The sequence below is a fragment of the Indicator indicator genome, chromosome 1, assembly GCF_027791375.1.
Source record: "Indicator indicator isolate 239-I01 chromosome 1, UM_Iind_1.1, whole genome shotgun sequence".
In the NCBI taxonomy this organism is placed as follows: domain Eukaryota; kingdom Metazoa; phylum Chordata; class Aves; order Piciformes; family Indicatoridae; genus Indicator; species Indicator indicator.
The window spans coordinates 101701735-101990092 of NC_072010.1; the positions used below are offsets into that span (position 1 = coordinate 101701735).

Sequence of the window (288358 nt, forward strand, 5' to 3'; positions counted from 1 at the left end):
CAGCTCAAAGACATGTACGTTAAAGTTTCTTGAAGAGCTCTACTACAACTGGAGACTGACAGATGAAATGAGTATTTTCATTTTTGTTTTATTACCTGCCATAGCAGTCAGTTATACCTGATCATATAAAAATATTTTTTATTAAATCCCATAATTTAATGTCAAGATGTTAACCTTTCCCCATATTATTTATTTCCTTCTTTAAGTTTTCTCAGCATATGGTTCTTAAGTGTTCCAGTCAAAACCCTCATGTTTTGACTGCAGTTGCCCTGAATAAAACTGACATTTCTCATAAAGATTACAGTCATTTCACCTTTTTGAAAAGCTTCTTGAACTTTGGAACTGCCTTCAGCTTTCTGCAAAGGATGATTGGTTTCACCTATTTTTATATTTTTCATTTCTAAGTTTCAAGACTACAATTAAAAGTAGGTTTGTTTTAGCTTTTCAAAAGTCAGAAGCAAAGAGGTAACTCATAAAAGATGCAAAGTCAGTCTAACATATTTATAAACAGTGCAAAAAACTTGGCATTCTCATTCATAGAGGAACCCCAAGACTTTGATAGACTGGCAGAAAGAATCACTGATCCTCTTTCTATTGCTAAGCTTCACTAGAGAGCTATAAATGTTAAAGAGAAGGTTAAATGAAAGGTGACAAACTGAGACCATTTTTCAACACTCTGTTTAAGTCTGACAAAAGTAATTTCTGCAGACTATATTTGGCTTTCATTTTTAACAGTGAGTATCCAGTCACCACTTTCACATGAAGGCGATGAAGATGGAAAATGAAGGCAAAACTATGTTATTATACCAAGACCCAATTTGTAAACATCAAAATATCCATGTGTTCCCTTCTTTTCAGTCATTTTATCTGCAATTTACCCCCCATTTATACTTTCAGAGTACTCTGTATTTTCCACTTTGAATTAGCAGAGCTTTTCAATTTCATAACTTAAACTTTCAATTTAGCAACTTACTGTGACAAATTTTGTTAGATGTAGAAAATGCAATTTGCTTGACCAAAAGCCTCCAACTGTTAAAAAAATAAGAACCTGCCAATGTTTAATGATACTGGCTACAATTCAATAGTTATATAGAATACATATCATAATCATGAGTTCTATTGGTACGTAAGCCTCACTAGTGATAATCTATTCTAAATAAGGCAAGATGATATCTTAAAACCCACAAAGAACCATATTTAACATTTTTATGCTCCCAAGGCTATGCTAAGAACAGAAATTAGTGCATGCTCTCAGAAAAAATTGCATTAGACTGAAAGGGATCTTGAATAAAAATCATATTATTTAAGTTCTAAAGTGTTCTGCTTAGAAATGTTTAAGCCAAATGACTTATTTTTAGCACTGCCAAGAGCCATATGCAGTATATCTACAACTACATTACTGAGTTTCTGTTTAAAGCTGAATAAAAGTTATCCGCACTACTGCTTTTACAGAGATTACATGTGAACGTGTGTATATATATGCATGCATACATGTATCTGCAGGATATTCTTGCTCTGATGCACAGGAGTTTATATGCATAAGAAGCATGGACAAGTAGAATTTACATCAACATTTAAGAAGATAAGAATATGTCACTTATTTCCAGCAGATGGTAATAGACTAACATTAGAGATGTGATTGATAGATGATACATAGGATTTCATAGAATAGAATCATAGAATCAGTCAGGGTTGGAAGGGACCACAAGGATCATCTAGTTCCAACCCCCCTGCCATGGGCAGGGACACCTCACACTAGATCAGGCTGGCCACAGCCGCATCCAGCCTGGTCTTAAACACCTCCCTGGACAACCCATTCCAGGCTCTCACCACTCTCATGGGGAAGAACTTCTTCCTTACGTCCAGTCTGAATCTCCCCACTTCCAGCTTTATTCCATTCCCCCTATCACTACCTGATATCCTAAAAAGTCCCTCCCCAGCATTCTTGTAGGCCCCCTCCAGATACTGGAAGGCCACAATAAGGTCACCTCGGAGACTTCTTTTCTCCAGACTGAACAGCCCCAACTCTCTCAGTCTGTCCTCACAGGAGAGGTGCTCCAGCCCTCTGATCATCCTGGTGGCCCTTCTCTGGACGTGTTCCAGCATGTCCATATCCCTTTTGTAACAGGGGCTCCAGAACTGGACGCAGTGCTCCAGGTGAGGTCTCACCAGAGTGGAGTAGAGGAGGAGAATCACCTCCCTTGACCTGCTGGCCACACTTCTCCAGATGCAGCCCAGGATCTTGTTGACTTTCTGGGCTGCAAGTGCACATTGACAGCTCATGTTGAGCTTCTCGTCCACCAGCACCCCCAAGTCCCTCTCCTCAGGGTTACTTTCCAGCCAGTCACTGTCCAGCCTGTATTTGTGCTTGGGATTGCCTTGACCCAGATGCAGGACCCTGCAGTTGGTCTTGTTGAACCTCATGAGTTTGGCTTGTGCCCACCTCTTCAGCCTGTGGCATGGAGCACACCAAATGTGCCAGCCATGTGACATTATGTGCATTCTTAGAACTGTAGCATTCAGTAGATCATACTTACAATAACAGATGTAACAATACTAAAACCAGAATTTTTTTAGTTCTGCAGAAGCTCTTGTGTGGCAAAACACAACTCCTTTGTTTTGAAATATGTATTTTTGAATTGCAGAATTTTGTTTAACTGATACCTCTTCTACAACTAAGAAGTCTGTTAAGAAAATGCCAGGGTATACAATCCACACACATATATATATATACACACATATATGTAAGGAAAGGCTATTCTTTCTTAATGTGTGTAAGAGACTCATCAAAACCAGAAAGCTATGTCTTTATTCCCATTATGCTAAGACCCTTCTGTGGTCTATGTCAAAGTGAGGGTACATTAGAAATGGACTAGAAAAAACTTGTCTAATGAGTTTCCATTTCAGCAAGTGCATAATTATGGAGTTTATCTCTCTGAGATTCCTCCTCTACAACATTTGATGTTGCAAGAGAGAGTATGTGCTATCTAGCATGTGCCATATAGTGTAGCTACTGTCTTTTCCAAAGTTAGAAATGCCAAGGCTCTTAAGAAGCCTAAGAGCTAGATATGAAATTAAAAACCCATATGAAAATGCTTCAATATATGCACTATAGAAGACTCTATATGACACCGCTGTATGTGAAATACAGAAATGTTTTGAAGTCAGCTTAAGCTCATTTTTCTTCAGAGGACAGAATAAACCATAACATTGACAACAACAATTTTTTCTTTGACAAAAATATAGGATTTTTTCCCCATACTACCCATGTTCTTTTTTTTTTCAAGATTTTATATCAAATTTTCCCTGAAAAATAAAAATATCCTAAAAAAATTCTGGTTTTAGTATTGTGACATGTTATTGTAAGTATGATCTAGTGAATGCTACATTCTAAGAATGCACATATTTTATCAGTAATTTAAAAGACTTCTCTTTCAGTATGTGGTAATAACAAAAAGAGAAATAGCATAGGTACGGGGAGTTGAACAGCCTCTTTTTGTTTTCTTTATTCTTTTTCTTTTTTGTGTGTGTGTAGTAGGACATGTATAGCAAGGAATTAAAGCTCTTCTTCTGCCTTGTTGACATGGATGAACTTTCACAAATGCAAAAGGAAACAGGGCTAAGAAGAGAACACAATGGACAGAAGCAGGTCAGTTCGAGGTTGAAATAGGGTTATCTCACAAATTTGATCACAGAATCACAGAATCAATAAGGTTAGAAAAGACCTCAAGGATCATCAAAGTCCAACCTGTCACCCAAGACCTCACCATTTTTATAGAGTTGTGTAGTTCATGACTTAAATACTGTTTCAGAAATGGTCATTATTGAAGAGCAGTATAAAAAGAAAGAATAAAATACAACAAACTTGTAACAGGTATATTTATTGTACTGTATATAGAAATTCTGTCCTGTGTTGCTCTCATGTAATTATATGGAATGCAAACTAATGCAGGATGTGGTTCTTTAGTTACATTTTCTGGAAATTAAGAGCCCTGTTATGTTAGTTTATGTACAAAAAAATTTTCTCAGCAGGTAGCCTTCTAACCTGCCAAGATCCTAGCTGACAATAGATAAATTAATAGCTGAATATCTTTTCCTGAGTTCCTTCACAAAAAATTTCAGCATCATTCTTATCCGTACATATTGCACAAAAGAGTTCTGGAAATAGATGCCGATCACTTAAGAAAAGTAGGGTTTAACCACTAATGATACTAAGGCAATTTCAATAGCTGAATTGCATCAAATTATGCCATATATTCACTTCTATATAGTTCATTTTCATTTCTTACCACTAGCCATCTCAGTCATTTTTCAGAAAAAAAATTATTTTCTTAGAGTGCATATTTAAAGCTCTGTAGTGAATCATGGCAAATATCTGCATCATAAATAACTTAATGGCCATAAGTTTTATAATTAAATTAACATCTTTTCCTTTGGTGTGTTCTTCTGCAGGCATAGTGAACCATCTTTAGGATATTAAGTTTCATAGATCAATTCATGATGTGTTGCTTCAGTGTTCATTTTAATTTTCTTACTCATTTGAGAAAGGATAAAAAAAAAAAAGGAGAGGGGAAAGTGGCTATGCAATATATTTATTGCTTGCCTCTACCTCTTGAAAGAATGATTGGGAAGACACAAAATCTTCATGCTATTTTTCATCCCAGAAATTCTACTCAGCAATTAAATTGTCTTTACTGCTTTTTTACTTGTTTGTTGTTCTCGTACTGTTTTTAATTGTCTTAATGAACAAAATGTCCAGGAGGTCGAGATTTTGGGGTTTAAGCAAGCTAGATGTCATAGGAGGATAGGACCTTTACATGCCAACAAATGACTTGGGCAGCACAGATAGCTTGTCTGCTTATTAGTCAATCTCCAAAAAGTCAGAAATAAAAATGGGAATAATCTTAAATTCAACATTTTCCTTAAAATGTTGCAAACTCCCTTTTAAAAAACAAACAAAAAAACCCCATAACAAAACAAAACCAAAACAAACACAAAACACATACAAAAAAACCCCCCATAAACCAAAAATCAGAGAAATCTAGCAAGGATAAGTAAAAGATTGATGTTGGAAGCAATTACTAACACTGGCTAGTATCATGTAAATTTCTTACTCATAAGAACAACATCTGCAGAAAACAATATGGTTTTAGCTTTCTTTTACTTAAGGAGCCATTATTTGATATGTTTTTGCATTGAATTCTCTGTTCCAGAAGCACTTATTTTTCTGTTTTCCTTTTCATTTGCCTTTGCCTTTGCCTTTCCCTTTCCTTTTTCCTTTTCTTATTTTCCTTTTTCCCATTCCTTTTTATCCTTTTCCCTTTCCATTTTTTCTTCTCCTTCTCCTTCTCCTTCTCCTTCTCCTTCTCCTTCTCCTTCTCCTTCTCCTTCTCCTTCTCCTGCTCCTGCTCCTTCTCCCTTTCTTTTTCTCTTTTAATTTTCTCCCTTCTTCTCTTCCTTTTTCCTGTTTTAGTTTTGTGAAGTAATGCCAACTGCTTGTCTGTTTCTGCTATTATTCTTCCTAATTCTGGTTGTTTCACACAGTTGTTAATGCAGTTATTAGTATGTTGTCTGCTGTAATTTTAGACTACACTAAACTAATTCCTTGGTCCTTACACACTTCTAATAAACTTTCAGCCTCATACAGTAGTATTGTACTCTTAAAGCTATCGTTATAAGAACTGGAATTATGTGAGCTTGCCTAAGCTTGAATGAAAGGGTACAGCATGCCTACTGAACTTAAGTAAATCTGTGATGGACATACAAACACCAAAGGAAAATAAAGGAGAAAAATCTCAGTAGCATGGAAACATACTTGGAATGAAATTTTAATGTAGTTTTGCTTCAAAATTATTATTTTAGTAGCCTAGTTTCTGTTTTTCAAAATAAATTGTATGAGATTTAAACCACAGTATCCATCAGTTTTGAAGTAATGACAAAATTGAAACTGAATCATAAGAGATTTCCTATTTGGGTAATTTTGAACTTAGAGTGGCAATTCATAAATCATGCCAAATATCATATTGCCAGGACTCCTGTCTTTTCCAGTTCTACCAGTGTCTTTCTCCCTTGAGAATCAATATCTTCTTGAGATTTAGTCTTGCTTTCTTATCTCTGTCTCATGGCATCCAAACTTTCAAACAAATTCATCACTTAGAGTCACTTAATTGCCAAAAAGGGATCTTGTCAAATATATTTTGAAAATTTTGAAAAGAAAGTAAGTTAATTAAATTATTTTCACAATAATAATTCCAAGAATTCCTGCTTTTTCTTTTTTTTTTTTTTTTTTTTTCATAAGCTCCCTTACCTGGTCCTATAGATGTGAGACTTTGGATTAATGCTGCTTCTGAATATACTTCACATTTAGAATTTGCATAGGTTTCCAGGACTTTCTTCTGAAACAATTTTAAAATTTAGTTGTCTGTTGTGGTGGATTGACCTTGGCTAATGGCCAGATGCCCCCCAATCCAATCCCTCCCTCCCCCTCTTCAACAGGACAAGGAGGGAAGATTCACAGATTCATAGAACGGTTTGAGTTGGAAAGATCATTAACGATCATGAAGTTCCAAAACCCTGGGCACTGTCAGGGACACCTTCTACTAGATCAGGTTGATCAAGGCCTCATCCTACCTGGCCTTGATCACCTCCAGGGAGGGGGCATCCACAACCTTGCTTGGGCAACCTGTTCAAGCGTCCCACTACCCTTACTATAAAGAATTTCTTCCTAATATGCAGTCTAAATCTGCCCTCCTCAAGCTTCAATCCCTTCCCTCTCATCCTATTACAACAAGCCTTTGTAAGAAGTCTCTTCCCAGCTTTCTTGCAGGTATCCTTCAGGTACTGGAAGGCTGCTTCCCCACCTCAGATCTCATATTTATTTTCAATTCATCAATAGCTTAATTTCAAATTTAATCTTAATGATTAAGCTGGAAATGTGCTCTCTGAAGCTGGGAAGTGTAGGATTTGCTTCACATGACAAACTGCATGAGCCTCATGGTGTCATTTGTTATCCCTAACCGATAGAAGTAACTTCTTATTCTCCTTACTCTAAAAAGAAATCCAGACATTTACAAACTTTCTTATTCCCAACACTTATTGCTGTTAAGCATAATGAGCAGCTTTTCTCTTTTTCCCTTTTTTTTTCTTAAATAAACCCAGCAACAGTTGACTCAGAGTCTGCTACCCACCACACTTAGCACATACTTAGTCATTAAAATGTATATTTTTATTTGAATTTGTGTTTAAGTAGGACAAAGTTCAGTAGTGTTTACTCCCTGGAGTTTGACCTGGACTTGAGTCTAATTTACAAGCATTGATACTTAGGCAATTAGAAAGTTAATGATGCTTATATATATTGGATGCTAATAATTCTGTTATATTGTATAAATATATATTTACACTGGGAAATCCTTCTGAAGATGAATTAAAGACAAATGTAAACATTAGGGTTAATTTCTGCACATTTTCAAGTACATATCAGAAGGGAAGAGTAAAATTGGTCATTATGAGTACATAGTGATGAAAAATGGCTAGGCACAATAAAGGATAATTTCTTTGGCTTCCAGAACATAATGGAGTATGAATCATATTTAAAATTAATGGCTGAGAAGACAGATCATGATTTGAATGTCATCAGTAGCTATTTTACTCCTCCCCAGAGCAGCAACCAGCTTTTTATGAGGGATGAGTTCCTGCAAACAAGCCTGTCTAAGTTATCTGAAAGCTTCTCATTTATAGCAGAACTTTGGAACATGTTTTGACTCTTTTCCAGTGCTTGGAGTAGAGGGAGCACACTGGCAACACCACCTTGCTGTCCAGAAAGTAATATGCAGTTATTTGCAAGTAATTTTTTTAATTCAAATTTTGGTGATAATTTTGTTAGCACATGTCCTCATTTTCAAACAGCATGTAGCCCTCCTTTTTAATTTTCTAATTCTCAAATAACTCTGAAATTAGTGATTTCCGATATTTTCATTCTTGGGGCAGTGCTGCATCCCTGAGCCTTCATTCAAAGCACTGCACCAGCACCCTTGAAGACTGCTGTCACATTCCCACCCCTTGCCAAATCACTTGTATGTGTTGATGCATCAGTCCACTGCAGCACGCATGTCCAAACACAACCTGCCTTACCTGCAAGAGCTACTCTCAGACATACGCATTGCTGTCTGTTCTGCAGGGCCTTTTGCCAACCATTCAAACCTGACCTATGTGACGTAAAACTTGCAACCAACAGTAAGGCAATGCCTAATGTGAATTCTTCTTAAAACACCGCTCTTTTAATAATTTTAAAATTCATTTATTCTCATATACAGGGAAAGCATTACAATGTCATTTGATCAAAACTGGCACATTTAGCCAGGGTGAATTCTACTTGTTAGTGGGAAAAGAAAAGTAGATTTAAAAAGGCAACACCCAGTATATATCTGTGAAAACAAATGGTGCTTGCTCTCAGCATTTTTCTCACAAAAAAAATGGACCTTATGGCATGCACCAGTACTCATTTCACTTATTGGAGAAATAGCACCATGGAGGGGGACATGATATTTAAGTGAATCTTCAAGTTCTGTTACTGTGTACTCGTGATAGGCAAGAAGTAAAGATAACTAGGCAACAATGAGACTTTTTCCAGAAGCAGGCATCCTGATATTTTTGATAATTGCAGATGTCAAGCAGCAATGAAAAATGTAAGTTTTACAGGTTTTCACTTCTTTGCATGTGTAAATTAATTAATGGTTTTTTGATTTTCAGCATCGGTAAAAATCTTGCATCAAAAGTTGAAATCTGCTGCTGGAGAGCTAACTTTTAATAAAAGATGAAGTATGCCTTTCATTTTAAAGGACTGTAGGTAAGACCTTTCCTGACATTGAAACTTTGTATTTACTAAAGCTGCTATGTACTTTCAGTTCACAGACGTTTCTTAAGCTGAAGTTATTATAGTGGTGTATTCCCTTTCACTCTTCCCACCAAATCTCTCATGGCTCATTTGCTCTGCACAATGATATTCTGTGAGATTGTTTTCATTTTTCAGTAACTTATATCACAGAGTACTCTAGATGTAGCCGTAACTCTATTCCACTGGCAGGCTTGTCTTTCCTTTTCCTTCTGGAATTGCCTCTTGAAGGGAGCACTCATAAAGCATAGCCAGTTATGATCTCAGTTTAAAGGAACTGCCAAATTATACTGTTTCAAATAGGCACAAAGACAGGATCACAGGCTGAAATCAGGCGTTGGAATCGTTCATTCTTACACAGATAGACCAGAAGCGATACTTCCATATATAATGCTGAAAATAATAGTCTGACTTCTGGTCTAGGGCATCATTCTTCATGCTGTACTGTCCTACTCATAGTCTTGTAATGTCAGAAAAACATTTTCAATTGTATTAAGTTCTCCTGTTCTTTGGCAATATCTAGAAAGATACAGAAGCGATTCTGCTAAAAGTCGCTGAAATTTTGTTGAAAAATGTTTCCCTTCATTTCTTTACAGTGTGTTGTTTTGCAGGAGCTGAAATGGGTACGGAGAAAATTAAGGACTGTAATGATACGTAGCCTGGCAATTACAACAGTGGCCTGAGATTTGGAAGCATGTGCATGCTGATGTTCTGTCTCTCATAACAAAATGCTGGGGAGATAGATATATATATATAGAGAGAGAGAGATAGATAGATATATAGATATATAAATAGATACACACATGCAAGTACATACATACTTGCATACATTTATCAAAAAAGAAAAGAACAACAAAAAAGTAAAATCATCTCTCTGTACGTTACTTCTGTACATCCTAGGACATGACATCCTGACTACTATGTGGCAGGTCTGCCCTCTTAATGTATATTTCCTAAAACATCAAAGAAAACATTTGGAACCACCTCCCCTACTAATGTTTTGCATAATATCCTAATTGCTAAGAGACTTCACAGAATGGTTTAGGTTGGAAAGGACCTCAAAGATAATCAAGCTCCAACCCCCACCATGGGCAGGGGCACATATACTATAAACAGCTTACTCAAGGTCCTATCCCCCATCCAACCTGGCTTTGACCACTTCCAGGCTGGGAGTCTCCACAGTGTCTCCAAGCAACCACTTCCAGTGTCTCACTGTAGTGAAGGCATCACATGCCCAGAATTATGCCCCCAGATACCAGCTAACTTGTCCCAACATGTTCTGGGAAGTCCCCCCTTCCACCCTCCTTTCTGGAGAGGAGGAACAAAAGGCTCAGGCACCAGCCTGTCTCCTAAGGGAATAAACAACTGCAGGCACCCATCTCAATGGCATGCCTATGCTCTGTCCATCTAAGGGCATAATTCTAGCTTCATCTTTTCTATAGGTGGAAGTAGGTTGTTGGCAAGTGTGCCCATTGGCTATCTCCAGCCTCGAGTGTCTATAAGTATTGCTCCATTTTGGTGCCACGTTGCTCTCTCCTTTTGCTTTCACTCATTATGCGACTCGTGATGCATCAGCTGTAAGTCTTTTCACACGCAGCATACTGGAAGCCTCTGCGAATACACAAGCCAGTCCACCGAGCTTGCCTCGAGGACCTGCAAAGATGACCCCTTTGCTGATAGAGAACATAAGCGTCATACGCCCGAGAGAGGGTGAAATCAGACCCAGTCAAAAAGGACTGAGGGAAGCCCAGAGAGAGTGGGTAAGCTAAAACCCATAAGGGGAAAGACCTAGCCCAAACCAGGTGGTCCAAAAATCTTGGCTGCAGCAATAAGCAGCCAAGTAAGCAGAAACACATCTTGCGTAGCCCCCGTCGTCCACAGGAGAGAAAGGGAGCCGCCCCAGGTAGCCGCTCCACAGCCTGTATCAGGGCGAAGCACCCGGGATTTCCCTGAGGGAAAGAGAGAGCAAAGGTAGACTCTCCATTGAAGTCAAGGCAACGACTGTACCATTATAATTTAAATGGAAAGCAGTCGCTGAGAGAAGCGGCAATCAGCTCACCTCGAGCCAAGCCGAGGGGAGAAGCATCGCGTCACTGCACCCCCACCGGAGACCCGCCTATGGGAACCACCCACGGCCGCGAGGGCCTACCACTGAAAGGACCTGGCCCTGCTGAGGCAATCCTCCAGTCAGGGAGCCAGCCCCTCCCCGCAGAAGGGGAGAGAGGGAAGAGAAAGCAAACCCTTGCCCCCCCACCACAGAGCCGGGAGGGAGAAAGAAAGTCACCGCCCGAATGGAGACAGCCTCGGGCAGAAAGCAGATACCCAGTGAGCCCGCGTGATCCGGCAACTTGTCTCGCTGCATAGAAAGAATGTATCTTTCATGTGTATAACATTCAGCAACCTTCTATTCAAAGCGCCCCCGTGTAGCCGCATATTTCCAGTTTAACTTGCTTCGTGATAACATCATAAATATCTTTATACATAGCTAGCAGCCGCAAGCGTCTTGTCGAGTCTCCATCTAGTGGACAAGTGGTGGAACTGCACCCTTTTGTTCCCTTAATTAGAAATTGACTGTAAATATTATAATTGGGTTTGATTGTAAATACTAAATCAGTTATGGTCTATATTATTACAACCATACATCCGAGTCAATATATATAAAGTTATTAATCAAATATTCATCATCATAATAATAAATAATAATTTTCATAACTCATATTTTCATAATTCATAATTAATAATAACCATCCTCTATCCCTATTCCCCCTCTCCACGACACTCATCATCCTCATGCGCAAGAATCGATTCCTAAAGTCTCATCTAAACCCAGCTTCTTCCAGTCTGAAGCTATTACCCCTCCTTCTATCACTCCATGTCTTTGTTAAAAGTCCCTCTCCAGCTTTTCTGTAGAACTCTTCAAATCCTGGAATGCTGCTTTAAGGTCTCCCTGGAGCTGCCTTTTCTCCAGTCTGAACAAGCACAACTCTCTCAGCCTAGCCTCACAGCAGAGGGGTTTCAGCTCTCAGATCATCTTTGTGGCCTTCTTTGGACCTGTGCTAACAGTTCCATAGGTGCTGAGGATCCAAAGATGAACACAGGACTCCAGGTGGGGTCTCAGTAAAGAAGAGCAGAGGGGCAAAATCCCCTCCCTACCCTGATGCCCATGCTGCTGGGGATGCAGCACAGGTGAGATTGCTTTCTGGGCTTCAAGGGCATGGTGCCAGCTCATGCTGAACTTCTCATCACCCAGCACCCCCAGGTCTTTTTCCTCAGCACTGCTCTCGGTCCATTCTCTGCTCAATGTAGTTCTTATTTCACTATGATGAAAGATAGATGTCAAAACACTGGAATCTGGAAAATGAGTTTTCTCCCTAGGCTTGAGAACTACTGCTCTGCTCTTGTTGACTTTTCAGCTATCAAAGCTCAAAGGCTAAAGGAAAATACCTCTCTTTCTTATATGGAAGATTAGAAAGGATGGTAATTATGGCACATGAATAAATGCAAGGTGTACTGTGGTGTGGGAAAACAACCAATGGAAGTTATAATCTAAGTAGTCTAAACTGTCTCTTCTAAAAGTAGTTGTCTCTAGGCATTTTCTGTTGCATTTCTCATTTTGTGTAAGTCATGCCTGGTATGGTATTATAGTATGGTAGGAGTAGATCTGATGGGTTGAAAAGAAACCGAAATGAAAATCAATTTTCGATACTCATACATTAGGAAAACATTACATAGAAGCAATCATTTGAAATCCCAAACACGTTTTTTCCCCATTAATGTTATTTTAAAATGCAGAAAGCACTTCTGTGAAGCATGAAGGATGGTCAGGGTTAGCTAATGAGGCTGATAGGTACAATTGCTGCATGCTTGATCTGCCTTGGATCCTAATGCTCATTTGGACATGTCTTATTATTGTGTGGGTGTTAAGTCTGTCTAAGCTCATAATCAATAGACATACAGTCATTCACAGTGTTTATGCCTCTGTCTTAGAAAGCTGGAACAAAACAATCAGGATGTAGTTTGCTAGGTTCATACAGAAAATTTCTCATAGAAAATCTGAGCAAACTAATTGCTGGCATTAACATGGGAGTCATATAAGCTGTGGTAATGATACGGATAATGAAGCCCGAGTCTCTGGCCATCACTTTATCACCTACAGGGTCAACAAGGAATTTATTCAACCCTCAGCTGCATTTTATAGTTGGATATTTGTAGCTGAGAAGATTTTGCTTCTCGATGGTAGCTTCAGTTATCCTTTATCAACTGTAAAAAGGCTTAAGTGAATCAGAAAAAAAGAATTGTAGGGACACGCTGTCAAAGTATGAGACAAAACTTCATAATTTTTTGTTTTAAACACGTGGATCTTTGAGAATTAGAGGTAATATTCTGAACTGCCACCTTAGCAATAGCTTAGCATATTTATAAAAACTGTAGACCTGATAAATTATGATAACATGATGTTGTGTGAACATACTGAAGCAAATGGGGCAGTGTTTTGCTAAGTAATGTTTTGCTTTGATTACATGACCCCTTGTTACAGATTGAAACTAAAACTTAGTTGTAAACAGAATTTTCCCAAGCTTTTGGACAGTTCAAGGGGTGGATTCCTCAGAGTCTACATTTTAATAATGATAAGTCCATCTAATTCAATTGGTCTGAAGAATAATAACAATAAATAGCTTAAAATCGCTCCATTGGACTATTGCACACCTTATATCTTGCAGCAGAGTTTGTTTGCTCTCTTCTTAGAGAAGGGCAATGAAGCTGGTGAGGGGTCTGGAACACAAACCCTATGAGAAGAGGCTGAGGGAGCTGGGGTTGTTTAGCCTGGAGAAGAGAGGGCTCAGGGGTGACCTCATTGCTGTCTACAACTACCTGAAGGGAGGTTGTAGCCAGGTGGGGGTCATTCTCTTCTCCCAGGCAACCAGCAGCAGAACGAGAGGACACAGTCTCAAGTTGCACCAGGGGAGGATATATATATCCTCCTGGATATTAGAAGGAAGTTCTTCACAGAGAGGGTGATTGCCCATTGGAATGGGCTGCCCAGCGAGGGGGTGGAGTCGCTGACCCTGGAGATGTTCAAGAGAAGACTGGATGAGGCACTTAGTGCCATGGTCTAGTTGATTGGATAGAGCTGGGTGATCGGTTGGACTGGATGATCTTGGAGGTCTCTTCCAAGTTGGTTGATTCTATGATTCTATTCTATGATTCTTTTTGCCTGTTCACTCTGGATTGCTTGCTGCTTTGGCTTTTGAACTATACTCCCTCTGACCTTGGGCTTTCTCTGTGTTACCTCTCTAAAGGTACAGAGTGGGCTGAGGAGGAGTGTGTGGTTTGTATCCCCAAGAGGGGACAAAGAGCTGGATCAAACATATAGGGGGGTCCTGCGCTGTTGTTAAACTGTGTGCGCATATATATATATATATATATATATACACACACACACACACACACACATATATATATATGTAAATACATTCTGTACATGTTTACTGCTTTTTATACTGTTATATTTAGTTTCTTTTGTAAACACAATTTAATTTTTATTTCCAAACTCTTGAGTGTGGTGAGATTTGCTCCCTGGGACAGATTCCCGAATGAATAAGTTATTGTGGGGATCTAATTCAACCCATAACACCCCTCAGTCTCAAAATAGAATGGAAATTTCCCACCTATAAATCTGCACTAGCACAGCACATTAATGAAAGTTCCCCTAACAACAGAATACTAAGTAGTGAAGTACTCTTGAATATCTGAAGATTGTTATGGTATTTTTTCAGTTATTCTCTAAAACCTGGATTCTATATTAGACACGGCCACAGTTTATTCAGCCTGTGCTTAGATGTGGCTAGTTGAGAAGAGAATTTAGGTGTCAATTTTCTGAGTTGCAGCATATGCAGGGATGGGCACCCTTAGGAAACAGCTCATCCTTTACATCCCTCCAGAAAGCAATTCAGCCTGCATTTCTTTCTCTGATAGCTATATAAAAAGCCCAGGGAGGGAATGATTTTAGTTTAAGCTGGTCTTGCAAAGACTATTTGACTTGGTCTTAGCTATTCTGAGTTTATTGTTCCAGACACACAGGCATAGGTGTCCGTCAGTATCAGCAAACAGACATCCACAGCAAAGAATCAGGCAAGTGTTTCCAGTTTGCACTGTGAATTGTGTCTCACTGCTTAACAAGATCCTCTTCCAAGAGAGAGGACAATAGCTCTTGTGTCACTAGCTGACTGTGGCCTCTGAGCTGACAAGGGGTGCTCTTACCTGCCATTTCACACCCACAGTGGTGCTAGGTCTCCATTCCCAGAAGTGCATTCCCATAGTCAGTCACCTGTAAAAGCCAGAAAGAAGAAACTAATAGCCAAGAGGTGACTAAGAAGAGGTTTTTTTAAGGTAACCCTTGTGTTGCACTTTGTTCAAACAAAACAGAAGAGGCACTTGTTCATGGATGACTACCATTTCAGTAGTTTAGGTTAGATGCTTAGGTATTGCTTGTAGCAGAACTAAGTTTTGATCATCTAGATCTCAAATACAATCCCAAATCTCCTGCTTATGGGTTGCCTTTGGTGAAATGGCTTTACTTGCATATTAAGTATCAGTTCTACTCCTAGGTTTACTCCTATTTGGAGCAATTATGTTAGTAAATTCAATTAAAATCAGATTAAGATACAGGTAAGGTCCAATCTGGTAAAAAGTTCTGGGTGCTCAGCACATACCCACAAGATTAAATGACTGCAGCTCCCATCTTTACTATGCTATTTTTCCTGTCCACAAGAGAATGAAGAGATTTTTCATCTTTCAAACAAAAAAGGATATGTCTTGTTAGGTACAGAGGCAGTAAACCAGATTAGATTTAAGAAACTCCAAATATTTTTCTTTATTAAAAAACAAAACAAACAAACAAAAAACCCCACCAACCAACCAACCAAACCCAACCCCACCAATAATAAAAAAACAACAAAATAACAACCCACCTCACAAAACTCCACAATTAAACTCCACTCTCCTAATTCCTCAACAACAGTAAAGAAGCACAAATAGAAATCATACATAAAAAATATTTGTATTTAAATTTCACCTTTCAAATTACTTTTGGCTCCAAGATCACTCCTTAAGTAAAACTCAGTGAAGACAATTTAAGCTTTTCATTTAAACAGTGAAAAGCAGTAGCTTTTTTTCTTTTTTTTTTTTTGACAAGGTTCCTGAATCAAAGGTTGTCGATAATTTTTAACATAGTAATTTGAAAGCATTCACTTATTCCATTTTTAATATAGCTAGCTATGTATTACTGATCTGAAAGATTTTACTAAAACTGTATATTTCTTTTATTATGAAAGTTTCCACTGTAAACTTTAAATAAGCCTAAGAGTTTGGTTTTATAAGATTTTACAAAATCAGAGTGAAATAATTCCATAACATCTAAGAATTTAATATTGCTTCAAAATCTATTATTGGTTACAAGGATTCAAGGCAAAAATTGCATCTACAGCACAAATCAACAGAGGGTATTTCAGTCATTTCTGCATATTATGCCAGAATCACAACCAAAGATCTATGCAAAGGTTACTAATATGATGGATCTGGGCCATAACTTTGCTAGGACCTTGCTGTGTTTTTTACATTTGTGTGGGACATTCTATACATATATCCATTTTCTAGTTTCCCAAGGAGAAGCTGCACCATCCTACTATGGTTCTTAGCTAGAAAAATGCATCCAGCATGTGTCTGTTCTGGCAAAGATATGCAACCTGCTCACTGTCTCCTCCTGGACAAATTTTAGGACAACAACACATCATTGCTATATTCATTGGTGGATTTTCTGTAAGCTGGAACTGATACTCCTAGAGGCTGGAACATAAATGTAGACTCAATGACCTGGTAATATGGCAGAAAATAAACAGAAAAAATAAAAAAAAATGTTGTGCAGGTCTGTCTTATTGTCTGCACACTGTCAAATCTCATGAGAATTTTGGATTAAATTTGCTGCCTGAATTTTTCCTAGTTAACTAGATGGTACAGTATCAGGCAGCTTTACAAGTGTGTCTGCTGCACTGAAATATTAAAATATATTTTTTTTTTCCCCCTGTAATTTTGACTCGTGAGACCGGAAGCTCCCTATTCTGAAAATTAAAGAAGCAATGAAATTTAGGTTTCAGTTGCAAGAAATGGAGGGTGCTTTATAAGACCATTTCTGGGTTAAGTATTTGTTTAAAACAAGACCAAGCTGTGAGTAATGCAGGCAGCTAAAATGCACCATCTGGAGCAAGCGATAGATGTAAGTATCTTTATTTAAGAATCAGTTTCTAAATAATAATGAAAGATGTGTGGAATTAAATCACTCCTTTTCTGCAGGTAGCAACATTCATTGGAACTAGCTTTGTTCAGAGTTTATCTACATAGCACAGGAAGTTTTGTGTAGACATCTGGAATAGATATTTTTTAATTATTTTATACAATAAATCTACAACAACTGCTAATGATGAATAGGTAGCATTGCTTAAGGAATTCACACTACCTCACATCCTGGACAAAGCATAGGCAGAATCTTTAGGCAGGCTGTAAGAAGACAGAGAATTATAAGGCAGTGAAGTGATCTTTTATCATGGTAGGAACTGAGAGTGTGATCATACACCTCAACACCACAGGTTGCACAAATGTGACTGACCAGTTGACTACATCTAGACAATCTTGTTTTCCATCTGGTATTCTGGGCTTTTCAACTTTAAGTTGGGCATTCAGAAAATGAGACACATAAAATTATCATTTATCTTCTAAATTTTATAGATAAAATGGTATTTTCATAAGAATACAGTTGTTTTGTTTTCACAGTACTAATTTGTTGTCAGTGATTAATGAAATGGTAATCATTTTTATTACTAAAGGTTACAGGGCTTGAGGCCCAAAATGACTTCTTCCATTCAATATTTACAGATGAAAGGAAGGGAGTATATGAAAAACAATTTTTATATGATCCTCAAAAAAACTTTAAAAGTTTCATCTAAGTTCATTCAAAGTGAATATATAAATATAATGATAAAATAAGGCAGTAATCTATGTATATTCTGGCAGAAACAGACTAAGATTTAGAGCCTCTTAGGGTACAAAATAATTAATGAAAAAGGCTCTTTAATTAAAATTTAATGTTAAGATGTGCACTTTTAGAAAGGTCTGGCTAATTCAGGGCAATTTACTTCCAGATGGAAGGCATGCATAAGAAAAATTACACTTACAGGCAAGAGAAAAAAAACTTTAGTGAGACCAAGGCAACCATTAGTAAAGCAATCATTAGCACATTTATAGAGTTTTAATAGGGGAAGATCTATGAAAAAAGAGTGTTACAATGAAGATGCCCAGTAAAGAAACATAGACAAGTTTAGATTTTGAATACATGGCTATTTTCTCATGTTAAGAACCTTGATTTGCTTCCAAAGTTATTTTATGATGTGTACAATTAAAACATGCATAAATATAAATGCCTATCAAAAGAAACCTTGTGATGTGAGCTAATACACAAGGATAACACAAAAGTATTTGTTACTCAGTGATTCTTTGTCTCTAGTTAACAGCTAGTTAGCATCCAGAAGATGGATTTATCACAGAGTATAAAAATTAGGTCTACGCAATCTCCTTGGTGAAATTTAATTTAGATTTAATTAGAGATGGTCTGGATTTAAGATACATGTCTTCAACAAGCAGTTGTTAATACTGGTAAAAGTTACCATTCTTTTATTGGACCTACCAGTTGATTGTAAGCCATGAATATTTTTGGGGGGTTAGCTGGCTGTGGCCACCATGGGCCCTCAAACTGGTGTCTAGGGTATAATTAGTGCCCTGTAGTGAAGGCATCACATGCCCAGAATTATGCCCCCAGATACCAGCTAACTTGTCCCAACATGTTCTGGGAAGTCCCCCCTTCCACCCTCCTTTCAGGAGGAGAAGACAAAAGGCTCAGGTGCCAGCCTGTCTCCTAAGGGGCAAACAAGAAGCAGGCACCCATCTCAATGGCATGCCTATGCTCTTGCCATCTACGGGCATAAATTTAGCTTCACCTTTTCTATAGGTGGAAGCAGGTTGTTGGCGAGTGTGCCCACTGGCCAGCTCCAGCCTCAAGTGTCCAAGTATTGCTCCATTTTGGTGCCACGTTGCTCTCTCCTTTTGCTTTCACTCATCATGCAACTCACGATTGCGTAAACTGAGCTTTTCCACATGCAAGCATACTTGGAAGCCTCTGTGAACATGGAAGCCATCCCACCAAGTGTGCATCAAGGACCCGCAAAGGATGATCCCGTCGCTAGAGGCGCTGTAGACCCAGTTGAAAGGGACTGAGGGAAGCCCCCAGAGAGGGTAAGCTGTAACCCAAAGGGGGAAGGACTAGCCCAAGCCTGGCAGTCCAGAAACGCTGCAAGCTAATTAAGTAGCCATAAGGAGTCAAATAAGCAGAAACGCATCTTGCGTGACCCCGCTGACCACGGGAGAGTGAAAGAGAGCCGCCCCCTGTAGCCGCTGCGCAGCCCGTATCAGGGCGAAGCACCCAGGGTTTTCCCCGAGGGAAAAAAGAGAGCAAAAGATTAGCCTTTCCATTGAAGTCAGGGAAATGACTGTACCATTATAATTTAAATAGAAGCAGTCGCCAAGAGAAGCGGCAGTCAGATCACCTCGAGCTGAGACGAGGGGGGGAAGCATCGCGTCATCACACCCCCATCGGAGACCTGCCTACGGGAAAACCACCCTCGATTGTAGGGCCGAGCACTGAAAGGACCTGGCCCTCCTGAGCTGTCCTCTGGTCAGGGAGCCAGCCCCTCCCCGCAGACCGCGGGAGGACAAAGAAGTGAACTGCCCTTCCCGCAGACTGCGGGAAAGAGAAAGCCAACTTTGCTCCCCCACACAGAGCCGGGAGGGAGAAAGAAAGTCGAACGGGGCCAACCTTGGGCAGAAGCAGATACCCAGCGAGCCTGTGTGATCCGGCAATTTGTCTCGCTGCATGTATCTTTCATGTGTGTAATATTTAGTAACCTTCTATTCAAAGCGCCCGTGCGTAGCCGCATGATATTTCCAGCTTAACCTGCCTCGTGACATTATAAATATCTCTATACCTAGCTAGCAGCCGCAAGCGTCTTGTCGAGTCTCCATCTAGTGGACAAGCGGCGGAACTGCACCCTTTCGTTCCCTTAATTAGAAATTGACTGTAAATATTATAATTTGGTATAATTGTAAATACTATATCAGTTATGGTCTATATTATTACAACTGTGCATCCGAATCAATATATATAAAGTAATTAATCAAAAATTAATAATAATAAACAATAATTTCATAACTCATATTCTCAAAATTCATAATTAATAATCACCATCCTCCATCCCTATTCCCCCTCTCCACGACATGCCCCTATCAGCAGAGTGACAGGCATTCACATGCAGGTTTATTTCTCACAGGCAGGGAATGAGACTGCAGGCAAGGAGCATCCTGCTTGCTCACAGCCCTAGTGCAGCTCTTCTCTTTCCCGGACCAGGTACTCCCAGCCTACCCAGCACCAGCCCCCCTCCTCCCTCCCCAGCCCTGTAACTCTATGTATCCCTTTTTCATCATTTCCAGCATGCCTGATATCTGTGTCCTGCAACTGGATACTTGGGAACAGACACCCCACACGCTTGGATATCTTTTAGGTTTCACTGACATCTCTACTTTGGACACAGGATTGTATGCATACAGAGTTTCTTTCAGGACTGGTGTCTCCATCTAATTTTAGGAACTACATTATCAGCAGCTATACGGAACAGCCAGAGCCTCTCCATTTGTCCCTATTTCTAAACATGGATTGTTACCTAATTGTGTCGGTGTGAGCTGAAATTCCCCCCCCACCGACAATAACCAGGCTAGCCCAGTCTGGAAGCAAATGAAAAGCTGTATTTACAAGCAGATGAAATGCAATGTATATGTACAAATATACAAAATTCACGACATTCACAAATATATACAATCAACAGAAAAAGCACAACCGATCTCCCTTTGCTTCCCCCCAAGGGGACCCTCCCAAAGGGGCCTCTCTCTCCCAGGAGCTTCCCCCCAGACCCCCCTGGACAGAGAAGCAGAGTTAGTTAAGCAGAAAGTTGTTAACTTAGCTGCCAAGGTCAGTGTGTTATCTTCAGCCAGAAGAGAAGAAGAAACAGCAGCCAGACAGCCCAGCAACTGCCCCCACTGCCGAACGCAGAATGTGCAGAATGCCTACTTTGTTTTGGGTAATAGTTCTTAAACATTTCTATCTATCGAATGGAAGTGTTTAGAACAATCGTTATTTTGCTTTCTTACACCCAATAGTGACTTATTTACATTCTTTCACTTTCTCTGTTCTGAACTTTGCAAGGAAAAATTAAAAAGACAGTTTCAAACCATCACAGTCCACCCCTTCTAAACAATTCCATTGGCTGCTACTATCATCTATCTAATCTAAAATAATATCTACAACAATAGGTGAATAAAGACCATAGTCCATTCCGGCTATTTCAGATGTAGATGATTCAAAAGAGTCAAAGCACAGGAAAAACAGCAAACAGCTTGTTTCCTTGCAGATGGAGCGAAGAAAGGAACAGGGACTCTCAGGTGACTCAGGGCTCTCAGGGTTCGTGCACCGTAGATCTCATGAACTCTCCTCTTGGGCGTGATGCTGTATCTGCGCAACACTCTGAATTTAACCTCTTTCAGCCAAAGTTAGATTTCTTTGTGGAATACACTGAATTTCACCATTTTCTTGCATCACCCAATAGGTGTGACCAGGACCTTCAGCAGAAACCACCCCTCGGACAGGTTTGGCCTCTCCTGAAGGAGAAAATACCCAAACAGTTTTGCCTAACAGATTCTTTTCTCTGATAACAGGAACTCTATCACCTTCCTCCTTTCGCAACAAATCTGATTGGGCAGGTCCAGCTCGATTCACTGAACCTCTACTATTCACCAACCAGGTTGCTTGTGCTAAATGTTTCTCCCAGTTTTTCAAAGATCCACCCCCCATGGCTTTGAGAGTGGTTTTCAGCAAACCGTTGTAGCGTTCGATCTTCCCTGCAGCTGGTGCATAGTAGGGAATGTGGAATATCCACTCGATGCCGTGCTCTTTGGCCCAGTTTTTTACAAGATTGTTCTTGAAATGAGTTCCGTTGTCTGACTCAATCCTCTCTGGAGTTCCGTGTCTCCACAGGATTTGTCTCTCCAGGCCAAGAATGGTGTTACGTGCAGTTGCATGAGGAACTGGATAAGTTTCCAGCCATCCAGTGCTTGCCTCTACCATAGTCAGCACATACTGCTTACCAGATGGAGAACGAGGTAGAGTGATGTAGTCAATCTGCCAGGCTTCACCATACTTGTACTTGGACCATCGGTCACCGTACCACAAGGGCTTGATCCGCTTTGCCTGATTAATAGCAGCACAAATGTCACAGTCATGGATGACTTGTGTGATAGCATCCATGGAAATGTCAATGGATCTGTCACGAGCCCATCGGTAGGTTGCATCTCTGCCTTGATGTCCTGACGAGTCATGGGCCCACCGAGCTAAGAACAGCTCACCTCGGTGTTTCCAGTCAAGATCAGGATCAGGATCAGAGTTTGTGTCCACCTGGGAAACTCTTGCAGCTAGATCTGCCTGATGGTTGTGTTGTTGTTCCTCTGTAGCTTTGCTCTTAGGAATGTGAGCATCGATGTGTCTCACTTTCACTGGGATTCTCTCAATGCGAGCAGCAATGTCTTGCCACAGATCTGCAGCCCAGATAGGCTTTCCTTTCCTCTGCCAGCCATTCTTCTTCCAGTCTTTCAGCCAACCCCACAAGGCATTGGCTACCATCCACGAGTCGGTGTAGAGATAAAGCTTTGGCCATCTCTCACGTTCAGCTACGTTAAGAGCTAGCTGGACAGCTTTTACCTCTGCGAATTGACTGGATTCTCCTTCTCCATCTCTCGCTTCTGCAACTCTGCACGTTGGGCTCCACACTGCAGATTTCCATCTCTGCTTGTTCCCAACAAGACGACAGGAACCGTCTGTGAACAAAGTATATCTCTTTTCATCATCAGACAGATCACTGTAAGGAGGAGCTTCCTCAGCACGAGCTACTCTCTCCTCTGGAGGTTTTGCACAGCTTGTGCCTTCTGGCCAGTTTGTGATCACCTCCACCAAACCAGACCTTTCGAGATTTCCCATTCGAGCTCGCTGTGTTATCAGAGCCATCCACTTAGACCAGGTAGCATCTGTTGCATGATGTGGTGAAGAACCTTTGCCTTTGAACATCCAATTCAGAATTGGCAATCTAGGAGCTAGAAGAAGTTGTGACTCAGTTCCAATCACTTCAGAAGCAGCTTTCATTCCTTCATAAGCAGCTAAAATCTCTTTCTCTGTTGGAGTGTAGTTTGCCTCTGAGCCTCTGTAGCCACGACCCCAGAAACCAAGAGGACGTCCTCGTGTCTCACCTGGAGCTCTTTGCCATAAGCACCAGGTTGGACCATTGTCACTCGCGGCCGTGTACAGAATGTTCTTAATGTCTGGACCAGTTCGGACAGGTCCCAGACCCATCGCTTGGACTACCTCTCGCTTGATCTGGTCAAAGGCTGCTTGTTGCTCAGGACCCCATTGGAAACTGTTTCTCTTTCGAGTCACATCATAGAGAGGTTTCACAATCTGACTGTATCCAGGAATGTGCAGTCTCCAAAATCCCACTATGCCTAAGAAACGCAGAGTTTCTTTCTTGTTGATGGGATTTGCCATGGTGGAGACTCTGTTTATCACATCCATTGGGATGTGACGGCGACCATCTTGCCACCGCACTCCCAGAAACTGGATTTTCCTGGCAGGTCCTTTCACCTTGTCTCGCTTGATAGCGAAACCAGCTTGCAAGAGAATGTCAATGATTTTATTACCTTTCTCGAAGACTTCTTCAGCAGTCTCACCCCAGACGATGATGTCATCGATGAACTGAATGTGTTCTGGAGCTCCACCTTTCTCCAAAGCATCATGGATCACTGCATGGCAGATGGTTGAACTGTGAATCCACCCCTGGGGCAAACGATTGAATGTGTACTGAATGCCTCTCCAGGTGAAAGCAAACTGAGGCCTGCATTCCTCTGCTATGGGAATAGAGAAGAAAGCATTAGCAATGTCTATGGTAGCATACCATTTGGCCTGCTTGGATTCCAGCTCATATTGGAGTTCCATCATGTCTGGTACAGCTGCACTCATGGGTGGAGTTACTTCATTCAAGGCACGGAAATCAACTGTCAGACGCCACTCTCCATTCTGCTTTCGCACAGGCCAGATTGGACTGTTGAAAGGTGAATGAGTTTTGCTGATGACCTTCTGACTCTCCAACTGACGAATCAAGTTTTGAATGGGCACCAAAGAGTCACGGTTGGTTCTGTATTGTCTGTGATGCACAGTTTGAGAAGCAACCGGCAGCTTTACATCCTCTATCTCATGTTGTCCCACAACTGCAGATTCATCTGAAAGCTCAGGTCTAATGGACAACTTCAATTTCCCTCCATCAGTTTCTACAGTTGCTATTCCAAAAGCCCATTTGTAACCCTTAGGGTCTTTAAAACGCCCTTCTCTCAGAAAGTCAATTCCCAAAATACAAGGTGCATTAGGACCTGTTACAATAGTATGTTTCTTCCACTGCTTCCCAGTTAAACTTATGTCAACCTCTATCTTAAAAAACTCTTGAGATGCACCAGTGACTCCCTGAATAGTTATAGATTCTCCCCCTTGATAATTTGATGGTATTATGGTGCACTGAGCTCCTGTGTCAACCAAGGCCCTGTACTTCTGAAATTTTGAAGTGCCAGGCCACTGGATGTACACATCCCAATAGATTCTGTTATCTCCATTATCCCTTACCTCCCCCTGGCGGAAGGCAGGGCACCCCTAATGGTGGGGATTACCTCCACATGTACAGCCGGCACAATGTCCAGCACCAGAATTAGGATCACTGTTGGAGCTATCAGAGTTGTTCTGGGAAACTGAGGAAGCGACAGCTACCCTCCTGGTATTGCTACCTCGGGATCTGCCCCTCTGCAGCTCCCGTAACCTCTTGAAAAGATCAGAAGTTGGTTGACCATCCCATCTGTTCATGTTCTCACCAAACTGATCACGCAGAGTTATCCAGATACTGCCACGTGATTGCCTCTGCTGTCTGTTTTGGTTTGACCTATTCTGGAATGGCCTCCTTGGAGCACGTCTGTTCCTAACAGCTGAAACTTGTATCCATCTGGAGGAAGAGGAATTAGAATCATCCCCCTTCATCAAGTTGGATATGGAGGTTTTAAGTTCCTCCTTCAGCTCTTTCATGCAATTCTTCATTTCTCCAGACAAAGTTTCAATGGCTGAAACCAAAGAAGTACGTGCGAGACTATCCTCCAATTACCTCATCTGGTCAGTGAAATGGCCAACAGTAGGAGGTGCTCCACCATAATTTCTTGCCACAATCCTGCTTGCCAGAATAGTGGCATAATTAGGAGGAGCAAGCTTAATGAGCTTTTTGGCAAGGCCTGTTCCAACAGGAATTTCATCAGGATTCAGAGTCTTATGATCTCCATACATTACTTCTCTCACAGCAAACTCTCTCAGACGCTTGATTCCCTCAGCTATTGTGGTCCAAGGCTTAGGGTTCCATGGTAAATCATCTCTGCTGGGGTACCTCAGCGAGACTGCCAGTAGGAGGCGTGCCCACAGAGAAACTTTACCAATGCACTTGCCTAGGTGCCTGTCTATGCCTGTATCCTTTGAGAGCATCCCCAACTGAGAGGCTGACTTGTCGCCTACCACCAATGCTGGGGCTCCCATATCAAAACACCTGGCTAGCCAAGACAGGACTGGCTCATTATCTCCTCTGATGTAATCCTTCCTCACATGTCTAATTTCCTGTCTGGGTGCATTAGCTGACTGTATGTCATCCTCCTCCTCATCATCATCATCATCCTGAGGTTGCTGTCCCCATAATCCTATTTTAATCCTCCGTTGAATTTCTTTGAGTTCAGAGGCACTACCAGCAGTTGCTAATCTACCAGGGTCTACATCCTGACCTACATCTCCATCATCCATGTGGGGTCTCAAGAGGTCTACCAGAGTTTTAAGGCTAACCCTCTCTTCCTCATCAGAAGGATCTTTCTTAACAGAGGGACCCTGAGTAGAAGGACCCTCATCTCCATCTGCACCATCTCCTGCAGCATCTGCATCTCCTCCTGCAGCTCCTTTACGCTTTCTGGTTACAGTGGCCACCAAATTTACTGGCTTGGTTTTCACATTCACAGCAGAGTTGGAAGAGCAAGTAGCCTTATGTCTTTCTTGATACAGTGCTATCAGTAGCCATATGATTATTCCAAGAAGCAACAAAATTAAGGCAAGCACAAGATATCTAGGGTACCACTGGTTACAAAGACCCTCTGTAGTTGTAAGAGGAGTAACAAACTCATATGTGTCTGCTAGCAGATCCATAGTTGAGTTACCATAGCTTCTTAGCCCAATAAGACCACAACAGAATTCACCAACATTCAGTAACTTGTTCTTAACCCAAAGAAATGACTTATATGCCACATATCTCACAATCTTGTCTATCATGCAAGAAATGGCCCATCTGTAAACAATCACACTGATAATAGATGAAATAGAATGACTCAGAATCCAAAACAGCTTCATTTTGCTTCCTAATCTGAGCAGAAATAAATCACAAGCAATCGAGCCCCGAGTTGGAGCGCCAAAAAATAAAAAGTGTGTCGGTGTGAGCTGAAATTCCCCCCCCACCAACAATAACCAGGCTAGCCCAGTCTGGAAGCAAATGAAAAGCTGTATTTACAAGCAGATGAAATGCAATGAATATGTACAAATATACAAAATTCATGACATTCACAAATATATACAATCAACAGAAAAAGCACAACCGATCTCCCTTTGCTTCCCCCCAAGGGGACCCTCCCAAAGGGGCCTCTCTCTCCCAGGAGCTTCCCCCCAGACCCCCCTGGACAGAGAAGCAGAGTTAGTTAAGCAGAAAGTTGTTAACTTAGCTGCCAAGGTCAGTGTGTTATCTTCAGCCAGAAGAGAAGAAGAAACAGCAGCCAGACAGCCCAGCAACTGCCCCCACTGCCGAACGCAGAATGTGCAGAGTGCCTACTTTGTTTTGGGTAATAGTTCTTAAACATTTCTATCTATCCAATGGAAGTGTTTAGAACAATCGTTATTTTGCTTTCTTACACCCAATAGTGACTTATTTACATTCTTTCACTTTCTCTGTTCTGAACTTTGCAAGGAAAAATTTAAAAGACAGTTTCAAACCATCACACTAATGCAGCTGCATTTTTCATTGATTGTGGTGGTTATCTTCACAAGCTTGAGTACAGAACCTAGCTAACCTCTTTTTCCACTATTAAACCCCACTAACACTTTTATTTTTTATTTATAATGATTTTTTTTTCATTTTAAAATATTCTTAAAATAAAAATCAAACCTGTGTATTTTCATATTTTGGGGAAAAATGCTAGAATTCCCATCATGAATCAAACCCAGTCAAAATCTCAAGGAAAGAGAAGGCATCAGCAGATTTAAGAAGAAATCTTAATATTCTCAAAATATTTTCAGAGTATTTTAACTTTTAAATTAGCATTTTTGAAGCCATGGTGTCCAGTGAAATGTATCAATAGTTTGAAACTTTCTTCTCAGTTGAAATAAAGAAGTTAGAAAATTATCTTTCCCCTGTGCATTGATGTGGCATTATTTGGTGACCTGAGAATCTTGTAATGGCACTGAGTAGCTCAGGAATCAGTGAAGAGTATCGAGTAGCTTAGAAATCAGTGAAGAGCACCTCCACACCCAATGCTTTTCACCTGTCAGACAGTAGTGCTAGAAGTTTTAAAAGGATGGCTCTTGCAGCATTGTTTCTTTCAGTGGTGTTATGCAACTTGAATATTTGTGGGTTGCTGGTCTACAGTTACCTTTTAATGTGTGTTTATAACTTTTTCATTATGTTTAAGAGGTTTGCTAAAGAGAAATAGTCTACGGTATTGGCCACGGAGATGAGATTTTAATGAGATATAGAACATACCAACAAAATGCATGCTAAATTGCAATGACATGCTTGTGTTGGTAGCACATGATATGAAATTAAACAAATTGCCTTGTCCTGACAAGACAATACAAACAGATGAACGTCAACAAGCATGCAGCCACCAGACTTGTTTGCAAGTTGGTCCAGGAGACAGGGCAAGTGGCAGGATGCTGGGAGGCAGAAGGGATTTGGTTATCTCCTCATTTTGCTACTGATTTGCTGTGCAGTTTTGTAAAAGTAATTTCACTTTTTTTTCTCTCATTTTGCATATAGACATAACGAGGCATCGTTTTATTTACTTGAAGATGTAAAGATCAAGTGGTAAGTGTGACTACTGATGCAGAAGAGTCTTCTGAAAATTGTTGCATCTAGCTTACATGTACCCAATTTCAAACCGATAGCTAAACAATAAAAATTACAATCAACAACAGACTGTAAATCATATGTGACCTGCCATTACCCAGAGCCATGCACACTATTTAATTAGCACCACTTAAAGTTTTCAATCAGGCAGTACAGGAGCCTGTCTTTTATTCAGCTCAAGGAGTGTCTATTGAGCCTGCAGAAGGACACAGATAGCATTACCTCTGAGTACTTCTGACACTTTGTCTTTCATGCCTGTACTCCCAAATCACCCATTTTTGAAAGGAAGAGTAAAAATAATAATGCTAATAATTGTGTTGTGAGTAGTTCACAAGGTTTGGAGAGGTTTGATAACATCATTACTCTGTCTTGGGACAGATTAAAGAAATTAAATGTTAGATTCCCAGCCAAGAAATACAGATCCAACAGATACAACCTAGGGTTGACCCTATTTGGAGGATAAAATGAACTTATAACTGTCCCATTAAGGCTGCTCCACCTGGGTCCTTCTACCACTCTAAGTTTTCTCTTGACCTCCCCTACAAGTAGAGAAATAGATGCTAGAAAAGTAAAGTATGCAAACATCTCTTTTTCCCAGTATGCTTAGGCAAAACCAGACAGCTAATTGGAAAAAAACCAAGCAGCTTTCCCAAGGCATCACAAGTCTTATGGTGGAAATATATTTTTAAGAAAACAAAAATCACATTTCACCTCTTTATAAAGAGTTTATTTGTATAAGTTTCACCTTAATGAAGTTTGCAAAGCTAGAAGTAAAGACAGTTTGGTGTGCAACTTTGCAATTTGTCAAGAAATTGTATTTTGTAGGTACTAGAATTTTCCGTGACGTAGTGCCACATTGGAACTAGAAATAATCTGAAACCAAAGCACTCAATCATCTATGAACTTCCAGGAAATTCAGATCTCTTTGTGAACTATGTGGTTTGTCTTTTGTATTTTTCACAAAAAAAGAAATTAAAATCTAATCCTCAATGAAATTTCACCTATTTAGAACAGGTCTGAAATAAAGCTGATCATTGCAATTACAATTCCAGCTCTAGTATACTCAGGGAAATAAATAAATTAAAAATGCTGAAGAATAGCAGTTGCATCATCTATCTCCAAGATAAACGAACTGCATGTGAGTACAGACATACTTAAGATAGCTTTAAGGTACTATACTCAGGAAATTTAGGTCCAGGAGCTCTGGTTATCAACCAGATACCAAACTGAGTTTTGCACCCTGCTGATATTCATGACATCTTTATTAGTTAGACAGCAGTAGCCACATGAGATATATAAAGTGATGTTCAACATGCAGCGTGGTGGCTATGTACATGTATTTGTGGACTCTGCTGTGCCTTTTATTACTAATGTACTCTGTTAGCTGCTTTTCGAAAGATGAAAGTACCTTGCCTTAATGTTACTTGAAGAAAGCATTTTCTTGTACTTTGGAGAACAAAAACACAATGATAATGTCTTTTTACAGTAGTCAAAAAAATCAGTTTAATTTGCAGTGCAGATTTTCAGAGTATGCTTTGTTTCACTTGATTTTGTTGAAAATGGCAAGTTGGTTTAACACAGAATAGGCAGCCTGGGGTTTCTGAGTTGTGTGCATTTGATGAGCAATCTGAGTCCACTTTCTGTGTCAAGGTTCCACCATGGTTACACTGCCAAGTAGGAAGTAGGGTAAGTAATCTGAGTACTGTTCAGAACCGTGTTCACAGTGCAGCATTTGTACTTTAGCCCACTTTTCAAACTGGGAAAATTACAAGGCGTAAGGCTGACAATCTTAGTCCTTTCTTTGCAAGATCTCAGTAGCTGAATATAATTTGTTTCCAATTCTGATTGTTAAAAGACATTTACCTAGTCAAAAAACTATTAGGAGGAAACAGATGATGCTTTGTGTGTAATGAAGGGAAGAAATGAATCTTTTTGCCAGGAGCCATCATCCCAAGGAGATGCTGTAACTCCTTTGGAAATTTTCTCTCAGAGTAGTACTATAGAAATAGATATATATAGAGAGAGAGACAGAGATGTATGTATTAAGGTAAAAAGGGGTGTGCTGGCAGGAAGAGAAGCATAAGTATGAAATACAAGAGAGCAAGTACAACTAAAAATTCCCAATTGGATATTTTAGCTCCCTCTCCAATCATCTTCCAGCGTTGTCAAATCCAACTACCTCCCAGCTCAGATCCTTGGTCTCTGTCTGAATGATTTCAAAGACTTTTTTTTTCCCTGAAGATGAGAAAATAATGTTTTGTAAAAGCTAGCTGGTCTAGAAGCAGTAAGTCTTCACAAATCTTTGTGGATCCTAACAGCTCCTTGCCAAAACCAAATGTACATACCATAGGCACTGAAATGCTGCACTGTGAATACGGTTCTCAACAGTACTTGAATAATATATAAATATATACCGTAATCTATAACATATATATCATATTTGAAGATCTTCTAGTGATATTAAGACAGTAAAGTACATGGAAACAGCTTTTTATTTTTTTTTCTGTCCATTTAGCTATTGCATTGTATGAAGGGACTGATTTTATCCCTAGGTGGTATTTTTCAAAAGTGAATGGTAGCTCTTCAATTATGTTCTCACTGTCTTTATCAGGGCTATTATCACTGGTAAAAATATTCACATGATTTTGCAGGACAAGGATTTTGCATCTATACCATGGAAACATGAGTGTGGTACCTGGAAGCTATGTGCTACGAAATTCATTTTGGTTTTTGTTACAGAGAAACACAAAGAAGAACAAAACTTCAGGAGAGTTCCCTGTATTAAATATTTACAATTTCACCCAGACTCAAGAAAGGTAAGCTCTGAGTCATTACTCTTTAATTTTAGTATAAAATCTATTTTGAAATGAATGGAATGCCATAACCCTCAAATTGAAGTTGTGTGTTACATGAAATAATTTATTTGAAAAGTACCATAAGAGGGTGTATTGGTTTGGGTGGCAATGTTTTGGTAGTGGTGGGTCAGCAGGGGAGGGCTTCTGTGAGAAATTGCTAGAAGCGTTCTTCAAGTCTCTCAGAATCAATGCCAACTGGCTCCAGGAATGACCCACTGCTAGCCAATGCTGACCCCATCAGGAAAGGTGGTAGCACCTCCGTGACAACATACGTAAGAAGCAGGGAAAAGTTATGGTGCAATAGAAACTGTAGCTGAAGAGAGGAGTGAGAATATGTGAGAGAAACAACTCTGCAGGCACTGAGATCAGTGAAGAAGGAGGGCGAGGAAGTGCTCCAGGTGCTGGAGCAGAGATTTCATGCAACCAGTGGTGAAGAATGTCAGGACTCCTTCCCTAGTGAGAAGGAAGGACTAGCAGAAACTACATGTGACGAACTGATCACAGCTCCTATTCCATGTCCCCATGTGCAGCTGGAAAGAAGAAGGTAGAGAAAATAGGGAGTAAAGTTAAGCTGAGAAGAAGGGCTGGATGAAAGGAAAGTGTCTTTAAGATTTGGGTTTATTTCTCATTATCTTACTCTGATTTGATTAGCAATAAATGAAAGAAATTTCTCATTGAGTCTGTTTTGCCCACTACTGTAATTGCAGAGTGATCTCCCTGTCCTTACCTTGACCCAAAAGCCTTTTGTTGTATTTTTTATCTTCTGTTTAGCTGAGGAGGAGAGTGGTAGGGGGGGTCTGGCAGGAACCTGATGTTCAATCAGGGTCAGCCCACCACAGAAGGGTTGGTTGGGAAATATAAGGCACCTTCTTCATACAAACATCCATTTTCTTCGCTTTTTTCCACACTTAAAATTGGAATTCTGAAGATAAGAATACAAATTGATTTTTGAAAATGCTTTGTATTATGTTAATTTTAAATGATCAGCAAATGCAGCAGTAATGAACACAGAGGATTGTTCTTTTGAAACAAAGATAACATATCATTGATCTGATGCTGCAGTCACAAGCTTCAAAATACATCAGAGATTTTTCAGGCCACATGGGAGTGTTTTGATCGGCTAGCCTGACTTATTGTACCTGAGAAGCAAAGAGAATTTCACCCATAGTTACTGCATAAAATGTGTTTCTGTACAAATACTTTTGTTTGTAAGGGCTTCTGAAGGCTTTCTGCACCACCCTAAGTTCACTAGGTCAATTTAACTTCTTCTGAAAGTATAGCTGGATATCTAATTTCATTACACACCCTGACTTATAAGTGGATTCTGGAAGTGAATGAAAGAGATAACATATCAGTGAATACATGAATGAGAAAACTAAGCCAAAAACTGTTATAAAATGCTGAAGTATCATTGACCCAGTGTAGTTTTAAGAAGCGAGGTCTTAGAAATAAATGCAAAGAAAGGAAAAATGGCTAAAGTCTTAATCCAGGGAAATACCAAAGCATGCCTGTTACTTTCATGATGTAAGAAGTTTCATCAAAGGCAATGAGACTGTTAAAAGTTGCAGAAGATGAGTATAGGCATGCCTCTAAGTGCTTTAGCAGATTGGAATCTAAGTGCCTAGTGAAAATCATTAATTTCTTCTAGCAAGAAAGTAGTACAGAGTTTATGAGAAGCCCAGTAAAATAAATTACAAATCAAGAAGAACTATAAGAAAACTTCTTTTCACCAGTGGTGTTTGTGGTGTTACCTAAGGATGAACCACAAATAAGGTTCCCACTAAGTAGTGTAATGCGCCTCAGAAAACACTAGATAGCTCAGACTGCAAGCTGCAGGCAACAGTATCCGTGCTTGTTAGAACCCAGTAAGTGGGGCACCAGAGGAAGCTAGCCGGTGCTGTGCTGAGATCTTCAGAAGAGAAAAGAGGGCCCTCAGAGACAGGGAGACCGAGAGAGAGGCAGAGGGGGAGAGGTGATCTGACATGACTTGGCATCTCTCACGAGGGTGCCTGAAAGGGCAGCGTGGCTGGGGGTGTTCCCAGAGAAGCCGCAGGAGATTTAAACCCAGCAAAACTGGAAGAGGCTCCCGGCAGGCAACAGTCTTCCTGCTCGTTGGAACCCAGCAAGTGGGGCGCAAGAGGGAGGGGGCATGGTCAGACAGCTGGGAGCAAGTGGCCATTGCTACAGGCAGGCTAACAGGCACAGGGAGAGCAAACAGAGACTGAGTGTGCCCAGGGGCTCCTTTTGAATTAGCTCAGTAGTTGGCACAAGCAGGGCATGTGGGCAGGACACAAGGTGCTTCAGTTTTACTGATGCCATGATGGTGGCTACTCGGAGGAGGAAGACTGTGCTCTCTGCACCTGCCAAAATGGATACTGGTATCCAGGCCACAGGTTGTGAGGAATGCCACAGCCTTTCACATGCAACAGGGGGCAACACTGACTATGGGTGTGTGCAGTGTGAGCAGGTTTTTGACCTGCTCATCCAGTTGGCACAGCTCCAGGATGAAGTGATGGAGCTCAGGGAAAAGGTGAGTAGGTTAAGGAGCATCAGGGAGAGTGAAAGGAAAATTGACAACTTTCACAAACTGATCTTTCTGAATACAGAAGTCGACTCTTAGTAGAGCAGAGGATTTGATATCTTCTCAGCATCAAGCTCCCCCAGCCTTCCTGTAGTAACTCACACATGCAGGGTCAATGGGAAGAGGTAGCTACCTGATGAAACAAATTATACAAATGGAGAAAACGTGCTCCTTTAAGAAGCACACCACCCACAGTGCCCTTGCAGAACAGGTATGAGGCAGGTAAACTTCCCACCCTTGTGAGTCCTTCAGAATATTACCCACTTCTGTTTTTTCAGGTAGGTAGTGATGATACAGCAGTGAGAGGCTCACAATCAATTAAAAGAGACTTCAGGACCTTGGGGCAACTGCTAAAGGGATCAGGAGCTCAAGTCGTGTTCTCCATCCCTCTGACATCGGCGATGGACGAGGGAGCATTTAGGAAGAGCCAACAGGTCAAGTCATGGCTCCGGGACTGGTGTCATTGACAGGGGTTTGGATTTTATGATCACAGATGAGTTTACAGGGCACCAGAGCTACAAGCAACCAATGGGATGAACCTGTCCCAGAGGGGGAAAAAGATTCTAGGGCAGAAGTTAGCAGGGCTAATTGACAGGGCTTTAAACTAGATTCAAAGGGGGAAGGGGTTGTTAATCTTATGCTTGCCTGTGATAAGCATTGGGGCAGCTCACCAGAGGCAGAGGGATGGAGTGCTAGCAAGGGCTCTCAACTTGTTGCCCTGAGGCAAGCCAAGGACAAAGCACTGGGACACCCCAAGGGAATCAAGGGGGATTCACCTAAGAGGGTGACACAGCCAGCCCAGCTGAAGTGCCTCTATGCAAACGCACACAGCTTGGGCAACAAACAGGACGAGTAAAGGGCCGCTGTGCTGATGGAATGCAATGGCATAGTGGCTATTACTGAAACTTGGTGGGATGATTTCCATGACTGGAATGTAGGGATAGATGGATACGAGCTCTATAGGAAGGACAGGCAGGGTAGGAGGGGAGGAGGTGCTGCTCTCTATATCAGTGACCAGCTGGAATCAGTGGAGCTCCACCTGGGGAAGGATGATGAGCTGGTTGAGAGCATATGGGTGAAGATTAAAGGGAAGACAGGGGAAGGAGATGTTACTGTAGGGGTCTGCTACAGGCCACCTGACCAGCAGAACCAAGCAGATGAGGCCCTCCACAGGCAAATAGAAGTGGCTTCATGTTCACAAGTCCTGGTCCTCGTGGGGGATTTCAACCACCCTGACATCTGCTGGATGGGACAACGCAGCTAGGTACCAGCATTCCAGGATGCTCCTGGAATGCATAGATGACAACTTCCTCCTCCAAATGGTAGAGCAACCAATGAGAAAAGATGCTATGCTGGACCTTTTTCTTACCAATAGGGAAGGGCTCGTGACCAATGTGAGGCTCAGGGATAACCTTGGCTGCAGTGACCATGAAGCAAGAGAATTTAAGATCCTCAGGGCAACTAGGAGGACATATCCCAAGTTTACAACCCTGGACTTTAGGCATGCAGACTTTGATTGCTTCAGGGATCTGCTGGCCAAAGTATCATGGGAAAATGCCCTAGAGAGAAGAGGGGCCCAGGACAGCTGGTCTGTGTTCAAGAATCACCTTCTCCATGCCCAGGAGCAAAGTATCCCCACAAAGAGGAAAGCAGGAAAGAATCTGAGGAGACCTGCCAGGATGAGCAAAGAGCTCCTAGACACACTGTCACACAGAAAGAAAGTCTACAAGGACTAGAAGAAAGGACAGCTAGAATGGGGGGCATATAAGGAAGCTGCCCAGGCAGCAAGACACCTGGTTAGAAAATCTAAAGCTCAGTGAGAATTAAATCTAGCCAGGGAGATCAAGGGGAACAGTAAAAGTTTCTAGACATATATTAATGATAGAAAGAAGACCAGGGAAGGTGTGGGCCCTCTCACAAAGGAAACAGGTGAACTGGTGAATCATAGAATCAACCAGGTTGGAAGAGACCTCCAAGATCACCCAGTCCAACCCATCACCCAGCCCTAAGCAATCAACTAGACCATGGCACTAAGTGCCTCATCCAGTCTTCTCTTGAATGCCTCCAGTGATGGCAACTCCACCACCTCCCTGGGCAGCCCATTCCAATGGGCAATCACCCTCTCTGTGAAGAACGTCCTCCTAATACCCAGCCTATACCTCCCCTGGCACAACTTGAGACTGTGTCCTCTCGTTCTGCTGCTGGTTGCCTGGGAGAAGAGACCAACCCCCACAAGCCTACAATCTCCCTTCATGTACTTGTAGACAGCAATGAGGTCACCCCTGAGCCTCCTCTTCTACAGGCTAAACAATCCCAGCTCCCTCAGCCTCTCCTCATAAGGTTTGTGTTCCAGGCCCCTCACCAGCTCCGTTGCCCTTCTCTGGACATGTTCCAGTACCTCAACATCTCCCTTGAATTGAGGAGCCCAGAACTGGACACAGTACTCAAGGTGTGGCCTGACCAGTACTGAGTCCAGGGGAAGAATAACCTCCCTTGTCCTGCTGGCTACACTACTCCTGATACAGGCCAGGATGCCATTGGCTTTCCTGGCCACCTGGGCACACTGCTGGCTCGTGTTCAGCCTATTATCGACCAGTACCCCCAGGTCCCTTTCTGCCTGGCTGCTCTCCAGCCACTCTGTCCCCAGCCTGTAGTGCTGCTTGGGGTTGTTGTGGCCAAAGTGTAGAACCCTGCACTTAGCCTTGTTAAATTTCATCCCATTGGCCTCTGCCCACCCATCCAGCCTGTCCAGGTCCCTCTTCAGGGCCCTTCTACCCTCCAACAGATCACCACCTGCTCCTAACTTGGTGTCATCTGCAAACTTACTGATGATGGACTCAATTCCTTTGTCCAGATCATCAATAAATATATTGAACAGGATAGGGCCCAGCACTGATCCCTGGTGGACACCACTAGTGACTGGCCACCAACTGGATGTGGCACCATTCACCACCACTCTCTGAGCCTGGCCCTCCAGCCAGTTCTTGACCCATTTCAGAGTGAAATGTGACATGTGGCATAGAGAAGGCTGAGGTTCTCAATGACTTCTTTACCTCAGTCTTCACTGGTAAGGGCTCCAGCCACATTCCCAGAATAATGGAAGATAATGGCAGGGACTGGAAGGAGGAACTGCCCATTGTGAGTGAAGATCAGGTTTGTGACCATCTGAAGAACCTGAAAGTGTTCAAGTCCATGGGACCCAATGAGATACACTCATGCGTGCTGAGGGAACTGGCGGATGAGGTTGCTAAACCACTCTCTATTATATTCCAAAAGACATGGTAGTCCAGGAAGGTCCCCACTGACTGGAAAAACAGAAATATAACTCCCATTTTCAAAAAAAGGGAAAGAGGGATGACCCAGGGAACTATAGACTAGTCAGTCTCACCTCTGTAGCCTGGTAAGATCATGGAGCAGATCCTTCTGGAGGCACTGCTGAGACAGAAGAATAAAAGAGGTGATTTGGTACAATCACCATGGCTTCACCAACAGCAAATCCTGTCTGACAAACCTGGTGGCCTTCTATGAAAAGGTCACAACATTAATAGATGAAGGCGGAGGAACTGACATCATTTACCTGGACCTGAGCAAAGCCTTTGACACTGTCCCACATGACATCCTGGTCTCCAAGCTGGTAAAGTCTGGGTTTGATGGGTGGACCATTCAGTGGATAAAGAACTGACTTGATGGCTGCACCCAAAGAGTGGCTGTCAATGGGTCCATGTCCAAGTGGAGGCCAGTGAGAAGTGGAGTCCCTCAGGGATCTGTACTGGGACCAGTCTTATTCAACATCTTTGTTGGTGACATGGACAGCAGCATTGAGTGCACCCTCAGCAAGTTTGCTGATGACACTAAGCTGTGTGGTGCAGCAGACACAGTGGAGGGAAGGGATGCCATCCAGAGGGACCTTAAGAGAGCTGGGCCTCAGCCAACCTCATGAGGTTCAACAAGACCAAGTGCAAGGTCCTGCATCTGGGTCAGGGCATTCCCAAGCACCGATATAGGTTGGGCAGCGACTGGCTTGAGAGCAGCCCTGAAGAAAAGGACTTGGGGGTGCTGGTGGATGAGAAGCTCAGCATGAGCCACCAGCGTGCATTTGCAGCCCAGAAGGCCAATCCCATCCTGGGCTGCATCTGGAGAAGTGTGGCCAGCAGGTCAAGGGAAGTGATCCTCCCCCTCTATACCGCTCTGGTGAGACCCCACTTGGAGTACTGCATCCAGTTCTGGAGCCCTTATTACAGGAAGGATCTGGATGTGCTGGAGCATGTCCAGAGAAGGCCCACGAGGATGATTAGAGGGCTGGAGCACCTCTCCTATGAGGACAGAATGAGCGCATTGGGACTACTCAGTCTGGAGAAGAGAAGGCTCCCAGGAGACCTTATTCTGGCCTTCCAGTATCTTAAGGGAGCCTAGAAGAAAGCTGGTGAGGGCCTTTTTAGGGTGTCAGGTAATGACAGGACTACGGGGAAGGGAACAAAAATATAAATGGGTATATTCAGACTGGATATTAGGAAGAAATTCTTCACCATGTGGGTGGTGAGATGCTGGAACAGGTTGCCCAGGGAGGTGGTAGAAGCCCCATCCCTGGAGGTTTTTAAGGCCAGGCTGGATGTGACTCTGAGCAACCTGATCCAGTGTGAGGTATCCCTGCCTATGGCAAGGGGGTTGGAACTAGATGATCCTCTATGATACTATGATTCTACTTGTTTCACAGAACTTTGAAGCTAAAGAGACAAAGGCTAATGGAGCTGGGGCTGTTCAGCCTGGAGGAGACTTAGAGGGGACCTTACTATTCTCTACAACTACCTAAAAGGAAATTGTAGTCAGGTGGGGGTCAGGCTCTTCTGACAGGCAACTAGTGACAGGACAAGAGGGCATGGTATGAAGCTATGCCAGGAGTGGTATAGGTTAGATATTAGGAAGCACTTCCTCACAGAAAGGCTCATTAGGCACTGGAATGGACTGGCCAGGTGGAGTTGCCATCACTGGAGGTCTTTAAGAAAAGATTGGATGTGGCACTTGGTGTCATGGTTTAGTTGATGTTGTGGTGTGTTAGATCACTTGATGATCTGAGGTCTGAGGTATCTCAGAGCCTCAATAATTCTGTGATTCCCATGTAATTTTCATGTAAATATTGTTTTCCATTATTATCGCCTTTCTTATTAATTTCTCTTGGTTTATTCTTGATTACATAATTGGTTATATTGTTGTTTGGGTTTGTTTTCCTCCCCCCCACTCCCAGTGCAGAAGCCTTTGGTTTGTATTTATTAGCTCACAAAACTACCACTGGAGACAATAGGGCATACCCAAAATAATGCAGTAGCCCTGTAGGACAGATGTACCACAATACCATGTTGAACACTGGAATGCCTTTTTTTTTTTTAATAAACTGGAGTACATAATTGAATGGAGCTGCTATCACTAAAACACAATTAAAGTTGTGAAGTCCTTAAGCATCTTAAATTGTGGTGTGATACAATATTTACCAAGCTTCAGAACATGTAATCACATCTATGGCCACCTAGCCCTGGTTTGCTTTTTTACTAGGCAAGATTAACCCTCTATCACACTTTAATGCAGATGAATTTACCACTTTTGTATATGACACCTTACTAAATCTCAGGTGACAGAGTAAGTACTAGAAGATCATAGTTCATAGAAGATCAGGCCAGTGAAGTGCCAAGAAAACACACATTTAAGAATTTGCTTAGAAAAATGCCTTTTTTTTTTTTTTTTTTTTTGCTGTTGATGAATAATGGACCTAATATAAAATTCTGACAGGCACAAACTTGTAAGTTCTGGTACGGCAATCTGAGGTGATTCACAAGCAATAAATTCAGTGATGTTAGTTTTATGCAAAAAAGAATCTTTTAAAACCCAGTGGGAAAAAAATGTATAATTTATATGGTTAATATTTGAGATAAGTTCACACAATTCCTGTGTCTACATGTGCATGGGTTAATGCTGTGATGGTTAAAATTAAAGAAAAAGCACAAATGACCTTCAGTTAAAACTTGGCAACTATTCCAAATTTTACTTCTAAATTTGTCATGTATGCTTATTAAGAACATAATTCATCGACAGTGATGCTGGTCTGAAATATTAGTATCTATCATAAATGCTGGAGAATTTTTCAATGTATCTGCTTTCAAACATTGGCACAGTATCAGCTTCAATGACTAGGTAAAATTCATGTGTTGGCAAATGACACCACGGGCTTTAATGGCAGATTTATTGATCTGCTGACTAACTGTTACACTGCAGTTCGAAAGATATACAAATATTTTGATTTTCTACCATTTTTAGAAGTTGAGTCAGAAAGATCTTGTGAACTGCACCCAAATCAGAACAAAACATTGTTATGCTTGCATATGGATGGCCTGTTAAAACTGCTGTCCTGAGTTGCTGTGTTTTGGTTTTCCTGGTAGGAAAGATTTGTTCTGAAGGGGAAACAAATACAGCTACCATGATATTTTTCCTTAGAAATAATTGCCTGTGAATAGGGAAGGTTTTCAACATTGGAAACTCAGTATTATTTAACAGATTTTTGCACACTATGCCATTACTTGCTATGCTTTCATTTGCCATACGAACTGCACACATGCAAGGTGTACATACTGCACAAATGTAAGGTTTGTGTTGCCCATCAATCAGTTAGATGAAGGCAGACAAAATCCATCTGTCTAAACTAGACAATGAAGACACAATCCAAAATCTATTCCAAATTTAAAACCAGGAGCTTTAAAATGGAGGAATTTATCCAATAGCTCAACAGATTGAAGACTAGAGATGCTACTGCATTTTAGAGGTGAAGACTCAACTTCCAATGTTGTTAATGCAACTACAATCTCCAAACAGTAGCTACAGCAGTGTTGTACAAAAACTACAAACTGAAAATCTGCTTGGTTGAAGAAGCAAAAAAATGTCTTAAAAGAGCTGAAGCTCTTCCTAATTTCTTCCAAATCATGATCCGACTGCTTCTGCAGACCATTGATCATCTTCATATTGCCCTTTGGAGCGTAGCACAAGTTCCTCTTTCTTCCCTCACCCTCTGCCTCCACAAGCTCAGCCAACAATGTGAAATTTTTACAGGTTCTCCAGGCAGTGTTCTCCAGCCCTTTGGTTGGAAACGGGGTAGATGTAAAAGCTTCCTACGTTAGAGACACACTGGGAACCATTTTGAGCCATCATCGTGAAACAGCTTAACAGGTTGACAAAGCATACAAGCATATGGGGATGTGTGGAGTGGGTAAATCCTATCAAGGGTACATATATGAGAAGTGATTGCTTGTTTCAGAGGGAAGGTGTACTTTATAATACAGATCTCTCTTTTTTTTTTTTTCTGTGACTGCAATGCAGAAGTTTCTATATGCTAATCTTGGCATTGAAATTGATGTGTGGCCTTTAGGTAAGTCACTTAATCAATGTGTTTGTAAAATGAGGATAATAACATTTATTTGCCTGCCTGAAAAGGATGTAGTAAGGACAGATGAGTTAATGCTTTAAAATGCTATTTGCTAACAATTGCAAGTATTATTATACTGCAGACTTAAAACCCTCCTTGACTGGCAATTGAAATAGCTGAAGAACCAAACAGAAGTCTGAAATGTAAAGGTCATAGAGGTCTCAGCTAAAGTGGGGTGGTTAAACCCCTTCCTTTTCAGGGAGCTAATTATGCTTTAACTGAGGCAATAAATACCAAACAAGTCTTAAGGATATACCTGTTCTTACTCAGAAACAGAATGAGGAAAATATTGTGGGATTCACACTTGATTCGCTGTGTAATATGCCACTGAAAACGGGTCAAGAGAGGACCTGGGTACAACACAGAAAAACCTGTCCAAGTTTCTATTCTGGCATGCAGGTATACTCATGGGTACTAAGAGCACCACAGATAAGACAGAATTAGATGCATCATTACCATTTTCAACCCAATTAACATCCTCGTTCTTCAAGATTAAATATGGTCTGTAAAGATATTGCAGTTTAGAATAAAACAAAACAAAACAAAACAAAAGAATCAATTCTGAGGGTGAGAAAGGTGAATATAATACTGTAGCGCAGCAACAAGTAGATTAGGAAATCAACTGCAGTAAACTGGTTTAGCTGCGAGCTGTGCCTTAGGAACTCTTCTGAGGCTTCAGGCTGCCACCACTTCTCCCACAGATGTTTCTCTGAGAAGGGACGAACTTAAGCTGCCTAAGGTGGCTAAAGAATCAAGTCCTCCAAAAAAAAACATCCCTTTTTGCCATATGTAATACTGCCAAGAATCATCCCATTAAAAGCAATCAATGTTTAAAATAAACAGCCTTAGATTTCTTTAACAACTGTAGTAAAGGGTCATAATTTGATCCTTCCTTATGCTGACTGAAAGCTAACCAGCATGGTAAGTGGCCTCTAACTTTATTAGAGATTGGGGGATATGTGCTTCATGAATATTACAGGTAACTCAGTTTAACTGCTTGGTATTTTCATGATGAGTTTGCTTGAAATTAATCAAAGAATCAAGGAATCAGGGAACCAGACTGTGATTAGCAATATTTCCAAGAATATATCAAGTTATGAAAAGTGCATTGTGAAATTGTTAACTGAAGAACAAGTTACTTTGCCTATCTCCAGGTTATAGCTCTTATTTCCCATTTTTTACAGCCAAAGCTCAGGGCAAACCCAGTGTGGGAAGAGATAGGTGGCTAGCATTTCCAGAGTGGCAGTGAAAAAAATCAGTGATGGGTGCCATGTGGGGAACCTGTGACACTGGCAATACTGCTTGGTATATCAGCTCCAAGTGACTTAATTCAAGGACATCAAACTGTTGGAGCAGGTTCAGATAAGGGCCACAAAGATGTTCAGAGGGCTGAAGGACCTCCCTTATGGGGACAGGACGTGAGAATGGGGGATATTCAGCATGCAGAAGTCTCCAGGGAGACTTTAGGGCCACCTTCCAGTACCTGAAGGGGCCCTACAAGAAACCTGGGGAGGGACTTATTACAGGGGCTTGCAGCGATAGGATGAGGGGCAATGGGTTTAAGCTGGAAGAAGGTAGATATTAGGAAGAAATTGTTTGCAGTGAGGGTGGTGAGATACTGGAACAGGTCGCCCAGGGAAGTTGAGGATGTCCCCTCTTGGAAGTGTTCAACGCCAGGTTGGACAAGGCTTTGAGCAACCTGGTCTAGTGGAAGGTGTCCCTGCCCATGGCAGAGGGGTTGGAACTATGTATCTTTAAGGTCCCTTCCAACCCAAACCATTCTATGATTCTATGTATTGGAGTGGATAAGCTTTACAGCAAGACACAGATTAAGAAACATTTTGTCATTTTCTGTAAAACAGTTCAAAGAGAGGTTGTAAATCATTGCATGCTGGTCTGCTACTCAGAGGGAAGAGTCATGCAGAAGTTGTTTGGCTTATGGTGTTAATAAGATTAAAAACAAAGAGATGCCTTTTGGGACTCGGACAAAATGTGGTAGTTGTAGAATGTTCCAGGTAGAAAGAATCAGATATACTGAAATTCATCCATTTTAAGGGATGCACTTCTGAGGAGATTTAAATGCAGAAATAAATGATATGGAATGCTGTGCACATTAGATTTAATAATGAGTATCTAGGGGGAGCCTTGTCACTTAAAAAAAACTCTGCACTGAAGAGATTAGATAGAGGCAAGTTTCAACAACCGTTTGTTGCTCCTGTTCCATGGAAGACAGAGCTACTGCATATAAAGACACTGCTGTCTGCCAGTCAGTAAATGCTGAAAATTTTTCCTGGGATCATTTGTTTAAATTTGTAAAGAACATGCCCAGTAATTTACTATTTCATTTGGGTTTTGATGATCACAGTATTATAGAAACAACAAATTTTAAATTACTGATAAATATTCACAAAAGCATTTCAATTCACCACACCAAAACATCCAGCAACAACAATCTGCAAAGTGTCCACAGCTAATAGGAATGTTATGCAAGTTCAGCCAAAACAAGCCAAAGGAACTAAAACTTTCCAGATATGAATGCTAGTCCCAGATTACCTGTTCATTACCTCGAGATTTTGAATTAATAGTAAAGATTTTAAACAACTGGAGAAAAAAAGTTTCTAAAAGATTTAATGCTTTGCATTTCCCTTCAACAATGGTGTGTCAGTTAAATATTTAAATAAATATGTAACATTTTTGGTTAGATTTTTGTTGAAAAATTGGCCAAGTTCTAATAAGATACTGTGGGGTTTCTTTTTATTAAAGTATGAAAATAAGGCATTCTAAATGGCACATGACTTTCATTTTTTTACTTCACCTCAGCAGCAATAGTGGTAGACTTTTTTTTTAAACAAGACTCCTTAGGTCATTATCCTCTACCTACTTATGCTGAGATTGTTTATTTAGCATTTGTTCCCCTAGTCGAATGTGCTTTGAAGGTATACTGAAATCTTCTTTTATGCTTTATCACTTTGCAGTGATGATGACCTGAAGATGCCCGTTCTATTGGAGAATCTCTACAGATGGTTTGCACATGTCAGTAAGAACATTGGACCTTTAACTGGATTTTAGACAAGCACTGTCATTAGCCAGTGCTTGGAAGTTTCTTGTTTGCCTTGCAACTCTGGCAGTTATCCCCAAGTCACATTTGGCAGTTCACAAACGTTAGACATCTATCTATACACACCTTAGATAAAACTAGTATCTTATTTCAGCAGCTGAAAGGAAAGTCAAGTAAGGCTGTATGTATTACTAATTTCTTAGTGATATATTTTACTTGCAGTGCACTGCATTCTGGAAAGTGGGCCAAAGAAATTATTTTAGATTGAACAGAAAACCACATTGTAGCATACTTCTTAAAGTGTGGTTACACGATGATTCTATCTGTGCTGGGGCAGAGAATAGTGGAATGGTTACAGGTGCTCATGTGGGAACAAAAAGACATAGATCTAGCGATGTACATATTCTCTAGACCTACTTCCTTAACAATGTGTTAAGCCCTTATTCCTTCCATGTGTATTGCTCGAGGAAGGGAGTGTTTTTCCTCTGCCTTCATGCCGCAGATGTCCCTGGAATTGTACACATCAGTTCTAGGGTTCAATCACACTGGTAAGTTTTTCTAACACATTTCTGCTACTGGTGGCATTGCTGCAAAGCCAAAAGCAGAGCCAGTAATTCAGCAGAGGGTCATATGAGGTCCAGAACAACAGTGGATCAGATCATCAGAGCTTACTGACTCAAAAGTCAGTAAGTGTTCAATTCGAACTCTCTTTGAAAAGAAATAGATGCTGTTTTGCTTGCTTAGAACAGAATCATACTTTTTTACAAAACTGTGCTCCACTTTCCATGTTTTTACTTCACTATATCTTGTTATTCCAGGCAAGTGACAGTTTAAACCAGCAAAAACCCTCAGTTTTCATTGATACAGCAGCAAGGTATGTCAATCTGCCAGCAAATTTACTGAGTGTTATGGTAATTAATATGTACACTGGAAAAGGAGACTTTCCATCCACCTTTAATGAGCTATTCTTAGCACTAAAAGTATTTCCTAATCCATGACAGGTGAAGGAGTTTTGACCCTGTCAAACTGAACAGCTAGATCATAAGTGTCACAAGAGGGGGAATTCCAAGTCATCTCAATTATACAGCACCACATGAAATAATTATATTTGGTTACCCTTTAGAAGGGTAACCAAAAGTTATCTTGAGGGATAACTTTTATGTACTGCTCCTCCAAACATGACTACATTCTGATTGTGCTGCTTTTGATTTTTAAATAACTCACACAGCTATAACCTTTGAATATTATTTCTAACTATGAATGACAGTATATTTACACACAAATACCATATTTTGTTCTTAACTATACAAGTTTACAAAAGAAATTAAAGGCTTTGTTGAATCTTGTCTAACATATTGAAAGTTATCAAAGGTTTTATACTTTTTACTAATAGAGCTAATATACAATGCAGAAGACCCTTCTGAAAAGAAAGAATAAAACTAATCAAATCTCTTTCAGTTAATACGCAAACATGCACTCCAAGCAGTATGCAAAACACATTAACCTGAAAGGCACAATGCACCTGATTCAAGTTTATAAAAAGGCCTTTTTTTAATGCTTCTGAGTATTGAATAAGTTATAAAATGAATGCAATTTACTAATGAAATACAAAAATACCCACCCGTAGTTCCCCTGTATTGCCAATGTGGAAAGCGTTCTGGATGTTTATCAATAATTGGTCCCCAACATACAAATGAAATCATGTGAACAAGCAGGACAGATGAAAAACCTGAAATAATTGAGTTTATTCTGAGAAGGAAAGACTGGGGCATGACACCCGAGTTCTAAGTTAAATTTGCAAAACATTTCTATAGTTAAGAAAAACAGCAGGCAATAGAGGATAAATATTTTCTTACTGTTGTTCTATAGAAAGAAAATTAGAAAACCAAGAAACATACAGCAATTATTTTTTTTTGTTGTTGGCAGTGTTGTTTTTCTTTTACAGTTTGAGTATCCATGCTTCAATTTACAGAAAAGGAAGGACTTCTTGTGCAGCTCTTTACAAAACCATTAAAATATTTTGGTGACACTTGTATCTCATATTCCACAATCCTGTCCTTTTACCAATGTGCAATGAGATCATGAAGAAACCATAAAGCGTATCTCATCCACTGGCATGGAGATCAGTTTTCTTCCACATAACTTTAAATCCCTTAAGGGCATCAATACCCCATGACTTACTGGAAAAAGACAAGATGGAAAAAAAAATCGCAATTAAACAAAACCACAATAAAACATAAAATCAACAAGTGACAGGGAGAAGATAAATATGCAAGCAAATAAAGCAAGGAAAAAAAAACCCTACAAATCAGTATTAATTTGGAAGATTACAAAGTTAATAAAAATAAATAAATTAATAAATAAATTAATAAATTTGTAAAAACAAATCTAGGACAAAAAATCTTAAAATATGAAAAAAAGTAGACTGGAGATATGAGCCGAAAAGTTTTATTTCAATCATTTTAATGCAACTCCTATACAGAGTTCTTCAGAAGTCTTCATGTAAATCTTATTCAGAGCTGCAAGTAACCCTGCAATTTGGAAAGAAACAGAAAAAAACCCATAATGTTAATAACTTCAAATAGTGCTAGAGTGTTTTCAACCTACCAGAGTATGCAGTTTTGGTAAACAGAGAGGCAAGATTAAAACCAAGTCTGTACAAAGTATTTGTACAGAATTTTACATTGCTAGGAAAAAGGTAAGGAATAAATAGTTGGTCTTGCATTCTCCTCACTTTCAGGATGTTTCATATATGTATTCATTAGTCAGCCCTTTTAAATGTTAGGTATATGAGATGACTTAAGACAGATTGATACTCACTGTAGTGTCTTTTAATGGTATAATTGGAATAATAATTTGATTGTACAGGACATGTTCTTTAAGCATTCAGGGTTTTCTGAATGACAGGAAAGTAGTTGAGTTCACAGAACTTAAGATGACTGTGCAGAAACCAAACCGGTAAAGATGTGAGTGTATCTTGAAGAATAACTAAGTTTTTGGCATTATAACATTACATGAATACAAAGACAATTTTGGTTGATACTGCTGAGTTATCTGCTTTTCAATCAGACACACAAGCAATTTAAAGTAAGAGAAGCTAAAACATTCTAAGTAATGTTTTAGGTAATACTTGCCCTTAAGATCTGCAGAGGAAGATTTTGTTTTTAGAGGACGATGGTCCTGATTTAGAGGATGATTCAGCTCCCAGGATAGAAACCTTTGTGAGTTTTCCTAGTGCATGTGTTGAAACAGATGACAACATAGGAATTACTGAGGACACAGCTGAATGAGTGCATAGGTCAAGAAGCCACAGATAATTCATGAACCGTAAAAGCAATTCAGTATTCTAACTGGGTGAAGCTGAAACAGCACAAGGAGGAAACACAATAAATAATTGTAACAATTTGGACAATGATCTTACAAATTAAAAAATATCTTCATTTGCATAAATTAATGCCTTAACCACAAAAGGAGCCAGATAATGACTAATATATCAGGAGAGGACTTATTATGGTTTGTGAGATTAACTTTTACTATGGGGGGTAAGACGTGAAAGATTTTTGAAAGGATTCTTTCTTTATAGTGCACTAATACGTTTGGTATTTGACAACTACTGACCTGAGTAATCAGAGACAGTGAACTGTATCACTGATAAAAAAAGGTTGATCTTAAGGCAAAAATACATATCTAGAACAGTAATTGTGTCTGGAACACTGTGTTGAGAGTCAGTGATGACAGAAAGTAGATGGGTTTCAGAGAGTCAGTAAACCTACTGGTCCATGTATTGTCATTTATCCTACCGTAACTATTCTTTCTTCAGATTGTTTAAGGAAAAAGATATGTAATGAAATACAGCATAAAGAATATTTACTCCCCTGATTTTAGTGGAGTTAAGGTTTGCATAATAGTGGAGTAAGATTGCAGAGGATGGCAGATACCTGCTGAGGGTTCTGGAGTAAAGATATTGTGCAGTATTCAAACTATCTGGAATACAATGAGAGAGAAGCAGATGTTGTAAGGAAACAGTTTAAAAATAAAACCAAATGTACACAAGACTGAGGAATGAGAATCCCCCAACACAAACATCAGTGCTCTTCTTGTGGAGACTTCAGAGGCTGATGACTTGTAATTAAGCAAGCTCACTCGTCTGTATCAAGTCAACTTAAGCACTTGATCTCAGGACCTAGAGGCACACTGAAAAGATGACTGAAGAATTAGAAAACGGAGGCTTTTCTATATTAATCAGATTACTTCAGCCTGTTAGAATATTTACTAGACTAATAGTAAATTCTAAGTGTCATGTACACGGTATAGGACCCAAGATCTGTAGTGTAACAGAGCAGTCAAAACACAGAAAAACCCTCCAGTATGCTGGTGAGCAAGAAACACTCTGCAAAAGCTTGTATAGGTAGAAGCCTATAGTTATCATAAAAGAGCAGGACTATAGCAGGTGTGCATTCCTGTGTCCTGGCAGGCACCTCATATACAACAAAAGAAATTAATCTGAGGCAGCCCAGGTGATCCAAGATCACTAAAGATCTGAGGAAAATGAGAAACAGTAGGTATCTCACTCTGTGATCTCACTGCAACTCACTCCTGGGATTTGCTGAAAATCTGAGAGAAAGAGGAGAAAATAGACAGCAGTCAGTGCAAGCTGATGATAGGTGGGCACTGGATGGAAGGCCAGTTTGATGATGCTTGTTTTAAATGCCTCTCATCGTAGTCCTAAGTGATCAGAGATCTCTGCCTCTGCTCCTTTCTCATGACCCATATGACTACAGACTTTGTTTTTATTGTGGCTTATCTGTAAAACACAAAATCATATACATTGACAGGGTAATTAAGGAAAGAGAAAAATAAATCTAGCTCCTTACTAGACATGTCCACTCTGCTCCTAGAAATATCCATTCTCTTCTCCTTTTTAGAAGAAATAGCTGAGGTGAGGAAATGGCATATTCAGGAGAGACTGTGTCTTTGAGGTACAGATTCTTGAATACCAGTCAGTTCCTGCAGTAGCAACTGCCTTTTAAGAGTGGATGTGTAACACTGTATAAATTTTAAGAGGAGGCCTAGAATTTGAAAAAAATTATTATTTGGATGATCACAAGCCAGAAGAAAGCAAAGGTGTATTAGAATAAAGAAAAAGCTGTCAGGTTCTGTCCAAAATTTTGTGCACAGTAGGTATGGACAAGCCTTGAATTAGGACCAGGGTGCATTAAAAGAACTGTAGTGGGTGACCTGTACACAGAAATTCATTAAGTTTTAGGACCTATAGATATTGGCACAGTACGGAATGAGATAGCAACCCATATAAGGGAAGAAGTGATCTAGGGGACACTAAATAATAGTAAGCAATGAAAAAAAATAAAGCATATGAATGACTTAGAAGATGAACAAACTGTTATTTTTGATAGCATTTACTCTCAAATATTCTTCTTTGGTGGAAGTGTCAAAAGGGGGATGACAAAGTAAAAAGAAGCAGAAAAGTAGTCCATGCTTTGGTATGCAGTAATAGGAAACAGTGTAGTAAGAAAGCAGTCAGACCTAGAACAAACATGCACATGGAAACAAGAGAACACTAGGGAAGAGATATGATACTGGAACAGTATTTCCTACAAGCCTGCTACCAGATCACTAATTGAAGACAGGCATAAGGAAAAGGACAATTAATTGCTTGTGCATCACCTTCACAGACACCAAAGTACAGCCCTATCTTTGGGGATGGCCTGCTGCCCTGGTGGAAGCAAGGGGACAAGAGGAAAATGACGAGCCTCGATGTTGCCTGAGAAGATAAATATACTGCAAGGAGATTGAATGCCTGGCACAGGCTGTGATCTATGCAATGCAGAAGGCTAATCTGATTAAAGAGGTAGAGGAAGAGAATGAAATGCTAACAATCAAAGAAGCTGAATTTCCAAGCAGGAGATACCAAAAACTGCTGTGAGAAGTGTGATTGCTGATGCATGATGTCCTGCTGCAGGACCTGACTGCACAAATGTGAGAAATATCTGCGCCAAATGGCTAGTTAAACTAAAATCAGATTGAGCAGGGATAACAACCATAGTCTGAATAGGATTAGGCAACTGAATCCAATATCCAGGGAGAACTCCGTGAGAAACAAAAGGCTCAAAGATATATCAAAAAAGAAGAGCATTTGAAACTGAGGGGAACTGACTGAAAGCCATCATCCCTTAAACTATTCTAGGGGAATTAGGATCACATTAATATGGAAAACCAAAAGTTACTTGTATAATGCATGACTGCAAGTAGTATCTTAAGGTGAAAAATTATGTATAATTGTAAAAGATTGTCATTTGAATTAAAATATAAATGTTAAGCTGTTTATAACCAAAGAGATGGAACCAAAGCAAAACAAAAAGAGATACAATCACAGAATCGTAGAATTGTTTTGGTTGGAAAAGACCTCTAAGGCCGTTGAGTCCAATCATCAATCTAACACTGCCGAGGCCATTAAACCATGTCCTGACATGCCACGTCCACACATTTCTTGAATACTTCCAGGGGTGTTAACTCCACCACTTCCCTGGAGAGCCTATTCCAATGACTGGCCACTCCAAACAAAAAGAAAGTTTTCCTAATATCCAGTCTAAACCTTCCTGGCAAATTTCTTCTTATTCTATGACTTGATACAAGGCAGAAGAAAACAACCCCCACCTCAGTACAACCTCCCTCAGCCTCTTTTTCTCCAGATTAAACAATCCCAGTTCCCTCAGCCATTCCTCAGAAGACTTGTTCTCCAGACCCTTCACCAGCTTTGTTGCCCTTCTCTGGACATGCTCCAGCAAGTCAATGTCCTTCTTATAGGAAAAGCATTTGATAGCCAAGGGCAGTCACTGCATAAGCAACAGCATAATTAATGTGAACTGTGTCTGGGAGAGGCTGTTGTGTACTTCTCAGACTCCAAGTAGGAACCTCAAAATCAAGGAGACAGACAACCACCTGTAGTGGTTTGAACCACATCATGTTCCCAACTATCAGAATCATGAACTTATGAGTACTGTGTTTATGGCTGTGCAGTGTTACAACCATGGAAAGCAGAGTCTTGCTTTCTCCCTTTTCCAGTTCTTGAGCAGGCGGCTGCGTTTTTGCCTGTTGCAGGATTTGGATGGGTATTCCTTTCCCTTTTCCTTCTGTTCTCTAAATATACTGATGTCATCTCATATCTTTATAGCAGAGGAGTAAAATATTCTGTGTAAATCAACTGAAAACTCTCCCTCCGCCTTTGTCTTAGAGAGTGGACACAACTTTACTGTGAAAGGAAGTAAAATAAAGACACCGTTGTTGAATTGGAGAGAAATACAGAAATTGTATTCAAAAGCATACAGGAAAATACAGAATACATGAATCCTTAACACCTAATACATACACAGGACACATGAAAAGCCCCAAAACCCTTCCCCCAACCAGACTAAACCACAAAGCCCAGTACTCATTTTCTCCCCGCCTCATTGACTCCCTGCCTTAGAAGGCCATAATTGTGCAGGAGAAAATTAGTCAGGCCTCTGAAGGCCATAAACAGACCTACTCTCCCATGTTACCAGATAAGAACTCCCTCTGGAGAGCCAAAGGGAGGAAAGACACAGTAAGCTGGCCTTGCTGCTAGCTTACAAAGAGCAGAATTATGGGATTGAATAACAAAGTTACAATTTTCCAGAAATTCAATGAATATGTATTACTGTAAGTGTATACAAAGCATGTAGAGAACATCTTTGGTTATGTGACCTGGGAGGGCTACCCCCTTTCATCTGTCATCATTAATAAAGGCAATACCTAGCTATGGGCTATTAGGTTTTGACTGATCTCCCCATGTCGTAACAAGTGGCTTGTTTAATAGCAATATGCTGTTACAGAAGTCTTCTGCAATAATAGCAGGAATATTCCTTTGGGACATCTATCCAGGAGAGCTCAAGCTACCTATTTCGTAAGTATTAAGAGATAAACAAACATTGGTAAGACAGAGGTGACAATTACCAAGTACTGTGGGTACAATATTAAGGAGAGTCCCAAACATTTTCTGTTCTTCCCAACACATAAAAACATATGCAAATACCAGGAAACACCACTGACAGTTGTAGAAGGTTTTTACTACTGGCAGTAATTACTTTCGAGAAATACATATAGAAGGCATAAATAAAACAGAGTACATACAATGTACAAAAATGTTATACTATTCCTAAACTTTTCCTGTATTTTGTATCTGTGTTTCACAAATTCTTACTTGAAACTAAAGACTTTCCATTGTGGGTTTTTTGTTTGTTTGTTGTTTTTTTTTAAATTGAGAATTGCAGGCATTTTCACAAATACTGTTCTACATCTGCTGATATTTTAAAATTGGAATCACACTTTGAAATGTCATGGATACTGTGTAAACAAGTATGAAACATTTACATTTTTTAATATACTCTGTTATACAAAATAAAGACACCAAATCATAATAAAAAACTGCAATAGTGTGAAAGCAAGAAGCAATTGTTATTTAGGGCTTTCAGGCTGTTGGAACGTGTTTCCATCTTCCTCTGCATGGTAAGTGCAAATGGCATTTCCGTCAACTGTGCTTACTGAAATCTGGTAACTCTGAAACACACTTCTTTTGTATTTCAGATTAGTTGTGATCCTAAAGATGTGTTGTTATTTAAAGCCCCTGATACCATGACAGGGTAGACCTTAAAAGAGTCTCAATGAATACCTGATGTTTCTTAATAAAACCAAATCTAGAATCAAGACCAACCCCTGAAAAACTATAAACTAATTAATGGCTAAACTGATGGATTCTTGAAACGATTGCTGTCATTTTCAAGGATACATGCTTTGTTCTTCATATGTAATCAAAGAGTTGAATCTTTGCTAGAAGTGCACTATTAATTATGGGATTGTGACATGCTGTTGAAGTCTAGTTTTAGAAGCAGCTGTGCAACACTGACCATTGTCTTCTCTTATGTGCTTCACCTTAAGAGAATACAGTGTTTGGGATAAGCAGCTTATTAAATTTCCGTTCCCAATGTCTGACATCAAAAGGTGCAATGGCAATTAAAAATGCATGTATCTCCTCACATGCAAGCAAGCAAGGTGGGCCACCCACACCTAGATGTAAAAAGGCTTTCAGGAAAAGGGACTGGGAGGGGTTCTGTCCAGACTGAAATGATGACAAATCGTAGATATAGCCTTTAAGTATTGCATTTAAACATACAAAGGACATGCCTTGTGACTTGTCACTTCGAGAGATCAGTAATTCTTCAATGTTGTCAACAGCAGAACTAAAAAAATGTCTTCCTCCTTTTGACACCTGCCATCTCTTGTTAGACAGATTAAGCTATGAGTCTATAGACTGTCTGCAGTTAAAATGGAGCACAGCTGAGCACACGTCATCCTTGGGCATTGCCCTCTTTCTCTCCCTGTCGGCTAAAACATAGCTCCATCAAACCCCCACTGTATTCCTGCTTTGCACAATCTGAGAACTGGCATGGAAGGACTCACACTGTAACTCATGTATGAGTTATCTGTCAATTCCACAGCTGTGGGATTAGGCAACTGAGAAATTGGCAGTAGTACATAACAGCTGTAGTGTAGAATCCTGTACTCCAAAGGTGACTCGGAGAGGTCTACAAGCATTTTACAGAGCCAGGTCAGGCCCAGGGCTGCTCTGAGCCACTTTGTCTAAGCACCTGGAGCTCAGCAACTGGTTCTGCAAGAGGCAAAGACAACACAGATCCATTCTGTCTGAGCTATGAACAGCCACTGTTGATGAGGAAGAATATGAACCAGCGCCTTAATAAAAAAATATTTTTTTCCTAACCTGGTTACTACAGTTTAGCATCTCTGTCATCTTTTACAACATAAATTCAAAATATTACTGAATCAAAATGGAGGTACTGCAATGATAAGAGTAGCCATTTTTCTTTCTTCAATGCTTTCCAGATATCAAATGTTCTTTAGTCCAAAACTTTGATTTCTATTTGAACTTTGCATATTAAAAAAATTGAAATTGATGTTATAATAATTGTAACCATACCGTTACTGCTCAGATATGTATACATGACTTAAGCATGAGCATTCTTTGACAGTCTATTTTCAAGTGGATTGATACACTCCAGCCTTAGTGGTAATGAGTACCAGACACATGCCTTAGACACCACTCCTATACAATCCACTGCCGTCCCTCAAAAGCAACAGTTATTACAATCTTCCTATTTCTACTGGCAGCACTAGCTGCCAGCTTTGTATCAACCTTTGAAAAATGCACAAAGATGCATTCACCTGTTGAGACACTGCCATGAACTACCATTTTTGCCTCCACGTACAGTACTAAAAGCAATGTCCTGAGAGCCAACCTCACCCTTTGAGTATCAGGTAGATCACAGTGCAATTGATGATCACAGTAACATATGTCTTAGTATCTTTAAGTTACTTGTGACAAAGCAGGCATATAAAATCATGCCTAGGTAGTAAACTGGAACATGAGTAGATACAAATGGTATGGCTATCAATGCCTCAGTTCACAGTGTTAAATACAGCATTAGGCCTTCATCTATTACAGAGACAGGAGCTCTTTGCTGGGTTTAACTTCCTGAAATTCAAGGTTGCTTAGATGCTTAGAGGCTAGATACTGTGTTGTTTCTACTTAAAATTTTTCAAATGAAGGGGTCCCTGTCCCTGTCCCTGACCTGAAAGTGACAGCTGTATTCCTTCTGTTTACACAAATCACTGCTAATTAAAATCTTTCTTGTGTGTATGCCAAACAGCTGATAAGGGTGCTGTGAACCTGCTTGAGCTTCCTGACAATGAAGAAAACCAGAGACTGTGCCAAGAGTGAAGCTCCTGTTTCTCATGCTTGTGAATTTAAAGGTGCACAAGTTGCCTTCCTACCTCCAGTTCAACAGCACGTGACCACTAAACGAACCAAACATCTGGAAATCCCAAAGCAGCAGCACAGGTAACACGTAAATGTGTAAAAAACCAAATTCCTGGCTCTTCTCCCAAGAATCATTGGGAATTTCTCTCTTTTTAGTTTGCCAATTAGTTACATGTGAGAATGACAGTGACACATTCACAAAAGTACATGTTGCACACGGTATGATACAAAAATGATGCTCAGGGGTCTTAAACTTTGCTTTTCCACAGTCACTGGAATCGCTGCAATACAGAAAGTTTTGAGAAGCACAGGTAATTTTAAAAACATTTTTTCTGTCTCCAGTGTGACTGAAGAAATGGTGGACACTGGGAAAAAAAATCTTATCAGAGCTAGATTATGACAGGCACAGCACAGATGCTGCTCCTTTCAAAAAGTAATAACTCTCCCATCCACTAACTGCATAGGCCTTCTCCTGGGCCAACTTCCACAGCGAGTATTATTTCTTACTCAGGACAGAGAATATTTGTTACACTCCATAACAAAAAACAAAACAAACCAAAATAAAAATCAACCAAAAACCCCCACAAATTTGGATTTTTGTATGTGTAGTTATGAAGTGCTGTAATGCAAGAAATATAGTGCAATTAAACATACCCTGTTGAAGACAGCAATCATTATGGAAACTTTCACTGTAGCCAGTTTTGGGTAAAGTAATAAATGAATTGCCAGTGTTCACTACACACCATGCTGTGAGTTATCTGGCATATGGGAAGAGGATGCAGCACTAAAATTCAGAAGGAGGTATGAGTTACAAACTTAGGGTAACAATTTAGGAGATGCTGTGGCATCTAGGAGCTGGAAAGTTTGTAAACTGTGACTGAAAAGCATTCAAAAGAGGCCTCTAAATAAACTTTCTCACTAGGTGTTTAAAGAAAGCAAAATTGCCAGACCTTAAATAAAAGTGTTAAATGCTGGTCTAGAGGCATGGTCAGGCTAGTGATTAGTTGCCTTGGATATTTGGCGGCCTATCCAAAAACAAGACGTGCTGATAGTATGTCAAAAAATTCCACAGCAATCTACCTGTGCTATTCAGCATTTAGAGCTCCATTAGATCAGCTGAATTAATCTTACTTTGTTTGGGAAGCTTTGTGTCCTGTGAAGCGACATTTTGCTGTACAGACATGGTGTTTATGAGAACTCATGGATCCCCCCGGAGTCTTGTTTTGCTGAGCTTGTTGGTAAGCACGCCAGCACTCTATCAAACAGTCGAGAAATTTATTCCAGCACTCATGATGACACCAAATCTGGCTGGGGCGGGAGAAGAGGGGGAGCGAAGGGGGGAGGGGGAGGCATGGAGTGCTGGTGTGAGGGGAGTTTTGTGTGTGGGAATGCAGGGTTCACCAGGCAGCAGACACACTGAAAATTACATCAAAGGGGCACTAAGAAAACAAACTAGGAACCGCCGAACGACGGCAGACACACCTCTCCTGCCTGCTCTGCCCAGCACTGCCGGGGAAGTCGGCTTCGACAGTTTATTTCCTTTACAGACAGTTCTCCCTAACCTCACCGCCCCGTCTCTCCGCTAGCGCCGCGGCCCAGGCCTGGTCGTTGCTCATTCTGCAAGCCACTGCCTCTGCCCGCCCCGACACTCCACACCGGTTTTGGTAGAACGACTCTTTACACGCCTGCTCGACACCCCCCCCCCCCCCCCCCCCCCGCTCCTGCTGTTAACCCGCTGCGGGCTAGGAAACTAAGCCCCTCGCTTTTCCGTGCCGAGGGGAGGTGCGAACAGATGTCACCCCAGCACCCCTTCTCCTCGACTCCCACAGCCTCCAGGGGACCAATACTACCGCACCGGGTATCGCGCGGTAAAGCCTGGCACGTCCCAGGCTACTGGGGAGGGGCGGCGAAGGCCGCCGCCTCCCGACTCCGGCGGGCTGCCCCGGCCGGTGGGCGGCGCCGGCCAGTGAGAGGCAGGGGGCGCATCCCCCCTCCCCGCGCCGGCCCCTCCACGGGTGTATATAGCAGCGGCACGGCGTGGATTCAGTGGCAGGCAAGATGGCGGCTGCCGGTGCGCAAGTTTTGCAGCCGCCGAAGCTGCAGCAGCTGCTGGAACGGGACCCCTACCTGGTCCCCTTCAAAGCGGACTTCCAGCGCAGGTACCCGCCCGCCAGCGGCCTAGGCCTTTGCCGCGGAGAGGGGTGCACTGCTTCGGCGTGGTTAGGGGCGGCGGGCGAGCAGGCGGCGACCGCCCGCCTCTGGGGGTGCCGGGGCGTGCGGTGTCCCCTCCCTCCTCTCCCCTCCCCGTCGCAGCGTGGGGTTGTCTCTCAGCCAGCGCCGAAGCGGCTCCGCTTTCCGCGCCGGTGGCGGCGTGGGGGTGGAACCCGAGAGGGGTTTTACGATGACCCTTCTGATTGAGGCATCGCCACTGGGGTTCGGCGGGGCTTCATAAGCCGAGTAGGGCGCGGTGGTATAGGAAGGCCTCCACCGTGGGCCTCTCTGCCGCCTTCTCCAGTGTTGTGAGAAGCTCAGCCGCCCGTCCCCTGCGGCCTCTCCGGAGCTTCATGCGTCTTTATTGTGCCCCTTGGGCCCGCTTAAAAGCGATGTCTTTTTGTCACGGCGGGGCTGGGGCTGGTTCACAGGCGAGTCTGTTTTGGCCAGGTTTGAAGGGCAGGCAGGTGCACCGCGAGGGTAAGAGCCAGGGACAGCGGTTAGCTGAGCCGCTGTCGGTAATAAAAGTGTTTTTGAATCCAGCTGTGGTAACCTGTAAATAAACTAGTTCTGAAGCATTTTTCTTCAGGTGCGTTTTTTGCTATCCCTGAGTCCTCAGCACAGCTGTTCGGCACACTTCGAATTGATTAACAGTGGAGTGTGAGAAGTTTACTTCAGGTTGCCGGGATGAGCATCCTGTTTTTGCCTCTTGTCGGGAACTGCGACACCAACCCTCTGACTGGGGCAGCCGGCAGGCCTGGGCGAGAGAGCCTGCGAGAAGCAGCTCAGGCAGAGGTGACCTGTGTCTTGCAGAACCAAACTGTCGGCCTTGAAAGATTTCTAAAACTTTACCAGCCAACTGAAATGAGAGATTTTGTGGTGTAACTTTGGATGTTGCATTTCACTAGTGGTCTTTTGATAAAATTGTACTGGCCAATGCCATGTGTCCCAGAAGTCTGGAATAGTCTGTATTTGTGGGAGGGAAAGTAAGGGAATTTTGCACTTTGTTGTGTTTTTTTTTTTTTTCCCTTTAAGGTATTTCCATTTTGCCAGGATTATATTACACAATGCTTTTGGTTTAGCATGACCAGATGCCCCATGGGGTTCTTGAAGAGAATAGTTGTAAAGCTAGATCTTATAAAAAAGGATTAGGGATTAAATGAAGTACTAAGCTAATTTACGAAGCATTTCCTTCAAACTGTAATCTCTTAATGAGAGAATAACTGTATTTTAAACAATGGTTTTGGGCAAGCTTGTGGTAATGGGTGCAGTGCTGTAAAACACCTAGTTTTTTCAGGGAGGTACCAAGGTGTAGGGAGTAATAAATAGGCTTCATTAAACCCATTCATTGAAACATTTGGGCTTCCTGAATGTGCCTGCTGTTTAAATGGGACACATTGTGGATGATGGAGTTCGTATCTCTAAGGAGGATATGGCTGTGCTGAACACAGTAAGTTTGCAAAAATTTTGTGTGTTTCTTGGGTTCATCCATCTTTAGACTAGAACTTAAGATAATCCTGTTTGTAACTTGTCCCTTCCTGGCTTCTGAGCCTTGAACTTGTCACTTACAATAGATTTATTGTTTAAACAAGTATACTGTTAATTAGCTTGAAAGAATAAAGGACTACTTTAGTGATAACCTATGATAAAATTAATGTTTTAGTCTAAGGCCAAACAACAAGCCTGTCCTGTCTTTGATCCTGTGGATGGTATATAGTGGCAAGTATGAAGAATGTAAGCACAGGGAAATGTGTGTTCCTGTTTCCAGGCAATGCTCATCCCAGCTTACATCAATTGTGATCCAGCCTGTATTTAATAGCTTCAGGTATGTTTTTTTATCTAGAGATCTTGCATCAGGAGTGCTTAGGAGAAAGGTTGCCAAGTTCCTAATTGCTGGCTGTGTGAAGAATCTTTTTTCTGGGGTGTTCTGAGCTTGCGGTATGTTAGTTGTGTAGTTGATCAGCTGTCAGTTTGCCATGACTTTGTCATAGGCAGGGCAGGAGGACTAATATCTAGTAGATGCTTGGTTTTGGCAATTTGTTTACTCCTTTACTCCAGGAAGACTGGATAGAAATACCATTCAGCTGCTGAACAATTAACAATCTATTCCTTACTCCTTTTGACACTACTGGCTATTTTTTGTCTCCCTACCTTTGTTCCTGGTGTCCCTGCTTGGTGGCATTTTTTGGCACTTGAATAGTTTAAACAGCAAAGATACAAATAATGTCCCAGTTCAGAGGCTAAGTTGTTCCTGATGGAGGGGACAGGAGGCAGCTGTTGTGCCTGGTGCCCTGTAGCACTGTAATTTTACTTGAATTAGGAGGCTTTGAGAAAGAAGTGAGTCAGACTTGCTCACAAAAAATATGTGGGTACTTTTCCTGCAGTATAAATTTCTTCTTGGAGTTTGCGGTGATTTTGCTCTTACTTAATATTAAACAAAATAATTAAGAGCTGTTAGGAATTTTGTTCCTTACAGCTATCATACTGTATATTGCCTGGAGAAATAAAAAATGGAGATTCTGACAGGATTAAGGATGCTTGAGAAACAAAGCATTTTAAATGTTTGTGCAGATCCTGTACTATGCCTTGTGCAAAACCATAAAAATAGTGGTTCCTTTGTCTAACTTAGTATGCTCTTCTATAGAAAAGGAGGGAAAATAAAAGATTTAGAGTCTAGTCCTGGCAGTGACATCAGTAAATTGTTGGCTCGCCTTTTGGGCTTGAGTCTGTCAGCTGTTTTAGCCATGGTACCCTAGTGGCATAGCCAGTACTAATGAAAATGTCACATTGTTTATGCATGACTGTTATAGGAGGCACAGTTAAACTGATGCACTCAAAGTAGAGCTGCTTATGGTTTTGGGTTGCTCAGGATCTTGGGTTGTGCTGGATCTCTGAGGATGTGTTTCCACAAGCCTCCTTGGGCAGCTGTCCTTGGGTTTGGCTACCCTCTCTGTGAAAATTTCTTCTAATAACATAGTTTCTCATGTGAATTTGTCTATTGTCTCTGGTCTTTTTTTCCTGTGTACTTTAGATAGCTTAAGACTGTAAGTAAGCATCAGCAACCCATGCCTCCTCAAAATTAGCTTTTTCATGTCTGGTTTGAAGAAATCCAGCTGTTGGGCTCTACCTGAGAGATGTCAACCAGAAAAGGTAAGTTAAGGAAAAAATCTATCCCCTGTGATGAGCAAGAATGGCAAACTAATAGGAACAGACAAGGAGAAGGCTGAGGTTCTCAATGCTTTTTTGTGTTGGTCTTTACTGGCAAACTCTTTCCTCATACCTCCTGAGTGGGAGGACCATAAACCGGGAATTAGGGGAACAAAGTCCCTCCCACTGTAAGTGAAGACAAGATTTGTAACTACCAGAGGATCCTGAACATACACAAGTCTGTGGGACATGAGATGCATTCCAGGGTCCTGAAGGAATTGGTTGATGTTGTGGTCAGGTTACTCTCTGTCATACTTGAAAAGTTGTGGCAGTCAGGTGAAGTCCCTGTCAACTGGAAGAGAAACACTACACCTATTTTAAGGAAGGATAGAAAGGAGAGAGTAGATTTAGGCTGAGTGTTAGGAACAAGTTCTTTACCATGACGGTAGTGGAACACTGTAACAGTTTGCCCAGGGAGGTAGTTAAGCCCCCATCCCTGGAGATATTAAAGATTAGCCTTGACAAGGCTCTGAGCAACCTATCTAGTGGAGGATGTCCCTCCTCACTGCAGGGGAGTTGAACTAGATGACGTTTGTGGGTTCCTTCCAACCCAAACTATTCTGTAATTCTGTGATCAGTTAACAAGATGTCTGTCAACTGATTCATAGTGATCTATTAGTGTTCTTGGACCTCTGCGCTCTTACAAAAGGGAAATACTTGTGTTCTCCTATTTTTCTTGACCTAATATTAGAGATTACTGCTGGTTTACAATGTTTCTCTCCTTTTTTTTTTTTTTGAGTTGTACAGTGGTAGGTACTTGACTGAGATATTTAATGAAAAGATGAGCAATTGGATTTGATAGAACTGAGTAGGAGGGCAGCTGTTGGGAATACAGCAAGTTTAGGAGTGGAAGTTGAAGAGTGATCTAGATGGAATCCTAGGTTTAGGTGATGGTGAGGAGGAAGGGAAAGGCTGGAGTGAGATCTGTCACAGAATTAATTACTGTGTAACATCTACATTGGGAGTGGGGTTTGCCTCTTTTGCCTTTCATAGGCTGCAGTATTAGTGCAAAACTAAATGTTCACATGAAGTCTTACATTCTTACGTTGCTGGTTGGTTGTGGGGTTTTTTTTGTGACATCTCATAAGTTCACTCAGCTTCTGAACATCTCTGATTCCAGAGTCATATAGAAACCAAAGCTCTTGTGCACGAGAATTACTAACTCTCACAAGCATAGCTGACTGCACCTTTAAGTCTGTGAGGAAATGGCTATGTAGGCCAGTGTACATCTAATATATGCATATCTGGTTGTAGTCCTCATCAAAAGATTGAAATTGGTAATTGTCTTAATAGCTGCTAGTTTTATTAAAACAAGGCATGAAAGGATTAGGATGTAGGTGTGGCATTTTATTATTGTAATGGTTTAATTCATAACTAAAGGAGTCAAACCAAACCACTGGGTTAACCTGTCTATCTTCCCAACATGGAAGTGAGGGACAAGTAACACACAAGCACTCAGGATTGAGACAAAGTGAGATAAGAATAAAGTTTACTGAGCAAAATCAGATAAGCATAGTACAAAATGTACAATTACCTTAACCTATTTGCAGAAAAAGCGTAGCACAAAGCAGCAGCAAGCAGAAGCAAGTGAGCCAAAAGCCAAAGCCAGAAAACTACTCCCTCATCCCTCCTTGTCCCACTGACATCCTAGTAGAAAAGATAACACCTAAAAAACCTGGAACCTAGAAGCAGCTACTGGAAATGGAAGCCTCCCATGTTACGATCTGAACTTCAATCCCCATAATACTTTGCTCTAGCCAGCACTTTTCATATTTTAAGCTGGCTTGACTGCAGCATGGTATGAAGAACAGCAGCAGATTCAACTCAGTCCATGACATCCTCCACTCCTTATTCTATACCACCTGCATCATGCCCATCAGCAATCAACATCAATGTGTATCATACATCAGTCACTGTTCATTGTCACTCAAAATGAGATTGCTTTGCAGTACACTGAAGACTTCTCACTGCAGGTGCTCTATAGCTTCACTGTGTTCTGGTGCAGTGTAGATCAGTCCATGACCAGTCTAAATGGTGGAGCTGTGTTTCTACTTCTGTGGCAGTTGAGTCCAGTGACTCTTTCTACCCCCTAAGTGAAAGTAAACTGTGGCTTGCATTCTACTGCTTGGTTTCCAGTACATGCAGGAGTGGAGATCCATCTGTCACACCAGAAATACAGGTGGTTTCACCTCTTCAGCCTGTCAAGCCATTAGTTCTGTACAGTCCAATAAATCTAGTTGTCCCTCTCCTCTGTTTGGAAGCAGGGCCCCTCTTAATTTTGACTGGGACCACTTGCATCTTGTGAATATGCTTTGGGAGTCCCTTCAGGAGGACCAGGATATCAGTATCAGTTTGTCTGCCCTTTTTGTATGTTTTTTGCACTGGAAACTGAGGCAGCATTCTTCAGGGGAGAATTCCCCTGTAATTCATGTGTGGGCTTTCCATCCCACTTCCTCATATCCTCCCCATGGTCATGCAAGTAAAACCACAGTGTATGCTGTGGCATGTACCTTCCAGATTCTTCTCCTTGGGCAGGGGAGCACCTGCTCCTGATGGCTGAAACATAGGAACATAAAAGGTCTTCTTGAGTTGGTGGACCTCCTGGGCCTGCACCTTCAGAGCTGAAACACAGGTTTGGACAGAGGAGGAGAGATTTTCTTTGTCTTTCTGAGGCCTTCTGTTTGTTTAATTTATTGTTTGTCCTTGGCTATCTTCCAAACCCAGAGATGAGAATTGAGCAAGCAGCCCTGGCTCTTTCTTGTGTTCCTGTGATGACCCTTGTTTGTCCCTATCTTTTGTAGGACAAGCTGCTTTCCCTCTAGGCTTCTTTTTCCATTCAGGGGGAGCTGATACTGGTACAGGCTGGTTCTCTGCTGCAGCCATGTGTGCTGGCCTAGAGACCTTCTCTTGCTCCTGAGCACTTTGAACACTTATAAGAAGGGTTTGATAGGCATGTACTAGTTAGTCCCCAACACACTGCAATGATTTAGTTTTCTTGGGAGCTCCCAGGATGCCAACAGAATTTTTCTGAACATTTCACCAGCCTGTCAGGATTTTACACTTGCTCAGGGTGAATTTTCAAACTGCTTGAGACCTCCATTGCTCTGAGAATTTATTCATACATTCCCATATACCCTGCCACTTGTTACTATTCAGCATTGGGGCAGGTATCCCAGTGATATTCTTGAGAAAGTCCTATATTGTTCTGAACAAAATCTGGCCTGGGGTATCCACCACAGGAGCATCAGAGCTGAACACCCTTTCCCAGAGATAGAGCTTGTTGTCAGAAAGAATACATACAGAATGCCAACACATTGTCGCCAGCCACTGGCAGAAAGCAAATACCCCAACATAGCAAACACAGCACAGAAAAAGAAAAACAACAAAACTCTCTTAACAAGCTTCAAGCCTTAATTGAATGCTCTGGTTATCTTCCTTTTTGTTATCCCAGTCCTTTTGTCTCTTGCCAAAAACTCTGTCTTAATTAAGATAGCTGGTTTTGTTACCTCACATTGGAGCACCAAAAAATATGTGATGGTTTAAAGTCAAACTAGCCTGTATATGACTCAAAACTAAGTCATCTCTTGAAAAGAGAGGAACACTCTGCTGTTATGAAGTGTTAGCATATCTGAGGATGTTGGATGGGTTCTTGAGAATTTTCCCAGAGTTTTGAAACACTAGATTGTGGTCAGGAATCTAATTATTGTATTATTGTCTGATTGAAGCCTTCTTTGCTTCGTCCTTCAGGCATCCCAGTCCCTGGAGGTAAGAGAGCAAGTCTGGAGAATGGAAGATTCTCCCTTGTTTGATGAACTGGATTAGAGATAATTTGGGCAAACTGAATACCCTCAGATCTATGGCTCTGATGGGATTCACCTGTGAGTGCTGAGAGAACTGGCTGATGTTGCTGTATCACTGTTGTTTTTGAAAGATCATGGAGACTGGGAGAGGTGGCTGAGGACTGAAGGAAAACCAGTATCACTCCAGTCTTCAAAAACAGTAAGGAGGGCCCAGGAAACTACAGGCCAGTCAGCCTCACCTTCATCCCTGGAAAAGATCAGCTTATTCTGGAGGACATATCTAAACACATGGAAGTGAAGAAGGTTATTAGGAGTAGTCAGCTGTGGTGGTTTGGCTGTAGCTGGGGGCCAGATGCCCACCAAAGCTGCTCCAGCATTCCCCTTCTTAGATGGACAGGGGAGAGGGAAAATATAGCAAAAGGCCCAAGAGTCAAGATAGAAGAAATTTAATAGGATGAAAAGCAAAAGCAAAGGCCATATGCAGAAGCAAGAGCAATTCTCTACTTCCCATCAGCAGACAATGTTCAGTCAGTCCTGGGAAGCAGGGCTTCAATATGCATAGTGGTTGCTCTGGAGGACAGAGGCCATCAATGAATGTCCCCACACTTCCATTTTTTACTTAGATTTTATATCTGATCTGACATATGGTATGAAATACCCACTTTGGTTGGTTTGGGTCGGCTGGCCTGGCTGTGTCTTCTCCCTGGGTCTTGCCCATCCCTCAGCCTACTGTTGGAGGGAGGGGAAATGCTGGAAAAGCATAGCCTTGGTGCTTGACTCAGCAGTAGCCAAAACACTGGTGCATTATCAACACCCAAATACATCACAGTGCTAGAAAGAGACTCTAGGGAGAATTAATTCCAGCTCAGACAAACACAGCATAGATTTACTGAGGGGAAATCGTGCTTGACTGATGTGATAGTCTTCTATGATGGGGTGACTAGCTGGGTAGATTCAGGGAGAGCAGTGGATGTTGTGTGCCTTGACTTCAGCAAAGCTTTTGACACATAACACCCTCAAAGGTGACTGAGGAAGTATGGGTTAGATGAGTGAATTGTGAGATGGATTGGGAACTGGCTAAACAATAGAGCTTAGGGGGTTGTGATTGGTGGTGCAGAGTCCAGTTGAAGGCCTATAGGTAGTGGTGTTCCCCAGGGTTAAGTACTGGGTCCAGTCTTGTTCAACATCATCAATGACTTGGATGAAGGGATGAAGTGTACCCTTAGCAAGTTTTCTGATGATATGAAACAGGTGAGTTGATGTACCAGAAGGTCGTGCTGCTATTCAGTGAGATCTGGAGAGAGAGTGTTGGGCAAAGAGGAAACCTTTGAAGTTCAGCGAGGACAAGTGTGGAGTCCTGCACCTGGGCAAGAATGCACCAGTACAGATTAGGGATAGACCTGCTGATAAGTAGCTCCATGGAGAAGGACCTTGGAGTCCTGGTAGACAATAACAATTAAGGGAATAGAACATACGTGCTATGAGGAAAGGCTGAGAGACTTGGGGCTATTTAGCCTGGGTAAGAGAAGGCTGATAAGGGATCTAATCAATGTTTACAAATATCTGAACGGTGGGTGTCAAGATGGGGGCCAGTCCTGTTAATGGATAAGGGGCAGTGGACGCAAACTGGAACACAGGAAGTTCCACTTCAACAGGAGTTAAAACTTTACTGTGAGGATGCTGGAGCACTGGAACATAGAGGTTGTAGAGTCTCCTGCTCTGGGGGCTTTCAAAACCTGCCTAGATGCGTTCCTCTGTGGCCTGCCTGGGTGAACCTGCTCTGTCAGGGGAATTGGACTCGATCTCCAGAGCTCCATTCCAATCCCTACCATTCTGCGATTGTAACAGTGAAGAAAAGCTTTGTCTCACTGAATACTGCTAAGAAGTATTTATGCATGTTATTTTACTGCTTTTAATAAAGGCAGCATTCTTGTTATGGAGGTCTTTCCTAAATTCTTGCCATATATCATGAAGATGCTTTTATCCCCCTACTCAGTTTCGCTGTTTTTGTATACAGACCTCTTTCCTCTTTGTCTCCTATACTTACCCCCACTATACCTTCTAATCAGAGTTGCTCTTTCAGTCTCTGTCTTCCACAGAAGAAGCTCCTTTTCACTTGTACAGCATCAGATCTAAATTCTTGGCATTCATGCTTCAGTGTACTTTGTGCTTCTGAAGTTTGCTTAATACAGTTATTAATTATCTTAAAGAAAATATTGTCTTGAGGCAACATGTCAAGTACAAAAATATTTTTTTTTCCATATTTAAAATGTTTAAAACATGAGGCTTCCTGGGGCGGGGGGAGGGGGAATCATTCTGCCAAAGAAAATTTTTTTTGTCATAATAGTGCTGCCTCTTCTTTAAGTATCTGACAGTTTATTTTACATTGTTATAGTTCCTCATGTTAACAAGTCAAAAGAGAGTTTTTAGTGATTATTCCTGGCTGTGCTGTAAATAATAGGTCTCCAAGCTTAGAACAACAAAGTCTGCTTAACCTCATGTGGCTGTTGGAAGCACCTTACCAGTATATATTACCTGGACACTATGTGATTAAATTCAGTGTAGGCCCTTTATAACTTAGAGTTGAGGTCTGGAGATCTGTCTAGTGACCCAAGGACTCAAGTTAACTAGTTCACTTATGTGAACATCTTAAAATTGTTCCATTAATCTGGATATTTCTAATGCTGAATTTACTTTAACCTACTTTAGCCTTGTACTTAAAGGAAAGAAAAACAGCTTCTTTAATCATGCAGCTCTCATTCTGTTGACTGATGTTACTTGAAGGCTGTGATAGCCCAAATGTTTTCTATTTTGTGTCCTCCTTTATTTTATTTGGAGCTCAGGTGTAATGTAGTTTTGGCTCCCTTGTATCCTTGCTGTTCTAATGTGCTTCACCTGACTTTGTGCTAGCATGCCTGCCCGTGTGATCAGTGTTAGAGAAAATAATCTCACTGCGAGACATGCCAAGGTTATGGTAAGTTTGGAAAAAAAAAATGGTTATCTTAGGTCTGGAAAAGGAGTTGAGTGATGCTGGGATACACAACTTCTAAGTCTCTAGTTCATGAATTAGACAATGTGAGGTTTCAGTTGCTATATGTGAACTAATATTACATTGAGTAATTTGTTGCTATTTTTGTATTCCACAGTCCTTAAAGGGAGGTTGGGATCTGGGTCTTGCTACTTAAGAGACCCTGGTGTGAGACAGCAAAGTCAGGATTGTCCTTTGGTAGGAGTAGAAAGTGAAGTATTAATGCTAAAGTAATACTTCAGGAGAGTATGAACTTCAAGTTTATCAGTATTTCCCCAGCTTTTTGATCAAGAAAAGGCTTACATTAATGTGAATAAACTAACATGTACAAACAGACTTCATTGATCTTGAAAGGTGGTTAATGTCATTACAAAGATGTGCTACTGGAAGAGACCTGTTTTTTTCTAGTTATTTTCAAAGGCAAGCTGATAGAGAAGTCTCTTTAGGAGACATTTGTACAAATGGAAAATAAATTTCAGTGCTGATCATGTATAGATGTCGGTAGTTTATTACAGTTAGTGTAGAGAATTTTTTCTGGCCAAAATAACGCATTAGGTGGTGGTTAAACTCTGTGCCAACTGTGTGGGGGAAGTCAGGTTTGTGTTTTGAGGGCTTTTTTCCTGGTATGTCACTGAGAGGCAGGTTACATGTGCAGGATGTGTGCCTCCAGGCATTCCCCATGGTTGTATGTGAATGTGATGTCACCAACAGATGATGTATTGGCATTTAATAAGATGATTTGGAGCAAGGGCAAAAGTGCCAGGGGGAATTGTCTAAAAGTCTCATATCATGCTGAGTTACTCTGTTTTAAATGAGAACATGCGGCACTGCTGCAAGTGTTTGGAAATTGCCCATCTACAATGAATTCACTGCATAAACATATAGGAGTCAGCAGCTTATTTTAGCAGCTTTAGGGGACATTGTGATTGTACTGTACCTGCTATCCCAGCAAAATAACAGAAGTTTAGTAAATTCTGTTGTATGTGCCATGCTTAAGCAGATACCTTAGGTATTTTATGCTGTCGAAAATGTTCTTGGACATCCCTATTTATGCAAGCAAGTCTTAACTGTCAACATCATTTGATACCTGTTGTGGTACATACCCACAGCATAAATGTTCCAAATTTGACAGGGATTGATGAGCTGTAAGTTAATTCTTTCCATTGTAAGACTTGTGCACCTCATTCTGAAATTATGAATCATTGATTGCTTTCAACAAGGTTTAATCTGTCCTGCATAAACAGTTCATCCTGCTAAATGCTACTCCTCTTGGAAATTTGTTAAAGTTTAGTAGAAATACAAAGTGTTGCATGTTGCTTTGGTGTGATAGCTGCTTTTTTTTGTGGTGTGTGGTTTTTGAGGAAATTTGGGCAGCGTGCTGGTTCTAAGTGCTTGCACAATGGCTTTGTATTTTCTTGCACAAATGGTATCAGTGACTGCATTGAAAGTATTTGTGAAATAGTAGATATGCTGATGCATGGGCTCTATAGAAGTTAAAGCTAAAATCCACCATTCTGGAGAAGTAGAAATTAGAACCACTGAAAGTATCACCGTTTGTATGCTTTATAGATAAAGGTATGAACTTAAGGGAAATACATACTTATTGTAAGTTCACAAATCTTTCTTCAATTTATATTTTGATTGAACTTGTCATCTGATGTTACCTTCTCTCTGTCACACTCATTAACAATTGCTCTCCTCACCCTGCCAAAATCCTTCTGCCTAGGAAAAATGGGAGAAATTTTTTTTCCTTTGTAAGAAGGAAGGGAACAGATCTGAAAAAAGACATGCTTTACAACTTCAGTTCCTGTTTAGACCACAGCTTTTTTTGAGAATGTTAAAAGTAGTGGAGAACATGGTGAAAGAAATATTTGCATGCTGAGTGAGCCAAGTGACTCAAATTACTGTCTGAAAAAAACAAATCCTCTCAGTTATCATGAACTCAAGTTTTAACTTAATCTTTGAAAAGCTCCTGAATTATTCTGTATTTCAAATGCAATTGGTGGATATTGTTTGTACTAAAATATTTTGGCTTTGGGCACTAAACAGTATGTGTTTTTCCTACCAATGGCATGTGTTCTATTAATGTGTTTATGAGATTTTTCTATTGGAGCAGTCTGTTGGAAAAGTTTTTTTCATTTCTTTTTCTTTCAATGTGTTCTGTAAAATTTTCATTCTCAATTGAAAGAGGAAGTGATTTAGAAAAAAAAGCCTAAAAATATCCCCAAACTGGCATAGCAATAACTTTCAAATTTTTCACTTTGCAATTAGTATAGTGCCTGTACTTCCTTCTCCTTTTTGGTCTATTATTTGGGAAGCTAAAAAAGCTGTATTTACATGCCCCACACCCCTCATTTTTTTTTTTTTTTTTTCCAGTTAGGGTGCTACCTTCTTTGCCCTTGTGCTTCTTTCTTGCCACTGCCTAGCAGTTGTTCTGAAGAACAGAAGGTCCTTGTGGGATACTAAACTAATTTCAAGAGTGTAGCACCATTAGAAAAGCACCTTTTATTGACAAACCCTGAAGGGATGAAGAAAAACTGCAGGAAAGCATGGTATTTAGGTCTGTATCTACTGTCTAAGCAGTTTGTTTCCCTTTCTTAAAGCAAATCTAAGTAGACGTTACTGTATTTTTTCAGGTGGGAATGGAGGAAGCTTCAAGTCATAAAGTGTTTTTAAAAAAAGTGATTAAGGTAGCTGTTTGGTACTGGTGGCAATTTCAGAAGGTTCATGTCTTTCCTTCTTGCACACAGTGTATGTTTTTTCTGTTTTTTGTTTGTTTGTGGTCCTTTGTATTTTTTTATATCAACAAAGGGATTTTTAATAGTAATGTTACTGAGATGTAATTTGAATGTGATTATAGTGATTAGTTCTTTCAGACAGAAAATTATAGATTAATACTAGTTAGCATTTACATTTATTTGCCAAAATCCTTTGGATTTTCTTTGTGTAACCAAAATTTTGGACAGAATCTTTTTTTAATTATTTTCTGGATTATTTTATGAATTCAAATGTTTACAAGTAAAATGTGACTGATTTATTGCTTCACTTAAACTCTAGACATTATTGTAAATAGAACTACCTGAAAACTGGGGAGTACCCCTTTATCTCCCTTCTTGGCCCTCATAGTTTTAGGTGCTACGTAATTCTGATGGTAGGTATATGTAAAGCTTTCCTCAAGTTTCAAAGTGCTTTTTCCATTAGGTGTCATCAGGCTTTTTTTTTTTTCTTTTTGAGAAAGGAGTCTTGGGTTATGATGTCAGTGTATAAAAGTGGAATTTATAAAATGCATATTTTTCTCATGATGATACAAAGCTCTGTTTTGCAGGAGGGTTAGACTGGGGAAGATTAGAGATGTCTATTACCTGACTTAAAAAATCCCACACTTTTTCTTTTGAAGGAGAGCCGTCATCCACTTCTTCCATGATGAAAGGATGAAAAAATAGTGTTCATAGTACAGCCATTAACCCAGTCCTTGACACTTTTAACTGGTAGAAGGTATCTATAGGCTCCACAATTGGTAAAATTAAGAAGACCACAATCAATTTGTGTATGGAGATATTTCAACTATTGATTCTGGGAAGGACATGAAAAGCTTTACTAAAAGATGAAGTACCTAAATAGACCTAGTGATTATTCTTACTTGAAAATTTAGCAATTTTAAACCTAAACAGCCCTTGGATATTAACTATTTTAGCACAGCCAGTAAATCAGGAATGTTGTTACTGCACAATAATAATGACTGGATTAAAGTATCTTTGCTTTCTGAATAGAATCTCTTATCGGCCATGAAGTTATAGACTGAGTGTTATAAGATAATAAGTGATATCTTCAAGTGTGACTGTCAGCCTGCACGTACATATTTTGGTAAAGTTATTTTAAGTAGTAGAAATAATTATATAAACAATATATATGCTTTCTTTAATACCAGAAACAAAAAAATTCCTCTGGGCCTCTGAATTACAGAACAAGAGGGTAAGGCACTGCTTCTCCTATATGATAAATAAAGTATTGCTATCAAAGTAGGAATCAGACTGAGTTTTCAGCAACAATCATGGTTGATTTTGATTTCTAACTTAAAGTGGAAGTAACTGTAAGTGACAATTAACATCCATTATGTCTCATTGTAGAACATTTTGACTGTATAATGACTTTTGACAGAAACATCTGCCAGGCCCTGTGGAATGTTAACTTCCAGGATCTGATTTTAATCCAGATACCCCTTTAAAACAGTTTGCTCATTTTTATATAGTGGGTATCCATGTAATTTGCTGCAAATCCAGTACCTGTTGGTTAATTTTCAATTATCACAGTGTTTTCTGAAAAATACGTAGTTAGTTCTAGGGTGTATGTTGGATAATCACTATGTTACTTGTCAGGGAAACCTAGGAAAGAGAAAGGGAGGTGCTGAAGTAGCAGAAAGTCCACAGAAAGTAGGAAGCATCCACATAAATACATAGCCAGTAAAGCTTACATCATTGAAGAAGCGTTGGTACACTTCTCCACATATTGGTGCAGTGAATAGTTTATAGGTGTAAGAGCATACTTTTGGTAACACAAGTTTTTACTATTGCCCAGATAAAACTTGTAGCGATGAATTCCTTGGTCTACCAGCATTTGCACTGAGTGCTTTTACACCAAAAAGGATGCTGCTTACCAGTAGCACTGTTAATACATCAACAAGCCTGTCTAATCACAGAAATCTGGGTTGGAAGTTACCCCAAGGATCATCTGTTTCAGCCTTTCTAGGTAATAATTTAAATGAGATGGCCCAGCACCCTGTCAAGCTGAGCCTTAAAACTGCTCAGTGTAAGGGAATCCACAGCTTCCCATGGGGGATTATTCCAATGTCTAACTGTTCTTACGGTGAAAAAATAGAAATCTGGTCTTAGAACATCAACCTTCATGTTTTGAAGGGTCAGACACCTTCTGGGTACACCTGTGTAAGTCCTTTAGATGTTACCATGACCAACTGAAGTACAAATTTTAACACCACATCTGTGCAGCTCATGGACTTCTAGAGGAAACAGATTTGACTTCAGGTATTTGGCTGGGTTGGTTACTCTGGGACATCAGTTTCAAAGGCTCTTTGTATTGTTGACTCTTGTCAGCAGCCTGTGTATGTAGCTGACCATTTAATACTAAAAAAAACCACTGAGATTTCTCCATATACAGTTTTTCTTTAAATGCTTAATGAGGTTGGTCTAATAATATTTAGATTGTGCTAAGTAAAGCAATGGGATAGTAGTAAACCACGGAAGGGCCTCAAGGACAATTAGAGGGCTGGAGCACCTCTCCTATGAGGACAGACTGAGAGCATTGGGATTATTCACTCTGGAGAAAAGGCTCCCAGGAGACCTTATTCTGGCCTTCCAGTATATGAAGGAGGCCTACAAGAAAGCTGGTGAGGGACTTTTTAGGGTGTCAGGTAATGATAGGACTAGGGGGAATGGAACAAAAATAGAAATGGGGAGATTTCAGATTGGATGTTAGGAAGAAGCTCTTCATGAGGGTGGTGAGATGCTGGAACAGGTTGCCCAGGGAGATGGTGGAAGCCTCATCCCTGCAGGTTTCTAGGCCCAGACTGGATGTGGCTCTGAGCAACCTGATCCAGTGTGAGGAGTCCCTGCCCATGGCAGGGGGTTGGAACTATATGTTTTTTGAGGTCCCTTCCACCCCTAACAATTCTATGATTCTATGGTGATTTTGTTGTGTTTTAGTGTTTTGCATTTGTGTGTGAGTTTTTGGTTGGTTGGTGTTTTTTTTTTTTTCCCTCAATGTATTTTCCAAACTGTTTAATCTGTCCAGTGCTTGCTTGTTCAAAGCAACATATTCTTTGTATTGTTCTTGTATTGTATTCTGTTTTCTAGATTTCTTTCATGGTCATCTTTCCCATGCTTTATGAGTCGTCTGCCAGAAATTAAGAAATCCAGGGATTTGTCAGATGGGAGAAAGCTCTCAGACTCTGGAACCTTTTCTGTTATTCATTCTTTCTATGTTATTCTGTAATAGCTGTAATGTGGTGCTTTCCATCACATCTGTTGGAGTATTTAGTACAAGCACAATACATATACCTGTTCAACTCAACAGTATGCATGTTTTAGTCTTTGGTGTTCTTTAAATCAAATGCCATAGCAATTATAGCTAATTGAGAAGAAACAGGAGAATAAAGACCAGAATTGCCTGTGCTGTGTTTTGTTGTTAGTAGGGATGTTTTTTGTAGCATTGCTTCCGATATCTCTAGTGAGTGCTGCAAACTGGAGCAGGATGGCAAGATGACTGTTGGAGAAACAATGTCATGAAACTTGAAAATTACTAAATCAACTTGTTTACCACCTTGCTGGAGTGGTTGAAAGCTGACACTTGTTTCCTTATGGGACAGGAAACACAATTTTGGTAATGATTACTCCAAACCCTAGTTTTGATGCTTCTAATTTCACAAAAAACATAAGTGATGATTAGGAGAGAAATAAAAATAAACTGTTTTTATAGTTGAGGGACCAACTATCCTGATTGCTGCCTATGCTGCTGCAGCCATTAACATTTCCTGCTTCACAGGGACTTGTCCTATTGGATGGCCCTCATCATCCTGCTGCTCAAGTTCTGGAAGATCTGTGTAATAGAAAAGGAGGAATAAACAGAACAAGTAGTTTGTGAATGACTTTTGTGATATTTTCCATTCTTTCCTGAAAAGCACCTTATACATATTTTACAAATGTCTGAGTGTTTTTATTTTTCTTAAACTAAATGTTGGTATGTGTGCTGTTTTTCCAGTTGTTTGTTGCCTTTTTTTTTTATTTTTGTGGAGATACAGTGTTGTTTTTTTTAATACTTGTCTCTAGTGGATTAGCTTCCTGAATCCATTTTGCTGAAGTTTTATTCTTAAATGTCAGTGTAAAGTTAGTACTCAGTCTCATGCAGTTTGTAAATTACTTTTCTGGCTTTCTAAAACTTTGTGTGGAATAAGCTGACCAAGACTGAGATTTCATGAACTACTCTATTGGAGCAGATAAGAGGAAAATGAAAAATAGTTAAGAGTGCTGTGAGTCTCACTGCACTTCAGCAAGATGATTTTCCTGTTGTGTCTTGCTTTCCCCTAAAAAAGACAGGAAGGTATTGTAGAAACCTCAAAATTTAGTGGGATATGAGCTTTCACCAAGTAATTAAAAAAATTAATAGTCTGTAAAATATAAACAGGCATTTAGAGAACAGTGTAGATGGCACTAATGTTTTGCATGTGTTTTGGCAATGATTGCAAGGTGTACTGGTGTTCTCCAGGGATCAGTATTGGGTCCAGTTTTGTCAACAACCTGGATGAGGGGATTGAGAGTACCCTCAGCAAGCTCACTGATAATACAAAACTGACACCCCATCAGGCTGTGCAGCTGTCCAACATGACCTGGACAGGCTGGAGAGCTGGATGCAGGCAAACCTCATGAAGTTTAATAAGGACAAGTGCAGGGCCCTACATCTGGGGAGAAATAATAACAGGCACTGGTACAGGTCAGGGACTGCCCTGCTGGAGAGTAGCTCCACAGAGAATGACCTTGGAGTGCTGGTGGACAGCAAGTTCTCCATGGAACAACAATGTGCTCTTGTGGCCAAGAGAGCCAATGGGATCCTGGGATGCATCAAGAAGGGTGTGTCCAGCAGGTCTAGGGAAGTTCTTCTACTTCTCTGTTCTGCCCTGGTGAGGTCACACCTGGAATACTGTGGTCTAGTTTTGGGCTCCCCAGTTCAAGAGAGACAGAGACCTGCTGGAGAGAATCCAATGGAGAGCTATGAGGACGATTAGGGGCCTTGAGCATCTCCCCTATGAAGAGAGACTGAGATCCCTGGGGCTATTTAGCCTTGAGAAGACTAAGAGGGGATCTCATAAATGTGTATAAATGTGAGGGGTGGGTGTCAAGTGGATGGTACCAAGCTCTTTTTGGTGGTGCACAGTAATAAGACAGGGAACAATGGGTTCCAACTTGAACATAGAAGATTTCACCTCAACATGAGGAGAAACTTCTTTACAGTGAGGGTGATGGAGCACTGGAGCAGGCTGCCCAGAGAGGTTGTGGAGTCTCCTTCTCTGGAGACTTTGGAAACCCACCTGGATGCATTGCTGTGCAGACTACAGTAAGTGATTCTGTTTTGGCAGGGGAGTTGGACTCAGTGATCTCTTGAGGTGTCCCTTACAACCTCTAATATACTGTGATACTGTGTGATACTTTTCCCCCTCTTCCCTGAGTACATGTAAAGAACTTGCTACTTGGTGAGAAAATGGTACTCTGTTTTAGTACTTCTTGGTTTATGTGCTTCATGCTATATTATTAATCAGTCTTTAAAGTGTACATATCCTGAACAAATAAGCTTGTCTCTTGTAGTGTAGGATGTGAAATTTTAAATCTGATGCTTCAAAGCTTACTGCCTTGGAAACCTGGGTAGATGGTGACCTATTGAGGATAAAATGTTAGAATACCTTGAGGATAAAATGTTATGTTGCTTATTCTACAATAAAATTACAATGTAGTTTTTTTTCTTCTACCTTTCATAATAAAACCAAATCAATTTTTGGCAGAAGCCAGTGACATGTCATACACACCTGTACACACAGTGCCTATTGTAATATAAATTTAAATTTCTGTCTTGTCAAAACTTTATTTTGCAGCTCTTTAAAAAATTCATTGCCTTAAAATGAAGAAGGATAGGTGGGGTAAGAGACAAGGCATATTTGGTAGAAGAGGGAAATGGGGAACGAGTACTGTGTTCAGTTCTGGGAACTACAGTATGGGAAAGACATCTATGTCCTGGAGCATGTCCAGAGAAGATCAACGAGGCTGGTGAGGGGTTTGGAGGTCATTTCGTATGAGGAGCATCTGAAAGAACTGTGGTTGTTTAGTCTGGAGAAAGGAAGGCTGAGGGGAGATCTTATTGCTCTCTACGATTACCTGAAAGGAGGTTGTAATGAGGTTGGTGTTGAACTCTTCTCCCATGTAACTAGTGATGGGACAAGAAGAAATGGGTTTAAGTTATGATGGGGAGGTTTAGATTGGACATTAGAAAAAACATCTTTGAGAGACTGGCAAGGCATTGGAACAGGCTGCCCAGGGTGGTGATGAAGTTGCCATCCTTGGAGGTGTACAGGAAGCATGTAGATGTGGTGCTTCAGGATATGGTTTAGTGGTTATGGTTGGACTCAATGATCCTAAAGGTCCTTTCCAGCATTTGATTCTATGAAGGTTTGCAGATCACCCCTAGAGGTTGTGACAAAACCTCTGGTTGCATCTCTTTGAGGAAACATCACTTAGCCAGCAAATAGAACATAGAAATGAAGTGTGTGGGGTTTTGTGGTGTGTCGTTTTTTTTTTTTTTAGTAATATTTAGGGTGGTTATAAGATGCCTGTAACAAACACATCATAACTGCAACTTGTAGTATTTCTTGTCCTGGTGGTTACTTTAGTGACATGGTAATTGCAGATCACACAATCTCAACAACTCTTGTATTGCTGTAGAGTATTGCTTCTGACTTCGTGTTCCGTTGTGATAGCTGATGAGAGAGCTGGTCAAATGCAGGGAGCCTAAATAATTGCATCATCGTATTCTGGGTGTAAGATGACGATCTACCTTAAGGTAGAATAATGGTGTGTTTTAGTGTGGCTTCACTAATTCTTACTGGTCTGGTATTCTGACTAGATGCTGTGAAGAAATTTTTATTAGTAAGTGGAATCATGTAACTGCTTTTTGTTAAACTTTTAGAAATACAGGTCACTCAAACCTTAGAGGAGTAGTTTCTTGAATATTCATGATGCAATTTGTACTGGATATGGTTATGTCAGTACACCAGTGAATGCCATATGTTATGGGAAATGTTTATACCTAAACAAAACCCAGATAAAAATGTCATGATAAATTACTAACAATAAAAAAAAATCCCCACAATTATTGAGAAGGAATCTTAAATTAGCTACATATTATGAAAAGGTAAAATATTCAAACTTTGTTTTCAGATCTTGACAGTGTTGCATCTTCTATTTATTTACATTAGTTGCCTGATTCATGCGTTCTTCTTCACCCAGAACCTTTCTTCATCTTTCTTGTAAACATTTGTTGTGTGTTTTTCACATGGAGTAATCTGCAGTATGTATGGTGGGAGTGCAAGTCAGCATTCATAGTCCTTTGAGACCTTGGGATTGTGAGGCTGGTAATCTTTCTTTTGCAAAGTGCAGCACCTGGTTGGTTTACAAAGTGCTGGAGGAGATTCCCCCCAGAGCGTTAATTACAAAGTAAGAAATAGATTTTTTTTTTTGTGTGTGTGTTTTTTTTTTTTTTTTAGAAAGATGGGAATTAGTCTTCAAAGTTGTTAATGAAATTAGATGAATTTGGCTATTCAGTTATATCCAAGGTATGCTATTCATGGGTTTGTTGAGGGGTGTTTGTGCAGTCTCTGTGTCTTGTCCTTTGTGACTTTCTTTAGAAACTATTTATGTGGTTTTGTTTGTGTGAGGGTTTTGTGTGTGTGTTTTGTTCATTTGTTTAATTTGTTTCATTTTGTTAGGTTTTTCCCCTCTGAACTTCTGTGAACTATCCAAGCAGTGAGGATTTTCTGGACTCTTCCTGTCAATAAACGTTGAGGCTCACTAAACGGTCTTCAGAATCGCTGTCCAGGTTGCAAGTTAAACTTACTTCTAGTTTTCTTTCTGTTTCTGAGACCAAACAGAAGAAGAGATGAATTACTAAAGTTGGGATAATTTCTGTTGCTTTCCCCCACCTAAAAAGGGGGAAAACCAACCAAACAAAAACCCCAAACAAAACTCCAAAGAAACCCAAAAAATCCAAACCCAACCAAACAAAACACAAAATACACAATACAAAAATACACAAAACAATGCCCCAAAGAACCCAAAAGCAGCAAAACCCAGTTACCCCTTCTGTAATCAAAGCCACAACCAAACAAACCAAAACTAATAACAACCAAAGCCAAAAAAGCCCTCCATAATAAACCAAACAGCCCCAAAACCTAACCAGCAAACTACTTTCACAACTAGATGCCACTCAATTTATTCTTAAATCAAATATGGATGGTGCTCAATGCTGAAATTTGATCTAGAAAGTGCTAGTTGACCAATGAAACAAGTTTTGAAGCATAGGCTTTGCATTCTGTTCTGTTTTAGTAAAAAGATACCATATGTCATGTTCACTACCACTCGTTAATCTGCCTCTGCCAAAATACTTTTGAAGCTGCTTACCTGATTTGCCTGATGACTTAATATGTAAATAATGAGTTAATTAAAGAACAGCTTTTCCCTTCATGCTACCTTAAACTTCTAATAGAATGAATTTAAATTAGTTTTCATGGCTTCTGGGTTTTTTAAAAAACATCTTGCCTACTTTTTATTTGAAATGTTAGATACATAAAATTATGTCATGGACACTTGTGCATGTTTTGAGAACTATATGGAGAAAAGTAGCCCTGTTGCGTGGGGACTTCAAAGCCTGACTGTGCTCCAGACTTAAAGAAGGAGAGTGGGGGAAGATCTTGCTAAAACGGAAGGTTATGGACAAAGAGCAGGTCACGTTCTGTCTGCGGGCCCTTGGCTTGGTGCTTGCCTCGGCGTGCCCAAATCCTGTGCTGCAGAGGAGGTGAATGCGAGACCTGGTGAGGCAGCTGACTGCAGTCTAGGTCTTGTGTGCTATTAAAAGGTCTTAACAGAACAGTGTCATATAATGTATGGAAGTTGAAATCCATATTAGCTATGATAAAAGTACGGATGTGCTCCCCCAATTCAAGTGTTATGGGGGTGCAGTGCAGTTCTAGTAGCTCTTTAACACTACCGAAGAGGGATGAATAGTTTGAGCTCTAATATTGTTCAGATGATTTTTTTTTAAATACATCATTCTTTACATGTACTGATGTGCTTCAACAATTTGTTTTTATAGTGGATTTTTCTCAGTAAACAGTGTGAAAGTTTATACTTAGGAATAGTGGATAAGTTTTCTCTCAAGTCATTTGAGAAGTTGAAAACTTGTTTTTTTTTTCAGGTACATGTACAGTACATGTAATGGCGTGTGTGGGGAAGAACATATATTCAGGTTAGGGTTAAGATAAGAACCTTGAATGAGCTTCTCTTGCTCTTGTGATTACATGCAGGACATAAAACTTAACTGTACATGCTGTGTGATACTTGGGTTTGTGAAAGTGACTGTGGTACTGGCCCCTGTTTACGTGTCTTAACTTGAACTAAAGGACTGGTAGTGAGAATGGCCTTTCTGTGAGAGTCTCTTACCTGTCTAGTCTGTTGCTGAAAGGTTTTTGTCATAAACAAATGTGTGTTGTGCAATATAATGCATTGGGACAGCAACTAGGTCTTTCTGAACAAAGGTATCTGAACTTTGACAAACAGTGCACTCACTAATGGTCTGTGGCTTAAGGTTTGAAAGAAATATGGTTCATTTAGCCTGCACATTCTTAAAGGCACTAAATGCTCAGCTCAGGAAATAGTGAGAATAATAAAAACAAATTCTTAGAGTAAATTAATGATGGACTATAAGAATCCAAGCTTCCCTCAAGAGGTATTAAAATGAGGGAGATACATACTTATAGCCCTTTGTTACATACGAGACTGTGATGCGTGACATTAAACTAATTCTAGCTATCGCACTGAAGTGAGTCAGTTACGTTCTCTCCTTGGTGATGTGGAAGTGCTGATTAGTCTTAAAAGAATCCATCTAAGGAAGAAAGATGTGCTACAGAACTACCCCAGATAACCTGTGCTTCTTCAAAAGCTTCAAAGAACGTTGTTGCAGTCCTAAAAATTCAGGATTCAGTTGCTTTATATCCTGGAGACTGGTGTCTCTTGTAAAGGACTTGTCTTCCCCTTCCCCATCTCCTGTTGATTATTCAGGATTTTTTAAGTTCAGGCTTATATCATCAAGACTGATGCACTTAAAGTTACCAAAAGCTGTCTGAAGTGTATAGTGAGGTCCTAGGTTTTGTGAAACTTGTATATTGACAGATTTTTATGTCAAAAAATCTTACTGCTGGCATAAATGACAGGCTGACAGTAGCAATTACAGAAGGATTGCCAGGCAGTAGCAGGAAGCTTCACATTCCTTGTGGTTCTGTTGAAATGGAAAACAAGGGGTCACTTTCCTTTAGCGATAAACAAGTGTTGAACAGCAGTTCTGTGCTTTGGTTTAAAAAACAGCATTACCTTTCCTGAAGGTTGCTCAACCCTCATCTCTGCAGAAAAACTGAGGTTATGGATTGTCTCATGTTCTAATTAGTTAGCCAGGAAGAAAGACTCCAAAATTTTACTAGTGATACTTGGCTAAAACAATTAAGAATCAAGAAAAAAATCTATAGAATTGGATAATGTCCAGTATGAATGCAATCCTGCATCCATAATCCCCCACCCAAAGTGTTTTATATTTCAGTGTTAGAACCTCTGAAATTTTATGTCAGTATTAAATTGATTTATATTTACAGCATGCTTTGAAACAGTACCATATATGTGTATCTGTAAACTCTGTATACACATATATAATTGCATAGTGCACACTATACATATGTAACTTGTCTATAAGGAATTTAAATGGAAATAGATGTATCAATTCATTGTCAACATGTGGTTATCATAACTGTAACGTTTTACAGGGAATGATATAAAGTTTACCTTACACATGTCATAGAATCACAGAATCAGTCAGGGTTGGAAGAGACCACAAGGATCATCTAGTTCTAACCCCCTGCCATGGGCAGGGACACCTCACACTAGATCAGGCTGGCCAGAGCCTCATCCAGCCTGGCCTTAAACACCTCCAGGGATGGGGCCTCAACCACCTCCCTGGACAGCCCATTCCAGGGTCTCACCACTCTTATGGTGAAAAACTTCTTCCTTACATCCAGTCTGAATCTCCCCACTTCCAGCTTTATTCCATTCTCCCTAGTTCTATCACTACCTGATATCCTAAAAAGTCCCTCCCCAGCTTTCTTGTAGGCCCCCTTCAGATACTGGAAGGCCACAATAAGGTCACCTCGGAGCCACCTTTTCTCCAGCCTGAACAGCCCCAACTGCATCAAAAGAAGTGTGGCCAGCAGGTCAAGGGAGGTGATTCTCCCCTTCTACTCAGGTCTGGTGAGACCCCACCTGGAGTACTGCGTCCAGTTCTGGAGCCCCTATTACAAGAGGGATATGGACATGCTGGAAAGCGTCCAGAGAAGGGCCACCAGGATGATCAGAGGGCTGGAGCACCTCTCCTATGAGGACAGACTGAAAGAGGTATCATAGAATCAGTCTGTCCTCATAAGAGAGGTGCTCCAGCCCTCTGATCATCCTGGTGGCCCTCCTCTGGACACGTTCCAGAACTGAAGGCAGTATTCCAGGTGGGGTCTGACCAGAGCTGAGTGGAGGGGGAGAATCACCTCCCTTGACCTGCTGGCTATGCTTCTCTTGATGCAGCCCAGGATCTGGTTGGCTTTCTGGGCTGCAAGTGCACATTGACAGCTCATGTTGAGCTTCTCGTCCACCAGCACCCCCAAGTCCCTCTCCTCAGGGCTGCTTTCCAGCCAGTCACTGCCCAGCCTGGATTTGTGCTTGGGATTGCCTCGACCCAGATGCAGGACCTTGCACTTGGTCTTGTTGAACCTCATGAGGTTGGCTTGTGCCCACCTCTCCAACCTGTCAAGGTCCCCCTGGATGGCATCCCTTCCCTCCAGTGTGTCTGCTGCACCACACGGCTTGGTGTCATCAGCAAACTTGCTGAGGGTGCACTCAATGCCACTGTCCATGTCACCAACAAAGATGTTAAACAAGACTGATCCCAGGACTGATCCCTGAGGGACTCTGCTTGTCACTGGCCTCCACTTGGACATGGAGCCATTGACAGCCACTCTTTGGGTGCGGCCATCAAGCCAGTTCTTTATCCATCTTGTGGTTCACCCATCAAACCCAAACTTTACCAGTTTGGAAACCAGGATGTGGTGTGGGACAGTGTTGAAGGCTTTGCTCAGGTCCAGGTAAATGACATCAGTTGCTCTCCCCTCATCTGTTAATGTTGTGATCTGTTCATAGAAGGCCACCAGGTTTGTCAGGCAGGATTTGCCCTTGGTAAACCCATGCTGACTGTACCCAATCACCTCTTCACTATTCTTCTGTCTCTGTAGTGCCTCCAGGAGGATCTGCTCCCTGATCTTACTAGGCATGGAGGTGCGACTGACTGGCCTGTAGTTCTCTGGTTCTTCCTTCTTCCCCTTTTTGAAAATGGAGTAATGTTTCCCCTTTTCCAGTCTGTGGGGACTTCCCCAGGCTGCCATGACTTTTGGAATATAATAGAGAGGGGTTTAGCAACTTCATCTGCCAGTTCTCTCAGTACCCGTGGGTGTTTCCTGTTGGGTCCCATGGACTTGAGCACTTTCAGGTTCTTCAGGTGATCATGAACCTGAGCTTCACTTATGATGTGCAGTTCTTCCTCCCGGTCCCTGCCATTATCTTCCATGACTCCAGGAGTACGTCAATAGCTACTTCAACTGAAATCATATTTGAAGAAACATTGCTTAGCAATAGCTGAACTTTAAAGGTAGCAGCTGGGCTATTTTGTCCATATTTTTGTCTGATTCAGCACTGTGGGATTTCTTTATTTGTATGCATAAATATACTTACAAAGAAAATTAATTCAAGCATGGGGGGGAGTATGTGATTGCCAGAAATCTCAAATATTTTAGGATGGTTTGGCATTTACAGGATGTTTTAGTATTTCTATCATCCGCATTGTTTTTGTATACTTTGCCATTTTCTTTCTTAAGCAGAACTGGCTAGCTTCAGTAGGTATGAAGTACTAGTATGAGGTATGGTGCCACATCCAGTTGGCGGCCAGTCACTAGTCGCTAGTGGTGTCCCCCAGGGATCTGTGCTGGGTCTGATACTGTTCAATATCTTTATTGATGATCTGGCTAAGGGGATTGAGTCCATCCATTGTCAGTAAGTTTGCAGATGACACCAAGTTAGGAGCAGGTGTCTATCTGTTTGAGGGTAGGAGGGCCCTGCAGAGGGACCCTGACAGGCTGGATGGGTGGGCAGAGGCCAATGGGATGAGATTTAACAAGGCTAAATACAGGGTTCTACACTTTGGCCACAACAACCCCACACAGTGCTACAGGCTGGGGACAGAGTGGCTGGAGAGCAGCCAGGCAGAAAGGGTCCTGGCCACCTGGGCACACTGCTGGCTCATATTTAGCCTACTATCAGAGAGAAAGGGTGCTGGTTGATAGTAGGCTAAACATGAGCCAGCAATATGCCTGGGCAGCCAGGAGAGCCAATGGCATCCTGGCCTGTATCAGGAATAGTGTGGCCAGCAGGACAAGGGGGAGGTTATTATTCCCCTGTACTCAGTGCTGGTCAGGCCACATCTTGAGTACTGTGTCCAGTTCTGGGCTCCTCAGTTCGAGAGATGTTGAGGTACTGGAACGTGTCCGGAGAAGGGTGACAAAACCAGTGAGGGGAACACAAGCCCTGTGAGGAGAGGCTGAGGGAGCTGGGATTGTTTAGCCTGGAGAAGAGGAGGCTCAGGGGTGACTTCATTGCTGTCTACAACTACTTGAAGGGAGGTTGTAGCCAGGTGGGGGTTGGTCCCTTCTCCCAGGCAACCAGCAACAGAACAAGAGGACACAGTCTCAAGTTGTGACAGCGGAGGTATAGGCTGGATATTAGGAGGAACTTCTTCACAGAGAGAGTGGTTTGCCATTGGAATGGGCTGCCCAGGGAGGTAGTGGAGATGTTCAAGACCGGATGGGGCACTTAGTGCCATGGTCTAGTTGATTGGATAGAGCTGGGTGATGGGTTGGACTGGATGAGCTTGGAGGTCTCTTCCAACCTGGTTGATTCTATAATTCTATGATTCTACTAAATATTCAAAGAAAATTCTGATTGGAGAGAACCTCTTGATTCTATCCTTGTCCTACCCTTCTGCTCAGAATGTTCTCCTGGATGTCAAACATACAGGGAATAGAGATTCTGCACGTTTTTCTAGGCCCAGGTTCCAAGAGATTTATTTTTATTCTTCTATTTAGTTGCCATTCTCCCTGTCAGTTTTCATGTGTATTTTTTTTTTCTCTAAAATCTTTCATCTTGTATTAATTCAGATAACAATTGAAAAAGGCTTCTAACTGACAATGTGCAAACTGTGCATATTAGGAGACAGTTTATGGATGCATCTGTATGTGTTGCCTTGTAGAAGCTGAATGCAAGTTCAGCTCTCCAGGAAGAGAGAAAAAGGTTTAAGCGTGGAATCTTTTGGGAGGTCATATATTGCTTAGAGAAAATTTATTTCTGGAATAATAAATCCCCAATTTACTCTGATACAATAAATACATTTCAGTGGATCAAATACATTAATTGTTTACCTAGCAGTACTTTTTCTTCCACAGTCCATCAGAAGTCTTTATCAGGTTTGTTCTTGATGCATAGCTCATAAATTAAGAGGTTAATTTCCTGACAAATTGAGAATACCTAGAGTTGGTTCTTGGTTTTCCTCCTTTGTTATTCCCTTGTGCTGACGCTTATCAAATTGACCTCAAATAAGGAGGCTGTGCCAACTGAAGCTTTGGGACTAACCTGTTGTCCTGTTTGGCTTCAGTTTGTAGACTTTGGCAGCTCTCCAGGCTGAGAATTTGAGCTAGTGGTTTTTTCTAGGCTTAGTTCCAATAAAAGAGATAGTACTTCTATGTTCTGTTGTATTTCAGGTGGGAGAGGGGAGAGTGAAGGGATGTTGTAGTATATACATCTAATGTAAACACCCAGATTTGTAGATGATTGTATATGTATTGATCTATTTTCAGTGAAGAGTGTAGTGTACTTTCGTTTTTTTTCTATTTTGTGCTTTAAAGTTAGACAGGTACTCTGAAATACAATGTTTTGAGCAGATCAGTCAGTGTAAATTGTCTAAATTCCCCTATAAAGAGGAAAAAGCATACTGAACAGTTATAGGAGTGTTATAGTGAGGGTAGAAAATTAATAAATAGGGAGATACTATAAAACAAATAGTCTGTTACTACATTGCTCGACCTTTTTGCTGTTTAAGTTTATCCATGTGAACTAAGGGAATGCTTAGTAATATTTATTTTTCTGTACAAAAGATTCTTTGTAAATAAAGCTTGTGTCAAAATCTGATATGAAAGCATCTATGTTTAGTACTTCCAGAAGCTGCATATAGACTCTTAAGCAGACAAGACAAATATGAAATTGTAAAACTATTTTCTCTGCTCAGTAGGTAGCATGTTCATCTTGTGTTTCTTGACTCAGTGTTACACCAATGTTAATGTTCCATGATCTCTGAAGCCTTCTCAGGTGTATTTTCTAATGGTAAGACTATGGTTGCACTTCCTACTGGAGTCTGGAAAAAAAGAGCAGCTTTTAGACTGCACCTTGAAAATGGTGGCTATGAGTGAATTGGTTTAAGCTGTTGTATGCAGCTATTTACAGCAGCAGTCAACAACAATACATACTTTTTTGCTTGCTCATCCTCTGTGAGAATAGGCTTGATTGCCAGAGAGTAGTTAGGAAGTACACAAGTCCTAATTAATACTTGTAGTATGTTGATATTAATTTATAAATACCTTGCATTGTGGACTGTATAAATGTTGTAGAGTGCTTGGGTTTCCTTGTTGGTGCTGTCTGCAGTGAAAGCTGATAAGAATTATATTTAGACAAGCTTACGCTGTTGAAACCCATGTAGTGCTTCTGTACAGACACCTGAAGCTGGTGTGATAAGTAGAAGGCAAAGTAGCTCAGTGATGTTCCTCCCACCACCCCCAAATCCCTTTAGATCTTGTTTTCCAGTCACTAAGGCAAATGCTTTTGTCCTTAAAATTAGCTTCCAAAAGGGCTACCTTTCTTCACCAGCATTACAGGGAGCCCAGCAGGCAAACCAGGAGGCATGCTTGGTGAGTTCTATGTGCAGTCTCTATAGATATCCCTGTACAGCTCCTGAGCCTGAAAAGAAAACCTTCCTTGATCAAACCAATGAGGACTGATCAAAACCTGGCACAGTGGTCAGCAACAAAAGCATACCTTCCTTACCATCCTGTATTTAATACTTGTTTTTCTATCCTTTAAACGTAAAATCTGTACACATGCTTTTCTTTTCTGCAGAGATGTGAAGTTTTCTGCATCAATAAAATTGAGAGGTGATCTAAAATTGGGTGACAAAACTTAAAGGCTGGGAAGAAACCCACATTAGGAGTATATTTGTGTGCATGAAAAGGGAAAACAAAACACTTTCTTTTAGTTGTTGTATATATCAGATGATAGAATGAGATGAAATGGCTTCAAATTGTATGAGGGGAGGTTGAAATTGGGTAGTAGGAAAAATTTCTTTAATGAAAGCTTGGTCAGGCATTGGAATAGGCTGCCCAGGGAGGTGGTCACACCACCTTAAGCCACTCCTTGAGTACTGTGTCCAGTTCTGGGCCCCTCAGTTCACGAGAGATGTTCAGTTGCTTGGACATGTCCAGGGAAGGGTAACAAAGCTGGTGAGGGGTCTGGGGCATGAGGCCTATGAGGAGAGGCTGAGGGAGCTGAGGTTCTTTAACCTGGAGAACAGAAGGCTCAGGTGAGACCTTATTGCTGTCTACAACTACCTGAAGGGAGGTTGTAGCCAGGTGGGGGTTGGTCTCTTCTCCCAGGCAATCAGCACCAGAACAAGAGGACACAGTCTCAAGGTGTGCAGGGAAGGTTTAGTCTGGATGTTAGGAAGAAATTCTTCTCAGAGAGAGTGATTGGCTATTGGAATGGGCTGCCCAGGGAGGTGGTGGAGTCACTGTCCCTGGAAGTATTTAAAATAAGACTGGATGGGGGACTTAGTGCCATGGTTTAGTTGATTAGATGGTGGTGTGTGATAGGGTGGACTTGATCTTGAAGATCTTTTCCAACCTGGTTAATTCTGTGATTCTGTGGTGGACTCACTGTTCCTGGAGGTGTTAAAAAAAACATGTAGACCTAGTACTTTGAGACATGATTTAATGGCCATGCTGGTAATCGAGGCAAGAGAAATTTATGTGTTGGTTTTTTTTTTTTAAACTTTATAGCTTTCAGAGAGTTACATTCAAACAGTCTGCTTGAATATACAAACCATTGATTCTGATACGTTAAGATTGTTTTTAATTTCTTGAACATTTTAAAAGGAGGTTAAGTAAGACATAAAACCCCCCTAACAATAAAAGCTGTACAACTGCATTGTTTTTTTGGTTAGGAAATTTAAATAATTCTTGCTACATAATGTGCCAACTAAAGTAGGTTGGGTGGCTAAGGTAGTGAGGAAGGCTAAGATAGTGAGAAATATCTAGTGCTTTATTTGAAATAATCAGAAGTAGATTCTAACTGGAAAGCTTTTTTCCTGTTTGGTAGACTAAAAATTTTTTGATTCTTAATTTTTTTTTGTGTATAGAACTTTTACAACCCATAGGAATTATTATGACCATGCATATCATTGCTTTAGAAATGGTACTGACTGACACTCCCAAGGGTTAATACTTTTTGGTGGGCAACTGTTACACTATAATTTATTTTCAAAGATTCTGGTGCTGTTGTCTTTTTTTTTTTTTTTTTTTTTCTCCTCCCTGAAGCCTCTTTTTTGTAGCCAACACTTTTAGTCTGTTTTGATTCAACTTTATACAAGGGCTTCAGGAATCACCAGCTTCCCCACAGCTGGACCTTTATATCTGTTAATACAAATGTAGTCTATTAGAAATAGTTGGCAGTGGCATCAATTGTGAACTGATATGTTATTTACAGCATCATTAAAAATAATTCTGGTAAATAAAACATTTGACTAAATTGTTACCAGATTAAAGTGTTTCTAAGCTTGTGAGTAGAAACCGTTCTGGAAGGTTCCACTAATAAATACATGCTTTTAAGAGGAAAAATAAACCCTACAGTTTCCGGTTAAATACTACTGAATAACAAGAATAACTTATATACTTAAAGTAAAAACTAATTAGTGAACAATGCATTATGTCCCTATTACAAACAAATTAATAATGATATTATACCTGTATCTTACCTGAGAATGTGATTAATGTTCAGTATTACATATTCTAGTGTGTTTTGGCAGTATGAAAACTTGTTTAATTTGAAATTGTGTTCTTGCTAGAGTAATAAATCAGAGTTACTGAAGTAAGACTGGCAGTACGCCTCACTCCTTGATGCACATTGAGAGCAAGGTATTTTGTCCCATGTACTTTTGGCAGCAAAAGCCTCTTTATCAGCTACTGTCTTTCCAGTCACGCTTGTGTTCATGTCTTTGCTACATGCTCTGCTGATTACCTTGGAAAAGGGCAATGCTGTAACTGTTCAACTGACCTTTCAGTTTATTTTCTCTTGTGTAATATGAAACATGAGCTAACACAGTCTTACTCTACTGATTTTGAGGAAGAAATCTGTCTTTCTTCACTTCTGCAGCTTTCTGCTGAAATACAGAATTTCTCTGTAGTTACGTAAATTTAAAAAATCCCTCCAATTTGCTTTGGATATCATCCTAACAGAGAAGCAAATTACTGTGTCTAAATGGGTTTTAGTGTACAATTAATGTATAATTAAGACTACTTAGCAGAGAGAGAAACAGTAGCTTTCATTTAATTAAATGAAATCTCATACCTGAGCTGTTTATCTCATAAATATTAAGATGTGTAAAACAAAATAAATGAAGTATGCTATTACTAATTTTTTTTTCTTTATATACAAAGCTGAAGTATCAAACTCCCATTACTTTGTAGTTGATGTTTTATTTAAACTGTTCCCTAATGAAAGGGAATCTGCCTTGGGGGCTTTGGCTGATACATAATACACATAGAAGTGCTGTTTTGGGAAGTTCTAACATTGCTTAGTATCATAAGTTTTTTGGGGTGAATGTGGTGTTTTTGGAGGTGTCTTTTTAAAACAAGATGTACTTATTTTAAAACAACAACACCCCCCCCCCCCAACTCAGCAGAGGGTAAAAGATAAAATGTCTTGCAGCAAATATTGATGCTTATGTATATACTTCTTTCTTCTCTTGCTTGAATTGATGTCTCTAAGTAGTTTGCCAGTGCTCTGATGGAAAGGAATTGCCTCTTGCTCCTTCTAAACACCAGTAATTTGTTACACTTATCTTGTGAAGTGCATCTCTGTGTTTCTAAGAAACTGAAAGTGGTAGTAAATGAACAATTGTGGATCTCTGTAAGAGAGCCTCTAAATATTGTGAAGAAAGGTGTTCTTAGAAGTGGGGCTGGTTTAGATAAGTCAGTGGAGCAATTATTATTAAATGATTAAGTTTTCATTTGATACATCTTGTAATCACTCCTACATTTGGTTCTGAACTGAGCACTAAATATGTTCATTATAAAGCAGATGGCAAAAATATTGCAGCTGTCAAATGCTAGTGAGGCCACTAAGTTACCCTAATGTTTAAAGCAGGGAAGAGGCTTGTTACTAGTCCCGTGTATTGTGCAGAAAGCATAGTGCCAGACCTTAAGTCAGCAAATAATCTTACTAAAATACTACTCTCCTGAAAGATATTTATCTTTATTAGACTTTATAGCTTATAGGTCTTTACATCTGTTACAAACACCAACTGCTGGTAGAATGCCAAGAAAACCTGTTTTCCTTTTTGTTTTCTGTCAGATTTTTTTTGCCATACTCTTATGTTCTATTGTAGACTATGTTGTTATTAGGGCCTGACTTGCATGTCCCTACGCTTTATTTTGAAAAAAAGCTAATGCTGAATCAGTCACTTGTTCTGTATGATTAACTTTCAACAGTGCAAGTGATTATTCATGAATTATCTGCAAACATATATCTTAATTTTTAACATACTGTATTTAGTTTGATATGTAAAACTGTTTCCTCTTGACATTGAAGTCATGGAACATCCAAGGAGAGTTGGGAGCTTATATGTTTGCTCAATACGGAAAGTGCCCAGAAACTGTTAGTAACTACTGAAGGAAGGTGGTGTTATGGAATTTTTTTTGTCTCTTAAAGCTCTTCTGCTTCTGTTTGCACCATAGCTTCCAATATTACAGATCTCTTCTAGTTGGAGAGAAGTTGTAAGGACACACAAATTAAATCATTTACTTGAAAGATTTTTGGTTGTTGCTATTGGAAAGTCACGTTGTTCATAGATATTCAGCAATATCTGTCATTGCTTAATTTCCTGCCCTCTCTGTGTTCATTTGTGTACATTTTAAAGAAATCTCCCTGGGATACCAGCAAAGCAGAGCTGTCATGTCTGTTGGAAAGAAAATAAAAAGTTGCATATTGGCACACCTTCAAAGTCAACAAGTTGCTATTGAAATTTTTTGCCATTTTCACTCACTCCTAAGAGTTCTATGCTTAGTGGTTTTTTTAGTAACTAGTGATAAAGCATTTCTTCAGTAGGAATTGTAACAGAAATGATGTAACTGTGTAAGTCCCTTATTGAAATAACTTTCTGAAAATTAGTTGAACAGCAGTTAACTTTATTACATCTGAAAGGAACTTAATATAATTGGACAACCTGTAGGATGCTTAGTTTTCAGCTGAAAATGTGTGCTAAATTGCTTCTGACCTCAGTGGCAAAATACTTTTATAGTGAATAATTTTAATAGAGAAACTAGAACTTCTAGGAAATTCAAATTTGGCCACTTAAGAAGTCTAAGATCATGATTTCAGAAACTTTTAACTCAGAGAAAGGCAAAATTAAATGATTGTCTGTTTCTAGATCGGATTCAGGAAGGGCAGGTCCTGCCTGACCAACCTGATCTCCTTTTATGACCAGGTGACCTGCCTGGTGGATATGGGGAAGGCTGTGGATGTAGTCTACCTGGACTTCAGCAAGGCCTTTGACACCATCCCCCATAGCAAACTTGTGGCCAAGCTGTCAGCTTGTGGCTTGGACAGGAGCACTCTGTGCTGGGTTAGGAACTGGCTGGAGGGCCGGGCCCAGAGAGTGGTGGTGAATGGTGCCACATCCAGCTGGCATCCAGTCACTAGTGATGTCCCCCAGGGATCAGTGTTGGGCCCAATCCTGTTTAATATCTTTATTGATGATCTGGATGAGGAGATAGAGTCCACCACTAGTAAGTTTGCAGATGACACCAAGCTGGGAGCAGGTGTTGATCTGTTGGAGGGTAGGAGGGCTCTGCAGAGGGACGTGGACAAGCTGGACAGATGGGCAGAGTCCAACATGATGGCATTCGACAAGTCTGTACTGGTTTTAGGGCTATGCATTAAAATTTTTCACAGATCTTGAGCAGAAAGCACTAAGAATGTAAATAAATTACTATTGTAAAGTAAAAAATAATGATTATTCTAAATGATTCAATTGAAGGGATAGTTCCCTTAAGATTTAGTTCTCAAGACTCTGCACTGGCTTTGATGTTGGTTAACATGTTTGTAACTGCATCTTTGAAGTGATAGCAATAATATTAGAAAAGGTAATTTATGAACAGCCCCATGCTCTTTAAATATTCAGAGATATTTCATCTATGTTTTTGACTTGTTTTCAGCTTTTCATTTCTTTTTCTTCTTTGATGTGGTAGGGGGTCACAGCAGGAATAGAAATGGGCATTATTAGTGATGATTCTTTCAGGATTGTCCAGTTTCATATTCTCATATGTTCCTCAACTTTGACTACCTTGAAATAATTTAATTGTGCTTTAGCTTTCCAGGAAAACTTGACGAGAGTGTGGCACAGTCTTTTTAAGAGAGCTTGCAGCTATGCTTCATGAGGTAGTAATTACCACGTCTGTGATTTCCTTATGGTGGTTAAAGATACCTGTTGCGTCTTTGGCAATAAAAAACCTATTGCCCCTCATTCAGTGAGCCTGGACCATGTGAATCTGTGTATATGTATTGGACCCGATTAATCACAGAATCACAGAATGTTAGGGGCTGGAAGGGGCCTTGAAAGATCATCTAGTCCAAGCCCCCTGCCAGAGCAGCATCACCTATACCAGATCACACAGGAACATGTCCAGGCAGGTTTTGAATATCTCCACAGAGAAGATATTCATGTTTGATGAACCTGATCTCCTAAAACAGGTGACTTCCTTAGTTAATGAGGGAAAGCCTTTGGATGTTGTTTACCAGGACTTTATTAAAGCATTTGACCTGTATCTGATAGCATCCTCCTGAAGAAACTGGCTGCTCATGTCTAAATGAAGAGGAAGCGGGGAAGAAAACCCATTTTTTCCTTTCTACTTTTGGTCTTTCAGTTTTTCCAACATCTACATTTTTTTTTTTAAACACTGTCATTATTGTAAATGTTTGTATTTAATGGAAGATGGGGCAATTTGGCTACAGAGTACCTTGCTGGGCATTTTCTTTTCCTTTTGGCATCTACAGAAATGGGCTTTCCATATGGACACCAGATAGCATGATCAAAGACTGCACTATTTGCTTTTTTGTTTTGAATAAGTTAGCATAAATACTGGGCCAATATTGTAGAAATAAATTATGACACAAAAGCTTTTATGGACAAAAATAATCTAAAAGATGAATAGGTACTAAAATCAGCATCATAAGCAGAAGAGGGATTGAAATTATTAGTTTCAGTGTTGATGCAAACAAGATGATTGACTTTTCTGTAAATTGCAACATCTGCAATTTTATTAAAAAAATAGAAGAATAGGCATAAACATGTTCTGAAGATGTGCAGCCATTTTGGAGTTCAGCATCAGACTAGTTGAATGAGGATATCTTGTATGCTTCTAAGGCCTTTTTTCCTATACTAGTTCCTGATTATATTTCTATGATGCCTAAGAAACTTAAACTTTAGATATTAGAATACCCTTTTTGTCATTTTCAGAGGTGGCCAGGAAGGAGTTACTGTCTCTGATTGCTTAGAAGAATAAAGACCTGAAGTCTTTGTGGAGCAACAATTCAGTATTCCAACTTGAAGTCAGACTACTTCATTATTCTTCCAAAAGTCTTGTTTCACTAAGAAACTTGACTTTCAGAATCATACAGTTGTTTCAGTTGGAAGACCTCTAAGAGCGAGTCCAACCGTCAACCTAACACTGTGGTGGCTGTTAAACCATGTCCCAAAGTGCCATGCCTACACCTTTTTTGAACTCATCCAGGGATAGTGACCCCACCACCTCCTTGGGCATCCTGTGATGACTACTCTTTCTGTAAAGAAATTTTCCCTAATAGCTGATCTAAACCTCCCCTGGCACAATTTCAGGCCATTTCCTCTCTTCCTATCATCTGATACTAGAGAGAAGAGACCAACACCTCACTAAAACCTCCCTTGTAATTATAGAGAGCAAGGTCTTTCCTCAGCCTTCTCTTCTCCAGACTAAACAACTCCAGTTCCCTCAACTGCTTCTTGTTCTCTAGACCTTTCACCGGCTTTGTCCTCTCCAGGAGCAAGGAAAACACTGAAATTAGCTCCCTTCTACTGTCCGTACTTGTCAGGTTTGTGTTGTCATACCTGGCCATAGTGAGGGACTTGATGTACAACTTTTCCAGTTACTCCAGACCTGAACTTCTGTGGATCCAGTTGTTGCTCTGTTTAGTTTTTTGTCCCAAAGGTATTGGTTATAATTTTCAAGGCATACCTGGACCTTCTAACCCTCTTCAGTGTCAACTTTAATGTGGGGAAGTAGAAAAATGTTAGAAGCTCATATAGCTATACAAACTTGAGAAGTATGAAAGCAGAAGTCACCTTTTTGTCCTGACTTGTGGCTCTGGATGCTGTTGTTGATACTCTTCAGATGTCCAAAATTTTACAAGATTACCTTACTTTTGAAACATACCCTGTGTCCAGAGTCCATCTAACTATATATATCACAGGAGTGGATATGCACAACTGAGCATGACATAACTTCCTGTGTTAAGGGGATCACAAAATGCAGTCTCGTCAATCAAATGTCTACTTTTTTTAACACTTGTTTGCCATTAGTAAACAGTATGTATCTTTGGAATTGGCTGAACAGAACTGTTTCCTGTCACTTGGTGCTTAATCCTGGGGTTTCACTTTGGAAGATGAAAACTGTTTAACAATCTTCCATAGTGTAGAAATAGAAGCCAAAATTTCTGTGAAAACAAAACCTTAAGTTTCCTACATCTAGATCATGATTATGCGTGTAACTGAATCCTTTCCTCTAAAGCAGGGACAGGATACAGAACTATGCTTCTGCTGTTTCACAAGACCACCTACAATGGAAACCCTTGTTCTAAGATGAGTTTTTAGAATAGTTCAAAGCACAATTGATCCATTCCAGCAGCTACTGACTTTTTATGAACTTTAAGCAAACTGCAGTTTTCTATTTGATCATTTTTGGAGATAGTTTAAAAAAAAGAAAATTTAGTGCTTTCTAGAATATATTTTAAAAACAACTGCACAAAGCACTAGTTGTTGCAATAATCATAAATTCTGCAATGTTGATACAGCAGTAATACATATGTGAATTAGCCAACTCACAAGCAATGTGCTTGTGTACCCTGTATAAATGATGCAGTATTACTTGTTCAAAATTTTTCCTGTATAAGAAAACTATTGTAATGTCTTACATCCCTGCCCAACAACTTTTTCTAATCTGTTTCATTCTTTGACCTCTGCCCTCCAATATAAAAAAATTATTGTGCATGTATGTTTGCTTACCACAGTTGTAGAGATTTGGAGGGAGGGGGTCAGTCTGCCCTGTGAATAAGAAGGAAGGGAAAGTAACATTAAAAAAATGACTGTGGACTGAGGTAAGGTGTTGAATGAGATATGCTGCACATTTACCTTAGCGAAAGCAGAAGCACCAGAAGGCAGTGATAGAACATTTCCCACCACCCAAGCACACAGCAGCCAGTCTACCACAAACCCAGAAGCTGGAACCCACAATCAGAATAGGAAGCTTCTCATGTTACAATCTGAACTTCAAGCCCCGTGATACTTTGCTCCAGCCAGCACTTTGATTTTGAAGCTGGCATAAGGGCAGCATGGTATTGAATATCCATCAAGTCAACCAGTTACATTTACTGAAAGACAAAAATTGAAGCAATGTGTGTACTTTTAGTGATTCTGTAACAAGAATAAGTTGCACTTATTTCCTTCAAAGAGTACCTTGTATAATTGCTTTCTGAAGGTCCATTTTTATTCCCCCAGCACCATAAACTCACTATCAAATATTGCTCCTTATTTCTTCAGAATTACATGAATTGGTTGGACTTTTCTTCGCTAGGGAAGACTCTTCAAGAAAGAGGAATAGACAGCATGTGTGTGCCTCTGGGTTATACAAAGCTTGCCGCAGCATTTTTCTTTGCACAGAGATTTCAGTCCTTCTCTGTGACTTGCTGTTCTTCTCTGTTAATAAATGTATCATCTCCCTCCTCTCTAGCTTTGAAAGCTTTGTAAGACTGTTGGGTTTTTGTTTGTTTCTTTGTTTTCTTCCTTAAGTTGAAGCTTACTATGTCTTTCTGAATGTGGGAAATACCATATCAAGATGAAGGTGTTCTTGAAGCTGTGAAAATGTATTCTTACCAAGTGTGGTGGAGGGCAGGGGAATGTGTGTGGGGAGAGGGAGATTAGTTATAAATTGATAACCTTTTATGTTTTAATCCTATCAAATTAATTACTTCACTCAGATCTTTTCTGGAGTTAAAACAGTTGCATATAGCATACGCAAAGGGTTTCTGCTTCAGCTTCAGTGAAAGTAGTTAAAAATATGTGGCAGGCAACAATTTAGAAAAAGGTTTTGCATTTGCTGAGAAATAGGAATTTGCACATGGGCTATATTATACAAGAAAACAGTACTATATATTTTAAAGGAAGATGTAAAATTTTAAAGCATATGAATCAAAATACTTTATTCCCCAAGAAGAACCATTCAAAATGGAGTAATTTTGCCTTTTTGAAATGTTGTCATGTATTACACTTCTGAGGCTGTTTGTGACTTGCTCTGTTTCTGTGTTTAAACTTTATTTATGCAAAAGTCTCTAATTGCAGTTGATTAAAACTTGTCAGTCAGCCAGGTTTGTGTAGATGTGGAATGTGCTTATATTTGGAAATACGACAAAATAGTCTCCCTCAAGCACTGTATAAATGAAGTTGATTATCAGAACAGAAGTAGTTAGTAATGTACTTCCGAGGATTATACCCACGAGTCAATTTTAAAAGGAATGATGCAGGGGAGCGGGCAAAAAGTTTGCAAGTATATTTAGTATCGTGTATCCTAAGGCATTTAAAAAATCTTGATATTTATAAAGGTGAACATCAGTCTTAATAAAAACTTTCTGGGAGATTAAGTTGAAAAGTGGTCACTGTATCCTAAATTAATATAGACAAAGTTATTTTACCAAAGCAAATAAATAGATGTTTTAATCCTCTACTTTGAACTAATAAAGAGCCAATTCTGAAACAAAAATGAAACAAATCACAGAGCAAGAGTTAAGTTCTTAAGTTCTGACAGTCCAAACAGGCTGCCTCTCATTTTTCATTTGTTTTTTTATTTTTAAACCAACAAAGTATCATGCCTTACTGCTGTTTTGCTTCTTTACAGTTTCTGTTATCTTTTTCAAAAACAGTTGTTGCTGGAATTCGTGTTAATTTTTGTTTCATAAAGACTCCATTTGTGAGGAACATAAACATGTTTCTATGTTACATTGCAATTGATTTGGGAACGTCTTCATTGAAACAAAGAATGTACAAGTAGTGATAATTCAATGACTGACTGAAACTTTTAGCTATGCATCTTCACATAATTGGAGTCAGCATTGACCCTCAGGTTTATATTGTACACCTGCCATGTTTCCTAAATTGATGGGAACTACTATGAGAAAAGAGAGGAAAAAACCTGAAAAACTTCCAAGCTAATAATAGGGAATTCTTACATTTAAACATTTAGGGCATTTCAGGTCCTATTAATAAGGTTCAAATAATTAATTTCTTGAAATGGTAATTTTGTTTTCCAAATCATTGAAGTGTTGAGGGGCTACAAAGTGTTGCTGATGGTCTCCATAAAGAAGTTGCCTAAGGAACTCTTTCTGCAAGTGCCAGGCTGGTTTCTCTAAGCTTATATGCTGTACTGCAAAGTTCTCAGTGTCCTGAGATTGTCTATTAAAACTGGCTGTGAGAGACATAGCAGGCCTATACAGTTCTCCCTAGGAGGCCTATGTCCAGTGTTAATAGGATGGAGGAAAAAAGTGATAGGCTGTTCAGTGTGTAGTTCTCCTGTTGTGTAGCAATACTATGATTTCTTCACTGGTAATCAGGAGTTGTAGTCTTAGACTTGAAGTGCAAACTGTTCACATAAAGTAGAGAACATACAAACAAACATGAAAATTGCAGCTTTGCGCTGTGTAACAAACATGGAAAAACATGGGTTTGTATTTGGTAATTTTTCCATTTCTGTAGAGAATAGTGATTTTGATACTGTAGCCCTAGAACATAGTGTGACAATGTGTCTTAGTGTTTTCTTACATTCTTGTTAATGTTTGAAAAGCACTTACTAAGCTTAATAAAAAATCTTATCTGTTTTCATTGAAAGGTATTCTTTGTTTTACAACCGCTTGAAGAACATTGAGGAGAAGGAAGGAGGCCTTGATAAATTTACAGAAAGTTACAAAACCTTTGGAGTTAACCAATCTGTGGATGGTGGAATATATTGCAAAGAGTGGGCACCAGGAGCAGAAGCAGTGTTTCTTACAGGTGACTTCAGTAAGTATTTTTAGGAATATATCTTCTCTCTAGCACTGTTTTAGAACAATGTCCTCTTCACTTTTCTGATAGTAAAAACATGTATCATGGTGGAATAAAATGTGTATTTTTATATATTTTAATACTTGATATCTTGTGTGGTGATATCTTTAAACACTGCCATAACTTCTTTACAAAGTATATTTACAGGTTCAAGTATTTGGTTGTGGATATTACATTCCACAGAAGGTCAAATGATTTAAGCACAGATCTAAGAATTTCCAATACAGCAATTCAAATTGGAAATAAATGTTCTGTGAACTGTGGTTTCCCACAAATGGGATCCTGTGACAGATTAGCCAGGGACTCATGACTTGCTCCTCTGTCTAGTAACTTCCCAGATGCTGTGTTACAGTGTGAGAACTGAAATCCCCCTCCCACACTGACAACAACCAGGCTAGCTCAGTCTGGAAGCAAATGAAGCTGTCCTTACAGGCAAAACTACAATCTATGATGAAATGCAATGAATATGTACAAATATACACTATTCACAACATTTACAAATATGTACAATTGACAAAAAAACACAACAAAGCCCCCTGCCCCCCCCCCCCCAAGTTGTTGTGCTTCCTTTTCCCAAGGGGCTTTCCCCAAGGGGCCTTCCCTGGGCCTTTTCCACAGAGAAAGCAAAGAGGGAAGAAAGCCAAGAAGCTGAGAGGCCTGTTAGACTTACCTTGTCAAGGTCAGTATGTGAGTGTGTGTTATCTTCAGCCAGAAAAGAAGCAGGCAGTCTGAGAGAAGCCTGCAAGACTGCTGTACCTTGTTTTGAGTGCTGATTCTTAAACATTTCTCTCTCTCCAATGGAAGTGTTTAGAATAAACATTATTTGCTTTCTTACACCCATTTACATTCTTTCACTTTCTCTGCCCCGACTTTGTGAGAATTAAAATTAAAGGTAGTCTCAAAACCGTCACATGCTGTGGCTGTAATTCAGGTTGTCCTTGGCTCAGAGAGGGCTAGGGGCCTCTCTCCTCTTGTGCCCAGTTCAGTCTGGAGCTTGCCCTTGGCTTGGAGAGGGCTGGGGGGGGGGGGGGGCTCTCTCTTGTGTGCTGTTTCAGTGGGCTGTAATCTTTCTGTGGCTCTTCTGGGATTCAGTTCTCTTGGAGCTTTTCCCTTTCTGCATTGGTCCAGGTGCAAGGCCTGGGTGTAGTTGGTCTGCTAATGTAGGCCCTTCAACTGCAACTGAACAAGGCAAGTTGCCTAACTTGACTGGTTTAAATGCTGTCCCAGGAAATTAATGCCCTTTGGTAACACAGAAACCTGATAACTGGACCTGTAGGATGGGGCATATCCAGACATGGCCAGCGGCACAGTTCACAGCTGTGTTGCAAAGTTAATCATACGTTCTATATGTTTATCTGGACCCCAGGAAGTGTCCAGGTTTGCATATTCACAGGTGCTTACAAGGTTAATTACATGTGCTGCACATTTGTCAGGTTAGCAGATGCGCAGGTGCTTAGCCCATTATCTGGGCTAGGGCATGCTTTGTGGTTTGACCCTTCAGGACACATGGGTTAAGCTAATTATGTTTTACTCTACATTGCCATAGCCTAAGAACATATGTTACTACTGTATGGTCAGTATTATGCAGACTTAAAATTTTTTTTAATACCCAAAAAGCAATGACTTGTGTAAAGGATCGAGGTTCATCACACTGCAACTGTGGGTTGTGTCTAAACTACCTGAGGTTAATCCTAAAGCTATACAATTAGTCTTCTATAAAACTGTCTTCACAGAAGGAGAAATAACAGTGACATTTGCTTTATCTTTTACTCATCTAGCAGGCCCTCTGGAATGTACACAAAAGTCCAGCTGGAAAACAGTAACCTAAAATCAAACTATCAATTTTTACATAAGGAGGCAGTATTTTGTTCTGAGGGAAGAAGGAAGGCTATCAGTAGCACAGGTGGCAGGATTACATGAAGGAATTACTTCTTCTAAGAACTAGGAGGGCAATTCACTTTGAACTTGAGACCAAAAATCCTTATCTGGAAGGCTAGCTAAACTCAGATTGTGTTCTACAAATTCTTAAATGCATTTTTGCTCTTAAATCCTGCTTCAATACTAATTCCACGTTCTCCTTTTTTGTTTGGGGTTTTGGAGGGTTTATTCTGTATTTCCCTTTCACTTCTATCACTTCTTTAGGGTTAGATAGTTCATCAGAAGAGTAGGGATTTCAATGCTAGTTCTTACTGAACTGGGACTTTATCTGTGAAACCATTTTGTTCTTTAACTGCATTTCAGAAGTATGCAGTGTTACTTGTCCAACTTTTGCTTTGCGGAAGTATAGATGAGGTGAATGTTAAGTGTGTGTATTTATATGACAAAAAAGTATATGAATTCCCTATTTGAGACAGTTAACTACTTCTGCTTAAAGTTAAATGTTGAGTTTACCTTCTTCCTTACCCATATTTGAGGAATCTTAAAAGGACAAACTCTGTATTTGAGGAAGGAAGTAATGAACTTGAAATTGTATGTGCTTATGTAACTTTAAAAGGATAAGTAATTACATATGCCATTAGTTGTAGTATCTGATGTACTGTGGTATCTAAAGTACTGTGTTTAAGCTTCTGTAAAAATGTGTGCAACAATAAATAAATGCTTTGTAGTAATCTGTTGTAGTACTGTTTTTCATAGTTCCAGGATCAGTATACTTAAAATAAGCAAAATAAAGTGTTTAAATGTTCATGTTATGCTTCTGTCTCCCAGCGGAGTCATAAAATGGATCTATTATCATTGTCAGAAATTTGTATTTTCTCTTTTTAAGAACTTGGTGGGAAGGTCTGTGTCCACTATTCACTGTCATAATTTGAGACTACATACTATGGTTACATGAAGTAATTTTTTGATGTAGAAGACAAACAGAAAAGTTAGTGCAAGACTTTTTTTCAGCCATAATTCTGTTTGATATAGTTAACCTAGTGAATAATAGAGTAAGTTTCTTCGAAATACTCCTTGTCTTTTTATTGGAATAGACATGGATAAAATAGGGTAATATAGTCCTTGATTTTTATTATGGGAATCGGATATGTCCTCTGATTCAAAACCAGATAATGAATTTTAAGTATAGTTCACCTATTGCTAAATAAGTGATTTCAGCTCTCAATACTGACTGCAAGAGAGCTATATGAAGATATTTCAATAGCTCAACTCTGTGTGTGCATATATATTTTATATATATAAGATTATTCTCTGTATCTGTCAACTCAATGCAATCCCACTCATTGCTCAAGTTGATAGGTTTTGTTGCTCAATGTGAAAGGTTTAATACACTCTAAGTTACATTACTCAGTACAGTTGAAGATTAGAATGTATTTAAGTATATGTTAGAGGGCCATTATAAAATTAGACTTTACATGAAATTAGTGTGTAATATTTTACCAAGAGGATGTAACTTGCAAATTGGGTTGGCAAGTTGAGGGAAAGTACACATATACTAGAATACAGTAGCTAAAAACTGGAAGGGTTTTCTAAACTTGACTTAATTTAGAATATTTCATGTAATACATCATGCCAAGAAGAAATTTAGAAGTAATATCTTGGAGTAGTTGTATCTATATGCTAATGAAATGTGGCAGTAACAAGTCAAAAGACTAAAAAGAAACTTACTTTAATGTGGAAAAAATGCATTTGTCCAATACATTGTATTCATCAGTCATAGTAAAGTATTCGTTCCCAAAGGGGAAGATAATGTACTTGGATAGCCTAGAGGAATGGAAGATTGCCATTCAATTCAGATGAGCTTCAGTAATACTCTGATGAGAAATTGGGTTGCAAACCCTTTAGATTTAGATTCAGATTGTTACTGATATGTTTAATTAAAACTGAATCCTTTTAACCTTTCTTTAAGTTTTCAAAAGGGTTAAAGTCTCAAACTACATTTATGATTATATTGTACTTAAATTGAATATCAGGATTGCTTTTAATAAGAATTTTTATAAAACTTTTTAATAAAGAGAACTGTAACTGAAACATGGAACGAAGTTGAAAATCTTGTACAAAGAAACAAACATGGAACATAAATTACAGCAGCTCTTTAGGTTGTAAAATTAACGGTGATGTTATATAATATAAAACCATTCAATTTATGCTTTGTTTTTTAGTTCTTCTATAAGGAGATGAATAGCAGTATTTTCTTAATGTTTTACTTAATGATATGGTTTTGTCTGCAGGTCTCCTAGATGTTTGATGGAAAGACCAAAAAAAATTATATTCCTGCTGTTTAATCAGATAAGGTTTTGAGCATCAAAACCTAGTAAAAAATTATAGTAAGTGTAAGCTGTTACAGAGAACTTAAACTTCTTTCAGAATTTATAATTACACTGATAGCTAATAATAGCTTTATTATGAACTGTGCTTAAGATGAACATGAATAATTTATTTCTGTATCTATATGCATGTGAAACCTCAATTCTGTAAATGTAAAGTTTTTGGTGTATGACTTTTATGCCTTATAACAGACAAAAACTTTGATATTACGGTATTTTAGCCCAAATTATGGTATTTACACCTCATTCTGAGACACTTGTAATGAAAGGTCTTGCTCCTATTTATGGCATAATTCTTGGTATCACCTGGGTATTTTTTTAAAAAAAATATCATCTAGTAATAGCACACAACTTATTTGGACTGGAGAGTGATAAACAAATTCAGGAAAACTGCAGTACTTTCAGAGTTCTCTTTTCTTTAAAACTCCGTAATTGGAGAGAGAAAGGTGTTGTATCTGTTGGTGTTATAGTACAATGCTTTACGTATTAAATGAACATCTAAAAACATTGGCTTGTGAATTAGTGCTTTTAGCATCTCAGTATATCAAGTGTATGAGGCAATTAGTCAGATGAATTTCAGATACCAGAGGCAGTAACGCAACATTATAGCTGCGTTAAAATCTCCCACTGGTAACACGCTGAATATTTTATTTACATACTGTATTACTAAGGAAATCTGTAACTACTAGAAGTTTATTGCTACTTTTACAGTCAATTGTATCAAAATAAATCATCGAATTGCAAGAGCTGAGGATAACCCACAGATTTGTTTGGAAATCAGAACACTCAAAATTGTATTTGGCCTTGCAGGGCCTCAGTAGGTTATTGGAAAAATTTTTCTTCGTTAAAAAAAAAAGTTACTGGTTTTAAGAAGCTTGAAAGAGTATGTATATACTAATTTGGAAGTCAATATATAATATAATACATTGCCATTACTTGTGGTTTCTGTTCTTTAAATTCCTTTTTTTTTTTTCCTTTTTTCTGCCTTCCCTTCCTTCCAGATAACTTTAGGTCTAAATGTCACTTTAAAATATCTATTTACTTTGGATTCTGCTTTTTTTCTTGCACTAGTGGGGAGACCTTCCACTGGGACTGGAGGGGGGAGGAAGAGGTGGGCTGGTTGGTTTTTGGGAGGAGGTTTGTTTATTATTTAAACTGACAGGTTTCTTTCAGAGCAAAGAAAGCTAGATTTAAGCTACTAGCCTTCATAATTTGGTATCTGACACCTAAGTGGAAACTTCATATCTTACAAAGATTTATTTTTTTCTTTTGTTTTTCCCCCAGACTTGAAACTTTTGCCAAAATGGAGTCTAGATACTGCTGTGATACGATGCTGCACTTAGCTACTTTCTTCAAAGCTTCTTAAAGAAAAATACCTAGATTTCATAGGTAAAATCAGATAGTGCTATACTTCTGTGGCTGCTGACGTCTGAAGACAGTAGACTGAAGTATAAGCTGCTGTTTAATATCCAGGGAGACACCCTATCTGAGAAGTAATGACATTTGTTTTTATGTTAGCATTTGAGCAGTTTAATCACTTTTAAAGCAGGTTATGTTAATGACCCTGCTCTTGAGCTGTTGGAAATCAGGTAATGTAGGAGGAAGACCTAGCTGGCCACTATGTAAAACATTATAGCATCCTTAGAGAATCTCTCCATTTACGCTTGATTTGATATTTCAAGCAAATGGTATAAAAGTATCTTGTGGGATTTTGATGCCCCTTTTCTTGTCTGAACTGTGATTTGTCTGGTACCTTTTCCTCAAGGAAGCTGTTTGAACGCTTGCAGAACTCTATATTCTCTTAGAGCATCTTTAATTTGATCACAAGTATGTGGAACATAAAAATATAATTTCTCTAAGTGATCACTGCACTTGAGAAGTAAACTTCAATTTTTGAAGTTTTTCTCTTTTCAAAATATAGTTACATTGCACTAATGTATCAACTTTTACATTGGAACAATTGAATGATTTGGTAAAAATACAAGAAGTACTCCATTCCCCTAATCAAAGCAAGATTTCTAGTACAAAACACCAAGTTAAGCCATGAGCCTCAGAGCTGTATGGCTATGTACTTGCTGATGTGAAAACAAACCAGGAGATGGAACAGGATGTGAATTTATGATTTAACTGGAAGTATTGCATTTAAATTGAGTTTTAACAACAAATGGCAGAATTCAATCCATTGTAGCTTTGAATTTAGTTCTAGATTAAAGCTTGTTTCGTGATTCTTTAGCATGATAAAGACGCAGTTCTAAGCAAGAAGTTCTCCTGTGCCTCATGTTGCTGAGGTAGGATTTAATACTGAAATAATTGTCTTGTGCTTGAAGATCTACTCACAGATGAGAGAAACTAAAAGCACCAGGCAATTCAAGATGTCTTCTGTGTTGGATTAAGACTGGGGCCTTAACTTTTGTGTAGAAACTCTTGTCTTTGTCAATTATCTGAACTTCCTGAGCCTTTTTCTCTTTGTAGCTATTGTCTGTCTTTGAAGTCTCTGTTCTCGCACTTAGACTTTTGTCTTTTTATTTATTTTCAACTTCTGAATAGTCTGTCAGGTTTTGGTTGTTTAGTGTTTTTTTGTTTGGTTGTTTCTTTGTTTGTTTTAACTCTGAGTCATTTTTTGGCCATGTTTTGCTGAAGAATCTGAAAACTAAGCAGTAAAACTGAGAGAAGCCTGAACTGCTTTGCCTTTGAAGGAAGCCTTCAATTTTCAGGACATTTTAACCTTTTATAACTCTTACCTTAATACAAAGCAATATTTTCTGTTCTAACCTTCCTAAATGAGTTCACCTCCAGGGGTGAGTAGTAAACAATAATTTTAAGTAGGACCATCAGGGACAGATGTATATTGCTTTGCATTTATTCTTGAGTCGTGAACCATGTATACCAAATAATGAAGCACCATGTCTGAGAAGAGGAAGAATTAACAGGAGCATTCAGTATTGCTAGCAGGTGAAGGGGAAAGTTTAAGCAACTTGGGAAGGATTGTTAAAGCTGCCTTGGAGAGCAGAAGTACTTAAATAGGTAAGGATATGCAACTATTCCCCCTCTAAAGCAGGGAAGAGAGTTGATGGTAACAGAATAATGTAAGAATTCAACAGTTCTGGTGTGATTAACTTAACATCAGGCAATTTTCCCTAACTGAGTCTGGGTCTAAGACTTCTGCTCTAATGTTTTATTTTCCTCAGAATTATCAAGTCATCACCTGACATATTGAGTTCAGTTCATGCTCAGCTGGAGTTTCAGGAAAAGCAATGAAGATATCTGTGGGGGGGAAGAAGGTTGAGAGTTGTCAGTAATACCTATATGAAGGCATTGACTATCATAAATCCTAACATGTTCCTTAAAGCAGTCTTCTTGCAACTTCTTAAGATGTTTTTTACTTTTAAAATCTTTCTTCTATTTTTCTATATTTGTGTGAATTGTTTATTTAAAAGTAAATATAATTTTTAAGTTTGTTGGGTTTTTTGTTTTGTTTTTCTTTTTTTTCTTTTTTGACATCCTAATGATGTATTCTACATCTTTTTACCATTCCCTGAAATAAAATATGTATTATAGTGTGTAAACACTACATACAGTGTTTGCAGTTTTGACATTCTTAGGATTACTTTATTACTAAGCTATTGTTTGTTCAATGTTCATTTTAGTAACTTTAGTAGATGTTAGTAGTATTTACCTTTTTTAATTGAAACTTCAGAGTAAAATCAAGTGGGAAGTTCCATAAAAATCTCTCTAATATGCAAACTCTTCTGTAATTAATTAAGCAGTAGTTTAGCAAATACTTTCCTTCTGCTAATGTGTATCTTGTATCTATGCTATCCAAATACTTTGTGACAAAAACTGTCATTTCAATGGAATAATAATTCTATTTGTCCTTGAGCATTGGAAATGTTCTATTATAATAATCTCTCTGGATAGGTACTAAAATATTTATCTTATGTAGTTGCTTTTGTCACATTGTCTAGCCTGTTAGATATGTGCCTTTCAGTTTTCTTTGAAGATTGGCAGTTTGTGGTCTTAAACAGCTGTGTAAGAGTGACTAGAAACTTACTTTGAAAGCACCTTAGTCTTTCTGTGAAACTCAAGGCATCCACATACTGTTAGAGAAGATTATCTTGTAGTTACACAGCAGATAGTTTTTGTTGTTTGTGATTGTTGATGTTAAGGAAAAATACGTATGTTGATTGATTATCACTTCACTTCTGTACCCTCCCTATTGTGATTTTCATGGTGGCAAAAGTGATGATACTGCTCCAGTGCCATGTCCAATTTTTTTATTGAGTTGCTTTTAATCCTAGCTACCATGTTTAGTAGCAATATTATTTTATATTAACTTTAATTAGTCATGGAACTACAGTTGAGAGTGTGAACAATATGCTAGCTGTTACCTGCTTGAAGTAGAGTACCTGCTTTAAGATTATGCACTGTATCTCCTGTGAGTAGGTGGCCAATTAAATGTTGCTTATTCTTTCACTGAAGGTTTTTTCTTTTTGATTTCCTTATGTTGTTGGTAGTTTGTGGGTTCTTTTGTTTTTCGTTTTTGTTGTTTTTCCTACAACAGGACATGGCATACAAATAGAAAGCATGAAGGAAGATTAATATCTTGCAGTTTACTGTGTTGAGTGGTTTCTTGTTAGTTGAGGAGCCTCTGCCTTCAACTGTGAGGCAGGGATGTTTCAAGACAAAAAGTAGTAATTCTCAAACTTGGCTTGCCACTTCCTTCTAGCCTAAAAATTGCTATGTTGCTGAAGTCTGTTGATTCAGAAGCTTTATATTCAGTCTCATTCATATGAGTTAACCTTCAATATCCATACAAACACAAGATGGTGGCAAATGTCTGTTAAGTTGGGCATGTCATAATGACCAACTTTGCATGTCTCCAGTGCTCAGTGAATCCCAAAAGGATAAAGAATCTTGAATTATGGAATCTAAGCTTGATTCAGTAGTACTTTTAATGAAAAAGGGATCTTATTCAAGACTTAACTAAATACAGCTGGTTAAGAAAGCTGTCTAACAGGTTGAGAGAGGTTCTTCTTCCCCTTTCCTTTACTCTAGTGAGACCACATCTGGAGTATTTTGTCCAGTTGTGGGCTCCCCAGTTCAAGACAGACAAGGAAACAGTACAGAGTCCAATGGAGGTCTATGAGAATGATTAAGGTACTGGAACACCTGCCTTAGGAAAGGCTGAGAGACCTGGGGCTTGTTATTCTGGAGAGGAGAAGATTGGATGGGAACGTTTGCAAATACAAAGAGTGGTTGTCAAGAAGATGGGACCAGTCTCTTTTTACTGGTGCCCTGTGATAGGACAAGGGGCAAGAGATACCAACTGAAACACAGAAGATTGACCTTAACATGAGGAAAAACATCTTTACTGTGAGGATGATGGAGCACTGGAACAGGCTCTCCAGAGAGTTTGTGAAGTCTTGCTCTCTAGAGATTTTCAAAACTTGCCTGGATATGTTCCTGCGTGGCCTGCCTGAGGTGAAGCTGCTTTGCCAGGGGAGTTGGATTCAATTTCTGGAGGTCCCTTCCAACCCCTACCATTTTATGAATCTGTGATATCTGACCATGGTGTCATTGTCTGGTATTGCATGGTTTCCTATCCCTTGTTACCAAGTTTGTGTGCAGCTTCCCCTTTATTTTTCCTGTTTCATACGTTTAATGAGTGTTACAGGATGCCAATTTGTCAAAATAGAAGCAGTGAGCAGTGTGTGTACCCAAATACAGTTTGAGCATTCAGTTTGTGGACGTTGTTTTTCATCACATTTTTTCTTTTCTCTCTCCGTAATCAACAGCTGCTAGTTTTTCCCATAGTGTTGTAGCAAGTACTTCTACCAGCTTGTTTAGAATGTGAGGCTTTTGGGTTTAAATCTACATTATGCATTAATTTTCAGCCATTAATTTTCACACTACCATGACTTTGTGGTATGGTCATGTGTGGGTTTTGTTTTTTTTTTTTTTGGAGGAGGATGTTATTTTGACTTTGATCTAAGCGTGTGCAGTAGAAATTTAATCATTGTCAATGAGAATCAGAGTACAGGTTCCTGTTGAAAATCTTACAGATTTTATTGAATCTCTTTTGAATGTGTGCAGTAGTATTGTATATAAAAGTATTTGTGCGTACTGTTACTATAATTTGTTCCCAAAAGACAGAACATAGTTACTGCTTTGAATTTTAATTTGGCACATTTTAAGGTAAATACACTTAATATTTTTTTAATGTTCCAGATGGCTGGGATCCATTTTCTCATCCATATAAGAAGATGGAATATGGGAAGTGGGAATTGTTCATTCCACCTGGACAAGATGGTTGTCTTCCTGTGCCCCATGGATCAAAACTAAAGGTGCTGGTTCTAGACTTACTCTGTCTAATTCTTGTAACCCTTCTTGCTGAAAATATCCTCTTTGTTTTCCTTTAAATAACATTATCTTCTTTTAGTTGTTTTAAGGAGCAGAATCAGTTGATCTGCTTGTGTGAAATTACCTCAATGAGTGAATTTTTAACGTTTATCTCTCTTTGTGATGCTTAGGAATGGGCCTATGTGGCTGAAACGTGGATATAGTGGTATAGTATCCTGTAACAAGATGAAAAGATTATTTACATGTAATTTGGAAAATGAGAATTATTATGTAATATTTCAATAATGTCTTTCTGTACTTCATCTAACTACTTGAGATTAAGATCCTCTTCAAATCTCAATAGTTTGGGAATTGTCTTTTCAGGTGATCTTTATATGTTGCTTTAATAGTACATTCAATTTGTAATACTTCTATCTATCCTTTAGGAATTAATGGTATTGAGCAATAGGCTTAGGTTAAGTTCAAGAAAAGACAGAGAAAACTTACCTGTATTTTATTGGTTGCATTTCTCAAGTATCCATGAGGATAAAATTCTTTCTTCCAGAAAGTAATGGAAAGTTTCTTGAGCTGTCAAATGCCACAGTTACACTTTGTGCAGCTATATACAATGACAGCTATCGGTGGAGTTGATTATTTTTAGGCAAATGCTGTTACCAATCAGAGTTGGACTTAGAAGAATTTGAATTGTTGCAGTCAGAGCTTGAGTTGCAGAGATAGTTGATGCTAATTGTACAGTAATGAGTAATTAGTAATTAAGTAGTGAAATCATTTATAGACTAGGAAAATTGGAGCATTTGTATAATACCACTGTATTTTGAGGGATCCCATCAACAGAACTAACACACTGAAAAGAATCCTTATTTTTCTTCAGAAAATCAGCTTAGGTAAACAAGAAATCTGCTGAAACAAAGATATGCATAAAAATGCTCTGGAAATGCTTACTCGATGTGTGTGCTTATCTCTATGCTTTTTTGTTATGGTATATGAAATCATTCCAGTAATATGGATGATCAGAAATTGGGGAGTAATCACTGAAGGATGAGAAAGCTAGTTAGTTTTATTTTATAATGCAGGAAAGAAAACAGTTGTCTGCAACTCGGAAAATACAGTGATTATGCAGCAATGTATGGTTATTTAATATTTTCCATGATTTTGAGGTTTGAGTAGACTAGATTCTTTTTATTGTAGCTACATTTACCTTTTTTTGTCTATGAAACTATTGACCTTATATACTGTAGAATATTCTATGCTCAGTGTAGAGATAAGAGGTGTTGATAACTATTAATAGCAAAAGGCATATATTGTCAAACACATTTGGAAAAACTTCAGATTATTTATTTTGCCTGTCTACTTGTATGATCGTGTCTCACAGGTCTTCATAGTAGCTTCTCTTTCCATTCATTGTTTTATTTTGAAATGCACACTTCATAAAGTAAAAATTCCATAGTGCATAATTTATGTAGTATGCAGAATTTTTGACTGCCGATTACTGTTGGTATTGATGTATGAGTAGGAATGATTTGCTATAGTTCTGTAGTTTCTCTCAGTCTTCTGAAAAGCCATGCTGGACGAAAGGAAAGAGTTTGTTTTCCTCTGTTGCTTTTATTATTCTGTCATTTCTTTAGTTGTGCTTGCATATGGTAATTTTTGAATAAAGGTGTATGCAATTATCATGATGCTCAGAATATGTGATTGCCAAACAGGCTGGACTGTTTTGTCTACCTGTGATCTAAACTTGCTCATGAGTGTGTATATTTTTGTCCTTACAGAAAATTTTTGAAACTTGTTTCACAAATACGTGTAGTCTTAGTTACTTCATCCATACCAACCTCATCCGTATCTTTGCTAGTAATCTTTCATGACACTGTGGTTTTGTTCCTTGGTTCTTAACACAGCTCAGTTTAGCACATCACAATGTGTACTTTCAAAGCATTTAGGTGGTATAACTATCATGGAAAGCAACATCCAGTTAAGGTATTTTATAAAATGAGGTTGGACTATTCAATGTGATAGGTGTGCGTGCCTCTTACCATGGCTGATCATTTTATCCTTTCTCACTCCACTAATAGGTTCAGCAAACTGCTGTTCTTGCTGAAGGGTTTTTTTTCAAACTACATGGTTCTGTTGTCATTGTTCATAAATGTATGTATTTTTCAGAACACAGGAATACGTGGTAGAATGTGATTTTGCAGTTCTTTCTTCATGTAGAAGCTTGGGTTGTCTGTAGATGGAAATTAGTATGCAGAGAAATTTGGGTTGTCTGTAGATGGAAGTTACTATGCAGATTGAAGAGCTGATGTTTAACTACATAGGTGTTGTCTGCATGCACTAGACTAAGCAACCGAAACTACTTAGTAATGAAGATATTCCCTCTTTTGCTTTACTAAAGAAGCATAAGGGAATTGCAGGCCTTAAAGTTTCTTTTACCATCGTTAAATACTTAAATTAGGCGTTTATGTAGTGATTTGATTAATATGATAAGGGGAAAAAAAGTCTCCACCAGAAGGCCTTTATCCTTAGATTCTGTCTACGTTGTTTTCATCTCTAATTCTGCACAGGCGAATGCCAAGTTCTGAAATGGTGACAAGGTCATTCCTTTTTAAAGAAGTAATTTCTAAGCCAGAATGGGAAATGAATGGAGTGTAGCTGGTGACACTAATTTAGATCAGGTCAGAAAATATTTTTGTAGGAAAGTAAATGAGGAACAGAGGTCAAACATTTGCCTGTTTTCAATAGGCCACTGTAGCTCTTCAGACAGCCTTTTCTTAGTAAATCTAAACATTAAAGAAGGTAAGTAATTAAAAAAACCTGCTATGGATGCCTGTAACAGTTGAGTGACTCCCATGTGGTTTATGACATCCGTCTGCGCAGAAAGATTGCCTGCTAAAAAAGGACACTTGTCTTTTCTTGCATGGAACAGTGAAGAACTTAAAGTGAGTTAAGTGAACAGGTATAGTTGCTGTTGTGGTTGTGTGGTGTTTATTGGGTTTTGGGTTTTTTTGTGTGGTGTTTTGTTTGTTTTTTTTTTTTTTTTTATAATAATAACAACCCCCCCCCCCAAACCCAACAAAAGAAACAAACCCTCAAAGCCCCACAACAAGCCCAAATTCTCACAGATGTCATAAACTGAGCGTAATTTAAAACAAACAAAAAAAAATAAAACCAAAATCTGCCCCAAACAAATAAAAACAACAGCAACAACAAAGATCCCTGTTAATTGTTTTCACTGTAGTCTGTAAGACCCTAATTTTGCAATAGTGTCAGTGGAGTTTAGAGGTGGGGAACATATTGATAAAAATTTAGATCTTAATATTTGCATTGGGGAATTTGTTTAATAGACTTTATAGGAATGCTAAGGAACAATACAAAATGTGGAACAATTGGAAAATAGAAGCTAATAAGAATTCAAACCTAGATGAAAATTTCTAAATTCATGGCTAGTGATCAAGTTGTAAAATAATTTCACACAGCTAAATATGAAGATATGGTGAGAGCAGTACTTCTCAAATATTGGGCATTATGATTGAGCAGCTGCTGCCCTGGAACACTGAATAGGACACCTGTATAGAATAATCACTAAATTTTCTTCCATGAACTGGAGAAGTTAATTAAAATAGTAGTAGTTGTTCAGTTTTGTAGTCATGACAGTAGATAGGGAATTTCTGAAGTGATTTGAGAGAACAAGGATTTTATGCATTAATAAATCTATCTGCTGATGTGTTGGATAGGTGTATGAAATTAAAACACTGTATGCATCTAAATATCGCTTATATATTCATGTAGCTTAAGTGAGTCATTGTGGCTTTTTTCTCTTGAGCTATGAAGGTAAGAGTTAGGACGGCTAACACGCCTCCATAATGCAACTTCTACCAAGAGCAAGGTAAAAATAAGGAAGTTGTCTGTGAAATATCAGTGACTAAACCTGCTGATTTCTTACTACATTTTGAAGCCACATGAGTTAACTACCAATGGGTTGGTTTTCTCAGTTTTCATGTAATTAAGTTTAAATAAAAGTAAAACAAGCAAACAAAAAGAAAAGGTTTATTTGATTTGACTTTAACAGATCATTTCTGGGTACCATAGCAGCCTTTACAATGGCCTGTGTATGCTGACAGAACTCATCATACACTGCTCAGGGAACAGGTAATATTTTTCCCTAGAAAGGTCACCACAGAAAATAGTAGAAACCTTTAAAAACTCCACATTCAATTTGCTAAACCTATATCCTTTCCTCTTTCACACACATCTATCTGCATATCTGTGTGTTTGTTTATTTATATGGTAAACTTCATGGCTTTTTGAGGGAGTGTCTTGTATTGTAATGAGGTGATTAAATTTGATACCTTGTACACTTGTTAACACAGAATTCTTCTGTTGATATTCCCAACTCTTGCATGCTTGAGTGGTTTCAGTGATTGCTGAACAGTAGTGCCAGGTTCAATACAAAGTTTGGGCTAATGTGAAGAACAATCACGATTTTTTTTCAGTTGTACAGAGTATTTTAAAAGTTCACTTCTTCTGGTTTTTAGTAGTATTTCAGTCCCATGTTATAAACCTTTTTTAATATTAAAGGTTGCAAAGACGGAACTACTTTGAGTCAGGGCACATAGATTATTCCTGGTTAGAAGTACCTAACAGTACACTTGTACCCATGCAATGTCAGGAAGAGTAAAGTTAGTTATAAATATTATTTGAGTTTCATCCTTACAGTTCTTACCACTGCATGTTCTGTGTTTAAGATGTAAACCTTGAAAAGGAATCAAATGTGGGGAACAGGTAGGTTAATCAGTGTCAGGGAAGGGCTATTAGTAAAATTAATCATATGTAATCACTAGCACTGATGACCTAAATGGCATTGCATCTGACTGCTGGTCAGGAAGTCCAGCAGCACAGTATCAGAGTGTCGTGAGTTCAGGTCTCCCACACTGCAAGCAGTCTGCAGTCAGAATGTGAAGGTGTTTTTAATAAAAATGTGAAAATCCATGAAACTTTTTAATAATGAGGTAATAGGCTGGTCGTTAGGATGCTAGGTATAGTAGTGTGGAGGGATTTCTGTAAGGTAAGATGTAAGAACTTTATGTGCAGCTTTGACAAAGGGAGTCCTGGGTATCCCTAGAAACGGTGTGAAACTTGATCTCAGTGGGAAGCTTCCTGAGAAAATGTTCACTGTTTGCTTGCAAGTACAAATGTAAACACTGCTAATGTTTGGGTTTTTTTTGTTTTCACCTCAGCTCAGGGGAAGTGGGGAATGTCTTTGCTCATAGTCTGAAGTTCTATGTGACTTAAGTTTCGTGTCTTGAATTATTTCATATCATACATGGTGTGCAGCATGGCAAAAAAAAACACTCACCCACCCAACCAAAAACAACACCCCCGAAACTCAAACAAATCATGTCTGCAAAGTTGAAAACTGAAAGAAACAAGCATTCTGTATCATCCTGTTTATATAACCTATACGTAAGAGGGAGCAGACTTCCTGTCATCTTGAACATTAGGGAACAAGACTTAAGTCATCTAGCATATATGTTTCTAGACATTAGTGGTGCTAAATGAGAAGTATATCATTAGTTAAACGTTTGTCAATATTATTTCATTGCTTGATTGATAATGCTTCATCAAGTTTCTGTGGACTTCTGGCTTCTAGATTAAGTTTCCTAGCAGAAGGAATTACCGAAGTCTCCTGACTTTGCCTTTTTTGATTTGGTAAACAACATGGTATTACTTGTGGACTCATAGGAGAGGTTGTGTTAGTGATGAAGCATTGTAATGTAGTGGACTTGCTCTTTCGAGCCTTTTTTGAGATTGAGTTCAGCACTTCAGGACATGCTTGTGCAGTTATTTTGACAGGCTTAGTTCTCTTGTGACTTGAAGATTGCACAGGTCTTTGGTAGGAGATTTTGCTATATAGAATACTATCCTTTTAGTTTATCCATACAGAAGACGGATTGTTTCTATTGATATTACATATGTGTTGAAGCAAAATGTGAAGTTTTTGGAGGAAAAAAGAGAGACATTTTAAAGAAGGGATCTCAAAATGGATTTTGAAGTCTGAGAGTCCCTTTTAAGTATTTATAAACATGTCTGTGATTTGGGGGTGGAATTTGTTTTGAAGATAGGGTCACTAATTAGGTAAATTTTGGGTGTGACTTACTGGTACACACTCCCTGATTTTCAGTTCTTTGTTTATAATGTCAAGGAGAAAGTGGAAGATAAACTTTGGTGCTCTAATGGACTTACTCCACATCTTGGATGCCCAAGTCTTGTCAGAGCCAACACTGAAGCTAAGGACTTTGCTGAGGCATTATAATAGCATATCTGAGGTATTCAACTTAGAATATAAGAAAGTGCTTAAGTTAATGCACCTGACAGTACGTGAAGAGGGTCAGATGATCTCATCGATGACACAGAACCTCAGAACAGAGGGAACACATGACAATTGTCCGCACGTTATATTATCTGCTGAAGTGAGTGTGACCTAAAGTATTAGAGATTCTTAAGTTGTTGAGCAGGGAGATAACAGCAAGAAGAGGAAAAGGACAGTGGAAGGACCATTTGGGGCTATAGACTCTCTCAGTTATAAAATATCATGGAAGTATGTGACCAGAGGTGGACGGTGTTGTGTGTGGCTTGCCTCATCTCCTAAATATGTTTGGCTGTCAGTTTGAAACAGCTCTGAATGTAAAAATCCAAACCCAAGTGTACTATGCCACAACCATCCAACTGCGAGGTGCATTATGCAGCATTTGTCCTTTATACAAACACTTTATAGTTGAGGATAAGTAATACTTAATGCTTGGGTGCCCCTATTACATACTTCAGCAGCTTCTTTTCTACTTGACATGGCTTGAAACAACTCTATTAGAGTTTTGCTTATTGTGTGTAATGTGCTTTATTATTACAGTTGCCTTTCAAACTGTGCTCTCCTACCCCCAACCTCTCAATTACATAATACACATATGAATGCTTTTATATTATGCATAGAAGTTTTTATAGTCTTTGAGGCTATATTGCTGTTGTTATAACTTGATTCTAGTTAAATTGCTGGGGGTAAAAAATGTCTCGATGTGTGTACTTTAGAGATTTCTATTTTCCTTTTACTAGTTTGATTTTGAATTTTTTCCCAAAATGTGGATTCTAGAGTGAAAGCAAACTTTGAATGCCATCCTGCATGATAGATAATGTGTGGTGCTTTCCTTTTAAAAAAAAAAAAAAAGAAACCAGCTTATTCTTCAAGATCTAGTAATGCTACATCTATGTAGCTAGCAGTTGCAAAGCCTCTTGTTGCTTCCTGTAGAAATCCATGTATTTTTATGGTAGTTCATGATGATTAAGTGAAGCATTGTCTCTAAATTTGTGGCCTTTTAAATCTATTTGGAATGTTTCCACATGATACTGCTTTCCTTTATAACAACTCTCTTATAGTTTCCTTGATTTTAACAGTTCAATATTTCTATGTTTTTATCTGTGTCTGCAGAGATTTTAATTGTATTAGGCTACTGTCTCCATCTGATTTTTTGTTTATTTTTACTTATTTATTTTTACTATTATTTACTGATTTATCTTCTAAAGAAGCATGGAAATGAAGAAAAGAGCAACAACTTTCACTCTGATCTACTAGTTGAATGTATTCTTAGGTTCTTTACTGCAGTTGAAATGCTTAATTCACAAATGGAGCTGTATCTCCCTCTTTTGGAAAACCAAGGCATGACTTCATGATTTGGCTTTGAAGATAGGTTTTTACTTTGTTCATCTCTTGATAATTTATTTATTTTCTTTCCTGGGGAACTGCAAACAAACACCCCTGATAAGTTTAGAGGTGACGGATTTATAGAAAACTTATCTGCAAAGCAAAAAGATCCCTGAATCATACAGATTGCTCTGCATAAATTTGTTAAATAGCAGTATTTCTGAAGTAGTTTATGCCTTTGTCCAATAGCTGAGGAATATCTTTTTCAATATTTGATTTAAATGCTTGTCCCTTTAGAAGATTTCTTTGCTAGGTTACTTGAAAGAACAAAAAACAGACGGCTTTGTCTTGGCTGACTTAATTTTGACAGTATTTTTAAGCTGATGAGAAAAAAAGAGTTGGAGAAGGGGAGACTTGGCATACTGCCACCAGAGTGTTCTAGTACTTCTATTTTTTGTATTCTTCCAGTGTAACTGATTTGCAGTTTAGGAAGAGGAGCACTCTGGCCGATGCAAAATACTGTCTGTTCTTTCAGAAACTTCCTTTCAAGGTTTATACTCCATTTGCTTGTTAAGAAATAACTGTAGTGACTGCAAGAATCTTGAGAGAGATGATTTTTTGGTTATTAGGAGTAGCAGAAATAGAGCATAATAAGGTGAGGTGTTTTAGGGGAAGGAGACTTCTGATAAGTTTATCACATTTTTCATGCCTCCTTCCTTAATGATTTGGGTGGAAGCTCCTTTCGGGAAGGTATTTCTGAGTAGGCAAAGTTGAAGTGTTGAACAACTTCTGGTCCCTTTTCCTCCGTACTGTTTCTCCCTGAGCTTTATTAGGTGGGGCTGTGTGGTAACAAGAAGAGTAAGCACTGAGGAAGAAGCTGTGCTTGCCTTTTTAAATTTTTTTTTTCTTGTTATTCTTTAATAGCCTCAGAGAAGGTAAAAAGGGAAATATTTTATCTGGTCTCTAAAATCTATTTAATTGGAATAAAGGAGTTCCAGAATAAAGCTCTAAACAGTGCTGTTCTATCCCAGCTTTTTGCCTGGATTGTGTATTTTTATCTAAATCTTCTTTAAAATGAACTGTGTCAAACAAGATACTGAGTTCTGGCCCTGGGTTCCATAGCAGGTTGCATTATGTTGCTGGAAAGTGTTCTGCTGTGATCCTGTGTATTGCAGAACAAATATACAAAAATGTTGTCTCACAAACCAGCATGACCTGTAGAAGGAGAATGATAATAGTTGTTCTGTTATTTCCTCTTTGTGTGTGGAAGGTGGGGTGGTGATAAAATTGTATTTACTTTTGTGAATGAACTCAATTTACATCATTCACTGGCGAAAGATCGCAAGAACTGTGTATTCTGTCCTGGGTGCTAAACTCAGGATGGGATATGTTTTGTGGCAGAAAAGTAGGCAGCTAAGTTGTACAAGGAAAGTTATTTTCTGTGGATAGTAAAACTCCACTCCTGCTTCTTTAGCAATTTTAGGGGATTGAGAAAAGAGTGAACAATTTTGGAAAAAAAAAAAAAGCAATATGATCTTATAGCAGGATTGTGCCAGTGACTTAAATGCAGTTGTCTTTGAAACCAAACTTACTTTCTGAAATAAGATCTAAGGCTAGATGATCCTACAGCAGCAGTATATCCTGCACTAGAATTTTGGAGAAACCAACTTCAACTGGTTTAGATTATTTAGTAGTATTGTAAATTTATAGTGCTTTCTCTTGTTACCCTGTTTTTGCAGAAGTAAAAATGTAGATTTGTTTTTGTCCACAGTACTAAAAATCATCTTGGTGTTCAAGCAGTTGTTTTCCTTCTCTATGCAGTCTTAGGATGACTAATGGAGGGAACTTCCTTAATGTTTAGTTTATAATTTCATGTAGTAGAAAAACTTGGTTATGTTACTGCAACATCTAACTAATTTCCTAGAGAGTCTTTAAGACCTACTCTTGTCATGCTCTTATGTTTTGGGTGGAACTTACTTTCAAATCAGGTGCGTGTTATTAAGATGACATAGTGTTTCCTCCTGTGTTCTTGTGGCTTTTAGTTTTGGGTAATTTTGTCACAGAAATGAATAAACATGAAGCTAATGAAATACTATAAATTACAAAATATTGAAATAATAGCTTATTGATTTTATATAAAAACAAGTGCTGTGGTAGGGCCATGACATGGCCCACTACAAACCCAGACAGGCCTTAAGATGTCTAGACAAGGTCCCTTTCTCTCCCCTCCTTCCTGCAGAAAGACAGGGCAATGTGGGAAAAAGAACAAAGGGGTCAAGGACCCCTTTCTGTCTGGTAACCAAGTTGTTTACCTAGAATAAGAGCACATAAGCTGACCGCTGCTTCCCCAGAAACAAGGCCTTTGTTTCTGCCTTTTATGGTTGTAGTCTGGCAGAACGCCTTTCCATTGGGCAGCTACACGTTAGCTTCAGTGCCCCATTGGAACAACTGATCTCTGGCAAATTGTAAATATATAGATTTGCCTTTGCCTGGCTTCAAATCTTTCGTTGCCTTGCTTTAAGCCTTGCTTTCAAGCCTACTTGGACCCGTCTTGCAGAAGCTGCCTCGAGGTGCCTTGCCCTGCCTTGAGTGCCTGGTCCAGAGCCTGGAATAAAGCCATGAGCCATACACAGCAAGCTAGAGAAGCCACAAGCCAAGAAGCCAGATCTGCGTAGCCTGCTTCCCCTTGCCACTACAATCATGCCGTGCCTCAGTTTACCCAGGAACCAAGCAAGTGCCCATCGTGACAAGCGTTGTCTATTGCCCACTGCCCGCTGAAGTCAGATCAGCCTGAGACCATGTGGTAAACGCTCCTTGCTGGCAGTCTGCCGTGCCAGCACTGTACGAGAGCGCCCCAAAGCTAACATAACAGCAGCAGCAGCATCCCCCACATGGGTAAAACAAGCTGTGAGTAATTAATTCATTGCCCTTTGGGTTTAAAGGTTCTTATCAAGCCTCCCCCTGCTGTAATCGAGCACTATCTGCTCTCGGGGACTTTCTCTTTCCAAGTTATTGCCTCCTAATTTGCATGTAATTGTTTGTATTTTGCCCTAGGACTGTATATTCCCATTGTAAATATATAGTCCAACCGAACAACGATCCTATTTAACGAGTTTGGCAATTTTCATGTTAATAAAGGGTTACTAATATTTTTATTAATACCTGTTTGTCATATCATTTATTATTGTAAGGGTAATTAATATTCCCCTTTACAACAAGAAGTCACTGAAATTTACATATTTATATTAAAGAGAGTCCACTCTCATTGTTAGCTGTTCTAGGTTTGATGGCTATCATTATGTTAAAAGCCAACATTTATACCAACAATTATTCCAAGTGCTTTCAAGCTATCTGTGATAGTTTAGGCTGGGTGCCTCCTTTTACTGCCACATAAGTTACACCTCCGGTGTCCTGAGTGTCCACCCAATCAGGTGGACACAGGAAATGGTGTATTTCTACTCATATATCCTGCACCCTATAAATTCATCTTCAAAATCACTCTCTCTCTTCCCTCTTTGCTCCTGGGGCAGATGCTCCCTATCAGGTAACAATGGGGGAGTATCTCAAGGCATCTCAGGCCTGTCTAGGCCTAATGCCAGGAGGAGAAGGTGGCGGGGACAGTCTCAGACCTGGCCTGCCTGAGACTAGCCTAGCAGTGGTGGGGGAAGAAAGAGCCCTGGAGATTTTGGGTATACCCTCAGGTGGGGAGAATGGAAGTGTTGGGAGGCCTTTGGGTGTGGTGTAAGGTATTCTGTATGCTTTGGGATATCTCTGCCACTGTGCTTTGTGGTCTCTGTAGAACACTTTCTTCGCCATTTAAACTTTCCATCACTCTCCAATCCATTTGTGTGAGTGTCATTCTTTTGTCCCTCTCAGGGCAATAGAGGATCTGTCTGGCCTTAAACCAGGGCACTATTAAAATAATGAAATATTAACTCAGTGTTTCACAGCAGTCTATTGACTTGCATATTCACCAGTTATCTAGTTACCACCTCCTTTTTTTAACTCTCCTCAACCAAAGTATAGATGACACACTGCTACTTCCTGAACCACAACGTCAGTCTTGATTATCTTTAAATAAAAAGAATCCAGCAAATGCTTGTTTTAAATAAAAGTAAAAATAAATATCTGAAAATTAATGCAAGACAGCATGGTTTATTTGTAATGTTCCATCTTGTATCATCATCATTGGAAATGAAGGTAGATGATTTATAAAAATAAATCATAATTTAATACAGAGCTCATGCATGGAATCAATGTCTGCTTTAGATGCAGGTACTGAAAGCTGAAGGAGCAGATGGTGGGCAGAGAGATTCTGATCTTGTGTGTAACTGTCATATGAATTACCCTCCCACACTGCTCTGAATATCTGTGTATTTGTACACAGGAAGATGAGGCAGACAACTGAAACTGATGTGAAGATGGAGGTAGGCAAACAGAAGAAGGGGGAAAAAACAAATGTTAGAAATGTTTGTGGCCTGTTAGATCCATGATAACAGCACAACCACATGTAAACCCATGTGTAAAATGGAGCTTAAGTTTATCTAAATTAGTATTTGTGACTAATTTTTTTACTTGTTAGAACTGCAAAACTTTCAAGCTTTTTATTGCCAGAGATAATTTTAAGAAAAATATGTGGTTTCTGTTCGTAAAAAGCCAGCAAATTTCACTGAGTCACTGTCGATTAGGAGGTGCCAGACATTAAGTGCCAGGTCTTCTTTAAATGCCTCTAGACATCCAGAAGGGGTTGTAAATGATACAGAACACCTATACTATTTTGGAAATGCAGAATTGTATCTTAAAGTTTTGTAATGTCTCTGAATCTCACTTGTCCTTCATTGAAGCACTGTTAAATTAAATGAAACCTATTTCAGCTTTTTAATTGCTCTAGTATGTTACTGCCTTTTCTGTATGACTTCTCTCAGAGTGATGGTAATAAACTACTTTTGAGAGTTTTAAACATTAAAACAGATCTGTAAAGTGTTTGCCTGTAGTAAATCCATGCTGGCTGTGTCGAATCACTTCCCATGTGCCTTACCAGAGCTTCTAGGAGGTTTTATTCCATGATCTTTCCAGACAGAGGTGAAGCTAAAAGGTTGTTAGTTGGTAGTTCCAGGGGTCTTCCTTTCTAACCATTTTTAAAAAGGAGTGTAGTGTTTCTCTTTCCACTCACCAGGGACTACACTTGACTGTCAAGACTTTACAAATATAATAAGAGTAGCTTGACAACTACGTTATGTGGTTCCCTCAGAACTCTGGGCTGCCATCTCACCAGAAGTCTGGGGACAGTATATTTATTATGCTCTTGTAAACTAGATAGGGAAGGGATTCAATTTTACGACTTCTAGCATTGTAATGATTCGTGTTGTGGGTTAGCTACGTTCCTTTCTCACGATGTTCAAAAATGACAACAACACAAGGGTAAAATTGGAGTTTCACAGTTTCTATTGGAGTTTCTTAACTTAAAAGCAGAATGAAGAATTTCAGAACTTCACTTGTGTGTACATTTCTGTGTTCTGAAGTCATAAACCTTAGCCACTAGGAGGAAATTATTCACCATTAGAGTGATGAGGCACTGGAACAGGTTGCCCAGAGAAGTTGTGAAGGCTCCAATCTTGGAACTGTTCAAAGCCAGATTGGATGGGACCTTGAGCAACCTGTTCTAGTAGGTGTCTCTGCCCATGGCAGGAGTGTTGGAACAAGGTCATCTTTAAGATCCTTCCCAACTCAAACCATTTTATGATTCTGTATAATTGTTTTAATGGAAGCCAAAATACCAAACAAAACCAGGACAGTAGTGTTTCTTCTGCATTGAGGAAGAGGAGAGGTGGAGTGAGGTGAGAAAGATGGAGCAGGATTCTTTTTGCATCTCAAGAAGAAAGCCCTGAAAGCAATTGGCCTTCATAGGATAACTGCTTTAGTTAGAAGTAATTAGAGTAAGAAGAGAAATACTGATAGTGAGCAAATCACCTTCAAATGATGGGCACCCTAGATAAGTGCGTCATTGGACAGTGCCTTGATAGTTTTTCCCATGGTACAATGTGTGGAGCAGATCCTGTTCTCAGAGAGAAGTTTTCCCTTTTGGTCACTGAAGCTAATATATAATTTCTTTATAAGAGGTAAAAAACCCACTCCCTTGCTAGGCTTTTAGACAAAGTCAAGGGCATGTGGGTGGTGCAGTCGCTGATACCCTGGGGGAGCTGCCATCAGGCCTCTCTTACGCTGAGATAGCTGAGCATGTTCTGCAACCAAGGAGTATGTGCAGCACAGCATGGAACTATTTTTCCATATATCCTAAATGTGCAATGTTCTCCGGTCTGCAATGCTACCTTCTACCCCTGGATTCTTGTATTTTTTCCCAAGGGTATTTTATAAGTTACAGATTACATTAATTACTCGATAGAACAGAGATTACCTGCTCAAGATTACAAACTCTGCAAATAAAACGTCTTCTGCAAGATCCCAGTACATTATCCTAGTAATTATTTCAGCTTTGGTTTTGTTGTGTAAATTAAGTTTTACAAACATTTTCAAGGAATTGAATAGTCCTTTTTAATGTCTTGTTATGAAATAGAACCAAATACAGAAATTAAAACAGATGATAAAACTTAGAATGACAAAAGCATCCAGGGAAACTAAAAGGCAATAAAAGAAACCAAGCAGTTTAAATTGTGTCCTCTTTACTCTTTTTAACGTGAAAGTTGTCCTGTGCTTCTTGTGTTGATCTGCAGTTCTGGTCTATATAATATCAGCCAGGACTCAGAGCATAGAAGAGTGAATTAATATTTTTAAATCAGATTACTAGATTGTTTGCCAAGTAAATCACAGTTCTCATCTTGATGGCATTATTGACTGCATATCTGTTTAAAGTTATAACAGTCTAATGGGGAAATAGGAATGACAGGGGAAATTGGGGAACCTAATAGTAATCCATTTGGGAAGGCTCTTTCTCCCATTACTTATATGAAGTTTACACCCTTGAGCTGCTGCTTGTAAACATCATTCCTGTGTATGATATGCTTGGTTTACTATCCCTTTGCAAATCATCTCTCTGAAGAGGGTCATTCCTTCTTGTTTTGACTTACATTGTGTATATGTGTGTTCTTTAAATGGAATTTCTGTGTAGTATACTATCTCATTCTCCATTATGGTTTATACAGCAGGTATGATATGAATTATATGTGATGGCATGCCTATGTTGTGGTTATAGGTGGTGATTCGTGCTCAAAATGGTGAACTCCTCTATCGTATTTCACCTTGGGCAAGATACGTAGTCCGTGATGAAGACAAAGTGAACTACGATTGGGTATACTGGAATCCACCACAGTCATACATAGTAAGGTTTAAATATTATTTTCAAAAGATGCATGAAACCGTGTATTATGTCATCATTACGTCCCTGCTTGGAATTGAAAGAATTGTTCTGCAAAAAGAGGGTGGTGAACTAGTCGAAGTATCTACCTGAGAAATTAAGGGGTTTTAATTTTGGCTTTGAGAGACACAAGTGGCTTTAATGATGGATGTTTTTGAGCTAATTTTTCAGTCTCCCATAAAGTATGTAGAAAACAATTACACAATAGAATTTTAAACTTGATTTCTCACATGCTAGGCAAACTTGAAAACTATTCCAGGACTAGGTGGCCCTTCCTGGTACACAGGACAGCAAGGAATTTTCAGAATTGGGTTGAAGAGTTAGCTGCAAATACAAAGTTCAGTGCTCCGATAAGTCGTCAATGCCATAGGGAATCAGAAAAAGCTCTCAAAAGTAAGGTGCTCATGCTCCAGTCAAATATTAGTTTCCCATATCAGCAAAGTCTATTTGCAGATTTTTAAAGCCGCCTTTCTTCACGAACTGCTATAAGAGGGGAAGCTTTTGCATGAGATATGAAAAATATCCTTGGAGAATATTCAGAAACTTCAGACTGAGTGATTTCTGTTTCATATTATTATGCCTCTTGATGTTTTCCCTAAAAAATAGTGTACAGTTTTCTGTGGTATGCCCACTGTAAGAGAAGGTCAGGTTCATGTCCATCTAAAGAACCTGAAGGTGTACAAGTCCATGGGGCCTGACAAAATTCACCCACAGTTCTTGAGGAAACTAGAAGATGAAGATGTCAAACCACTGTCCATCGTATTTGAAAAGTTATGCCAATTTGGTGAAGTTCCTGCTGACGGGAAAAGGGGAAACATAACCCCCATCTTCAAAAAGGGAAAAAAAGGAAGACACCAGAATCTAAAGGCCAGTCAGTCTCACCTCTGAGCCTGGCAAAATCATGGAGCAGGTCTTCCTGAAGGCCTTTCTAAGACATACTGAAAATGAAGAAGGGGTGATTGGTGTTAACCAACATGGCTTCATGAAGGGCAAATCATGCCTGACAAACTTGGTGGCTTTCTATCATGGAGGTACAGCATCAGTGAATAAAGGAAGAGGAACTGATGTCATCTGCATGGACTGACGTAAAGCATTTGACACTGTCCTGCATGACATCTTGGTCACCAAGTAGGAAAAGCATGGACTTCAGGGGTGGACCACTCACTGGATAAGGCCGCATTCAGAGTTGTGGTCAACAGCTCAGTGTGCAAATGCAGACCAGCAACAAGTGGTGTTCTTCAGGGGTCAGTACTAGGACCAGCACTGTTTAACATCTTTAGCTGCATGGACAGTGGGATTGAGTGCACCCTCAGCAAGTGTGTGGATGATACCAACCTGTGTGGTCCCATTGACACTCTGAAAATGCCTTCCGCAGGGACTTGCAACAGTGTTGAGAGGTGGGTGAAAGCCCACCTCATGAAGTTCAACAAGGCCAAGTACAGGGTCCTACACCCTGGGTCAGAGCAATCCCAGGAGCAAATATAGGCTGGGTGAGGAGTGTAGTTTGAGAGTAGTCTTAAGGAGAAGGACTTGGGGGTGTCAGATGATGAAAAACTCAACGTGAGCTGGCAATGTGCGCTTGCAACCCAGAAGGCCAACTGTATCCTGGGCTGTATGAAAAGAAATGTGACCAGCAGGATGAGGGAGGTAATTCTTCCCCTCTACTCTGCTTTTGTGAGACCCTACCTACCTACTGGTATCCCCAGCATAAGAAGTACGTTGGACTGCTAGAACAGGTCCAGAAAAGGGCCATGAAGATGATCAGAGGGATCATGAGGACAGGCTGCAAGAGTTGAGGCAGTTCAGTCTGGAGAAGAGACAGCTCCGGGGAGACTTTAGAGCAGCCTTCCAGTACCTGAAGGGGGCCTACAAGAAAGCTGGGAAGGGTTAAGGGACTTTTTGCAAGGGTTTGTTGCTATAGGATGAGGGGGACTGGCTTTAACCATACAGGAAGGTAGGTTTAGACTAAACATTATGAAGAAACTCTTTTCAGTTGGGTTGTTGACACACTAGAACAGGTTTCCCAGGAAGGTTGTGGATGGCCCAGCCTTCAAGGTGTTCAAGGCCAGGTTGGATAAGGCCTTGAGCAACCCAGTCTAATGGAAGGTGCCCCTGCCTGTGGCATGGGGCTTGGAACTAGGTGATCTTTAATGTCCCTTCCAACCAAAACCATTCTACGATTCTATATTGGAAGTGCTGCAACCTCTGTTTTGAATTAAATTTTAACAGTTTCCACAAAGTATGAAGCATTTACTTAACACAGAAGGGATACCTCATAATGGAAAACATCTTAAAAAAAATCAATACAGTGCATAATCTACAGTTACTTTGTTATTTAGATGTATAGTTTATATGAATTTAGTGACCTAACCTCTATCTGTAACGCTGTATGACATCTAGATTCTCTATAAAAGGAATAAGGAGGTAATTGGAAATGCAATGATCTGTATGAGCTACAGGGAAAAAGTGGTGAGAACGTTTTGGGTACAGACAAGGCCTTACTAAATTAGAAAAAAAAAATCCTTTTATGAAGAGTGGAGAGGGAAGTAAAATACAGGGAACAAACCACAGCCAGAACTTCTTGGTCTTCAAATCATCCCTGTAATTTGTGTTCACTTGTGTGTGTTGTCTTTAACTTTTCAAAATTTCATTTGAATATTAAACTAAAGTATTAAATCTACTTTTGGGAAAAGTAGATTTTAAGGAGTAGTTTTGTGAAGTTTCTTTAAAAAGTGTGGGGTTTTTTGTTTGGTTGTTGTTTGGAATTTTTAGAAGTAACATCCTGATCCAAGTGTAAACTCTTCAAATAAACAGAGGAGGTTTTGTGAGGAACTTTAATTGGGCTTGTACTCTTTAAATACTTTCACCCATCTAGAAATACTGTAGATTCACTTACAGACTTGCAATTTTGTAATTATTTTTTTATTTCCCAAGTAATTGGAATATAGCTTGTTCTGTGCTGTGGAACTGTTCTTTAGGACTAAAATACTTTGCAAATTTTAGTTTGGAGAAAGCAGAGAATTTAAAATACCTGCAAAAAGCAGGTATGCTAAAAAAATAAAAGCCTATCTTTTGTAATACTGTATTTTCTAAAATCTTCATAGTAATTCAGACTAACTTTGTGGTACAATGGCTGCTATAGTTTGTACACTTCTGTGTAATTTTAAAAAGGATGTAAGAAAAGTGCTGAATTGTAGATGTTCTGTTGATTGTTCATGAAGAATTTTGCTTTAAAATAGACATTTCCTTTGACAGTTTATAACGCATAATTACTTCCGAAATGTTTGGGATCTTAGGAAAACCAAAACAAACCTTGAATTGTTTTTGGTGTTGTGCAAATTACGTGGTTATGACACTTCCAAGCTTTTGTGTCTTAACAAAAACTTTATCTTTTTTTTTTTTTTTTTTTTTTTGCTCTCATATAGCATAAGCATCCTTCTCCCAAGAGATTAAAGAGCCTAAAAATCTATGAATCTCACGTGGGGATTGCTTCCCCAGAAGGGAAAGTAGCTTCTTACAAAAACTTCACATACAATGTACTACCTAGAATAAAGGATCTTGGTAAGTAATAACAGATACTAGCAGAGATAAAACTTTTATCCATATTTTCTTTTATTAGAACAGATAGTTATCAGTTGTCTAGAGTGTTTTTTGCATTTTCAGAATACATGCACTATAAACAGATTCTTAGGGCAGCAAAACTTTTATAAACAAGTGAAACTATGTAGAGGAAACAGACTAAAGCACATGTGAATCAAAATCCATTTCACAGATTAAGTAAAACATGATTGCAAAAGCCTAGATAAATATTGGAAGACCATCTGTTTTCAGCATAGTTTGCTTTCTACTTGAAAAAAGGACCTGTTTTGGGGAGATAGTCTTTAGAAAATACTGTGTTTTTAACTGGTTCTACTAATGTGCATCTTGTTTCTCAGGAAAGACAGAATATTATGAATAGAAAAGCTATCCTTTTTTGTTTGCAAGAATAAGTGTGGATTTGGTTTCTTTTTTGTTTGTTTTTAATCCCTGAAGAGTTGCTATGAATTACTGAAACCTGAAAACTTTAAATATATTTTTTTTTTGGTAAGAAAAGAAAGTATAATATATTGGTGAGGATGTATGAAAAAGCAACTGACATGATTATCTTGGGAACCACAGTAAACCTCAATTCACCTCAGATTATATTTGATTTTTTTTGGTACTTGATATTCTTGAGAGGTGAGCCCAAGCCAACCTCATGAAGTTCGGCAAGACCAAGTGCAATGTCCTGCACCTGGGTCAGGAAGATCTGAAGCACAAATGTAGGCTGGGTGAGGAGTGGCTTAAGAGCAGCCTTGAGGAGAAGGACCTAGGGGAATTGATTTATGATAATCACAGAATGTTGAAGGGACCTCGAAAGATTATCTAGTCCAACCCCCATGCCAGAACAGGATCACTTATACCAGATCACACAGGAACGCATCCATGCGGGTTTTGAATATCTCTGGAGAAGGTGATTCTACAACCCCCCTGGGCAGCCTGTTCCAGTATTCTGTCACCCTCACAGTGAAAGCTTTTTTCCTCATGTTTACATGGAAAACTCAACATGAGTAAGCAGTGTGCCCTTGCAGCTCAGAAGGCCGACTATATCCTGGGCTGTATCAAAAGAAGTGTGACCAGCAGGACAAGGGAGGGGATTCTTCCCCTCTGCTCTGCCCTCATGAGACCCCACCTAGAATATTGTGTCCAATTCTGTGCCCCCAACATCAGAAGGACATTGAACTTCTGGAGCAGGTCCAGAGGGCCACAAAGATGATCACAGGGCTGGAGCACCTCCCCTGTGAGAACAGGCTGTAAGGATTTGGGCTGTTCAGCTTGGAGAAGAGAAAGGTCTGGGGAGGCCTTGCAGTACCTGAGGAGGGCCTAAAAGGAAGCAGGGAAGGGACTTTGTACAAGGGTTTGTAGTGATAGGATGAGAAAGAATGGATTAAAACTTGAGAAGGGTAGATTTAGACTGGATGTTAAGAAGAAAGTCTTTCCAATGAAGGTGTGGAGACACTGGAACAGGTTTCCCAAGGAGGTTCTGGATGGCCCATCCTTGGTGGTGTTCGAGGCCAGGTTAGATGAGGCCTCAAGCAACCAGGTCTAGTGGAAGGTGTCCCAGCTGTGGTTGTGGGGTCGGAACTAGATGATCTTCAAGGTTCCTTCCAACCTAAACTGTTCTATGAATCTGAATTCTATTATTCTTGTGGTGCCTTTGCTCTGTTTCTGTAATAGACAATATTAGAATTTGATGGCTTTTACTGTTCTGTGATGCAATAGATTTTGTTACAGTCAGCTGTAAAACAATTGTGACATCTGTGGCTGATTCATCTGTGGATGGTGACTGTGCTTGTATGTTGTTTGATTTTTAATATTTATTTATCAGAGTACCTGAAGAAGACATACTTTTTTCTTGTGTGTTTATTTTTTGGGTTAATGTTTCACAGAACGTGGCTTTTGCCTTTTGATAAAGTGGAGTTTGTAGGGGAGATGAGGGAGTTTGCATATCTGGAGGCCCTCCACAAAAAGTAAATCTGGATTTCAGATTTTCCTGGGGGTTAATATGTTTGAATTATGAAAGCTTTCTGCTCTACCTACAGATTTTGCTTTGGGTAGGAGAAATGTCATGAAAAAGGTTTATAAACCACAAAATAAAAACAGTATCAAAATTAGATGCAAACTATACAGAAATGATAGATAATGTTCAAATTTACATTAAATACTATGGAGTTAAGTCTTTAAGAAAAAAACAGCTTTGGTTTTGGAATGCCTTACTTGTTAGGACAAACTTAATGACGTCAGTTTGTAGTGATGTGTGCATGATACAGCAAAACAAATAGCAAGCAAACAAAAGATTGATCTATCTGATGGTATGTTTGCTGTTTATAAAAATGCTGTGAATAAGTGCAATGAGCCTGAATTATAAACAAGCCATGAATCTGATGAATTGCTGAGCTCATGCCAACTATCTTCTAATAATAACATATTTATAGGTGCAAAATTTTAAAATGAAACCAAGAATAGTAAAATAAAAATCAAAACCCAACCAACCAACCAAAACCAAACAAACAATATTTTGCCTTTTTAATGAAGATATTCATTAAACTAATATAGAAGAGGTGGTGATAGTAGTCACAACAGACCGTAGGTTAAACTTCAAGATTATCTTTTGCTGATAGTCCTTATTTACTAGCTATTCAAGGCACTTATTCACTGATATTAAAAATGTCCTTAGTTAAGATGTTTGGAAAGTACTGTGGTTTCATCGTTACTATTTTCTCTTTAAATTTTCCACCTTTAACATTGCACTGAACTATCTTAGGTGATAAAAGAAACAGTGTGTCTCCTAGCTGCCTGTAACGTCTTGATTTTTTTGTAAACTCTGACCCAAAACACATTAGTTCTTGGTTTTCTTTCCTGGAAGACTCTCAGAGAGGAGGAATTTAATCACTAAAGCTTGAAAAATCTGATTTTGAAGTGGTAAAAAATAATTAAAAACCATAGAGCATAAGGTATGGTACTTGTAGCCAGTGTATCTCTAAACCTCCCGAGCGCAAATGTCAAAAGTTAAAGTGTAAGTTCAGGACATGTAGATTGGCGTAACTGATATTGTGAAGGTAGACTAATATTATATTTGCATATCACTTATTGCTTTCTAAATCTGAGCATTTCAATACACCTAGTTATGTGCAGATGACTTAACAAATTGACCATTCCATTTTTAATAGAAGATCATGAAATTGTGAACTGTTAGGTGAACCTCCTTCTTCAGACAGACTCAATCTTTTATTGTTAACAATTAGACTTAGAAGTAGCTAAGACGAAAGAAGACTAGAATGGATATATTAGAAGTATTGAATCCTCTTGTAGCGATCCTTAAGGCAGGGGTTTGTTTATTTGTTTTATTTCTTTTATTTTTATAGGATATAACTGTGTCCAGCTGATGGCTATTATGGAACATGCATACTATGCTAGTTTTGGTTATCAGGTCACAAGTTTCTTTGCAGCATCAAGGTAGGTTTAAGTACTTCAGCATATTCTTTGTTCTTTTACCTTACTCCCCATCTATTGAAATCAATATGCCTCTACATGGGTGTTTGCAAGTGTTTAATAGAAAGAGAAAGCAATGACTTAGGTATTTTCTTTAGGTTTCTCTTAGGACAGTGTGATCATCTGTTCTGTGAAACACTTCACACAAACAAAAGAATTCTAAGTGACTTCATCTGCCATAGCATATTGCAGCTCATCTAGCTTCAGCAGTTTTTATGCATGAGTTATGTGTTGTGGAATTCCCGATAGTAACAAACATGATATGAAAGTCATTCTTTTATGATAAACAGAACAATAATAAACTTGATTAAAATCATGCTTCTGTATGGTTTGTGGGAACGTGTTTCCCATGTTTCCCATGGTTGCAACGGACTGTACTTGGATTTGAGGCCTCATTTGAAAACAGTTGAAAAATGTATTCAGGTAATTGTTAAAGTTGTGATTTATTTTTATTTACTTCTATTTTTTCCATCTTGATGAAGCTTAAGTGACAGCTGGGCGAAATTCAGATAGATGCAAATTGTTAACTGGCATAATTAGTTGAAAGAAATATATGTTGGACATGACACCAAAATCTTTATGTAAGAAGTTGGAAAAGAGTGTAGTACCTACACCAAATAACTAAGCAGGACAGCAGATGGTGTACTTTGCGGACTTTCAGGAATGCACATTTACTTTTGTATTCACTGTATATTACTTTATTTTAGTAATATATGTATATTCTTGTCTCTTACAAAGTAAGGAGTGTTCAACTGTGTTTGTACTGATTTTGATGGATTAAGAGGTTAGAAAGAAAGTTTGAAACCATTTCTGCAAAACAATGCATGCATGATACAAATCTTGTAATTGTCAGTTTGCAGGTGATGAAGGACGACTGACACTGATGTAGCTCTTGAGAATAGTGTTCAGTATGAAGTATAAATCAGCTTAAGATGAGATTGTACTAGTTGTAACACATTGTATTTTCATACTGATAGCCGTTATGGAACTCCAGATGACCTGAAAGAAATGATTGATGTTGCTCACTCAATGGGCATCACTGTATTGCTGGATGTTGTGCATAGCCATGCGTCAAAAAACTCTGAAGATGGTCTCAACAAATTCGATGGGACAGATTATTGTTTCTTCCATTCTGGTTCTAAAGGAACTCATCAGCTCTGGGACAGCAGGCTCTTTGATTATGCAAAGTAAGTATAAAATGTCACTTGAGGTGTGTTATATTGTGTGACTACTTAATTACATACTATAAAATATATATGTTCTTTTCATATTATATAAAAAAGCTCTGGAAATCTGTTGTCAAACTGGTCTGATTGCTGAAATCTCCTGGGACAAAGCTTTTGCTACAACTGACTTCATTCCAAAGAGCTTCCAGAGGCAAATCAACAGTTAATACAGATTAGGGTTGTTTTTCACTGGAAAAGTTTTAGCAACTCAATTTGGACACAATTAACCAGTATAAATACAGTGTGTTGAACTACACATTAATACCAGATGATGATTAGTGCTTAATATTGCTTGCTTTGTATTCTCGGAGGTATTGGAGGTGAGAGGATTTATCTCATATGCTGGATAGTTCAGTGGTTAAAAGGGAGAAACAGTTACAGCCAGCCAGTTTATTTCAGTGTTCCATTTTCTCCCATGGTTGTTCATTCCTGAACCACCTTGATTCCTTGCTTTCAATGTCTGATTCTTCCCCTCGTCATCTAACAAGTTTTGCACAATCTCACAGACTCCTTAAAGCAGTGCTTAATAAATTCTGTGTTGTCATTCATTTCTCTGCTCCATGATAATTTTTCTTATTTTCCCCTGCTTCAGATGCATGATAATCTTGTTTGGTCTTCTTATCAATTGCAAAGTTCTGGTTTAACCCTTTAAAGATTATACTTCAGTGGTTCCTTTTGTGGCTCATCATTCAGTGACTGTAGAGTTCTAATCTCTTTGTCTCTCAGGTTTTTTGTGTTGCAAGTTTAATTTATCATTTTCCCTCTGTTTTTCTCCCTCACTTGCATTGAATTACCATTACTGGATATGCTTACATTGCAGGTGTCCTTAAACTTTGGATCAGAATTATGTGTATTCAGTTAGCTGCCAAAAAGATTTTTCTTCTTGTACTCATAAATTTATACTCTTCAGCATGACAGTTTCATAGTTTATGAGAGTTTTAACAGTTCAAGAAGGTCACTATTACAGAAGTAATGTTACATAGCATAGGTCAGCTGTTTAATGAAAACTTACACTGTAACTCACAATCTCTGTTAAACTGAGTGACCAGTGTATCGAGTGAATTGTGCACTGTGTTACTTCATAGGATGAGCTGTTTTTATGTGCTTTTTATTTGGGACAATTTAAATGATGAATTTAGGGGGCCTTTTTGAATTGTAACTGTAATTATTATAACAAATGCATTTTTAATATGCCAAATAATTTCCTGTTAGTTTCCTATTAATCTTTCAGTCATACTCAAATAATTCTATTTCAGATAATCTTTGAGCTTTAATATCAACCCAGTGGTATGTAACTCCTTAGTTCACTTTATGCTTATGTATCATCAAGAAGCATGTAGTATGCACTTCAATAGTGAGAAAACAAATTGAATGCAAGTGCGGAACTTGGGTTTGAGCAGAGGCAAGTTCTTCCTGTTGGGAAAGAGTGTTGCTGGTGTGGAGTGTTTTAAAAGGATTTGTAAAGGAAGAAAGAGCAGATTGAAAGAAACAGCAAGTTGCTTTCTAGGTAGCACTTTGCAATGTTAAGCATTTATTCAGAACCAAAGAACTTTCCTGCATAATGTCTGTTCAGTTGGTGATATGTGCCTGTACATGTTGGGAAGGACACAGCTGCATAATTACCTTTCACTTTATGTGATTAGAATAGATGCCAGGCTGAATGCTGGAAATGGGGAGTGAAAAGAGCTGTGAGGGGGAGAGAAGAGATTAGGAAATAGCAGAAAATTTGAATCTATGCTCTACTGCTGAGTAAAAATAATGCTTTGGATGACTTTGTATGTCATTCTAAATCCTCTGCTCTCAAGTGAAATGCAACAACAAATTTGGGATTCTTGTTTTAAAACTTCTAGGGAAACACCTTCTGCTTCAAGCACAAGCTATGCAGTGAACTGGTTTTAGTCATTAAGGGCTTCTTTATTCCTAGTATCTGAAGCATTACAAAGTCTATGTGTATTTTTATTCAAATTTTAGTGCTTAAAATATATAATAATCATGTTTACTGTAAGTTGTTGAGAACTGATTAAAATTTGTTTGTTTTTTAATACTCTTTTTTGTGTGCGTATAGAGGTCTCGAGCAAAATTGGGAATCAGAGTTGACATTGTATTGAAAATGGGTGTTTTGTGGGTCGGTTGGTTTTTTTTCATTTAAGCTTTATTGACATGCTTGCTGTTTTTCATACCAGTAAACAAGCAGTTCTAGTCTGAAAGAGGGGAGTATAAAAATCTGTGAAAGATACTCAAGTTGCTTGCAGATGCTCAAAGTCTGCTGAAAATAAATAACACCAAACACAATCTATTGAATGATATACAGAAAAGCTTGCTTTCTGAGATAAATTTTTTCAGCTAGTACAGCTTTGTCTCTTTACAGTGCTTGTGCTAAATCCTTTTCCTTCTGTAGTGGGAAGAACTGTTAAATCTTACAGGTACTTAAATATCAAATACAAAGAATGTTCAATATACTTTGGAATTTAGAGAAACTAATTATCTGCCATGAAGGAGAATTAAGAAACACTTGTTTTGTCAGTTTGGTCTGTCTATGTCTTCATTGGAAACCAAAACATAAATGAATTTGTTTCACAACATCATTTGCAAGATTATCCAGTTGTCTAAGAAGAAGGGGACTGTGCATATTGCTGTAACAGAAGGTGGCTAAAGATCTATATCCATGCAAAAGAAGGACTGTATCTGTAGTGTATTTTAAATACTATATTTTCACTAATGTTAACCTAAGTAGAGAGCAGCTCCAAGAAAAACAGTAGGAAAACTGTTCAAAAGATAACCTGAATGATACATCTCTCGTAATATGGTGCAATTTAAGATAAAGACATGTTTTGTACTGTGGCAAGACTTAATAAACAGTATAATTGTGGGATTTTTTTAATCTATATTTATTCAACTGCTGTACAAAGAGTAATATTTTTGATAAATTGTGAACAGCAGCTTAAGAATTATGTTGTTCGAGATGTCAGATGGAAATAAAACCTTAATATCAGTAAAATGAGAACTTGGAAGTAAAATCGTAGAATCATAGAATCATCCAAGCTGGAAAGGAACTCCCAAGATCATCAAGTCCAGCTACTTCAGACGCTCCACCAAGTCTGTCACTATACCATGTCCCCAAGCACCAGATCTATATGGCTTTTAAACATGTCCAGGGATGCCAATTCAGCCACCTCCCTGAGCAGCCCATTCCAGTGCCTGACAACCCTTTCCATGAAATTTTTTTTCCTAATGTCCAGTCTAAACCTCCCCTGGTGCAGCTGGATAAATAAAATAATATTTTCTGCTTAACCTTTTTTCCCAGGAAAAGTATTATAAGTTATACTTTAAAAAAATAAGAAAAAAACTGATTCAGAAATAAACTTTCACAAATCGCAAGTGAGGATTGTAGTTTATTTTAGTAATACTTTGAAAAAAACCAACAGCCTGACAATTCTTTGTCTTAGTTCCTGATGAAAATGTAGCTTTCATATCCCTGAATTCGTGAAAGGGAAATGCTGTAAGGTAAAAGGGGCACCACGATCTCTGGACCTATAGTCTAGCTGTAACTATCTAGTTAATTTTATGGTAAATTAAGTACCTTGTCTGTATTATGATCCTGTTTAAGATAGCTCGCTTGAAATGCATGTAAACAGTCCCATCTTATGTAAGGATTCTGCTTGTAATTAATGTAGCACAAGCTGAGTATAACATTTTTTCTTTCCTCAAAGATCATTCAGCTGCTAAGTTCATTAAGAGTGATGCTCTAGACCCTGAAAACCAGGAGGGATCACAGCTAGAATAGTTGATTGTATTTTAATTTGCATTCATTTCTCCATATAGCAAATATGTCTAAAATCCTAATCAGGCAAAACAAATTAAAAACCTGAGAATAACATACTACCTAGTAAAGATAAGTTGTATTTTGTTTGACTTTTTTTCAAGCATAACTCAATTAAAACGTGTAAATGATTCTGCCTTTCTATGCTTACTGAGATGTGAGAGTATTGTTTTAATTTTTGAGGCTCTGTAATTCTTGTTCTCTCAATAGGCTTTATCCAGTTCTGAGGGACAAAAGGTATACTGATATATTTCTGTGAGCCTTTAATAATAATGGTAGAGGTAAAATACAACAGAAATCATCTGATGCCCTAAATTTTGTTTGATTTGTCATCTTTTTTTAATACTGCAAGCCTTTTTACTTGAGTAGTTATCCAAAATTTGAAGTTCTTGTGTAACCTAGGAGATAAAAAGTCAGAGGTTGAATTACATTCTGGATTTAGTTAGTCTACTTCCCTGAATACTTCAGTATGTTCAGCAAGAAATTATATTAGTTGTAAGGTTCTGGGACCAGCAGATATCCCTGGCAGCTCTTTTGAGCCCCTGGTTTGCAGTGTTCTTTTTAGACTGGATTTTGTGTCCATGCTCTAGTTTTGTGACATCATCAAATAATAATTAGTGAGAATCCTTTGGCCTGTACACCCAAAGGTTTTGTCATGTTTATATTTGTTGATGATAAACTCTGGAAATTTAAGACTTTCAAGTGGTGTAGAAAATATTAAATGTACTGAACTAAGCAACGTAATGGGAGAAATCTTTTCTTTAGTCTCCGTTTTCTGCTTCAGTTTTATGAAGTCTTCAGCTGACAATCAGGAAAGGCTAAGGTAGGGTTCAGAGTATAAATGTTGTGTCCCACAAGCCACAACATATCAAATGATATGCTGGTCCCCTGCTGCTTAACAAGATCTTCTTTCCAGCGCAGCCTTCTGAGTATGGGTGAAGCAGCTGATCGTAGCTCAATGTGCTACACTTTTTTCAATTTTTCTTTAAGTGAGTTATAAACTATTGCAGTTCAGAAACTGCTTTTAGGCCTGCCATCAGTGCAGCAGAAATAGGACAGTTGTGAGGTGACAAAGAACATGGTTTAGTTCTGGTTTATATGGCTTGTCCTCCAACTTTGCCACCAAAATGATGTGGGTTGCCCAAAGCTTCTCTACCATGTCCTGTGTTCCAGCTTCACACAGATATCTCAAGCACTGTTTCATGTCTAAATTGGCACAATGCTTATTCTGCCATTCAGTATTTAAATCTCATGCTGTATTTCACTGGTAAGTAGGGGTACCTGTCAAGCCTCATTATTCTGTTAACATATGGAGAATTTTTTGGGGCTTAAGTAGCCTACAATTCAATGTTCTTCCAACTGTGGAGGTGGAAACTTGTTGCCTTACGTGAAAACATCATCATGTTTTGTCAATTTTCAGAAAGAAATGGAGTATGTTTCTACTCTACAACATTTGCACATTGAGCATTTTAGACAGATGTAAGTTGCTTTATGAAGTACTGTGGCATGAAAGATTATGGTTCCTTGCCTAATGCACTTAAGGACAGTTGGCACATAGATGTGAGCTAGAAAATGTAGATAATATTCTACCTGCAAAATATAAATAGTCTATACAATATAACGTTGCATGTGTGTTCCTACCATCCATCTCAGGGCTGTTTCATTCATGCATGTTATATAGAGCAAACTACCAGTATGCTTAAAGCTTTTAATAAATAAAACAGCTGAATAGCCTCTGCTAGTCAGGCAGGCGGAAGAAAGGAGGCTGCTAGTAGGGCTCCTCAATTTAAGAGAGATGTTGAGGTACTGGAACGTGTCCAGAGAAAGGCAACAAAGCTCATGAGGGGCCTGCAACACAAGCCCTATGAAGAGAGGCTGAGGGAGCTGGGGTTGTTTAGCCTGGAGAAGAGGAGGCTCAGGGGTGACCTCATTGCTGTCTACAACTACTTGAAGGGAGGTTGTAGCCAGGTGGGGGTTGGTCTCTTCTCCCAGGCAACCAGCAACAGAACAAGGGGACACAGTCTCAAGTTGTGCCAGAGGAGGTATAGGCTGGGTATTAGGAGGAAGTTTTTCACAGAGAGGGTGATTGCCCATTGGAATGTGCTGCCCAGGGAGGTGGTAGAGTTGCTGACCCTGGAGATGTTCAAGAGAAGACTGGATGAGGCACTTAGTGCCATGGTCTAGTTGGTTGGATAGAGCTGGGTGATGGGTTGGACTGGATGATCTTGGAGGTCTCTTCCAACCTGGTTGATTCTATGATTCTACTTTCAGCAGACCATTGATGGTGCTGAGTTTTTCTTTTCACGTATGGTTACATTATGATTATCCCTCAGTCAAGAGAAGAAAATGACCGAAGAATTAATGTATCATGTACAAGAGAACTGACTTCTCAGACTGTAAGTCTAGTCACTCTTCGGCACTTAGGTATAGGTGTTGTTCTTTTGGCTGCCTTTATACAGTAGCAATGACATCCAGTGGTGGATCATGTTTGTCACAAATATTTATTGGGGAGATGCTTTGTCCATAATTCCAGTGGTAGTTGTCAATGAGCTAGATTCTCAGTTATTGGATTTGCTTGGTACATTTTTGATTGTAGGATAATTATAATAGGAATAGGGATATAAATTGTGTTTCATGATGTAAAACCTTCAGCTATCCTGATTTTAATTTCTTTTCTGCCAGTGTTACTTCACTAAATCGGTTTAGAAAAGCTCTGTATTTGGAGATCCCCATAATATGCACAGGAATTGGATTTTGCTGCCAAAGATTGTTTTTTAATGACTGTTTTAAGAAAGCAGTGCTTGTAACGTAATAGTGAGATTTAGTTGTTTGGGGTTTTGTTGTTGGCTTTTTTTTCCCCCTAGAGCTCATAAATGTAATTATTTTGATTAGAGATTGAATTTAAAAAGCCTGCCTGCATATGCTGCATATGTCCTTAGCAGTCTGCTTGTAACAGACTGAACTTTGTGGGTGTCTGTAAAGGTGTAAATGTACTTCACAAAACTTTTAAGACCTTCCATGTCTGTGAAAATCTTTGGGGGTTTGTGTGTTCTCTTCCTTTTAGTAACCATTGTCAGTGTTGGCAAGTAAGCACTTTCAAGTATGGGCACATACCAGTTAATAAATTGCCTTCCTCGAAAATGAGTACTGAAAGCATTGACAGAAGGGATTATATATTGAAACTCAGTGCAATATAATTGGAATGATTTAACTAATAGTTAAAAAAAAAACATTCTAGCTGTGAGTATGTGAATTGCTATATATGCAGCATAGACCTGCAGTAGAATTTGTTTTATTATTTGAATTAAACATTCATCTGGAAGTTTAATTATTTTACTCCACTCAACTTAGGTTGATATAACAGACTGAGAGGCTTTGAATCTACAGGTGCTCTGAAACTCAAAGCTTCATGTATGAATATCTGTGACTTTCTTTGAAGTGTCCAGTTTCTCATGCTAATCTCCAACAGAGCAATCACAGCTTTGCATAAAGTTTCTAAAATTCAGCTGTGCAAAATGTGGTATAGTAATAAAGCAATAAATTGATAGGCGAATAAAAGGCATAGTGAAAAATTTCAGCCAATTGTTCTACATTTTGACCAGTATTTTGCAATACAGAGGTCACCACTTCTAGCTGATTAGATTCAATTGTATCTTGAATAGACGCAGTTACTCTTACTTGAATTTGAGTGGGTTATTTCAATAGGGCTCTAAAATTAGATAACATTAAACACAATGGAATCATTCCTTATCAGTCCAAATTCAATAATGGTCTTGCAGTTAGTTATACGTGCTTACGTTGACAACTTTCACAGCATTCTTTTGTTTTTGCTGTGTCAGGTTATGTAAGCAGTATCTGTTGTGAATAGAAGATAGTACTGGAGAAAAGGGTAACAGTTGTATAAATTAGAGACGAGGAAGAGATTTTTAAAGAAAATCTGTAAATGAAATTGGGAACGTTTTCTTTCTTCTAACGGGATTTCTTCCAAAGAAGTTACATGTTGGAGGAAAATTATATATTGTACTGGTTATGGCAGAGAAAGAAGATAGGATTAAGAAAATTGTAATTATGTTTTTTTTTTTTTCTATCTGATTCTCATGTGTATGTGTTGTATAATGTACAGATTCACTTGAAATGTATTTTTGAAAAGCTCACTGGCAAGAAAAAGGTAATTTATCATGGGATAAAACAGCAACTATAGCTGCAAAGTAGAAAACAGTAAAATGCCAAAATACAATGTGCATTTCCAGAAGTCAGTAGCATATTTATGGCCAATAGATCAGAAATTGTCTGCAAATAATCATGCTGATCTATTATGTTATTTTCAATTTTGAAGGGATGTCATGTTTTCTTGATGAATGCTGTTTCATGGACTAGCATAACAAAAGAACTTCTGTCTCTGAAAGCTGATTAAATTGAAGGTGGAGATCAGTTCATCCAATTGGCCAGCCTGCTGCTTCAGGTGGTAGCTGTCTCTGTCCTACCAGATTGCTTCAGAGCTGTAGTCACTTGCTGAGATTCAGCTTTTGATAGGACAATGTTTGGGATTCTATGTTACAATTTAGAGAGGATTTATAGACTCAATCAGCTTTATATGTTAGGGTTATTTAAATGCCAAAATTACTTGGGCTTTGGAACTAATGTGTTGCTGAGGTAAATTTTATTGGTGTTCATACTGATACAGGAGGTCTGCTGTGATCATACTATAATAGTAATGGATGGAATGGGAATAGCTTTTGCTGGTTTTCCTTCTAGTTTCTCTTCTTGCCAAAGCGTTACAGGACAAGTCTGAAGAACTGAAGTGTGTCTTCAAGAATAAGGAAAATACTGTATGAAAAGCTTTATCTGTGGAAACAGAGCTAATTGTTCTAAACCAGGTTTGCAAAAAAAAAAAATCTAGTTTTGAGAAACTGTTTATTATACTAAACTTTCTTAGATTTTTTTTTCCATGCATTTGATGTGGGCAGTTCTTGTTACCTTTTTTTGGTAGCTTTATGGAATTTTCAATAGTTTGCCATGAGAATTGCCATCAAACATCTGTTCATCATGGCTCTAACCACTAACTCCTTACCCAGTATTTTTATATATCTATATTAGAATCCCTTGTAATCTCTTGAAAACAAAAGCAACTAATCACCACAAAGGTAACCATTATAAATTTAATAGCTGACATATTTTTTTCTGTGTTTTTCTACTAAGATTAATTCAGTGAGTTTAAGTCTGAGTGTACAGATAATACTCTGTTGACTTTACTCCTTCTGATTCCTTCAACCTAATTATTGTGTAGTAAGTCAAATTTAATTATAGGTAGAGATATATGAACAAATATACCCAAGAATGAAAAGGAAGGCACATCCATATAAGTCACTGGTATGTGTTCTAGTAATTTTCTTCTGTAGATACCTTAATTTTTTAAAACAAAGAGATGAAAGTGAAAGCTCTCTGGAGAACTAAGTATGGTGGGGTTTTTCATATGTATAATATATCTAGTCATTCCGCTAGAGATGTTTGAATTTATATATCAAAGGACTTCACAATGATGAGGACAATAGTCTTTGCAATCTCTTTTCCTAAAAAAATAACAAAAGTAATGACTGTTACGATTTTTTCCTATTAAATAATCACTTTACACTATGTTTTCATGGCTGGAGGGATTTTATGTAAACACCACTGAATCTGTCAATTCATGGTGTGGAGTGAAGCCGTATTTCTTTCATCCTGTCAAAATGAGCAGACTTAGAGCCTGTATTTTTAGCCAGCAAAACTTCAGAGACTGACATTATCATTTAGTATTTTCTTCAGTGCTTTACAGTGATCAGCTCTTTTTGCCCCTCCTGTTATTTAGCAACGTTTTATGAACATGGTAGCATACCTTTTGATTAGGGCATGAGATTTTAGAAGATATCTTAATACAGGCTTAGTAGTAGTAGTACACCTAAGATTTCTAAGACAGTTTCTAATACAGTAAGTAAAAGAGAAATTGGTTCCTTTTGAGAAGAATTTATTCCTTATTAAACAGTAATCAGAAGTAAAATAGTCCTATAAGGACTATACGTTTCAGATGCTGGTTTTGGTCAGTGTTACATTCCCATACTTTTTGCATGCAGGCAGAGTCTTTTTCCCTCTCCTTCTTTTTCCCTTCTCTGCACTTTTCTTCTCTGGTGTCTGAATTAAGGATATAAATAGCATAAGTTTTCAAATTGCTGTTGTCCTTCTTGATCTTATGTGCAACAAGGACTGGTGAAATTGTTGTTTTTTTTTGTTGTTGTTGTTGTTGTTGAAATTTAGTTCTTGGTGTTAGATTCCCTAGGTAGTTTCTGTATTGGAAAAATTTGGTGGATCAGAGTAAACAGCCAAGCACTGGAGAAAACTAAAGAATAATCCATAGATTCCCACTGCTTTTTCTCCCCTTGTCTTATGATTAGTGTGTTTGGTGCTTATTACTCCCGATTTTGAGACTTTTTTACATCCTGTAATTTGAAGTTCTATATTTCCTTTCCTTAAAAAAAAAAAAAGAAATAATTAAACTAAAGCCTAAGTAGCTGGGAGCTTATGACCATCTGGGGTTAATGCTTAAACCCCAAAAATTAATTAAGAAGAAAAAAGTCAACTACCAAATACTAAAATTTGCATTATCAATGTTTTCAAGCTTCCTTTGATATCACCCTCTTTGATAAGAGCATTAGAGAAGACTAAAATAGTCTTTGTCTGTTACGAGAAATTCCAAGGTGATTATTTGGTAGTTAGGTTAAGCGGTAGAAAACCAAAGCTGTGTTGGGATATGGATGAATGGAAACAACTTCAAGTTGGATGTTCTTTCTAATGCCTATCTAACATTTGTTAACAAAGCTAGCCATGTAGAGAAAGTATCATGAAACACCATTCTTATGAACTAATTAAGTTTATACTGGAAAGAACAGATGTTCTGCAGGTTGTATTTACAGTTGCTCTTGCCACACAAAAGATTTAATCAGAAAGAATGTCTTCACCAAATGCAAGGTATGAACAAGTTCTTTTCCTGTTATGCTGAACTGTCAATATATACATTTTTTTAAATATTTCAGACAATTTTAGCTTTAGTTTTCTTTGTATTTTATCACAACGTGGAAAGCAAAAATTGTTTCTCAGAAGGTTGTGAAACTTCTGCTTTAGACCTATATTTTAATAAGAAGTTGATATCTTCCTGCTATCTCTTAAAGCAGAATCAATAGTAGCTGCACTGAAATAGGGTCTGAAATAGTTGCTGTGATTGCAGTTGAAAATTGTAGAATTTAACGGAAGAACTTACTGTTAAATATTTCCAGTGTATTAATTATACTGGTTGATAAATATGTCCAAATGGAGATCAGTAATAAATGGTGTCCCACCAGGATTCCATACTGGGGCTGGTACCATGTAGCATCTTCATTAATGATGTGGACAGTAGGACCCTCAACATGTTTGCTGATGACACTAAGCTGTGTGGGCAGTTGACATGCTGGAGTCATGGCTTGAGAGGTGGACCTGTGCAAAATCAATGAAATTCAAGTGCAAAGTCCTGCAGCTGTGTCAGGGCAATCCCCAGGATCAGTACATTCTGGAAGATTGATTGAGAGCAGTCCTGAACAGAAGGACTCAGGGCCACTGGTGGATGATGAAACGCAGAGCATGTACTGACTACCTGTACTTGCAGACCAGAAAGCCAACTGTATCCTGGATTGAATGAAGAGAAACATGGCCTGTAAGTTGTACGAGGCAATTCTGTCCCTTTGATCCACTCTGCAAGATCCTACCTGGAGTACTGCATCCATTTCTGGGATCCCCATTATAAGACAGACAGTCATGGGCCTGTTAGAGTGAGTCCAAAGAAGGGTCACAAACACGATCAGAGGGCTGGAACACATCTTTTGTGGGGACGGTCTAAGAGTTGGAGTTGTTCAGCTTGGGGAAGAGAATGTTCCATGGAGACCTTTCAATACTTTAAAGGGCCCATATGAAAGATGGTCTTCTTACCAAGGCCTGTAGTGACAGAACAAGGGATATTGCTTTTAAACTGAAAAAGAATCGCTTTAGATGGAACGTAAGGAGGTAATTTGTTGTGATAAAGCTGAGGAGACACAGAGCAGGTTGTGGATGTTGTGGAAGTACAAGTTATATACCTGAAATGGTAATATCTTATAAGAAATTAAGGTAAAAACTAAGTGTATTTAAATACAAACCTGTTTCTCAATTCTCTTACATGAAAAAGTATTTATGAAGCCTGTGCACTTGCAAGGTCTCAATGCTATTGACACAGTGTAAGACAAGCTAACATCTTTACATTCCTGAAGAATGTAGCTTTAATAAGTGCAGCAAACTGAGAAATACTGTGTTATGCTTAAGAATTGATTTCTGTTTAATATGAATCCTGTACTTTAGATCTGTGCTGTTTTGTGCGAATGCAACAATTTTACATTTTGTGCTTGCTGAAAGATAATAAGGACTGGTGCAGGCATAAATCAGTTTTGCCAGATGGCTGCTTACCTCTGCAGTCATTTCCTGAATCTCATGGTAAGGATGATATAAGATTAATCTTCAGACTCTCTGAGCCTACCACTGGAAATGTCCTTTTGCTGTAAAGATAATGATTCATTGTACAAACTTTTCTGCCCTTCATGCTGAACTCTGTCATATTACTGAGCAGTCTTGCCCCATAGTGCTGAAAACAAAATTTTGGACTGTATCCAGTGCAGCTGTTTATGCTGAAGATTACTTCCACTCATACTTCCAGAATTTATCTAAGTTAAAGTATTAGTTAAAATTAGTATAAGGAGTGAACTTTCCTTACTCCCTGCTTCCTCAGTGGACGAAATCCATAAATTACCATTCAGGACATGGAGACAGAATCTCAGAAGCCCCTTGTAATATCTGTGTTGGGTGATGAATGATAATTAACGAGCCCACATGAGTTGGCTGGGCTCATTGACAAGGCTTTGAAATAGTTTTAAAGAGGGGACAGGGAGGTAGCTGGCCTACCCAGAACTCTGGGTGTAGTAGCCCAACGCTTGTGAAGCAGTGTGTTGGCATCTTAGATAACCAGAAAGTCTACCACCTCTCAAGGTTGAAAACTATGTCCTCAACTCCTTCTCTGAAATGTTTATACACCAATGCATGTAGCATGAGAAATAAACAGAAGGAGCTAGAGGCTGTTGTGCTACAGGGAAACTATGATCTAGCAGCCATCATGGAAACCTGGTGGGATGACTCCCACAACTGGAGTGCTGCAATCAATGGGTACCAACTTTTCAGAAGGGATAGGCAAGGAAAAAGACATGATGGAGTGACCCTCTATGTTAGGGAAACATATGAAACTATGCAAATTAATGAAGGTGATGATAGAGTTGAGTCCTTATGGTTAAGAATCAGGAGTAAGACCAGCAACAGAAATACCATGGTGGAAATCTGTTATGAACCACCCAAGCAGGATGAAATATTTTATAAGCAGTTGAGAGAAGTTTCACAATCACTACTCCTTGTTCTTGTGGGAGACTTCAACTTCCCAGATGTCTGCTGGGAATACAGTACAGCAGGGAGACGACAGTCCTGGAGGTTCCTGGAGTGTGTGGAGGATAACTTCCTGATACAACTAGTAAGGGAGCCAACCAGGGAAGGTGCCCTCCTGGACTTGCTTCTTGTGAACAGGGAAGAACTTGTGGGGGAATTAAAGGTTGGAGAGCGTCTAGGGCTCAGCGATCATGAGATGATTGAGTTCTCTATCCTCAGGTAATCAAGGAAAGGGGTTAGTAAAACTGCCACCTTGAACTTCCATAGGGCAAACTTTGGCCTGTTCAGGAGACTGATTGACAAAGTCCCTTGTGACGCCACCCTGTGGGATATAGGAGTCCAGGAAGGCTGGACATACTCCAAGAGGGAAGTCTTAAAGGCACAGGAGCAGGCTGTCCCTGTGTGCTGAAAAATGAGTGGGCGGGGAAGGTGTCTGGCATGGCTGAATAGGGACATTTGGCTGGACCTCAAGAATAAAAGGAGAGTCTATGGCCTTTGGAAGAGGGGACAGGTCTCTCATGAGGACTATAAAGATGTAGTAAAGCTATGCATGGAGAAACTTAGGAGAGTCAAAGCACAGCTAGAGCTCAACCTAGCCACAGCCGTTAAGGATAATAAAAAATGTTTCTATAAATTCATTAACAACAAAAGGAGGAGTAGGGAAAATCTCCATCCTTTGTTGGATGCAGAGAGAAACATAGTCACTGAGGAGGAGGAGAAGGCTGAGGTGCTCAGTGTCCACTTTGCCTCGGTCTTTAGCATTGGATCCAGCAGTTCCCTGGACACCCAACCTCATGAACTAGGAGTCAGGGAGGGGAATCAGAACGAGGTCATCACAATAAATGAGGAAGTGGTCAGTGAGCTGCTATGCCACTCAGACACACACAAGTCTGTGGGGGTGGGGCTGGATGGGCTACACCCAAGGGTGCTGAGGGAGTTGGCAGCTGTGCTCTCCAAGACACTTCATTATCTACCTGAGGTCCTGGCTAACTGGGGAGGTCCCAATAGACTGAAGGGTAGTAAATGTAACACCCATCTACAAGAAAGGAAGAAAGGAGGATCCAGGAAACTATAGAGCTGTCAGTCTGACCTCAGTACCAGGGAAGGTCATGGAGCAGATCATCTCAAGCTCCATTACACAACATATAGAGAACAATAAGGGGATCAGGCCCAGTCAGCATGAGTTTATGAAGGGCAGGTTCTCCCTGACCAACCTGATCTCCTTCTATGACAGGATGACCCAATTACAGGATGAGGGAAAGGCTGTAGATATTGCCTACCTAGACTTTCAAAAAGCCTTTGACATTGTTTCTCTCAGAATTCTCATGGACAAACTGGCTGCTCATGGCTTGGATGGGCACACACTCTGCTGGATACAGCACTGGCTGGGTGAACAGGCCCAAAGAGTGGTGGTCAATGGAGTTAAATTCAGCTGGGGGCTAGTCACAAGTGGTGTTCCTCAGGGCTCAGTGATGGGACCACTTCTGTTTAACATCTTTATTGATGACCTTGATGAAGACATAGAGTGTGTCATCAGTGAGTTTGCAGATGACACGAAGTTGGATGGGAGTGTTGATCTTCATGAGGGTAGGGGAGGCTCTACAGAGGGACTTGGATAGATTGGATCAATGGGCCAAAGTTAATGGGATGAGCTTCAACAAGGCCAAATGCCAGGTCCTGCACTTGGGTCACAACAACCCCAAGTACAACGCTATAGGCTTGGGGAAGTGTGGCTGGAAAGCTGTCTGGCGGAAAGGGACCTGGGGGTTCTAATTGACAAGCAGCTGAATATGAGCAAGCAGTGTGTGCAGGTGACCAAGAAAGCCAATGGCATCCTGGCTTGTACCAGAAATGATGTGTTCAGCAGGTGTGGGGAGGTGATTGTCCCCTTGTACTCAGCTCTGGTGAAGCCACGTCTCAAGTGTTGTGTCCAGTTTTGGGCACCTCAATACAAGAAAGATGTTGAGGTACTGGAGCAAGTGCAGAGGAGGGCAACAAAGTTTGTGAAGAGCCTGGAGAATAAATCTTATGAGGAGCAACTGAGGGAGCTGGGGCTGTTTAGTTTGGAAAAGAGAAGGTTGAGGGGAGACTTCATTGATCTCTACAACTACCTGAAAGGATGTAGAGAGGCTTGTGCTGGTCTCTTCTCACAGATAATTAGTAATAGAACAAGAGGGAATGGCCTCAAGCTATGACTGGGTAAGTTTAGACTGGACATTAGGGAAAAAAACTTCATGGAAAGAGTGGTCAAGCATTGGAATTGGCTGCCCAGGGATGTGGTTGAGTCACCAACCCTGGATGTGTTTAAAGGTCATTTGGATGTGGTGCTTGGGGATATGGTTTAGGGATGAACTTTGTAGAGTAGGGTTATTGGTTGGATTTGGTGATCCTGAGGGTCTTTTTCAACCTGAATATTTCTGTGATTCTGTGAATCTATTCATATTAGAATTTTCTTCTTGTATGGATTGGGCATTGCTACCAACTATGTAATAGTTGGGAGGAAGGGAAAGAAAAATCTTGGTCAATGAAATCAGACAGGCAGCTGAGACTTAAGGGACCATAAAATCATAGAATAGTAGGGGTTGCAGGGGACCTCTGGAGAGTCCAAGCCTCCTGCCAAAGCAGGATCACTTAGAGCTGGTCACACAGGACTGCATCCAGGTTGGTCTTTAAAGTCTTTAGAGGAGACTCCACAAGCAATCTGGGCAGCCTGTTCCAGTGCTCTGGCACGCTCACAGGAAAGGAGTTTTTCCTCATGTTGAGGTGGAACTTCCTGTGTTCCAATTTGTGTCCACTGCCCTCGTCCAATCACAGGACACTATTGAAAAGAGACTTGCCCCTTCTTAGTCTCTGAGAGACTAAATTAAAAGAATTTTCAGATAATACCTTCTTCAAAGTAGATGTTCTGGGATGGTCAAATGCAAGAGCTGACCCCTATTCAGGCTTCTGTATGCAGTAATAACTATTCTTTATGAATATTTTTTTGCTATGGTAACATAAAAAGTAGCTGACACAATTGCTTGAGGATGTTTTGATTTTTGGATTTTCAAGTTAATTCTATTCAAAACCCAAGTAATCTGGAATAGCATATGGACACTGATAAGGTTTTGTTAATGGGTTCCTGATATATATGAACCTGTGACACACGTAAGAATGGAGCTAACTAGGGAAGGCAGCCTGCTGAAACTGATGTTTGTGACCAGAGAAGGACTTGTGGGTGATGCAAAAATTGGTAATCATGAAATGATAGAATTCTCAGTTGTTGAAGTAAAGACAGGGGTCATCAGAACTGCCTTGTTGGACTTCCATCAGGCAGACTTTGGCCTGTTTTAGAGACTGGTCAACAGAGTCCCTTGACAGGCAAGTCCCAAAGGGCAAAGGAATACAAGAAGGCTGAACACGGCACAAGAAGGAAGTCTTAAAGGCACAGGAACAGGCTGACCCGGTGTGCCAAAAGACAAGAGGGCAGGGAAGAAGGCTGGCCTGGCTGAATAGAGATCAGTTTGCTACTAAGGGAGAAAAGGAGAGTTTATGGTCATTGGAAGAAAGGCAGGGCACTCAGGAGGACTACAATGTTGTTGTGAGGCTATGGATGATAAAAAATTAGAAGGGCCAAGGTGCAACTGGAAGTTAATTTGGCTTCAGCTATTAAAGAGAACGTGAAATCTTCTTGCTAATATATTAGTAAGAAAAGGAGGAGTAATTAGAATCTCTGTCCTTAGAGGGAACATAGTGGTCAAGGATGAGGAAAAGGCTGAGGTACTCAATACCTTCTTTGTCTCACTCTTTAGTAGTAAGACCAGTTGTTTGCTGGATACCCAGCCCCCTGATCTGGAAGATTAGGATGGGAAGCAGAATGAAGCACTGATAATCCAAAAGGAGATGGTTAGTGACCTGCTGTGTCACTTAGGCATAACAAGTCTCTGATGCCAGATGGCATACACCCAAAGATACTGAGAGAACTGGCAGAAATGCTCACCAAGCCACTCTCCATCATTTACCAGCGGTCCTGGCTTACATGGGTAGGTCCCATCTGACTGGAGATTGGCAAATGTGATGCCTGTTTACAAGCAGGACCAGAAGGAGGACCCAGGGAACTACAGACCTGACAGTCTGACTTTGGTGCTGGGGAAGGTCATGGAGCAGGTCATCTTGAGTGCCATTATGCAGCATATTCTGGGCAACCAGGTGATGGGGCTCAGTCAGCATGAGTTTACGAAGGGCAGGTCCTGCTTGACAAACCTGATTGCCTTATATGACAAGGTAACCCACTTAGTGGATGAGGGAAGGGATGTGAATGTTGTTTACTTGGACTTCAATAAAGCCTTGGACACTGACTCTCACAGCATCCTCCTGGACTAAGTTGGCTGCACATGGCTTGGATGGATGGACGCTTTGCTGGATTAAAACCTGTTTGGATGGCCAAGATCAAAGAGTGGTGGTGAATGGAGTTAAATTCAGTTCACTAGTGACAGCCAGTCACTAGTGGTGTTACCCAGTGTTAGGGCCAGTCTTGTTTTTAGTATCTTTGTCAATGATCTGGATGAGAGGATCGAATGCATCCTCGGTAGGTTTGCAGATGGCACTAAATTGGGTGGGAGTGTTGATCTGCTTGAGAGTAGGAAGGCACTGCAAAGGAATCTGGACAGGCTGGATTGATGTACTGAGGTCGGTTGTATGAGCTTTAACAAGGACAAGTGCTGGATCCTGCACTTGGGTCACCAGCAACACCATGCAACACTACAGGCTTGAGGAAGAGTGTCTGGAAACCTGTCCCACACAGAAGGACCTGTTGGCTGACAGTCATCTAAACATGAGCCAGCAGTGTGCTCAGCTGGCCAAGAAGGCCAACAGTATCCTGGCCTGCATCAGGAACAGGGAGTAGAGCAGTGATCATGCCACTGTGCTTGGCTGCACCTCAAGTACTGTGTTCAGTTTTGGGCCCCTCTCTATAAGAAGGGCATCAAATTGCTGCAACGTGTCCAGAGAAGGGAAAGGAAGCTGGTGAAGGGCCTTGAACAGAAGTCTTACAAGAGGTAGCTGAGGGAACTAGGATTGTTTCATCTGGAGAAGAGAAGGCTGAGAGGAGACCTCCTTGCTCTCTACAACTACCTGAAAGGAGGTTGTAGTGAGGTGGGTGTTGGTCTCTTCTGCCTAGTATCAAGTGATAGAACAAGAGGAAATGGCCTCAAGTTGCACCAGGAAAGGTTTAGATTGAACATTAGGAAAAATTTCTTTACTGAAAGAATGGGTGGGCATTGGAATAGGTTGCCCGTGGAGGTGGTGGAGTCACTGTCCCTGGAAGTGTTCAAAAGATGTGTAGGTGTGGCACTTCAGGACATGGATTAATAGTTATGATGGTGTTACATTGCCGGTTGGACTTGATGATCTCAGAGGTCTTTTCCAACTGAAACAATTCTATGCTTCAATGAACTTTAGTGTTTCTAAAGTTTGGTTTCCTAGATAGGAAATAGTGAAAGTGAAGGGTATTTTTTTTTTTTTTTTAGTTTTTTCTATTCTTGTACGTGTTTGTAAGAGCACAGTACTTCAGGAGGGAAACAAACACCTCACAAAGAAATAGTTATATCTCTCTTTACCTTTGATTTCCTCACCAGTTCCCTTCTTAATTCTGGTACTGTTTTCTGAGGAAAATTCTGGGTAACGGTCTGTTTAAGATAATTTTATTTCTATACTACATTTAAGACTGAAAGCAAACTCAGTGTTAGTCAGTAAGCTACTCTGAAATGTTTGAGACCTCATCTCAATTACAAAGGTCACTAATTGCATTGAACTATATGCAAAATCTTGATGGTACTGTTAAAAATGTTGTGATTTAGTTCATGTCACAGAATAACAACTTTTATTTGTTCATTTGTAGGGTTGATTATATCACTAAGCAAATTTAATATTTGCAAAGAATTTTATTTTGGGAGAAAATAAATGTTCTCAAAAATTTTTATTAGTTCAAAATTTACTTGGGTTAGAATGAGTGGTACAAGTGCTTAAGTATTCCAAATTGTAACTGAAATCCATGTAGTCTTTTTCTGCACTGTAAAGAGTTTTGTAATTTTAGTTTTGAAGCATTCTCTATTTTAAAATGTGTGTGTCTTGGAGGCTTTCTTAAAACTGCAGGTTGTTGTCCACAGTACTACTTTTTTTTTTTTTTTAATTTACTTAATCCCTCTGAGAAAAAAACGTCAAGAATATTAAATTGCATTAAAATAAGTACCCATCTGCTTTGCCTCTAAGGTCGTTCTTATATTCATATTTTGCAGGACATAACCTTTACTAAGTAATACTTGAGTTATTACTTCCATTTTTATGGCAAATATCTGAATGCTTTATTTGAGATTTTTTAGCTTACTGTTATCATGAGTATATAGGACCAGCCTGAAAAAATATAAGTGTAGGACACTGTGCTGCTTGCTCAATATAATAAGCATATCTCTCTAGTCCATCATTCATTTGAAGAGAATTTTTTTTCAAATACCACTTCAATAAAGTTATGTGACTATATTAATAAACTTGCTTGATTAATTGGCAAAATACAATAGAGATAGTTAAAGCAAAATTAACTTGTTAAACTGAAATGATGAATCTTTCCAAAACACTGATCAAAAATCTAAGCACTTGAAAATTGGGAAATTCAGAGGATAAAACAACTTCCTGACTCACACATCAGACTCTTGGGGCTTGACTTGCTGAAAGGCATCTCTGTGGAGAAGGACTTGGGGGTTCTGGTAGAAAAGTTCACCATGAGCTAGCAATGTGCCCTTGTGACTAAGACCAATGGTGTCCTGGGGTGCATTAAGAAGACTGTGACAGGAACATCAATGAAGGTTCTCCTACCCCCCTACTCTGCCCTGGTGAGGCCACACCTGGAATATTTTGTACATTTCTGGGCTCCCCAGTTCAAGAGTGACAGGGAGCTGCTGGAGGTAGTCCAGGGGGGGCCACAAAGACATTAGAGGACAGTTAGATAGTTTTTACGAGGAGAGGCTGAGAGACCCGAGGTTCTTTAGCCTGGAGAAGAGAAGACTGAGAGATGAGCCTGCCAGTGCTTATAAATATGTATAGGATAGGGGTCAAGAGGATGGGCCAGGGCTCTTTTCAGTGGTGGCCAGTGGTAGGGCAAGAGATAGTGGGCACAAACGGGAACACAGAAGGTTTCACTTAAACATGAGGCAAAACTTTAGTTTGAGGGTGATGGAGCACTGGAAGAGGCTACCAATGGAGGCTGTGGAATCTCCTCCTTTGGAGATTTTTAAAATGCACCCAGACGTGTTCCTATGCAGTCTGACGTAGGTGAACCTGCTTTAGCAGGGATGTTAGACTAGATGATCTCTAGAGGTCCGTCCTAACCCCTACTGTTCTGTGATTCTGTGTGGTGGGTTGAAATTACCCCCCAACTAATTCGAACAATTACCCCCCAAAAGGGAAATTGCCGGACTAGCTCAGTTTGGGATGGAAGCAAATGAAGCTGTGTTTACAAGCAAACTACAATCTAGAAATATGAAATTCAATGAGTATGTACAAAATGTAAAATATATATATATATTTACAATTTATAAACAACACAGAAACTCCTCAGACACCCCTGGAAGTTCTTCACCATTAGAGTGGTGAGTGCCTGGAACGGGTTCTCCAGGGAGGTGGTTGAGGCCCTATCCCTGGAGGTGTTTAAGGCCAGGCTGGATGAGGCTCTGGCCAGCCTGATGTAGTGTGAGGTGTCCCTGCCCATGGCAGGGGGGTTGGAACTAGATGATCCTTGTGGTCCCTTCCAACCCTGACTGATTCTATGATGGCTCCAGGGGACCCATTCATCTCTTCCCCCACTCCCTCCCTCCTTCCCATTACCTCACACAGTAGTCAAAATGGAGATACCCTGCAAGGCAACAGGAGAGAGAGTGAGAGGAAAGTTACAAGTAGAAGCGACAGAAGAAGAAAAGAAAGAACTGTTTATGCCTCTGTTCTATATTCCCATTAGCAACCCAATGAATTATATAGACCTTATCATTATTTTCCTTTTACATCCAATGGTAATTTACTTTCAGCCTTTACAGTCAGGGATTAGGCTGAAGTTCCCCCTTCAAACTGTAAAAATTATGTGATCTTGTTTTATCTGTGTGTACAGTAGGCATAGCTTTTGTGATCTGGAATTAGATATGCAGATGGATGATCAATGTTGAGTGTTTGGAGTGGAGTGCACACAGCAATGAATGTGATTGTTCTTCCTCAAATTCTCTAGTACTTGAAAGGAATTAGCTGCCAAGGACACACAGTGGTATGTCCCTGGGGTCAGTTCTAGAATCATAATCGTTTAGTTTGGAATAAACCTTTAAGATCATTGAGTCCAGCCATTAATCTAACATTACCAAGTCCACTTCTATGTCCTGAAGCATCATGTCTACATGTCTTTTAAATATTTCCAGGGATCATGATTCAACCACTTTCCTGGGCAGCCTGCTCCAGGGCTTGACAGCCCTTTCACTGAAGACTTTTTTCCTAATGTGCAACCTAAATCTCCCCTGGTGCAACTTGAGGCCATTTTTGCTTGTCCTCTCCTTTGCTGCTTGGGACAGATCAGCATCCACCTCACTACAACCTCCTTTCAGGCAGTTGTAGATGGCAATAAGGTCTCCCCCTCAGCCTCTTTTTCTGCAGCCCCAGTTGTTACCTTCTGTCGTATTTTGTTTTGGTTTTTTTTCTAGGCAAAATGTTAGAACATCCATCAGTTTACCTAGCACAAGCTCAGTCACCGGATTTAATTGTGTATTGTATCATCTGTGCCAGTAGCTCATGAATGATTTTACTGTATAGTGCTGCATTTTGCCATAAGATATTAATTCTTCTTGGACTTCAGAACTAGTGCTTGTATTTGAATGAAGGTTGTGCCTATTTCTAAGATATTTTTTTCCCTAAGTGTTAACAGTGTGAGAGCTGAAATTCCTCTCCCACACTGACAATAAAACCAGACTAGCTCAGTCTGGAAGCAAATGAAGCTGTATTTACAGACAAAACTACAATCTATGATGAAATGTAATGAATATGTACAAATATACACTACTGACAACATTTACAAATATGCACAATCAACAGAAGAACACAACAAAGCCCCTTTGACCCCCAAAAGAGAGGGGCCGTGCTTCTTCTCCTCCCCCCTCCCAGAGCAGGCAAAAGGGAAGAAAGCCAAGAAGCCAAGAGGGGTTTGTTAGACTTAGCTTGTCAAGGTCAGTATGCGGGTGTATGTTATCTTCAGCCAGGAGAGAGAAGAAGAAGCAGGCAAACTGAAAGAAGACAGACTGCCTGACTGCCCAACTGCCCATATCTTGTTTTGAGTACTGACTCTTAAACATTTCTATCTCTCCAATGGAAGTGTTTAGAATAATCATTATTTGCTTTCTTACACCCAATAGTGATTTATTTACATTCTTTCACTTTCTCTGCTCGAACTTTATGAGAAAAATTAAAGACACAGTCTTAAAACCATCACACTAATTAAAGACTGTTTTCTTCAAGGCTAGCCTTGAAATTCCAAAATACTTTTTTAGCTTTTCTATTTTAGTTGAGGGAATTGGAAAAAAGTCTTCCACATCAAGTACTGATAAAAGTGCCTTTTATTTTTAACTGTCAATTTATTTGATACAGTCTTGCAATAATGTAATATCATTGACTCTCTGATTATGATGGCATAAATACACCCTCAGTTTATGCGGCTAAGAATAAAACCTTCCTGGATTTAAATGTGCCTGGGTTACATGTTTAGTACTCATTTAATCTTGCCAGAGCAAGATTCCAGTGTCTGTGCAGTACAGATTTCTAAATAGTGACAGTCAGGCATTAGTCATGTATTGGGTTTTATTTTTAGCATTTTTACCTCTTACACGGTCCATCTTAATGGAATAGCCCCATAAAAATATAGGAGGCATTTTTTTCCTATCAGCCCTTTTCAAAGATCTGTATCATTATGTAAAAATGCTCAAAACTGCTGAGGATAAGTGGATGTGGTGAATGGTCATTCACTTCTACAGCTGTCTATCCCTCATCTTAATTTAATGCCATTCTGTAAATGAGTGAGAGGCATTTAACAGTTGTCAGAAGTACATGCCTGAAAACTATGTTCAAGATGACCAAATACCATCCAGGAATACAGAAAGATAGAATCTTGACTTCCTTAGAAACATGACTGGTTTGCACACACCTGATATTTTTTGCATCTACCCTCTCCTGTCTGTTTTCTTATTTCTAAAAAAGCTCTGAGATTGCTTACTCTGATGTCAGGCCATTGGGAAACTTCACTCTTCTGGGAATTAACTGCCTAATGACAGCTTCTCTAAGGGAAAGCTGCTTAAGCAGTTCATCAGAAGTTCAACTCCTACTGGGAAAACTGGTATCCGTGGCCGTTACTATCTTTAAGCACCCTTTTTGTTGAAAATAAAGGCAAAGAAGAAAGGTCTAACCTTTCTGTTCCTGTGCAAAGGGATCTGTACTTCCCAGCAGAAATTACTCTACTGATACCAGTCACTACATACCTGAAGGTTTCGTAGTACTGATCCAAACAAGTGCTGGGTTTTGCTACCACCACTGGTGTTCTCACAGCTAGTAGACTTAATGGTGGAGTTGATACTTAAATACATGACCAGAAACAGATTGAGAGGGACTGTTAACAGGTCATGACTTTGTGTGACATTTTACCACCTGTCATGACAAGGTAACTAGGAATAGCATGTCTTCCTGTAGCTCTTTGCTTTAAGTCCATGGGGGCTATTTTTTTTCCCATTGTCTCTTTGGGTACAAAGCATTGCCGAGAGCCACAAGTGATGAATACAGGAAACTTTTATACTAAGGATTTTCACAATCACAAGGTCATACTGAGACCCAATATCTTAATCACTGATCTAGTGTTCCAGACTTTCGTAAGGTCTGCATCCTCTTCTGGCTTCAGGGTAGACTGTACTTCAGACCAGTTTATAATGTTGAATGTGTTCTGGTGAAGACCTCTCTTTTTTGAGGTTCAGTAGGAGGGTGTTTATCTAGGACAGATACGAATGGGTTAATGTTTAACATGTGGATAATCTAGAGCTCTTTCAGGGAGATGTTTCTGTACCTCCTGAGGTTAAGATTTGGTATGCTTTCAGATGCCTGCCTTTTAGTACTCATCTTTCCTGTCTTTTTATTTCAGGCATGTAGTGTTCTTCTTTATTAATTTATCTCCTCTAGTTCAGAATCTTTCATGTGTCCTTAATGTAGGTCTTTCTTCCCTTACTGATGTCAGAATACTATTTACTCATGCATGAATCTGAGCAGGCAAATAATTCAATTTGTATTCCATAGCAATTTTGATTTGTTAAAACCTTTAATCTGCTTGTAGTGACCTATGTGCATTCCTTTTTTTTCATAGTAGATCCTCTTTGTTCCCTGGTTGAGTCCTGAGGACTGGCAATGTTAATCAAATTTTCCTAAGTGAGGACTTCTCTTTAGCTGTAGAGAGAGTTGGCCATGAAACTTTTAGATTAAGCTATGATTAAAGCTACCTAATTGGGATTTGACAGTTTTTAAATGTTTTTAGTGTCGTAATGGATCTTAAGGAAAGATGAAATTCAAATGTGTAATGCACTGTTACTTGTTTTATTTAATGCCTTTACAGATAAAGCTGCTTTGCAGACCAAAGATCAAAGATTGCAAGTCTGTTTTGGGGGAGCTCTGTCAACATCTTTGCTGTATCTTAGTATATAAATTGTGTACTTTCGGTGTTATAAGGTAGCAAAGCAAGCATAATCTAATCAAATGGAACAGAAAAGTCATGGTATGGATCAATTTATCTTTAAAACAAACAAAAGCTTACAATGCAGAGAACAGAGGTAAAGTGATAAATTGATTATAAGCAGTAAATAGGGAAGGAGAAGACAGTGGGGTAGTAATTAAGATATTTGATAAATCTGAGAAAAAAGCTCAGGGATGTAGATAAAAGGTTAATATTTATTTTAAATTCAGAGGCTTTAGGGGGAAAAGAGTGGTTCTCTTTATCATTGTTATGGCTGAAAGAGATACAGATTCATCTTTTTTAATGATCAAAGCTTCTTGTTAAGGATGTCTTGAGACAGTAGCACAGGAAGACTTAAAGAATTGGGAACTTGCCCAGGAAAGTGCAGTTATAATTCACACAGTACAGGTAACATCTTTCTAAACTTTTATCTGAGTAAAGATATACTGCTGTTGACAATGTTCATTTCAAACCTCATCCATTTACAAGATTGTAAGGGACAAGAAGTAAAGACCTTAAAACAGATTCACAGTTGAAAGGCACCCTCAAAGGTCATCTTATTCAACCCCCCTCCAGTGAGAATGAACACCTCCAACTAGATCAGCCTGCCCAGGGACACATCAAATTTGATCGTGAATGTCTTCAGGGTCAGGGCCTCGACACATTCCTGGGCAACCTGCTCAAATATTTTACCACTCTCATTGTAAGGAACTTCTTCCTTATGTCCAACCTAAACCTACCCTGCTCCTGTTTAAAGCCATTGCAACTCATTGCTACAAGCCCTTCTAAAATATTTTCCCAGCCTTCCTGTAGGTCCCCTCCAGATATTGAAATGCAGCTCTAAGGTCTCGCCGGATACTTCTCTTCTCCAGGCTGCACAGCCCCAATTCTTTCAGCCTGTCTTCATAGGAGAGGTGCTTCACCCTCTGGTCATCTTTGTGGCCCTCCTCTGGACCTGCTCCAGCCTATTCATTTCTCTGTTGTGTTGGGGGCTTGTGGTTAGTTTCGGACTGTGAACACAGTACTCCAGGTGGGGTCTCACCACAGCAGAGTGGCAGAATCACCTCTCTTGACCTGCTGGCCACACTTCTTTTGCTGCATCCCAGGATGCAATTTGCCTTCTGGGCTTCAAGTGCACATTTTTGGCTAATGTCCAGCTTCTCATCGACCAGTACTCTGCAGTCCTTTTCTTCAGGGCTGATCTCAATTTTGTCATCCCCCAGCATGTATTGATATCGAGGGTTGCCCTGACCTAGTTGCAGGACCTTCCACTTTGCCTTATTTTCAAAAAGGGAAGGAAGGATGACCCAGGGAACTATAGACCACTCAGTCTCACCTCTGCCTGGTAACACCATGGAGCAGTTCCTCCTGAAGGCACTGCTGAGGCAGAATAACAGCAAAGAGGTGACTGGGTACAGTCAGCACGGCTTTACCAAGGGCAAATGCTTCCTGGCAAACCTGGTGGCCTTCTATGACAATGTCGCAACATTAATAGATGAAGGCTGAGCAACTGATGTCATTTACCTGGACCTGAGCAAAGCCTTTGACACTGTCCCACATAACATCCTGGTCTCCAAGCTGGTAAAGTTTGGGTTTGATGGATGGACCATTCAGTGGATAAAGAACTGGCTTGATGGCCAAACCCAAAAGGTGGCTGTCAATGGGTCCATGTCCAAGTGGAGGCCAGTGAGAAGTGGAGTCCCTGAGGGATCTGTACTGGGACCAGTCTTGTTCAACATCTTTGTTGGTGACATGGACAGTGGCATTGAGTGCACCCTCAGCAAGTTTGCTGATGACACCAAGCTGTGTGGTGCAGCAGACACGCTGGAGGGAAGGGATGCCATCCAGAGGGACCTTGACAGACTGGAGAAGTGGGCCCAAGCCAACCACATGAGGTTCAACAAGACTAAGTGCAAGGTCTGTGTCTGAGTCGGGGCAATCCCAAGCATTGATATAGGTTAGGGAGTGACTGGCTTGAGAGCAGCCCTGAAGAAAAGGATATGGGGGTTGTAACAGTGTGAGAGATGAAATTCCCCCACACCGACAATAACCAGGCCAGATAAGTCTGGAAGCAAATGAAAGCTGTATTTACAAGCAAATCTACAATCTATGATGAAATGCAATGAATATGTACAAATACACACTATTCACAACATTTACAGATATATATCAACAGAAAAAGCACAACCAAGCTCCCTTTGATTCCCCCAAAGGGGCCTTTCACAAGGGGCCTCTTCCGCCCCGCCAGACCCCTTGCAGAAGGCAGAGAGTCAAGAAGCAGAGAGGCTGTTAGACTTAGCTCGTCAAGGTCAGTTGTTATCTTCAGCCAGAAAAGAAGCAGCAGCAGCCAGACAGCCCAGGAAGCTGAGAACCCAGACTCCGACTGCCCCAACTTTGTTTTGGGTAGTGGTTCTTAAACATTTCTCTCTCTCCAATGGAAGTGTTTAGAATAATCCTAATTTTACTTTCTCACATCCAATAGTGATTTATTTACATTCTCTAACCTTCTCCACTTGAACTCTGTGAAGAAAAACTAAAAAGACAGTCTTTAAAACCATCACAGGGGTGCTGGTGGATGAGAAGCTCAACATGAGCCACCAGTGTGCATTTGCAGCCCAGAAAGCCGATCACATCCTGGGCTGCATCAAAAGAAGCATGGCCAGCAGGTCGAGGAAGGTGCTTCTCCCCCTCTGCTCTGCCCTGGTGAGACCCCACCTGAAGTACTGCGTCCAGTTCTGGAGTCCCTATTACAGGAAGGATCTGGATGTGTTGGAGCATGTCCAGAGAAGGGCCACAAGAATGATTAGAGAGCTGGAGCACCTCTCCTATGAGGACATACTGAGAGCGTTGGGACTATTCAGTCTGGAGAAGAGAAGGCTCTGAGGAGACCTTATTGTGGCCTTCCAGTATCTGAAGGGGGCCTACAAGAAAGCTGGTGAGGGAGTTTTTAGGGTGTCAGGAAATGATAGGACTAGGGGGAATGGAGCAAAAATAGAAATGGGTAGATTTATACTGGATGTTAGGAAGAAGTTCTTCACCGTGAGAGTGGTAAGTCACTGGAACAGGTTGCCCAGGGAGGTGGTAGAAGCCCCATCCCTGGAGGTTTTTAAGGTCAGGCTGGATGTGGCTCTGAGCAACCTGATCTAGTGTGAGGTGTCCCTGCCTATGGCAGGGGGTTGGAACTGGATGATCCTTGAGGTCCCTTCCAACCCTAACAGTTCTATGATTCTATGATTGAACCTCATGAGATTTTTCTCAGACCACTTCTTCAGCCTATCTAGCTCCTTCCTGGATTGGCATCCCATCCTTCAGTCTTACGAATCACGCTCACTGGTCACTGCATTGAGTTAGGCGAATCTTCATCTTCATTGGTATCGGATGCAGAGCTCTGTATCCATGTGATAAAGGCACCATATGCCCAGAATTACATCCCCAAATACCAGAAAACTTGTCCCAACATGTATGGGCAAGTTCCCCACTTCCACCCTCCTTTCCGGTGTGGTGAACCAAAGGCCCAGGCACCAACCTGTCTTCTAAGGGGTAAACAACTACATGCACCCATCGCATGGCATGCTCATGCTTCTTCCATTTAAGGGCATAATTCTAGATTCATGCTTTCTATAGGGTAAAGCAGGTTGTTGATAAGTGTGCCCATTGGCCAGATCCAGCCTCAAGAAACTTAAAAGTATTACCCCACTTGTTTACAAGTTAGTCTCTCCTTTTGCTCTCTATCTTTTTGTCCTCTCTTCTTTTGGTCTCTCACTTTGCCGAGCTTGTAAACTCTCTGTGCTTAAGCCATTGCCTCGAAGTCTTCTCACTTCCACATACAAGCATACTAGCGGCCTCTGCAACACAGAGAAGAAGCTAGCACCCCGGGGACGCCACCGTGCCTCAGTTTGCCCGAGGAATCTGCAAAGGAGATCCTTTCACTGGAAGTTATGAAAGCCGGCGTCAAAAGCCCAGTCCTAGTGGATCGGAAGGAGACTCTGCTGTGTCTTAAGGATGACTGGACTCCCCAGGGTAAGCTTTAACCCAGAGGGGGAGGGATTAACCCAAGCCCGGCAGTCCAACATCTGCTGCAGCTATAAGCAGCAGACTGAGCAGCCACGACTTCGTGCGTACTGGCTTGTACAAGCAGGAACAGTGCATAGCCGCCCTGCGTGACCCTGCTGTTCATGGGAGACCAGAGGAGCCGCCCGCTTCACCGCTCTGAGCCCTGTGCTGTCAGGGTAATATAAACCTGGACTTCCTGAGACAGAGTTCCACCCTCTCTTTTGAGTTCAAGCCAAGGACTGCCTTGTAACCTTAAACGGGAAGCAGTCACTGAGAAGAATCGGCATTGCCCGCTCCACTTTGAGCCAAGTGGAACCACCACTCTGTGTAGCCACACCCCTTCCCTGAAGCCCGTCACCGTTGGGATCAGAGATGCCCGACCCCACCTACCAGGGACTGTTGCCCCACCCCACCCTGCGGGCTGACCCCTGCGAGGGCTGACCCCGAAGGACCCGGCCCCGCCTCGCACTACAAACAAGACACAGTGTATCTTTTCACATGTACAACACTCACTAACTTTCAGTTCAAAGCACCCACGCCTAGCCGCATGATATTCTAGCTTGAATGGCCTCTTGATAGCATTGTAGATCTTTCTGTGTATGTCGTTACAGCTGCCAAGCATCTTGTCAAGTCGCCATCTGGTGGGCGAGCAACAGAACTGCACCCTTTGTTCCCTTAATTAGAAATTAATTCTGTGAATATTCTAAATGGGTCAAATTGTACATACTAAACCAGTTATGGGATATGTTTTCACGGCCGTGCACAAGAATCTATATATCAAATAGTGATTAATCAGTTATTAATTTTAATAATCAAATATTTTTCATAATTTATATTTCGTAATTTAATAACCTCTTCATCACAATTCATTTTGACAGGGCACTTGTGGAAGGGGGTAGGTACTGAAGTGACATGCCTATCACACCTGGCCTGCCACACTTGTTGCCACTGTTCCCTATCCTGTAAGTCAGCCTGTACAGTGAGCTGGAGAGAGGATGTGGAGCCCTCTTCGTGCTTATCTCTCTGTGCCAGTTGGGACTGTTTCAAGGAAGGTACAGTTTGGCTCCAACAATTTATCTCCCTCTCACACTCCCTGGCAGATATCTGCTGGGAATTTAACACAGCAGAGAGGAGGCAGTCCAGAAGGTTCCTAGAGTGTATGGAGGACAGCTTCTTGACATTGCTGTTATTGAGCCTACCAGGGTTGAGGCCCTGCTTGACCTGCTGTTCTCAAATAGAGAAGGGCTGGTGGGGGATGTGATGGCAGGAGACTGTTTAGGGTACAGCAATCATGAAATAGCGGAGTTTTCAATATGCAGGGAAACAAGGAGGAGCAACAACAAAACCCTTACTTTGGACTTCCGGAGAGCAGACTTCAGCTTATTTAAGCAACTAACCCGGAGATCACCTTGGGAAGCAGCCCTTAAGAACAAAGGGGTCCAGGATAGTTGGACCTATTTCAAACAGGAACTCTTGAAGACCTGGCAGATGAGCTCACCAAGCCACTGTCCATCATTTACCACCAGTCCTGGCTCACTGGAGAGGTCCCAGATGACTGGAAGATGGCCAATGTGATGCGCATCCACAAGAAGGGCTGGAAGGAGGAACCTGGAAACTACAGGCCTGTCAGCCTGACCTCAGTGCCAGGCAAGATTATGGAGCAGATCACCTTGAGGGCAATCACAGCGTACCTGCAGGACAGCCAAGGGATCAGACCTAGCCAACAGGAATTTAGGAGGGGCAGGTCCTGCTTGGCCAACCTGATCTCCTTTTATGACCAGGTTACCCACCTGGTGGATGTGGGAAAGGCTGCAGATGTAGTCTACCTGGACTTCGGCAAGTCCCCCGTCTTCCCCGGACTTACCCCCGTCCCCCATAGCAAACTCTTGGCCAAGCTGTCAGCCCACGGCTTGGACAGGACCACTCCGCACTGGGTTAGGAACTGGCTGGAGGGCTGAGCCCAGAGAGTGGTGGTGAATGCTGCCATTTCCACTTGGAGGTCAGTCACTAGTGGTGTCCCCCAGGGATCAGTGTTGGGCCCAATCCCTTTCAATATCTTTATTAATGATCTGGATGAGGAGATACAGTCCACCATTAGTAAGTTTGCAGATGACACCAAGTTTGGGGTGGCTGTTGATCTGTTGGAGGGTAGAAGGGCTCTGCAGAGGGACCTTGACCGGCTGGACAGATGGGCGGAGTCCAACATGATGGCATTTAACAAGTCCAAGTGCCGGGTGCTGCACTTTGGCTACAACAACCCCATGCAGAGCTACAGGCTGGGGTCAGAGTGGCTGGAGAGCAGCCAGGCAGAAAGGGACGTGGGGGTACTGCTTGACAGCCAGCTGAACATGAGCCAGCAGTGTGCCCAGGTGGCCAAGAGGGCCAATGGCATCCTGGCCTGCATCAGAAATAGTGTGGGCCAGCAGGAGCAGGGAAGTCATCCTTCCACTATACTCAACACTGGTTAGAGCACGCCTTGAGTACTGTGTTCAGTTCTGGGCTTCTCGTTTTAAGAAGGAAATTGAGATACTTGAACATGTCCAGAGAAGGACAACAAAGCTGGTGAGAAGTCTCAAGCACAAGCCCTTGTTTAGCCTGGAGAAGAGGAGTCTCAGGGGAGACCTTATTGCTCTCTACAACTACCTGAAAGGAAGTTGTAGCCAGGTGGGGGTTGGTCTCTTCTCCCAGACAACCAGCAGCAGAACAAGAGGACACAGTCTCAAGCTGCACCAGGGGAAGTTTAGGCTGGAGGTGAGGAGAAAGTTCTTCACAGAAAGAGTAATTGGCCATTGGAATGGGCTGCCCAGGGAGGTGGTAGAGTCACCATCCTTGGAGGTGTTCAAAAAATGATTGGGTGTGGCACTTGGAGCCATGGTTTAGTAGTCAGGGGATGTTGGGTCATAGGTTGGACTTGATGATCTCTGAGGTCTTTTCCAGCGTGGTTGATTCCGTGTAATTCAGCAATAAGAATTTGAAGCAGATAAATCACCATAAGAGCCTAGATTATCATGTCAGTGATTCTAGACATAATCCATAATGCATAATAATAAATGCAATTTGTGAATGTCAGCATTAATATGGTTCAAGAATTGCATCTTCAAACTTGTTTAGATAGAACCTATTTTTTTATGGCCTTTCTTTTGTCATATTGACAAAATTAAGTGGTTTAAATGTGTTGCTAGTTTGAATCTAAATAGTTCATGTTCAACATGGATTCAAATTTAGTATTGTTATGGTGAATCAGATTCTGGTTTTGTTTTTTTTTTTAGTACAGTAGGAAAAAAGCTAAGTGTGAAATGTCTTATAAGTCACACTCAGCTTTTCTGCTGACCTAGTATGGGAAAGTTGTTAATTTCCGATCAGCTTATTTCAATGCTTTGAGTAAGGATTCTGTTTTTAACGTGTGATCTACTGGCCTCGCCAGGGAGAAAAGAACCAGCAAGACTTCTCTACAAAGACCATCTTTGTTTTGGATGATGTCTGAGTGAACACTGAGTTATTTAAATTTCTTTAAGTGTAAACCATTCTGTTCATTAATGATAATGCATCATCATTCATTTTTCTCTCTTAGGCCGTGAATGCAGTGAAAGAACTTCCTCAGTTTTATGGTATGCCAAAATGTGAGAGAGTGTTAGGGTATAATTTAGGATATGGTTCTCTCCCAAAAGTAATTGTGTTCTTAATTAACGCTATCCTGTTTCACTACCTGTAAAATTATGAGAACGTACTTCTAGAAATGTTCCTGAATTATTCTTTGGTGACTGTATTTCACAGTCTCTACTGATGTTCTGAAAAGTTTTGTTACTTCTGTCAGCTTCTGTTTCTAATGATGCAGCTCCCATAAAGAAATTGACTTGGATGAAATCATGGACCTCAGTATTGTTTGTGTGATTTGCATGTTTCAAAAATCGTATTGTTCTGGCTCATGCTTTAGAGATTGTGTAGTTATCTCTCTCAAAGTCAGTGTGATTGCTAGTATTGGACAACCTTTCTAGAAATTATTGTAAAACTGATTTTTTACAAGTTTAGACTAGAATCAGAATTAATGCTTATTTATTTATTTACAATCTTCTCTCCCGTGTGCAATCAGATGGTTGGAAAACATCTGCTGCTTCTACTCAGGTTTTTGATCTCATCAGTTTGCTAACTAATCTTTTGGTTCAACAAATTTATCTTGTCCTCATCTGTAGTCTCTTTTTTCATGTAACAGTCTTTGCAATTTATTTTCTTACTGTTTCTCCATCTTTTTCCAAAGATAAGTCTTCAATGCCAACAATGGTGGGAAAAAATACGTTTGTTATCCATTCTGAGACTTGCATGTTTTACAAACATACAAATCCTCTTCATCTTAATAACTATTAGGTTAAACAGTCGAGAAGTCTGTAACGAGGAGAAACAACTCTGAAGTCTGGTTGGTGCTTTTAGCAATTAATCTGCTCTTTGTATATGCCTGACCTTAAATCTGTGTGAGCTAGTATTTTCATTGCAATACAACTGCTACTTTTTTTACAGTGGTTAGCTTGCAGCAAATAGCTTTCTGCAAATTTAGCGCTGGGTCAGAAAAAGGTGCAGCCATTATTTTCACAAAGTTGTATTTTTATGTGACCAGCTTGCCAATTTACATGACTTTTGATACATTTCAATATCAGAGCATTCTCTCTCTATTGTTCATTAATTGGAAGTCATCTCATTGGAGAAATAACAAATATACAAAAGGATTTGTAGACAAGCTCCTGAGATCTTCCTGGTGTAGTATTATGTTGTGAATTGGATGAGTTTGGGCAAGGTGGGGGAATATGAGGATGGAACAAAAAATCTTGTCATGCAATGCATGCCCAGAAAGGATACTGAACCGAGGCAACACACTGATTTGCATTTCCTAAATTTAGAGTTTTAGTAATATTTTTTTGTCTTTCTATGAATTAAGCATATACCTGTGTGCAGTACAGGCAAAGTAAAGAAGAAATTCTAGTCCTATTTATGTAAGTAAAAATTGGCTATTTGATGAAGTCAAGATTTTACCAGCCTGATAGTGTGTCCACAGCCTCCCTCTGTTTTCATGTAACTCTAACTCGAGCTCTAACTCGATCTTTGGAAGAAGGAATGCAGAGATACCTATTTTGTCAAAATTCCTTGTGCCATAATTGCCTTCAGTTAACTCTAGTGCCTCTGGCGTCAATTAAATAAAGTTAAATGTAGAAAGATCTTCACTGCCTTATGCTAACTACTTATATAGGTGATGTGGACAGATGTGCTTTGTGCTAGGTGTATCCTTTCTGTCCCCTCCACCAGAAGGTGGTGGTTGAAGCCGTATATGCTGCTGTGTAGCTTACACTCTTCTCTCAACAGATACCTTATAGTAAGTGGAATCCTAGCTGGGCTGTCTTGGGAAACCAATTTGAGAAAAATCATTACATTGACAAGTGTTGAAGATGTGAGCAAAAAAAAAAGGTTTCACTACCTCATGTGGTTGGCTGATTGAAATGGGTGAGCTCTTTGGAGCTATAGATTGCCAGAGATGTACCTGAGGCAGCCTGAGCTGAGAGTGACAGAGAGGGTAGTTGCATGGAAATGAAAACAAGAAATGGGGGTCTTGGAAGTGATTGAGACCAGTGTCCTGGGAGAGGAGGTGATGCATAGTAGTATTACTATTACTGAAACTATTTTGCTTTTCAATATTAATTTTGTTCACAAATGCCTCTATGTGCTTATTTGCTTTGGAGTCTCTTACATATTTATTTCATGTCTGTGTTTTCTTTGTGTGTCTGTTAGACTCCATTCCTGCTCTTCTAAATTTCCATAAATACTTCCTCAACTTCCATGTGTTGTTTTATTGTTTAAATTTGCAACACAGTAGGCAATTTGGTAATCTACTGGAGATGTGTGATTTGTAAAATTTGCTGAGGAGGGGATGGGCAAAGAATGAGTTTTTCAAGTTCTCTTCTGCCTAGACATTGCTATAAATGCATAAAATCTTGGGGATGAAATCATACCTATTATAATTTGATTTCAAATCTGTAAGACCTTTTCTTACAGAATATAAACATCTTTAGAGAGGAAAAGTACAGTGGCAGCTATTGGTATTATATGTGTGTATTTATAACTCTATGTTTAACACTATATATATAAAACACTACATATATTAAAGCACTAGATATCTAGATAGTTAGATAGTGTTTAAAGAAACATTAACATATTTAGATGCTTGTATAGATAGTTAACCATTTTCCTAACCCCTTACCTGCAATCTTAAAATTATCTGCAGTAAAAGATAAAGATTTAAAGATGACAAACTTTTTAGGAAGAAACTAATGAAAAATGGAGGCACAGCCATTAACATGGTAAAATGTCCAGTACAAGTATTGTATGTGCACATAGGAAACATGGTATAAGAAAGGCTAATTGATCTCAGGGTTTCTAGAGCTTATAAAATATATTAATGTCATTTCAGCTGGGAAGTTTTGAGATTCCTTCTATCTAATTTGCGAATGTGGATCCAAGAGTATCGCTTTGATGGATTCCGATTTGACGGTGTAACATCTATGTTGTATCACCATCACGGAATTGGTAAGTAATTTATTCAGCTCTAGCCTGTGCAGCCCTGTTGAAGCTCTGTTGCGGTAGAAATAGTGTTGTGAAAGTTTACTGAATGATCAAAAAATTACAGATTTGCTAATATGTAGTTGTGCTGCTCTATGGATACATATGGAATTATGACTAAATTTGCTGCGTTTTGCAAAATCTCTTTCTTACTAGGCACAGGATTCAGTGGAGATTACAATGAATATTTTGGCCTACATGTGGATGAAGATGCTTTGTGTTATCTAATGCTGGCCAACCACATGATTAATTTTTTGCATCCAGAATGCATAACAATAGCAGAGGTAAGAAGAGAACTTGGCATCCTCAATGACATTAATATTGATTCGTTTTCTTTGGAATGTGAATTTCCTCTTAGTTACCAAAGCAGGAGATAGGAAATATTATTTAGTGGTCAGAGTTTGCCTTGTGGGGAAGAAAAATGGAATATGCACTTTGGGAATTTGTATTAATGGGTCATTAATGTGAGGATTTCTCTTTTGGGTTTTTTTTTTTTCCTTCACCACCTTGAACTTGTAATGAAATTTGGTTTTATTATTTTGTTGATTCTGCATAATTGCTATTTATCACTAGTGATTTATGGTACTAAAGATTAACAACCATAGTATAGTTTTGTGTATTTTGCACTATATTGGCATAATCAACAATACTACTTCAAAATGTGTAAAAGTTACAACTTTTGATTATGTATGCTAATTTAAATTTTAGTATTTGGTTTCTCCATGTTTCTGAGGGAGTAAATGAACCATGTTACTTGAGTTGATTGAGATCAGTTAAACTTTTTTGACTGAAAAGCATTATTGTTGGTACATGGAATTTTTAATATTATAAAAAACCAGAGCATTACATTTCTGTGAATAGGTTCATTTTCATCTCGAGAATGTTTCTCTTACTATGTTTATATTATTCTTGTCATTTAAGAGAAAAAGTTGCATCTATCTAATGTCATGAGGGACAATATAGATTTCTAATAAAACTTTTTAGTATTGCTTAATAGTTTCCTATCTTCAGAAAACAAAATACTACATTTCTTATTTATTGTAAAGTTTTCTATTATATACAACTACTGGTAAAAGCTTAATGACAAACAATCAAAGCTAACATCTGGTGAGCAATTAACTGGTAAACCTGAGATGGTTTCATTGAGAGCTGTAGGCCTGTTTGAAGTGAACTTTGTTAATTGTCCAGGTAGTTTTAGTTTATAATTATTCCTACCAATGAAATTCTGAGTACAGTCTGCATGTGTTACCTGGGTTTAGAGTTATTTTTTTTAATAAAATGTGTCTTCAGTTTCTGTTGCTTGGGTTGAAAGCTACTTCATCTCAATACGCCATGTTTCTGGCTGAGGGAGTCGCTGCACAAAATTTAGGATTTATCAGTGTGCTGCATGGTTAAAGGAGAGTTTCATCAGGAAAAATGGTTGACGTAACTGAAACCTAAAGGCAGTGAGGAATGTCTGCTGGCCTGTAATAATGATGGAATGAGTGCCACTTGAGGAAAATATTTTTTTATCTAGCCATAACTAATTATAATATTTAATTATCAACTGATAATTTCTACATCTGTTTTTAATATTCTGAATATTCACTGTCAATAATATCTTAAGCTTTTAAGTATTACTGGCTTTATGCTTATTTTTCTTTTGGGCCTTCTAAAGAAAGCAATGATTAAAATTTGGTATAATGAAAAGAAAAAACTAAGTAAAATTATGTCGTACCTGACATTATAAAAACAAACAGGCATAAAAAACCTACGGCTATGATTTCTTTAGTTTGAAATGAACTGCATATAAAAAAAAAAGTCTGAACAAATGTTTAGGCTTTGTCTATTTAAAATTGGTAGAAAATATACTGAACAAACTAACATTGAATTGTTTTTATGTGTTCATTTATTTATTTTAGCATTCAGGTAAAAATTTCAGATATAGATAGATATAAATAATACTACATTTGGAATTTTACTTCCCAAAAATCTGGCTTTCAAAATGGTGAAGAAAGTATGTCACTTCCTTAAATCTCAGACTCAGACCTTGTCCAGGTAGGCATCACAGAGGAGGCTTTAGACATTAGACATTTTTTAGTCCTTCATGACTGATTTAGAAGAGGTGTTAAACTTTCCTTTACATGCAAAAGTTTGAAAAGAATTTTTGCTTCATTATTTGGTATTTACAGCATATTCAATTTGGATGCAGTTTTCTGTATGATCTTGTGACTGCTGATTAAAGCAGTATAATCCCTTCTTGGCTTAATTTTTCATATAGCCCAGGATGCTTCTGGCTATCTCTGCTGCTAGGGCAGGCTGCTGACCTAGAGCCCCAGGGCTTTCCCATCAGAGATGCTCCCCAGCCTTGCAGTCCCCAGCCTGTATCATTGCAGGGGTTGGTCCATCCTATAGGCAGGATTTGACAATTGCTCTCCCTGAACTGCCTGTGCTTGCTCTTAATTGATTCCTCAGCCAGTCGAGGTCCCTCAGGATGGCAGCTGTGCCTTCCATCCCCCAGGATGCTGTCCACAAGCTTCATGATGATGTAGTTGGTGTCGTAACTTTACATCAGTATGGGAAGGGTGTGCATTATGCATGTATATGCATGTATATGTAACTTCAATTGCAAAATATTTTTCATTAGTCTACTGCAGGAGTTGGACAGGAAACTGGATTGAATACAGATTTCCAGAATGAGAATCCTAATTGAGCACTAGGTCTAGTCAGAATTTAATTCCATAAGTTCTCATCTAGGTGGAAGAGGTGTGTGTTAATCCATAACCATTGTGGTGGAATGGCTTCTCACTAGCATAAGCTAATAAAATTGAGTACTGATACAGATTTTACAATTATTAGAGATGTGCATTTTCTATGCAGATAAGCTAACTTTAGAAACAGAATGCTATGTGGCATAATTGCTTAATAAAATATTGAAATAAATATTTTAAGAACTCTGAATTATGAATTTAAGAATGATCAGCCTTCTATCAATATGAAACTGGAAAACTATGCAGTGACAGCATGTTGCTTTCCAGGGCTAGCTGGATTGATAGTTCTGCTTTTGTGCATTTAGGAAAAGACTAGAGGTTGTATTTTTCTTCCTTAGCATACTTTATGTTCAGCCTTTTTATTTTTATGCCATTCTTTATGCAAAATATCAATAAACAAAATGAAGGTTTAATTTGTCTTTCTCTGACTACTTTCTATTGATTACTTGGAGCTCAAGAGAGCTAATTATTTCAAATTCTGCATCTACTGGGGTCTCTTCTTCCTCAGATATTTATTCTGTTAAGCTGTTTTGTAGTAGAATATTTGAGAAACGTCATAATGCTTTTCCCTGTAACTTTTGCATTCAAACAGCAAATTCTGGGTTACAAATCATTCACTGATTTTATTTTATATTTTCCCTCTCTTACTCAGGTCAAACTCTAAAGCTGTTTATAGTTTGCAGAGTGTTTTTGTAGAAGTATGACTGCATGGTGGAAAATCTGAACTAAAAATCTCAGTGTTATGCAAATTATGATTTTTTTTCTCTTCTTTGGGTTTTGTTTTGTTTTTTAAATTTAAGGATGTTTCTGGAATGCCAGCTCTTTGTCGTCCTGTTGCTGAGGGAGGAGGTGGTTTTGATTATCGACTAGCCATGGCTATTCCAGATAAGTGGATACAGGTGAGATTTTTTTCTAAAAATACATTCTGTTCTTCAGAGTGGGACTTTTACAAGGGCTTGTAGTGATAGGACGGCAGGGAATGGATAGAAGCTTGAAGGCCTTAGATTTAGACTGGATATTAAAAATTCTTTACAGTAAGGGTGGCTGCCCAGGAAGGTCATGGAAGCTCCCTTCTGGAAGTGTTCAAGGCCAAGATGGATGACGCCTTGATCAATCTGGTCTACTGGAGGTTGTCCCTGCTAATGCTAGGACAGGTGCAACTAGATGATCTTTAAGGTCCCTCCCAACCCAAACTGTTCTATGAATCTGTGTTTCCCTACCTCTGTGTATACAAAACCAGTTCAGAATCCTACTGACAAATTTCCTGTCTCTTCTGTTAATGTCCTATTAAAATAAATTCTGACAGGTCTGAGCACAGGTGTTAGTGGCTGAAATGAGAGCTGTCAGATGTCATGTAGGTGTCAGAAGATGAGCAAGTTCAGGGACTGTATTTTACATTCTAGCTGATACTTGTTTTCTCTGTACAATACACATAGACTCATTTGAAATAACCTGTGTCTTGCAACAGCTATAAAATGTCTACTCTGTATTGAACGTAAACAAGTAGATAATAAGTTAAGATATGCATATCAATATTAAAAAAAACCCAAACAAAAAGACCCTCCCACCCTGCAAACATTCAACAAGCCCTCCTGAAATTTGGCGTAGTAATTGCTGTTGAAAATTTAACCAAAGTGAATTATGCAAACAGGAGCAATTAATACAGTGGAGTTATAAAAATAATAATAAAAAACGTAAATGGTCTTCAAGAACAATAATATACTAATAAACTCTGACTATGATAAGGATTTAAATCATCTTTTCCCTAATATAGAGAATCACAAAAAGTGAATAAAACACTAAATTACCTCAGAAGGTTTCTGCTGATGTTTTAGAGAATGTTTTTTGGTTAGAAGATTGCATCCGAATCTCTCAGGTTATCCTGATGACCTGAAAACAATTAATGTTTTATAGGAGCATTAACGGTTCAATAAATATAGTGAGTAGCTTAACATAAAAAAAAAACAAAAAACAAACTCACTTGTGTTCAGTGTCTTTCACTTTTGAAACTAGGAGGTGAAGGGCTGATAGAAAAACTTTACATTGGAATGCAGCAAGGGCTCATCGTCTTGTTGGGATGGCTTTTTCTTTTTTCCTTACACCATCAGCTTCAATACTGGTACCAGTAGTGGTGCTGACCCTTCTGCTCCCTGAGATGTTCCTCTCATGGTTTTACAGCACAGCCTTGATTGTCCCTGCTTTCTTGGTGATGCTTAGCAGGACTGAGTAACATTTAGCATATACTCTATTAGCATAGTGAGAGGTGTTTACTTCAATATAAAAATGGCATTTAATTAGACAAGGATCTTTTCTTGGGCATTCTGGCCTTCAAAGTCTGTTTTGAAGTTGGGTGTTTATGTTATTTTAGCCTTACTTTATCAGTTTTAGCCAAAGCAGGGCTATCTTGACTAGTCTTTCAGCTGTTGGCAGGCCAACTTTGTGGACCTTCATTTAAGACTAACACTTGCTGATTGTAAATAAACTTTGTTCCAAAGCACAATAAATCAACTTACTTTCCTGTTGCATGGTAAGCTAGGCAGTTATCCCACAGGAATCTTCTAGCTAAGGAAGGGGAAAAGATGCAACCACAACAGAAGACCTTATGTTAGAGAAAGAGGTGACACAGTTTGTTACCACATTTCTTGAGGTGGAAAAAAAAAAAAAAGCTGAAACAGTTGTAAAGGAAAAAATTAGAAACAGAGTCTATCAACTACTATCAAACAGTCCTAAACTACTTGCTCTTACTTCTCACCAGTTTTTAAGTATGTGTCTGTTAATAGTAAGTTTTTAAGGCAATTTCCTGAAAGTGCTTTTAAACCTGAGAGATCTTCAGGGTTCCATGAACTAATCCTGAGGGATGTGTAAAAGTAAAATCAGATGTTTTTCATAACAATGGCTGTACTAGTTCAGCTTAAAGATAGATGTAGTACGTAATAGGATACCATGCAGGGGCTTGAATATGTTCAGAGCCATAAATTATGCAGGGTTTTGTTTTGGTTTGGTTTGGTTTGGTTTTTTTAATGTCTGTTTAGTAGTACGTGGCCAGTCATCATTAGCTATCTTGGTGTTACTGGCCTTTTATCATTTTTATTTTAATTTCTATATATTTACATATTTATATCTAAGTTGTAGTGTTCAATGGAGCTCTATAAAGTACCATAGAAAAAAGAAAGGACTAACAAATTGGACTATATTTAGGAGGGGAAATAATATCATACGAGACAGAAAATTTCTATGATGTAAATTTAATTAAAAAGTCAGCTAGCACAGCAAAAATGGTACAATGTGTTGTGCACTTCATGGCAGTAGCATAGTGCTATCTTGCAGTGATGCATTCTCCACCACCAAGCTCAGTGGTTAAACTGTTAACTGGAAGCTGCCATCTATCAGGGTTGTTTGAACTGCAGGAATTCTTCTGATACCATGTGTAGGTAAGTGTATGCCCACATATTTCATCCCTGGTTTTGCTGCAGTGCTTTCTTGCAGCTCCTTTCAGTCACATTGATGGCTATATCAGAGGATTCATGTAATTTATGGCAAGTCCTGTTGTCCATGCTTTATATGGTGAATTCAAAAGAAAAATCTCTTTGGATTATGGGAGGAAATCTCATTGCTTCAAAACTTGGAAACAGGAAAAGCTAAAGTAGTAGAGTTCACAGTCTGTTGGAAATATCTTTGCTAAGGTAATCTAGAAAGGTAGTAACGTGCTTTTAAAACAGCAAGAGGGTGTTTTTAGTGATCTTCACTTTTTTCTGCAGATAATTAAGGAGCTGAAAGATGAAGACTGGAATATGGGCAATATTGTGCATACATTAACAAACAGACGGTATGAGGAAAAATACATTGCATATGCAGAGAGTCACGACCAGGTATTTATCTGTATTTCTAAGCAAGTAAAAGATGAGGTTCAGAGGTTTGGGTTTGTTTTTCAAAAATCAGGAGAAAATTGAGAAATATAGGCAATAATTTCAGAGACAGGTAGATCTGGACTAGTGCTTGGCTTTTTTGGTGGGGTTCTCTGGTGAATTTTTTTATTTTATATTTTTTTAAATGAAGGGCTTGGAGTTGGATTTCTCTGTTTTGCTTTGTTTTTAAGAAATGTCCTAGCTTCTTGATTTGCTTGCCTGTCCTATGACACAGGAAGGCATGTAATCCATACTTTTGAAAATATGTCTTCCATAAAGTAAGATGAATCATAAGCATGATAAGCATAACCAATATCATAATTCAGCAAATATATTCACTAAATCAATGTTTATGACTGTTGTGTTCATTCCAGAAAATGTTTCATCTCCGGAATGGAAAACATCTCTTTTGAGATCTAAATGAAGTATTTTTTAACAAATTGGATCAAAGCACAGCAATAGTATTGGTTCTGTATATGAAAAAATGAAAAAGTAATGATGGGTTTGGACAACACTCATTTCTCACAATCTTTGTAATGGTTGTATTCATTTTATAATAAAGGGTGAAAGTAATTTACCTTTAGCTCTTTACATAAAAAAGATTGATATTCTATTTCCTGTACCTTCTATAACCAAAGACAACAGAAGTCTCCAAAACAGGGCCTTTGTTTTATTTTAAAAAGACAGTAGTTCTGAGTTTAGCAGCTTCGTTTTGTGTGCCTGTTTACATTCTTATCTCAGAAACTGTTACACAGTATTCACTTAAGGCATGGGAGAAGAGTCCCAGTCCTGGTAAAGAGCTTCAGGCGTTACATGGTAATGCATACTATATTCTGTGATGACTTGCTTTTATTAAAGCTGATTATTTGTCGTAATGCATCGCATATGACATTGCTGTTACCGCTTTTTATTTCACCCTGGATTTTCTCAATTGAGTTGTTTTGCATATGAGTATGTATTTTTGGTTTTGAGTCTATTTAGAAGATCTATTTATTTTAAATTAAAAAGGAAACAACAACAACAACAAAACAAAAAAATGAATAAAAAAAAACAGACTATTGCAGATGTACACCAGGATGGTATGTGAAAAATAGGATAAACAAAACGGGAGTGCACATTTTGAAGTGGTTGGAAGATACTTGAAGCGATGCATACGAGGGGCTGAAACAATTCTAGTTTCTTGTATGTTATAATGGGCTACAAGCTGACTGTTACCAGTCAGAATACAGAGCTGTACTCTTGTAAGCGCGTGAAAATAGCAACTCAATGCTAACAGCTGTCAAAAAAGCAGATACAGTACTGGAATTACTATGAAAGGAAAGCAAAGAGAAAAACCAGTATGCCACTCCAGTGTTTCACAGTTTGTGTGTATTGTGAATGTTGGAGGATTAGTCCTGTATCTCAACAGGTATACATTGTAACTGGAAAAAAACACTTTGAGAGAGTTGGTAAGAATAGTAGCAGGTGTGGATTGTTTTTTGTAAGAAGGAAACTAAATAGATTAAGATTCTTCAGAGCAGAAAAGAAATATCATTGGAAGGGGAAGGATGAAAGTTTATAAAATCGTGTCTGGCATAGAAAATATGAATAGGAAGCATTTACTTTCTCTTTTAATGGAAAGATTAGAGCATATTAAATGGCACTCACTACTGCCACATTCTGAGTCTAGAGAGGAATTATTCCTTGCAGTTCAGTGCAGTCTTTAGTCTTGCCATTGTTGCATAGGAATATATATTTTTTAAATACTATTTCTTCTATTTGAAAGAATAATCTATAAATGCTGTTACATTGTTAGTTGAAAAGCAAAGGAAGGATGATGGTGCTTTTCAGATAGACCTACTTACAATTCATCTCTCTCTCTGGTATATAGTGTGAATTTTCGTGCTAGAGTATCAAAGGAGAATGGAGCTAATTGAACAAAAAACAGCTCTTCACATACGAACACTCAAAAATGTGTTCAAGTACTTGCATGCTAATATATTAGAATAAACCTTGTTACATAGCGTTTGTGTGGCCTTTCAAGTAACAGTAAGCACTAGCAAGTTAGTAGTTCAGTCTGTGTCTTTAGACACAGTTTTTGTTCCTGTGTGAAATCATGGAAAGCAAATCACATTCTTGATTTCATATAAATGAATATTTCAAATACATTCTGCATCTGTAAATCAGGACTGTTTATAATAGCCCTTTATTTCTACATCCCAGGAACTTGAGATTTTTGCTTTCTTTCCACTGTTTCCTATAAAAATACCAAGCTGGTATGTCTTTCATGGTTTATTGAATTGATGGTACCATTTCACATTTGATTTCTGTAGGCAAAATACTTCTCAGCATTAATTGTACAGTTTGATCCCATCAGGTAAAATGCAGGACCACAAGAAGGGTCAGACAGCTAGTAGTGTATTGATTGCATACTTTGTATTTCAGTCAGCATGAAGAGTAATCGTGGAGGGGGTTGCAAGGGGAAAACAGACAGTTGGGTCTGGCATCCAATCCAAACTCAACTCTGGAATATCCCTGCCTCAATTTACATACTTCCATTTTGGCAGCAGATTATATATGTCACACCCTTGTGACGGCACTCACACAGTACAGAGCTGCAGTCGTTAGAACCTAGGGTCACTGTGACCTGGTGATCATCAGTGGTGGCAGGATGTGTACTTTGTGAACAGGGACTAGATTGTGATCACCAAGTCATGTCCTGGTCTCCTCAGCAATCTTATCTCCCCTTATGATACAGAGCACCTGCTTATAAAAATAATACTAGAGACACTTGTAGTGCACCCAAATGTTGTCTTCTTTTTTTTAAAACTACTGTAGGCACTTGTTGGTGATAAGACATTGGCATTTCGATTGATGGATGCAGAGATGTATACAAACATGAGTGTGCTCTCGCCTCTTACTCCAGTTATTGATCGTGGAATACAGCTTCATAAAATGATTCGTCTCATTACTCATGCACTTGGAGGAGAGAGCTATCTGAACTTCATGGGTAAGTAATCTTAGGAATAAGTCTTTTATTTTCTCATTTACAGGATGCTTGGCAGGGAAATAAAATGATCTGGCATCATCTTATATCCACAGTATTCATCACAATGCTGAAGTTTGGAGTATAAATGCTTTCATAGAGGTTTGGTACAAGAGGTAATATACATTGCTTTTTCTGTCTGTAAGATGTATTATAAGACATGAAAATAAAATCAGTGTGTTTCCTAACTTTAACAGAAATAACTTGTGATAATCTGTAATTCAAGTTAAATTGTTGTTCTGCAAGCTTTTCAGGTGGTGAGCATTGCTTTGCACACTTGAGTTGTCTTTCATCTCTGCCATATTCTTCTAAACTTTTTAGGTGACAGTGAATTTAATAATGATAGCTCTGTGCTTATTTCAGTTATCAACTGTTAGGAAGGAATCTGAAAGCAGATGATGTATTTTGTTGCTTCGTAGTGAAGTGCAACGTGTTAATGAGGCAGGCAAGGACAAATCATAGCAATAGAAGACACATCCTGTTGTCAAAGTAGGAAAATGGTACTAGTCATCAATAATTTCTTTTAGTTCATAATCTGTAAAATATAATTGTTGCATTGCTTCCTAAGACCTGTTGCTGCAAGAATGTCCAATAGTTGATCTCATTTAAGCAGCAAGCTACAGTTCCACTTGAATTCAATGTTCTTTTTTTAATATAAAATGCTGGCGTTATTTATGCTTGATGCTCTTTACCATGTTCACACTCCTTAATTTCTTTGCAAAACAATCCTTTACGATAGAGAATCCCAATTCTTTAATGTGGTGTGACAAGTTCTGTATAGCAGTTGTGATAGGCTCATGAGGGAAAAAAGGCTGAAAGTGTTGTTTTCCAAGACAGGCAATCAATGATGCATGACAGTCTTAGTTTTCTGATGGTGAAACACTTGAAAATTACAGAATTGTTAGTTTAATATTGACTCCCAATTTCTATTGTTAAATGTTTTGTGTTATCAAAGGGGATGTATACCACCTTTCTTCCATTAAACTATATTCAAAATACGTTTTTCTAATTAAAAACCTGGAAAACAGTAAGGCAATGGTAGTATTCAATTTAAGCATTACATGTACTGATAAAAGTTCTTTTCCTTGGTATTTTTTCTTAAAATTAAAGCAGCTTCAGGACAGAACAACTCAATTCAGTATTTTAAAATTATTGTTCCCAGTGAAATACAGACATTTTTTCCAAAGAGTGAAGAAATTAATGCAGTAAGTGTTTTTCAGGTATGTAGTCAGGCACCAAAATGTGCAAGTTGTGTGCACTTCTATTCAAATTATTGACACTACAATAGTTAAGGAAGCAGGTGTTTAAAAAATATTCCAGCAAAACTGCAGATATCTCTGTCACAGATTGACTTGCTAAGGCTAAAAAAATTATCAGTAATTCCATGTGGCATGTTAAGTCCAGTGTTTCAAAGCAGGTTGATAGAGCAATTAATATTGTGTGTCTTTGAATACCACAAATGTTTTAGTAACTATGTTATCGTTTGCTGTATGTAAAAGGTGAAAAGATTGTAATAAATGTTGAAGGAGAAAACAGAAATTCAGACTGCTTGCAATCCAGTGTACATAAAACGCACATTGCAGCATGCTAACTTGTTGCGCAATTACAGTGACAAATGAGTTCTTCCAGTTTTCAGCAAATGCTGAGGGTGAGGAAGAAAAACCTTCTGTGGGGTGGAGGGGGAAGTGGAAATCTTCTTTAACAGCTGTACTTTCCTAGGCCCTTCCATAAATATCTTATACCTTCTTTTTCTGAAAACAAAGGTATTGGAGCAACATTCTGGTTTCTCAATGTTATACTCACCTTAGGGGAAAACAAATAGCTTCTAAAGAACATGTATTCAGGAGTGGAAATTTGTGTTCTTGAATGTATCCTGGAATTCCTCTTTGAAGATCTGGAATAATTACACCTGTGTTGGCATATCATTTATACTCCATACATGCAAGCAGATTCCTCTTGAGAGAAGTTGTGCCCCACTGAACACCAAACATTGATTGTGGCTTTCTCCCACCTTTCTCACTTTTCACTCTGTGTGGTTCCCCGTTGTTCTTACAGGTATCAATAAGAAAGCACTGCAAAAATACCATTATTCTTATTTTTCATGATTCTGGATGTTTAATTTTAACTGAAGGCTTTTATTTTCCTTCCCAATTGCTTGTATCCGAGTGCAGGCAATCAATGATGCATGCAAACTTAAGTGCAAATAGGAATGTTTTGTCATTTCAGTAAATTGGTTCCCTTGTAACACTACTATTGGCAGGATTGTTTCCTCAGATCTGTATTTCCTTTTTCTGTGCAGCTTTGCAAGTAATCTCTGGGGCTTCATGTGCCCATCTCCCATGGAAGACTTAACCTAGAAGGGGAAAATCTCCATATGCTTGGCTAAAAATGAGCATGACAATGATAAATTCCTTCTGTAGGCCAGTTTGTCTTAAAAGCAATAGTAAAAACGTAGTAAATGTTTTGAAACCTGTGCTGTGTCTAAATGCTCTGCTTCCAAAGCAGGTAGGAAGCAACAATCCTAATGTAGCTGTAGTTTCTTCAAGCCAACTTTTGGTGTAGACAGAGATTTTAATATTGAGACTGGTCAGTACTGGTCAGAAGATATTGTATGACTTTGAGAAAGCAAAAAAAATTCAAGTTCTTTTGCACAGTGTTTTAGTAGGGACACAGGTGATGCTTCTTGAAGGGTTTCCTGCTCTACAGTTATGTTTCCATGAAGATGTTGACATAGATTATACAGGTTTGATTATCTGAACTTAAGTGACATTTGAAGAGGAAGCCCCAAGCATTCACATTATGTGCCTGTATTAAATAGTGGGAGTAATTTTTTTTTTTCTTTAATTGGAAATAATAGAAAAAAACTTTCAATTTGAACTCAAGTATTTTTGTATGCAACTGTAGGGATGTTGAAATACAATATGCATCTAAGATTGACCTAATTAAAACCAGGAAATATGTGGAAAAATAGTTGGAGACATAGATCTTTGCCCTCTTAAATACAAGGATTTGAAGACAAATCATGTATCTGACTAAAATTCTTTATTGTCAGTTTAACCTCTAACAAAATAACAAGGCTTAGGATTTAGTCTACATCCTAATTTGCTGAACAGGGACTAATAGATATTATAAGACCTAGAGAATACTACAGAAATCTTCTCATCTCACCTTGAAAATAGCATAGCCACTGTTGTTACCCACCAGACAATGTTGAACTTCAATGTAAAGATACTCACATTTCCTGAAAATAATAGTTGAATTTACCACTACAAAACTGTTCTGTCTGTAGAGCCCTTCATTGTCCTTTGGCTTCATTTTCCATCCTGCCCCTGAAGAAAAGCTGTAGATAACTATAATTGATCCTTTCCTTTAAATGTTCTTTTTCTATGTTGTGCTTATTGCCTGTGCCCTACATTTAGGGGAAACCCTGCAGAATGTGTAAAATAGTTGTGCCAGGTTTTTCAGTGAACTTGTTTACATGTTCTCTCCGTATCTTGCAGATACATCTGTTTGTCTATCTAGCTTTAGACAAGCCAGGTTAGCTGTTTTCTCATCTAGAATAGACATAAGATCTGTCCCAAGAGGCTTTAAATAGCATTTGAGGTCATTGGGATACTTCCTAGCACTAATATTTATTTTTATGCCACTGTAGGGTCTTGTTTTTCTCCTTCCTAACAATTTTCTTTCTTTCTGCATCATTACAAATTGGTTTAAACTCAAATCTATTGATTTAAATAGAGATTAGTTCCCTACATGAACCTCCTGCACTGTTTTTCATGACTTTTCTACAGTAAAACAACTCTTAATTAGGACTCCAGAGACCAAGTCTCTCTTCCTGCAGAAAAACTTTCTGTGTGTAGAAGGTAGAAGGTGATTTGCAGTAACCAGAACATTCTTTTGCAATCGTGAGCATTGACTGATAGTGTTACTGTTTGGGTTGACATTTAACTCTATTTCACTGATGGGAAATTTATCTGCAAAGCTTTCTTTTCCCACTTGTTAGTTCATTTGTACAGTAGTTTATTTACTTTCTCTACACTTGGGTTGTTTTTTTTTTTGGATGCAGTAAACCAGCATCTTCTCCAGTGGTTTGGTATTGTGAGACTCTTTGGCCTTAAAAATGAAATGCTATTCATCAAATATTCCTTTGAATATTTTGGAGAGAGAAACTTAGGTATTTTAAAATTTATTTTTGAATTAAGTGATTTTGCTACATAAGGCTTTTGAAAATGTGTTGACGAACATGAAAAGGAATGGTGCAAAAACTAGTGTAGTAGCACTAGTAGCAGGCTGTAAATATGCATGCAATTTACTTTAAGAATATTAAGTAAATTTGAAATAAAAATGATAGAACCTAGATTACAGCATAAATGGAAATGTTACTTAAACCATAATCCTAAACATGTCCATGCCAGGCTCTGTAATGCTCAAGTACTGGTGAACACCACCAGCTTTCGCTCTGCACCCATCCAGAGCCATCTACCCCAAAGGAAGAACGAGTTCACCTTTCACTGAGCCCTCTGGACCACAGGAAGCCTGCGTGGGGTGCTGGACACACTTGTGGCATGGGGGGTTTGCAGTATCAGCAAAACCCAGAGGAAACCACCACCTCAGAAAGCTGTGCCATCACCATGGCCTGGAGAAGCAATATCAGGCTCAAAACCCCTGAGACAGTTGCCCACAGCAAGCTGCCATCATTGGACTAGCTCTGGGGCTGGGGAAGCTAATGCAGAAGGATGGACCCGTGCCTCAGCTTCTTTCCCTCATCTGTATGTGTGTTTGGGTGTCAGTGACCACTGCCAACCACTGGTCCTTTACCCTGCCCCACAGGCTCTGGCTTTCACCCGGGGGAAACTACCATCAAGCCTTCTGGCCCTCTGCTTGTATAGCTGAGATGTGGCACTTGCACCTAGTCATTAGGCCTGCTGCGGAGGTGAATTGAGGCTCACACTCATAGTACAGACAGGTAAGGTGGTGCCCGGGCCATTTCCTAAGAATCATGTCTTGGCCCACCGACTAAGCACACCAATCACGCTGACTTTTGTGATGCCATGACCGGAGGCAGCACAAAACAGTGCCCCTTGGACAGCTCAGAAGAATGGTGTGGACAACACATCTACCTGTCGCTCCATGTCAAGCAGCAAAGTCCCAGAGTTTGGAGTAGAGCTGGCTTCCTTTTATGATGGATACTTTGGCAATGACAATGCACAGTCCTTCAGTGCTGCTGCTGGCCACCACCAGCCCAGAGCTGGGTAGACCTGTCAGCCTCTTCATGGCCCTGGAGCCAGGTAGACTTGACAGCTTCTTCCAGGCCTCAAGCCTGGTAGAAAACAAGAAAGGTGTAATTTGAAATCTTATCTACAATTTGGCATGTACTTCCTGCCTGTAGTGACAGAGCACCTACAGCATTGTGTAATACCCAGCATGCCCACACTCACAACTTGGGGCAGGCAGCGGCAGAGGCAAGAATCCAAACTTCACTTTTATACTTGCCCAAAATACTATAAAGCAACTGGGAGGAAAGAGATGAGAGGCTGTATTATAATCTAAAAATAAACCATACACTTATGCAAACTTGCATAATTTTCCTTCTGTCCCATCTTCCCTTCACAAAATTATGTCCAAATACTAGGAATCTATTGTAGGAGTCAGTTGTAATTCCTCCTTGAGAGGGTAGGCTAGAAAGCTTCATAATTATGTATTTAAATAGAGGTAATTTAAATACATAAAATTCTTACTAGCTGTAGGTTATATATGTGATGGTGAATTGTAGTCTACATTATGGCTTCTCAAGTTAGGGACCTTAAAATGGAAGCCATAATAGTTAACTGCATCCTTGGAACTGCTCAACAATCAATAGTGGCTTCAGATTTTCTGGGGTAGGAGAGAGATCTACATTGTGGTAGGTCTTGTGTGTGGTGCTCCTTTTTCAGATTTCCTTAGCTTGGTCCCCAAGTCAGAAGTCTGCGGCATACCATATATTCCACTGTCAGTGGAATTTGTAGGGTATCGAGCTAATCTGACATTTGGTTTCAGTTACAAGGTGTTTGGGGTTTTTTTGTTTGGTTAGTTTTTTAATATATGGGTAGTTCTCTACTTGCTTTACAGATATAAACAGATTTGATTTTTAAGCCTGAGTTATTTTGGGAACTACAGATTCATTTATTTTCAGTTATGCTTAGTATAATAGTTTAATCATGGTCATATTGAGACTTGCTAAGGTCTTCAGCTCTGTTCTTAACACTCCAGCTGTTGCCTTGCATCTTTTGTGATTTGTACAACTCACAGTTGAGACTTGTAACATCTTTTCTGTTACCATGTATGAGTGTATACACCCTGCTTTACTGATACAGTAGTTTGCTAGAGAACGAAAATACAAATAAGAGTTCCCTCTATATAAATAAATAAGAGTTCCCTTTTTATTTATATGGGGCTTTCACTTTTGTTGTTTTGAAGAACAATTTCAGTAATAGGCCTCTATACATTGTAACTTTATAATTCACACTTGCAGCATAGGTTTTTAGAGGAATTCCTCTTTTCAAGCACTCAAAATTACAATTTTTAACAAATTCTGATACAATCAAAATATTGCACATCTAAATTTCTAACTCTACAAGAAATGGCTGTCATTCTGTTCTTTCATAAATGTAGATGTGGAGAAAAAGAAACCAAGTTCAGAAACTTTTCAGTAAACTGTAACTAAACTATATACAGAATCAACCACGTTGGAAAAGACCTCAGAGATCATCAAGTCCAACCTATTACCTAACACCTAACACCACCTGACAACTAAACCATGTTTCCAAGTGCCACATCCAGTCTTTTTTTGAACACCTCCAGGGATGGTGACTCTACCACCTCCCTGGGCAGCCCATTCCAATGGCCAATTACTCTTTCTGTGAAGAACTTTCTCCTCACCTCCAGCCTAAACTTCCCCTGGCACAGCTTGAGACTGTGTCCTCTTGTTCTGGTGCTGGTTGTCTGGGAGAAGAGACCAACCCTCACCTGTCTACAACCTCTTTCCAGGTAGTTGTAGAGAGCAATAAGGTCTCCCCTGAGCCTCCTCTTCACCAGGCTAAACAATCCCAGCTCTCTCAACCTCTCCTCATAGGGCTTGTGCTTGAGACTTCTCACCAGCCTTGTTGCCCTCCTCTGGACATGTTCAAGCATCTCAATGTCCTTCATAAATTGAGGAGCCCAGAACTGCACTTAGTACTCAAGGTGTGGCCTAACCAGTTCTGAGTATGGGCGAAGAATGACTTCCCTGCTCCTGATGGCCACACTATTTCTGATGCAGACCAGGATGCCATTGGCCTCCTTGACCACCTGAGCACACTGCTGGCTTGTGTTTAGTCAGCTGTTGACCAGTACCCCCAGGTCCCTTTCTGCCTGGCTGCTCTCCAGCCACTATCTGCCCAGCCTGTAGCGCTGCATGGGCTGGTTGTGGCCAAAGTGCAGAAGCTGGCACTTGGACTTGTTAAATGCCATCCTGTTGGACCCTGCCCATCTGACCATCCTGTCAAAGTCCCTCTGCAGAACCCTCCTACCCTCCAACAGATCAACACCTGCAAACCTACTAATGGTGAACTCTATCAACTCATCCAGATCATTAATAAAGATACTAAATATGATTGGGCCCAACACTGATCCGTGGGGGACACCACTAGTGACTGGCCTCCAGCTGGATGTGGCACCATTCACCACCCTCTCTGGGCTCTCTCATATGGCATTGATTAGTGTTAATTAGCTGTTGTTTATGGAAAAAAAAAAAAGCTCAATAGTTGAAGATTAATGTAAAGACTACAATATTCTGACTAAATATTTTGTTTTCAATTTCTTCACATTCTTCACAAGTGTATTCTCATTAATTCATTGTGTGAGAAATTAAGTGTAGTCATTCTAGAATTCTTATGCTGTGGTTAACTCAGATTTAAGAAACCCTTACTTTGAATGTTTTCTGTTTATTGGAGTCTTGAAGTAACTTAAAATGTTACATATTGTAATTATTTTAAAATTTCATAAAGCTTAGTTTGTCATCTAAACTCTTTGCAACTGTTAGAGCTTTAGAAGAGCATTGGTGTTCCACAGTATGTAAAAATAATTTTTGTGGGATTGTTTTATTCATAATGTTTTTTCAGAGAAAAATTTATCTAGCTGTTCTTCTCTTGAGAGAGGACTTTTGAGGACACGTGTTTTGGTTATAGTTACATCTGTATGTATTCAGAATGACAGACTGGATATACTTTCTATAGCTAATCTATAGACTTTGGCTCCTCATGCTCTGCATCCCTTGGTTGGATGATGTATTGCGAAACTAAAAGGAAGAAAGAAATTATTTTCAGATTTTCATGTAAATATTAAGCTGATCTATACAAAATACCATAGAAAATGCAAGTCCCCCTTTGGATTACTAAAAAAATATACATACATATATGTGTATGTGTAAGAGTAGACTTGCTTGCGAGGTTTTCTTCCCTCTTTACCTTCTTCAATAAATTCATACAATAACATGTCATTTTCACATAGAACTTAGCTTCTGCCTTGTCTCAAAGCAGAGGAGTAATGTCTGTTTTCTAGTTTATCAGCATCACTAATGACATGCTTAGTGCGCGAGGTCACTCATTTCCTGGATGCCAGATGTCTACAGAAATGGTCTACCTGATAAAAATTAAATCTCTGCTTGAACTTTGTGAGTGCAGGAGAAAAAGTTTAAGTGTGCCCCATTAAAAAAAATGGTAAATAATTTGTTTTGTGTTAAAGCCATTTGTCTTTTTTGGTTGGGTTTGGTTTGGTTTGGTTTTTTCTCTTCCTTCTACTTGCCGTACTTCACACAAGTTTGAACCCGATAATTTATCATAGCCATTTTATTTTATGTTACTTATTTCTGAAACCCCTAATGCTGAATATAAGCTACATCAGCATTTTACCATATCTAGCTCTATTTTATTACTATTTTTTGCAGTATGTCTCAGTAATTTGGAAAGAGTCAGCAATTCCATGGCAAAGCTGTCTACCAAAGGGCAAAAAAAAAAAAAATATTCTTAAGTATACTTTGTAGGCTGGCTTTTAAAGACAAATAGAGATTACCCAAATTGCATTTTCCTTTACGTAATTTAGCAACATGAAACTGTAGTGAGCTGGTATAAGAGCATGCATAAGATCCTCTAATCAGCTGCTTTACCTTTACCAACATTATTTGCTCAATCCAAAAGTTGGGAAGGAGACGTGGTTCTTATTTGAACATTCCCATAAGTGAAATTAAAACACAAACAAGGTCATATATCAAGATGAGGCTATTTATGAAAGAGAGAATGGAGCAAACAAAACAGAGAAAGAAATAAAAGGGAGAGAGGGAGAGAGAATGGAGAAAGAGAGCAGGAGAGATAGTTATCACCCCATGGTCCTTCTTTGGTTCTGGGGATGGAGAGACATCCTGGGCTGCTGCCTTAAGCCCAAGATGTCCCTGGTGATGTCCCCCCAGTAAGCTGGCGTAGCCCAGGGTTTTTATTATGATTCCGGTTCATTCATTGTAGCTCCACCTGGCTCACGTCAACAATGCATGAGTGGATTTCCCGGGGGGGGGTGTCTTCCATGTGTCTGCAGGTATCAGCTCTGAGCGGCCTCCACCCCTCTTTGCCATGCACTGTCCACCACTCTCGCTGGGCATCTGCTGTCTCAGTGGGCAGAGATGACACATAAGGTGGGTCGTTCAGGATGATCTTACTTTGTCGAGACACTTCTCAGTTCTTAATGTAATTACCACAATCACAAGGTAATTTACATGTTCAAGAGAGGATTCTCTCAACTGTTTTGGGCAATGCAAACCCAAATGTAATTTAACCCCACATGTTAGTCAGTAAGGAATTGTTGTTTTGAGTCATGACTGAGCAGGTGACATTTTGTATTGGTAAAATCTGAATAACAGACTGTTAGGCATACATTCCAATTAGGATTTTAATGTATTCATTTGTGCCAATTTTAAATGAGTTCATTTCAGTATTGTCATTAATTTCATAAATCTCTGTAGTTTAAGCTGAGATAGCACGTCTGTGCTGACACTGGAATTAAAAAAAGATATCTTTATGAGTTTAAGAACTTAATTTCACAAGCCCTGCTTATTAGCTTAATATCTGCTCATTGTCTTAATTTTCTGAGGCCATCAATCTGATGCTCACTTAGAAGTTTACTAGAATATGAATTTAAATAACACTCTAGATGAATTTGCATTGATCTCCAAGGGACAAGGTATTTTCTATGCAAATTTTCCTAAGTGGTAAGTTCTGCAGAGTAAAGCATATTAAGCCATCTTCTATAAATGTGGACCTGTCTTTCTCAGATCTTTTGAGATCTGCAGTTTGAAATTTCAAACTATGAAGGTTACAGATGCCACTAGAATTTATCAGTGCAAGCATAGGCTACATTATTTGGTTTGGAATCATATTTCTATTATAATTTATTATAACCTCGTTGAGATCTACAAAAAGAAAACCTGAAAGCGCTCTGACAGACTTTGTGCACTTTCATAGGTCAAGAGATTTGATGGAAAATTCCTTCATATAGTAACAGAGAGAAGTAGCGATGTGTTGGTATTGGAGGGAGGAAAGGCATGTAAGGTAGAAGGCAGACCAGGAGAATGTGGGAGTGGAAAAGGCACACAATCAAGTTGATATTGGAGTGGAGCTGCAAGCTCCATTAACCATGGATAGTCACTTTATCTTTCCCTCTAAAAAAATACAATCCTGTACATAATTCAGGATAAATTATTTCTATGAGCTTATGGAAATCATTAAGAACACATTGAAAATGAAATATACTAGTTTCACTTAAGTGTGATGAGGTTAATCTTATGTATGAATACAGAACTCTCAAGACAGGAAAGGAGGCGTTTATAGTGGAGTAAATTACAAAAGGAGTTTAAGAAGAGGATAAAATTAGTTTGGCTGAACAGAAATTGTGGGGGTTTTTGTGTTTGTTTTTTTTTGCGAATAGAGCACTCACCTTTAGATGTTGTTGAATGTCCCACTGAATTAGGAAAGACTGCCTTCTACAAGTATTATATAAAAGTTCAGGGATGGAGGGGAAACAGGGCAAAAGACTTATTGCAAGGAGAACAGACTATTGTTCACAAAGCCAGGAGCTCTAGCACAGACTTTTTATGGCTAGAAATACAGAACTTTTACTCAGTTGGGATAGTTACTTGGATCTCTTTTTGAAATTTGGAGCAGCATGCACTCCACCATTTATCTTTTATTCCTTAAATTTGTGAAATATATTAATGCTGGGATTGCGACATGCACATAAACCAACTTTTTAATTTATCCCTCACTGAGGACTTCTGCATCTTTTGTGTGTGTTCTCTCCAGGAATATGTGTATATGGCCCTTTTAAAACAAATAACCCAAAACTTGGTTCAGAGTGTTATGTTTATCTTTCATAATTGGTTATTTATTTTAGTTCATAAGGACTTGCACCATCTGAGAAGTAGAGCAGTTGTATATAATATGTACATAAGTTGTACATAATATATACATGAGTTGTACATAATATGTACAACAAATGGGAAAGGAAAAGCGAAGAAGTCTGATGGACTTCCATAACTCACTTTTTCCTTTCATCGAAGCTGGCATAGTGAGAGTGCCTCTTTAGAGGTAACAAAATGCTGTACAAATATATGTTCTATTTGCAGTAAGTTTTAATTGTTCTATTATTTTATGTTCTATTTATCTGTACTTAGGCAGCTTTTATACAGACCTTTGTGAATATGTGAACAGTTTATTCTTTAAAACCTTCTGTTTTTTCAATATATTTTTAATCTCTTTCCTAATTATTTTTATTTCCTTTTGGAAAAAAAAAAAAAAAGCAACCCAGGAAGTCATACTGAAAATATTCTATATAGCAATATTGTGTTACCTGGTTTCTAAATTTGCTTTGCCTTACATGCACTCTGTTAATACATGTCATACTTAGACTCACAGAATTGTTAGGGTTGGAAGGGACCTCAAGGATCATCTAGTTCCAACCCCCCTGCCCTGGGCAGGGACACCTCATACTAGATCAGGTTGCTCAGAGCCACATCCAGCCTGGCCTTAAAAACCTGCAGGGATGGGGCTTCTACCACCTCCCTGGGCAACCTGTTCCAATGTCTTGCCACCCTCATGGTGAAGAATTTCTTCCTAACATCCAATCCGAATCTACCCATGGATGTGGCTCTTAGCAACCTGAGTTAGTATGAGGTGTCCCTGCCCGTGGCAGGGGGGTTGGAACTAGATGATCCTTGAGGTCCCTTCCAACCCTAACAATTCTATGATATGATTTTGGGGGTAATTCTCCAAATTTATGTTGGGGGGGGAATTCCTAAACCCACCTCATTTACTTAGCACCCAGCGCGGGGCTGAAACCCACAACCCTGCGTTTAAGAATCTCTATTGACTGAGCTAGTCTGGTGATTTCTTTTGGGGGTAATTCTCTAAATTAATGTTGGGGGCTAATTCCTAACCCCACTACATGTAATTGGCACCCAAAGGAAGAATTCATGAGGAATCTACAGTACACAAGCATGAGTCACCTTGGAGATCCTGTATTTTCGTCTCATCTGCAGAGAGACAAACTGTTTTTCCTGGTTCCTGATTTCTGAACGACCAATATCTTAAATAGCCAGAATGGAGGATGAACTGAAACTACTTTACTACTCATTATTGTAGATGTTTTAGATTAGATGGATAGCATTAGCAAACAATCGAATTATTTAGAAGGGGAGAATTGTTACAGTTATAGGCTGATGTCTAGGAAAATTCCAGAGACCTTGAATAGAAGATTGTTAAAGGTAAATAAATTACCATTGGATATAAAAGAAAAATAATGATAAGGTCTAAATAATTCCATTGACTGTCTCTTTTTTGCTTCTTAACTCTAGCTGCTACTAGCTGGTGCTTTTGCTTAGCTTTGCTGACCTTGGCTGCATTCCTTGTTTTGGCTAAGTACTAGCAGGCTATTCTAACTGCTTTCTTATCTTCCTCTTGGGGGACATGGGGGTGAAGGAGGAGGGGGATAAGGATTTGCCCTTGGTGAAGCCATGTTGATTATACCAAATCATGCTTCTGCTAGTGTACTTCTACAAGGAATATATATTGAGAAAAGTCTGTAGAAAGCAGTTTATACGTTGTAGTGTAACAAGTTGTTTGTTGGTTTTTGGGGTTGTTCCCTCTTCTCCCCCTCCCCCCCCCCCAACCCCCAGTCTCCTGATTTATAAAGAGATTATGTGAGCTATATTCAAGATACTGGATATCTTTATTCAGAGGCTAGACTCAGGAACATAAGATACTTTTACTAGTCTCTCTAGTCTGTCTCTCTGTTTCTCTCTCCCAGTGTATCACTATCAGATTTTCAAAGGATATGTTGTTTTCTGACAATAAAATGTTCCCATTAAGATCTAAATGAGAAAACAAGTAGTGAAATTAGCTACCAGCATAGTGTGGCTGTGTAAAAAAAATGAAATGCAACAAAAGAGAATGAGTAATGACATTATCAGAAGGAAAAAAAAAAAAGTCAAAGATGTAATTTCACTTGTTTCAGTGGATTGTTTTCCCTTTTTTTGAAGAAGATCCATGCCAAGTATTTATCACTTCAGCAATTCTGTTTTTTTTTTAAACCAAAGGAATGAAAAATCATTACAGAGAATGATTTCCCGTGCCCAATTCAAAATGTTTTTGTGCAAGTAATCTCTAATGGTTTCTTGTCTCTGTTTTGTGTTTTGCTTTTTTTCCCCCCCCACTTTGAATTTCCAGCATTGCTGGAGGGGGAGAGAGGAAATAATCTTTTGTTTGTACATATTTGGCTTTCCTCAAACAGTTGTAACACACCATTTTTCTGACATTGAAGCAGGTGTTTTTTTTTTTCTGAAATCAAAGTGTACTTTTTCCTTTGACAAAGAATTTTTGTCTTAAAGGCAAAAAAGCATTATGTGCCTCCTACTGTAGTTGCAATACACTTTCAGTTTGGTCCCTAATAAAGATTCAGCACTTCTTTGTTACAGTGGAATGAACTGTAGTGCAATGAACTGAGCCTGAACTGTAGTGCTTTGAATGCATATATATTTCAGTGAAATTAAATGCTATTTTTGTATCTAATGTTTCAAGTTTAATTAATAAATGTACGTGTACAAAACGAATCCAAGCAATTACAGGAAATGTTGGGATAGTTTTGTGTAATTGCAGTGTATGGAGCAGTATATGTTAAAATATTCTTTTAGTGAAAAATTAAGAAGGAAAAGTTGCAGTTGCCTACTTAGATGAGATGGCTTATATTTTATATAGTTAGTGCAGAAGTATTTTTCAAAACCTGAAAAACAAACTAAAGTTTTATTGTGGTCTAAGTAGCTGTAGTGTAATATTAGAAACACTCTCTGGTCTGATTCTCACTTCTCAGTGTAAATTTATTTTGTATCAATTGATTTCACAAATGAGAGCCTAAAATGGTTAGTTAGGTGGGAGCCTTTTAAGACATAACTTTGTTATCCCTTCAGCTGATTCATATCTAACGGATATTTTAAATGTATTTCAAGCATAAGATGAATGCTGTCATGTTTGTGTCTGTGTATATAGCAGATGGTTGAATTTCAGAACTGGAAGGGATAGATATAATCTGCAAATAAAGAGGCATAATATAATGGAATGAAGAGAGGGGGTAGCTCATAGCAAATTTCTTTAATGGAAACTGAAACTCACAGTGCTAGACCATTCATTTATAACTACTTTTCTTGTCTGCTAACTTCCTTTGAACAAAGTTGTTTGAAAAAAAAAAAAACAAAACATGAATATCAAGCAATCTTGCTTCGTGATGCCTTCCTTTCTTATGGGAATGACTAGACAAAAGCAAGCATTCTGATCTATCAAGACATTTGATGAGTCATACCTTCCCCAATTGCCACAAGGGCATACTGTCCAAAATGCAACTTTTTCCTGCCTGCACCAGCAAGCCAATAAGAAACAGAACTTGATTGGTTATCATTGAAAGCCCACAGACAGAGTTAGAGTTCTTTTTAATATTACAAAATTATTTTTGATCTTTTCTCTAATTCATGAAGTAAACTGGAGTCATTAAAAAATCATGCTTTACTGCCGTACATGTATATATATGTACATGTATATATATGTATATATATATGTACATGTATATATATATATGCCAGTCACCTCAGGCAGGTCAGTTTGCTCACTATTTATGTCTCAGTCCCTGAGTTAACTATGTATTCTGCCATCATCTACTGTCAATATATATGCAGCTAGATATACCAAATATGTGTAGCTTCAAGACTTGCCTAATGAGTTCCTGTGATCTGATAGAGGTGATCCTGCTTTGGCAAGGCGGTTGGACTACATCATCTCTTGAGGTCCCTTCCAGCCTCTGACATTCTGTGATTCTGCTTTCCCTTTGACTTTGGGTGACGAATAGCATACACTGAATAGTGTATTCTTTTATAAAAGCTGGTGGCATGAAGCAATGTACTGAATTCAACAAATTACATAAAGTTCTTAGACCTTTTTTTAGCTATTCTGAGGCTTTTCTAATTATTATTATTGGCATGGGCAGGTAAAAAGGTGCTCCAAGAGCTCAAATATGCAGTGTCAGCACCACTGAGCAGCCAGGCAGAAAGGGACATGGGGGTACTGGTTGACAGTAGGCTGAACATGAGCCCATTGTGAGGGAGAGGCTATTAATTTATTAATTATGAAATATGAATTATTAAAATTATTTTTGTTAATTATTAAAATAAAAACCAATTAATCATTATTTTATATATAGATTCTAGTGCACAGTTGTGAAAACATAGCCCATAACTGGTTTAGTATGTACATTTTGACCCAATTAAAATATTTACAGAATTAATTTCTAATTAAGGGAACAAAGGGTGCAGTTCCACCGCTTGTCCACCAGATGGTGACTCGACAAGACGCTTGGCAGCTTTAATTATATACACAGAAAGATTTACAATGCTGTCAAGAGGCACTTCAAGCTGGAATATCACGCGGCTAGATGCGGGTGCTTTGATCTGAAAGCTAGTGAGTGTTGCACGCATGAAAAGATACACTGTGTCTTTGTAGCGAAGCAAGTTGCTAGGTTACACTGGCTGCTCGCTGGGTGCTTACTGTCTGCCCAGGGCTGGTCCGTTCCGGGCAGGGGAAGGCTCCCAGGGCTGAGGCTGCGGCTGAGTCACTGGTGAGCCACAGGGGCCTTTCCTTCGAACAGTGACTTTCTTTCTCCTCCCACCTTTGCAGGAGGGGCGAGACTTTCCGCTGATCAGCGGCTTCCCTTGGCAGGGTGGTACCACGGCGCAGCTGTGGTGGCTGGGGGCTGGCAGGGCTGATCCTAGGGGAGTGGTCCTGCAAGGTGGGGTCAGCCATCCCCGATCCCAGATACGGGCTTCGGGGAAGGGATGCGGCTATGCGGAGCTGTGGTTTCCCCTTACTTGACTTGAATCAGCAACTGCTTCCCTGTTTAGGGTTACGATGCAGTCCTTTGCTTGAACTCCAAAGAGAGCGAATGGAACTCTCTCGGGAAATCCCAGTTATATTACCCTGACAATGCAGGGCTGCAGAGCGGTGAAGCGAGCGGCTTTGTTTGTCTCCTGCGAACAGCGGGATCACGCAGGGTGTGTCTGCCCACCGTCTTGCTTTCCAAACCAGTACACACGAAATCTTGGCTGTTCAGTCTGCTGCTTACAGCTGTAGCAGATGTTGAACTGCTGGGCTTGGGCTAGTCCCTCCCCCTTTGGGCTAAAGCTTACCCTGGGGAGTCCAGTCCTCCTTAAGACGTGACTGGGCTTACGACACTGGATTTCATCGCTTCAGCGAAGGGATCTCCTTTGCTGGTTCCTCAGCAAACTGAGGCATGGCAGCCTTCCCGGGGTGCTGGCTTCTTCTCCATGTTGCAGAAGCCACTAGTATGCTTGCATAAGGCAGTAAGAAGACTTACAGGCAGTGGCTTGATAGCTGCAAGCTTACGAAGCTCGAGCAAAGCAAGAGAGCACAAGGAGAGAGCAAACTATAAACAAGCGGGGTAATACTTACAAGTTTCTCGAGGCTGGATCTGGCCAATGGGCACGCTTGTCAACAACCTGGTTTAGCCTATAGAAAGTGTGACGCTACAATTATACCTTTAAATGGAAGGAGCATGAGCATGCCATGCGATGGGTGCACGTAGTTGTTTACCCCTTTGGAGACAGGTTGGTGCCTGGGCCTTTGTCCCCCACTCCAGAAAGGAGGGTGAAAAAGGGGAACTTGCCCGAACATGTTGGGACAAGTTTTCTGGTATTTGGGGGCAGAATTCTGGGCTCCCAGAATTCTGTGTCTTCACCACAACCAAAGTGTGCCCAGGTGGCCAAGAAGGCCAGTGGCATCCTGGCCTGTATCAGGAATAGTGTGGCCAGCAGGGAGAAGTCATTCTGACCCTGTACTCAGCATTGGTTACTCCACACCTTGAGTACTGTGTCCAGTTCTCGGCCCCTCAGTTCAAGAAAGATGTTGAGCTGCTTGCACGTGTCCAGAGAAGGGCAACAAAGCTGGTGAGAGGTCTCGAGCACAAGCCCTAGGAGGAGAGGCTGAGGGAGCTGGGCATGTTTAGCCTGGAGAAGAGGAGGCTCAAGCAAGACCTTATGGCTGTCTACAACTACCTGAAGGGAGACTGTAGCCAGGTGGGGGTTGGTCTCTTGTCCCAGGCAACCAGTGACAGAACAAGAGGACACAGTCTCAAGCTGTGCCAGGGGAGGTTTAGACTAGATGTTAGGAAGAAATTATTCACAGAAAGAGTTATTGGCCATTAGAATGGGCTGCCCAGGGAGGTGGTGCAATCACAATCCCTGGAAGCATTTAAAATAAGACTGGATGAGGCACTTAATGTTTAGTTGATTAGATGGTGTTGGGTGGTAGGTTGGACTAGATGATCCTGAAGGTGTTTTCCAACCTGGTTAATTAATAATAACAACAACAATAATAACAGTAGATTGAGGTCTAGCAGGTATGCTCTGCTTCTGTTTGTTAACCTGTGCTGCTTGGCTTGTGTACATATGCTTCATAGTAATGTTCTTAATTTATGGGGTGATGTGTCCAGAGTTACCTATCTAATATGCCAGTCATCAGGAAATTTTGGACTTCATTAGTGGCTCTTGGATTTCCTACTTATTTGAACGATCTTCTATCCTAAAAACTGAAAATTGGTAGGTGAAATACAAAATTGGCACAAGCTCTGCCTGATCACACTTGGAGTACCTCTTAAAAGCTCTTTATCAAAAGACATATTTTTGGGCACAAATGGTGAAAATCTTTTCTGAAGTCTTTTTACCTGTAGCTCAGGCAAGGAGGGAAAGGTAGTGGGATAATGCCACTTAAGTCAGGGTATCTTGTAAATCCTCTGTTGTATCTTAAAGCTCTTCCTTTAAGGCATGCCATATTCAGAAGTACAAAGAGAGGAGAATTTGAAAGGTTGAACATGCAGAAAGGGCATTTTCTGCTATAACTGATTTTTCAAAGACTGTGGTAACATTGAGTCTAGTTCACTTCCTTGTTACATTTTAAATGTCATAGAATATCTTGTTTTAAGCCTGTTGTCTTGATACTGCAAGATTTTTTATTTTTTTCCCTGTTACCTTATACACAAACAAAAAATAAGGTGAATGCCTCACTGGGCAGTTGTGTCCTAGCCTACACATTAGTTGCCATTTCCACATGGACACCACCAGTTACTCAAACATGGACCTGCTTCATAAAGTTGATAAAGTCTACACTGTGCAAAACCATTCAGGTTGGGGGGTTTATTTCACAGCCTAAAAGCATCAGAAGTTGTCAAATTTCTGTAATAAGTTGTAAATTAGTATTGGAAGGCAATGTTCTTCAGAGATTGTTTCTTAACAGCTATTCTTCTATTGTACACAGTCTGAAAGTATTTCAATAGCATGCAAGCATTACTATAATATTATATTTTAACTTTCCTCTTTTTTTTTTTTTAATTATTTCTTTATTCTGAGAAGTGAATAAAGATGGTTCCAGCATCAGGTTTACAATGGTTTTATATCAGATTTTGTAACACCTCCATCCCTATGAAACATTTGTATGCATAACATTCACGTGAAGCAATTGCAAATCTATGCTAAATTTTAACACCTGATTTAGTGAACATTCCAAGACTATTTTTATGGAAGCAGCATATCTCAATGATTTAAAATTGATTCTGATTTTTTAACAAACACAGGTTCAATTGCCCTCCATCTGACAGATGCATTTTATCTTGCAAGAAGTTCAGAACAACTTAGAAAATTGTGTGAGGCTTGGTCCCTATTCCAGTGAAAGAGAGAGGGAACGCTGGGAAAATAATTACTGCCTTGAACATATTGGAATTACACCTACAGAGCTTTTTGCTCATTAAGACATACCTTTTTGCACCTTGAGTAGTAGGTCTCATGTACAGACAGGCAAGGCACTTCAATTTGAACCATACCTTTTCTGTTCCTTAAGTGAACCAGTTGGTTTCTTAATTTAATCTAGATTGTCATAAGTGATTCATTTGATCTTTAGGCAGGTATGACTCTCTTCAAAACCTTGGCCCTGACTACCGATCTCTAACTGTTCTTTCTGAAAAAAAAGCCCAAACAAAAAACCCCAAACCAAACCAAACAAAAAACCCCAAGACAAATAAAAAATATATCCCTCAGTATAAATAATCTTGATTTAGGCATGCTGTCGTCATGCAAGTATGGTAGCACAGTGGAAATATGCTAAAACTAAAAAACATCACTTAGAAAAATTGCTTTCAAGTGTTTGGCTACTGTCTTAAGTAAACCAGTCACCGTCTTTCATTTCTCATGTAACAGAATCTTAAAAGTAGAATCTCCCGCAAATGAAAAACCATGAAACCCTGAAGATAACAATGAACAAGTTGAAATGGGCAGGTAAATTGATGGGTAGGTGTTCTGATGTGCACATTAATTATACTAGCATAAATATGAACCTCTCAAGATACTGTTTTTGAAACACACTCTACAAAGCGGAATATTCTTGGGAATGTCAGTGTGTTTCAAAGATAGCTTTCATTCCAAATTAAGATGAAAATGCAAATTTTTGTGAGATGAATAACCAGGAAGTTATTTCCATGCAGTAGATTTATTTAAACTGTTTATTGTGCTGTTTTCATCTTTTTATTTAATAATAAGCATAAGGAAAATGTAAACATACTGTTTAATTTGGCATAGTGCAAATGAGAATTTGAAACTCTCAAGGCTTCCCCTTGCCTCCTCAAAATACTCATGTTTCCAGAAGGAGCTGTTGCATGAAGTGGGGAGAAATTTAGTAAGAGATACCGATTTGGAGGAATTGCTATAGGTCCAACACCAGATGCCCTTACAGCCCAGTTTTGATGTAGGTCCAGTTCCCTTCAAAGGGAGCAGTGAGTAGAGATCCAACACCAAATGCTCAAACAGCCCAGTTTGCTGTAGGTCTGGTTGTATTTAAGCAGGCAGATGCATGAATAACATGATTTGTTGACACTTGCAACATATGTACAGGTTCTTTATGATTTCCAATGATAGCAACTTAACTGCAGAAATTGCTGTACAGCTTTAAGAAAAATCAGTTGTAATTACTCACATAATTACCCAGGACAGAATACATTCAGTAGTGCCAAGGTCGCAGCTGACCCAAAGGACATCCATTCTGGGGAGGATGTGGAAGACAAAACCTGTCAATGTGCCCCCAAGGCTTTGTTGTCTAATTCTCATCCACACATTGGGTTCCAAAAAGGGATAATACTTGCATCTTGGTTTTCTCTTGTGCAAAGTGTGGGGGTGGGACTGTGGCTGTATCACTAAGTGGGCTTTTTGGTTGCACAAACATTTCTTGATGGACTTCCAGATGTGGTGTCTACTGCCAGAAAAAATTAACTTCTGCCAGTAAAAGTTGACTGTGGTGGGAATTGTTAATTGTTGGATAAGCAAGACAAAAGGAATGCCAGGGCTACACCTGGCCTCAGCCATCATTTCTTTTTTGGTCCCATCACAAACATGGACATCTGGGCCTTCACTCAGCTGCAGTGTCTGATTCCAATCTGGATGCTTATCAGCAAGTTATGCTTTCCTGTTTCCATTATTTGTGCTTCCAGTAGGAGGTTCTGGCAGGCCTGTATTTTCTTAGTTTAAATGGTTAGTTAGTTTTGACTTTGGTTAATGTCATTCTTCTTTATCTACTTAAATCTGTTTGTCTGATTAATAACAATCCCTATCAGAACTACTGTTAGATGTCTTTTTGAACAGCAACATGTTTTAACTTATTAGATAAAAATTCCTCAATCATACTGAGACACTGTGTTGGTTTGAATGGTAATGCCAAAAGAGGAACACATAATTCTGTCACATGTTTTGATTTGGGGTTGGTGGTTTTGCTTTGTCTTTAAATAGATCTAGAAAACGCTGAACTAACATTTGTTAGCAATAAGACATAGATCTCATCACCCTTCCCAAGATAATGTCTTATGCAGAGTTATTCTGCTGTTTGGTGCTTGAAGTGGAACTATGGACTACCAGTGAGAGCAATGTCACTCTTCCCAGAGGCATGTTGCAATTTTGTGATCAACAATTATGCTTGGAGTTTCTGCTGGTCACTGTAGGCAGGCCAAGTGGGCTAGACTAGACTTGTGTGGAGTTATCTCCTTACAAGGCAGCATGGAGCAGCTAATAAGCAGTATCATTAAGCTGTAGGAGTCAGTGGCTGCTGTCTCAGAGCTACAACTAGATTTTTGCCTCTCAGTCCCTGCAACTGACAGGATAGTCCAATCTTGGCTAGCCCTGATGGCCTCTACCATTCATGGTGCCACATTACGACTTTTTTGTAAACTTTGCTTTCTAGTTTCTGCTGGGTCTGATTTACCCTTTTTTTCTCTTTGCTTCAAATTGTGCTGTTGAGTCGCAGGAACTGCCTGGTAGCTGGTAAATTCAAGCATACATATCTGGGATATATTTTGGGCCCTTTTACCTCTTACTGTTTGAAAATAGTTTAGTATGACCTTTTGAAACTGGCAATATGAAGCATTCAGTTTTATTGTTGCCCACTCAGAGAGTCCTGTGTCTGCATATACAATTATTTTCATGAATCTTCTTATGTGTCATATTTATTTTAATAACCATACAGGAAAGGAGCTACCTCCTATCTCAGGTTTGTTATAAACTCTTAGTAAAACTTGTGACATGTGGATTGTGAGTTAGTGGTTTTCCCAACATGTTTGAATTTTACAGATGGCTAATATTTAATTCATCCCACATCAGTAGTCCTGAAGTGAAGGGGATAGTTGGCCAATCTTTTTCAGTATCAGTAGTTGGCATTAATTTTCATGTGCTGTGTATTAAAAAAAACAACCAAACAAACAAAACCCAACCAAAAACAAACAGAAAACCCACAAAAAAGCCAAAAAATAACTCACAGAGTAAGAACCAACAACAGTCAAACCTGACCTAACTTTAAATCCTCAGTGCATGATTTCTTAGCATCAGTCTCATACATTCTTTTACTTCATGCTAGAAGTGCAATAAAAATTTAAATGTCTTCCTGCTAAGTAGTAGAATTGAGGTAGTTGTAGAAAGAAAATACATTCTGCTGAACAGTAGGAATGCTAGATTTTGCCAGGGCTATGCTTTTTCATCAGCTCACTGGGAGAAGTCTGTTTCTTCAAACAAATTATTTTGAGAGAACTCTAAAAGAAACTTGACTTTAAAATGCTTGCAACTCTTCTCTTTTTGGAAAACTTTCTCTATTTGGAAACATTGCTAATATGCAATTCTAGGTCATAACTTTTGCCTTCTTGAGAGTGGGTTTGGGTGTACTAGTGAAGCATTATATTCATGATGCTGGGTTGATATTGTCAAACTCCATAATAACTCAAACATTTTGAAATTATGTCTGTGTCTCACTGATCTGAATTTTCTGAATAATATGTAACTGGATGATGTGATTGTATTCAAAGACCTCTTTGACATATGTTTAACTGTTCAGTTAGGAACTTGCAAACGTTATCAGATGTGATACATGGCATATTTTGTTAATGCTTTCCTGGTTTGTTTTTGGGTTTTGTTTGGTTTTTTCCCCCTACACTTCACTATGGTGAAGTTTTCTGCTAAAATCATGACTTTTCTCTGAGAGTGTTAAATTTATATCAAATTTTGTACAACTTTTCTTACTTTAAAAACTTTTATTTCAAGATTAGGATATTAACTTTTCATGCTGGTTTCTGCTTTTTGTTTTGTTTTGTTTTGTAAGAACTAAAAGAGGGCCTTTAAACTTTACAACTTATCTCAGAGACTAAACTATGTCCAGATCTAATTATACAGGAGTTGCATTCACTCACAACAAATTGTTAATTATGCATTCATCAGAATGGAGTTGGACTGTGAAACCTGGCCTGTTTAAGCACAGGATGTTCATATACTGATCAGCATGCATGCCATGATGAGAAGTGCTGACATGTATCACAAATCCATCAGATTTCTTTCTTGCTCTTTATTTGGGAGCTCAGCACAACATTTAGAGGTTCAGAGTTGCAACCAGAAGAATTCTCTGATGTCTGCTTTATGCTGTTTCAAGAAGGCAAGACTTTCTATTAGATTTTTTCTTTTGGCTTAAAGATGACCGGCCTGATTTGTGGACAGTAGAACAAGTTCCTAATAAGTGCCCTATGTATGGGTTTTTTTAAAAAAAACCTTGTTGCATCAGATCTACATATAGAATCACAGAGGTCTTTTCCAACCAAAATAGTTCTTTTATTCTGTGAGTGGAAGAGACCTCCAATATCATCAAGTCCAACCATAAACCTTATTCTACCAAATCATCACTAAACCATGTTCCTCAGCCCCTCATCTATACGTCTTCTAAATGCTTCCATGAATTGTGTCTTTGCTTCCATAGGCACCCTGTTGCAGAGGTTCACAACCCTTTCAGTGAATATCTTTTTTCTAATATCCAATTTAAACTTCCTCCGGTGCACCTTGAAACTACTTCCTCTTGTCCTATCACTTGTTACTTAGGAGAACAGACTAAGCCCCACCTTGCTACAACCTCCTTTCAGGTAGTTGTAGAGAGCAATAGTGTATCCCTGAACCGCCTTTTCTGCAGGCCAAACATCCTCATTTCCCTCAGCTGCTCCTCATAAGATTTGTACATATGAAGTATGTTCTGTATCTCAGAGCATGCTCTCTAGAACTGATATCTGAGACCATACTTAGAAATGCTTTGGCTGTTTTACGTCAGAGATAAGTCTCTGGACTTTTCAAGAACTGTTCCACAGTGACTGGGTACTATTACTTTCAGCTGCTGTGCTCACTCATGTTTTCAGTCGCTCTGTGCCAAAAGCTGGTGTGTGTAGTAGTGTGATACTGTATCTTTTCCAAGAATTTTGCAATAACCACATAATTCTATTTTTTAAAATACTTTAGTAAGTGCCCATGTCTGGTGAAAACAATGGCCAATGTAAGATGTTGAAATTTGTGAAGGTCTTGAGAAGATGGTTTTTAAAACAAATGTTTCTCTGAGAAGTTTATAAATAAATTCTCAGCATGACAGGGTTGAGCAGGCCTTAGGTGGAGGGCAGGAGTCAGCTGGCAGAAGGAGGCTTTAATATAGGCTCAAAGAATTGTTAGATGATTCTAAGCGGAATCTTGGCAATGTAATACTTCTTTGAGAATATTTAGATAAGAAGAGGTTCAGAGCTGCAAACAAGAAATATTCTCTGATTGCTTATTTATATTGTTTCAAGAAAGCAAGAGTTTTTGTTTGTTTTTGTGGACGGCGGAGTGAGTTCCCAGTCAGTGCCTTATCTGTGTTTTAGTTTCCTTGTTGTATCGGTTCTGCATATGAAGTATGTATGTTATGTAGATATAAATATTTGTAGTGCATGTGATAATATATATAAAAAGGAGCCAGTTTCCCAGGATATATTATATGCTAATTGCGGGTGGACTCTGCATTTCATCTGAAGACAAGAATTGACATATTCCATTTTGGTTTTGGTTTTGTTTTTTAAGGGGTAGAAGTATGCTTAAATGTTATCAAAATCACCTGAAACATGAGGTAGCAAGACATGGATAATCAAGCCAGCTTCTCTTAGGGTACAGTATGTTAAGGATTCATCAGCTGTCTTAGAGCTGTTTTAGGATATTGTTGAGGATGGCAACTGTAAAGGAATGTATTGTTTTCAAAAACTAAAATTATTTTATCACTGTTCCATGCAGATCTATGAGCAAGTACAGAGATCTTAACCTGCTGCTGCAGTGCTTTGAATTATATTCTCCCCAGAAGAACTTCCCAGATAAGCCAGACACTGCCCTTGGAAATACACAAGGAACTATGGTGTCAGCTGTATCATTTTAATAGCACGTGAAGTAAAACATATTTCACAGAAGTGTGGGGTGGGAGTTTATATCTTTGGTTTGTCTTTTACTTACAGCAGCATTTTCTTCTTGAATTCAACTGAAGTTTTTAAAAATTATTTTTCCAGTTTAGATTGAAGACATATGAGAGAAGAATGTAGTGTAAATAGTTGGGAGAAATGTATTTTAATAGGATTTTTTTCCTCCTCTATTTGCTAAACAGGATGTGTTAGATACAGGTTACAATAAGGAGAATATTTTAGAAATACTTATCACTGAACTTTGAAAGTGCTGGGGTCAGCTAAGTATTTTAGAGTATTAAAAAAGTCTATTAAGTATAGCAAGTTAAAGTATATGTGAAAAATTGAGATGATGTTGTAGAGAAGGAAGAATTTCATGACATTTACTCACAGGTAAAGATTAATTGTATTTATCTAGGCTTGACACATGTACCAAGCAATAGCATAATGGGATTTGAAATGGCTAATATATTAAAATAGGAAAATCAACATACTAGACCTTTTAACATTAGTATGACATTAGTACAGTATCTTGCAAGAGCACAGAGTCTTCACCATTTGTCAGCTTCTACAAAAAAAGGAATTGTAAATGATTAAGCCTCTTGAATTTAAAAAAAGTCTCTGATACCAAAATATTTGCTTTCCTGAATGATTTGTTATTATCAACCTGTGCCTATCTGCCTTAATGACTTTGGGAATAACAAAACTGTTACTTTTGCTTTGACAAAAGGCATTTATTTTAAGTGGTATATTCCTTGTAGAGGGGCAAGGCCAGCAACCAGTAAATACCCTTTTTATAAAAATAGCAAAGTAATTAAATACTTAGTGATGAATCTAGTTTCCAAAGTTAACATTTTCCTGCTGAGCTATACTGTAAAATTTTCTGTTGCCAAAGGCTTTGTCATGAATAGTGTTTATATACACAGTTTTCATGGGTTTGTAAATTTATTTTTTTATACTGTACTTTATTCTTTATGATTTGAAAGTCTACATTTTTATTTTCTTTTTTTATCTCTGTGTTTTCAAACTCAGAATTCATAAGTGGTTTCTCTGCAATACAGTTTTTTTGGGTTTTTTGTTTTGTTTTAATTCCAGTCTCAAAGGAAGAGATAAAGAGTGCATTGTCCTACTTCAGGTTTTGGCAGAGCTGATATTCCCCAGATTGTTAATCTTAATTTATGAAACAATTTTATACAAAAGTTTCACAACTGCCAGTAACTATCATAAAGTTGTATTTCATATATCTAAGGATAGCATTCTGAAAAGTTGGTTTATATTATCTTGAAGGTTTTTTAATGTGATTGTTTTGGGGGTTTTGTTGTTTTGTTTGTTTGTTTTGGTCTTTTTTCCAAATTTTCTTCAGCACTCCTACAATTAATCATAGCATTGAATCACCATCACAATTTTCTTCAGTATTTCTCAGGGATGAAGGGAGTGCTTAAAGCCTCAGTGGAGAATGTTCACTCTTTAAAAGCCTAGATATTTAAATGATAGATAGGACATTTGAAATTATTACTTACCTATGCTGACTGTGTGAATATGTAGTACAGAATTCCGTGTTAGTTTTGTTCATAAAGTGCACAAGTGTGCAAGAGGAGGTGAGATTAGAAAGAAAAAACAGTCATTATGTCCTGAAAATGATTGGAGGCTGGTAGAGGAAGAGGAAGTATTGTTTATGCTTTTTCTATTCTTTGGTCCTTCTCTAGACATCTGCTTTTATCCACTGTTGGAAATGGGCAACTAAATGAACTTCTAATTTTGATTCGATAGAGTTTACTGGCATACTAAGAAATAGGACTGCGATGTCATAGCTGAATACCGTAAAAGCCATGCTTCCAAACACTTTGCTGTGATAGCAGTAATAATTGAGAAGCACTGAAGAAAGAAAGACTGTAAATGCAGATGCCTTCATTTAATGTTATATAAGTCAAATCAATGTTATTCTGGTGAAAGATCAAGAAACTACATTTTCAGACAAACTGGAAGATTTATTCTTGGAGCAATGAGTCAGACATCCCAGGGGGAAATTCCTCAAAATCTCGTTCTGTAGCTAGCCTGTTTGTTCTAGTCAGCTAGAGTGTGGATAGAGTACTGTAAGCCCTGGTGTGGTCCAGAGTAACCATTTCAAGGACTCTGTACTTTCCTATGTCTTTGATACATTAGAGACATGCTTGTGTGTTTTCATGACTCTATCAGACCAGAGCAGATGCATTCTTTGATCCTTTAATACAGGCTAGGTTCATCGTTACCTCCCTTTACCTCCATGAATGGAAGATCTGAATTTCAAAACAAATGCAATATTTATCCCAATTTTTGTCTAGTTATCGATTGGAAGGGAAAAATATCTAATATTTTCAGAAAATGGGAAAAAATACTTTTCTCATAGAACTGGTTGTACCAGTACCTGTCTTTTGCTACTTCCTCATGTTGTATTTCCTCTAGCATGTGTTTTATGCAAAACCTGCAATAATAACTGTCAGAATTTTGTTAGTCTTTGGGTGACCAATGTGTCACTAAATACCAGTGCTAGAGAAACTAAAAAAAATTAAGTTCTCCTGGTCATCTAACCCAGGTTTGGAATTTTACTTTATTATATTATTGCATGGATGACAAGATTTGGAGGCAGTGCAAGGTTTCTTACTTGATTTTGGTAGTATGAGTGTTAAGTTGAATTACTTAAGGGACTGAGGAAGATTCAGTACAAACACAAGTAAATATAAAGTTTCAGAATTGCTTAATATCCAAAATCTTGGTAAAAATGAGAAGTCATTGTTTGAAATGGTTTGTTGGTTTTTGTTTTTTTTTTTTAATAATGATAAATATCATATGCATCTAGATCTGATTTGCATTAATTCTGTTTATAATCTGTAGATTGTTGCATTGTCATCATTGCTCACAAAGCTAGTGAAGGTAAACCTACAACTCCTGAAAGAGTTGATTATCTGTCCTGTGTAAATTGCTGTTATTCCTGTTCCTTTGACAGAAATAAGTTAAGGTGGAACTGTTAAAATTCTGTCCCAAGATGTCCAGCTCATCAGCTTTAAATAGGACATTTTCATAGTATTTTAGATCACTTAAAATTTTATGGAGATTTATATACCTCGTTAAAATTCTTACTTTATTTTTTATGTATCAAGTGACTTGCATTATTTAGCTGTTTATAAAGTGTTTAATGTCATAATGCAAACAAACCAAAGTAACAGGCATTTCTTGACAATGCTTGCTGCATCTTTTAAATATGCCTTCATTTCTACTTATCCTGAACTCAGCAAAACCTCTTCTTTGAGAAAGACTTGCTACTAAAGATTTTTAAAAAGAGATATCAAGAAAACTTTAATGACATGTTGGGGCACAGCTTCAAAGCTATCAGCAGCAGCATAACTAATTTTGTGTTGTAAATTCATTTCTAGATTAATAAAAAAGTGTGATGTAGATTTTCATTGGAGTAGTAAAAATTTAATTTATTTCTTGGAATTGTGAACTTCAAATCTCGTACATGATAAAGTTGTCCAATATGTGCAATTTGTAGGAAATAGCAAACCTGAATTATTTCACAGATATTCATTGCACTTCAATTATTTGTCTTTGTTTTGTTTCTCTAATGAAAATTTTGGTTAATTTAGTATTTGTTCTCTGCCTCTCCCACATTACTTCCATTGTCTTGACTTGCATCAATTTGTAGCAGCTGGCTTCTTGTCAGTATGTAGTTTGGGCCTTTACATCAAACAGCAAATTAATTACAGGAAAAGAAATCCCAATAGTACTTCAATGCTTAGAGGCTTTCACAATTATCAAGAAGTGAATGTTGTTGATTCTTGTCAGAAATGGGAAGCAGAACACGGAAAAGGGGGCAGTGCGTAGTGGGTTAGTTATCTCTGGGAGTAAGTATTGGTCTATTACCTGTACCTTCCTTTTCTTAGCCTCTTGTCTCATTTGCTGTAAAAATAAATTAGGAAAAAATAGCAATTAAGAAAAAAACAGTAGTGATATTTTTTAAGAGATACATAGCTTTAATGCATTTCAAGTGCAAAAACCTTCTCGGGACTTTATTGGAAGGTTTGTGCATCCTAAGATGTTAGTTCATTTTCCCTGTACCACATTTTAAACACATAATACAAAATGGCAATATAATTTTTTGTTCTGTCTTATTTATTAACTTGATTTCTCTTTTGAGAAAGAAAAATATATGGGTGCCTTTTAAAATCAAGTAACACATACAGAAAATTCATGAGTACATTGTCCAGAAGGTGCCCTCAGAAACACATTTAAAGTGCAAGCAATCAGTGTTTTAGACTCTCAACATATGTTTTGGATATCAGCAAGTAATTTAGTCTTCTGTCAATTTGCTGCACTATGTTAAGTTCCTTTGTTTCTTAATGACCATGAGTAATGGCTAGAACAGTATTTTGCTCTACTTCTATTGCCCTTAAAAAAAACCCCACAAACACACAAAAAACAGAACAACAAAATGCAGCAACAACTGGGAAGAAATAGGCAAAGCAAATGGAGGTGGGGATTTGGTATAAACATGAAGGAGACATGCTTTACTTATGGTGAAATACTGTATTGAAATGATGGGCCAGTTTAGTCTAATTTATTCCCTATCTTCTGTTGCATATTTCCCCTGTTTTTCTGTTTTTGTCTTGAACAAATAGGTACAATTTCTTTGGCTGTCTTTACAAGATATATATTATCTGTGGTGGAAGGGCCATGACATGGCCCAGTACAAATCCAGGTAGGCCTTAAGATGTCTAGACAGAGTCCCTTTCTCTCCCCTCCTTCCTGCAGAAAAACAGGGCAATGTGGGAAAACGAACAAAGGGGACAGGACTCCTTCCTGTCTGGTAAACAAGATGTTTATCGGGGGTGAGAGCAAGTAAGCTGACCACTGCTCCCCCAGATTCAAGGTCCTTGCTTCTGCCTTTTATGGTTATAGCCTGGCAGAACGCCTTTCCGTTGGGCAGCTACATGTTAGCTTCAGTGCCCCATTGGACCAATTGACCTCTAGCGATTTGTATATATACAAGTGGCTTGGTAACCTTGCCTTGCCTTGCCTTGCTCAAGCCTGCTGAAGCCTTGCTTCAAACCTTGCCGCCTCGAGTTGCCCTGTCCTGCTTCAAGTGCCTGGTCCAGAGCCTGGGATAAAGCCACGAGCCATACACATGCAAGCTGGAGAAGCCACGAACCTAGAAGCCAGAGTTGCCTGGCATGCTTCCCCTTGCCACCAGAGTCATGCCATGCCTCAGTTTACCCAGGAACCAACCAAGCGCCTGTCACCAAGAGTGTCGTTAACTGCCCGCCATCCGCTGAAGCCAGATCAGCCTGGGACCACGCAGTAAACCTTTTTTGCCAGCAATCTGCCGTGCTGCGCCTCATGAGAGCGCCCCAAAGCTAATGCAGCAGCAGCAGCATCCCTTATGTGGGTGAAACTAGCTGGAAGTAACTAATTCACTGCCCTTTGGGTTTAACAGTTCTTATCGAGCCTCCTCCCTGCTGTAACTGAGCGCTATCTGCTCTCGGAGAACTTCTCTTTCCAAGTTGTTGCCTCCTAATTTGCATAGAGTACTTTATATTTGCCCTGAGACTGCATAATCCATTGTAAATATATTCACACGTCCGGCTGTACAACGATCCTTTTTAAGAGTTTGGCATATCTCATATTAATAAAGGATTACTATTTTTATTAATACCCGTTTGCCATATCGTTTATTAATTATTGTTGTGAGGGTAATTAACAAATAAGCCTCCCCTCGACCGCAGCACCATCTCTGACTTTCGGATGTTTTTTGCTATCTTTAGCTGAGCTACCTCATGTAGTCTACCTTTCTGATAGTGTGCAGACCACAAAAGAAAGTAATACCTTGCCGAGCTCTTAAGAGAATATTGAATTTGGTTAGATACAGTATCTGCTTTGTAGCAATATCTTTCCTCATTTTCCAACCTATATTGTTAGCACAGTTTAAAAGCTCAGTCCAGCACTATTCCAAGGTCATTTTCAAAGTCCTGCTGTGATTCTGATTCTTTTATATTTGTCTCTGGTTTTGAACAGAATATAATATTTAGCGGATTAGCTTTTGAACAGGAAATTTAATTTACAACTTGTCGGTTTGTTTACAAAATGGAAACCACTGTGAAAGATTCTCCTAAATATATAGAGAGCCCTTCTCTTTTGTTCTCTACTAATTTCTTTGTTCTTCTGAAGCATAGAAATACTCAAAAAGAGCACTGAAAATCTAAATTTGTAGCTGTCACTGGTGACTGTATCCTCTGAGCCTTCCAGGCAGCACAGGCTGTGTGAGACAGCAGATGGTGATTGCACATGCAGGGTACGCATGCAGGAAACACCACTTGCCTTCTTTCAGCATCCCTGCCCTTTGTCTGCCCCAAAACCTCCAGCTAATTGACAAAACTTGAGTAACTGCTTGTAAAAATGTTACAATGTGAACTTTTTTTTTTAATGGAAACCCTCTTAAATTTAGTCATCTTAATCACCGTACATATTTCCAGGTATACCACTTTTTTATGGTTAGTAGATGTTGTGTTCAATCTCTGAAAACGTCTGAGCTGAATCAATTCACATAGGCTTTGAAATGTGTATTTAAACTTGTAATAGTGACAATATATAAAACGAGAACTGAGTCCCAAATGAGCTGTGTCTGCAAATTTTTATTTTTGACAGATGGGATTTGCTTCATAGATTCGACTTAAGCAAAGCTTTTTCTTGTTAAAATTCCTTTTCTTTTTCTTTTTTTCCCCTTTTTTTTTAATGGACCATGATCTAAGTCTGGATAAACCTGTCCTTCCTCTTAAAGTGATGTCTATTCCATAGTTGAGTAGGCTAGACAATTAGGGTGGCAAAACTGTGAAGCCTTACTGCGATGGAAAACCAAACTGAAATATAATAGCATTTACACAAATGCAATGGGACCTGAACTGGTGGGCACACAACACTCAAATGTGCTTTACCTCAGCCTGAAATGTATATTGTTGTTTGTGGCACTGAGTGTTGCGTTTGGAAATGGAGCTCTCCTTGCAAGGTTGCTGAGTTGACACTTATTTTTAGATCCACAAGTTGTCACATCCCTTAAGTCACTAGTTTTCAGTGTCAGATACTTAATGTTTCATAAAGCATTGTGATTTCTCTCTGTAATCTAGCCTGCTACTTGAAAAAGAATGTTTTTGTGGTTTGGTTTGGTTTATTTCTGGAAGTGAGGAACCTAGATTCAAGACATCTTTTTTAATAGTCATTTTTATAACACTGCAAAAAAATAATGACAGTATTTATAGATAAGATAAAAAGTAAAATAAAAAAGAGTGGTCAAAGTGCATTCAGCTGGTCTTTTTATTGTTTGAAGTTTTTTGATAAAACAGGAGATGTCTGTCTCTGTGGTTATGTGAATGGTAGCACTCATTTCTTTTAAGTGTTCTAAAAAGAATGGATTTCTACTGTTGAACTGACCTTTTTAGGTTTCATAGTGACTCTAAAATTTGTATCGTGGTTAACTGAGTTTCTGTTTCTCTGATTAAGGGATGGGAATAAGAAATATTTAAGCATGGTAGCATAGAGGTTATAATTCATTCACCACTTTATACTTCACCTGGAGTGCATGGATGTTTTGCTCTCTGAGTTTTATGGCCAAACAAACCTATTTAAAAAGCATGAAAGTTCTGAGAGACATTTTAATAATGAAATGACTAATTGATATATAGAGATTTTTTCTTTGGAATTTAAAACTTAAAAGAAATACACTGTAATGTATTTTGCTTCTTCAATCTTAGTGTATTTTTAGCACATGATTTCACAGATCCTTAATATTTTTAAATACAGGTAATGAATTTGGGCATCCAGAATGGCTTGACTTCCCCAGAAGAGGGAATAATGAGAGCTACCACTATGCCAGAAGACAGTTTAATCTTACTGAGGATAATCTTCTTCGCTATAGATTTCTAAATGCATTTGATAGAGATATGAATAAGTTGGAGGAAAGATTTGGCTGGCTTGCATCTCCCCCGGTAAGCTGTATATACTAAATGATGAGTTTTTAGTCACCAGTTTGGTACACAATCAGAATAACAATACCAAATTTGCATATAGAACTTTTAGACAGCACTTTATTATACACTGTGTAATGCCCTGTTGTATGTTTCAAGTTGTCAAAACATGTCAGTGAAATATCTTCCACTGATAATAGAAATCTGAAACGGTCTCCTTTGAGCTTCATAGCAAGCTCTTTTCTTACTGTTAATGATATTTTTATTTAGTAACTGCAGATTGGATAAAGCAGACTATAAAGTTGTCTGTAATCCAATCCAAGGATTGCTTTGGAGGAAAAAAATTTCATATAAATAGTGAACCTGTTACTGAGAAACTTCCAGCATAGTATAGTGTAAATTATAGTCTCCTGATCTTCAAAATGTCACTTTTATATTTGCCTTTTTTACCAAAAAAATGCACTCTAGTTTTTATCAAAGCAACTTAATTATTATAATTTATCAATGTTTAATTATGTCATGGTAGCCATAATTCACAGATTCACAAATTGCTTTGGGTTGGAAGGGACCCTCAAAGGTCATCTTGTCCAACCCCTCCCTCCCCCCCCACAGTGAGAAGGGACACCTAGAACTAGCTCAGCCTGCCCAGGGATACATCGAGTCTGATCTTGAGTGTCTCCAGGGACAGTGCCTCAACCAGATCCCTGGACAGCCTGTTCCAGTATTTTAACACTCATTGTAAAGAACTTCTTCCTTATGTCCAACTTGAATCTACCCTGCTCCAGTTTAAAACCTTGTCCTATTACTACAAGCCCTACTAAACAGTCCTTCCCCAGCCTTTCTGTAGGTCCCCTTCAAATACTGAAATGTAGCTATAAGGTCTCCCCAGAACCTTCTCTTCTCCAGGCTGCACAGCCCCAGTTCTTTCAGGCTGTCTTCACAGGAGAGGTGCTCCAGCCCTCTGACCATCTTGGTGGCCTTCCTCTGGACTTTTATTTGTTTTAATGGATATCTAGTTATTAGTGGCTTAAACAAACAGAATAAAGGTGAAATATGCAGAAGTTTTAATATGGCTTATCAAAGCTATTTCTCACACAGACTTAAAGAAACAAACAAAAAGCATATCCAGTGTTTCATTTTCTAAATTACTAACTTTAAATGTGATGCAGATCCCTATAACAGATAGATTGAAGATTTGATTTAAGGACTCTTGTTTTTTCCTGAATGGACTTTAGGAATGTTTGAGAAGCAATTTTTAAAGTTTTCTATACCTAGCATGTTTATACCTCCTTAATTTCGCATTGCCTTACAAAAAGTAAGTTACAGTTAAGTAATCAAAAAAATAGTATGACATTATATAGGAAAACAATTACAAATTGCATGTTAGTAACCTTACCTGTCTTTGACTGGTTTAGTTGAAAGGAGGTCTAGAAACAGTGGCACTTTTTTGTGGGTTGGTTGGATGGTTTGGCATTGAGTTTGGGGGAAGGAGGGATTGGGGATTTTTTTCTTTTTGTGTTCTGTTGTTGTTTTGGGTGTTGCTTTGCTTTGTTATTTTGCAGTATTGTATTCTTTTCTTTCCTAGGCCTATGTGAGTGAAAAGCATGAATCCAATAAGGTCATAGCATTTGAGAGAGCAGGTCTGATTTTTATATTCAACTTCCATCCGTATCAAAGTTATGTGGACTACAGAGTGGGTATTGAAACTCCAGGAAAATATCCTTTTTTTTATTTCTGATTTCTAACACAAATGTAAATTGTAGTTAAAAGTAAGAAATCACTTATTTCTTTAATTCTTGGTGTACAACAAAGAATAATTTAGAAATTTGCCTTCTTCATGAGAGATGCTTTTGCAGAAACCAAAAGGCAAAAAACTCAATTTAAAGACTACATAGTAAAGTTTCCATTAATGCCTTGTTTTTTTTGGAATTATGTTGAGTCATGAAAAAGCAAGCAACTCCTTCTTCTTAAATGAACTATAGAAAATGGCCACAGTAAGATGGGGCTGTGTGCACAGTTTTACAGGAAAATGCAGCAGCTTAAGCCTTCATCAAGAAGGTTGCACAGTTTCTGTTTCATAATTGGGTGGACTGAGAACGTGCTTTTAGCTCAGATGAGCAGTAAACTACTGCTCTTGAGTAATTGGCTGGTTTTGCATTTGTGACTGAATTCTTAGCATTGAGGGAGATTCAAAAAAATGTAATGCTGACTTTCTAGAGGAATTCAATTTGACCAAATTCAGTTTGTTTCAAGTCCTTTGACAAGCATGGTCTGGTGAACTACAGTTCCAGTTTTGACCTACTCTTTATTTATCATCAAGTTCAGGAAGCTAACTAATTCAGTTGCTTTAGTTCAATGTATTACTCTAAATTCTGAGCACTGCTGAACTGACCTATAGGGTCTCAGGAGCTTCTGCAAACATGATTAAATCCATTCCACATTTTGTTGTTCAATTTCTGCCTTTCTTTGTCAAAGATGCTAGAGGTTCAATTATCAGAAATGCTTAAGAATTTTTTTTTTAATCTCACTCTCAATAAATTTATATCACTTATTTTCTCTACCTTCCATAGCACATCTTCATCAGTCTTATATTTAATTACGATTATATATGAGGCTGTTTTCCTAACTTCATTTTCCGATTTGCACTGAATTAATTGAATACCTAGACATTGTGTTTTCTGGGTGTATAAACATCCTGCACACATTGTTACAAAAATTCTACTCCTTACCACTTAGATATAAGAAGACATTAAACTCTGATCAGGCTTCTGAAATTATTTGGGCTTTCTTTATTTATGGAAATATATGTGTGACCATATCTACTATTTAATATAAGCATATTTTTTATTTTTATCTGTGCTCTAAATTTTTTAGTCATTTCAGAAGCATTTCATGTATCTATTTTATACCACCAGAATCTCCATTAGGCATTTTCTCTTTGTATAGAATCCTGGATGTAATTGTTCCTATTTCAGCTGAAACTACTCAATAGTAGCTCTTATGAAGCAAATTGCAAAATCTGTTTTTTGCTGGTTTCACTTTGCAAATCAAGGTCCAGATGGGTTTCAGTTAGCTGATCTTTTTCTAGTTTGCTACAGGCATTGGAACAACTTTCTACTGTATCGTGGTCAGAAACAGTCATTGCTTTTTTTTTTTTTTACATAAGGAAAACTTTAATTGGAAAAAGTTTGTTACTCACTTAGTAGTAGATAATCAGGAATTTTTTATCTTTTGTTTAGTTTGCTTCACCAAAAATCATACTGAAACTTAACAGCTCAAGTGTGTTCAAAACAAGTATGATAAAGAAGGCATACAAATGTTTTCGTATTTGCAGTTTGTATCAATTTTTTTTAATATGTTAGTGGTGGCACACATCCTTGTCTAGGTGTGTGCAGTATAATTTTATTTACATTATATGTTGCAGATAGCATAAATAATAAAATGCCTTTGATAAATTCTAATGATCCATATTAGCTTTCATTCACTGAAGTTTTTTGTTGCTAATGGAACTACCAGTTAGCAACAGTGTATTTGCTTTTGTTACTGTGCTTTGTCTGACTAACCCCTCCTGCCCCAAGCAAACAGAAGATTTTTGATCTACATCAGATTTGAGACTGTCATTGATAAATGCACTAACTGCAAGTGATCTAGCTCACCTTAATAAATCTCTGGTAATACCTGACCATCAGAGACACAAGTCTTTGCAATAGTGCTAATGTATAGCAGAAATGGCAATGCCAGTAAAATCAGTCTTAGAATCATGGAATCCTTCAGGTTGGAAAACACCCTTAAGGTCACCAAGTCTAACCATTAACCCTACACTACCAAGGTCACCACTAAACCATATCACTAAACCTCACATCTAAACAACCTTTAAACACGTCTGTCCCAGGTAACACCCATCACTGGAGGGGCTGAAAAGAACCCAGCCCCCAGGTCAACAAAAGAAATCTCATCTAGGTAGGCAGAGGGATATTTGGGTTTCCCCCTCCCAGGGGGAGAGATTCCATGGGTCAAAGGTCTATTCCACTTCCCCTTGCCCATCCAGCAAAGCCCATTTAAGGGGAGCCATTTTCTTGGTTCGATCTCTTTCTCCTGCACCCTGTCTGCTCGACAGAGGTATTTTGCTGCTCTTGCTTCCTGAGTTACCCTGTGGTCTGCCTCCATGCTGCTTCCAGATTTCTAAGGATTGCATCCAAACAGAATCTACATTACATCAAGGGAATCCAGTGCCAGCTGGGCCTGGTTTTGTATGATTTTCTATTTACCCTTTTCATTATACCTTTGTAACTTTCCCTGTTACTCAAATGATATATATATATTTTGTTAAAATTACCTTTTTACTTCCAAACCAATTTCAGACCATTTCTTTTGTGATTTTACCTCTCCTTTCTCCTGCCTAATTTGCTTTTACCCTACAAGGAAAAAAGGGAGAGGGGAGGCAATCTAAATGTTTTCCATTTGGGCTTTTGGACTCTGGGAAAACCTTAAACCATAACAACATCCAAGGATGGTGACTCAACTACCTCCCTGGGTAGCCTGTTCCTGTTGACTGCTTTTTCTGTGATTTTTTTTTTCCTAATGCCTAGCTTAAACCTGCCCTGGTGCAGCTTGAGGCCATTTCCTCTTGTTCTATCACTAATAACCTGTGAGAAGAGACCATCACCTACCTGTTTATATTATTTTTTCAGGTATCTGTAGAGGTCGATAAAGTCTCCCCTCAGTCTCCTCTTCTTCAAACTAAACAGTCCCATTTCCCTCAGCTGCCCTTCATAAGATTCATTCTCTAGACCCTTCACCATCTTAGTTGCTCTTCTTTGTTTCTGCTCCAGTGTCTCAATGTCTTTCTTGTATTGAGGTGCCTAAAACTGAACACAGTACTCACTGTGTCACCTCACCAATGCCAAGTACAGGGGGACAATCACTTCTCTACTCCTGCCAGTCACACTATTTCTAAAACAAGCCATAATGCCATCAGTTTTCTTTGCCAACTGGACACACTGCTGGCTTCCATTCAGCTGCTTGTTGATTAGAACCCCCATGTCCCTTACAGATGAATTTGCAGCCACACCTCCCCAGGCCTGTTGTGTTGCATGGGGATGTTGTGAGCAAGTGCAAGACCTGGCACTTGGCCTTTTTGAAGCTCATACCACAGACCTTGGCTCACTGGTCCAATTGAAGTCTCTCTGTAGAGCCTCCCTACCCTCAAGCAGGCCAACACTCCTGCCTAACTTGGTGTCATCTGCAAATTTACTAATGGTGCACTCTAACTCCTCATCAAGATCGTTGATGTTTAACCCATATATTGAATGAATAATTCTTACCAAGAAGGGGTCCCTGTCTTGGGCGGAGGAGAAAGAGCACAGTCCATCATCTTGTCTTCAAAACTGCTAAATCCACAGTTTTCTCCACATCAGAGGAGTACCCTTTCCCCCCCCCCCCCCCCTTCAATCCTTCAATATCCTAATCCTGTCTGTCTCTGCCTTCTAGATGACATTTAGCATGACTTCAGCGGAGACTTGAGTAATGCAGTTATATATGCTTAGCGTGAACTTAGGCTCATCATACTTAGGGGTGTAGACTTTAATACTCATTTTGCAGTGAATTAGGCAAAAGTCTTCACTCAGTCACTATAGCTTTCAAAAATCTATTTCAAAGCTGTTTTGTTGTTTTAGTCTTGCCTCATTAGTTTTAGCCAAAACTAAACCATCTTAAAATTACAAAACTCCCTCCTTCAGCTGCCTGGCAGACCAGCCCTGTGGTTCTCCATTCCCAGAGTTAAACATAAACATCTGTTGGTTGTATATGTTCCAACCTTTTTCCTGAAGTGCATTGAATTAACCTGCTTTCCTGTCCCATGGCAAGATAGGCAGTTATCCTATCCTGCAGTTACATAGCATACAGACATTTGATGTCAGAGTTTTCCAGCTGGGTGAGACCTGAGATACCACAAATATTAACCATCAAAATGCTGGAAAGAAAATATCCTTAAAAATAATTCAGGATCTCCGACATTTGCAACATGTGCCTAGAGCTTCTAATGAGCAAATAAGGTCACTTGAATGAGTTACTGGCCTGTGATTGCTGAAGGCACTGCTTTGTGAGTCGCTTTGAAGTGCAGTTATGTAACTGTCCCTGCCTGTTAGAATTCAGGGAGTATCTGGCACATGGAGACAAAGGACTTAATTTAGGATATTATTACCAAATGCTGAATTTTATCAAGGTAGTTGATACACTGTTAATGGGTGTTAATAAGAAGTATAGCATATTAATGTGGGAATGCATCTTCAGTCTGTGTAGGAAAAGGCACAGGTTTCCAGCACTATGAGTTTGTGTAACTATTAGAGCGATACATGCTATTTTCTCCAATTTCTGTTTCGTTATGTGAAGCAAAAAGGAAAACATTCCTGTTCTCATGCTGGAGTTTTGCTTCATAAATTTCAGAAGCCTTTTCATGAGAAACAGGCAACTTGAATTAACAAATTATTTCTGCCTAATTAGCTCCAGTGTTGAGATAGATGAATAATCAACATCTGGGTCATCTGTCCCTAGTTCTCTGATTGTGGGTAAAATTTTAAATGTTAACATGAAAATCATTCATAATCTTAGTTATTTATTTATTAATGCTGACAACTTTTCTGTGAGATGGCGGTAGACTCCAAGGCCTGTCTGCAGTAAAAATTCAATACATAAAGCTTTCCAGGAGCATTGTGGAAAGGAGGGAAAAGGAATAGGAAAGATGCTTGAAGATTTGAGAAATATCTCCTTTCCCTTACATAAGATCCAATAGTGATTGTAATGAAAAATTTGTCTTCAGCGTTGAAAGTATCATTAAAATTTAGCTGTATGTATGTATCTACAGACACAAAAATGCACATTATTTTAACAAGGCTTGTTGTTGTGACACAAAAGTAAATCAGCATTGTATAGTCATGATTACCAAACAATACAGATTTACATATGTCTAAATTTACGCTTGGTTTCAGCAAATAATATCCATATTTGGTTCAAGCAGAAAGTTGTGTTACCTCCTACTCGGGACTCTGCCATGAGCTGAATGCTAAATAGCTTCAAATGTCTTCTAAATATCCTGAGCTGAAGTTCATCAAGCTGAGGTGTTTAGTTTAATTAGAAAATTCATCCAAATATGATCTAATATACTACTTTTCAGTTGTACATTAAACCTTTCTTCAAAATTTAGGAGTGTGTGGATGGGAAGATCAGAGGAATCCTTTATCTTGAAATTAATTTTGCTAGACTTTTCAGTGAAATTCAAGAATTATTAAAACCAAAAGAGCCTAACCACTTCAGGCTTGTTTACACTTTCCTAGATACATATCTAACAGAACAGATTTTGTCTTTCCTAAAAGAAATTTGACAACAGTCCTGAGGTCAAGCAGGTGTTGGAACAGGTTGCACAGAGATGTTATAAAGGCTCCAACTTTGGATGACTTCCAGAGGTTACTGGATAAAGCCCTGAGCGATCTGGTCTGACCCTGGAGCAGCTGTCTTCTAGAGGTTCCTTCCAGCTTTTGTCAGTGTTGCTCCCATCCTATGAGCCTATCCTATGACTTCTCATCATCATTTCTTCTCCTTCAGATTTGCTTATGATACTGTGCTCTACCCTTCTGTGGGTAAACTCTTGTGATAAGTGAAGTTCACCTTTCTTGCCTAGGTGAGCTTTCTTCTCACTTGCAAATTTTTAGTAGTGACTTTGTTAAATAGCACCTTTTGACAGCTTTTCATGTTTTTTTTCCATCAGAGAAGTTCTTAATGATAAGTAAATGTTCAAAGAAACAAACAAAACCCCAACAAACAAACCAAAACAGCAAACTGAAAAACCACACCACCTCCCAGAAAAAAAAACCACCACCTATTACACTCACAAAAAATGGAACATGAGAATCCAGTGAAAACATGGAGATGAAAGTTCAGTATGTTCTGACTTCTGTCTGATACATGTACCACTAAAGGTAAACACCAATTCCGTGACTGACTGCATTCCTGGTTCAATGTGTTGAGGCTAAGCATACAAGAAGTCATTCACTTATGGCCAACAAATGACACTTCTAAAGTGTTGAACTTGACTTTTACCTTTATTATATCTTTAATCCTATGTGCAGTCAGTTTCAGTTTCGAAGGAGATGGTGAGTTAACTCATTCTATTTTTTTTTTTTCTTAGAATAACCATGGGTTGCATCTTAAAAATGAACAGATACAGACAGAGCTCTCCATCGGAAATATATTAAGTTCTTAAAGTGAACACAGGGAGTTTTTTTTCTGCTGTCACCTGAGATAAATTCACCTTGACGAAATTAGCATGATATCTTAATAGACCTTAATGTCTGGTTGTATTAAAAAAAAAGAAATAAAAGAAAGAAACATTTGCCTAACTAAAGAAAAACATGTTATTTCGGATAATATGCTACATGTAGTTTCAAATTTTGAATTTCTTAAGTACTGAAACAACCACAACCAACCAAAACAAGCAAAGAAACAAAAAACCCCAAAGCAACAACCCCAAACAAACAAACCAAAATCAAAATCCAAAACAAACCAAGAAGAGGCAGTACAAGGAAATCTTAGTGAGTTAATGATAGTTTTCTAAACCACACTTCATAAGGGTTGCTCCTTACTTATTTGTAGTCTGCATTGTTGACTTAGAGTCATATTTTTCAGTGAGCAAAGTTGGAAAAGATTTGTATGTTGAGCTGCCAAATGCAGTTGAATAGTGTAAGTTATTCTACATTGCTTTGCCAGTTTATTCAGCCTGACCACTGTGAATCCATTTATTCTAGTATTGAAGATCATTCAATAAGCTAAGAAATGGTAGCAAGGGGTAAAAATGAAATCTTTATTAGGTATTTTTGCTATATTGAGACTATGAAAGCTGTAGATATGAGCTAAAAGGAAAATAAATGTTTATGTGCATACCTACACTACAGCTGCATGCTTGGCAAGCTCCAAAGAACCAGAAGTATGGATGCTTAAACATGTAATTGTGAAATAAAATAAAATGTATTAAGAGTTCCTAATCCTGGTTTTAAAATAAATTGTGAAAAGATGAAGGTTCATCTACAGTCTTTTTGTATGTTTGGTTACCCTGTTTATGTGAATCAAATCAGAAAAGAGTAATTTCTTTATAAGTACTCAGACATATAATTTTGCAGCTGATTAGTAGAAATTATTATCTGCCCTTCTGTAAATCTGTTCATTATGCTGGACCATCACCCTCATATATAATACTTGGATTCTTTTATCAATAGTAAGGGCTGAAGAACAAAATATAAATTATCCTATTTTATGATTTACATTTATTTAGTGGCAGTTTGTGTCATTAAACATATAATAGATTCAATTAAAAATCTGTTAAAATATGTATTTTAAAATGCATAAAAGCATAGCAATTCATTAATGAATGTGTTAGATAATGATGTTTTTTCCATTTCCAACTCTATAAGAGTTCATCGCTTTTCTATTCTCCTCCCCTCTAGTGTCTAGGAAATGTAGTCAGAACATCGAAGTGTACAGAAATTGGGCCTTTTTTCAGAGTACAGATTAGTATTTCTAGCAGTCTGTTGCTGAATCAAATGAGACCCTACTGCAAAAGAAATTACTTCTACTGTCATTTATTAAAATGCACAATTGGTGTTAAATATTTTCATGAAAGTCATCTTTCAAAAAATAGATGCTAGTAAAATTCTGAAATGTGAAAAGTGGCTTTTCTGTGAGGATTAATTTGGAAGGCAAATGGCTGTGTTTACCAAGGTAGTTAATTTCCCTGAGAAATATCTGATATGTGAACATCTTAATTTTTCTTTTGCTCTGTTATTCAGGATCTGGGTAACAGTATTTAGAACAAATATGATACGTTGCAAGGTGTGGAGAGGCAGTGATGTTAACTTTGTATTGCTAGAGAGCACTGCTAGAGATACTTTTATAGCCTGTATTAAGGAAAAGGGATAAATTGTTTTAAAATTAGCATAGCCATAACAAACACATTTGCTGTAAGTAGTTTTACAGGACTAATTAGAAGACTTTCAGCATCATTGATAAATGATTAAATTTAATGTATAGGGTAGGGTAGGTCACATGAGGAAAGATTAGAATGCTTAAGGGAGACATTCCCTCATATAAGTCATTGAGCAAATTACAACTTTCCTGACTTTTCTTTCTAAAAAAAAAAAAACACCAAAAAAACAACCACACACACACACACAAAAATCCCACACAAAGATTCTGCCAGAAAATGTGATCAGTTTTTAATCCCTTTGGGCACTTGCCTTTTAGAAATCAACAACCAACTTGTCAGTTCTGGACCTTTCTCTCATTTCTCTGCAAATGCTTTTTGGGGAAGGGATTACTTAACATTAGTGATATGGTAACTAATTGACAGCTTTGCTTTTTTTCCTCATGTGCATGTATTTTTCTTCTTCCTTGCCTTCTGTCAGCAAAATCTGTGAAGTCTTTGAAATAACTCAGAGTAAATTTGCAGTTACTTTTACTTTAGGCTACTTTTTTGTGTTGTATCATGTTTCTTGTTGCTAAAGATTTAAATTGGTAAGATAGCAGTTTTGAAATATCCTAAATTCATCTGATAGACTTTATTGTAAAAAGACTTAGATGAAAAGAATTCTGTTAATATCACAATCCCTGGATTTTTGAGCAGGCCTGTTTTCAAAAGGTTGACCAAACACAGAAGCCCAAGAGCAGTTTAAGAACCATTGACTTGAAAGAGTGTTGCTTCATTCTTCCCTAAGCCTATTAAATACAAGCTGTAGCAAAATAGGATTCTTCTGTGGTTTAGAATAAAGGAAGCAGATTGTGGATTGTAGAGCAATGTTATTTCACTCTATTTTGAGTGGTGTGGAGTGGAGATTGAGACTTTCTGTTGTACATTTCAGGAAGGAAAAAGATTTTAATTATGTCCAAACAAGAAATTCAGAGGTACTAAAGTAATCATAAAATCAAAATTTCTATTCATTGTTGTCCCAAATATAAAGAGATTTGCTTTTCAGTATGTTAGCTCTTTATTTCCCCATTTATTTCCTTACGTTTTCTGATTTTCTTCAGTGTTTATCTTTCGTTTTGCTAAATCTATATGAAGCCCTTTAATTATCTGTAAAAATACTGTAACTCATTGTTAGACTTTATTAAATAACTCACCCCATTTAACAACTGTAGTCAGAATATTTGTCTCTTAAAAGGTTTTCTCTTTTTAAAAAGTGTTTATATTGTATAAGCTTTCTTTTGTTTCACTATGCTATAATAATTCAAATATTTTTCTGAAAAACTCTGAGTTGTGAGGGTTTCTTCTGTGAAATTACAAGCTTTTCATATTAACTGTTTGTCTTATATTGACAGACTTCAAAATATTGCTAAGTACCAGTTGATTTTGATGGTCACAATTACATAACTTCTTAAATACAATTCAAATCACTCATACCACTAAAATGTTATGCATGTCTATTGTAAACTTGATCATGGAAAATTCCAGAGGAGACTGAAAGGTATTTCTTTGCTAGGAGTCACTATGGTAAGATGAAATTAGTCTGTTCTGTGTACTTTTCCACCAAGTTTTCTCAGATTTTTTTTTTTTTTTGCATATGTTGAGTATGTTAGCATGAATTACGTTGCAACAGTTCAGGGTTTTTTTTGCATTGATTTATTTCCCATATAATAGTAACTTGGCATAATTCCTTAATGGTCATTTTTAAGTATAAAATCCTTTTGGACTCTGATGCTGCTGAATATGGAGGACATCAAAGGCTGGACCACAATACAGAGTACTTCTCTGAAGAATATCCTCACAATTATAGACCCAATTCAATTATGGTAAGTAATATGTATTTTCATTTTACCTTCATCTGAATATCTTTACAATTTTTGGACACCTATGGAGTCTGTTTTAGGAGTATTTTGGAGGGGGTGTGGTGTGTCTTTATTTTCTGAAATATCCTTTGCATGAATACAGTAGAGAGGGCAATGTTATGATTATGACCTGTAAAAGAGAAAAATCAGTTAAATTTGCATGCACTGTTGCAGTGTTTGTCACACAGCATTCCTTGCCAACATGCATGAAATTTTCCTTTGGAATGGTCCTTTTTAATGGCATGATGTTTTTATGATTATTAATATTTAATCAGATGGAAATATTATAAAAAATATATAAACTATTTATGAATCCCAAAATCCTGTCAAAACTTACTTATATTTACAGGTATGGGTATTTGGTTGGGTGAAAATATTTCCACAAAATGTATACACAAACAGTTTAAACAATTTAAGCAAAATCAGATATTTAGAAACAGCAATTAGTTTGGGAAAGAGATAATGCTGCAAGTGCTGGCTTGCCCACAAGGGGGGGACTCTTTGTCCATCTAAAGGAGTGGCTGGCACAGAACCTTTGAAGAGATTTTTTAGAAAATAACCAATTACTCAAGAACAGAGATTTCTGAAGCTGCAATATTATAATACAAATATGTGACTGCACAAAACAAATTTAAAATGGCACCCACTGCATGGATATTTTGCTGGAGGAAACTTTCCAGGGAGTTTTGCAGCTTTGCTTTCTGGAACAATCTTGCCACTGAGGGCTTTGCAGTGCATGGGGGACAAGCGGTTTGTCCCCAAGGCAACGGTGTGCAAATAGCTTTTCTTGGCTAGGGCTGCAGTGCCTTGTCGGTGCTCGGAGCGGCTTCCTCAGCTTGCAGAGCGGTGCGCGTGGGGCTGCCCCAGGTTTTGGCAGCTGTCTTGGCGCAGAGAGGCTGCGACTGCTATCAGTTCACAGGGCGAGCAGCTTCGGCTCACGGAACAAGCAGCTCTGAGACACGCAGGACTGCTGTGGTCATCAGTCTACAGCACACAGATGCCTTTTGGTTTTTGGTGCACAGAACTGCTGTGAAAACTAGCAGCTTTTGCCAGCTTCAGTAGCATTTACAGTGAGACAAGGGTGTCAGGTAAAATAGGCTTTCAGGGTAAACAAGGCAAGTCATTTGCCATCTCACCTTGTATTAATAATTTGCTGAGAACAATGCTGGCCAATTGAACAAAAAGGAAAAATAAAGCTTTAGACTATAGAATAAAAGTTTGTCCAAGCATGAGCTTGTCTTCCATCACTGCATGGGCATCCCAAGCAGCCAGGCATACATAGACATGCGCACTTGTTATCTCAACAAAGGACATGTCCAAAGAAGCCCAGGCATGCCCATGTTTGCAGAGAATTGCAGGCACCTTGTTTTTGTCTACCTTCATGCCTTCTACTCCAGCTCCAGAAAGGAGGGGGGAAAAGAAGGGATGTGTTTGGAACATGTTGGGACTTTTTTTGCTCTCCACTACATGCCACCCCATTGCCAATGGGCAACATTTTCTTGGGTAATAATTATCCTTGCAATTTAGTTAAAGCTCCTTGTGGATTATCTTTACCTATATAAAACCACAGTGACTTACAACACTATTTAAAGTGTATAAACATTATATATAACCACATAAACCATACTCTGAATAGACTCTAGTGCAGAGCAGTGTTTGCTCTGAGTCCAGTCCTTGGTGATCTTCATATGATGATCTTTCAGTTGTCCAACCTGTTGGTGGTGATGGGTCTCTGTCACTGAAGCATGAAAGGGTTAACTCCCTTGCACAAAGCAGTGGGTGAAGCAGCTCAGGGATGAGTGCTGCTGCTGCTGCTGCTGCGGTCTTTATTCTTGCTGAGGATGCCACTGCAGTCACTGCCGCTGCGGTTTCTGTTCCATTTACCACTTTTGTTAAGGTCAGCACTAGGGATTTAATCTGCCACTTTTGCGTATGCCTTAGAAGATGTTCAGGCATTCCCATAGAGAGTGCCTGCTGGTACCAGTTCTCTCATGGTGAATGAGACCGTTTGAATTTTCACAGAAAATCTCTCCTTTGGCTGGAATCACATTCTCTGGTTTTTTTCGGAGTAACAGCTATTCTGTTCCAGGCTGGAACGTGGACTTGGAGATGCGGTAGCAAGGGACAACTTTATGTGGTGCACTTTCTGTTTCTTGCCACATGGTGTCACTGCGTATCATCTTTTGTTGATTCAAAATGGTGTTTCCTGCTGGAAGGCTTTGCAGTGGGTACAAGATCCGAGTCACCAAAGTCTCAGCCTTTATGAAACAAATCCATTAAAAACTCTTTCCAAGTCATGGTATGTTCTTGGGAATTTATTGAGTTATTATTTCTCTCAGTTGCCCATTTGATTTGCTCTTTCTTTGTAAATCCCTTAAGAGCTGCTGGTAGACCACAAATCAGAGGTCGGAGTTGCACCAGGTTGATCGTGGCGTCCAACGGAGATGCCTACAATCCGTGATCAAACATCACCTAACATATGCTAGTTTCGTAATTGTTGCAGTCAGTTCAGCTGAGCTATTAACTGGAACTTCTGCTGGTTTGGTTCTATCTATAAAGTCCAAGCCTCCAGCCCAATACACAATTTGCATGGTTAAAGAGTGGTTCCTGTCCAGACCCAAAGCCAAAAATACCTCATGGCCCCAAGAGCAGCCTTTCACTTCTTCAGGGCTCAGGAAAACTATGTCTCCCCCCGATAAAGAAAATTAGCAGTAGTCTCATCTGGTTCCCATGCATATTTTTCCTGCAGATCGCTTAGCTGCGAACCAGCGTACAGGCAAATGCAGGGTGTGGTTGCTTCACGGCCATGGCAACTGTCTGTATATTCTTGTTTTCAGAACGGGACACGTGCATTTTTCCTCAACGGTGTCTTCACCAGAGCCTAAATCTGTGCAACTGATATCTGGAGAGTTTCTCACTGATTTGGAGCTTGCAGCTTTTTTTCAAGATTTGACTTTTGACTCACAGCATGTGGGGGATGTGCTGCTTTTTTTCTTTTTTTTAACATCTGAGAAACTGCACCTTCATGTCTGCTTTGTGCTTAAAGTTTTATAGAAATTAAATCTGTTGCTTTCGTAAAATAATTTTCTTAACTCCACAGACACAACGTGGAGCAAATATTGCATTTGTCAACTGGCTTTCTCCTCCTCGGTTCACAGAAAATCTTTGCAAAACAGAACAGACCTTCTCTGTTCACATCAAGAATTTCATGAATTTCCAGTCCTAAAACAATATGAATAATGGATAAATACACCCAGAAATCACTTCTGATGAAGTGGGAGACACATCCTTACGTATCATTTCTGTTAGCTGAGATGGTGACTAATAAAAACTCTACCTTAATTATTCTTGAAATCATAATCACTCACCAGAATTAACAATTTTTTAAATGCCATTTTCCCCATTCTGTATATCTATATGCACATGCTTATATATGTGCATATGTTCACAAGCATAATGGAATAAGATTTTTAAAGGCTCTGAAGGTGGAAAAGTTCTGACATATTGCTGACTAGATTTTCATATCTAAAACAAATACATGTGAAGGGGTGTGTATGTCTATGTATTTATACACATAAGCACCTGTTAAGTAAGTTGCACTTGCGATCTTGACAGGCAATAAAAAAAGGACTATCTGCACTGACTTGTGTGGGCCTTACCTTTTCCATGACAGAAGGTAGACATCATTTTCTAGTGTCATGTCTTAACATCTCTCATGAAATCCAAATTCCTGAGAGTTATTGTCACATTTAATCTCTCTCACTCACATTCACTCTGTCATTGCATTCAGGGTATTGACATGTTTGTTTTAATATAGTTTCAATACATGAAAAGAAGTCTTGTGCTTTCATCATGCTTAGTATAAAGGGTCTTGGGAACATTTTATATTTTTATATTTTATTTTATATGACAGTGCCCTCATAGTATTTATGCTCACCTGCACATAAATAAACTGACACTCTAAGATTTTATTTCTGACGGTTATGTAGCAAATTAATGCCTCCAGAACTCTTGTTTCATGTGTCCAGTTCAAATATCTTGCTTTGGTGATGGGAATGCATCTTAATTATCTACAACTAACTTAACTTTTCTAAGACAATTAACTGTAATTTGGAATGTATTTTTCACATTTAGTATTAGATAGTGAATGCAAATCATTCAAGACAACAAAAAATGTAACCAGATGTGAAGATGCAGTTTTTTAGGAGCATGAAGAACATAAGGCATGTGAAAAAATGCACTACTGCAGCATAAAGCGTGGCATGGCAATGGCACTTCTGGGTTTCTTTCTGACCCGGTAACATGGGTCACATAAACATTTCTCTTATGTCCTTCAGCAATCCAATTCACAGACCACCTCCAGCCAAAACCACAGAGGATGCCACTTGCACCACATAAAGGTAAAATGCTAGTAAAAGGATAACACCAAGTAAAAGTAAATAGGGAAAAAAATCTGGAAAACTTAACTAAATTCAGCGAGATAGAACTCCGAAGTAAGAAAGAACAATAGTTACAGGAAAATGCTCAAGCTACTATTTTACAATAAAACAACGATTTTTCATTTTCAATAGCAATTTACATCCCAGTTCTTGGGTAATCAGTCAGCTTTGGGAGTTTCTTTAGTCTTAGCTGCAGTTTCTAAAATCCAGGTACGAGTCTTCCACTCAAATTTCTTTTCAAAAAACATATGATGTACCTTCTTTAAGGTGTGTAAGTAAACATTGCCAGCAAAATACATCCAAGGACTATGACAAAATGAAATCACATGCAATAATTCTGCTTCTCAAGTCAAGCTTAAATAGCGCATAAATGTGTTTCAAAAATAGAAGATTAGGTGTGACGTGATTCATTCTAGAAACATCACCTAATAAAAGAAATATTCAAAGCGACATTGCAAAATGAGAAGAAAGGTAATATGAAATTCCTGGAGCAAAAAGCCCTGGATGAAGAAGAAGCTTTGTAAGAACTGGTAGGCATTTCACTCTAAAATTTTGTTGATGAACAGATGGTGATTCAGGTTTGTTTAGTAATGCTGTAGAGGAACAGATTTCAAAATCAAAAAAACATACTTTCAAAACTCCATAGAAAAATACCCTAAAAAATGTCCTCTGTTATATTACTGATTTATATAACTAGAATAATCTTTTTTTTCCCATTTCACTGTTTGCTTTGTTCTGAATTTTTAACAAGTATACATATATATACACACATATATACACACCTATGTATATATGCACATAGCTATCCACATAATCAGTCTTCTAATAACAAGCTATTAACCATTTTGTCATTGTGAAAATAGACTCTTTTACCACAGTTCTATTCCTGTTGATCTCCACTATGGTATTCTCCTAAAAGTGTTTTTCTGAGGTATGTGCTTTTTTCAGTGCTTCTATAAACTTTAGTTCTGGTTATGTCTTACCATCTCATTGGAAGATGTAAATTAAGTGCCATGCACACATTTCAACTCGTGTCAGATCCTCATGCCCCTTTATGTATAAAGTCATTTGTTGATACTTGGTGGTTGCAGTTGGAGGTGAAACTTAAGACTGAGGAGGGGAAAGAAAAAAATATTTTTAATAGCACTCATCATTCAAAGGCTTCTGACTTGATTAAATTTTACTGTAAAATGAAACTAGATATTAACATGTGTCCTAGTAACCTGAATATTTTTGTACCATACAGAAAGTTACAATTTAGAAGAAAAGAATGGGTTTTACACTTTGATACTTCATCCACCAACAGAACTGAGTAATAAGCAGGCTACAGGGATTATTGCAGAGTTATGTTGTATCATTGGCAAAGTAGTATGCAGTTTATCAAGAAAGAATGATTTAATGTCTTTGTGTTGGATTTTTAAAGATTTAATTTTTCTGTAGTTCCTTCCAATTAGTAAAAAAAAAAAAAAAACTGTCAAAATATTCCTTTCCCCCTGTCACAAACACTGGTTTGGTTTTGTTTTTTGGTTTTGTTTGGTTGGTTGGTTGGGGTTTTTTTTCTGATACTGTATTTTTGGCATCTGCTGATAGAATCTTTTAATCTTGACCTTAATGTGTACTATTCATTGTCAAAGTAAAGTCCCACTTCCTTGAGTCTATCTATTGACAAATTAAAATACTCACATAGACTGAAATGATCTAAAGTTTTTAGTGACCTTAGCTTTGAAATTACTAATGTGAATAACATCCATGATAAGGATTTATGTATTGAATTTTAAGGGACTGATGTAGTCTTTAAGTTTTCTGCCCTGGCATGCACAGATATACAAATTATATGAAAGAATGTTTGTAGTTAGAAAATTAACTGTTAACTATGGGGACCAGGAAGACTTTAATACCAACAAGTTTTTTTTTAACTCTTAATGATTAAGACTTATAAATTCATTTGCTCATATTTATTAATCAGTAGGCTTCCTGTAACCACAAGGAAATGTAATGATTCCAAAGTTATTCCATAAGTCACTTTGTTTTCTCTATCTTATTTTTTAGTTGGCTTGCATGTGTTTAGCAGGTTTGGGGTTTTTTGTCTTTATACAATACCCTTTCTTGATCTGAAGAAAGAGTGCAAAATATAGTAGACGAGAAAATCTGAGATACAGCCTGCATGGTTGTCCTGGTTGGAGTTGAACCAGCCCCTAACCCTTGACAGCAGTATATGGACTTCTTTTGCATAAATAAAGCAAGTCAGTCTGAGAAGTTTTCTACATTTTCATTCTGTGCTGGTGTAAATTGAAAAACAAAAAAATAAAATAAAATTGGAAGGCAGAATTTCACAGTATTTCAAGTATACCTTCTTTGTTATGTGCAGTATCTATCAAAATGAAAATCAAAACGTCTGAGATTTCATTTAACAAATTATAGTCAGAAGGCAAAGCTATCACATATTTTATTCATTTGTGGTTAATCATATCTTCAGAATAGTGTCAGTGTCTGACAGTTAGTAGAGATAGAGACATGAGATTGTCTAAAGCCTTCAATTAAAAGTTTGGGATAATGTTAGCACAGACTCTTGTGACATTGCCTTCTGTATCTACCAGCTGTAATATGCAGTATGAAATATTTTTCTGCAATGCCTGATCTAGCTGTGAGTTATAGTAACTCTCCCATCTGTTGAAAAATGACCTTGAAATGATTTCTAGGACTTGGTGTTTTCCAACCCTGAAAGTGGAATGAGGAGTAGTTTATTGCAGTCCCAGCCAATTTTAGTTGTGCTTGCACCTGGTACAGAATCTAGACTGACAGATCTGAAAGCAGTTGTCATTCACAGAACTTCTTGCTTCTTGATTTTTAGATACATTTGGAGACTGCCATGTATTGTATTCCTCTACTAAAATTTGTAAATTAAGGTTTCTTCTTAGAGCTGTTGTTGTTTACAAGTGCTTACTTTATTTAGTATTCTTATATTCTTTTTACTTTTTCTTATCTCATGTATTGAAAATGTCTGGATATTTAAAACAAACAAACCTACAAAATGTATAAGGAGTAAGCATTTGTATGGCTGAAAAACATCTTAGGTTCCTGGCAAGTAGTGGTACCACCAGTTGTTTTTTTCCCTTTGTGAGATAGCCTACATCAGTGGACTGTGATCTTGATAGATGTGGCAGTTTAGGCTGGGTGCCTCCTATTACTGCCACATAAGCTACACCTCCAGTGTCCCAAGCATCCAACCCAATAAGGTGGACACAGGAAACAGCGTATTTCTACCCATAAATCCTGCACCCTATAAATCCATCTGCAAAGTCATTCTCTTCTTCTTTCTTCCCTCTCTGCTCCCATGGGAGATGCTTCCATATCGGGTAACAGTGGGGGAGTATCTCAAGGCCTCTCAGGCCTGTCTAGGCCTAATGCCAGGAGGAGAAGGGGGGGGGGGGAGGGGCAGTCTCAGACCTGGCCAGCCTAAGACTTGCCTAGCAGTAGGGGAGAAGAAGAGCCCTGGGGGTTTTGCGTAGACCCTCAGGTGGGAGAAGGGAAGAGTTGGGAGGCCTTTGGGTGTGGTGTAAGGGACTCTGTACGCTTTGGGATATCTTTGCCACTATGCTTGTAGTTTCTGTAGTTTCACCAACTGCTTTTCCATTTAAACCTTCCATCACTCTCCAATCCGTTTGTGTGGGTGTCATTCTTTTGTCTCTCACGGGGCAAGAGAGGATCTGTCTGGCCTCCAACCAGCACAATAGAACAGCTACAACAATGTATGTTGGTGGGGAACAAGCTGATTGTAACAAATGGGATTTTGTCTCTGTATTAGAGTGTCTGTGCTTTTTCAGTGCCAGAAGCCTTTGATTTTTATGGGATTTGCCTTGTTTCAAATAGTGTAAGTGTCTCATAGGTTAAATGGATGTGCAGTATAAAAAGATCAGAGATAATAACTTTTTTTTTTAATGTGTTTGACTGAAGGCCTCATGAGCCTTGTGTGTGGTTGTACATGATCTTCATGGTTTCCGAAAATAGTGCAGTTTATGTGAGGCCTCAGAGGAGCTAAAGTAGTAAACTAACAGTTGTTGTAGAAAGCAGAGGGACAATCCACTGAAATATCTAAAGCCCTGAATAACCTGGTCTGTCCTCATAGCTGATCCTGTTTTCAGCAGGGAGTTTGAGCCTTGTGAGGCCCCTTCCAATATGAATGAGTCTAGGGGGAAAGAAAGAGCTGGGAATGGTGCTTAAGATGAACACAGAAAGCTTGAAATTGAAGAGAAGTTCAGAGGATGATTTGAATGCTAGTCAAGACATTGGTTAGCTATGAGTCTGTTCTCTTTAGGATTAGGTACTTTGGATTTTCACTTCTGTCCACGTTCATCAAGTGAGCCTCATGAAATGATGAGGGAGATATGAATGGGGTAAAACTTGTGATCAAAATAAAGCAAGTTAGAACAACAAGGATTACTAGAATTAAGTCTGGAAATTGGATGTATATAGTTCAGCCACAATATATGAAAGAAAAGTGAAGACAAAAATAAACTTCTGAGGCCCTTCTTCTAGGGTACAGAAAAACATCAAAAGTTTCATTTCTATGATAATATATGTTACTGGTGAATACCAAAGTTCCCTATGATGGTTTTTATCAGGACAAAGTATGTAAATACTTTGGCTATACTTATAAGATATATATCCTAAATAGATCTATGTATCAGGCCATGTACTATATATATCAAAACTAGCTAGAGATAATGAAGAGTGGCAAGAATACTAATAGGAAAAACAGCTTAAAAAATGGAAGTCCTTTGAGAAAGGGAGGAGTCAAGCCTGTGAAAGGCCCTACAGAGAGTACAGGAGTACTCAATGCTTTCTTTTACCTCAAACTCCAAAGGCAAAGCCTTTTGTGTGACAGTACGCTATCCAAAAGAAAACAGCAGTGGCAGAGGCTAGGAACATCTTAAAGACACTATGCATAAATGGGATACACCCAGAGGTCTGGAAAGATTTGTGATATAATTGCCAGGCTGCTTTCTCCCATCTGTGAAAAATCAGTGCTCAGGGTGTATTTCTGACTACTAAACAAAGGCTGTATGTAGTAAAAGCAAAAAGGAAAGCAGAGGAATCTGTAGGCCAGTCATCCTTTTCCTTCAATCCCATGAGAAGACAACTAGGGTGTATTAGTTGGGTCAATCAGAAAGCCAATACGGATTTAGCAAAGGCAAAACACACCTAAAGAACCTAATTGCTTTCTGTGCTGAAATGATTCTGGCTCTCTGCTAGAGGTTGCTACAATCAATGCAACAAGACTTTCAGCTTTGTCTGATACAGCATCCTTACCTAGGAGCTGAGGAAATACGGGCTGGAAAAGAAGGTTGTTAGGTGTGTTTAAAAACTTGCTGGGCTGCTACAGTTACAGTAATCAAAGGCAACGTCCAGCTGTCAACTGGTGTCATGGAGTGTCCTAGGAATTGCTCCTGGGGCTGATACTGTTTGGAGTCTGTAGCGCAGTGACTGGAATGAGACAGAGCGTGCCCTCTGTGGATTTATAGGTGACACTGAATTAGAGTGAATGGTTGATAAATTGAATGTTACAGATCCAATCCAGGTGCATCCTGATAAATTTGAGGATGTAGTGAACAGGAACTTCATAAAACTTAATGAAGAAAAATACTGCAGAGGAATTGCATGCATCAGTAAAGATTAGAAATTGACTTGTTGCGTAACAGCCCAACTGAAAAGGACAGGTATTATGCTGGATACTGGGTTGAATTAAGTGGAGTTTGTTACAGACACATATGATAACATGTCAGAACAGGTACCTTCATTTCAGTATGTTGAAATTATTTTTAAAATTTTTATTGTAATTTTCACCTTACTAACTTAGAGGCAAAAAAAAGAAGAGAAAGAAAAAAATCCATGGTAATTTACCTAGGAGCTGTGGTTGCCATTTTTTTCAGTTCTTTAGGAAGACAGAAATAAGTAGTAGAATAGACGCATGGTTGTTTGAGTGTCTAAGGATGTGAGCCTTTTATTGTATGCTATTGCTCATGTATTTCTATAATATTATGTATTGTATTTATGTGTTTTGATATAAATCAGAACAATGAGCATACATGCAAGCAGAGCTCTTAAACTAAATAGAGACATCAATTAAAATATTTCCAATGATACAATTTAATTATCTTTTAGCTAAGGATTATCTGTATTTTTATATATATGAAAGTATCTGGACTCAAGCATACAATAAGATGCTGCATTTCAACTTACCCTGTCAGTAATGGATCCCTGACTTCTTTTAATTGTGCAACTTGGCAAATTGTAGGGTATGGCTGGAGCAGAATCTCTTCAGTGCGCCTCAATAGACTCAGGAAAAGGATAGAGAAACTAATTTAAATTTAATAGATATATGTTGCTACAAGTACAGTAGTACAGGTAGTTCAGCTGAAGGAAGAGGAATAATACTGGAGTGGAAAGACTGAGGATGTTCCTGGATTCAGAATGTCAGAATAGGCAGGAGGCAAGAAATTGGTCTGAGGACACTGAAAATGCTGCTGGGATCCTGGCATGATAATCTCCCAGATTTCACTTTACTTCAGGAACAACAAGCAATTTTTCCAACTTCACTGGTCACATTTCTCCCTCACATAAATGTTTCATTTTCTATTTAAATAAATAATAAAGCCAGAGCATATAGTACTGTAGTATTTCCAGAAATACTGTTGGGCTGAGGAGAAGGAATAATCCCAACATGTTTGTTACAAGAATTACCTAATAATTTTGTAGTACTTTTCCTTTATAAAAAAGTTGTATAGTAGTTAAAAGAATAATTAATAATCCTGTTTAATTATTATTATATTTAATCAATAATTAATATTTATATATTGTTCATGCCCCTGTACTCAGCCCTGGTGAGGCCACAGCTTGAGTACTGTGTTCAGTTCTGGGCGCCAGAGTATAAAAAAGACATTGAGGTCCTAGAGGATGTCCAGAGAAGAGCAATGAGGCTGATGAGGGAGATGGAGGGCATGTCATACCAAGAGCATTTAGTCTGGAGAAGAGAAGGCTAAGGGGAGATCTTACTGCTGTCTGCAACTACCTGAAAGAAGGTTGTAGTGAAGCTGGGTTGGTCTCTTCTCCCAGGTAACTAGCGATAGGACAATAGGAAACGGGCTTAAGCTGTACCAGGGGAGGTTTAGATTGAATATTAGTAAAAAATTCTTTACTGAAAGAGTGGTGAGGCATTGGAGCAGGCTGTCAAGGGAGGTGATGGAGTCACCATCCCTGGAGGTGTTCAAGTAGCATGTAGATGTCACTCTTCAGGATATAGTTTAGTGGTCACGGTAGCTGAGTTACGGTTGGACTCGGATATTATAGATCTTTTCCAACCTTAAAGATTCTATGATTCTAATTACTTTGTTGCTTATTGAACTTTTACTTAAGCCTTAGAACTGATTATACTGACCAATTAAAGAAATTGATAAGATTAGGAGGTAATGCTGTATATGGCTCTTCTATGATTTAGCAAGAAGCCCACCAAGACAACATTAAAATGCATATCTAATTTGTCCAGGTAAGGAAAAGAACCTGTGGCTAAAGTAGTAAGTTTGCAGTTGAATCTTTTTGTGGCAAACAGAAAACATATCTATCATCAGTCTAAATACAATCATTTGCACAAGTTCTGAAATTGTGATTAAACCCAGTTCTAAAATTCTGATTGACGATGAAGTAGTAGGAGTGGGATGATTCTCCACTGCTTGGAGATTCACCACTTTTGTAAATTGACTTTAAAGGAGCTGGGCTAATTTACTTCTCTTCAGATTTGATATTTTATTGACCAGAGTATAACTGAGAATTTCTGTGTCCTGTATTAATGTTTTGTAATCATTTTCTACATGTTCTCTCTTAGAATTTTTGGGTTTGTTCCTTCTCCCTTCATCCTGCAAAAACAGAGTGCTGGATTTCTCAATGCATACATTTTTTAAATTTATGTGTTCTGAGCTAGTTGACTTCATTAAGTATTTCCCTCTCCTACACAGATTTGTAGAAACTATTCATCATAGAAGTCTTAGGGGAAATCATTATGTTCATTGTCTTTCAAAAAGCATTGGACGTAGCTCTGTTTCAATGAGGATCAGCTGTTCTTTCTCTTTTTTTCTCCTCCTTCTAAAGAATTTTACTTCATTGCTTTATTGTGTTTCAAAAACTGTGGAACCTTTTTATGCCATCAGGCTCTAGTTATCAGATAACATAGTTGAAATTGAGGAATATTAGGCATTCCACAGGAATGACGAACAGTCTAAAAGGATGTTGTCAGAATGAAGCCGATAATCTTCAGTCTTGTGTTACCTTTTATAATTGTATTTTTATTGACTTATTCAGCAAACACCTTCATACACTTGACAATTGATGGAGTATCATATATCCAGGTCATTCATAGGTAGTACATATTATCTTGTTTTCAGATGTTGACTCTACTGTGCTCAGAAGGAATGTCATAGAAAGTACATTGCCACAAGTTCTTTTGTGAGCTATGAGATTTTTTTTATTACGTATCTCTGGGGGGTTTGTGATAATTGTGGATAAAAAGGGTAAGTAAAACGCAATAATATAGTGGAGAGTTTTGAATCTGTCTAGTTTTGAGATTGAGTTTCATTGCACATAGACTTGAAACACCATAGATACCAAGAGTGTCATATTGTTGGTATTTACCTGTATGAAATTACATCATAGACCTTGGAGCAACTTAAATTCACAGCAGAAGAATGTTGTGAAACTTTGACCTTTTTCATTGTACAGTTTTTTGACCTAAATGCCCTCACATTTTTTAAATTGACCATTGTTATATGAAGCCGTCTACTGGTAGCTTCTTTAAAATATACCAAGGTGAGACTTTTTTTTTTTTTTTAAATAAGAGAAAAGAGGAGAGATTGCAATGAATGTGTCTTTTAAACGTGTAGGCTATCTTGTGTAATTCAAGTGGTAAGGACTTAGCAGTTGATAATCACTCTTTGTATCATTAATATGACCAACAACATTGCAGAAATTACAAACTTTAAGCAGTTAAAATTTCATGTGTTTTTTCACATTCTGTTATTTAGAAATTGTGTTCTGTGAGGTTGATGTTTTATTCAGCTGTTCTTCTTGTCATATTTTTACTAGGTGTACATTCCAAGCAGAGTGGCTATTGTGCTTCAGAATATGGATATCCCAAAATGAAGCTCTCTGACACTGAAGAAACAAGTCACAGAAGTGCTGATACACTATACTAGTACTAAGCATAACAAAACTTGCTCTAAGGAAGCTTTCTGAAACTGAATATAGAAGTATTAGGTGTTTAAACTGTAAGGTTAATATTCACATATAATTGCAGAGCTCTTGACTTGCTAGAACCTCTTTTGAGGAAGCTACAGAAGAAGTAGAAAGGAAAAATGTTGTTTTCATAGTTCTGTAGTGCAAAATTACACTTAAGATATTGCAAAACAGCAGATATTCTCAATTAAAATTGTTTACAGAATTTTATCGGAAATATCAAGAGTGATACTGCTCCAAAATGTGTAATTTCTTATAATTCTTGTTTTGATAGTGAATTCAAATGTTCATTGTATATCAATGCTTCTTACAAAAGTAAGTAGTTTGCTTAAATGAAACAGGGTTTTGGCTAAAAGGCAGCCTTAGGCAGCCTTGGCTAAAAGGTTTGTGGGACCTAATCTGAGGCTCCTCTTCTTCATTGAAGTCAACATAGGATTGGAAATGTTTATCCAAATAGATGACAAGGTTCTCTGATAGTATTACACTTCGCCATTTTTTAATTTAATTAAAATTGCACAAAAATGCTGAACAGCAAAATGAGCAGGTCAGTTGACTGGTGGCCTGCTGATGCTATTGTGTGTATTGCTTATTTGCTCCCAATCAAATGTATATCTCACTTGCTACAGTTGAAAAATAAGAATACACAACTATTTTATTTAGATGACTAAAATGTTCAGTCAGAAGTGTGTTTTGTTCTTAGCGCAATGGCACCACACTGCAAGATGTACTTAAAATGTGATTCTTCCCATTGCATTTGTTTCACTAATGTCAGGATCTTGCAATAGTGATTTCACTATTTCTAGAAGCTGCCTTTCAGCTTGGAACATGATGATGTTCTTGCACTTTTATAACTTTTGAAACATTGCTTCTCATGATGAAGCAGTCTCAAAATACAGTGATCAAACGAAGGTGTTTTTTTTTTTTTTAATATGATCAAGATATTACTGGAGATTATTAAAGTAAGTTCTTTCATGAGCTACAACTTTTTTTTGTAAAGAGTAAGATTTTTTTATATTTGAAGCTTTATTGCAGAATATTCTGGAAAAATAATACCAAATTAACAAAACATGCTTCATTTTGTTCCATTTATTTTAAAAAAAAATCAATAAATATTTGGATTGGTTCTGAGATGAATGTCTTTTGTAAAAATCTAAATTTTCTAACTTTTAAAGTAGCCAAAGAGGAAGATGTCTGTGACCATTTACAACTCATAATTTTACCCAGTTTCCTATGTGAACCATTGTGTAAACTACTGAATAGTTGTGCCTACACTGAAAATCTATCACTGTTTTTGGAATGCTTACTTGTGGCTTACTTCTTAAACAAAATAGGGGATGCAATAATGCAGCACGACAGAAAATAGTTCACACTGAAAGGACTTTACGAAAATCCACAGTCCACTATGTTCTATGTGACAGAGAATTTTATATTTCAGTTGAGTATCATAGTACTGTTTAGGATCATGATTCATTTTCCTCTACACCAGTTTGATCATTGTTTGATAGTGGGCTAATAAAAGCATTCCCATTACATTAAGACTTTAAAGAAAATACACTGAAGTGTTTTAGCAACTGGAACTGACTATCTTCTTTTTCTTTTGGTTTCTTTTTTGTTTGTTTGTTTTGGTTTGGTTTTGTTTTGTTTTCCAGATTGTTTTGCTTGTAGTGAAATCATGAGCAACTTCTAATACATGTGACATTTACACTGTATTGATTTTTTTTTTGATACTGGCACCAGTTCCAGGTTTCAAAATATAATGCAAGGCAAGTGTCAATGTCATCATTTTTTCCAAATAATAAATAAGTGTATGATGTGAACTATGTAAAATTACATGAAAAATAAACTATAAGAAGGATAAAACAGTTGGATATATGGTTTTATTGCTTGTACTGTGAAAGGATTGTACAGCAGTCTTACTACCAGAGGGATAGTGTTAGATTTTGCTCCATCTTGTAATCAGAAACTCATCTTGGTCAGAAAGTCTAATGAGATTGGTAGAATATTTTTCCTACACACATTTTTATTTCTAGTGATCAATTAATAAGAGCAGATTACAAAATTTTCAAAAGGAACATGTAAATATAGAAAGCATAATTATTAGGGTTTTTTAGAGTTCACTTTGACATTCTAAAGGTGGGTGCACTCTTACCTTTCTTGTAAGGCTGGAAAATCTTCCTTTGCAATACCCATGGGGAAACAATTTCTTCCTCCTGCTCTTTGTATTTGGATGGATTATGAAGAGGAATTAATCGACTGCAATCTCACCTTATGTCTAGTGTCACAGTCAGACGGAAGACTTAAAGGTCCTTCCTTACTGTTATACAGCTGACCGGTTGAAGCCTCAAGCATGTTCCAAGAACAAGAGCTCCAGAGCTTTTTCACTTGGGTGGACCTCAAATCAACATTCCTCAGTCTAGTATGATAGTTACCTCTGTCACAAAACTAAATTTAAGTGTCACAAAACCCTTCCAGAGATTTAAACATCGTGGAAGATTTCTCTTTAAAGATGACCTATCCTAGTGTAAAAGACTGATAAGAATTTGTATTTCTACACTTAGAAAATATATACTTCCCTGGCATCTGAAAGAGTTCTAGTAATTTTTGGTACCTCTGGCCCCAGAAATTGTTGCTCCATCTGTAGCAGTCAATGAGAACTTAAGTTCATCCTTACTTGCTTGTTTTTCTAGAGATTCAAGCTGACCTTCACTCCATCTTGCATTGTGTGTGCTGAATGGTTCTTCATACTGAATAATTCAGGTTTTTCTCCAGACCGGATTCATATGATAACGTGCAAGCATCCTCTAGACTGGCATATTCAGTGGGCAGTAAGCTTTGATTGCCTTGAGTTTTTTTATTCTCCTCCCACAATTCTTACCTTAGTCCTGAGGTTTATTTTGAAGATGAGAAATGGAGTGGTTAGTTTAACTTTGTGAGTACATCTGGAAAACAGATTTTAATGGAAACACTAATTGATCCGTCTGGTTTGGTTGCTGGGTTTGTTTTTCTCCTGTGAAATTTGTGTTGTGGAAGAGTTTAACCATGTGCTCTGAAAGACAGGAATGTGATGTAGCTAATTTTCTGGTAAAAGGCGACCAGCTGTATGAACAGTAAAATACCAGACTAGGTAAGGCATTGTACAGTACTCCAACATAATGCAAAGTAATATCTTTCTGTATTAATCTGTTAGCTGCAGTTCTGCTTTCAAATGATGTTGTAAGTAGCTTGAATTTTTGGTTCCCCACCACCACCCTTTTTTTTTTTTTTTCCTCATGATTCCAGGTTCCTAAGTGCCCACTAAAGGTTAAAGGAATAAATTCCTGTTTATTTATATCTCCCTTCTCAGAATTCAAAAATAAGTTTATTAGTTAAGTAGTGAAAGGTGAGGGCTAACTGAATGCACATCAGAAATTGTTTAACTTAAATAAATATGGATATTCTGTTCCAGATATGTTGAGGTCTATGGTCTGTCAACTTTCTGAGGAATTTAAATATTCAGCATTTAAGAGTTTTCTCATTGACTAATATTCCCAAACTGGGCGTGTTGTCATTGTTGGAAGATTGATACAGAGATGAAGCATTTTCATATATCATACCCTAATTAGGATCTGAATTTCACAAAACTCAGCCTGTAAATTGGCTTCTTCCTAACAATCAATGAGAATTTTTTGCAAAGACCACATGTATGTTTTTTCACACTTCATAGTGTATGGTGCAAGTATGTTGAAAGAGTTGGGGGTACGGGTTATTTGCTGTAATGGAGAGATGTCTCCTCTGCCAAATACATGGTTTCAACTTTCTAGATTTCCAGATTATTTATAGTTGTGTTCAAATTCTAGAGGGGAGAAATGGCATATTTCTGAAAGGTTCATGAGCATTTAAAAAAAAAAAAAAAAGCTTTGGTCTTATTTGCCTTTACTTATAAAAAGAAATACTTTTTTTCTTTGTACAGTGTTTCCCTTATGTAGGCTTTTTTTTTATTTTATCTGAAAATAAGTTGCAGTAATAGTGGTAGACTGACATATGACTGCTATTATTGAAATGTTATATAAATTGTTGCATAAAAATAACTCCATCTGAATGCATTAAAAATTCTCTTCATATGGAAAAGTAAAAACAAAAGCTAATGATGACTCATTAGATGAGACAGATTGTATTTTTCATGCCTGTGAGTACAATATGTACCCTGTAAGTACAAATAACGCTTGGATATTCATGGTAAATTAAAGCCTGAAATTAATTGCAAGAAAATGTGAGCTTTTGTAGGTGTTGAAGTAATAGGTCACAGGTTAGCTGATATTTTTTACATATTTACAAAGCTAGTCTGAACCCTGAAAAAATACATGCTTAATTGAACTAGTTCTGAAAACTATCTTTTACAGTTAAGACAATATCTCAAAATATTAGGAAAGGATTAAAATCATTCATGCCATTTGACTCCAAGGTAATCCTCAGCATTGTTAAAAGGTAGGAGGGAACTAACTCCCTCTAAACTTGCTGGTTTCTTCTGACTATCCCTAACAAATCACAATTTAAAGATACAGAACAAGGACAGCCTTCAACAGGATAATGTATGCTTAATGCGCTGATCACTCAATCTGTGCTCAGGGTGTGAGGTTTATGACAAAACAGAAATGGTACATTTAGGAAGAAAGGTATGTCTGCTTTAGTGTTTTCCCCATAGTAATTTTTGTTCGGCTACTTTCTAGTAGTGTGCTTGAGTCTTTTCTAACAACGGAACCAATTCTCATCTGTTTTTTGTTCTCTGTACTGGAGAGAGAAGGGAGAATAAAGTCCTGCTAGCAAGCATCTGGCTGTCCTACTGTACTCAATCTGGCTGGAATGGAGTTAGCATTCTTCATCACAGCCCTCTGGTGCTGTGTTGTGTGTTTGTGCCTTAAATGGTGCCGATAAAGTATCAGTGTTTTGGCTTTTGCTGAATGGTGTGCTTGCACAGTGTGAAGGCTTTCTGTTCCCTGCTCTGCCCTCACTCATCCCTTGCCAGGCTGGACATCTGCCTGCCCATGGAAAGTCAAGAATTAATTTCTATTTCTGCTTTGCTTGTACATGGCATCTTTTGCTTTCTCTGGTGAAATATTATCTTAATCCACAAGTCTCACCTTCCTTCCATTTCCTTCCCATCTTGGATGAAGCAGGGAGTGAGCAAGCAGTTTGTGGCTGTGCTTGGCTGTTTTCTGGGATCAACACACCGCCTCTGCCAAAAACTCAGTGAGCTGTCCACCGCAAAAGGAAATTGGCTGACGAGATGAAAGCCAATTTGAAGGACAAGGTAGAGGGTGAATGCTAACCGTGCTTTCACAAAATACTAGTGTATCCTGCCTTCACTTGGGTTTAGAGCCCGTTGTTAAAGTACCACATGTGTTACAGTGTGAGAGCTGAAATTCCCCTCCCACACTGACAATAACCAGGCTAGCTCAGTCCAGAAGCAAATGAAGCTGTATTTACAGGCAAAACTACAATCTATGATGAAATGCCATGAATATGTACAAATATACACTATTCACAACATTTACAAATATGTACAATCAACAGAAAAACACAACAAAGCCCCTTGCTCCCCTCAAAAGAGAAGGGCCATGCTTCTTTTCCTACCACCTCCCAGAGCAGGCAAAAGGGAAGAAAGCCAAGAAGCAGAATGAGGTTGTTAGACTTAGCTTGTCAAGGTCAGTATGCAGGGGTGTTATCCTCTGAAGGTAGAAGGAGAGGAAAAGAGAAGCAGAGCAAGTTGAGACTGAAAATGGACTGCCTGACCTTGTTTTGAGTACTGATTCTTAAACATTTCTATCTCTCCAATGGAAGTGTTTAGAATAATCATTCTTTTGCTTTCTTGCACCCAGTAGTGATTTATTTACATTCTTTCACTTTTCTGCTCAAACTTTGTGAAAAAAAATCAAGGACATAGTCTTTAAAACCATCACAACATGTAAAAATACTTCCTGTTTCAAAATCTAAGAATTTTTTAATGCAAATTCCTTCATAAACATTTATTCACTATAAAAAGATGAACAAACAAACAACTTCCATCCAAAAACTACGCTATAGAATGGTAAAGATAGGGAAAATTAACAGAAACAAAAACGTGATCTTTGGAACGTATGAAATCTTAACTGCTACTTTTGTACAAAGCTTCTCTCATGTCTTTACCACTGCTTCTGTTGGGATTTGTTTTCTTCATTCTTTACAGTGGTATTAGACTGGAATTAGATTAGAAGGAGCACTTTCTTTGAGTCCTATATTCTGTATCCTGTGTAAATAGCAGTTGCAAATGTTTGAGGCAATCACAGTCTTCAGTTAAGTTTGGTTTAGCTTTGGTTTGGGGATTTCTAGGTTAGGGCTAAGAGAGGAAGCTTAAGATGTTTGGTGGGTTTGTTAAATGCCACTTAAACTCCTTCCTTTCAATTCCACTAATCGTGTTAAGTTTTCGACTGCGGCATGTTTTTGTCAGGCAACAGTAAACTCTCTGGCAGCACAAAAAGGCTAGCATGAGAAAGCCAATTATGTCCAAAAACTGAATATATTTTTCTATCTAGGATTGTTTGTCTGAAGGAACCGGTCACTTTATGAAATGGAACAGAAGAGAGAGAATTGTTAGTGCAGAAACCTATTTTCCCAAGGCAAAAAAATATTCCAAGATTTCAAATGCAGAATTGTTTCATGACAAAAACTGGTTTATGACTAGTTTATGAGCATTGTGAAAAACCCTCACAGACTACTTATAGAATCATAAATTCATAGAATTGTTTTGGTTGGAAAAGACCTCCAAGATCATCAAGTTCAACCATCAGCTCAAAACCAACATGGCCAGTAAATCATGTCCCAAAGTGCTATGTCCACATGTTCCTTGAACACCTCCAGGGACAGTGACTCAACCACCTCCCTGCACAACCTATTCCAATGCCTGACCACTCTTTCAGTAAAAAATATTTTCCTAATGTCCAATCTAAACCTTCCCTGGCACAACATAAGGCCGTTTTGTCTCGTTCTACCACCTGGAGGAGAGACCAACACCAATGTCACTACAGGCTCCTTTCAGGTATTTGAAGAGAGCAATAAGGTCTAGTTGAAGAGAGCAGTGAGGTCTAGTTGGAGAGAGCAATAAGGTCTAGTTGAAGAGAGCAATGAGGTCTAGTTGGAGAGACCAATAAGGTCTAGTTGAAGAGAGAATGAGGTCTAGTTGGAGAGAGCAATGAGGTCTAGTTGGAGAGACCAATAAGGTCTAGTTGAAGAGAGAATGAGGTCTAGTTGGAGAGAGCAATAAGGTCTCCCCTTAGCCTCCTCTTCTCCAGACTAAACAATCCCAGTTCCCTCAGCTACTTCTCATAAGTCTTGTTCTCTAGACCATTCACCAGCTTCGTTGCCCTTCTCTGGACATGCTTCAGCACCTCAACATCTTTCTTGTAGTGAGGAACCCAAAACTGGACATAGTATTTGAGGTACAGCCTCACCAGTGCTGAGTACAGTGGCATAATCGCTTTCCTACTCCTTCTGGCTGCATTGTTCCTAATACAAGCTGGGATCCTGTTGACCTTCTTGGCCTCCTGAGCACACTGCTGGTTTATGTTCAGGTGGCTGTCAGCCATCACTCTAAGTCCTTTTCTACTGGGCCACTTTCCAGCCACTCCTCCCCAAGCCTGTAGAATTGTATGGGGTTGTTATGACCCAGGTGCAGAACCTGGCATCTGGCCTTGTTAAACCTCATACAATCAACCTCAGCCCATTAAAATATGGGCTGTACTTCTACAAAATTAGAAATACTAGGCAAAATCAATGCTTGCATTGTGTGTAAAGGATGGACACTTAACATATTTAACATTGTTAGAGTAAGCAACTGTGTGGAGGAGGCTTTCAATAAATTCAGTGCCTATATGAATTCCTATACTGATGTTCTAGAAACAGGCAGCCTGTTTTTTGGGGGGGCTTTTGTGTTTTTTTAATAACATGTAAAGAGATAGGGATATTGTAGACTTAGCTTTCCATACGCCTTCTTTGGCTTCTACAATTAAAATCAGCTGTGTAACTTCTGCCTGGCATCTTTGGAGGTGGGGGGTGTTGACAGGCAATGATTCAGCCAGGCTGCTGGCCTCAGCATATCCTTTCCCAGATGGTCCAAGCTGTTCCAATGGTGGTCCTTGCACAGATATCAGTGATGCAACCTGGTGAATGAGACTGGAAAACTGATTCGGTGGGAGTGTAACTCTCTTCAGTGTCATAAGGCTGCCAAAACATGTAACCCTAGCTAGGAAATAGGCTCTTTACAATTCATAGCTGTTTCCGTCTTCCTGCAACTTATAAGTGGGAATGACTGTGCTGCATCCAGTACAAATGTGTTTTTATAGTCGTGCTAACAGCCTAACTCACTCTTCCTTCTAGTTTTCAATAACCTCCTGGATCTATGATATGCTGTTCCTCCAGGGAATGTATTGTAATACAGTATGTTATACTCATGGATTAATACAATGACCATGTGTCCTTCAATTATCTGTTATTTCTTTTTTTTTAATCCCCGAGGAATCATTCAGTAATGTGATTGACTATTTTAAAACAAATTGAACATGGTTTGCCTAACTGAGGATAGCTGGTAGGAAGTGATAATGAAAAAATCAGATATGTTTAATGCAGTTTTAGGTTTTTCCAACTTTTTCAAAATCTTTTCCTGTGAATGTGGCAGGAATAAGGTATCACTGGTAGTTAATGCATCCCTAGAAATGCTATCACCAAGTGTGCACACACACATTAAAGGGAACATAAAACTGTATTGACATATAGCTAAAAATTACCTAGGGACACCTATTCACATGTCAACACCAAAAGGAAAAAAAAAAAAAGAAGTAGTAATTATCCAGTTCTCCATTGGATTTAAGTACTTGATGGGGAGGAGGGAAGCGAGTCATAATCTTCCATCACTATACAGAGTTACTCTTTCAGAAATCTTCATGTTCTGATACAAAACATGAAAGGAACAAATATCTCAGACTTGCCCATCTGCTGCTGCTATAGAAGCTCTTGTCAGGAAATTCTTGCCTTGCACTGCATATTTTTTACAGTGGTTGATTGTAATAGTCCATTTATGCTTGAGAGGTGATACACAAGATGTAAAACACCATGCAAGGTTGTTTAAACATGAAAGATAATTGCTGATGTTTCATTGACAATAACTCATAAGTCGACATTCCTGTTAAACACACTGACCTTTAGTATTAACAGCCTTGATGGGTTTCAAGCCATGATACGCTTTGATGCTAGGCATATCTTTCAACCCATGTTACCTGCTTTTGCTTTTTTGTGATCAGAGCTTGTGTATCTTCCTGTTTATTTTGGACAATATAGGCAGGTGTCTGGTGTGCTTGTGCTCCCTGCAGAGTCCTCCGACCTCACAGAACTGTACCATGCTTAGTCCTGCATGCCTCTAGCTATTTTCTATTACATCAAACCATACGGACCTTCTGAGTCGTTCTTGTGCCCTTATCCCTTCCTGTTTCTCTGGATCCCACCACCAAGCAAGGTGAGTATATTGATGCAGGGGGTTGGACCAGATGATATCCAAAGGTCCTTTCGAACCCTGATAATTCTGTGATTTGCAAGGGGTTTGCTCCACCAAAAGATCTGTAAAAGCTAAATCTCTCAGGTACTTGGAAAAAGAGAAGACTGCAGTACAAATAAAGGTGAGGCCCATGTTTAACTTATTAACTTGTTAAAACAACTGTTTAACTTGTTAAAGACCATGAGAGGCCCGGCTTCTAGATACTAACTTTCCTAATTTTTGCAGATTCTGTAGCCCTCATTTGGTGGCCTCTTTTCAGGACCACCCCAGACCTGCAAGGATTGACATTTACATTTCATCCACTGCTTTCACAGCAATTACTGTAACAGTAGAGAAGTAAGCTGCAATTGGAGATGTGCGAATGAATCATCAGCTTCTTACATTTATTCCTCTGATGCTATCATCTGCTGAGCAATGCCTGAATGTTGCTCTTAGGGAATTCTCCCCAATGAGGAAAAATTACAAGTCTGAGCATGTCCTTGCATATATTTTGAAGTCTGTTTCCTTTGTGCTCCATGCATCTATAATCTGAAAAGCAGATATGTGGCAAATGACTTGCCCAGGATTTGAGACAATCACTCCACAACTCACCAGATGTAGAGCTTTTTGCACTGGAGGAAGCAAAACAAATTCTGAAGATAAAAAGGACTTATGAAGACATACAACCTGACAAGGTTGCTTTGATGCCCAGTGGAATAGTCACAATTGATGTGAATCCTGCTGCAGCCTGCTGGGTTGGTAAAATGAAATCCACCCTCTTCCTGTCTCTTTCAGGGGAGTCAGTCAGGTCTGTGCCAGTATGCAGGTACTGCAGATACTGCTCCAGGGATTACAGGTACATTGTCAAGAACTCAGATGACAGAATGACGAAGATAAACAAGAAATTGAAGCCTCACACACAAAACACGCCTAAAATTTACTTTTTCTTAACTCTCTTCCAGTTCTTACTGGAATTGATGAGGTGCTCATTCTTTCATAGTGACTACTGTTGGCAGAATATTCAAGCAGCCAGCAGCAGGTATCTGTGTGACAAACCTATTTATGGAGAAGCCAGGTTTGCAGGCCACAGAAACTTGAGTAATGGGGCTTTATTGTTAAGCACACATTCTACACTAGTTTTTACCCTCTTCTATTTCTTTTTTACATCTAAGTCACATTGCTAGCAACAGCAACTTACTGCTGTACAGTATTTCTGTAAATTATATTCCTTAATTAACCAAGTGATGCGTAGAGATACTGCATGTCATTTTTCTAGAAGGATCACAGAATCACAGATTATTAGGGGCTGGAAAGGACCTTGAAAAATCGTCTAGTCCAACCCCCCTGCCAGAACAGGATCACTTAGATCACACAGGAATGCATCCAGGCAGGTTTTGATTATCTCCAGAGAAGTAGACTCCACAACCCCCCTGGGCAGACTGTTCCAGTGTTCTGTCACCCTCCCTGTGAAAAAAGCTTTCCTCATGTTTCCATGGAACTTCCTATGCTTCAACTTCCACCCATAGCCCCTTGTCCTGCCATTGGGCATCCCTGGGATGAGCCTGACTCCATCCTCTTGACACTCACCCTTTACGTATTTATAAACATTAATGAGGTCACCCCTTAGTCTCCTAAGCTCCCTCAGCCTCTCCTCATAAGGAAGATGTTCCAGTCCCTTAATCATTTTCATGGCTCTGCGCTGGACTCTTTCAACCAGTTCCCTATCCTTCTTAAACTGAAGGGCCCAGAATTGGACACAATGTTCAAGATGTGGCCTCACAAGGGCAGAGCAAAAGGGGAGGAGAAATTCTCTCGACCTACAAGCCACACCACTTCTAATAAACCCCAGAATGGCATTGACCTTCTTGGCCACAAGAGCACATTGCTGGGTCATGGTCATCCTTCCACTGACTAGGACCCCCAGGTCCTGTCCCCATTCACTGCTCTAGAGCAGGCCAGTCCCCAGCATATACTGGTACATGGGGTGGTTCTCTCCCGGGTGCAAGACTCTACACATGCCCTTGTTGAATTTCATTCAATTTCTCCCTGCCCAACTGTCCAGCCTGTCCCAAGTCTAGCTGAATGGCCACACAACCCTCCAGTGTGTCAGCCACTCCACCCAGTTTGGTGTCATCAGCAAACTTGCTGACAGTGCACTTAGTTCCCTCATCCAGGTCATTGATGAATATATTGAATAGTACTGGTCCCAGTAGCAGCCCCTGAGGGACTCCATTAGATACAGGCCTTCAACTAGGCTCTGTCCCATTGACCACAACTCTCTGACTTCTTTCCTTCAACCATTTCTCGATCCACCTCACTACCTGATCATCCAGACCACACTGCCTCAGTTTAGCTGCAAGGATGCTGTTGGAGATGGTGTCAAATGCTTTACTGAAATCAAGATAAAACACATCTGCTGCTCAACCATCATCTATCCACCCGGTTATGTCCTCATAAAGGGCTATTAGGTTGGTCAGACATGAATTCCCCTTGGTGAAACCATGCTGACTGCTCCTAATGACGCTCTTGTCCTTGATATGCCTAAGGACAGTGCTGAGGATAAGTTGCTCCATTACCTTTCTGGGGATGGAGGTGAGGCTGACCGGTCTATAGTTACCTGGGTCCTCCCTCTTACCCTTTTTGAAGATTGGAGTGACGTTTGCCTTCCTCCAGTCCTCATTCCTCTTGAGCTTGGAGGAAGTGGTCCTTGAATATTAACCAACTATCATGGGCCCCTTTACCTTCCTGTACCCTGTCCCATGAGATTTCCCCTAGCAATTGCTTGAAAAGGCCAACCTTGGCCCTGCTGAAGTCCAAGGTTGTGATCCTGCTTGGCATTCTGTCCCTACTGTACAAGATCCTGAACTCCACCATCTCATGATTGCTACAGCCAAGGCTGCCCTCAACCTTCACTGTTTCAACCAGACTCTGCTTGTTAGTGAGTATCAGACCTGAACCTCTTAGAAGGTGGAGTTCAGAAAGGTAAATGTAGGCTGTTGCCTTGTTCTGGTGGAGGAGACAGATTTACTTGTTCTTTTTTAAAACATTCCCATGTTGTGAAATTAAGGCACAACCTAGGCCAAGTATCGAAAGCGAGGATATTTATTAGAAATGGAACAGAGGAAGAGAGAAAACAGAGAGAGCACAAGGGAGGAAAAATGGAAAAAGAGAGAGAGCAAGAAAGGAATTATTTTACCATCTTTGGCCAGATGAGGAGAGAGAGAACAAGAAAAGTCCCAGAGTCTTCCTTTTTGGCTTGTGCTGTCTGAGGGTGTGGTGTCTCCATCTGGGAGGAGGAGGGGGAGATGCCCCAGGATCGTGTTCTCCCTCCATGGGTTTCCTCTTCAGAGCAGGCTCCAGCGTGTAGTGTTTTCAGTCGAGTCCTTCTCTTCTTCTCCAGTTCTTCTTTTCTTCCCCAAGCAGGCACCGCTTGGAGCTTTTTAATAATTTTTTTTAATCACAGCTTTCTCCTGAGCCCTCACCCTTAGTATGCAAATGTGTCCAGGTATTGCCTCCATGAAGTCTTGTGCCTGCATGGTCCGGCATCAGGGTGGGCCTTCGCCCCCGACCTGTTCACACCCCACTCCCCCCCAGGATTCTTGGGCCAAGATGTGCATATTCTTTGTTGCATATTCCTCCCTGGGTAGTAGTGGCCTTATCAGGCAAACCACCCAGGATGTGCTTGCATTTTTTGCACATTCCAAGGGGGTCTGTCCACAACCCCTGTGGCTGTCTTGGTGAACAGATCTTCCCTTTTGAGGGACACATCTCAGTTCTTGATACAATCACAAGGTGATTTGCATCCAGGACTCGATTCCTACAAGCTGTAAATGGTTTGGTATCTCTGCAAGTCTGCATCTACAACAATTGCTCTGATCACAGAAGTAATACGTAGTTTTGAAGCGAGTCCCCTGTTGGTCTCCACTTACCATGTGCTAACTCAGTTCCCAGAGTGATTTGAAGACAAAAAAGTAGATTCTTTAGAGGTGGAACTAAGCAACAATCTCTTATCCAGTGTTTAATTTGTTTACTTCCAATATTGCTATGCCTGGTGTAACAGTGTGAGAGCTGAAATTTCCCCCACACTGACAATGACCAGGCTAGCTCAGTCTGGAAGAAAATTAAAGCTGTATTTACAAGCAAATCTACAATCTATGATGAAATGCAATGAATACGTACAAATGTACACTATTCACAACATTTACAAATATGTACAATCAACAGAAAAGCACAACCAAGCTCCCTTTGCTTCCCCCAGCCAGAAGGAATCCCCCCAGACCTCCCTGGCAGAAGGCAGAGTCAAGAAACAGAGAGGCTGTTAAACGTAGCTTGTCAAGGTCAGTGTGTTATCCTCAGCCAGAAAAGAAGCAGCAGACAGAAACCCAGCAAGCTGAGCCTGAGACTGCCCAACTCCCCAACCTTGTTTTGATTAGAGATTCTTAAACATTTCTATCTCTCCAATGGAAGTGTTTAGATTAATCATTATTTTCTTTCTTATACCCAATAGTGACTTATTTACATTCTTTCACTTTCTCTGTTTGAACTTTGTGAAGAAACATTAAAAAGACTGTTGTGCTGGTTTGGGGCCAGACAGATCCTCTCTTGCCTCGAAAGGGACAAAAGAATGAGACTCACACAAACGGATTGGAGAGTGATGGAAAGTTTAAATGGAAAAGCAATTGGTGAAGCTACAAAAAAAACTACAAACTACAAAGCATAGTGACAAAGAGTATCCCAAAGCGTACAGAACCCCTCACAGAATTCCCAAAGGCTTCCCAATCCTTCCCTTCTTCCCACCTGAGGGTAAACCCAAACCCCCCAGGGCTCTTTCTTCCCCCTCCCGCTGCTAGGCAAGTCTCAGGCTGGCCAGGTCTGAGACTACCCCCCCCCTCCATTCTCCTCCTGGCATTAGGCCTAGACAGGCCTAAGAGGCCTTGAGGATACTCCCCCAGCATTACCCGATAAGAGAGGACATCTCCCAGGGGAGCAGAGAGGGAAGAAAGAGGAAGAGAATGACTTTTCAGATGGCCTTATAGGATGCAGGATTTATGGGTAGAAATACGTAGTTTCCTGTGTCCACCCCTGTGGGTGGGCACCCAGGACACCAGAGGTGTATCTCATGCGGCAGTGGCAGGGGGCACCCAGCCTAAACTGCCACAACTGTCTTAAAACCGTCACACCTGACCTCCACCTATGGCAAGGACTTCCCATATGAATCTAATAAACCTTCCTATCAGGAAGCTTCTAATTACACATGAAGTTTAGACTTCAGCACAGAGGATGCAACTACATCTAGTTTCACAACGTACTGCACAAACCACATGTAATAGCAGTGTAAGCAGCAGCCACTTGGATCTTTCCTAAAATATTTGCTCATGTAGATACAGTAAAATAGGCCAGTACTATTGTTTCTGAATTTGAAATACTTTACAATTGTCAATCCCTATTCCTTGGCTTAAGCTCTGTTCTTTATATAGGACTGCAAACCAAATTAAAGATACAGAAATGTTTCTGAAAATATTTGCACAGAACTGATGTTGTGAATCTACAATTATTTTTATAGTTATCTTAATGTAGCTGTTATGGCATCATAGCAGCCTTTAGTCATTGTTCTTGTGCTTGCTAAGGCAAATAATGTTCTTGTCTAATGTAACAGAAACTGCAGGCAGTAGCAAAATCTTTAATATCTAATTTGCTAAACCTTGTTTTGCACTTTTTCATCTGAAATGCAGATTTAGAAACTGAAGTAGTATATGTAACATTTCAGTGCACAAAGTCATTACTAACAGAAAGTTCAGATGGCAATTGTAGTTCGAGAGGGTTTTTTTAGATTAAACTAATTGTCTTCATGTGTGTCATGATTTTACCCAGCAGGGAGCTAAGCCCCACCAAGCTGGTTACTCACTGCTCCCTCCTGCTGAGATGGGTGACAGAATCAGAGGGTAAAAGTGAGGAAACTTGTAGGTTAAGATAAAACCCATTTAACAGGTAAAGCAAAAGCTGTGTATGCAGCCAAAGCAAAACAAGGAATTAATCCAGAAGATTTTTTAAATAGTAACAGATTTTGTCTTGGGAGTGTGTGTATTAAGTTTGTTGGTTTGTTTTTTTGTTTTGGTTTGGTTTTTTATTTGTTAAGCACCACATAGTAAAACATTTCATAGAATCATAGAACTGTTCGGGTTGGAAGAAATCCTGGCCTTAAAAACCTCCAGGGATGGGGCTTCAACCACCTCCCTGGGCAACCTGTTCCAGGGTCTTGCCACCTTCATGGTGAAGAACTTCTTCCTAACATTCAGTCTGAATCTACCCATTTCTGGTTTTGTTCCATTCCACCTAGTCCTATCACTACCTGACACCCTAAAATGTCCCTCACCAGCTCTCTTGTAGGACCCCTTAAGATACTGGAAGGCCACAATAAGGTCTCCTGGGAGCCTTCTCTTCTCCAGACTGAATAGCCCCAACTCTCTCAGTCTGTCCTCATAGGAGAGGTGCTCCAGCCCTCTGGTCATCCTGTTGGCCCTTCTCTGGACAAGCTCCAGCACGTCAAGGTGCTTCCTGTAATAGGGGCTCCAGAACTGGATGCAGTACTCCAGGTGGGGTCTCACCAGAGCAGAGTAGAGGGAGAGAATCACCTCCCTGAACCTTCTACCTATGCTTGTCTTGATGCAGCCAGGATTTGATTGGCTTTCTGGGCTGCAAGGGCACACTGGTGGTTCATGTTGAGCTCCTCATCCACCAGCACCCCCAAGTCCTTTTCCTCAAGGCTGCTTTCAAGCCAGTAACTGCCCAGCCTCTATTGGTGCTTGGAATTGCCCCAACCCAGATGCAGGACCTTGCATTTGGTCTTGTTGAACCTCATGAGGTTTGCTTGGGCCCACTTCTCCAGCCTGTCAAGGTCCCTGCATCACACAGCTTGGTGTCATAAGCAAACAATGGTGGTGGAGTCACCATCCCTGGAGGTGTTCAAGAGGGGACTGGATGTGGCACTTGGTGACATGGTTTAGTGGTCATGAGGTCTTGGGTGACAGGTTGGACTTTGATGATCCTTGAGGTCTTTTGCAACCTTATTGTTTCTGTGATTCTGTGAAACCTGCTGGGGGTGCACTCAATGCCACTGTCCATGTCACCAACAAAGACGTTAAACAAGACTGGTTCCAGTACAGATCTCTGAGGGACTTCACTTGTCACTGGCCTCCACTTGGACATGGACCCATTGACAGCCACTCTTTGGGTGCAGCCATCAAGCCAGTTCTTTATCCACTGAATGGTCCACCCATCAAACGCAGACTACCAGCTTGGAGACCAGGATGTCATGTGGAACAGTGTTGAAGGCTTTGCTCAGGTCCAGGTAAATGATGTCAGTTCCTCAGCCTTCATCTATTAATGTTGTGACCTTGTCCTAGAAGGCCACCAGATTTGTTAGGCAGGATTTGCCCTTGGTGAAGCTGTATTGATTATACCAAATCACCTCTTCACTGTTATTCTGCCTCAGCAGTGCCTCCGGGAGGAACTGCTCCATGATCTTCCCGGGCACAGAGGTGAGACTGACTGTTCTAGAATTCCCTGGGTCATCCCTCTTTCCCTTTTTGAAAATGGGAGTTATATTTCCCCTTTTCCAGTCAGTGGAGACCTCTCCGGACTGCCATGACTTTTGGAATATAATAGAGAGTGGTTTAGCAACCTCATCTGCCAGTTCCCTCAGTACCCATGGGTGTATCTCATCGGGTCTCATGGACTTGAACACTTTCAGGTTCTTCAGATGGTCAGCAACCTGATCTTTACTCACAATGGGCAGTTCCTTCTTCCAGTCCCTGCCATTATCTTCCATTATTCTGGGAGTGTGGCTGGAGCCCTTCCCAATGAAGACTGAGGTAGAGAAGTCATTGAGAACCTGTAGTGAAGGCATCACATGCCCAGAATTATGCCCCCAGATACCAGCTAACTTGTCTCAACATGTTCTGGTAAGTTGCCCCTTCCACCCTCCTTTCAGGTGAGGAGGAAAAAAGGCTGAGGCGCCAGCCTGTCTCCTAAGGAAGTAAACAACTGCAGGCACCCATCTCAATGGCATGCCTGTGCTCTTGCCATCTAAGGGCATAATTCTAGTTTCACCTTTTCTGTAGGTGGAAGCAGGTTGTTGGCGAGTGTGCCCATTGGCCAGCTCCAGCCTCAAGAATCTATAAGTATTACTCCATTTGTCTACTGCTTTTCTCTCTCCTTTTCCCTTCACTTGCTATGTAGCTCGTGCTGCGTATGCTGTAAGCCTTCTCACACGCAAGCATACTGGAAGCCTCTGCGAATATGGAAGCCAGCCCACCGAGCCTGCTCGAGGGACCAGCAAATAGGATGACCCCTTCGCTGATAGAGAATCTCAACGTCGTATGCCTGAGAGAGGGTGAAATCAAGGCCAGTCGAAAGGACTGAGGAAGCCCCAAGAGAGGGTAAGCTAAAACCCATAAGGGGAAGGACCTAGCCTGAACCAGGTGGTCCAGAATCTGTTGCAGCAATAAGCAGCCAAGTAAGCAGAAACGCATCTTGCGTAGCCCCCACCGTCCGTGGGAGAGAAAGGGAGCCGCCCACTGTAGCTGCTCCGTGAAGCACCCGGGATTTCCCCGAGGGAAAGAGAGAGCAAAAGATAGCCTCTCCATTGAAGCCAAAGGCAATGACTGCCACATTATAATTTAAATGGAAAGCAGTCGCCGAGAGAATCGGCAGTCAGCTCACAGCTCAAGCTGAGCCGAGGGGGAAGCATCGCCTCACTACACCCCCCACCGAAACCCACCTACGGGAACCGTCTCCTGACCTGGCCCTGCTGAGCCGATCCTCCGGTCAGGGAGCCAGCCCCTTCCCGCAGACCACGGGAGGAGAAAGCAAACCTTGCCCCTTCCCACAGAGCCGGGAGGGGAAGAAAGTCGCCGCCCGGATATGAACCCCGAGCAGATAACCAGCGAGCCAGCGTGACCCAGCAACTTGTCTTGCTATGCAGAAAGACAGAATGTATCTTTCATGTGTATAACATTCAGCAACCTTCTATTCAAAGCACCCGCGTGTAGCCGCGTGATATTTCCAGCTTAACTTGCCTTGTGATAACATTGTAAATATCTCTATACATAGCTAGCAGCTACAAGTGTCTTGTCGAGTCTCCATCTAGTGGACAAGCGGTGGAACTGCACCCTTTTGTTCCCTTAATTAGAAATTGACTGTAAATATTATAATTGGGTATAATTGTAAATACTAAATCAGTTATGGTCTATATTATTACAACCATGCATCTGAATCAATATATATAAATTTATTAATCAAATATTCATAATACTAATAAATAATAATTTTCATAATTCAGATTTTCATAATTCATCATTAATAATCACCATCCTCCATCCCTAATCCCCCTCTCCACGACAGAACCTCAGCCTTCTCTGTGTCACATGTCATCAGTTCACCTGTTTCCTTTCTGAGGGGGCCCACACCTTTCCTAGTCTTCATTTTACCATTAATATACCTGTAGAAATGTTCACTGTTCCCCTTGATCTCCCTGGCTAGATTGAATTCTAACTGAGCTTTAGCTTTTCTAACCAGGTCTCTTGCTGCTCAGGCAACTTCCTTATATGCCCCCATTCTAGCTGTCCTTTCTTCCACTCCTTGTAGACTTTCTTTCTGTGTGACAGCATGTCCAGGAGCTCCTTGCTCATCCCGGCAGGTCTCCTCGGATTCTTTCCTGCTTTCCTCTTTGTGGGGATACTTTGCTCCTGGGCACAGAGAACGTGATCCTTGAACACAGACCAGCTGTCCTGGGCCCCTCTTCCCTCTATGGCTTTGTCCTACGATACTTTGGCCAGCAGATCCTTGAAGAGATCAAAGTCTGCATGCCCATCTACCCTCTAAAGACTGTTTCATTTCCGATATGCTGCACCCGAGGGTTGCCATTCCTATTGTTACAGCCATAAGCTCAAAATCAGAAATTGGTTCTCAGTCTTCCCTGAGCTTGCTGCTTGCTATGCTACAAACCTTATGTTCACATAAGGGATCATTGGAGATGATATGTCCCTTACACAAATCACAGGAGGAGTAAAAATTATATTCGCCCACTTTACAGATAGGCACCTGTCACTCAAAGGATAGATTTCAGGTTAGTACTTTGCTGATGCAAGGATTCACTCTTCCACACCCTGCAATTAATTTGCATTGCTAATTTCTTCCTTATTTAATTAGAACCAGGAAGATTCTTTTTGTGAGCGTACTGCCCATGATGTCCTTCAAATGATTCTGCATTTGGTCATTGCATTCTTTTGTTGTGTACTCTAGTAAAAAGACTAATTGGGAGAGTGTCACATCGCACATTAAAAGGTACATCAGAGATATAAAATGGTGCCCCTAAGAAGTCATATTTTGCTTTTCCACCATGTCACTATTTGCAGCTTTGTAGCATCTCCCCAGTTGGAGCTTCAGAGCCAACTGGTTCTTGCCTGGCTAGACATGCACTCTTAACTCCAGAGATGGGCAAATGTCTATTTCTGAAGCAAGCAGATGAGACCTCCAGGCATTCCTCATACTTGTTCACTGGAAGTATACATTTCACAGGCATCAGGTGGCTATAGGATGAGGATTATCCCAGAAATCACATTTTCTGCCACAGAGTCACAGGAAAAATGAACGTCCCTTCTCACCCTTGCTGCCACCTGACTGTTAAGAAGAAATGTGGGTGTGTTTTCTTGTGTTGCAATATTCTGCCAGTTTTAAGTGGTTTCAGGGAAAATGGTCTCAACTTCTGGAGTCATTCAAAACCCACATGTATGTCATTCTGTGCAGCCAGCTCTGTGTGAACCTACTCTGGCAAGGTGGGTTGGACTAAATCATAGAATCATACAATTATAGAATCATAGAATAGTCCGGGCCAGAAGGGACCTCCGAAGGTCATCTAGTCTGACCTCCTCACATGTAGGAGATTGTCCAGAGTCAGGACACGGACTCAATATGAGTTAAAGTCCTGCTCAGCCAGAGTCAAGACACAGGCCCAATATGAGTTCAGAATCTTGCTCATTTATAAGACACAGGCTTTTATAGTATTATGTGCTGTCCACGCGGATAACATTAACCTGCAATTAGCTAACACACATTGTTCATGCGCCCGTTACTGTACACTGATTGGAATATGGTATTGGCAATGTTTTTCTGCCTTGCAGTTCCAACACCTGGCTTCATCTCCTGTTTACTGCTCTGCCAAGCTTTCTCTTATCAGCCTCTCAAGGACAAGTCAGCCTGTTTATAGTTAGTTTGGCTTGGATTGTGCATCTCATGGCCTTTTATCTTCTGGCCATTTCTCTACACCCACAGTCAGCAGGGACATCTTCAACTAGACCAGGTTGCCTAGGGCCCTTCTCTAGTTTGAAGCCGTTGCCCTTTGTCCTGTCACTGCAGGCCTTTGTAAACAGTCTCTCTCCATCCTTCCTGTAGGCCCCCTTCAGGTACTGGAAGGCTGCTATTATGTCTCCCCAGAATGATCTCCAAGAGATCCCTTCCAACCCCTATCATTCCATGATTTTGTGAAAATAGCATCCTGGCACAAGGAGGTCACTAAGGCTGTTATAGGTGCTATTGCCTGCCTGGCCTGGCCTATTGCAGCTGAAGGGAACACAGGTGGGTCATAGCAGAAGAGAATGCAGGATATTTCCAAGGCACTTGGCAACTTTCTGCTGTCTCTTCCCCGGCCTTTGTGTTGGCGCAGCTTGAAATGGTGCAGGGACAACAGGCTGGTGTTCTGCATGTTCCAGCACACGTGATCTTTGGTTCCTCTAGGGAATTTGTGATGTATACTAGTACACATAGTGTATAAAACTGGTCCTATTCCAAGGATGTGATTGCCATATATACTGGAATAAATGGCTAGTGTGCTCTCTGACACTGCATCTGAGACCTTGCCTGATTTCCCTGAGACTTTTATTCTATGTAAATAGAAAATATGCCTACTGTAGATATTCATGCACAGTAACGAACCCAAATATACCCTTATGCCCAAGTATTAGTCAACATAAGCAAAAATTAATTTCATTTAAATACAAGGTTATCCATACATGTTTGTTAATCCGAACCATATGTTCATGATTGCAGCCCTGTGCCAGGCACTAAAATCAAGATTATAAACTACATGCAGGAGTAAAAAATAGTATTATTTTCCATTGTAAAACCTCTCTCAGAGGTCAGTACTATGATGATTACAGTGGTCCTGCGAATTTGATGCTTACAGAAGCACATCAGCTGAATTACAGCTTTTCAGTAATTCAGGCTTATTGTTATTATAAGGAATCTCAGATACGAAATTCTCCAGTGTCAGATTCTGGACTTGGTGAGTATAAATTACAACATAGTAGTTAGGAAATACTGACTGCAAACGTATGTGTTGCTTACAGAGTAATTACTGCTTATGTATTTAGCTAATACAACAGAAAGCAAAAAATTATTTATAAGTGCAGTTTAACTTCCATTAAAGCTTTAAAATAAGACATCTTGTTTTTTTTTTTTTTTAGAGTGCTAAGCAAAACCATTAAAGCTGTCATTCCAGTAGTCCATGAAAAGTTATCCTTCAGTTTTCATGGAAAAAAAAAAAAAGAAAAAAGAAAGATTTCCCTAAGCAGAATTCAGTGCCTCTTGGTTGTTTTTTTTTGGTGGTTTGTTTGTTTGTTAGATTCAAAACAATTAATTCCACCTAAAATAGCAAAATTAATTTTCAAAACAGCTGAACAATAGAGCTGATAGACTAGTTTTGCCAAAAGTCCCATTGTAGTTTTTGGAGGTCTCATCATTAATGTGATATGGACATGGTATAAAGGGACAGACCTCTTACAAAGCAGTGGTGAGGTTGGTGTGAAATACCCAAATGTTTGTTGGTTCAGAAAAATGTAGTGATAAGTACACCCATGTGGGAAGTGAGATATCTGGGTTATCTAGTCCACCCCAAATTGTTGGTCATGTGTGCCAACAAAGCAGCATTTAATGCAACAGGGCATCCTGTGTGCTTTCTGTGGGTCTGGTACCTGTTGGAGATGTGAGCAGCCAAGGTTGTGCCTCAGGTTCTGAGTGATATGGAAGCTGGGCTTTCCACTCTTTAATGGCCTCAGCAATCCATTTGACTTCCAGGTGACACAGCTTGATTCGTATGGTTAGTTAGTTTATATCCGTAAACTTACACGCTCTGCGCTCATTGAGAAAAGCATAGAGACAGACAAATACCACATGGCTGTGTATTTCTTTCACAGTAACTGTGTTTATTTAAACACTAAGTGAAACTGTTGTCCTGACAACTTGCTTAAGCAGCCATTGAGTCTGTGTAACCTTGAGTGCTCTAGCTTAAATAGTTTCACAGCAATTTGTTTTTTCACATGTTTTGTTGAAGTAGCTTTCTTTAGACAAGTGAATGTAGCCCATAAGGAAAGTTCTGCAATCACAAATTCTAGGTCAGTGGGAATTACTGTATTTCCTACTTAAAACTGTGGTTTTGTCTATGTAATACAATTGTGTTGTGATTTACTTTGTTGCAAGATCTCTCAGCAGGCTCTGTCCACAGATGGCACTGTAAGTGCTGTACCTGTTACCTTGTGATGTTTGATAACCACAACAGCTAACTTCCCTGAGTCTGTATTTGTTTTGGTGTGTTTTGCTTGTGGTATCTATGTGCACTGAAATAATTGCCTTCAGGAATAGCAGTGCCTTGGATATTCCTTTTAGTATGATACAGCTCTGGCCTAAGGAGCTCTTGATTGTTTTCTCATCTGGTAATTACTTCAAGAAGGGAAAAGGAAGAGAAGTGCACAGGATCATGCTGAAATGAATAGGAAAAATTAAGTCTATATGTGTGAGACCCTGAGCGTTTGATCGTCTCAAACAGCATGACTGAAAGGCAGGTGTGCACTCTGCACAGCTCTAGGGGTGCTGCCCTCCCCTGTGCCTGCTCCACGTGGGGGTGAGGGAGGAACCTAGAGCTTCCGGGGGAACGCCAAGTGGCAGGGGGCTCAGGAAGCCGTGCTGCTCCATCCATGCTGCTCCACTCCACTCTGCCTACTCTGCATGGGCCTGTGCTTCTCCGTTCCTGCCACTGCTTGTGTGCCTAGAGGGCTTCATGGCAGGCAGTCTTTACCACCAGCTCTGCCTGTGGCCCAGAGAAGACCACGTGGCAAGGTCCTGCTTCCTCACTGCTGCTTCTCTCAGTGTGCATGCCTGATGCCAAGAAACTTGGAGCTGCTCCTGTGGCAATGCTACAATTTTCACGCCAGGGAAATGGTGGTATCCCTTCTCTTTTATATATATATATATCATTTTTCCCCACTGCTTTTCCTTCCCACTTTCCCTCTGCTCTTGTCCAATCTAATAAATCCACTTCATCAGCCGTTTGGCATTGTTTCACCTTTATTTACTGCAAGGGAGTTATTTGAACCTTAGCATGACCACCTCCCATCCCCTGTTGACCAGGGTTAGGACAGGATAACTAGGTTGTGACAATATGTGGTATAAGCAACTGCAACATAATTTACATGTTACATGCTGCATGTCACAGATCCACAGATTGCATTGAGTTGGAAGTACTGCCATATGCCAGAACTTTGGCCAGTTGAGAAAGCAATTTAAGCATTTGTGGAACTGAGGGATGCCAGTAAGGTAAAATCCTTAAAGCTGAGTACATGTTGTCAGCTTTTCATTTTGCTTTCCTTCAGGACTGGAGAACTCAGTGTCATTATAGAATTGCTGTGCAAATATTCAGGAAATTACTCTGCTTGATTTACATTAAATCACACTGGACCTCCTATATCTTATATTTTGGGGGAAAAATAAAATTTATTCTGTAGGGAATGCTGCAAAATCTCATTTAAGGTCAGTGAAAGCAGTCACAGTACTGTCAGTGACTGCCAAATTGAACCTATACCATTTATTTTTTGGCTGCCTTTTGCTTAGAGTTTCTCAATAGTAAATATGTTTTTCGCCTTAATTATTGCCTAGTGCAAACCCTTTTATGCTCTCCTGATTTATGTATATTTTTAAATTAATTTTTGAAGGACTATGGTGCTTATGATAATTGTTAAACACATTTCAAATCTTAGTAAGTCTATTTCTCTATTATGCTGCTTGAACTACAGTTATGCTAAGGGATGGGATGGGAGAGAATAAAAATAATGAGTTCTCTTGAAGTAGAAAAAAAATTACTCATTTTCAATACAAGATCTTTTGATAGTACACTCTTGACTTCATCTCATCTTTCCACATTAATTTGTTTTAAATTTTTTTTCACTTGCCTTCTGAGGTTTTCTAGCTTCAGTAACAACTCTGAGGTGGTTGGATTGATGGCATGGAAAATTTAACATTTTTGAACTAAACTGGGTTAACACAACTCACTCTAGAAGCAAGCCACTCCCCCCATACAGAAGGGAAAGTAGCATAAAGAAAACCCTCTGGGTTGAGATAAAGATTTTACTGAGATTACACACTATAGAATTAGCAAAAGCAGAAGCAGCAGCAGAAGTCAGCAATAAAATGGTTCCCCCCACCCAAGCATGCAGCAAACCCCAAGCATGCAGAAAATGGCTCAGCAGAAAAGACTAGTGCCCCAAACCTGGAAACCAGAAGCAGCAACCAGAACAGGAAACCTCTCATGTTACAATTTGAACTTCAAGCACTGTGATACTTTGCTCCAGCCAGCACTTTCATTTTTGAAGCTGGCATGACATCAGCATGGTATTGAATATTCATCAGCAGATTCAACCCAACCCAGGACAACTAGAAACTCAGCTATTCTTGATGTAAGATGGCTGAAATTATTTCATCTACTCCATGTCCCTCCTAGGCCCAGATAGTTCCATAATCACAGAATTAATCAGGTTGGAAAAGGCCTTCAAGATCATTGTGGTGAAGGCACCATATGCCCAGAATTATGCCCCAAATACTGTAAAACTTGTCGCACCCCCCTCCACCCTCCTTTCCAGAATGGGCACTGAGTCCAGAGCTGAGGGGACAAACGCCCAGGGTGCCAGCCAGATGGTACAAACAACCTCAACTTGCCTTCTAAGGAGTAAACAAATACATGCACTGACTGCGTGGGATGCTCGAGCTACTGCCAAGTCAGGGCATAATTCTAGCTTCATGCTTTATACAGGCTAAAGTTGGTTGTTGACAAGAGTGCTGTGATGGTTTGAAACTGTCCTTTTAATTTTTCTTTGCAAAGTTCAAGCAGAGAAAGTAAAAGAGTGTAAATACATCACTATTGGGTATAAGAAAGTAAAATAATGATTGTTCTAAACACTTCCATTGGATAGCTAGAAATGCTTAAGAACTACTACTCAAAACAGAGTCTGCAGTCAGGGTTTCCTTGCTGGGCTGCTGTTTCTTCTTCTCTTCTGGCTGAAGATAACACACTGACCTTGGCAAGCTAAGTTAACAACTTTTCTGCTTTTACCTAACTAACTGCTTTCTGCCAGGGGGGTCTGGCGGGGAGGCCCCTGGGAGAGAGGCCCCTTGGGAAAGGTCCCCTTTGGGGGGGAGCAAAGGAATCCATTTTGGCTGGTGAGCTGATCAGGATCGACACCGGGTCTGCTGTGCCTGCTTTGGGTTCTCTCTCTTTTTGTTTCTTTTCAGGGTTTGCGGGGCGGAAAGACCCCTGGCAGAGAGCGACAACCAGCGGTCGTCCTCTCGCGTGCCTGCTCGGGATTGTGACATCAGCTGCGGGAATTTTTAAAACCCGGCGGAGCTGAGCGCGCGACGCCATTTTGGCTGGTGAGCTATAGGCTTCTTGCCTGGTTGCACGTGCCAGGTCAGCTGACAGGATACAGGGGAGAAAAAAAACAAACAAACAAAAAAAAAAAACCAACCCTCAATAAAATCTCTGATCTTAAGATATCTTGTCTGCAAGTACCTACCATGGTAGCAACTTGGACAAAGGGTGTTAAACATGCAGTAGATTCTCAGACTGAGTTTCTCTGCAAGCATGCTGGTGTTCAGGCTTCTGGCTGCAGTGAGTGTTCAAGCCTGGCACCTGGTGTGGAGGGTGAAGGAGACACCTGTGTCAGGTGTGACCAGGTGAATTTTCTCATAAATTTGGTAGCTGAGCTGAAGGATGAAGTGGCTGAGCTGAAAGCAGAAGTAGCAAGGCTCAGGACCATACGAGAATGTGAAAGGGAGTTGGATATGTGGGAACAGGCTTTGAAACCCTCTCCAGTTGAGGGGAGCAGTGGAGGATGGATACAGGTCCCTGTCAGGGGAAGCAAAGGGAATGCACCCCGACCCTCTTCCCCTCCCCCGCTGCCCTTGAGCAATAACTATGAGACTCTGCAGGCTGAGGGCAATGTGGATAAGAGTATTGTAGAGGAACCAATCAAGGAGATGCCAAAGATGAAGCAGCCCCCCCAAAACCTTAAGGACCAGTGCTACAAAGAAAAAGAGAAAGGCTATAGTTATTGGAGACTCTCTCTTGAGGGGAACAGAGGGACCCATATGTCGTCCCGACCCATCCCATAGGGAGGTGTGCTGCCTACCTGGGGCCCGGGTGAAGGACATCACCCAGAGGTTACCTAAACTAATCCAGCCCTCTGACTATTACCCATTGCTGGTAATCCAGGCTGGAAGTGAAGAAATTGAAAACAGCAGCACCAGGAAGATTAAAAAGGAAATTAAGGCCCTTGGAAAATCAATTGACGGGGCAGGAGCTCAAGTGGTGTTCTGCTCAGTTCCCTCAGCAGCTGTGGTGTACACTGAGAGGAACAGGAAAACCCACACCATCAACAGTTGGCTTAGGAGATGGTGCCAGCAGCGGAATTTTGGCTTCTTTGATCACGGGGCAACTCTTACTGCACCTGACCTGCTGGACCAAGATGGGTTGAATTTATCTAGAAAGGGTAAGAGGGTGCTGGCACTGGGGTTGGCAGGACTCATTGGGAGGGCTTTAAACTAGGTCTGAAGGGGGTGGGTGTGGAAACCAGTCTCCCTGGAGAGGAGGGAGGACCACATAAACTGGTGAAATCAGCAGCCCAGCTGAAGTGCATGTACACCAATGCACGCAGTATGGGCAACAAACAAGATGAACTGGAACTCTTGGTTCACCAGGAGAACTATGATGTAGTTGCCATTACAGAAACGTGGTGGGACGATTCTCACAATTGGAGTACTGCACTGGGGGGTTATAAGCTCTTTAGGAGAGACAGGCAAGGGAGAAGAGGAGGAGGGGTGGCCCTGTATATTAGGGAATCTTTTGATGCCTCAGAACTCGAGGTTGCAGATGAAAGGATTGAATGCTTATGGGTTAAAATCAGAGGGAGGCCACACAAAACTGACATCCTGGTTGGAGTCTGTTATAGACCACCCAACCAGGATGAGGAGGCCGATGAGATATTCTATAAGCAGATGGAAGCTGTCTCAAGGTCATCAGACCTTGTCCTTGTGGGGGACTTTAACCTACCAGACATCTGCTGGGAACTTAATTCAGCAGAGAGGAGACAGTCCAGAAGGTTCCTAGAGAGCATGGATGACAACTTCCTGATGCAGCTCTTAGGTGAACCTACCAGGGGCAAGGCTCTGCTTGATCTGCTGTTCTCAAATAGAGAAGGGCTGGTGGGAGATGTGATGGTTGGAGGCTGTCTAGGGTGCAGCGACCATGAGATAGTGAAGTTTTCAATATGCAGGGAGACAGGGAGGAGCAGTAACAGAACCCTCACTTTGGACTTTCGGAGGGCAAACTTCAGGTTGTTCAGGCAACTTATTCGGAAAGTTCCCAGGGTAACATCCCTTAAGAAGAAAGGGGTCCAGGATGGTTGGACCTACTTCAAACAGGAGCTCCTAAAGGCACAGGAACTGGCAGTTCCCACATGTCGTAAGACGAGCCGGAGGGGAAGACGACCGGCCTGGATGAGCAAGCAGCTCCTGAAGGATTTAAGGGAAAAAAAGAGGGTTTATCGCCTTTGGAAAGGGGGGGAGGCAACTAGTGATATGTTTAAGGATGTTGTTAGATCATGTAGAAGAAAAATTAGAGAGGCAAAAGCACAGTTAGAAATTAAACTGGCCGCTTCTGTGAAAGACAACAAAAAGCATTTTTATAAATATATTAATGCTAAAAAGAGGGGCAAGAGGAGCCTCCACTCTTTATTGGACGTGGAGGGTAACATTGTAACTAAGGATGAGGAGAAGGCTGAGATTCTAAATACCTTCTTTGCCTCCATTTTCAACAGTAAGGCAGGAGGACTTCAGGATAACTGGCCTCCTGAGCTGGTCGATGGGGTCAAGGAGCAGTGTTGTACTCCTGAAATCCATGTGGAATTAGTTTGAGACTTGTTGAGTCACTTGGATATTCACAAGTCCATGGGACCTGATGGGATTCATCCTAGGGTGCTGAAAGAGCTGGCAGATGAGCTGGCCAAGCCTCTGTCCATCATTTTCCACCAGTCCTGGCTCACTGGAGAGGTCCCAGAAGACTGGAAACTGGCCAGTGTGACGCCCATCCACAAGAAGGGACGAACAGAAGAACCTGGGAACTACAGGCCTGTCAGCCTGACCTCAGTGCCAGGGAAAATCATGGAGCAGATTGTCTTGGGGGCAATCATTGCATACCTGAAGGATAGCCAAGGAATCAAGCTGTGATGGTTTGAAACTGTCTTTTTAATTTTTCCTTGCAAAGTTCAGAACAGAGAAAGTGAAAGAATGTAAATAAGTCACTATTGGGTGTAAGAAAGCAAAATAACGATTGTTCTAAACACTTCCATTGGATAGATAGAAATGTTTAAGAACTATTACCCAAAACAAAGTAGGCATTCTGCACATTCTGCATTCGGCAGTGGGGGCAGTTGCTGGGCTGTCTGGTTGCTGTTTCTTCTTCTCTTCTGGCTGAAGATAACACACTGACCTTGGCAGCTAAGTTAACAACTTTCTGCTCTAACTAAACTCTGCTTCTCTGTCCAGGGGGTCTGGGGGGGAAGCTCCTGGGAGAGGGAGGCCCCTTTGGGAGGGTCCCCTTGGGGGGAAGCAAAGGGAGATCGGTTGTGCTTTTTCTGTTGATTGTATATATTTGTGAATGTTGTGAATTTTGTATATTTGTACATATTCATTGCATTTCATTGTAGATTTTAGACTCTGCTTGTAAATACAGCTTTTCATTTGCTTCCAGACTGAGCTAGCCTGGTTATTGTTGGTGGGGGGGGAATTTCAGCTCACACCGACACACTTTTTATTTTTGGCTCCCAACGTGGGGCTCGATTGCTTGTTTGATTTAATTCTGCTCAGATTAGAAAGCAAAATGAAGCTGTTTTGGATTTTGAGTAATTTTATTTCATCTATTATCGGTGTGATTGTTTACAAGTGGGCCATTTCTTGCATGATAGACAAGATTGTGAGATATGTGGCATATAAGTCGTTTCTTTGGGTTAAGAACAAGTTACTGAATGTTGGTGAATTCTGTTGTGGTCTTATTGGGCTAAGAAGCTATGGTAACTCAACTATGGATCTGCTAGCAGACACATATGAGTTTGTTACTCCTCTTACAACTACAGAGGGTCTTTGTAACCAGTGGTACCCTAGATATCTTGTACTAGCCTTAATCTTAATTTTGTTGCTTCTTGGAATAATCATATGGCTACTGATAGCACTGTATCAAGAAAGACATAAGGTTACTTGCTCTTCCAACTCTGCTGTGAATGTGAAAACCAAGCCAGTAAATTTGGTGGCCACTGTAACCAGAAAGCGTAAAGGAGATGCAGATGCTGCAGGAGATGGTGCAGATGGAGATGAGGGTCCTTCTACTCAGGGTCCCTCTGTTAAGAAAGATCCTTCTGATGAGGAAGAGAGGGTTAGCCTTAAAACTCTGGTAGACCTCTTGAGACCCCACATGGATGATGGAGATGTAGGTCAGGATGTAGACCCTAGTAGATTAGCAACTGCTGGTAGTGCCTCTGAACTCAAAGAAATTCAACGGAGGATTAAAATAGGATTATGGGGACAGCGACCTCAGGATGATGATGATGATGATGATGATGAGGATGACATACAGTCAGCTAATGCACCCAGACAGGAAATTAGACATGTGAGGAAGGATTACATCAGAGGAGATAATGAGCCAGTCCTGTCTTGGCTAGCCAGGTGTTTTGATATGGGAGCCCCAGCATTGGTGGTAGGTGACAAGTCGGCCTCTCAGTTGGGAATGCTCTCAAAGGATACAGGCATAGACAGGCATCTAGGCAAGTGCATTGGTAAAGTTTCTCTGTGGGCACGCCTCCTACTGGCAGTCTCGCTGAGGTACCCCAGCAGAGATGATTTACCATGGAACCCTAAGCCTTGGACCACAATAGCTGAGGGAATCAAGCGTCTGAGAGAGTTTGCTGTGAGAGAAGTAATGTATGGAGATCATAAGACCCTGAATCCTGATGAAATTCCTGTTGGAACAGGCCTTGCCAAAAAGCTCATTAAGCTTGCTCCTCCTAATTATGCTACTATTCTGGCAAGCAGGATTGTGGCAAGAAATTATGGTGGAGCACCTCCCACTGTTGGCCATTTCACTGACCAAATGAGGCAGTTGGAGGATAGTCTTGCACGTACTTCTTTGGTTTCAGCCATTGAAACTCTGTCTGGAAAGATGGAGAATTGCATGAAAGAGCTGAAGGAGGAACTTAAAACCTCCATATCCAACTTGATGAAGGGGGATGATTCTGATTCCCCTTCCTCCAGATGGATACAAGTTTCAGCTGTTAGGAACAGACGTGCTCCAAGAAGGCCATTCTAGAACAGGCCAAACCAAAACAGACAGCAGAGGCAATCACGTGGCAGTATCTGGATAACTCTGCGTGATCAGTTTGGTGAGAACATGAACAGATGGGATGGTCAACCAACTTCTGATCTTTTCAAGAGGTTACGGGAGCTGCAGAGGGGCAGATCCCGAGGTAGCAATACCAGGAGGGTAGCTGTCGCTTCCTCAGTTTCCCAGAACAACTCTGATAGCTCCAACAGTGATCCTAATTCTGGTGCTGGACGTTGTGCCAGCTGTACATGTGGATGTAATCCCCACCATTAGGGGTGCCCTGCCTTCCGCCAGGGGGAGGTAAGGGATAATGGAGATAACAGAATCTATTGGGATGTGTACATCCAGTGGCCTGGCACTTCAAAATTTCAGAAGTACAGGGCCTTGGTTGACACAGGAGCTCAGTGCACCATAATACCATCAAATTATCAAGGGGGAGAATCTATAACTATTCAGGGAGTCACTGGTGGATCTCAAGAGTTGTTTAAGATAGAGGTTGATATAAGTTTAACTGGGAAGCAGTGGAAGAAACATACTATTGTAACAGGTCCTAATGCACCTTGTATTTTGGGAATTGACTTTCTGAGAGAAGGGCGTTTTAAAGACCCTAAGGGTTACAAATGGGCTTTTGGAATAGCAACTGTAGAAATTGATGGAGGGAAATGAAGTTGTCCATTAGACCTGAGCTTTCAGATGAATCTGCAGTTGTGGGACAACATGAGATAGAGGATGTAAAGCTGCCGGTTGCTTCTCAAACTGTGCATCACAGACAATACAGAACCAACCGTGACTCTTTGGTGCCCATTCAAAACTTGATTCGTCAGTTGGAGAGTCAGAAGGTCATCAGCAAAACTCATTCACCTTTCAACAGTCCAATCTGGCCTGTGCGAAAGCAGAATGGAGAGTGGCGTCTGACAGTTGATTTCCGTGCCTTGAATGAAGTAACAACTCCACCCATGAGTGCAGCTGTACCAGACATGATGGAACTCCAATATGAGCTGGAATCCAAGCAGGCCAAATGGTATGCTACCATAGACATTGCTAATGCTTTCTTCTCTATTCCCATAGCAGAGGAATGCAGGCCTCAGTTTGCTTTCACCTGGAGAGGCATTCAGTACACATTCAATCGTTTGCCCCAGGGGTGGATTCACAGTTCAACCATCTGCCATGCAGTGATCCATGATGCTTTGGAGAAAGGTGGAGCTCCAGAACACATTCAGTTCATCGATGACATCATCGTCTGGGGTGAGACTGCTGAAGAAGTCTTCGAGAAAGGTAATAAAATCATTGACATTCTCTTGCAAGCTGGTTTCGCTATCAAGCGAGACAAGGTGAAAGGACCTGCCAGGGAAATCCAGTTTCTGGGAGTGCGGTGGCAAGATGGTCGCCGTCACATCCCAATGGATGTGATAAACAGAGTCTCCACCATGGCAAATCCCATCAACAAGAAAGAAACTCTGCGTTTCTTAGGCATAGTGGGATTTTGGAGACTGCACATTCCTGGATACAGTCAGATTGTGAAACCTCTCTATGATGTGACTCGAAAGAGAAACAGTTTCCAATGGGGTCCTGAGCAACAAGCAGCCTTTGACCAGATCAAGCGAGAGGTAGTCCAAGCGATGGGTCTGGGACCTGTCCGAACTGGTCCAGACATTAAGAACATTCTGTACACGGCTGCGAGTGACAATGGTCCAACCTGGTGCTTATGGCAAAGAGCTCCAGGGGAGACACGAGGACGTCCTCTTGGTTTCTGGGGTCGTGGCTACAGAGGCTCAGAGGCAAACTACACTCCAACAGAGAAAGAGATTTTAGCTGCTTATGAAGGAGTGAAAGCTGCTTCTGAAATGATCGGAACTGAGTCACAACTTATTCTAGCTCCTAGATTGCCAGTTCTGAATTGGATGTTCAAAGGCAAAGGTTCTTCACCACATCATGCAACAGATGCTACCTGGTCTAAGTGGATGGCTCTAATAACACAGCGAGCTTGAATGGGAAATCTCGAAAGGCCTGGTTTGGTGGAGGGGATCACAAACTGGCCAGAAGGCACAAGCTGTGCTAAACCTCCAGAGGAGAGAGTAACTCGTGCTGAGGAAGCTCCTCCTTACAGTGATCTGTCTGATGATGAAAAGAGATATGCTTTGTTCACAGACGGTTCCTGTCGTCTTGTTGGGAACAAGCGGAGATGGAAATCTGCAGTGTGGAGCCCAACGCGCAGAGTTGCAGAAGCGAGAGATGGAGAAGGAGAATCCAGTCAATTCGCAGAGGTAAAAGCTGTCCAGCTAGCTCTTAACGTAGCTGAACGTGAGAGATGGCCAAAGCTTTATCTCTATACCGACTCGTGGATGGTAGCCAATGCCTTGTGGGGTTGGCTGAAAGACTGGAAGAAGAATGGCTGGCAGAGGAAAGGAAAGCCAATCTGGGCTGCAGATCTGTGGCAAGACATTGCTGCTCGCATTGAGAGAATCCCAGTGAAAGTGAGACACATTGATGCTCACATTCCTAAGAGCAAAGCTACTGAGGAACAACAACACAACCATCAGGCAGATCTAGCTGCAAGAGTTTCCCAGGTGGACACAAACTCTGATCCTGATCCTGATCTTGACTGGAAACACCGAGGTGAGCTGTTCTTAGCTCGGTGGGCCCATGACTCGTCAGGACATCAAGGCAGAGATGCAACCTACCGATGGGCTCGTGACAGATCCATTGACATTTCCATGGATGCTATCGCACAAGTCATCCATGACTGTGACATTTGTGCTGCTATTAAGCAGGCAAAGCGGATCAAGCCCTTGTGGTACGGTGACCGATGGTCCAAGTACAAGTATGGTGAAGCCTGGCAGATTGACTACATCACTTTACCTCGTTCTCGATCTGGTAAGCAGTATGTGCTGACTATGGTAGAGGCAAGCACTGGATGGCTGGAAACTTATCCAGTTCCTCATGCAACTGCACGTAACACCATTCTTGGCCTGGAGAGACAAATCCTGTGGAGACATGGAACTCCAGAGAGGATTGAGTCAGACAATGGAACTCATTTCAAGAACAATCTTGTAAAAAACTGGGCCAAAGAGCATGGCATCGAGTGGATATTCCACATTCCCTACTATGCACCAGCTGCAGGGAAGATCGAACGCTACAACAGTTTGCTGAAAACCACTCTCAAGGCCATGGGGGGTGGATCATTGAAAAACTGGGAGAAACATTTAGCACAAGCAACCTGGTTGGTGAATAGTAGAGGTTCAGTGAATCGAGCTGGACCGGCCCAATCAGATTTCTTGCGAAAGGAGGAAGGTGATAGAGTTCCTGTTATCAGAGAAAAGAATCTGTTAGGCAAAACTGTTTGGGTATTTTCTCCTTCAGGAGAGGCCAAACCTGTCCGAGGGGTGGTTTCTGCTGAAGGTCCTGGTCACACCTATTGGGTGATGCAAGAAAATGGTGAAATTCAGTGTATTCCACAAAGAAATCTAACTTTGGCTGAGAGAGGTTAAATTCAGAGTGTTGCGCAGATACAGCATCGCACCCAAGAGGAGAGTCCATGAGATCTACGGTGCACGAACCCTGAGAGCCCTGAGTCACCTGAGAGTCCCTGTTCCTTTCTTCGCTCCATCTGCGAGGAAACAAGCTGTTTGCTGTTTTTCCTGTGATTTGACTCTTTTGAATCATCTACATCTGAGATAGCCGGAATGGACTATGGTCTTTATTCACCTATTGTTGTAGATATTATTTTAGATTAGATAAATGATAGTAGCAGCCAATGGAATTGTTTAGAAGGGGTGGACTGTGATGGTTTGAAACTGTCTTTTTAATTTTTCCTTGCAAAGTTCAGAACAGAGAAAGTGAAAGAATGTAAATAAGTCACTATTGGGTGTAAGAAAGCAAAATAACGATTGTTCTAAACACTTCCATTGGATAGATAGAAATGTTTAAGAACTATTACCCAAAACAAAGTAGGCATTCTGCACATTCTGCATTCGGCAGTGGGGGCAGTTGCTGGGCTGTCTGGTTGCTGTTTCTTCTTCTCTTCTGGCTGAAGATAACACACTGACCTTGGCAGCTAAGTTAACAACTTTCTGCTCTAACTAAACTCTGCTTCTCTGTCCAGGGGGGTCTGGGGGGGAAGCTCCTGGGAGAGGGAGGCCCCTTTGGGAGGGTCCCCTTGGGGGGAAGCAAAGGGAGATCGGTTGTGCTTTTTCTGTTGATTGTATATATTTGTGAATGTTGTGAATTTTGTATATTTGTACATATTCATTGCATTTCATTGTAGATTTTAGACTCTGCTTGTAAATACAGCTTTTCATTTGCTTCCAGACTGAGCTAGCCTGGTTATTGTTGGTGGGGGGGGAATTTCAGCTCACACCAACACACAAGCTCAGCCAACATGGATTTAGGAAGGGCAGGTCCTGCCTCACCAACCTGATCTCCTTCTATGATCAGGTGACCCGCCTGGTGGACGTGGGAAAGGCTGTGGATGTAGTCTACCTGGACTTCAGCAAGGCCTTTGGCACTGTCCCCCACAGCAAACTCTTGGCCAAACTGGCAGCTTGTGGCTTGGACAGCAGCACTCTGCGCTGGGTTAGGAACTGGCTGGAGGGCCGAGCCCAGAGAGTGGTGGTGAATGGTGCCACATCCAGCTGGCAGCCTGTCACTAGTGGTGTCCCCCAGGGATCAGTGCTGGGCCCCATCCTGTTCAATATCTTTATTGATGATCTGGATGAGGGGATTGAGTCCATCATCAGTAAATTTGCAGATGACACCAAGCTGGGAGCAGGTGTTGATCTGTTAGAAGGTAGAAGGGCTCTGCTGAGGGACCTTGACAGGCTGGACAGATGGGCAGAGTCCAACAGGATGGCATTCAACAAATCCAAGTGCCGGGTGCTGCACTTTGGCCACAACAACTCCATGCAGAGCTACAGGCTGGGGTCAGAGTGGCTGGAGAGCAGCCAGGTGGAAAGGGACCTGGGGGTACTGGTTGACAGGCGCCTGAACATGAGCCAGCAGTGTGCCCAGGTGGCCAAGAGAGCCAATGGCATCCTGGCCTGCATCAGGCATAGTTTGGCCAGCAGGAGCAGGGAGGTCATTGTACCCCTGTACACAGCACTGGTTAGGCCACACCTTGAGTACTGTGTCCAGTTCTGGGCCCCTCAGTTTAGGAAAGATGTTGAATTGCTGGAGCATGTCCAGAGAAGGGCAACGAGGCTGGTGAGAGGCCTTGAGCACAAGCCCTATGAGGAGAGGCTGAGGGAGCTGGGACTGTTTAGCCTGGAGAAGAGAAGGCTCAGGGGAGACCTCATTGCTGTCTACAATTACCTGAAGGGAGGTTGTGGCCAGGAGGGGTTTGGTCTCTTCTCCCAGGCAACCAGCAGCAGAACAAGAGGACACAGTCTCAAGCTGCGCCAGGGGAGGTTTAGGCTAGAGGTGAGGAGAAAGTTCTTCACAGAGAGAGTGGTTGGCCATTGGAATGTGCTGCCCAGGGAGGTGGTGGAGTCACCATCCCTGGAGGTGTTCAAGAGGGGATTGGACGTGGCACTTGGTGCCATGGTTTAGATAGGCATGAGGTGTAGGGTGACAGGTTGGACTCGATGATCCTTGAGGTCTCTTCCAACCTTCTTGATTCTTGATTCTTGACTTCAGAGCCTTGGGACATCTGGTCAAGGGATCGGGAGCACAGGTCATGTTCTCCTCCATCCCTCCAGTTGTGGAGAACGGTAAGGGATTAGGCAGGATATGCCAGCAGATTAATACCTGGCTCTGAGCCTGGTGTCACCAGCAGGGGTTTGGGGTTTTTGACCATGGTTTGATTTGTATTACAAGAGGCCAGGCCTGTTGGCAACTGATGGGAATAGCCTATCCCACAGCGGGGGAAAGGATTTTAGGCAGAGCTCATTGACAAGGCTTTAAACTAGACTTGAAGGGGGAAGGGGTTGAAACCATTATCTGCAGACAGGAGATGAAGGGTGGTAAGCGAGAGTCAGAGGAGAAATCAGCAGCCCAACTGAAGTGCACACGGTATGGGTTACAAACAAGAGGAGCCGGAAGCCTTGGTACAGCAGGAAAGCTATGATGTAGTCACCATCACAGAAATGTGGTGGGATGACTCACATGACTGGAGCACTCTAATTGATAGCTACAGGCTCTTCAGGAGAGACAGGCAAGGGAGAAGGGGTGGAGCAGTGGCCCTGTACATTAGGGAGGCTCTGGACACCATTGAACTAGAGATTAAGAATGACCAGGTGAAAGCTGCTGGTGGGCCCATCGGGGAGAGGCTTCCCTCCAGGTGATGACAGCAGCTTTCCTTCTCCTCCCACAACTTCTCCACAGGTTCGCGGTCCCTCCTGGAGCTGCTACTTGGGGGCAGAGGCATGGCGCAGAGCAGCGGTGGGCAGTGCCTGCTGGAGGCTCAGGCTTGCAAGGCCAGTGCCGGCTCCCTGGGGAGTGGCCCTGGCGGGGTGGGGCAATGGTTCCCCTGTGGCAGGCTGGGATATTTCTGATCTGGAGTGGCAGGCAGGGCCCTCGGGATTAGCCAGCACGGCCATGGGCTCTTCCGAGGTCGGCCATGGAGCGGCTCCGGATGTAGGGGGGGCTGCGGCTGCTCAGAGCGGTGGCCATGTCCCCTTGGTTCAAAGTGAGCTGGTGGCACTCTCACAGGAAGTCCTGGCTTTGAGTTGCTCTGGGGTTTACCGTGCATGCAGCGGTAAAGTGGCTCCCTTCTCTGTTGTGAATGGGGCAGGGTCACGAAGGGTGTGTCTGAGCGCTGTTCCTGCTTTCTGAGCGAAGTACCGAGGCTCTGTGGCTCGTTTTCTACTGCCTTATGGGTGTAGCAGATACTTGGACTGACAGGATTTGGGATAGTCTTCCCCCTCTGGGCTTAAAACTTACCCTCGTGGTCCAGTCCTCTTTAAGACACGGCAGGCTCTGCTTCTGACTGGTGGGGCTGGCAATATGATGCTGTATCCTCATGTAGCTCTCAGCGAAGGACTCTTTTCTGAGGCTTGGTGGCCCTTCCTGGGGCTCTCGAGGATGCTGGCTTCACTTTATTTCAGAGGCCACTGGTTTGCTTGCGTGTGACTTGTTTACAAGTTGGGGTAATACAAGTTTCTCGAGGCTGGATTTCGCCAATGGGCACTTGTGTCAGTGTGAGCTGAAAGTACCCCCAAACCAACAATAACCAGGCTAGCTCAGTCTGGAAGAGAATGAAAGCTGTATTTACAAGCAGATCTACAACCTAGGATGAAATGCAATGAATATGTACAAATATACAAAATTCACAACATTTACAAATATATACAATCAACAGAAAAGCACAATATATCAAGAATCAAGAAGGTTGGAAGAGACCTCAAGGATCATCGAGTCCAACCTGTCACCCTACACCTCATGCCTATCTAAACCAAGTGCCACGTCCAATCCCCTCTTGAACACCTCCAGGGATGGTGACTCCACCACCTCCCTGGGCAGCACATTCCAATGGCCAACCACTCTCTCTGTGAAGAACTTTCTCCTCACCTCTAGCCTAAACCTCCCCTGGCGCAGCTTGAGACTGTGTCCTCTTGTTCTGCTGCTGGTTGCCTGGGAGAAGAGACCAAACCCCTCCTGGCCACAACCTCCCTTCAGGTAGTTGTAGACAGCAATGAGGTCTCCCCTGAGCCTTCTCTTCTCCAGGCTAAACAGTCCCAGCTCCCTCAGCCTCTCCTCATAGGGCTTGTGCTCAAGGCCTCTCACCAGCCTCGTTGCCCTTCTCTGGACATGCTCCAGCAATTCAACATCTTTCCTAAACTGAGGGGCCCAGAACTGGACACAGTACTCAAGGTGTGGCCTAACCAGTGCTGTGTACAGGGGTACAATGACCTCCCTGCTCCTGCTGGCCAAACTATGCCTGATGCAGGCCAGGATGCCATTGGCTCTCTTGGCCACCTGGGCACACTGCTGGCTCATGTTCAGGTGCCTGTCAACCAGTACCCCCAGGTCCCTTTCCACCTGGCTGCTCTCCAGCCACTCTGACCCCAGCCTGTAGCTCTGCATGGGGTTGTTGTGGCCAAAGTGCAGCACCCGGCACTTGGACTTGTTGAATGCCATCCTGTTGGACTCTGCCCATCTGTCCAGCCTGTCAAGGTCCCTCAGCAGAGCCCTTCTACCTTCTAACAGATCAACACCTGCTCCCAGCTTGGTGTCATCTGCAAATTTACTGATGATGGACTCAATCCCCTCATCCAGATCATCAATAAAGATATTGAACAGGATGGGGCCCAGCACTGATCCCTGGGGGACACCACTAGTGACAGGCTGCCAGCTGGATGTGGCACCATTCACCACCACTCTCTGGGCTCGGCCCTCCAGCCAGTTCCTAACCCAGCGCAGAGTGCTGCTGTCCAAGCCACAAGCTGCCAGTTTGGCCAAGAGTTTGCTGTGGGGGACAGTGTCAAAGGCCTTGCTGAAGTCCAGGTAGACTACATCCACAGCCTTTCCCACGTCCACCAGGCGGGTCACCTGATCATAGAAGGAGATCAGGTTGGTGAGGCAGGACCTGCCCTTCCTAAATCCATGTTGGCTGGGCCTGATTCCTTGGCTATCCTTCAGGTATGCAGTGATTGCCCCCAAGACAATCTGCTCCATGATTTTCCCTGGCACTGAGGTCAGGCTGACAGGCCTGTAGTTCCCAGGTTCTTCTGTTCGTCCCTTCTTGTGGATGGGCGTCACATTGGCCAGTTTCCAGTCTTCTGGGACCTCTCCAGTGAGCCAGGACTGGTGGAAAATGATGGACAGAGGCTTGGCCAGCTCATCTGCCAGCTCTTTCAGCACCCTAGGATGAATCCCATCAGGTCCCATGGACTTGTGAATATCCAAGTGACTCAACAAGTCTCAAACTAATTCCACATGGATTTCAGGAGTACAACACTGCTCCTTGACCCCATCAACCAGCTCAGGAGGCCAGTTATCCTGAAGTCCTCCTGCCTTACTGTTGAAAATGGAGGCAAAGAAGGTATTTAGAATCTCAGCCTTCTCCTCATCCTTAGTTACAATGTTACCCTCCACGTCCAATAAAGAGTGGAGGCTCCTCTTGCCCCTCTTTTTAGCATTAATATATTTATAAAAATGCTTTTTGTTGTCTTTCACAGAAGCGGCCAGTTTAATTTCTAACTGTGCTTTTGCCTCTCTAATTTTTCTTCTACATGATCTAACAACATCCTTAAACATATCACTAGTTGCCTCCCCCCCTTTCCAAAGGCGATAAACCCTCTTTTTTTCCCTTAAATCCTTCAGGAGCTGCTTGCTCATCCAGGCCGGTCGTCTTCCCCTCCGGCTCGTCTTGTTGTCCTTGGAGGTGTTCTTCCTAGTTCATCACTGCCTACTTGGAATAACAAAAGGGGATAATAATCTGAGGGCTGTACTAGGGACAGGAGCTTCTCCCTTACATCTTTAACCCAGACCCCTGGGAGGCAGGAGACCTCCCTGTGTAGCAGGTGTGGTCTGGTTATCAGGCCTTCTGCTCCGTTAAGCAGTGAGTCACCAATGAAAATTACCTGTCTTTCACTCCTTACAGAGGAAATTTTAATGCAGGGGGAAGTTTGACTAGACTTTGGTGACTCCTCTAAGCAGGAAGAACCATCATCCTTGCCACTGTCCAGTTCCCCTTGCAGAGCACTGTACCTGTCCCTGTCTCCATCTTCATTCTCCTGGCTGTCAAGTCCCAAAACCCCATACCTATTGTGCAATGGCAACCAGGTAGGTAAGAAGGGCTGAAGAGGTTCTCGCTTGCCTTTCCAAGGAGGAACCACTTTCCATTCCCCCTTGCCCATTATGTCCCCTCCTTCTGTCTGGTGACAGGAGGAGTCAGGGTCCTCCACTGCTCGTAGAGCCTCTTCCTACTGCCTTGGCCTCAGAGATTGGCTCCACCAATTTATCTCGCTTTCACACTCTCTGATTATTCTCAGTCTCCTACCCCCTCTCTCAGTTCAACCACCTGCCTGAGCACCGTACACAAGTGGTGTCTTTGACCCCTTCAAGCGCCAGGCTCAGGCACTCACCACAGACAGAGACCTGCACAGCTGCTTGTTTGCATGGGAGCTTGGTCTGAGTTCCCACATTCCTTTGCCCTGTGGCTCTTGGCTGTGTTGTGACCATGATCTTATCTCTGCCTGGGGAGGAACCAACCACTGTTTGCTGCTTCCCACTTGTCCTGCTCACTGACTCCTACACGTTTGATTTTCTTTATGCAGGTGCACCATGCTGGCTGTGATCCGGAGAGATAGCTACAGCTGCCTCTCTAAAAGGGCAGTCTCGAGTTGACTTGCCCGCTTGTATCTCCCGCGGTAACCACAGCAACGTCCCCAGCCACATCAGTTCCCCACGCAGGCACATGAGGGAGCCAACCCTGCTTCTCCTCCCCTTCTCTGAGTGCCTCTGCTTCTCAGAAGCGCCCTGTTTGCCTGAAAAGAAAAGAGCTGGTCCTGGTGCCGCTGCCTCTCTGGAATACAAAATTCTTAATGATTTGCAGCCTTCATAGTGGGTTAAGTATTGGTATTTCCACTGTTCCCCTTGAGTTACCCTTGAGTTACCATTTATAGACTGATATTCTTGATAACAAGCATTTGGCTGTATCAAACTCTATGTCCTTTCCATCCTTCCTTCCTTCCTTTCTTCAAAATTCTTTCCTTCCTGAAATCCCTCCTTCCCAATTCCCTCCTCTAGTCCTTCCTTCAGTCCTTCCCTCCTTTTTTTTTATCCTTATTTTTTCTTTTTCTATTTTATTTAGAGCTCTTTAGTTCTTTCTTCAAATGTTACCAGTACATGTCCCTAAATGATCATTAAAATATTACCCTGTGTAAACTTGTCAATGCTATTACATGCTAATAAGGCATTCTTAGTGCACTTATTTTGACCTCATTGACATGCTCACAGAATTAGCTGTGCTGGTCAGAATTATCAATCCTAATAGGGCAGACATGCAGTTATGTTTTTTAATATAGCGTCCAGATATTTGCTTTCACAACTACAATTATTTTAAGAGCCTAACATGCTACTTAGTGCAAATGCAGACTAATTAAAAGAGAAACATTACAGTTTCCCTGAACTCCTGAACTGCACCTAGGTTTGTGTTTTGATAGGCAAATGTTTCAGTGTAGACCATGATACCTTCACCATGAGCTTATGCATAGAACACATGTGGACATTCAAAATACTCCAGCGCAATGAATGTTAATGGAAAGGTTTGGTAGAAAAACTGATTTAACCCAGACAGGAGGAATGTTGATGAAACTCTGGACTGCATGTAGGATAGCTTTGGTCAACTAATTCGGTAAGTAACAAGTCAGAAATTGAACCTGTCTGAATTAAATGGTAAAAATCTTCCATTATGTTTTTTTAAAAAACCACAATACCTAAAAAATTGATGGCAGGGAGAAGAGTTAAATAAAATTCAGAAGATCAGTTTGAGTTATTACCGAAAGAGGAAAGAACATAACTCTATACCCTGGAGAGTTTTCTGCTATTTTCCCCACTACCTGTCCCTTTCTTTCTTCCATGGTTTTCATCCACCCTGTTCTCTTCTTGAGCCCTGTTCTGCAAACACACTTCTGTTTCCACCTGTCTGAGTAAAATTTTCATCATTGCACACCAAAACAAAATGAGGCAATGCCCAAACAGTGCTAACAAGTGTCAGAATATCCACTATGACACTAAACATGCCAAGACTGACCAGGAGACAAAATGGTTACAAGAAGTAGTTTCAGATGAGACACAGTGAATGCTTTCTTGGGTAATGGATCATATTTTATCCTAAGATATATAAAATAAGCATTTTCTCTTTACTAATGTGTTGGTATTGGCAGCAACATAGCACAAATCAGTTGAGCTTCAATAGCAACTCCATTTCTTTCTTTACAGAGAAAGATTATTTGACATTCAAGAACACTGCATATCCACTCTCTGGTAACATAAATTTGATAGCTTTTATTGAAATTATCTAGTGCAAGTGTTGATTATCAGTCAGATTGTTATGCTATCCTTTTTTTTTCTCTAGTGTATTCTAATACTTGTTGAATTTTAAGTAAGAAGTTATCAAACTTCTGTTAAGTACTGCCTATTGTGTTTGTTCTGGATTAAACTACATAATGTATTGCCTGGTTCTTGTTCTTGAACCTTTTGAGGCTGTTAAGTATTGTACAGTAGCATTAAGAGATTTATAGAGTCGTAGAATGGTTTGGTTTGGAAGGGACCAAACCAAAAGTCATCTAGTCCTACTCCATCTGCAGTAAGCAGGGACATCCTCAATATGCATGTCATGCGTTGATTTGAATCTGGTGATGATATTCAATACTGTGCTGCCATCATTCCATCTTCAAAACAAAAATGTTGGCTGGAGCAAAGTATCATGGGGCTTGAAGTTCAGATTGTAACATGAGAGGCTTCCTCTTCCAGTTGCTGCTTCCCGTTCCAGGGGAACCATTTTGTTGATGGCTTCTGCTGCTGCTTTTCTGCAAATAGGCTAAGGTAACAGTGTGTTTTATAATTTCCAGTAAAACTCTTTATATCAACTGAAAGGGGCTTTTTTTTTTTTTTTTTTTTTTTGGTGTTACTTTCCCACCTGTTTGTGGCAGCGGGGAGAAGTACTTGTGAGAAAGGGCTCTGTTAACCCAGGATATCTGGCATCCCAACATGGGGCTTGAAAAGCAGACTGTTTTAACTAAGATAGTCAGTTTTGGCAGGAGACAAAAAGCTGACATAACGATAAACAAAATAATGAGAGAATTCAATTGAGGTACTTTTGTTCTTTTCCCCCTGTGGTGTGTTTGCTATATTAAAGCATTTGCTTTCTGGGGGCAGCTAAAGCTGACATGCTGGGATCCTGTATGTGCTCTCTGTAGTGCTGAGTGTCACCTTAGGGGAATGGCTTAGAACTGTGCTGTTGCTGGACCGGTTACTGGTGGGCCAGATTTTGTCCAGAGGAGTACAGGTCTCTTCCAAGAATACCATCTGAAGATCTGCCCCAATGGTGGATAATTATGAATGGCAGGGTGTGTGGGAGAGTCTGGGAAAGTGCCTGGGATGGTGGCCACCTCTGGTGTTTTGGAGTTTCACTGCTGAACAAGTGCAAAATCCTGACAAGCTGGTGAAACGTTTGGAAAGAGTCTGTTGTCAGCCCAGAAGTTCCCTAGAGACAGAAATCACTGTGATGTGTTTGGGTCTGGCCCATGCCTATCGAGCCCTTCTCATCACTGTTCAGAGTGCTCAGGGGCAAGAGAAGATCTCTGTGCCTGCACAGCAACCAAAAGGCATGGCAGCTGCACCGGAGAACCGGACTGTGCCAGTGTCAGCTGCCCCTGTATCAAAAAAGAAACATACATGGAAAGCAGCTCATCTTGCAAAGAATAATGATGAATCAGGATCATTACAGGAACAGGATAAAGAGCCAGGGCTGGTCACTCAGTTTTTATCTCTGGCTTTGGAAGATGACCAAGGATAAACAGTACATGAAATGACTAGCAGGCCCCAGCAATGCAAGGAAAGTCTCTCTTCCTCTGTACTATGTTTCAGCTATGAAGGAGATGCCCTGGAAGGTTGAGCAAATCCAAGAGAACATGCTCTATTCCCCACCTGTATGGTCCCATGTTTCAGCCATGAGAAGCAGGCCAAGGGAGAGAATCTGGGAGGTACACACCACAGCGTACTCTATGGTTTTACTTTTGTGACCATGGGGAGGACATGAGGAGGTGGGATGGAAAACCCACTCCAGTGCTAGCTGCATGAGTCTGTGAACTACAAGGAAATTCTCCCCAGAATGCAGCCTCAGTTAATAATGGAAAATAACCCAAAACCAGCAGAAGAACTGATACTGCTTCTGATTCTCCTGAAGGGACACCTATAGCATCTTCACAAGATGCAAGTGATTCCAGCCAGAATTAGACAGGCCCTGCCTCCAACCAAATGGAGGAGAGGCACAGCTGGGTTTATTGAACTGTATGAAACTAATGGTTTGGCAAGTTGAACCCACAAGAGTATAAAGCTTTAGTAGATACAGGCTCACAATGTACTCTGATGCCATCAAACTACAAGGGGTGGAAGCCATCTGTGTTTCTGGTGTGACAGGACGATCTCAACAACTGTATATGTTGGAAGCAGAGCACTGGAAGGCAAGCCACAGTTTGCTTTCACTTGAAGACATGGAAAGAGTCACTGGAATCAACTGCCTCAGGGGTGGAAACACAGTCCCACCATTTGGACTAGTCATGGATTGATCCAGACTGTATTTGAGAAGGGTGGAGCTCCAGAGTATCTGCATTGAGAAGTCTTCTGTGTACTGCAAAACAAATCTCATTTTGAGTGAGAATGGAAAGTGAATTATGTATACTGTCTGATGTTAATTGCTGCTGGGCATGACATGCATGGTATGGAATAAGGGGTGGAGAATGTCATGGGTTGAGTTGATTCTCCTGGTGTGTATTTAATACCATGCTGCTGTCAGGCTGGTTTCCAAATAAAACAACTGGCTGGAGCAGAGTATCATGGGGCTTGAAGTTCAGTTTGTAACATGAGAGGCTTCCTGCTTCCAGATGCTGCTTTCAGTTTCTGGGTTTGGGGCATTGTCTTTTCTGCTGGGCTGACTTCTGTGCACTTGGGGAAATAATTTTATTGCTCGTTTCTGCTGCTGCTTCTGCATTTTGCTGTGCTTTTCTGTGAATAGGCTAAGGTAATTGTACATTGTATCATTTCCAATAAAACTCTTTATCCCAACCCACAGGGTTTTTTTGTGTTGCTTTCCCTCTTGTTTGTGTTGGTGATAGACGGGCTTGTGAGATCAAGCTGTGCTAACCCAGGACGATGTGCACTCAGAAAAATATCAATCTGTGTACAAGCTGTAATCTTTGAAAGATCCTTATTTATAACAACTTGCAAGTGCTTGGGCAATTAGCACTTTTCAAGGCAGGTTTGTCATATGTGTCTTCAGAATTTTCTTGGTTGAATAGTGTAGATGATCAATCTGCATTTGAGCAATCAGTATTTAATGTAAAGCCCAGCTTAATTTTAAGTTCCTTTGTATAATCTAATGCCTACATTCCTTGGGGTTTATGATACAAATATTTTTAAAGCCTTGCCACTCAAAAAGAGACTTTTTATTTTTATAATGACCCCTAAATCTGTGTAAATTTTTTTTTAGGGCAGTGTGATAAAGTATTACTTTGTTTTCTTCTTAGGTACTAATAGCCTTCAAATGATTATTCTATTAACACACACCTACTCCCTTTTTCATACTTTACTTTTTAGTCAGTTCCTGGCCAAATAGCACATTTTTATTGATTATTGTCCTTCCTTGTTAACAGTTCCTGAGCAATAGCCAACGAGGTTCCAATTTTCAGACATAGTTAGTGGGAGTTATGTATGGCATTCAAAGTACTTGTCCTAGATTCTAGGCTTTTCTGGTATACCTTGGTGACTGGAGTAATGAATATAAATGTGAAGGAGGGAAAAAACAGCCAGTTCCATATTGTAGCTTTTTTAGTCTAAGCTCTCGCCTTTTAAGTCATTTTTCTATTTCCATGACCCAAGGGAAGATAGGAGCTTTGCAGCTTACTTTGGAAGGTCAGTAGCCTGCGGCTGCTCTGAAAAATGAGGGGAATGAGCCCAGCACTGTGGCTGCCTATGTGGCAAAGCCTACTTGCAGCTATTCCCTTGCTCAGAAGGTTCCTGTGCCTTTGACCACAGCTGGAGTTCAGTGGGGGGGGTTTAACAACAAATAGTTTAGGTAAGGTAACTTTCCCTGTAAACCTCCAGGCAGTGAATGCGTTTACTTAGAAGACTGATGTTTTCACAGGGGAAAAAAAAATTCTTCCTGTTGAGTGTCCTTTCACTTTACTTTCATCATTCAATTCAATTTATTGGCTTGTGGATTTATTTTGTGTCGAAATTGGCTTTACCTTGGTTTAAAATACTGATTACATATAATGCCACCAGAAGCAGTCCTCAGCACATCACCAGCACACATCTTGCATCTTGCCTAAACCATGGATACTGAATTTTTGTCACTAGTTTCATGCCCTGGTATATCTATGCCTGGAAATGAATGCTTAAAGTTGTTTATAACAGTGTAGTGGAGAGGACTGCCAGATAAAATTTGAATTTATTTGCAGATGATACCAAGCTGAGTGGTGTAATTGATAAAAACGGAAGGACAGGATACCATCCAGAGGGACCTGGACAGGCTGGAGGAGTGCAAGAATCCTCTCTTGAACATGAAAATTACCTGGGGATGTAATGATTACATTAAGAACTGAGGAATGTCTCAACAAAGATAAGATCATCCTGACTGACTCACTTGATGTATCATCTCTGCCCACTAAGACTGCAGCTGCCCAGGGGGTGTGGTGAACAGTGGAAGGCAAAGAGGGGTGGAGGCCACTCAGTGCTGACCCCTGCAGACCCATGGAAAACCCCCTAGGAAATCCACTTATTCATTGTTGATGTGAGCTAGGTGGAGATACGATAAATGAACAGTATAAAACCTCCGATTTATGCCTGCTTCGTCAGAGAGAAAAACATCACTGGAAACACTACAAGCTGGAGTGACACCACCCAGGACATCACAAGCTGAAGGGATGTCAGCAACACCCTCCTCAGACGTCTCTCCCCTCCTCCCCACTGAAGACAGAAAAGAACCTTGAGGTGATAATTATCTCTCTCCACTTCTGCTCTCTCTTTCTCCATTCTCTCTCTCCCTTTTCTTTCTTTCTCTTTCTTTCTTTCTTTCTTTCTTTCTTTCTTTCTTTCTTTCTTTCTTTCTTTCTTTCTTTCTTTCTTTCTTTCTTTCTTTCTTTCTTTCTTTCTTTCTTTCTTTCTTTCTTTCTTTCTTTCTTTCTTTCTTCTTTCTTCCTTTCTTCCTTTCTTCCTTTCTTCCTTTCTTCCTTTCTTCCTTTCTTCCTTTCTTCCTTTCTTTCTTTCTTTCTTTCTTTCTTTCTTTCTTTCTTCTTTCTTTCTTTCTTTCTTTCTTTCTTTCTTTCTTTCTTTCTTTCTTTCTTTCTTTCTTCTTTCTTTCTTTCTTTCTTTCTTTCTTTCTTTCTTCTTTCTTTCTTTCTTCTTTCTTCCTTCCTTTCTTCCTTTCTTCCTTTCTTTCTTTCTTTCTTTCTTTCTTTCTTTCTTTCTTTCTTTCTTTCTTTCTTTCTTTCTTTCTTTCTTCTTTCTTTCTTTCTTTCTTTCTTTCTTTCTTTCTTTCTTTCTTTCTTTCTTTCTTTCTTTCTTTCTTTCTTCTTTCTTTCTTTCTTTCTTTCTTTCTTTCTTTCTTCTTTCTTTCTTTCTTCCTTTCTTCCTTTCTTCCTTTCTTCCTTTCTTCCTTTCTTTCTTTCTTTCTTTCTTTCTTTCTTTCTTTCTTTCTTTCTTTCTTTCTTTCTTTCTTTCTTTCTTCTTTCTTTCTTTCTTTCTTTCTTTCTTTCTTTCTTTCTTCCTTTCTTCCTTTCTTCCTTTCTTCCTTTCTTCCTTTCTTCCTTTCTTCCTTTCTTCCTTTCTTCCTTTCTTCTTTCTTTCTTTCTTTCTTTCTTTCTTTCTTTCTTTCTTTCTTTCTTTCTTTCTTTCTTTCTTTCTTTCTTTCTTTCTTTCTTTCTTTCTTTCTTTCTTTCTTTCTTTCTTTCTTTCTCTGTTTTGTTTGCTTCGTTCTCTACCTTTCTAATAGTCTTATCTTGATAGATGATGTTGTTTGCGTCTTGATTTCACTCACAGGAATGTTCAAAAAAGAAACAGTGTCTCTTTCCCAACCTTTGGATTGAGACAAGGAAGTGGACTGGGGAGAATCTCATGAGGTTCAATAAGGCAAAATGCAAGGTCCTCCACCTAGGTCGGGGCAACCCTCGATTTCAATACAGGCTGGGGGATGATGAAATTGAGAGCAGCCCTGCAGACAAGGACTTGGGGTTACTGGTGGACAAGAAGCTGGACACGAGCCAACTGCATTCTGGGCTACATCAAAAGAAACATGGCCAGAGCAGATTGAGAGAGGTGATTCTGCTACTTTGTTAGACGTCACCTAGAGTACTGTGCTCAGCTCTGGGGCCTGCAACACAAGAAGGACATAGACCTCCTGGACTGGGTCCAGAGGAGGGCCATGAAGGTGATCAGAAAGCTGGAGCATCTCTCCTGTGAAGACAGGTTGAGAGAGTTGGGGCTGTTCAGTCTAGAGAAGAGAATGCTCCAGGGAGAACTCATACATTTCAATTTCTGAAGGGGACCTGCAGAGAGGCTGGGGAAGGACTGTTTAGAAGGGCTTGTAGTGAGGGGCAATAGTTTTAAACTGGAACAGGGTATATTTAATTTGGACATAAGGAAGAAGTTCTTTAAAATGACAGTGGTAAAATACTGGAACAGGTTGCCCAGGAATGTGGTTGGAGCACTGTCCTTGGGGACATTCAAGATAAGACTTGATGTGTCCCTGATCTATTTGGAGGTGTCCTGCTCAGATAAGATAAGATGATCTTTGAGGGTGCTTTCCAACCTAGTGCAATCTGTGAATCCATTTGGGTATTACTTTTCAGTGGGTTCTATTAAATGGTATGATTTTTAAACACTTGTTCAGAAGAAATGTAGGTGTAAGCACATATCAGCTTGCCTGGCTCAGGTGTTCATTTTTGTCTGCTCAGCTAGAGTCTTTTGACAGCTCTCTAGATGCTACCTGTATGTTGTTGGCAGGAGTACTGAAGAGACTGATTACATCAGTAAAACTGTATTAATCTATATTTGACTGGATTTTTTTTCACACCTTTAAAACTTTTACAATGTTATTCCATCTATTATGTCCACTCACTGAAATTTATTCTAATTGGCAAAAGGGACAGTAAACTTTTCAGGAATAAGTTCTGGGTTTCATGCCTTAGTGTAAATCTCCAGAGACTAGCAATTGGAGCAGATCTGTTGCAAGTTAAACTGATAAAGGAGAAATCAACATATATCAGAACTCTAGTTCAAAGAATGCAGTGAAATGGTAAGTAACAATAGAAAAGACAGCTATCAGGTGAGAAGGGTGTGTCAAAAGAACTTGAGCTGGCTAGATTTAGATTTAGATCACAAAAGGTTGGAAAAGACCTTCGAGATCATCAAGTCCACCCTATCACACAACACCATCTAATCAACTAAACCATGGTACTAAGTGCCTCATGCAGTCTTGTTTTAAATACTTCCAGGGACAGTGACTCCACCACTCCCCTTGGCAGCCCATTCCAATGGCCAATAACTCCTTCTGTGAAAAATCTTTTCCTAACATCCAGCCTGAACCTCCCCTGGTGCACCTTGAGACTGTGTCCTCTCATTCTGTCACTGGTTGCCTGGGAGAAGAGACCAACCCCCACCTGACTACATTCTCCCTTCAGGTAGTTGTAGATGGCAGTAAGGTCTGCCCCTCAGCCTCCTCTTCTCCAGGCCAAACAATTCCAGCTCCCTCAGCCTCTCCCCATAGCATCTGAAAAATCAGAATAGCATTACGTGCTCGTCTGTTCCTGCTGTTTTTACTTCACCTGGATGCCTAATCATTTTAGCAGTACAGAAGATTATGAATCTACAGACAAGAGATTACTGCTCCAGGTGAAGGATAAATTGATCAGATGAATGAAGGAGAAAAAGAGATTGTTTCAATGCAAATGTCCCCTACTAATTACAGCTAGGGAGAAGAACTGAGGAGAAATAAGATTATAAGTTTATCTCTGTCTATTGGGTATTTTTATTTATTTTTAATTCTTCCCATGGAAAATGCCTTAACTTTTTCATAAGGAATTAAAGCCAGTTTTAAAAAACAGTTCTTCAGGAGACTGGGGTACCTGTGCAGTTAGTATCACACTCTTGTGCCAGCTTTGTGGATGTTTTTCCTCCCATTTGTTATATATATGTTTGTTTTAATCTTCCTTTGTATTGGGATTTCACAAAATAAAGATCTAAGGACTGGGAAGAACAATCTGTCAAGGGTGTGTGGTCAATGTTTTCTGTAGATTTCCTTTTTTCTTGCAGAAATAGACATTACTAGTTAATTTTTCCATTTTTCATATATTTCTGTTCAACACAAGTGAAGTAACAACAGAGCAAAAATATTCCTTGCTGTAGTGTCACCTTTCTCAGACATGAAAACATTGGAGCCCACAGTAACATCCAGTGCAGTCAGGTGTTCGGTATGTTTAACACTTTATTCATGGTGTATTCTGTACTGTGATTTGTCCACAAAAAAACCCTTTCTTTTATAAAGCAAAGAACAAACTAAGGTACTAATTAGTTAAATAATTATTGTGGGTTGAAAATTCTCCCCAACATAAAATTGCCAGACCAGCCCAGTTGGAAGCAAATGAAGATGTACTTACAAGAAAAAACTACAATCTAAAATTAAATGCAATTAATATGTACAAAAGTATACAATATTTACAACATTTACAGGTATTTACAATTGATAAACAGCACAAGAACCCCCCTGGACAAACCAGGGGAGCTAATAGCTTCCCTTTCCCTGCTCCCTACCCACCCCTGTACACAAAGGACAAGAGAAAGGGCAGAGAGTTGTTTTGTTAGATACTCAGCCACAACAAAGAACACAGCCAAGGTCAGCAAAGCCAAGCA

At 39.8% G+C, this 288358-nt stretch overlaps 1 protein-coding gene across 1 annotated transcript; it reads left to right on the forward strand.

Annotated features, from left to right (window-relative positions):
- Positions 1–57210: 57210 nt before the first annotated feature.
- Positions 57211–227743, forward strand: GBE1 (1,4-alpha-glucan branching enzyme 1). The gene is made up of 17 exons (XM_054392238.1): positions 57211–57311; positions 97871–98040; positions 108576–108691; positions 123605–123730; positions 127192–127327; positions 130711–130801; positions 131815–132024; positions 167674–167789; positions 167979–168106; positions 171373–171471; positions 174331–174441; positions 177295–177466; positions 210746–210930; positions 212495–212622; positions 222624–222744; positions 227118–227180; positions 227636–227743. The coding sequence occupies exons 1-17, from the start codon at positions 57211–57213 to the stop codon at positions 227741–227743; spliced, it is 2181 nt and encodes a 726-aa protein (XP_054248213.1).
- Positions 227744–288358: the final 60615 nt, after the last annotated feature.

What these genes read in the sequence shown, in the direction of transcription:
- GBE1 (XM_054392238.1), top strand. Translation starts at nt 57,211, where the DNA reads ATGGCGGCTGCCGGTGCGCAAGTTTTGCAGCCGCCGAAGCTGCAGCAG. An exon ending in ATCCACCACAGTCATACATA is followed by an intron (nt 123,731 to 127,191) that starts GTAAGGTTTAAA and finishes GCTCTCATATAG; the next exon opens with CATAAGCATCCTTCTCCCAA. An exon ending in GAGCTATCTGAACTTCATGG is followed by an intron (nt 177,467 to 210,745) that starts GTAAGTAATCTT and finishes TTTTAAATACAG; the next exon opens with GTAATGAATTTGGGCATCCA.